This window comes from Chiloscyllium punctatum, chromosome 35 (assembly GCF_047496795.1).
Source record: "Chiloscyllium punctatum isolate Juve2018m chromosome 35, sChiPun1.3, whole genome shotgun sequence".
Taxonomy (NCBI): domain Eukaryota; kingdom Metazoa; phylum Chordata; class Chondrichthyes; order Orectolobiformes; family Hemiscylliidae; genus Chiloscyllium; species Chiloscyllium punctatum.
In genome coordinates, this window is record NC_092773.1 from 21,601,546 (window position 1) to 21,870,488 (window position 268,943).

The 268,943-nt window shown below is 47.2% G+C and overlaps 6 protein-coding genes across 15 annotated transcripts in view; 1 reads left to right on the forward strand and 5 right to left on the reverse strand.

Annotated features, from left to right (window-relative positions):
* Nucleotides 1-1,800: 1,800 nt before the first annotated feature.
* Nucleotides 1,801-27,126, reverse strand: LOC140459763 (metal transporter CNNM3). 2 transcript variants are annotated; one of them, XR_011953861.1, is made up of 9 exons: nucleotides 25,797-27,126; nucleotides 19,541-19,681; nucleotides 16,725-16,877; nucleotides 15,802-15,971; nucleotides 14,507-14,603; nucleotides 12,622-12,767; nucleotides 12,027-12,162; nucleotides 3,821-10,973; nucleotides 1,801-1,857 (listed from the first exon to the last, which is right to left on the reverse strand). XR_011953861.1 is itself a non-coding variant. In XM_072554268.1 (8 exons), the coding sequence occupies exons 1-8, from the start codon at nucleotides 27,109-27,111 to the stop codon at nucleotides 10,912-10,914; spliced, it is 2,220 nt and encodes a 739-aa protein (XP_072410369.1). In that variant the 5' UTR covers nucleotides 27,112-27,126; the 3' UTR covers nucleotides 3,397-10,911. The 2 variants fall into 2 exon arrangements, 1 of the variants encoding a protein (XP_072410369.1); XM_072554268.1 differs by lacking the exon at nucleotides 1,801-1,857 and having other exon boundaries at nucleotides 3,397-10,973.
* A 4,639-nt stretch (nucleotides 27,127-31,765) lies between these two features.
* On the reverse strand, nucleotides 31,766-56,580 carry LOC140459762 (metal transporter CNNM2-like). Its single transcript, XM_072554266.1, has 7 exons — nucleotides 55,161-56,580; nucleotides 48,332-48,475; nucleotides 47,512-47,649; nucleotides 45,731-45,900; nucleotides 45,095-45,191; nucleotides 38,923-39,083; nucleotides 31,766-35,675 (listed from the first exon to the last, which is right to left on the reverse strand). The coding sequence occupies exons 1-7, from the start codon at nucleotides 56,578-56,580 to the stop codon at nucleotides 35,478-35,480; spliced, it is 2,328 nt and encodes a 775-aa protein (XP_072410367.1). The 3' UTR covers nucleotides 31,766-35,477.
* Nucleotides 56,581-70,266: 13,686 nt separating this feature from the next.
* LOC140459764 (VIP36-like protein) lies at nucleotides 70,267-89,657 on the forward strand. 3 transcript variants are annotated; one of them, XM_072554269.1, is made up of 9 exons: nucleotides 70,267-70,415; nucleotides 72,183-72,304; nucleotides 75,481-75,598; nucleotides 79,169-79,251; nucleotides 81,015-81,047; nucleotides 81,650-81,811; nucleotides 82,153-82,267; nucleotides 84,838-84,957; nucleotides 86,800-89,657. In XM_072554269.1, exons 1-9 carry the CDS (start codon nucleotides 70,295-70,297, stop codon nucleotides 86,940-86,942), a joined length of 1,017 nt encoding a protein of 338 aa, XP_072410370.1. In that variant the 5' UTR covers nucleotides 70,267-70,294; the 3' UTR covers nucleotides 86,943-89,657. The 3 variants fall into 3 exon arrangements, with proteins under 3 accessions (XP_072410370.1, XP_072410371.1, XP_072410372.1); XM_072554270.1 differs by lacking the exon at nucleotides 81,015-81,047; XM_072554271.1 differs by lacking the exon at nucleotides 70,267-70,415 and having other exon boundaries at nucleotides 72,268-72,405.
* A 1,721-nt stretch (nucleotides 89,658-91,378) lies between these two features.
* Nucleotides 91,379-215,725, reverse strand: LOC140459562 (myoferlin-like). The gene is made up of 53 exons (XM_072553808.1): nucleotides 215,653-215,725; nucleotides 212,180-212,235; nucleotides 208,752-208,843; nucleotides 205,209-205,317; nucleotides 204,494-204,557; nucleotides 202,694-202,848; nucleotides 201,265-201,393; nucleotides 195,807-195,869; nucleotides 193,583-193,633; nucleotides 189,808-189,838; nucleotides 186,986-187,101; nucleotides 183,963-184,086; nucleotides 182,319-182,419; nucleotides 179,062-179,130; nucleotides 177,903-177,946; nucleotides 175,510-175,586; nucleotides 173,002-173,117; nucleotides 171,088-171,201; nucleotides 167,808-167,985; nucleotides 165,637-165,761; nucleotides 164,680-164,780; nucleotides 163,166-163,358; nucleotides 161,021-161,176; nucleotides 159,131-159,262; nucleotides 154,918-155,081; nucleotides 154,357-154,471; nucleotides 152,451-152,553; nucleotides 151,144-151,283; nucleotides 150,098-150,265; nucleotides 148,362-148,470; nucleotides 146,887-146,964; nucleotides 145,611-145,792; nucleotides 141,881-142,039; nucleotides 139,351-139,452; nucleotides 136,217-136,378; nucleotides 133,521-133,674; nucleotides 131,131-131,183; nucleotides 129,930-129,986; nucleotides 127,552-127,650; nucleotides 125,370-125,498; nucleotides 122,469-122,624; nucleotides 119,580-119,671; nucleotides 116,341-116,511; nucleotides 115,311-115,459; nucleotides 112,029-112,168; nucleotides 107,594-107,682; nucleotides 106,399-106,494; nucleotides 104,849-104,990; nucleotides 103,002-103,101; nucleotides 99,023-99,216; nucleotides 97,567-97,676; nucleotides 94,345-94,492; nucleotides 91,379-92,022 (listed from the first exon to the last, which is right to left on the reverse strand). The coding sequence occupies exons 1-53, from the start codon at nucleotides 215,723-215,725 to the stop codon at nucleotides 91,966-91,968; spliced, it is 6,087 nt and encodes a 2,028-aa protein (XP_072409909.1). The 3' UTR covers nucleotides 91,379-91,965.
* A 5,748-nt stretch (nucleotides 215,726-221,473) lies between these two features.
* ankrd39 (ankyrin repeat domain 39) lies at nucleotides 221,474-241,548 on the reverse strand. Of its 3 annotated transcripts, none has more exons than XM_072554280.1 (5): nucleotides 241,434-241,548; nucleotides 237,983-238,128; nucleotides 234,244-234,347; nucleotides 223,755-223,958; nucleotides 221,474-221,937 (listed from the first exon to the last, which is right to left on the reverse strand). In XM_072554280.1, the coding sequence occupies exons 2-5, from the start codon at nucleotides 238,083-238,085 to the stop codon at nucleotides 221,782-221,784; spliced, it is 567 nt and encodes a 188-aa protein (XP_072410381.1). In that variant the 5' UTR covers nucleotides 238,086-238,128; nucleotides 241,434-241,548; the 3' UTR covers nucleotides 221,474-221,781. The 3 variants fall into 3 exon arrangements, with proteins under 3 accessions (XP_072410381.1, XP_072410380.1, XP_072410379.1); XM_072554279.1 differs by lacking the exon at nucleotides 241,434-241,548 and adding an exon at nucleotides 238,972-241,374 and having other exon boundaries at nucleotides 238,058-238,128; XM_072554278.1 differs by lacking the exon at nucleotides 241,434-241,548 and adding an exon at nucleotides 238,972-241,364.
* Nucleotides 241,549-244,091: 2,543 nt separating this feature from the next.
* The window catches only part of c35h2orf42 (chromosome 35 C2orf42 homolog), a 31,885-nt gene continuing 7,033 nt past the window's right edge, over nucleotides 244,092-268,943 (reverse strand). The window contains exons 2-10 of one of the 5 annotated variants that reach the window (XM_072554274.1): nucleotides 267,548-267,595; nucleotides 266,202-266,536; nucleotides 265,098-265,966; nucleotides 262,272-262,388; nucleotides 260,675-260,776; nucleotides 257,191-257,298; nucleotides 249,212-249,312; nucleotides 247,222-247,384; nucleotides 244,092-245,736 (exon numbers count right to left, since the gene is read on the reverse strand). In XM_072554274.1, the coding sequence (XP_072410375.1) occupies nucleotides 245,528-245,736; nucleotides 247,222-247,384; nucleotides 249,212-249,312; nucleotides 257,191-257,298; nucleotides 260,675-260,776; nucleotides 262,272-262,388; nucleotides 265,098-265,935 (1,638 nt within the window). In that variant the 5' untranslated portion in view covers nucleotides 265,936-265,966; nucleotides 266,202-266,536; nucleotides 267,548-267,595 and the 3' untranslated portion in view covers nucleotides 244,092-245,527. The remainder of the gene's footprint in view (nucleotides 245,737-247,221; nucleotides 247,385-249,211; nucleotides 249,313-257,190; nucleotides 257,299-260,674; nucleotides 260,777-262,271; nucleotides 262,389-265,097; nucleotides 265,967-266,201; nucleotides 266,537-267,547; nucleotides 267,596-268,943) is intronic. The other 4 variants (XM_072554272.1, XM_072554273.1, XM_072554275.1 and 1 more) reach the window with 4 other exon arrangements.

Here is a 268,943-nt window from a genome sequence, read left to right on the forward strand (position 1 = left end):
CATGTAATTTCAGGGAGAATCTGGATTTGATATTTGCACGAGTCTAGCTGGCATCAGGTACTTTTGGACTGAAATACAAAGCAACTGCCCAGCACCAGCTTTTGGATTGGTTAAGTGGTAGTTTTGGCTCTGAACTCAGAGGTCCAAAAGCCTATGAAGCAAATCTGCTTGCTCACTCTCCTTCACAGAAGGGCTGGTTTGAGTGGGTTTTAGGGCCAATTTGATTGCAGCCAACAGATACTGCCTTAGTCAAGAGGCTTTCAAGTTTAAAAAAATACACTTGCACAATTATGGGCAGCATGGTGGCTCAGTGGTTAGCATTGCTGCCTCACATTACCAGGGATCCGGATTCAATTGCAACCACAGGTGACTGTCAGTTTGGAGTTTGCACATTCTCTCAGTGTCTGCGTGTGCTTCTTTCCACAGTCCAAAGGTGCGCACATTAGGTGATTGGCTATGCTAAAAATTGCTCATAGTATTCAGGGATGTGTCGGTTAGGTGCATTAGTGAGTGGAAATGTCAAGTAATAGGGACATGGGACTGAGTGAGACATTCTTCAAAGGGTCAGCGCTGACTTGTTGGGTCTAATGGCCTGTTTCCACACTGTCAGGATTCTCTGAATGAAAGGGGAGTAGCCAGTTCTCCCAGCTCAGCTTTTCTCTGGTTTGGTTTGGTTTTAGCAAGCAGTCAGTTTCTGGGGCTGGTGGTCAAAGAGACAGTTCTACGCTGACCCCCTCTGTCTCTTTCTCTCTGATATCTCTATGATAAGAACCTGTGTTTGATTGTACCTTTTTTGCCAAAGGGGTGCTTATGAGGATGTTGCAAGTATTTGGAACAGCATTATTGAGTTGTGATAGTGTCAACTGGGTTTTAAAGTAAAGTTATCCTATTTTCTGCTTTGTTTTGTTTGTGGTGCATTCAGTACTGTGTAAATAAATTCTATTTTGTTTAAAACCGAACGGTTTGACCAGCTGCATCACTCCTGGAATATCCATCCTAACACCTGCTTAACAAAACTAGAAAAGTTAGGGTCTGAGCAACCTTCTTGAAAGGTTCTGAGGGGGAATCTGGCCTGGTTCACAACAATTATCACCAAAAACTGAAAGAATTCTTAGAAAGTCACCCCATTTCATATCTTTTAATTTGGACCCTTGATCCACAAACTTGATTCATTTTCTGCCTATATTTTCCAGCCACCATAAACTTATCTACGTCGCCCGACCTATTTGTGAATGAACATGTATGTGTTTGGATTTTATGGGTGGGATAGTGTAAGTATGCATCTTTGCAATTCATAATAATGGCACCTGTTAAAGGATATGTTTCTTACAAATAAATATGTTTCAGTTTTCTTGTTCACTCACAGAACATAGTGAGAGCTTCTTTTTGCCTCAGTGGTCACACAGTCAGGTGAACTAACCTTCCCAGTGATTATACTGGTCATATTTCACATTTGTGGGGACTTGTGCAATAATGGGGGTCTGGCTTCCAGGACATTTATCCCATGTGGGCTGCAAGATTACCTCAACAATTTGAGGTTTTTTTTGGAGGAAGATAGACTTGATTTTTGCTGAAGAAAACCATGCAGACAATCCTTATCAATGCATGCCTTCCCAAGCGACAATTTATCTTGAGAATGGATTCTCACCCCGTTTTAAACCATGAAAAGACATTGACAGACCTCCATTTCTCTAATATGTCACCCAATATTTTCTTCCTAGTATCCTTTAACAGCTACCCATTTTTCCCTGGTGACTTATCCACATTCAAGGATGTCAGTACTTCTCACATTATACTTACTTTATCTAATATTTCACACTGCTCCTCTTCAACTAGAATGTCTGCATCTTCCTGCTCCTTTGTGAAGACAGAGACAAAGAACTCATTAAGGACCCTGTCTCATCATCTTCATTTATGAATAACTTATCTTGATTATTTCTAATAGGTCCTGATCTTTCCTTCAATATTCTGGTTTTCATGCGCTGATAGAAGACCTTTGGATTTCTTTTCATTTTAACATTCAATTTTTTTTTAAATCTTCATTCTGCATTCCTAATTTCCTTTCTTGTTTCACTTTTTTCACTTGTCCAAGCTTTCTGCATAAAGACCTTCGTGTGATAGTCAAAAGCTTTCTTTTCTTGCCTTATCTTATCCTGTATATATCTGAAGAGCGGGGGGGGGGGGTCTCTAGATTAGGCAGTACCACCTTTTGTATTTTGATATGTCTGCACAGAACTCGCAGAATCTTGTTTTTGAATATCACTATTGATTTTGTATCAAGTAGCTGTATCCAGTTCACCTTTGGCAGATTCCTGAGCGCCATAAAATTTGGAACTTAAAGAGTTTTTTTTCCCCCCATAACAATGCTAAATCTAACTTTATCACAGTCTCTACCCCTAAATGGCCACTTCCTGCAACTTCATTCACTTGCCCAGTGTCATTTCCGACTGTGTAGCGGCAATACAGGACATTGGTTAGACCACTGTTGGAATACTGTGTGCAATTCTGGTCGCCCTGTAATAGGAAGGATATTGTGAAACTTGAAAGGGTGTAGAAAAGATTTACAAGGATGTTGCCAGGGTTGGAGGGTTTGAGCTACATGGAGAGGCTGAACAGGGTGGGGCTGTTTTCCCTGGAGTATCAGAGGCGGAGGGGTGACCTTACAGGGGTTTATAAAATCATGAGGAGCACGGATAAGGTAAAGACAAAGATCTTATCCCTAGGGTAGGGGAGTCCAAAACTAGCGGGCATAAGTTTCAGGTGAAAGGGGAAAGATTTAAAAGGGACCTGATGGGCAACCGTTGCCTGCAAAGGTGGATAATGTATGGATTAAGTTACAGAGAAAGTGGAGGATGCTGGTGCAATAACATTTAAAAGGCACCTGGATGGGTATATGAATAGGAAGAGTTTAGAGGTATACGGATCAAGTGCTGAAAAATGAGACAAGTTTAATTTAAGACATCTGGTTGGCAAGGACACATTGGACTGAAAGGTTTGTTTTTGTGCTGAACATTTCTAGGAGTCTAAATGTTACATGCCAGTAAACAAAAATGCCTTGAATGCAGTTCGACAATATTCTGCCTCCATGTCTTGCATACTGCTTGTATCACAGTTCATTTTAAGGTAGTCAAATCTGCCAGTTGTGACAGCTGAATTGCTTTTGCGGTCATCAATTTGCCTACACACTTGCTCCCCAATCTTCTGTTCATTATTTGGAGGCCTCCAATATGCTCCTAGTTGTGTGACTGCCCTGTTTTAATTTGAACTCAACTTACATTTGAGGATTCATTGAGTGTATCATGCCTCCTGACAGCTGAAATTCATTGTTCAGTCAATAATGCAACACCACCCCATTTTAAAAAAAAATTGGTATATTCTTTGCATTTATATACATATTAACTCTGTCAAGCTCCTCACTGCACATGCTCTAACCTTCGCTTTTCTTGTCTGTCAGGGTCACCCAATAATTATCTGTCTCCCAGCCTGGATTCAAGAATTTGTCCCAGGGATCTGTGTCCTCCACACTGTCAACCTAGCTTAAACCCTCTAGCTTGTTAGGATATTCATCCTAGTCCCGCTCTGGGGATAGAACATCCAGGCCATCTTCCCTAGAACACGTCCCAGAACCTGAAAAATCTGATGTCCTCCTTCTTATATCAGCTTTCCAGCCTGGAATTCAACTGTCCAATTCTCCTATTTCTAGGCTCATGAGCACGTGGAAGTCACAGTAATCCTGAGATTACTGCTTTAGAGGTCTGTTTTTGAATCTCGTGCCGAGCTTCCTAAAACCTGCTTTCAGAACCACTGTGCCCTTTCCTACCTAAATCACTGAGGACCATGATCTCCGGCTGTTCACGTTACCCCAGAAGCAGCTGGGGAAATTAACGAATGACTCTGAAAGACAGAAAAAAGCAAAGGTTAAAAAGTGTACAGCACAGGTGTTTGACAGCATTGAAAAGTGTATAAAGGGGGTCCCTAATTTACAAATGCAATCTCACACGAGGCTGAAACTTCAAAGCTCTGGCGTACAACCATTTTCTCTATTTATGAATGGCTCCTTTACATCGTTCTGCATTAAATTCCGACTTGCATACAAACGAACTTGCAAACAGCCTCAAGATTGGAATCCATTCGCAACCCGGGGATTTGTATATATTTATACTCTGCTGTTCTGCAACATCTTTGAGCCTGGCACTATGGAGGCAATATACCATTCTGGAGTTACATCCACAGATACTGGTTTCCACAACCACAAATCCCCTTATCACTACTGCTCTTCTTTTCATCATCTTCTCTGCTGTACAGCAAAGCTGGCACAACCTTGGGTGTGATACACTCCTCTGAACAACCAATTCCCTCAATGAAATCCAAAACAGGAAACTGATTAGCAAGCAGGACCTAAGAGAACTCCTTCAAGACCTGCCTGGTGTTCCCTACTGGTCACCCATTCCCTTTCAACCACGAAGCCACTAAACTCTTGACAATGACCAATTCTCTTAACTTTCTTCCCACATTGCTCCCAGTTTCGTTTATTTTAATAACTCCATTTTACTTGGTCTTAGCTTAACAATCCTTACAAAAATCAGTAAATCTTACTAAATCCAACTAATAATTAACACGCTACACTTGTTGCAATAATCCTTACTCAAAGCAGCTCTTTCCTCCATCCATCAAATTCTCTCATTAACCTAATTCGTTGTTATTCAGGCCTGTGATCTCACTCAGGCTTAGTCTCCTGACCACGTGATTTGAAAAACATACCTCTTCCTTAAAGCTTCAGATGAATCGCCAGTTAGTTTATGTTCCTGCTTCAGTAAAAAGCATCGAATGAACAAAATGCTTTCAGCTGATTGACAGATATCTGCCACTACCAAGCAGTTCCCTATTTAAACAAGATATTGCACCTGATTTGAAGGTCATTAGTTTTAAGTCAAGAAAATCCATATTTAATCACTTAAAAGACTTACCTGGACTTATTGGTCAAGAGAGGAATTTGAAATACTGGTTTAACACAAAATATGATTTGAGAATTTCTTGAGGATAACAGGTCACACATGCTGAATGAGTTAATCCTGGGTTATGGAGGGAAGGGTGGAAATTGCAGAATGATCACAATCATTCAGTGTTTTTTACAAATGTGATTTGTGCTATATGGGATAAACCCTTCTGAGCGGGGCAGTGAAAATAACTTGGGAACATTCTCAAGGTCAAGTTCAATTCTGACTTGGAGAATATGAAGTCCAGATTTGTTGAACAATAATCATGTCCGACTCACTTCAGTTGAGATCAAGTAACAGAGTTGACGGAGCAAGTGGGGTAGATACACATGTGGAAGTCACTCAAAAGGTGACAATGTGGATTATGGGGTTGGATTACAGAATGGTAGAACAGTACCGTGAAGTTACCTGCCTCCTCCTACTATTTTCACCCATTTCAAGAACTCAATAAGTTAAAAAATGGAAGATGACTTGAAAGAGTAAACCTCCAATGCTGAACAAGGTACTACAGTTCGAGGTGGGTAACCAGGCTTTAACTACATCCTTCCCAAGAACGGATTGCCAGACTGGACTTCAGGAATTGCTTACATTGTTTTGAAGGGGTACCTATGCTCCAATTTCAGTCGATTACAGCAGCAATTAATTCAGTTGCACTAGCATTTGATACTATCATAATTTGTTGTTTGAATGCAAGACACAGCAGACCTATGGTAAATGAGAAATAAAACTGCACTTATACAAATCACCTTTTACAACCTCAGAACATTCCAAAGTCAAATGCAAAACCCACTGCAAGAATCGAGAAAGAGGGAAAATAGGAGCGGATTGGAAAGTTGCCAGTAACTGACTGCCTTAGAGGTGTGCAGCAAGGGTGATAGCGTTTAACAATGTATACTTGTGAAAGATGAGCCCCTTCATGAAATGTGGAATGAGTGAGAGAGCAGAAAGTCTGCGCAGTATGCAGATTCAAGTATCACTGCCTCCAGAGATCCAACAAAGACCTGGTATGGATATCCCACCCTTAGTAGTCAAACAGATATCCAAGGACAACATATCTACATCTTAACTGTGCCAACTTACCTTAACTGGCAACAGTGAGATGTACTGCTTGGGTAAGATGGTCGGAGATCAACCTGCATTTCCATTACTCACTGCTTCTACCCCCTTCCCCTCCCAACAGGAAGTAAATTGGTGAACATTCAATATACTTAGTTGTAACAGATGATTTGCCAAACATGGCCAAGTAAATCTGCCTACACATAGGTGTACTCAGATGAGGGAGTAAGGAGCTGCAGTGCTGACACCCATGAAGGCAAGAAATAGGCAAAAACAAGTTAAAAATTACAATATGCATGCGTGTACATTCAGTTCTTAAATGCACCCTTCAACAGCACACAACACAAAGGGCCGGACATAAAAGGATTAAAGAATAAAGCTTCAAACATCAGCCTCTTCAAGAGAAGACAAACTCTCAACCATCGTGCAGTTTTTGAGGGAGGTGAATTCAGGCTGCAAGCTGGTGCCGCTGCAGTATACACTGCACTCACTTGGAGGTTTTTAAAAATTTATTAAACTGACCTGCAATCTAACGCAACAGCTCCATCAGTACAATACAACACAATACATACCCATTTCTCTTAAATATATATCTGCAATATTACAATATAAATGTACATACAAATGAGAGGTACCTTTTAATTGCAATGATTAAAAAATATTTACCTGGAATGTGATTAAAAATATGTATCAGAAGCTACACAATTTTAATACATTTGTTTGTATATAAAACACAAGTGCACAAAGTAACCCTCAAAATCATTTGTCTGAAACCTGATGATTGCTTCTTGATTCAGAACCTCATAGATATACTGGGAAAACAACCGTGTTTTGAACAAGCACAAGTCTGATTTTGGCTGAATTATTGGCACTTAAATTTCTTGCTAGACTCTTTGGTAAAACAGAGTTTTTATAAATTACTTCTGATGCAGTTTTAGACAGTGTGCTTTTTAATGCAAGCAACAGTGAAACACTGCAGACTAACAGAAGAGGGAAGGATCAGCAAGAGACAGACAGAATCAGATCAAAAGCAAAGGAGAGCTAAGAAAGTAACTGGACGTGCCTTATCACATTCTAGTTCTACTTTCAGCTGTGAGAGTCGTGATAGGCTGTCATGCAGGATCTGCATTTTTTTCATTTTCTTGTTTTCCATCCTTCCTGTCAGTTGCTGGACTCAGCTTCTTGCACCCCATCTGACTGGCCATTCGTTAGTGAGGCTGTTTGAGCGTGGGACTTTACTGCAGAGGTATATCGCATCCTCACACTCACTCAAAGCAGTCAGGAGATGAAAAGCCCGGGTGAATTTCTGATTCCCCTTCCCAGAAAATTGAGGCTGATTGTAGCAATCCCACCACATAGCCCACCTGAAGCCAGCTTGCACAGGACAAAGTGGAGATGGAACGTGCGACTTCTCGGTTTGTGTCAGAACTTCTCTTGGTTGTACCAACACCCACGAAAGACAAGGAGCAGGTCTGCACGTTTACAATTTGCGTGCTCCAGGTGGACTTTGCACATCCTGCAGAAAATCTGATTAAAAAGATGCAAGGTTTGATCATGGTCTACACACCTGCCCTCACCAAGGAGTACACTGCATGCATAACAAAAAGATGGCAAAAGTCTTCAGAGAAACATACCAGACAGCAAGTGACCATCCAAGGTGATTATCAAGTGCTAGTTCTTCACAAACACCCAGGTGCTTTCTCGCACGAGGGTTTAAGTCAGCGATGACTTCAGACAGGAGTTCAAATTTCCCTTGTTGGGAGCAAGAGATGAAGGGACACAAGTCAAGGATCAGTGCAGTATTTCAGCCCTCTCTCTGGCCTGGGTTACTGCAGCAAGGTTGAATCCAGCTTCTCTCCCCTCTCCCAAACAATATATTTGCCTCTTTCGAGCTAGCAGTCCACCAAAATCACTCAAATTAAACTGGAGCTCTTACTGCAGCTAGGTTTCCTCTTTCAGAACAGTTCAGTAATGGCAGTCAGAGAAACAACTGTCAAAAGCTCACCAGAAGATCAAATCATTCTCCAAAACAAATGCTCTCCATGACCAGCCTGAGGCATTAATGAACTCTAGGTCCATCTCCGGTTATTTCTCATTTAAAAGATTGCACTTTAATTCATGCATCAGGGGCTCTTCTTCTTCATCAAGCAAGCACACTGTAAGCATTTCAGAGGGGAAGAGTGTTAAACATGACGAAGGCCAGGTAAGGGAGATAGATCCTACCCTGAAGGACATCAGCAAGTCACTTGGGTATTTAACAATAACTTGGCCAATTCCAGAATTTATTTCACTTGTAAAATACCAAGCTTCTGACCTGCTCTTGTAACCACAATACTTAAATGACGAGCCCAGTTCGGTTTCTGCTCAATGATAATCCACAGGACAGCATTTGACAGGATTCAGCAGTGGCAATGGCATGGTAATTGGCTATCACTTGTGTGGTACAAACACTTTACATTTAGCAACTCAAGCCCAACTTTAACTGAAGCACACGGTAGTGTGTAGTCTTACGCTTCTCTGAATGATGAATCAATACGTTGTAGTATTCAGTGATACAAACCAGGAGCAGGCCCTTAAGTCCATATACATCGAGCTGGGTAGTTCCAGGATCTTCTCTCAAAGAAAGTCAAGTACAGGATACAGCATTTGATGAAAACACTTGCTCCAACATCATCGTGTCATACATGCTCTCCATGTAATGGAAGAGGTGAATGTGAATTTAGGTAGCTTGTCAGTTCATGTGCTACTCTAGAGAACGCAAGCATGATAATCTCGAACAACATTTCAATGCAGCAGGAAAGGAGTGTTGCACCTTCACAGATGTCATCAAACAGAGGTGCCCATCCATTCTCCAAAGTTGATGCAAAAGATCTTGGATGTGGGTTAATTCTGAAGAGCTGTGAGATTACTCACTTAGGTTTAGGCCAAGTTTTACCCCTCAAAAAGCTAGGCTCATAGTCACTTCATGTTTTTACCAGACATTGTTCCACATGGATCAGCTGGTATATTTTAAAACTGCATCAGGAACTACATTTCAAAGGTGCCTCTCAGTCTGTGAAGTTTGTTAATTGCTTCTGAGGTGACAAAATAAATGCAATCTCCTTCCTTCCTAGGGGAACTTCCAAGCCATGTTTATTCACCTTCCCTTTCCAGACACCCATGATGCTGAGAACAGCATCAACTCTGAAGGCTTGTACCAGCCCTGTCAGACAGATCATAAACGAAGACCCAGAGGGTTTGGATCAGGCAGTCTAGCCAACAGAAGTTTGGACACAACAAGTAATTTTTACAGAGTTCTTGTCAAGGGATAAAGTGTGCTAATCATTCAGCTCCATCCAAAAGGAACACAAGATACATCTCGGGTCTAGATTACTGAATGTAATGAACTAGTGGCCCAAAGATCCTACCTCATGCTTGACCTTTCCTTATCTCTTAAGAATTGATCGGCAGTCATGCAGAATTTCAAACCAGCTGAATGAGGAATTCAGTTCTGGACAGAAGGTGAATAAATATGAAAGCACTGGTTGGAGTATGAACAGTGCCTGGTCAGTAGCAAAGAGCCTCTCCTGCAAGGGTTGTGCAGAAATCATTACATCTCAAAACTGATTTTTAAAACAATTTCCCCTCTGGTTCCCTGAATGCACTGGTTATTGTGATGTTTGGTTCCCCCATTGTATTTAGTTTAAGAATCCACCGAGCAGCCTGAAGAGAGCCTCACCAGACCACAAAGGATACTACTGCAGAGCAGATCTTTCCGTCCTTAGCTCAATAATATCTCATGTCCCTAAAGTTAGCAGAGCTGGGGAGTTGACAGTGTCTGTGTTGGTGACTTGCAGCTCAAGCCACATTATTGAAACCTGGTCAAGTTAAAAACCACAGATCATAAACCACACAACTATCCAGGCTGATAAGCCAGTCCAGTACTGAGGGCATAGCTGCAAAGTTGAACATCCTAGCTTCTGGATGAAACAGTGAACAGCAGCCACATCCTGCTCTCTCAGGTGGAATGTCAAAGGTCTGTCAGCACTACTGCAAAAATAAAAAGGAGATTCCACCCCTGCTTACCACTTGCTGTCCAGACTCAATAATTATTGCCCATCCAACTTTATCAAAGCAGATTATCCAATCCTTCGCACATTACAGTTTGCAGGATCTTGCTGAGTGAGCATCAGTCTGCTGCGTTGCCAGCCTTACACCACTGACTATGCTTGAAAAGCACTTTAATGGGTGTAAAGTAGTTTCATGTATCCTGAGATAGTAAAAATCCCTGCAGAGACACAAGACTTTCCCTCCTTCTTAAATGAAGACTTTGCATGGACTGAAAGGCTTGCAAGCTAACAACCAGAAACTCAAGAGAATTCATCAATCAGGGCTTTACTATAAATAGCATTCATCTTAGTGTGGGGGTGAAAAACAATTTTAAAAAGAACTGTGGTGTATTCACATTCAATATTGCTTTAACACATCTGTATTCTGTAGTCTTCAAGTAACTGCAGTAGACCTCGTTGTCCATGGGAGAGAGTGATAATAAACGGTTTTGTCTATTATACTGCAACTGATTAAAACAACTGTAACCCTTCCAAGTCTAAAAATCAGAGAAAGAGTTCTATCTGAGAAATTAGTCACGGTTAGTCGTCTTAGCATTACATATGCCAGTCTTTTCCTGGTGCACAAAGTCTACAAAAATAACAAAGTCCTTTCTCCAACCCATCCCAAACCCACTTTGTAACAAATTCGTTTGTCCAGCAAATGGATGGCCATAGCTCCAGCCAGGCACTAGCACAGTACATTCGCAGCTTACTGAAGTGGTGTGGCTTTGGACACACAAGAGCCAAATACCCTTGCAAATTCTCTTAGGCTAGACACCATCATGCCTCTCAGGACTGTCTTCTTCGCTTTGTGGTTTACTTCTGCTGGTACCTGACAACAACAATTAGGGAAAAAAAAAGTCAACCTTTCATCAAAGATACCCCAAGTGAGTTTTGAGATGTCATGCAGCTTATTTGACAGCAACTCATAGCCCAGAGGATAAGCATCTCAGATCTTTTCTCTCTTTTGCTCCATTTTCCCTTTCTTTCTTCGAAATCTAACAGGCCTTAGGGGTACGTTACAGTGTTCTCTTAGTGGAGAGCAATGTATAACAGCTTGCCATCATTGACTTTCAGCACTCCCCAGATGCTCAGCCGTTCCCCTCACTAGTTAAATTACAGTGGACAATGTATATGAATGGATCAAGAGAGTACAAACAAGACGGCATTGTTATTTTAGACTAGAATTTGTTCCTCAAATAAGACTGAACAAAACTGCTCTAATTCTGGTGCCAATGGCTTCACAACTACTTCTAGTATTTACACATGCACTTCCTATAGCGGTCTCTTCCTTTCAACACTGCCTCTAGTGCTTGACAGCCTCTCCACACGTTTCCATTTTCATAGCAATCTTGTGTCAAATAAAGATAATCATATAGTGTGACAATACATCTACTTTCTGAAGTGAAAAGCCCCAGTTTTCAATCTTTCCTCGTAAGTCCCAATTCATGAAAGTGGGTTTAGCTTCCCATTCTTTTCTGCACTGACTCCCCAACACCACAATTGTGGCAATGTTACAGCACTTGAGAAGGCCATCAGGTCAGTCACATCTGTTCCAGCTGTCAGCCTTGGGCCACTTCCCTGCCTTTTCCTCATGAGATTAAATTCTTTCACATCTCAATTTTAAACCAATATCCCCTCTTTCTCTAACCATGCCCCTGAGTCTGCCCCGACTCATGGAGGTTTTCTCTCACCACCTACCCAGTCAAGCCCCCTCAGAATCTTCAATGTTTCAATAGGTTCAGCTCTCATTTTTTATAACCCTAATGAATGAAGGCCTGACCTGTTTAGCCAATCTTCATAAGTCAACCCTTCATTCCAGGAATCAGCCTCTTTTGATCAGTCTCCAAACTATGAAGGCCATTGCATCAAAAAAATCACTCACTTCTGGAGAAGTTTTGGTCTTTAAGCAACTTTGCTTGACTGCTGGGAATCACTTTGAGTTCAAATGTATCTGGCGACAGTGAAGAATTGTGTATTCTCGAGGCCATAATCGCATTTAAATACTGCAGCCGAGTAACCTGAAGGGAAACAAAACAGAGCCTGTATATGCCCTTTCTTAACAGTGGCAGGTAGAGGTGCAAAGTTAGGACGTTGCTCCAATTAATACTTGCAATGCAAACTCCATTCCAAAAAGATGCAGACTTCATACAGAATTCAAAAACAAAGAGCTCCACAGTAATGTCCCTGTTTTGAGCCAGAAGACTTGGATACAAGTCCTCACTATTCCTATATAGTGTATCATAAGGTATATGAAGACACCGTTTAAAACCATCGATAACTCTACAAGTGGAATGTATGTAAAATGAGAAAGAACTCCTCAGACAGGGGAGTTTGACCAGAAATCTGACTTGTTTCTCTGCTGTTAGATGACAACTGACCATCTCCGTCTCTCCACCAAACTCCATTACATAACCTTAACATTTTCCGCTTTAGTTTCATTCGGTACTTTTCCTTATCTTTCCTAGCTGCAACATTACCTTGAGAACCTGAAGGTCGTTTAGTGCTCTCACAGTATAATCAGGGCAGTACATGGAAAGGTTTGCACTCTCCCCAGATTCCAGGAGATCCTTGGAGAACAGATCTCGCCGACTCCACTTCACATTCGAGACTGGTGACTGGTGGACTGAGAAAAACAGAGTTAAATGAGCACTACAGTTGTGAACAGCAGAGAAGCTAAAGAGGTCCTGTGACAACTTTAACGAGCATACAAGCCCTTTGCTCTCGACAATGCACAGCAAGTTCAGACTAGGTGTCATGGAACCAGAGTGCAGAAGTCAAATGGGCCATGCATGCAGACGAAATTTAATTCCACTTTAAAATAAAATATTCAAGATTAGCTTTATCTTTCCTTTCTAAACAACACTGAATTTATAATTGATGTCGGTCAATTGCAGTGTAAAAATGTCACACACCTGGTGTGCTTAGCTATCAGTGACAGCATTTCATAGACAAGAGATAAAATGTCCACAAGCAATGGATCTGCAGAGTTAAATACAATTATAGTTAGCCAGGAGAATGAACTCTAAAAACACAGGCACTGGAAATAATGATACAGATTGTACAGCTCAGACCATCATTCCATCAAACACTCTCAGGACAGGTATACTGCTGAGTTAGATAGAGCAATGGATCCACTGCACCACCCCCATAAAACACGTAAAGGACGGGAAAAAGCGTTAACTCTGGTTTCCTCTTCACAGGTGCTGCCAGACCTGCAGAGTTTCTCCAGCAATTCCTGTTTCTGTTTCAGGTACAACGCAGGGTAAGGATTCAGTGTAAACTTTCCTCTACCGTTTGAAACTGAAGAAGTAAAGCTTCCTCGACACTGTCGCAACCAAACACTCCCTCAATGCTTTTAAACTGCAAGTAAAGCCGCCTCCACAATGTCCCCATTAACAGCTCCCAGGACAGGGACAGCACAGGATTAGACACAGTACATTTCCCTCGACTCTACGAAATTGAAAGTAAAGCTCCCATCAAACACTCCCATCCACGGACAGCATGGTGTTAGGTAGAGTAAAGCTTCCTCTGGTTTTTTAAACTGAAGGTAAAGTTTCCTGAACATTGGCCCTAGCAAACTCTCCATGGTCAGCAAGGAGTTAGGCCCAGTAAAAGTTCCTCTACTCTTTTAAAGTGACAGCAAAGCTCCTACTATTTCTGTAAAACAGCCTCAAGGCTGACCTCATGAAACATCCATAGGACAGGGACAGCACAGGGTTAGAGACAGAGTAAAGTTCTCTCTACACTGTCCCCATCAAACACAGGGTTAAGTGACAAGTCAAGCAACCTCTACTCTTCAGCTGAAATAAAAGCTCTGTCCACATTGTTCCCATCAAACAACCCCAAGGACAGGGACAGCACACATTTAGATACAGAGTCAAGCTGCCTCTACTCCTTTAATTTGAAACTAAAGCGACTTTGACATTGTTCCCATCAAACACTGCAAAGTCAGGTACAGTGAAAAGCAGTAACGCTGCCTCCACACTGTTCATATCAAACATTCCCAGGACAGGAACCACAGAGAGCTAAATACAGAGTAATACCCCCTCTGCTCCTTTCATCTACAGGTGAAGCTGCCTCTCCACTGACCCCAACACTGCCAGGACATGTGCTATTAGATACAGAGCAAAGCTCTCTCCTTGGTGCCTACATCAAGGACAGGTACACCACAGCACCTTTCACTCCCACTCTTATCCCTTCCAACAACTATCCCCATCCTCTTGTTAACACTGTAAAGAATCAATGTGGATAACAATTCTTAAACACATTCAAGCTGTTTGCATACACATCAGTGAAATGCTGAAGTCCAGTTTGCCAGGACTGTGGAGAACCAATAGAAACAAGCAAAGCATAAATTCCTACCAGAGGATGGGGTGGTTAGTGCAGAGACACCATAGTAGGTAAAGGCTCCGTTTTCAAACTTCAAACCCTCTTTGCCTATCTCCACCTCCACTCGTCCCTGTTTTCAAGAGCAGATTTACAATGCGTTGTTACTGATGGTAACAAGAATGCGACAACACTTTGCATAACACAGAACGACATGTCAAGGCAGATACTGACATAAGACACATCTGAAGAATAAAAGCAAGAGAAATATTGAAAAAGGTTCCATGGTGTTAACAAGTAAAAAGATTTCAATGTTACTAACTTGAGCCATGTCACAGAACAACCATGCTGAGTCATCAGGATTCAGCTATGTATCTTCACCAACAAAGTCTGTAATATGCTCTACTGTTGACAAATATTTGAGATGTTTTATTGTGTCAGAACTGCTGCAGCCAATTTACACACAGCAAGTTCCCACAACAGCACTGCAGTAAGAACCATACCAACTCTTTCTAAGTCACATTGTTTTGGGTGTGCATATCAACCAGGACACTGGGAGGATGACTTTGTTCTTCTTTGAAATAGTGCCTTGGGACAGAAGCAAATAAGAGCAGAATTCGGCCATTTGGCCCCTCCAGCCCTTTCCAGAACAAGTCAGGACCCATCAGGGTTGCTTCGCCAATCTACCTACAGTGAATGGTTCACATGAAAGATGGCACCCCAACAACAGTGAAGCAGTGCATTCAAGTGTCAGGCCAGCTTTTTGCACTGACACCTCTGAATAGAGTGGCAGCATGACAGTACAGTAAAGTGGGCAGGCAGAGTGTGACTTTATACTTCAGGCAAAGTTCTCCACAAGCATTGTAAATATCAGAGCCCAAAGTTTTCAATGCAGAGTCCCTGCACCTCTGTTGCCCTTTTCCCCCCAAGTGTTACAAGTCCTCTGATGAACAGTAACATTTTCATTATTATTAACAATAATTTATCACAGTTGTAACGATCGCCATTAGCTTTAGATTTCAGGTTTTGTCAAGTCACCAAATTTAAATGTCTGACAAGTAGGATTTGAATCTGTAATCCCAACGTATTCACCTGGGCTTCTGGATCTCTAGTGCAGTGATATTAGTACTACTTCATCATCTGCTCCTTGGGTCTCCTCTTAGCTTTCCTCCCCTTTTCTATTCATGCAACCTTCTATTCCCTTTACTCACAGCTACCTGTCCAGTTTCCCTTGAAATGTATCCAGATGACTCGGGTGAAGGGGCACTCCCAAGTAAAAGTCAAAAGGTAGGGATTTCGTGTCCAGGAGAAGCATCAGAATGAACACGTACCTGCAACACCAGAATGAAGTAGTCGACTGGCTGATTCCGCTGGTAAAGGTAATGCTCCGGAGCCATCTTGTGATTTTCGTTGAACTTCACCTCCTGGTTGACACTGGGGTGTTTGAGTAGATGGAGAAGAACGCTCTCAGAGACCCGCGAGGGGCTGAACAACTCCACTTCTGCAAACACAACCTGCGGTCGTTATAGCAGTATAGCAACAAGCTCAAAAGTAACCCGCTTAGCTACGCTATCGTTACCGGAGTGATGTACTTCAGAGTAGCTGAAAGTTAATGTAGTTGGGATTCTTTCCTTGGGGGCGAGGTGGAGAGTGGTGTGAAGAAAACAGACGCTCTGATTTTATAATCCCACATGAACACCCAAAGGCAGGCCCTGGGCTGTTTCTCCATCAGTAAATGGCTCATTACGCATGTTAGTATTTAAATACAAAATCACGTTGGCACAGTCTGAATACATCAACGTTGCTGCTATTATTCAGGACTTCTGCATTAAAGTGGGAGCAAGATCACACAATATACTTTCTTTAGTATGCACATAATTCATTCCTTACCCCAGTTCCCTCTCAGTTATAGTCACCTTCCCTCTAGTACTACACTCTAGGGTTAACCCGTCCCAGTGCTCCCTAGAAACACACAAGAGTCCAAATTCAGCCATGCAAGATTTCAGTCTTAAAACTGTCAACCAACATTAGATTATACTCTAAATTTCAGTGCAGCACTGACCTCCCCTAACCACTTTCACCAAACTAAAACCAAGAGTCTGTCAACTTAGTAGCTTCAAACTCACGGTTTTCTCTCTCTTCAGAAAAACATGGCACATTACAAGACACATTTTGGAGAGGAACCAAAGACACTTAGCCTCTACCATCCCTCTCACAACCCCAGCCTTTTCCCCAGCAGTAACTGTCTCCCTACCTCTGGATAAGAAACGCTGAGTTGCTAGTAAAAGCTGGGGTGAAATCTTTCCCTTTAGATCGATATCAGGCACCTTAAAAAACGAGACATCTTCCTTCTTGCGTTCAATAGAAGTGCCGATGGGAGCAGGCTTTTTCTTCACCTTATTCTCCACTGTGAAAGGAATAGGAAATTTGAAAAAAACAACTGTCATCTCTGATGGAGATTCTTTGAGTCACTTACAATTGGCTTAAATTCAATCCTCCACCACCATCTCAGCAAAGTAGCACAGGTCATTCCCCATTTGAAATGTAAATCATTCTTCAAGTGAGACTGCAACGAAAAAAGCATCATGAATCTCACTTGCATCTTCCAGCATGTGCCGGAAGACTACTCTTTTGAGGATGCTCTGCACTGTTGGAGATGCAATACCTGCACTGCAGAAGCACTGCATCAGATGGGGAGGACTGAGGGAGCACAACATTGTGGGAGAAGCACAAAAGTTGGGAACGAGATATTGTTAAAGAAATAACAAGAGGGATTGTCTTTGTACTCTAAAGGGTCTTTTCTCAGCTTTGATTTTTCATGTCCTTGCTGGGAAGAAATCAATATTACTGCATAGAGTGACAATGCTGTCTAACTGATTTCTGTTCCCTCCCTCAAGAAGTCTAAAGCTAGGTAGCGCTCTCTCAAAAGGCAGAACATTATTGAGCAGGTACAGTGATCAATTGCAAAGGCAAATGGCACTTTAGTCTCAATTGCTAATAGACTGGAATCAACAAAGTCAGGCCACAAACGTACAGGGCTTTGATGAGACCACATCTGGAATAGCGAGTGCTGTCCACATTTAAGGAATGATAGATTTGCACTGAAATTGGTGTCGATGTTGTAACTATCAGCTATCATTCAAAACCAATGTGGTTCACCTGTCTTTTAAGAAACATTATGCTACCATTAGAAAGACATGACTGGTAGTTATTTAACCTGAGGGTCACAATGCTCAGGCGAGGGTAAGAGGTTGAAAAGGTGAGTCCTTCATGGTAATATCAGCCAGTGCAGGAAATGAAACCACTATGTCGGCATTGCTCTGTATCACAAAGCAGCCATCCAGCCAACTGAGCTAACCAACTCCCTGAGACAATTAACAAAAACGATTAAGGAAATCCCTGCAGAAGGAAATTGATCCACCCTGTGCTTACAGCAAGTCCTTAATGGTGAATCAACACCAGTGTTACATTTTCATCACAGGTAAAGCAGCAAGTCATAATAATCATGTATATAACCTTGGTTAAATGGCACAAGTAGGGTCTGTGCTATAGAAAAGAATTTGGGAGGCACCAAAAGGCAAAAAATGTACTCTAATAGTCCAAGAACTGAGAAGTCATATACATGAGGAAAAGGTGCACAGAAGGGGGCTCCCGTTTGATTGAGTTCTTTAAGATAGTAGGTGATTTTGAGTGGGCTGATACAGGAAAATTTCCAAAAGCAGGCGATATCAGAATCAGCAGCCTTAAATCAATTATGTTCACTAGGAAATCCAATCAGGAATTCAAGAGAAATGGTTGGAATGAGCCACCTCACAGGGAAACAGCAAAGATGCATTTAAAGGAAAGATAGATCAACAAGACAGACAGAAAAAGGATATGTTGACTGGGTGAGAAAAAGAGAGGGAGAGCATTTATGTGGAGCATAAACATTGGCACCAGGGTTGCTAACACAGAATGGTCAGTCCCTCTACCGAAATGCTGAATAATCCTTCTGAGAAGGGAATTGGTGAGACGACCCAGAATTGTAAAAGCCATCAGGCCTCTGACCAGTGGAGTGCCACAAGGATCGGTGCTGGGTCCTCTACATTTTGTCATTTACATAAACAATTTAGATGCAAGAATAAGTGGCACAGTTAGTAAGTTTGCGGATGACACCAAAATTAGAGGTGTAGTGGACAGTGAAGAGGGTTACCTCAGATCACAACAGGATCTTGACCAAACGGGCCAAGGGGCTGAGAAGTGGTAGATGGAGTTTAATTTAGATAAATGCAAGGTGCTACATTTTGGGAAAGCAAATCTTAGCAGGACTTATACGCTTAATGGTAAGGTCTTAGGAAGTGTTGCTGAACAAAGAGACCAGTTTCATAGCTCCTTGAAAGTAGAGTCGCAGGTCGATAGGATAGTGAAGAAGGCGTTTGGTATGCTTTCCTTTATTGGTCAGAGTATTGAGTACAGGAGTTGGGAGGTCATGTTGCGGCTGTACAGGTCATTGGTTAGGCCACTGTTGGAATATTGTGTGCAATTCTGGTCTCCTTCCTATCGGAAAGATGTTGTGAAACTTGAAAGGGTTCAGAAAAGATTTACAAGGATGTTGCCAGGGTTGGAGGATTTGAGCTACAGGGAGAGGCTGAACAGGCTGGGGCTGTTTTTCCTGGAGCGCGGAGGCTGAGGGGTGACCTTATAGAGGTCAACAAAATTATGAGGGGCATGGATAGGATAAATAGGCAAAGTCTTTTCCTTGGGGTCAGGGAGTCCAGAACTAGAGGGCATAGGTTTAGGGTGAGAGGGGAAAGATAGAAAAGAGACCTAACGGGCAACGTTTTCACACAGAGGGTGGTATGTATATGGAATGCGCTGTCAGAGGAAGTGATGGGGGCTGGTGCAATTGCAACACTGAAGAGGCATTTGGATGGGTATATGAATAGGAAGGGTTTGGAGGGATATGGGCCGGGTGCTGGCAGGTGGGACTAGATTGGGTTGGGATATCTGGTCAGCATGGACGGGTTGGACCGAATGGTCTGTTTCCATGCTGTCCATCTCTGACTGTAAACTCCTCAAATTTCAACTTACTATTATCTGATTCGTCGAGGATCTCAGATTTGATGATTTCTTCGATGACATCCCCAAGTGTCACTAAACCGAGTACCTCGTAGAAAGGATCACCATCTCCTTCGTTGTTCACCTTCTGGACCATTGCCATTTGGGATTTGCCTCAAAACAACATGAACACAACACTGTTATAACCTCTGAACAAGTTTAGGTGATAAAACACAACAACCAAGTAAGCCAAACCAACTTGGATTCAAGCCTTTCTCTCCTTGCTGCTTGCCCCCTCCCACTCTGAGGATCTACAAGCATGAAAAAGCTAAGGAAGAGACTAAAATTAAAGGGCAGCTTTTACAAATTAAAGGTGTCCCATTCAAGAAAAGGGGAGAGCCTGGAGAGCAGTAAAAGCAGAGTCACTGAATATTTTTAAGGCAGATTCTGGACTGACAGGGGAGTCAAAGGTATTGGGGAGGAGGTTGCAAAGTGGAGTCGAGGGCACAATCAGATCAGCCAACACGTTTACTTTGTTTCTTTATTCAATCAGATGTGGGTGCCGCTGGAAAGGCCAGCATTCGTTGCCCATCCTCCAATTGTCCTTCACCCGAGCGGTTTACTGGACTATTTCAGAGGGCTGTAAAGAGTAAATTCTATTGCTGTGTGCCGGGAGTTGCATTCCCACTACATTTTCTCACTGGCTGCTCAAGCCTCCGAGGCACATGCACACCACTGACTCCCGGAATTGGAAGTCAAACTGCATTCAGAGCGCCAACACCAAATGCCGTGCATGGAATATCAGAGCAGCTGGCAGTTTGGAGGGAACACTGTTCTGGAATCATATGAGCCAGACCGATTAAGGGGGGCAAACATCCCTCCCTAAACGGCATGAGTGATCCAGATGGACTTTTACGATTACCCACAGTAAGTTGTTGTACCTTCTTCAACACTAGTTTTATTCATTAAATTAACTAACTGAATTAATTTTCTGCCAGCCTCTGGATTACTCGTTCAGTGACATTACCAGCACTTTCTCTGAGTTTGTTTTATTGAGTCGTGGAGCAGGTTCAAAGAGCCAAAAGCTCTACTACTAATTCACATCATTACATGGAAGCAGCAAATCTTACAGCCCCTAAGTACAGCATTCAGGCCATCATGCCTGGGAGAGCTCTTCAAAAGAACAATTCTGTTTATTCCACTCATCTGAAGTTCCACCAATAACCTTGCAAACTTTAAGTTGCTTTTCAAGTATCTGACTGCGTTTACAGAAGTAACAAATAAATCCAGAACCCTCTGAGGCAGTTAATTCCAGATTATAACATTGCACTGTACCACTAACCATGAATCCAAAATGTTACTTTTCAAATTACCCTAAATCTTCATACAACCATGTGAAATCAACCCTCCTGTATCTGGGACAAGTTTATCCTTTTCTATTTTTATTAAAACTGCTCAGATTTTTGTGCAAGGAGATTGAATAGAGGTGCACAAAAGCAAGGGCCAATGCTGTTTGTCATTTTTATACATGACCTGGATGAGGGTGTAGAAGGAAGTTTGCAGAAGACACAAGTCGGTAGAGCTGTGGATAATGCGGAAGGATTTTGCAGGTTACAGAGGTACGTAGATAAGCTGCAGGGCTGGGCTGAGAGTTTAATGCAGACAAGTGTGAGATGATTTACTTTGGAAGGAGAAACAGCAATACAGAAATGGGTTCATGGTAAGGTACTTGGTAGTGTGGATGAGCAGACAGATTCAGTGTCCAACGTACATAGATCCCTGAAAGTTGCCACCCAGGTTGAGAGGGTTGTTATGAAGGCATACGGTGCATTAGCTTTTACTGATACAGGGATTGAGGTTTGGAGCCATGAGGTCATGTTGCAGCTGTACAAAACTGTGGTGCAGCCACAGTTGGAGGATTGCGTACAGTTAAGGTCACTGCATTACAGCAAGCATTGGAAAGAATGCAGATGAGATTTACCAGGATGTTGCCTGGTATGGAGGGAAGGTCTTATGAAGAAAGGCTGAGGAATTTGAGGCTGTTTTCATTAGAGAGAAGGTTAAGAGGCAACTTAGAGACATACAGGATGATCAGAAGATTAGACAGGTTGGACAGCGAGAGCCTTTTTCCTTGGATGGTGATGGCTAGCACGATGGGACATAGCTTTAAATTGAGGGGTGATAGATATAGGGCAGATATCAGAGATAGGTTCTTTACTCAGAGAGTAGTAGGGGTGTGGAACGCCCTGCTTGTAACAGTAGTGGACTCGCCAACTTTATGGGCATTTAAATGGTCATTGGATAAACATACGATCGATAATGGAATAGTGTCGGTTAGATGGGTTTCACATGTCAGCACAATATCGAGGGCAGAGGGGCCTGTACTGCACTGTAATGTTCTATGTTCACCACCTCTGCTCTAAAGAGAGCCCACCGCCTCAAGTCTTTCTGCAAAATGAAAGCACCCCAACCATTTCTATCATTCTTGTAAATGTCCTCTGTTCCCTTGCCAAGGCCTAAACGTGTCTCTGAAAATGTGGCACCAGAATCAGACACTGTCCAGCTGGGACTTATCGAAGCCACTGCTACAAACTGTTTCTCAGAACTGTAGATTTGATTTAAAATCTACAGAGGTCCAGACAGATCAGGTGGTGTTCCCACTTAAGCAAGGGTCAGAAGTGAGGGACACACATTTAAAGTATTGCAAAAATGATATGAGGAAATGTGTGCTCATCCAACAAATGATTACAATCCACAATGCAGGACCTCAGAACACAGTGGAGGTAGGTTCTGTTGAGGTATACTAAAAGGAAATTAGAATTCGACAGAATTTGAAAAAGAACCAAGTGCACCATTATGGTGAGGTGGAAAAATGTTAATGAGTGAATTGCTTATACAGAATGGTGCAAACACAGCAGGTTGAATGGTGACTGTGCAGTAAACGTTCTGCTTTTTGTACACCCTCACTCAGAGTGGTAGCCTTGATTGCTCGAGGCCTTGAGTTCACGTTGCTCACTATCCTGCTGGGCATTTTATCCCTTTTTAATTTAACTTGCCAGGTAAAGTCCTGGACTGGTGAGGTGAGGGTTCAGGTGCATGCTTTGGCAGCGGGATGCTTGTGTATTAAGCCAAAAGTGGAATACAACATCCAGCTGGTATTTCAGGCAATCACTGAAGGAAAAGTTTCAAGTTAATGTATCAACAACCTATACTCAAGCTCCTGATAGAAATCTGGATCCTGGCTAATCAATGAGGAAAGGGGAAAGGGGGCATTAATTCCTGGAAAAATGAAGTAGGCGTTCTCAAAAAAAAAATGCTTTTCAAATGGATGATGGAAAGTAAAACTATAATTGTGCTTCTGCTCACAATGAATTCAAACAGGATATGCTAGAATGATCCAGAAAGCAAATGTGAGGCCTCTCTCTATCTTAAAGCAGAAACAATTCAACGATACGCCACACCAAGCTCTGATATTTATAAATACAGACAACAATTCATTACCAAAAAGCTATCTGCTAACTCTTGCTGTTATACTGGTATTATTAAATACAATTCAGCTCTCAGGTAATTGCTATGAAAATACTTCAGTCCTGCTGAACCACTGCAGTGGATTTCACAGAATAGGTACCAGTAGTCAACTGTGCCCTTGGCTGGGACCTAGCCCCTGAGTGATGAAGCAGGATAAGGCAATTCGTGTCAATGAGTGCTGACAGACACACAGCCAAGTGTTAACAACTGGCACCAAATCTTTTGAGTTATTGAACTTGGTGGCTTCATGTCAACCACCAGAATAAGCGTCACTGAGCCACCAGATGGAGGTCATTCCGCCCATCATGGTCTTTCAAAGGAATTTCCCTACACTCCACATCATACACATTTTAAAGTTACTCTGAATCTGCCAACATCACCCTTTCAGGGGCTGCATTCAAAATCACAACCCACTGCATTCAAAACAAACTCTTGTATTGCCTTTGGTTCGTTTGAAACTGAAACTTTACGCACTGCGATTACTGACCCTCCAGATGCTGAAAACATTTTCTCTGTCTTGTTAAAGACACTGACAATTTGGAGAACAGCAATTGACTCTCCTCCTCTGCTGTGCAAGAATAATTGCAGCTCCTACACTTAAATGCAAATCATAGGATGGAGGAACGGAATAATCTATTCAGCCAAACAAATCTGCTCTCCCATTGGACGAGATCATTCTGGCTGATTTAATAACCCTAAACTCCACTTTGCTGTTCTTTCCCCGTCACCCTTGATTCCCTCAAATATTAGAAATATGTCTGTTTCAGAATTTAAATGCAACAATTAAGCCATAGTGACTCTTGATAGTTATTATCAATTGATGTAAAAAAATGTGTCTGGCTTGCATGCAACTCCAGATCTACAACAATGCAATTGACTCTGCACAGCTCTCTGAAATAGTCAGGCAAGTGACTCGGTTCAAGGGAAATTAGGTAAAACTGGAAAGCAAAAAGGCCTTCCTTCCTTGAGTAGTATACCCAGAATTGACTATGACTTTTACAGATTCAACACAACATCCCTCGCTTTCCTACTCTATTTCTAAAACCTGAGTTAAAAATCACACAACACCAGGTTATAGTCCAACAGGGTTATTTGGAAGAACTAGCTTTTGGAACACTGCTCCTTCATCAACTGATAGTGGAGTATAAGATCGTAACCTTACACTCCACAACCACCCCAAGGAGCAGCGCTCTGAAAGCTAGTGCTTCCAAATAAACCTGTTGGACTACAAGCTGGCGTTGTATGATTTTTAAACTTTGTACAGACCAGTCCAACACCAGCATTTCCAAAGCTAAAACCTGAGACGTTGTGTGCTCTGGTTTAAAAAAAGCCTTGTCAACTTGCCCAGCTGCAGTTTGAGAACTGTGTTGGTGATCCCATTAATGAACAGCAGCACCTGTACAGATCGTGAAACAGGACCAGAGAAGTCAGAATCTGGGAGAGGGACAAAACTTAGGCATGCAATCAAATGGGGCAATGAGCTGAAAAATGGCAGAAGGAGCTCAATCTAGATAAATGCAAGGTATTGCATTTTAGTAAAACAAGGGTAGGGCTTATACAATTAATGGTAGGGATTTGGGTAATGTTGTAGAATAGAGAGCACTAGGGGTGCAGTTTGTGTCACATATTGACAGGGTGGTGAAAACACCATTTGGCATGCTGCCTCTATTGTTCAGTGCTTTGAGGATAACAGTTGGGAAGTTATGTTGAGGTTCTACACAATATGGGTCAAGCCTCTTCTGGAACATTGTGTCCAGCTCTGGTCGCACAGTTATAGCAGGGATATTATTCAGCTGGAGAAGATTCAGCAGAAATTTGCCTGGACGATGCTGAGTACGGAAGGCTTGAGTTATAAAGAAAGGCTAGACAGGCTGGGACATTTTTTACTGGAGCATAGGAGATCAAGAGGCAGCCTAATAGGAGTTTATAAAATAATGTGAAGTAGAGATAGAGTTAATGGTAAAGTCTACAGATGTGGAGCTGGAGAAGCACAGCAGGTCAGACAGCATTAGAAGAGCATGAAAGCCAAAGCTTCAGGCAGGGACCCTTCATCAGGTCTGATAAAGGGTCCCACACCAAAACGTTGACTTTCCTGCTCCTCCAACGGTATCTGACCCGCTGTGTTCCTCCAGCTCTGCATTTATTGACTCTGGCTTCCAACAACTGCAGTTCTTACTGTCTCCATAGAGCTAACAGTAGTTGTATTTTCCCTAAGATGCTCAATTTCAAGACCATGGAGCACATTTTAAAGGTGAGACCAAAGAGATTTAAAAGAGACTAGTCAATTGTTTTTTAAACAGAGGATGAATCACATATACATTGAACTTCCTGAGGTAGTGATCAATGCAGACACAATTACAGCGGTTAAAAGACATTTGGACAGAAGAAAGAACAATGTATATGTGACTCATGTTCTTTGTACATTTGGATAGATACATGAATAGGAAAGCTTTGGAAAGATATAGGCCAGGAACAGGCAGGTGGAACTAGTTTAGTTTGGGATTATGTTCGGACATTGACTGGTTGGATTAATGGTTCTGTTTCTGTGCTGTGTGACTCTATGACTAAAACACATTCTGAGGGGCCTAAATAGTAGGTGCTTTGGATTATAGTGGGAAAGAAAAAATGGTGGTGAGAGGCAAGTCAAAAAAGTTCAGGTCACGATGAGCACACCTCGTTCGAAGGCTCCCCACAAAGCATCGTGCAAATTAACATTTCCTTTTGCACAGTGGAACAGATTCTGCGAGCGATAAACAATCACCTTTCTTAAACTCTTCCAGGACAGCATCCAACTTGGTGTCATTGAACACAAAATGCAGGGGGTGGTTGTAGAATTTGATGATGGTGTTCAAAGGAGTGCAGTCCTCTGGGTCGACCATGGCCAAGTCTTTGACATAGACCATGTCCACAATGTTGGATCTCTCCTCCTCGTAAACTGGGATCCTGGTGTAGCCACACTGCATAATTTCGGACATGGTGTTGAAGTCGAGCACGGCTTCAGCGCTGAGCATGAAGCAGTCCTTCAAGCTGGTCATGATGTCCTCCACAACTTTGGTCCTCAGCGTGCCGCGGCTGAACTCCTCCTTGACAAACTCGCTGTAGGGGTCGGTGGAGCGCAGCATGTCCAGGATCTTCTCGCGGACGTAGCAGGTGCTGACATCCTGGCGCAGGGCGTAGTCCAGGAGCAGGGTGACGGGCAGGGCCAGCGGCGAGGCTAGCACCACGAGCAGGCGGGTCAGCCAGGTGGTGCGGGAGGCCACGGCGAAGCCGTACCGCGAGCAGATGGCATAGGGCACCACCTCACCCAGGAGGAAGAGCAGGCCGGCGCAGACCAGCACGGCGGGCAGGAGGGCACCCAGCACCTGGTGCAGCAGCACCGCCAGGCACGAGCTGGCCAGCACGTTGCCCAGCACCAGGGAGCACAGCACCAGGTTGCCCCGCCGCCGCAGGGGCTCCAGCGAGTCGGCCCGCCGCTTCTCCGCCTCGGTGCCGCAGTGGCGGATGATGCGCAGCTCCGGGGGCTCCAGCCACAGCACGCTGAGGCGCAGCAGGTGGAGGAGCGCCGAGGCGAGCAGCAGCAGGGCCAGCGCCAGCACCCGGCCCCACAGCGAGCGGGGCGACGGCGGAGGCCGGACGTCCAGCGGGGTCTCCCAGCCGCCGGGGGGCCGCCACAGGGGCCCCGCCCGGCGCACCAGGGCGCACAGGTAGTAGCGGCCCGCCTGCAGGCCGGCCTGCACGCTCACCAGCACCGAGCCGTCCGATTGGTTGCCGCCCAGGCGCAGCCACTCGGTCTCGAGGCCGCGGCTGCCGCACGCGGGCTCGCGGCTGTAGGCCAACCAGGGCCAGCTGTCGGCCGCCAGGCGCGCGCCGAACACCCTCAGCTGGAAACGGGCCCCGGCGCCGGCTTCGATCGCGCCGCCCGCCATCCGCACCGGCCCGACTCCGCCGCCGCTCTCGAGCCGGACCCCACGCACCTCCACCTCGCCACCACCACCACCACCACCGTCCGGCTGCCCGGCCGCCACAGCCCACAGGGCGGCCAGCGCCAAGCGCAAGCTCCCGTCCACCGCCGCCATCTTCCCGGCAGGCTGGGCGGGCTCGCCTTGACCCCGCCCCCCCCCTCGCTCGAGGGAGGTGGGCCTGGCGGCAAGGAACAACCCGACTCGCTTCGTCGACCAATCCGCGACCCCCGCCGCTGATGGATAGCCGCTGCCGTCCAATTGCAGGGCCGCTGCAAGCCGATTTGCAGCTTCTCCCGCCCCGTCTGCGTTGACCAACAGACGGACCATCCAATCCAGACGCGAGTCGCTTGAGTGACTGGCAGCGGACTTGGCCACTCAGCGAGCCGCCTTTTCCATACTGGCCACTCCTGGTCAGAGAGAGGCAGGGATAGCAGCTAGGGTCAAGGGCGGATGAGTGTGCAGAGTAAACAACACCCAACTCAGTGGCTCTTAAAAGGGGAAAGGGACCAGGATCCTCAATACAACTAACACACGCCTTCCCCCAGCCCCCACCCATTTACATTAAAACAAAAGCTCTATTAGCGTAGCATTGTTTTCTTTTCAGGAAGGGCCCACTGTTAAACATTTTTCAGTTTGACAAAAACCATAAGCTGCAGATCATAAACTCTTCTGCCTAACATATCTCTCAGCACCATTCTCCTTCTACCCTTGATCCCCTTACTCGTGAACCTCCTATCTTCACTACATTCACTGACAGCCTCCACCACCCTCGGTGGAAAGGGGTTAACCACTCTCTGGCTGAAGAAATTCCCTCTCCTCTCGGTTCCAAAGGCTAAGCTACTAATGGAAACATCGTCTCCTTGTCCACTTCATTCAGGCCTCTCACTATTCTGTATATTTCCATCAGCTCCTCCGACATGCTTCTAAACTCCATTGAGTACAGACCCAAAGTCCTCATAGAACACGGCCATCGCTTCCAGGATCACTCTTGTTAACCATCTCTGGGCCCTAAGGCCAGCACCTCCTTCCTGCGATACAAGGCCTAAAACCACTCACAATGTTCCAAATGCGGTCTGACCAAAGCCTTATACAGTCCTGCACTCCTGCTTTTGTTTTCTCACTGTCTTGAAAACAAATGTTAATTCTGCACTTCTAAACTATCAACTGAACAGATATGTAACTAGAAGGAAATCTGGAACTCGCACTCCCAAGTCCCTTTGTGCTTCACATTTCTGGAGCCTTTCCCCATTGAGAAATTAGGCAATGTCTCTTCTTCCTTCCAAACTGCATAATCTCATACTTTCCCACATTGCCCTCCATCTGCCACTTTTTCTGCCCACTCTTCTTACCTGTCCAAGTCCTTCTGCAGCCTCTCTGCTTCCTCAACACTACCTGGCCTTCCACAAGCCTCGCAACAATGCTCTCCATTCTTTCATGTGCACCATTAACATAGAACATGAATAGTTGTGGTCCCAACCCTCCACGAGTTCTGAACAAGATGCCTTTATGCCCATTCTCTGCCTTCTGCCATTCAGCTAATCCATCATCTGTGCCAGTACCTTACCCCACCACTATGGGTTCTCAGTCAGCAGCTTAATGCTGACTCCGCCCTATTTTACCATACACATAGCAATCTTACCCTTAAGGGACTCTAAAATCTTACTCACAGGGTAACTGGTTGATAATTTCTGATCTTCTGCCTCTGTTACGTTAGTCATTTGCTCGTCCTCTGGTACCTTTCCTGATTTCAGTGATTCCTGAAAGATCACCACCAAGACCTCCACAATCTCCTTAGCTACCACCTTCAGAATCCTGCAGTTTGGTCCAACTGATTTATCCACCTTTAGGCCTTTCAGCTTTGCCAGCACCTTACAGGATTGAATAAAAGTTAGAATAGCCATTGGAGAAACGCCTGATTCACTGATGGAAAGTTGCTGTGCTGACCCATTCTTGCCTATTCCAGCCTCACTACCATGAGGTTTACGTGAAACTGCCTTCATATGGTCGAGCTAACCACTTAGATGAAGGGCAATTAAGGACAAGCAACAAATTATTGGTTGTGCAAATGACATCCACAACCTAGGAAAGTTTTTTTTTTACAAAAATTCCCATGACCCAGCCTGTGAAACATGATGGCAGATTAATGATCTGCTGAGTGACAGGAAATCAGAATCAGGTTCATGGGCAGGGAAGGTGTCTGCATAGGTGGGTGTTGGGGTCTCCAATAATTCTAACTTTAAGCCACATGGGCTCTAGGCTAATAATTTTTTAATGTTGTCATCCAATTGAGGATGGGTCCAAAATAAACTGCAGCACAGGTGCAGACTATTTGGCCAGTTTATGCCAGTGTTGTTCCCCATACAAAGGGTCCAGCTGTTTTTCTTGATAAAGACACAAAATAGAAGCTCGAGTAGACCATTCAGCCCATTGCACTTATTCCACCATTCATTGTGATCATGACTGATCTTTTACCTTCTCTCCCCTACCTTAAAATACCTCGAGAGACGAGATATGTGTTTTTTTTTGGTTGTGGTTTTGTTCGCCACGCTGGAAATTTGTGTTGCAAACGTCTCGTCCCCTGTCTGGGTGACATCCTCGGTGCTTGGGAGCCTCCTGTGAAGCGCTTCTGTGAGGTTTCCTCCGGCATTTATAGTAGCCTGTCTGCCGCTTCCGGTTGTCAGTTCCAGCTGTCCGCTTCAGTGGCCGGTATATTGGGTCCAGGTCGATGTGTTTGTTGATAGAATCTGTGGCTGCAGAGGACAGCTGGAACTGACAACTGGAAGCGGCAGAGACAAACCACTATAAATGCCGGAGGAAACATCACAGAAGCGCTTCACAGGAGGCTCCCAAGCACTGAGGATGTCACCTAGACAGGGGACGAGACGTCTGCAACACAAATTCCCAACTCAGCGAACAGAACCACAACAACGAGCAGCCGAGTTACAAATCTTCTCACAAACTTTGGATCTGTTTTCTTTCTTAAATACAGGCCTCCACAGCCTTCTGTCGTTGGAAATTCCTTAAGGTTCACCATTAAGCAAAGACATTTCTCCTTATCTCAATGCTAAGCAGCCTCCCCATCTCCAGCGATACAATGGAAACATCCTCCTATCCCTTCTCCCTTCAGCATCTAGCTAGCTTTCATTAAACACACCTATGTTGATGATCTGTCACCCTGTGACATCCCAAGCACGCCCTCGGTAACAAAGTGCCTCAGATTTAATTTATGGCTGCCTTCTATTTATGGACATTCATCCCTTCCCCGTCTCTCAAACTGTTTCAGGATTTTAAAAACCCTGTGGAAGGTGTGCCTTTTCTAAAGCTTGGATACGGTTTCCTCTCATACAAACTTGATTGCCCTTCAGAACTACTGCATTGGCTGGAATGAACCTGAGGTATCTGGAGGGCGGAAGATACCTCAGATTTCCTTCTCACCAAGGACTTGGCATTGTAGACCACACATTTATCTACTGCCTTTAAATGCAGCGAAACATAATAAAGACTTGAACAGGAGGGCTACAAAGCCAAACTTGACACTGAGCCATGTCAGATATTAGGAGGCCTCTAATTTGCACTAACAGCGGTGTCAGAAGCATCAACTCTCCTGCTCCTCAGATGCGGCCTGACCTGCTGCACTTTTGGGTTCCAATTCCACTCACCAAACAACACTGGGTAGGGATCTCTTATAGATTTAAGAAGCTCTTCAAATTTCTTGTATCGAGCCACGTCTTTACTATCTACCACTATCCATTTTCCACACTCGTAATTGTCATCATTCACATTCAGTTCCATTATCCTGCTTAAATAGACAAGACATCTTTTGCAACTTTTCTAACTACTTGCACAACACCATTTTAGAAAGCTGGTACCGAGGTAAAGCCCAACTTGCATGTCAAGAAAAAAAAAGGTTCTGAACGTTATGCCTCCCCCATTGTGTAATCCCCCATCGCTGGAATTTATAAAACAATGCATCGCATTGCAGCAAGTCCACAGGGAATCTGTAACCAGGGCTCCCTCACATGCAATTACATCAGAAACAGAGCACTCTACATTTGGCTCACAGCTTGTGTTTAAACAGCTTACGGATAAAGGTTGCTGCACACCTTCAAAACAGAAAGGAAACAGCAAGAAGGATCTAACAACAGATGAAAGAAGAATTTTCTATTCAGCTTCCTCCCTCCAGCTCCATTTAATTAGCACTGAAGCAAAGAGTTAGCCCGACACGTGCCTCAGTATGGAATGACCAGGAGGGCGCCATAAAGACTCCTAACTGATCATTTATTCATTGTGCATCCTGTTAAGAGCAACATTTAGTACAGATTGTTAAGAGCCCTCGAACCACGTGCCCATACTGGGCCAGTTAAGAGTCAACCACAGTGCTGTGGGTCTGGAGTCACATCTCACTCAGACTGAGTCAAGGGGAGAGATTTCCTTTCCAAAAAGGGCAGTGGTGAACCAGAGGGGGTTTACCAAAAATCAATGAGGATGCCTCACTGAGACCAGCTTTCAATTCCAGATTTATTCATCGAAACGTAATTTCACCAGCTCACTCTGAAGCCCCAGTCCAATAACCTGGACTCAAATTCCAGTACAATCTTTGGCAAAATTTAAATTTGAATCACAATAACAGTATTGAGAAAGCTAATCTCAGCAGTGACGAGAAAGTGGGAGTATTGTGCATCAGTAAGGGAACAGGATTTTTTGAAACAACAGCCTCAGTTACTGACAGCTCTTTCCGCTTGAGACATTAAAAAAAAAGCAAAGCCAAGAGATTAAAATCATTTCTTTAATACAGAAATATAGAATAAACCTCCCTCAAAATCCAAAGAAATTGCTTTATACATGGCGGCCATGTGCACCATGACAATAAAGAAACTGGACTGACTCTCCTGCTTACAAAGAATCTCCAACATTTTACAGAAATTAAAGCAGTTTTTTGACACCGGTTTTGAAAGTAGGAGAATTGAGTGGGGGAATGAACCTGCTGGCCACGGATACAAAATGAGGTTTAAATTGGCAAAAATCCGCAATGAACCAGTCATGAGAGAAACACGTTCGGCATTTAATAACCTTATTTAAAACATCAGAAAGTGCATGACCCAAATACAGAGTCTGTTCAAAAACACTCAGGAGACACACACACACACACACAGACATAAACATTTCCAAGTGTTCGGTTGAAAGACAGGATATATTAATGCAAACAGGTCATGGAAGAAAACAAAACAAAGAAATCACATATATAAACAACATCTTATTGCCAAATAAATATGATCTACACAGAGCGTTACCCATCAGGGTTAAATCAGGTTTCTTAATTCCAATGACTCCTGAAGATGCAGAATTTGAGGAACATTATCCACAATCATAGAAGATGGCCTGGGAAGATTGCAGTATTTTGGAACACCACCTGTTTGCGATATAATTATTGCTGGCATTCAGCACCAAGAGGTAAAATAGTAAAATATTAGTTAAACACATTCCAATCCTGGATTTTTTTTTCCCTTAAAAAGTTGCTCGGTTTCTGTAAGAGCTGTCGGGGGCTGAGTACATAAGCCCTCTCTTGCTGCCCCACTTTCCCCTCAATGCAAATGGTTGTGGAGGTTTGATTCTCATTGCCAACCACAAAAATACATTTTCATATATAGATTTGCATTTAAAAAAGGGTAGTTAAAAAAAGTACATTCTGGAAAACGGATTGCCATTTCTTAGTGTGTGCTTTAAGAAAATTTAAATATCCTGCATTCTCCCAGGGAAGAACAAATATTAAAGCTGCTTAATATCAACAGGATGTTAAACAACATGAGGAGGGAAACTCCTTACAAAGACTGTTGAGGCTCTCCAAGAGAATGAGATAATCGAAATGAATATACAAGTGATTGCATGCAATGAGGTCATCTCCATGCAGCTTTCTGATGGAAATAGTCTTTGTTTCTGTGTTAACTCTCTTAATTCCCAATTTGACTGCACCATGCACCTCAGGAGTTCCCAGTCCCACCCTCAGAGTTTGTACCCAAGTCCTTTGCAAAAGGGCTTGCCAAACAGACACCAGCTGATAAGACTCATCAGTAATACCGATCGGAGTTTGATTAAACAAAGAACGGCTGGAGATCTGAAACTAACAAACAGAAATAGCTGGAGAAACTCAGCAGGTCTGGCAGCATCCGCAGAGAGGGATAAACAGAGTTAACGCTTTGAGTCCAGTGACTCTTCCTGTGCTCTGCAGAACACATACTAGACTTGAAATGCTAACTCTGTTTCTGCTGCCAGGTTCCTCCAGCAAATTTAACTTGCAATGTGCACATGGGGCAGTGGATTGACAAATGCAGACAAACTGGGACCCTCAAAAGAAAGCAATGGGTAAGTCAAGCCGTTTAAAATAAAAGTCAAGGGAGTTGTTTAGTTCACAGGCAAGACTCTGGGCAAACTGACTTCTCAAGCAGCTGCACCTTAACCAGCATATTGCAAAACCAACTGTAAACAATCAAAAAAAAGTGTCAGGAAGATAATGATCTTATTAGGCGATTAGAGCCAGTATTTATAAAAATAAATAAAGCAAGACTAAAATCACATTACACATCAATTAGAATAAACTGATAAGCTTTTCTGTTAGCCCCAACAGTCATAGACGTTAGCACACTGGAGGTGTGGCCTGACAGTGTGGAGGTGACTCACAAGTTTGTCCCTTCTTACTGAGATTGAGAAATAAACTGTTATATCAAAAAAAAAAGCAGCTGGTGCCAGACATAATGGGAGTTGGTGCAGACTGTTACAACTTCCAGAGTATCCCATTTGATAAACTCTCATTCCTGGCCCTCAAAAGATTTACTTCACAATGTACCTTTTGTACCTTCATATGCTCTGGCCAACTTGCAAACAGGGCCGTGCACCTTAAGAGAGCTACAAGGTCGGGATAACTTAAAAACAAAACCCTCCCACCCCTTAAACAAAAAGACACGGGACAAGTTTGGTCTGTACTCCTCCTCTAAACCAGCAAGCCCTTCCTTCAGTGGAAGATTACTGAAAATGAATTGATACCACTTTAAGTCAAGGTTTGGGCTTGAAAAGGCTTCATAACTCCCCCATTCCATCTCGATCTCTCTCTCCCTCCTTGCAGCAGATGCAACCTGTTTATTCTCAGACTTTCCACTGGACTGGCCCAAAAAAAGTATTTCTGGTTATTGTTGTAGAGTCTTGTACCTGCCAAAACCACCCGGCCTTGACTGACTGCTCTGGGGCTTGCAATTGATGTGCCCACAGTCGGGCCTGAACCTCCCCTGAGGCATGGTTATGCACAGCTCAGGGTAACCCGGAATACACCCCCACACAGAATAGACATTCCGTTAATACTTCAAACTTCAATTTCCCAATTTATACAAACCCCAAATCCAGGAATCGAGTCAGATTAGACACAAGCCTTACCATACTGGAATATCTCACCTGTGTTTCAACTTCACTCCCTGCTCTAGAAATCCCTATGGCTTTGCCAATGAACCTAAGCTTTCCCTCATTCCTGTCTATCAATACCTCCATGTTATCGGAATGCTGTTTGCTCAACCATACCACTTTAGATCAAAATTGAGAAGGATCACAGAAGAACTGACCACAGGGCGAAGGCCCTCAGAGATACTGAACTCATGTGGTTTCTTCTGGCAATCCTCCATCTTCTGGCTAAACACTGATGGACAACCAGGGAATCAATAACAGGTCAGGATCAGCTGAAGTCTATTGTCAACAGGCACCAACTGTCAGAAATTGATGTGATGTGTACAGGCTTTAAGTGCACAGAAGGACAGACTTGGCAGACCTGAAACATGGAGAGATTCACCTCAGAGTGAAAGTAAACGAGTAAGAGAAGCAGTTCCCAAACACTGCTCCTGTCCCCGAGACTGTAGAACTGTTGCACGTTGTTCTAGTGGATAGTGTAAAATGATGTGACTTGTCTGTGCATTGTAATAGGAACAAAATTTCCTCTGCCACCTCCCAATACTCGAAATGTGCAAAGGAATGAAGGCTGAAATGTGAGGAAATGACAATCTGGGGATGGTGGGGAGAGGGGAATGGGTGTTCAGCGTACATCAGCCCAGGGCGAGAGCTGAAATGCTACCCAGCAACACACAGCCCCAAACCATCTGAAGCTGTCCAAGATAGCAGGTCAAAGTCAGGTGGTCCTGCCCATGTTAGACACTGGAAGGTTCACTTGCCAGGAGAAGAGGAGATGGCTATAGACGGTTCCTCTTGGGGTCGAACAGTCTTGTCTTTTTGTCCGCGTGCTGACCCGGCCTGTGTGGCTGTAGCAAATCAGTTATTCACCGGGCATGTGTCCTCACTTTCTGCACGAGCTGTCTCATGTTGTACCGTTCCTCGTTCATCCCCACACACACACACACTATAAAAAGATTGCACGGTGATTGTTCGCAGGAACTGTTTTAAATGCCCCAGGAGCAGAGCCTCGACCCTCCAGGCACAATGGCATGGGGTCATATACTGTTTTCCAAAGTGTGGTTCAAAGTACGGTTCAAAGAGTTCTGCTCGTTCAGAAGGTCCGTGGTTTCATCTGCTATCGTCTCAGGTTTCTCTATTTTCATGTCGATCTTGGTGTGGGGGTTATCCGGAGACTGCGGGGTGCTGTCTATCCTTGACGCCAGTAAGCCATTCTGGTACTGTTGCCGTGTCACCTGATCATTTCAACAGAGAATCAATTAACCGCGGCTGGTCACACAAGAGCCGAATTGGCAGCGCACGAACAAATACGCCAGAGATACGGGCACACTATGGTCACCTGACCTGTAACCCAGAGGCTCAGACTGATGCTCTTAGAGATACGGGTTCGAATCCCAAAACTGCAGCCTGGGGACAGGGAGGGGAATTTAAATTCCAATCAATACATTAAAACTGCAGTTGAAAGCTTTTATGATTAAAAAAACCAGTTCACATATCTTTGAAGATGAGGAAGTCTGTCTGGTCTGGCCTACATGTGACTCCACACACACAGCAACATGGTTGACTCTGACAGCCCTTAAGGGCAATTACAGTTGGGCAAAGGACAGTGGCACCCACCTCTGGAATCAATACAGTGATTGACATACCAACACCATGTGTAGAACCTCAGAGCTCCTGCACACACACACAGCAGAGAAGCAATGTTGTCTGCATCTCATAAAATAATCAAGCAAAAGCAGAATTTGTGCCGTTATGTTGCATGCTTACTGACTTGAAACATTCACTTTTTCTTTCTCGACATTACCCCCCCCCCACCCCGCCCCGTTGGCTTTTTTTTAAATGCATCTTTCAAGACCATACCCCATCTTGAAATTGTCTGCTGATCATGAAGCTATCTACAGTATATTTGCAGCAATCATCACGACTTACTGGAGAAAGGGGGCAATAGCTGATGATCAACAGCAGCAATACCACCCAAAAACCCAGTGGGGGAGCTGCTGAGTTTCAAAACCAATTGCTGCCCAGCAATGCCACAGGCTGGTTTTGAACAGTATTGCAGCCCCAATCTGAAACCACTGAGAAGCAGGATGGTACAGACGTATGGCACAGAAACTGACTCTTCGGTCCAACTCGTCCTTGCTGATCAGATATCCCAACCTAATCTCGTCCATTGGCCAACACTTGGCCCATATCTCTCTAGACCCTTCCTATTCAGATCCCCATCCAGATGCCTTTTAAATGCTGTAATTGTACCAGCCTCCACCACTTCCTCTGACAGTTCATTCCATACGTGTACCGCCCTCTGTGAAAAGGTTCCTCTGACAGTTCATTCCATATATGCACTTCCCTCTGTGTAAATGTTGCCCCTTAGGTCCCTTTTATACCTTTGCCCTCTCACCCTAAACCTATGCCCCTCTAGTTCTGGACTCCCCAACCCCAGGGAAAAGACCTTGTCTATTTATCCTATCCATGCCCCCTCATGATTTTATAAACCTCTATAAGGTCACCCCTCAGCCTCCGACGCTCCAGGGAAAACAGCCCCAGCCTGTTCAGCCTCTCCCTGTAGCTCAAACCCTCCAACTCTGACAACATCCTTGTCAATCTTTTCTGAACCCTTTCAAGTTTCACATCTTTCCGATAGGAAGGAGACCAGAATTGCACGCAATATTCCAACAGTGGCCTAACCAATATCCTGTACAGCTGCAACATGACCTCCCAACTTCTGTACTCAATGCTCTGACCAATAAAGGAAAGCATACCAAATGCCTTTTCACTTTTCACTTATCTACCCGTAACTCTACTTTCAACCTGCACACCAAGGTATCTTTGTTCAGCAACTCTCCTTTGGAACTTACCATTAAATGTCTTAGTCCTGCTCTGATTTGCTTTCCGAAAGTGCAGCACCTCACATTTATCTAAATTAAACTCCATTTGCCCCTCCTCAGCCCATTTATTGCCTGTTTCTCCTGGAGAAGGAACTTGTGCAGCCTCATCCTGAACCAACAGTCCATATGGTCCAGAGAGACCCACAACGATGTGAGGAAGAGAGATCCAGGATTTTGATGCAGCCACATTGAACGAAGAATGATCAATTTCAAAGTCACAATTGTATGGGGGTCACAAGGAACTTGAAGAGGGTAGTATGCCCATTTATTTGTTAACCTTGCCCTCCCAGCTGGTAATGGCCGTGGGTTTGGAAGGTGCTGTCTAAGACGACTGAGAGTTTCTGCAGTGCATCTTGTATATAGTACAGACTGCTGCTGCTGAATGTTGGTATTGGACGGAGTGGATGTTTGTGGACGTGGGGACAATAAAGTGGGGGCTGCTTTGTCTTGGATGGAGTCAAACTTCTTCAGTCTTGTTGCAGCTGCCCCCACCCAGGGCAAGTAGGAAGTATTAAAACACACTATTGACTTATACCTAGTTGATGGTGCACAGTATGTGGAGAGTCAGGAGGGGAGTTACTCAGGATTCCTCAGGTTGGTCCAGTTCAGTTCCTCATCTGTTGATAGTGGGAGATTCATGGATGGTCACATCATTCAATGTAATGGGGTAATGGTTCGACTTGCTCTTGTTGGGCATGTTTAACGTCTGGCAATTACAGGGTGCAAATATTAGCTGCCTCTTACTGACCTGAACACTAATATTAGGTTAAACCGCATCTGAGCACAGACTGCTTTGAAGTGAATAATGCTGAACTTTGTGCAGCCCAACTTTTGAGAGCTTTGAGAGTGAGCAAAGGCAGGGAGTGCAAGTGGCCTCCTCAACACTGTAACTGATCGAGGTGCTGATTTCACCGTGCCTTCCCAAGTCTTGGTGGTGGTGGCGGGGGTGGGGTCCCAGGAGTGGTGAGAGAAGAGAGCAACTGCACTACAAGACTGGAGGAGGCTGGCTGTCAGGAAGGGTCAGCTCTGATTATCCACAAAGTATATGCCAAATTAATCTACATTACTGTAACTTATTCATGGGCCTATTTAAGGGATGAAGGAAAACAAGAGAAAGCCCAGTTATACCTCAAATACAAAGCTGCATGTTAAACTCTGGGCACTGCACTGTCAAGGACTTCAAAGCCTTAGAGAAGGTGAGGTGGGGAACTCCACATGATATGAGAGAGGAAAGATCTCACGTCGAGACGAGAGAATTTGTCATCATTCTCCTGAGTGGAGATGGCTGGAGGCAAATTTATGACAAAAGTAAGATAATCTAACACATGGGTGCAGATAGTTAGCAATTGTTGGCATTGGCAGGAGAATCAGTCACTCATGAGTAAACAATAGATAATAATAATCTGGTAGCAGGTACAGATTCCAACATTAACTTGACAAACAGCGATGGAGAAACACCTGACATGGACAAATGTACAGGATCATTGCAAACAGCAACAGGAGTGGGTCAAATTGGTTCACCCTACCAAAACAGCTAACGCAGGCTTGACTGGTTGAATGGCTCCCTTTGTTGCTGCCAAACCCCAAGGCCTCTTACCTTAACATACTGCAGGTCGGTCAGCGCCCTGACGGAGAAATCCGGAACGTAGTGCGTCAAGGGGTTGGGCGAGACGATAGATGGCGTCGATTCAGAGCGCTCGGCGTAGCTCAGCGAGACAGAGCGACTCAGCTCACTGGTACGAGAGGATGGACGCGTTTCTGAGGAGAAGCAGAGGGCCCCAAAAACAAACAAACAAACAATCAATCAATCAGTGCCTGAGATGGGTGACACAACTCTGGACAGGTCTGGACGGCACAAGGCAGCTCAGCAGAACAATCAGTTCACGTGACCAGATCCTGCTCCAGACATGCACAGGAATCACATCCCCCATCGCATGCAGTGCACAACAACATTAATTAGTGAAAAGCAGGCACCAATGCTGCTGCAGATCGAGGATATAGGGCAGAGGAAGCTGGTGTGGGATGGTATCTATAGTGGGCTCGTATATTCAAACTGAACCGCCATCCGCAGCTCTGGCTCAGCTCTCCAAGAACTTCAAACTATAGAATTGCTGAACAGTCTTGACCCTTCACACAGACTTCAATCAACGGTCAAACCCTCCCTCATCCTGATGGTCATTTGCACAGCAAATACCTCACATTTAAGGGTTGGAGAGAAATCGCAGTTTGGTGACAAAAGGTCAAGTTTATTCAAAAGGATGCCGCATAGCAAGCGTCTGCAGCGCGACTCCCTGAAGACAGCAGCAACACAATCTTTGCAGGCGCACGCAGAAGTGAAATATAGAGACCACACTCATTGGCTACCAATGGCCACACTGCATTAACAAGATGCTAAATCCTAAACAATTTCAGATAAGTGTTTTGTTTCAAATGCAGGCTATTTGGAAGCTGAATCTTGTTCATTGTCAGTCTGTTAGCTAAAAGGCCAGCAAGACGTTTGGTGGTTCCAAGGAACTGTGAAGAGGTGCAAGTTTGACGAGAACCAGCTTCCCGAGACACGAATACACAGGGAGTTGGACATGACCACAAGCAATGGCAGCAAGGAGTGGAGAAAGAGCAACGATGGCACATCGGAGTGTCAGTAAGGAATTCATTTTAAATTCGATGACAGAAATAGGTTGCAAAAACTGGACATTTTGCCCTCATCGAGACAAAATGCAAGAATGCAATTTTTCAAATAATCAACCTTTGTGCTACAGGAGATTGGTTGATAAGTTCACCGTGACTGATCAAGGCATTGCCACGGAAAAAGCATTGGGTCGTTCTCGGATATATATCCCACACCAAGGAATATTTAAAAAAAGAACAAAGCTTAAACATGGGGTGGCACAATGGCTCAGTGGTGAGCACTGCTGCTTCACAGCACCAGGGACCAAGGTTTGATTCTTGCCTCAGGTCTGTGTGGAGTTTGCACATTCTCCCCGTATCTGCGTGGGTTTCCTCCGGGTGCTCCGGTTTCCTCCCACAGTCCAAAGATGTGCAGGTTAGGTGGATTGGCCAAAATAAAATTGCCCTGCAGCGTGCAGGTGAGGTGGGTTAGCCATGGTACAAACATACATCAGGATAGAGCTCTGGGTCTGGATGGGATGTTCTGGACGGGATGCTCTGGACAGTCAGTGTGGACTCTATTCCATTTGTCCTGATGAGTACACAATTCAAATGCCACATAACCAAGCGACAAATTCCAGTTTGTTTGTAGCACTCACTCTCTTGCAGCAGTGCACAGTTCGAAAGATTGACAGCTTGCTGCGCATGCACGTATCTTAACAGAAGTGGTGTAGACATTGTTCCCATTGTTGCACCACTCCCATGACTGCAATCATGCAGCTGACAGAGAATATCAGCCATGACTGGTAGCCTCCACACACCCCTTATTCCAACAGATTTGATGCCGAGGGTTTTGTGCCATATTGGGAACATCTCCTTGCCCCAGAACACTGGCAGTGTGGCCCTGATCCTTCACACCGTTAGAGATGGGAGCAGCACTGGACACTACACCGCAGGGATCACAATGTAGATTTACCAAGGTTATACCTGGATATCAAACATTAAATGAATTTACAAAATTTCATGAAAATTTCAAGCTGAAGAGAACAGCCAAAGAAAAACTATTTCCGTTGGTGAGGAATGAGAGCAGGATTGGGGAAGTGGGGAGGCACAGTTAGAGGCAGACTTGCAGTGGTGAAATGAGGTAACATTCCTTCACACAAAGGCTCTTCTAAGTTTTGAACTCCTTTCCTCAAACAGCACTTAGTTATTAAATTTAAAACTCAAGATTGACAATATTTTTGGTTAAAAAATTGGAAAGTTACAGACAAAGACAGATACGTACAGTTAGTTCCTTTTTTTAAAAAAGTGGTGAGGGATTGAGGGAAGAGGTTGAGATGCCTTACTTGGTAGAAAAGTTTCTGTTTTACAGTGCCGAGTCCAGGTAACTCAGAGACAGATCAAGGGAGATGATAGAGAAGTCAAGTTGCGTACAACCAGGGCACATGGCACTGTTTGCAGACAATATTATCAAAGGGCAACATGTAGATCAGCAATAGGAGGATATGTCCTCAGGAGCCACCCACAGATAACTACACAGGAACAGGACGTGGTTCCAGTGTAGGTGATTCCCCAGCTATGACTGAACAGCAAAGAACAAAACCAGGTGAACGCATTGACACCCAGCTGGAAGACTACAAAGAGGTGCCTGAGGAGCGTGGTGTGGTCGATGGACGTGGGGGTAAAGGTGATAGGTCAGAGCAGAGGGTGGAGCGGATAGGTGGGAAGGAAGATGGACAGGTAACGGGGATGGTGCTGAGCTGGAAGGTTGGAACTGGGTAAGGTTGGTGGGGTGGGGGGGGGGGGGGCGGGGAGAAGAGGAGGTGGAGAGCGCAAGTGAGGAAACTGGTCAAATCCACATTGAAGCCATGGGGCTGGAGGCAGAAGATGAGGTGTTCTTCCTCCAGGCATCCGGTGTTAAGGGAGTGACGATGGAGGAGGCCCAGGACCTGTGGGTCCTCGGCAATGTGGGAGCGGGAGGTGAAGTTTTCAGCCACGGGGCGGTGGGGTGGTTCGTGCACATGTCCTGGAGGTGTTCTCTCAAGCGCTCTGTGAATAGGCGCCCTGTCTCCCCAATGTAGAGGAGACCACATCGGGAGCAACAGATCCAGTAAATGACGTGTGGAAATGTAGGTGAAACTTTGATGGATGTGGACAGTTCCTTTGGGGCCTCGGACAGAGGGGAGGGCGCAGGTTTTGCAATTCCTGCGGTGGCAGGGAAAGGTGCCGGGAGGAGAGGGTGGGTTGTTAGGGGGCGTGGACCTGAGGGACCAGTCTTTACGGAAAGCGGAATAGGTGTTGGGAGGGAAATAGATCTCTGGTGGTGGGATCCGTTTGTGGGTGGCGGCGTTGGTGAGGTGCAAGGTGAAAACCGCGGGGGTTCTGTCCTTGTTGCAGTTGGAGGGTTGGGGTTCAAGGGTGGAGGTGCAGGACGTGGATGAGCTGCAATGGAAGGCATCATCAACCACGTGGGAAGGGAAACTGTGGTCTTTAAAGGAGGCGGCCATGTGGTGTGTTCTGTGGTGGAACCGGTCCTCCCAGGAGCAGATGCAATGGAGCCAGAAGATGTGCAATAAGGGATAGCATTTTTGCAGAAGGCAGGGTGGGAGAAGGTGTAATCCAGGTAGCTGAGAGTCAGTGAGTTTGTAGAAAATGTCAGTGTTGAGTCGGTCACCGTTGGTGGACATGGAGAGGTTCAGGAAAGGAAGGGCTGGTCTCGGTGAATTTAAGGTCGAGGTGGAATGTGTTGATGAAGTTGATAAACTGCTCAACCGCCTCGTGGGAGCATGGGGTGGCACTGATGCAGTCATCAACGTAGCAGAGGAATAGGTGGGGAGTGGTGCTGGTCTAACTGCAGGGAGAAGTTAGGTTACAGACCAAAAGATTCATCATGATGACACATTCCCCAGGCAGAAAGGCTAACAGAGGAGGTTAACGCTGCAAACTGGGTTAGCCATGCAAGATTTACCTCGGAACCAAGAAATTAGAGAAGGCCGTTTGAGACTGCAAGTACGGAGCCTGGAAGAGAGAGCTAGGAGGTGAACAACGAGGGAGACAGTGAGAGGGGAAAGACAGAGACAAAGACAGAATCAGAGAAAGACAGATTAAAATGAACAAAACCCGAGGGGGGTAACACTACTGGTTTTCAGCAAGGAGAGGATCGAAGCAAATGATCATATTTCTACAGCACCTCTCAATACTTCATGATGTCTCAAAGCATTTTACAACCCAGAAACTACTTTCGAGGCATTTAGTCACTGCAGCAATAATAGCAGACAATTTTTGCACAGCAAGCTCCCATATGCAAAGTAACAACAGCAGGATCGTAGACTACGCACAGTGTGGAAGCAGGCCATTCGGCCCATCGGGTCCACACTAACCCTCTGAAGAGAATCCTACCCAGACCCATCCCGCTAGCCGATCCCTTGGCACTAGGTAATTTAGCATGGCCGACCCACCTAACCTGCACATCTCTGGACTGTTGGAGGAAACCCACACACACGGGGAGTCTGTGCAATCTCAACACAGACAGTCCCCGGTGCTGTAAGGCAGTAGTGCTAACCACTGAGCCACTGTATCACCCTAATTTTGACAACCTGACTTATTCTTCCCCCAACCCCGGGTTATATTGCAAGGAGAATAAACATTGGCCAAGATGCCAGAGTGAACTCCGTTGCCGTACAAAACACTTGGAGAAAATAACTGGATTAGCCTCAGCTGGAGTACTGCACCCAAATCCGGGCACCACATTTTCACAGCAATGGGATGGCTTCCAATGAGAATGTTCTAAAGTTGAGGAACTTCAGTCATTTGGTAAGATTGGAAAAGTTCAGGCTACTTTCTTGGAGAAGGGATGTCAAGACAAAATCAGAGATTTCAAAAGCAAGGGGCACATGGACAAAACAACCATTTAATATCCAGTGCTAACTGCTATAGAGTTCCAGGATTTTGACTTAACGACACTTAAGGAACAGCCAATATATTTCCAAGCCACAGGAGGGGCTAGTGTTCCATCTGCTGCCCTCATCCTTTTAAATGGTTGAGGTCATTGATTTGGAAGGTGTTGTTTGAACAGCCTTGACAAAGTTCTGCAGTGCACCGTGTAAATGGTACACTGTTGTTACCGAGTGTCGGTGGTGAAGGGAGTGGATGTGGACTGTTTTGTCCTGGATTGTGTCAAGCTTTTTCAGTATTGTTGGAGCGGTCCCCACTCATCATATTCCTGACTTGTCCCTTGTCGATGGCAGACAGGTTTTGGGGAGTCAGCAGGTGCGTTCCCAGCCTCTGACCTGCTCTTGCAACTGCAATAGGTATTTGGACAGTCCAGTTCGGTTCCTGGTAAATGGATAACCCCACCCCCCCCCCCCAAAGGATGTTGGCATCTCAGGATTCAGCAATTGTAATGCCACTCAATATCAAGGGGCGATGGTTGAATGGTCATTGCCTGGCACTTGGGTTGCAAGAAAATATCCGTGTGACATACCAATCCAAGCCTGAATGATTAGGTGACTCCCTGATGCTGAGAGTCAGCACTCGACACAACGAACCCAAATGGCCGTCTCCTGTGCTGTCATCAATCATCCTCTGATACCATCGATGTGTCAGCCTCTCTGTGTGCTCACGTTTCTGCAGTGGCACATGACCTTCTGACTCAAGAGGGCTAAATGTACCTACCCATTGGGCAACCTTGCAGGGGTGAAGTAAGAAAGCCTTCAGCCCTAAAATGGCACTGGCAACCACGGACCCCCAATCCGCCAGGTTGGGGCTCAGTCGTGGGCACTTAACTTTCATTACTCAACAGTCAAGAACAGAACCAAAATGGCTAGAAGGAGTTATCACACAGATCAGCCAAGATTCGTTTGTTTGCATTTCCCAAAGATGCGCAGGACAGGTGAAGTGGCCATACTAAATTGCACAAAGTGTTAGGTGCATTAGTCAGGGGTAAATCTAGGGATGGTGGGGCCGCGGGGGGGAAATGGATCTATGTGGGTTACTCTGCGAAAGGTTGGTGTGGACTTGTTGGGCCAAAGGGCCTGTTTCCAGAATTTAAGGAATCTAAATCAATCAAACAGCCAAGACACTGAACCATCTCATTGCTGGATTTCATGATTGCTGATCTTCCGTAAACTATGAAGCTAAACAAAGAAAAAGAGAAATCTTACCCAAAGTGGGACTGCCAAGGGCCATGGTACCATAGTAAGAAAAGGGTCCCGTCTCAAACTTCATGTCTTCTTTGCCAGCCTCTGCCTCCACTTTACCCTAAGGTAGAACAACATTTACTTCACATAGACCAGAAGCCACAGGCTTATGAAGTGCGCCATTAGAAACATCACAAGTACTAATCTTCACTCTTTTCTCCCAGCTCTCTCTAATGCTATGTGCGCGGCAGGGGAGTGGGCCGCGCGCATCTGGATGGATACACGAATAGGTGACGTTTCGAGAGAGATAGGTGGAGGACTGGCCAAGAATGCATGGGACTCATCAGATCTGGGAGGTAGAGGAGCCAAAGGAGGGGACAAAGATGGACAATAGGACAAGTTCGAAGTGGGTGACGGAGCAGAATGGGCCAGAAGGTTAACTCATGGACAAATGACACGGGGAGATTACAAACAGTCTGATGCAGTCTCGGACATTGACCACGAGAGTCGACGGCACAGGAACAGTGTTTTAGCCGAGGCCAAAGAGTACGTCAGCCGCACTGGCTTCAATTTAACGTTTCTCACCCAGGGAGAGGCCCAGTGGTGCAGGATCCGATTTCGCACGGGATGGCAAAGTGAACCAGTAAAGGTGCCGCTTACCTGTAAAACAAGGACAAAGTAATCGACCGCTTTCCCCCGCACATACAGATAGTGCTCAGCAGCCAGCTTGTTGCCCTCATCAAACTTGATCTCGTTGATGACGTCGGGATGTTTGAGGAGCCGCAGCAGAATCTTCTCTGACATGTGGGCAGGGGCAAAAAGAGTGACCTCTGCAAAGGAGAGTGGGAACAGTCAAACAAGAACCTCTGAAAATCAGAGCACTACATCCTCTGTTTAACTTTCTCGTCTCATCCACCCCACACCCGTTTGCTCATCGATCTGCACTGGCTCCTAGTTAAGAAACATTTTGAAGTGACCAGCTCACCGACAAACTCCAGGTCATGGCAACCAATATTTTTGCAGTACTCCACTTTTACGTATTCTGCCTCGCTCTTCCAATAGCCCCAACTCCCCAATCTTGACAAATCCTCACCGAACCTCACAACAGTATGATTTGTTCATGCTCTCAACACCCACCGTGTCACACAAGTCTGTTGCCCAAACAGTTTGGAGCATTAGTTTCAGAAATGACATTTCCTCAGCTTTTATTTGGTGCCACTGGGCTCAACCTCGTCTCCCACAAGCAGTGCTCGTAATGAGGGCGATCACAGGTCTTTCCATGGTGCCCTCGCCCAATAAGGGTCAAAGTGCGTAGGTCATCAGTGCCCAAAGGACCAGGGCTGGGTGAGTGACACGGAGCCAGAGGTCTCAATGATAGAGCTTCATGTCAAGTTAGCCAGCGTGCGGTCTCCAACATAATGCAAAACAAAAAGGGGAAGAGATTGAGAGAGAAAAAAAAAGGCTGATCTATGGATTTTTCCCAAATCTTTGCCAAGTCATGTGAAATGCAAACAGGTTTCTGTTCCAGCGACCGCATTGTGTTTTTCCCACAGTCAGAGACAGACGAGATGGGTAATTGCCTGGATCCCTGTAATTATGTCATGACTTGTGGCTGACTGTATTCTCTGAGCTCATCTGTCTACACAGCTCAGCTAACACAATGTGCTTTTACAGTCCTGACAATATCTGAGACTCACTCAATCCGAGCAGTGAACAAACATACACGTGCAGACAAGGTTCAATCACCCCTGCACTCACTGAACTATACTGACTGTCGGTGTGAAGTTAAAATTCTCAAGAGGTTCAAATCCGTCCTGCAGTCTCACCTGAGCCTTCCACCTCTATCAGCCAGACAATCCTGATATATCTTCAAGTCCATCCTCTTGAAAATTCCTGATTGACATGTTATCAGCGGGCCAGCTTTCAGCAGCTCTGCCCCACAACTGTAATCCCCTCCCTTAACCTCCTTCAAGACTCTTAAAAATCTACCTCGAACATCCTCCGTGGCTTGGTCTCAAATCTTGTTTAATCAATCATAAGGGTGGTACCCTGGGACATTTCACTGCAGTAAAATACGACAAGCTGCCACTGAGAGGTTTATATTAAGTCCTGCGGATATTATGGGGCACATCTAGCGAAATGATCACGTCAGGACGACTGGAAAACTGGAACAATGTTCCGTGTAAAGTGTTCATTGTATTAGAATTGGGATCATTCTGTCTACGGCATCCCAGGAAACATTGCTCTGTTCAATTATTTTCGATCCTCAAGCATAATTGCATTCCCTCTTCATAAAAAAAAACACATTTGCCCCCACCAGTCTCTCAGTCAGAGGCCAACACGTGTGTAAAGCAGCTTTTCAGCTCCTGTGCTCTTCCACCCCAAGTTCACAACCTCTGGATGGGCTCAGAAGGCAGACTGGGGAGGGGGCAGCCACTTACCTGTGGACAGGAAGCGGTGAGCAGCCAGCAGCAGCTGCGGGGACACCTTGACTTTCACCTCGTGGACAGTGGGCTTGAAAACCGAGAAGTCCCTCTTCTTGTTGTTGTGAGTCACCTTCTGCTTAGACCGATTGTCCGCTGGATAAGTAAACGACAAGAGGGCAGCTTATAAACCAGAGCAAAATCAACATGACACCGCCCCACACCCCTCAAAGGTTTCTCCTTGCTCCTCGACTCAACGCCGACTGCCAATACGAATAAAAAAAGCGCGCTCTGGTTCCGACAATTCAGAGGGAAATGGGTCTGGGTGGGTTTGTCTTCAGAGGGTCGATGTGGACTTGTTGGGCCAAAGGGCCTGTTTTCACACTGTAGGGAACCTAATAATAATAGTAACAACAGAAATAAAATGTGGAGCAACCTCCCACCTGGCCAGATGCTCCTCTGAGAACAGCATTTTGGTCTCTGCGAGAGCACCGCCTAAGTTCACTCGGATGCTAACAGAGCCAGATTCAGACAATTCGACAATTAAAAGGTTTCATAGGATAAAGAGAAACCATTTCTTCTGGCGGGGGCATGAGAAAAAAGGAAATTGGAGACGAGCGGAAATTGGAGCTCTCCCCACTCACATAAAGCGTGTCAGGACTAGGAATCACAGACTGACAGATGGTTAGATGTTGGCATCATTGGCAGGGCACCAATGTGTTTCAAATGGAGCTCATGGTATAGATCAGTCTAGTTCAATAATGGATCTGGCTTGAACAGATGACCAATTTCTGCTTGCCCCTGTGTTATAACCTTCCCGTGTATTAAAGCGACTCACTGAATATGTCCGATTCGTCAAGAATTTCTGATTTGATGATCTCTTCAATAACATCCTCCAAAGTGATCAGCCCCAGCACCTCGTAGAAAGGATCTCCCTCTCCTTCACTGTTCACCTTCTGTACAATTGCCAGGTGTGATTTACCTAACAGCAGTGGAAATTAGAGACAAACATAAAATAAACATCGAGCTAACACACAAAAACTCGCATTCACACAGCGTGGTGGGGGGGGGGGGGGGGCAGGGGAATAAAGAAACTAAAAGCTTGTTTGCACCTAGTTCTGGTTCAGCATAGTAAAGCTCCCTTTGCACTGTCCTCATCAGACACTCTCAGGGAAGGGGTAGCCCAGAATTGAATCAGTGATGCTCCCTCTTTAAATGTTGGTAAATTCAGTCATTCCCCCAAAGTTATGTAACATGGGCCTGTGCCCACAGGCAATAATCAAGCATGAGTCTGAATTTGTAAGAGCTGTCTGATTAGCTCCACTTACTTGCTTTTGTTCCCCCTCAGAGCTCTACAACGTTTTGTTTTAAATGCATCTACTTCCATTGACTCTTCGAGAAGTACATGTCAGATCAAAACAACTTGTGAGAAATATTCTCATCACTGCACCCGTTATCTGTCTCCATCCCCCGATTGCTAACTACTTCCGCAAGAACAAACAGTTTCTTTTTATTCGCTGCCTCAAAATCCCTCAAGGCATCTCTATTAAACCCAATTCCCCACTTTAATCCTGGGTGGATAATCTCAGCCTCTGTAGCCTCTAATCTGCCAGCTGTGCGGTCAACCGAGGCCCAATCTACTCCCGGCTATGACACGATTGCTATTTTTCGATGATGACGGTCTCGTGGTTACCAATCAAGATGGCTTCACTTCCACAGAACTCTTGAAAAGTGCTCAATTACATACTGCCAGATTAACCCACACCCTGATTCATAATAAGAGGATGGGATTTGCGGGCAGGGGAGCAGGGGTGGCGAGATTAATGAATGACCTCACAGACTAGGAGAGCAGGACCAGCACGACGCACAGACCACAGGCTAGCCAAGTGCAGTTTGTCACATGCTTGCAAGGCAGTTCGATACAGGACCTCATTCATTCATTCATGCACCAAATTTCCCATTTAAAATCATAGCGTTTGCTGACATCAAAGGACCAGATGCTTCACTGTGCAAAAAAAAAACAGGGCCCCTCCTGACAGGCTCCCTGCCACATCTCTTGATCAGCTCACTCCTGCATCTTTCTCACACTCACAACTTTACAATTGCCTCCCTAAACTGCTCGACGATGTCTTCCTCCATCCGGACAATTCCAGAAAACTTAGCTTTCTGACCAAGCGTTTCAGTACCTTCATCTGCAGTTTCAGCATGGAGGGCCGTGGAGCTGCTAACAGCCTCAAAACGTTAAAACCTAACCACTGACGTGAAACCACTAACCTCTCTGACTCTAGTCCTCACGAGCCTCCAGTCCAACTCTATAGAAATGATGAAAGTTCTCCTACATGTCAGTGACAAGCCATTCAGGTGGCACCCAAGCTCAAGAACAAATATCTGACGCAACCAGTTGCCCAAAGATGCACTGTGCAAATACCTTCAAGCACTGGACAACACCACAGTCAGCAATTCAACACCAGGTCCAGGCAAGCAGACCTCTGCCGCTGGGGTTAAGGAGCTACCGCACTCTGCGCGATGGCACACTCGGCATGTTTCACGATGTGAGCCACAGCTTAAGTGTGCGAGTAGGGAAACACAGTCTTGTCGTGGTTGTATTTCGATCCAGTCACCGAATCTCCACGTCACCCCCTAGGTCAGACTTGAAACAAGACATTCACAAATTCCCAAAAGCCAAGTGAACCTTAACTCCCACCCCGCCAAACTCTTGGGGAAACTGATCTGCAGTTTGAGGGAACAGGGCAGTACTCTTTTAAAGCTCGCACATACGTTGCTTATTCAGGCACGGAGCCAAGATTCACATAACTATGTGGCAGGACCAGTAACAAAAGCTGGAACGTCATAAAGGCTCAGGTCCGAAGTACCAATTAGCACAAGCCTATGCTGATCTCCACCTCGCTATTGTCTGCGAACACGGTTTGGTTGCCCCCAGCATGTCCGATGTTGGGGGCTTCCATTTCCTCATGGGAAGTCAGTCTGAAGCAAGCTTCTCTCATCATCCCCACCCTGTACTCTTCACAAAACATTCTCAGAGATGTTATCTATTATCAAATCCTTCCTTTCTCCACTGGACAGTCCCTCATGAAGATCACAGACAATCATTTACATCAGATGCAAATCCAACCACACTCTGCAGTTAAAAGAGTCTGGAATTGGCTTTATCTTCTGTTTAAAAAAAAGAGTTGAGGAAGCTATGCTGCATTTAACCCCATGCTCTATCTGCCCTGGGCGTGTCTGATGGGGCAGCATGGATAGATCTTAACTTTCATTTTAAAAGAATACTAGATGCTTAACTCTGTATTAAACACTGAACTCTACCTGTCCTGGAGCTTTGCAGTGGATACAATGTCAAAGGACCTTGCCTTTCAGTGTTAAAGGTTAGAGAGAATGTTACAGGCTAGAGAGAATGTTACTTTGTACGAAGTCTGTGCTGTACCTGTCCCAGGAACTTGGAAAACACTAGTTTGAAAACACAGAAGAGATATTTTGTATCGAGCACTGGAAACATCCTATAACAGCAGTGAGCCAAATTCTCCCAATGGCAATACGTGATTTAAGATTGAGACATGCACGAGTGGGTCACAGAGAGATACATAGTCCCAGCCTCAGCTAAGATCTGAAACCAAACCCCTTACTGCTGGACTCCATAAAGTGACAATGCACAAGAGCTGTACAGCAGATTAACAGCAGCTCCCGGAGATTCCTCACTCCCTATTCGCTTCTCCCGGTCTCCACATTCAAGGCTCCACTTGACTGCAGGATTGAGTATCCTTCTCCACAAGGAAATCTGAAGAAAAATCGCAAATTCAAGACCCACTCTGCAAGGTAGAGCACCAGGCCGAAAAGACCAGTGCGATACCGCGTCAGTGTGCCGTCATCTTTCACATAAACATGTTAAACCGAGGCCAGCAACCACCTCCTCAGGTGGAAGAGAATCCGAACCAATATTGCAGAGTTTGTCTTGGCCAATGCTTAATTCCAAACAAAGTAAGCAGACTCACTGGTCACCATCACACAGACACCCGTGTGCATTAATCTGTTGCTGCAATCTCTGCAACAATGACTCCATTTCCAAGATAATTTGCTGCTTTTATGGTAGACTCAGATTGCAAAAAAGGTGGCATTAATAAACCAGGGCACTTTTAACTGCCTCATTAGTATTCACATACGTGACCAAGGTTGGAGCAACCGGCAGTTACAGCACACTGTTCTTGAAGCAACAGGCGTTCAGTGGTGCCCTGGGTTTGTTAAATCACTGGGACCATTACATAATGCATGAGGGAGGAAAACAAATCCACTCCAAACTGAACCACTTGAACGTGCGTTCTGCACGACCTTCACAATCTAGCAAAGGAACAGGTTTGAGCAGGCATCTCAAGAGGAGGAAAGGACACATTTTTCAGGAATGAATTCCAGAACCGGATACCCCTTCACCCACAGTCTGGGCTGCCAATGGTGCAGCAATGAAAAGCAGGGAAAGCAGAAGAGACCAGAATTCGACAAGCACGGGGATCTTAAAGGTTGGCAGAAGGTACAGAATCGAGTGGGGGGGTGGGGGAAGAAGGTCAAGGCTGGATTTGAAATCAACAACGAGGAGTTTAAAAACAGAGCAGAAAAACAGTCCAAGCGGCAGCACCCAGAGAAATGCAATCACTATAAAGGGCGAGTGACACCCAGGAGATAAACAATCTACATCTGTCCGTGGAATGACTGGATTGCAATTCATGTTGCAATCAGAAGAATCCACGCACAGAGGATACGTAGGATCGGTTGCAGCCAAGACACAGCCCAAATGTGAGCAGGAAAGTGTGTTTCAACAGGGGGTTAGGGCAAGTCACCAGCCTGACCCCCTGAGGGGCCCAGGATAGGACCCGAAGAGTCCTGTCAATGCCTGAGCCCACTATTGGTCACATGATAGCACCCCTGTAGGTGCTGACCAGCCATGATAACTCAGCAACTGACCAGCTGGGCAAGACACAGAGGCCGAAATGTTGCCCCACGGGAAACCCCATGATCTGTACTTCCATGCACCTTCACTCACTGCACTTTGGGGATAGCCAGAGGTGGTGAAATAGGATAGCTTGTTTCGTACCTCGCTAATCGAGCTTCTATCCGCCCAGCTTAAAGCACCGTCAACAAACACTTTCATGACTAACTCAAAAATGATGTTGCAAAACTTGTTGAGCTGTTCAAAAGGGCTGCTTGACACAGCGACGTGAAAAGCAGGGACCCAACAGGAGATTAGAAAGCTAGGGTGTGTTCTCCTGCTAAACCATTGTATAAACAAGGTGAGCAGGGTGAAAACACAGAGAGGGTGCACAAAGGTTCCTTGTCAATCAGAGGGGATCACTGTCAGGAGCACTGCAGCTTTATGTACATTCTAACTAGGAAATGCTAGGCCAGTCAGCCCTTCACATAGCTCAACTACCTTGATAAGATGAAAGATCATCTGATTTCTGCCCCAAATCTGCTCTCCCAGACTCACCAGTACATTAACAATCCACCTACCTCAGCTTTGTATATACGCTATGCTCTTGCCTCCACTGTTGTTGGGAAACTGGGTTAAACAGACTAACGGTCCCAAGGGAATCATTTCCTTCAACGAGAGATGTATTACTTAAAAACTAGGCTACCCTTTTGAGATAGAATCTCTACCCTTAGAAGTCAGATAACACCCAAAGATCCTCCCCAATCCCAATTTGAAGGGCACGAAAGAACTAACTTCAATAAGAAGTCAATAGCAGACAACAGATTAAATTCAATCCTCCTCCCCAAGGTCAGAGTATCAGGTTAAATGTTCATTGTATAAACTGCCTTTTTTCACCACTCAAAACACCTTTTCTGTCACCAGGATTCAGAAGGGCTCCAACCTGATATGTTTGTCAACTAATCTCAGACTACACTCCTGACGTATGACCTACATTTGGACTGTTGCGTGTGCCGTGGTAATTGAACAGCCGAAGTCTTACCTCGGGTAACCAAGCAAAAGGGCCAGTTTGGGGAGAAGCGTAGAGAGAACACATGCACAGACTGCATGCAAACAGACCCTGCACACAGCACCCCTTCCCACACTCTCGCGCTAGGGACTAGAAAAACAAACGGGTGGGGGAGAGGACCTGAGAATGAGATATATCAGACAGTGCTACTGAGCTGCACATCAATTATGCAGCTTCTTCAAGTCTTCACTGGCTGAAGCTCACCTTCACCACAATCTGACACAATTGTACAGTTTTGTGTCTTCTGTTGCAGCTGTCCTCTGACATCCCGCAACAGCAGGTTAGAAACCATCGCCTTCCTCACTTCTCTCCCAAGTCTGTGGGAGACAATCCACCACAATTGAAGCCTCCCTTGATATTCAGTAATGACTGATTTATGTCAAAGTAAAGGGAAACTTTGAGAGTACAATTGCATACTAAGATTCTCTCAGTCACTCTGGACTCCAAGCCAAAAGAAAAGGACCACACACTAACTCTCACACCACCGCCCCATCACAAACCACTACGGTCGAGGCCACAGATCAAGTAAGCGCTCCAGCAGACAAATGTCCATCCCAGGTGAGGCAAGAGCAGAGTTGAGCGACAATACAGAGCAGAGGTCGGTGGACTCAGGAAAGGACGTGAGGTTGTAAGCTCAACTCAAACTCACAGCTGAGAGTGAGACAGTGAAAAGAAGAGGGAAGACTGCAGTCAGCACGTCGAACCAGCAGTCAGCAGTTTTTGACATGTGGAGTTATGTCAAGCTCTCAGAATGAATCTAGCAAAACATAACCACTTAGATTGGAGGGAAGGGGTGAGGTAGACTGGAACTACCCAGCAATCTTTTGCAATCACAGACTGTTGAAGGGACATTTAAGACAAGTGCTCAAAATTAAATCACTTGGCAGTACGACAGAGATACACTTCTGAAGCTTTTGCTCTTGCACAAGAAAGCCAAATTTCAGAACAATCATAAACAGAGTGTAAAACATTGCTGTTGTTTGAGATGTGGCTTTTCTGGACTCGTCCTGACGACTCCAGGCAAACTGCTTTGGGAGAGTGTCTCTCGTTACACCAAAGCTCACATTGGGTACAAAGGACTTTGCCAGGGTAAAGAAGAAAAAAAAACAATTTCCACTGGCAAACTTGGATCCAGGATCAGTGACTACACAATCAGGGGATTTATGGGAAGAGTTATTTTCCCTCTACACCGAAGACCAAATCACAGCTTTGAACATTTAAGAGTTAGGTTATCAGCTGTTTAAGTGATTTATTTAACAATTGCCTCCCTCCTATCTCAGACCATCGCTCCACAAATTGAGGCAGTCGTTGCTGCCAAAACCCTTCATCCCTCTAATTAACGCTGCTCCTCGGATGCTGCCTGACCTGCTGCGCTTTTTCAGAACCACTCGAATCTCCCCTCTCCCTCTAACTGAGGGTTAGTCCTCAGGTCAGTGCCAGTCAGTCAACTTACTATCTGCACAACAGATCCCAATCTCAAATTATAGCTAGTTACACCTTTGGCTACAGACTCTTCCAGAAGGCACAATGAGTGCCAGCAATAAAGACTGTTGGTCCACTCATCAACAAAGAGGGCACCAACAGGAGACGCAGGATAAGGGAAGCCATTGAGCTCTTGCAGCTGGAGCCCCAGTTCAGAACGCCAGCCCCAGTGACACTCACCCTGCTTGAACTCCTCCAGCATCGTGTCCAGCCGGGTGTCATAGAACACAAAGTGCAGCGGGTGGCTGTAGAACTTGGTGATCGTTTTGAGGGGGACGCAGTCGTCTGGGTCGACGAAGGCCAGGTCCTTGACGTACAGGATGTCGACGATGTTAGACTTCTCCTGCTCGTAGACAGGGATGCGGGTATAGCCCGTCTCCATGATCTCGGACATGGTGCTGAAGTCGAGGATGGCGTCGCTGGACACCATGAAGCAGTCGTGGATGGGCGTCATGACGTCCTCCACAGTCTTGCTGCGGAGCTCCAGGGCGCCCTGGATCATGTTGAGCTCGTCGGCCTCCAGGCCGTTGTAGGGGCCCGTCACCTTGAGCATCTCCAGGATCTTCTCGCGGCTGTAGACCTTGCCGATCTCCTGGCCCAGCACGCAGTCCAGCACCTTGCTGATGGGGTAGGACAGCGGGAAGGTCAGCACCATGAAGAACTTGGTCAGCAGCACCGTGCGGGCGCCCACCGCCAGCCCGTGCCGGGAGCACAGCGCCTGGGGCACGATCTCGCCCAGGATGACGATGCCCACCGTGGAAGCCACCACGGTGACCCAGCCGGCGCCCAGGAGCCCGTCCAGCAGCACGGTCAGGGTGGTGTTCACCAGGACGTTGCCCAGCAGCAGGGAGCACAGCAGGTAGTTGCCCTGGCGGCGGATGGGCTCGATGCTGCGGGCGTACCTCCTCTCGCTCTCGGTGCCGCAGTTCTGCACGATCCGCAGCTCCATGGGGTCCAGGGCCATCAGGCCCAGGTTGAGGCCCGAGAACATGCCGGAGAGCACCAGCAGCAGCGCCGTCAGGATCACCTGCAGCCAGAAGGGCAGCAGCGGCGGCGCCTCCTCCTGCACCCGCAGGCGGCTGTCGGGCTCCGGGTGCAGCAGCCAGGCCGAGCCGGCCCCGCCGCCGGCCGGGCGGCTGCACAGGCCGAAGAGCCGGGCCTTCTCCTGCTTGCGGAGCGGCTGCACCCGCACGGTGAGCAGGCCCGAGGTCTCCCGCCGCTCCTCCACGCCGGGCCTCACCTCCAGGTCCCGGCTGCGGGACGGGCACGCCCGCCTGGCGCTGCCGTTGGCCGAGCCCTCCTCGGGGCCCAGCTCGGCGAAGCCCACCCGCCTCCAGGCGCCCGCGTCGATGCCCCGGCCGAAGATCCGCAGCTTGACGGTCTGGCCCTCCAGCACCCGCAGCGCCTCGCCGCCGCCCGCCGCCTCCTCCAGGAGCGGCCTCTCCACCGCCACCAGCCGCAGCCCGTAAATGCCCGTCTCCAGCCCGGTCTCGTTCGACGCCGCGGCCCCGGCCCCGCCGCAGGCGTGCAGCAGCGTCGCCAGGACCAGGGCCGCCGCCGCCGCCAGGCTCCAGCCGCAGCGACACCGCCGCCCCGCCATCTTGACTGACACCCCCCCCGCCTCCAGGCTGCCTCACCTCGAGAAACCCGACGGTACCGCCCCCACGGCCAATCCCACGACTCCTCCCGCCCTCTCCACCGCACTGGTTGGCCACTACGCGCGTCGGTCAGGGCGCCCGCCCTCCTATTGGTCGCGCGTCGCGCCCGGTTTGCTTCCCATTGGTTAACCTCCGCTTAACAGCCGCGCCCCGCTGGTCGTCCTTGACGGCCAATCGTGAACCGCCTCCCGCCCTCGCCCCTCTGGCATTGGTCTGCATCCGCGTTATTTACTGCCGTCAGACGCCTATTGGTTAATGTTGACACCAATTCCTATTGGTGACCTTCCCACACGCTGCTCCGCCCTTCTACGACGCCTCCTCGGGGCCTCCACCAATCGAACCGTCGTCATTCCCCATCCCCTCTCCCATTGGCCCTCCTGCACGTTGTTGAGCGCCCCCCCCCACACCGACCATCTCCTTTCCCATTGGCTATTTCGGCGGACACCTAGCCACACCTCCTCTGTTCCATAGGCTGGCCTGACGCCAATCACTATGTCCCCGGTGCCATTGGTCGGCTGCTCTTGTCACGTCCCCAACGCCGGAATCCATTGGCTCGAACGGTATCAATCAAATCCTGGAAGGACAAAGTCCCACTGCTGGAAAAACTCAGTTAAAAATCACCAACACCAGGTTATAGTCCAACAGGTTTATTTAGAAGCACTAGCTTTCGGAGCGTTGCTCCTTCATCAGGTGGTTGTGGAGAATAAGATCATAAGACACAGAATTTATCACAAAAGTTCCCAGTGTGATGTAACTGAAATTATATGTTGAAAAAGACCTAGATTGTTTGTTAAGTCTCTCATCTTTGAGAATGAACATGTTGGTTTCAGTTCTTTCACGTGTAAATTGCAGAACTTTTTTTAAAAAATTACATTCTCAAGTGAACTTTGACGCTTGGTGTCATGTCAGCCCAGATAATGCATTGAAGGTGTGAGCTTCCCTGTGTGAGACTGTCTGTGTCACAATGGTCAGACTGATTCTAATCTAAAAAATTGATTTACAGAATCTCACATGGATTCGTGCAGTTTTTTGAGGAAAGTGAAATGTAGTTCTTCCAGTACAAATTCACCCCACAAACTTATATGTGCATGTGAGGATGTGTGTGTGTGTGTGTGTGTGGGGAAAGTGGTTATGAGTGTCTGTGAGAGAGTGTGTGTATGTGTGTGGGAGTGAATGTGTGAGCGTGGGAGTGAAGGCATGAGCATATGAGAGACGGTCTGCATAAGTATATGGGTCTGTGAGAGAGAGAGAAGAGAGTGTGTGTTTAGGAATGTGTGTGCCTATGTCTGTCTGTGTGTGTGCGTCTGTCTGTGTGTATAGTACAATGGGGTCACCTGTCATGTGATATGACCCCAAGGCCCTGGTTGAGGACATTCCCATGGGTACCAAATCATGAAAAAGCTCACCAAGTGTGATGGTACAGTTTCTTCTTCTTAGAGTTCAAAACCATAGACAGAAATAGAAAGGGACAATCTCAGAAGGCCCTCCCCAAATGGGTGAGGCTCTACCCTGTTTTTTATTATTTCATGGGATGTGGGGCAGGATTTGTTGTTCATTCCTAATTGGCCTTTCTCAGTCTGGGTCTCTTAGACAGCTGAGAGTCAACCAACTTGGTGTGGGTCTGGAGTCATGTAGATTAGCCCAACAAAGTACAGCAGATTTCTTTCCCATGAAACCTCAGGTGGGTTTTTACAGTAGACAATAGTTCCAGGGCACAGTGAAACTACCATTCAATTCCAGCTTTTATTAATTTAAGGGTGTAGATGGAGAGGAATTTGTTAAGTGTGTCCAGGAAAACTTTCTGATTCAAAATGTGGATGTACCTCCTGAAGAAGGTGCAAAACTTGACCTCCGCTTAGGAAATAAGGCAGGGCAGGTGACTGAGGTGTCTGTGGGGGAGCACTTTGGGGCCAGTGACCATCATTCTAACGGTTTTAAAGTAGTGATGGAAAAGGACAGACCAGATCTCGATGTTGAAGTTCTAAATTGGAGGAAGGCAAATTTTGACAGTATTAGGCAAGAACTTTCAAAGCTGATTGGGGGCAGATGTTTGCAGGTAAAGGGCGGCTGGAAAATGGGAAGCCTTCAAAAATGACATGTCGAGAGTCCAGAGACAGTATGTTCCTGTTAAGGTGAGAGGAAAGGCTGGTAGATGTACAGAATGATGGATGACAAAACAAATGGAGGGTTTGGTTAAGAAAAAGAAGAAAGCATATGTCAGGTATAGACAAGACAAATCGAATGAATCCTTAGAAGAGTATAAAGGCAGTAGGAGCATACTTAAGAGGGAAATCAGGAGGGTAAGAAGGGGATATGAGATAGCTTTGGCAAATAGAATGAAGGAGAATCCAAAGGGTTTTTACAAATACATTAAGGACAAAACAGTAACTAGGGAGAGAATAGGACCCCTCAAAGATCAGCAAGGCGGCCTTTGTGTGGAGCCGCAAAAGATGGGGGAGATACTAAACAAGTATTTTGCATCAGTATTTACTGTGGAAAAGGACGTGGAAGATATAGAATGTAGGGAAATAGATGGTGACATCTTGAAAAATGTTCATATTACAGAGGAGGAAGTGCTGGATGTCTTGAGACACATAAAAGTGGATAAATTTCCAAGATCTCATCAGGTGTACCCTAGAACTCTGTGGGATGCTAAGGAGGTGATTGCTGTGACGCTTAATGAGATATTTGTACTGTTGCTAGTCACAGGTGAGGTGCCAGAAGACTTGAGATTAGTTAACATGATGGCACTGTTTAAGAAGGGTGGTAAGGACAAGCCAGGGAATTATAGACCAGTGAGCCTGATGTCGGTGGTGGGCAAGTTGTTGGAGAGAATACTGAGGAACAGGATTTACATGTATTTGGAAAGGCAAGGACTGCTTATGGATAGTCAACATGGCTTTGTGCATGGGAAATCATGTCTCACAAACTTGATTGAGTTTTTTGAAGAAGTAACAAAGAGGATTGATGAGGGCAGAGTGGTAGATGTGATCTATATGGACTTCAGTAAGGCGTTCGACAAGGTTCCCCATGGGAGACTGATTAGCCATGAGGTTAGAGATCTAACCTTAGATCTCATGGAATACAGGGAGAACTAACCATATGGATACAGAACTGGCTCAAAGGTTGAAGACAGAGGGCGGTGGTGGAGGGTTGGTTTTCAGACTGGAGGCCTGTGACCAGTGGAGTGCCACAAGGATCAGTGTTGGGTCCACTACTTTTTGTCATTTATGTAAACGATTTTGATGTGAACAAAAGAGGTACAGTTAATAGGTTTGCAGATGACACCAAAATTGGAGGTGTGTTGGACAGCGAAGGTTATCTCAGATTACAACGGGATCTTGATCAGATGAGCCAATGGGCTGAGACGTGGCAGATGGAGTTTAATTTAGATAGATGTGAGGTGCTGCATTTTGGGAAAGCAAATCTTAGCAGGACTTATACACTTAATGGTAAGGTCCTAGGGAGTGTTGTTGAACAAAGAAACCTTAGAGTGCAGGTTCATAGCTCCATGAAAGTGGAGTCGCAGGTGGACAGGATAGTGAAGAAGGCATTTGGTATGCTTTCCTTTGCCGGTCAGAGTATTGAGTACATGAGTTGGGAGGTCATGTTGTGGCTGTACAGGACATTGGTTAGGCCACTGTTGGAATATCGCGTGCAATTCTGGTCTCCTTCCTATCAGAAGGATGATGTGAAACTTGAAAGGGTTCAGAAAAGATTTACAAGGATGTTGCCAGGGTTGGAGGATTTGAGCTACAGGGAGAGGCTGAACAGGCTGGGGCTGTTCTCCCTGGAGCATAGGAGGCTCCACATACCTTATAGAGGTTTATAAAATCATGAGGAGCATGGATAGGATAAATAGGCAAAGTCTCTTCCCTGGGGCCGGGGAGTCCAGAACTAAAGGGTTTAGGGTGAGAGGGGAAAGGTATAAAAGAGACCGAAGGGGCAACATTTTTACACAGAGGGTGGTACGTGTATGGAATGAGCTGCCAGAGGAAGTGATGGAGGCTGGTACAATTGCAATATTTAAAAGGTATCTGGATGGGTATATGAATAGGAAGGGTTTGGAGGGATATGAGCCAAGTGCTGGCAGGTAGGACGAGATTGGGTTGGGATATCTGGGTCGGCATGGACGGGTTGGACTGAAGGGTCTGTTTCCGTGCTGTACATCTCTTTGGCTCTATGACTCCATAACTGTCAGAATGGATCTCAGGATTAGAGTCCAGGGATACAGCCACATCTTCAATGTTTCACCATGCAGCCAAATATCTTCCTCCATTTAGAAAAATGCACGGCCAATCCTGGTGACTGCCTCTGATGTGACTTGTCATTGGCGAGCTGTGACCTAATTCTGCTTTGCCGATAAACCAGTTATTCCCACCCTGGCATGCAAATTAAAGGTGTGCTGCAGAGGCGTGTCAATACTGAGGGGAAAAGAATGGTGAATTCCACCTCAACAAATTTGAGGAACTGGTTTGGTTGGTTTTATAGCTCTCCACTTACACTTAGAGTCAAAGAGTCATACAGCATGGAAACAGAGCCTTCAATCCAACTAGACCACACTAACCATGTTCCCAAACTAAACCAGTCCCACTTGCCTGTGTTGGATCCATATGCCTCCAAACATTTCCTAGTCATGTACTTTTCCAAATGTCTTTTAAATATTCTAACTGTACCTTCATCCATTATGTCTCGAGCAGTTCATTCCACATACGTTCCACTCTCTGTGTAAGAAAGTTGCCCCTTATGTCCTTTTTAAGAATTTCTCCTCTCACCTTAAAAAAATCATGGCTCCTTATTTTGAACTCCTCCACCTTAGAGAAAAGACCCTTGCTATTCACCTGATCTAATTCCCTTGTGACTTTATAAACCACTATAAGGTCTCCCCCTCAACCTCCTGTGCTGCACTGAAAAAATTTGCAGCCTAGTTCTGAACTCCTGCACCCTGGAGAAAAGACCCTTGCTACTTCCCTCGTGATTTTATAAAACTTTGTAAGGTGACCCCTCAACCTCCTGTGCTCCAGTGAAAAAAAAATCGTAGCCTATCCCAGCCTATTTTTTATAACTCACACCCTCCATTTCCACCAACATCCTGGAAATCTGTTCTGAAGCCTCTCCAATTTAGTAATATCCTTCCTGTAGCAGGGTGACCAGAACTGCACACAATACTCCAGAAGAGGCCTCACCAACACCGTATATGTGATGTCCTAATTCCTACACTTTAAGGTCTGAGCAATGAAGGCAAGGGTGCTAAATGCCTTCTTAACCACCTTGTCTACCTGTGACGCAGATTTCGAAGAACTGTGCACCTGTACGCATCACCCAAAGCCCTACCATTAATTGTAAGTCCTGCCCTTGTTTGTTTTACCAAAATGCAATACCTCATATTTATTCAAATTAAAGTCCATCTGTTACTCCTCAGCATATTGACCCAATTGATCAAGATTTCTTTCTAAGCTTATCTAACCTTCTTCCCTCTCACACCAATTTTTAGTGTCATCTGCAAACTTACCAACCGTGCTTCCTATGCAGGTGTTTCTCCTATAGCACACGTTTCTACAACACGAATTGGCCTCAGCCACTCCACTTGGCCGAATTTAGACCAATACTTGTAGAACAATCCTTACCTGTATTGGCTGGAACTGGATTCTGGCCCCATTTGTTTAAACGGTGCTGGCATTGCGCAATTTTCTTCTAAAGCAAGATCGCACGGGAACTGAACGATGGTTTCATAAAGGGACCCACCTATATTCTCATCCAAATCCTTCAGATAAATGACAAGCAAGGGAGGACCCAGCCCCGATCCTTGTGGAACCCCACTGGTCACAGGCCTTCAGTCCGAGAAACAACCCTCCACCAGCACCCTCTGTCTTCTGCCATCAAGCCAATTTTGTATCCAGTTGGCAAGCTATCCAAGAATCCCAGGTGATCGAACTTTACAAACTAGTCTGGCCTGACAAACTTTGTCAAAGAGGAGAAAGTGAGGACTGCAGATGCTGGAGATCCGAGCTGAAAATGTGTTGCTGGAAAAGCGCAGCAGGTCAGGGCAGCATCCAAGGAGCAGGAGAATCGACGTTTCGGGCATCAGCCCTTCTTCAGGAATCAGGAAACTTTGTCAAAGGCTTTATTAAAGTCCATGCAAACAACGTCTACTGCTCGACGCTCATCAATCTTTTTCGTTACTTCCTCAAAGAATACAATGAAGCTTGTGAGACATGATTTCCCTCGCACAAAACCATGCTGACTATCCCTAATCAGCCCGTGCCTCTCCAAATGCCTGTAAATCCTATCTTTCAGAATCACCCCCAACAAATTACCCACCACCGATATCAGACACATCGGTGTAGAGTTCCCACACTTCTCCCCACAGCATTTCTTAAATAAAGGTATGACATTAGCCACCCTCCAGTCATCTCAGTAAAAACAATGACTGCAGAGGCTGGAAACCAGATTCTGGATTAGTGGTGCTGGAAGAGCACAGCAGTTCAGGCAGCATCCAAGTAGCTTCGAAATCGACGTTTCGGGCAAGAGCCCTTCATCAGGAATAAAGGCAGAGAGCCTGAAGCATGGAGAGATAAGCTAGAGGAGGGTGGGGGTGGGAAGAAATTAGCATAGAGTACAATGGGTGAGTGGGGGAGGGGATGAAGGTGATAGGTCAGGGAGGAGAGGGTGGAGTGGATAGGTGGAAAAGCAGATAGGCAGGTAGGACAAGTCCGGACAAGTCATGGGGACAGTTACTGAGCTGGAAGTTTGGAACTAGGGTGAGGTGGGTGAAGGGGAAATGAGGAAACTGCATGGAAACAGGCCCTACCGTCTAACTCTTCCGTGCCGGCCAGATATCCTAAATTAATCGAGTCCCATTTGGCTCACATCCCTCTAAACCCTTCTTGTTTATGTCCCCATCCAGATGCTTTTCAATGTTATAATTGTACCAGCCTCCACCACTTCCTCTGGTAACTCATTCCATACACGCACCACTGTCTGCATGAAAGGTTTGCCCCTTAGATGTCTTTTAAATGTTTTCCCCTCTCACTCAAAATCTATATCCTCTAATTCTGGACTATCCAACGCCAGGGCTTTTGCCCGAAACGTCGATTTCGAAGCTCCTTGGATGCTGCCTGAACTGCTGTGCTCTTCCAGCACCACTAATCCAGAATCCTCCAGTCATCTGCCAACTCACCTGTGTTATAGATCTTAGAATCTCTACAGTGTGGAAACAGGCCATTAGGCTCAACAAGTCCACACCAACCCTCTGAGGAATAACCCGTTCCCCAACCCTGTTAGTCTACATTACCCCTGACTAATGCACCTAACCTACACATTCCGAGACACTAAGGGCAATTTAGCATGGCCAATTCACCTAACCTGCATATCTTTGGACTGTGGGAGGAAACCAGAGCACCCAGAGGAAAGCCATGCAGACTCGGGGAGAATGTACAAACACCACACAGAAAATCGCCCGAGGCTGGAATCGAACCTGGGTCCCTGGCGCCGTGAGGCAGCAGTGCTAACTGCAGGGCCACCGGGCAGCCCCCACCACAAGTATTTCTGCTAGGGGCCCTGCAATTACTTCCCCAATTTCCCACAACATCGTGGAACAGACTTGATCAGGTCCCAGAGATTTATCCATCTTTGTGTTTTCTAAGACCTCTAGCACTTCCACTTCTGTAATGTGGACTGTTTTCAAAACATCATTATTATTCCCCCCGAGTTTCTTTCTCTACACTAAAAACTGTCATAAAACATTCATTTCATATCTCTCCCATCACCTGTGGTTCCACATATATTGATCTTTAAGGGGCCCTCGTCCCTCTCTGGTTGCTCTTCTGTTCTTAATGTAGTTGTTGATTCTCTTTGGATTTTCCTGAACCATATCTGCCAAAGCTATCCCCTATCGCCTCTTTGCCCTCCTGATTTCCCTGTTCAGAATATCTCTCTACTCTTTACACTCTTCAAGGGATTAATTTGATCCCCATTGTCTATATCTAATAAATGATTCTCTCTTATTCTTGACTACAGCTGTGTCTCCTTTGAAACTTCACATTTCCCAGCCATGTGCCTGCCTGCTCTGAGCAAATTTATATGAAAATGAAAAGCACAAGATCAAGATTCCAACACAGCAAAGACTGTCTGTTAAGTGCCTGGAATCTAGTTAAACAATCTATGGAATTCACAGGAACGTTCCCAAACAGAATTTGATGCTGAGCCACATACAGAGATGTTAAAACAGATATCCCAAAACCTGGCCCTGTTTCTCATCTACCTGATACCATTAGTTGAAAGCACATGTTGGTTCTTACTGCCCACCTCTCTCGACCCACATTCACTGTACCTATATTGTCAGACTGCCTATGGTACTGGATAAGCTGAAATTTCTCCTGAATAATCATTGCAATGACCAAAGTCGATTGATTTCCAATCCCACCACAAACTCCCTTTCATAGCGACTAACTTTGTGCCTCTCCATTGCAACATTGTGACATGGAACTGTATTGTTTTCAAACGTGTTGCCATAATTGATCCCTAGATTTGTTTCCAATGTTGCCATTCGTGAGACCAACTACTTTCACTTCCTTAAGATGCCAAAAGGCTGAGGCAGAAAGAGGCGAGCCAGTTAACAGAGGTGGAAAATCGATGGTCTTCCCACTACTTAGTTTTGGATTGTTGCTATGCAACAATCTGGATGCAGTGAAGAAGTCAAGAGATGTGGTGGTGATACAAACTGTGTGCTGTTTGAGGCCATATGGATCGTGGCTTTGTTTTTGGTATTAGGCAGCATGTCGGTGAAGATGGAGGCCAAAGATCAATATTTACAGGACTCCTGAGCAAACCACGCGGGGCTGGGAAATGAAGCCAATGGCAGGAAATTCCATAGTGACTGTCGCTTGAGTAAGGATGGACTTCGGCAACTTCACTCCTATCCAGAGGGGCACAGTGGCTCAGTGGTTCGCAATGCTGCCTCACAGTGCCAGGTGCCTGGGTTTGATTCCACCCTTGGGCAACTTTCTGTGTGGAGTTTGTCCGTTTTTCCTGTCTTTCTTCCAGATGCTCAGTTTCCTCTCACAGTCCAAAGATGTGCAGGTTAGGTGGACTGGCGATGCTAAATTGCCTATAGTGTCCAAGGATGTGCAGGCTAGGTGGGTTAGTCATGGGAAATGCAGGGTGACGGGGATAGGGTCGGGGGATGGGTTGGGTGGGATAGTCTTCAGAGGGTCGTTATGGACTCGACAAACTGAATGAACTGCTTCCACACTGTTGGGATTCTATGTGAGAGGTCGCGGGATTGTTGCCAGCATTCTCCACTCCATTTGTGGGCGGCACAGTGATTCAGTGGTTCGCACGGCTGCCTCACAGCGCAGGGGCCTGGGTTCGATTCCAGCCTCAGGTGACTGTCTGTGTGGAGTTTGCACGTTCTCCCTGTGTCTGCGTGGGTTTCCTCTGGGTGCTCCGGTTTCCTCCCACAATCCAAAATGTGCAGGTCAGCTGAATGTGGAATTTGCTCATTCTCCCCGTATCTGAGTGGGTTTCCTCCCAGAGTTCAAAGATGTGTCGGTTAAGTGAATTGGCCGTGCTAAATTTCCCATTGTGTTCAGGGGTTTGTAGGTTAGGTGCATTAATTGGGGGTAAATGTAGAATAATGGGGATTGGCTTTGGGTGGAATACTCTTCAGAGGGTCGGTGTGGACTTGTTGGGCTGAAGGGCCTGTTCCCACACTGTATGGATTCCAAGATTAAAAAAAAGAAAAATTGCCCATAGTGTTGGGTGCATTAGTCAGGGATAAATATAGAGATGGGAAATGGGTCTGGGTGGATTGCTCTTCAGAGGGTCGGTGTGGACTTGTTGGGCCAAATGGCCAGTTTCCATACTGTAGGGAATCTAATCGAAAATCATGATTTGGACTTCAGTAGAGACATCTTGGAGGAAAATAATGTGGTCAATCATGTGAAAGTATCAGATAGGTCTCAAGGGTTGGGGGTACAGTTTTCCATTGTTGCAGCCACATATGAAAGCATTTGTGACTTTTTAAAAGTCTCCTGGAGTACTGGGGCTGAACCTTGTAGGTATTCAAATATGGCATCCTGTGCAAAGAAGAGCTCAGATTAGGTAGGGAACAGGATTTGGAGGAGGAAGTGGCAGTTGGAGAAATTGACTGTTCATCTTACTGCAAAAAAAACCTTCAAAGAAAATTGCCACCATTCAAAATAGGCTCATTATACCCATGCATATCAAAATTCGGCTCTAACTGGGAATGCATAAAAAAAGGTCTTGCAACATCTTCAAAACTCTTCAATTAGTGCCTTCCGATTGACCGATAACCAGCTATTGCTTTCTCTGTAATTCTACATAAATATATTTGGCCAGACAACTTTATTACAGTGCAGTTTACTGAAAACCGACAGATAGCTCAAGTTTAAATTTAGAAAGGCATGCTTCTGGCAAGACGTGATGTTCCTCGTGGTTATTAAGTGGAGATGAATTAAAGGAAACATGTTCACTGATGACTAGAATTTGCCGGATCCTTGTATTTGAGACTCTCTCGTTCAGATCTTGTGGTGTCAGAATGGAAAGGAATATCTGATTAAATTTGGAAACTTTAAGAAACAAGGGTCAATCTATTGACTTTGTTTCAGCTCACGACATTTCAAGTCGTTTTTACTTTGAATGCCAGTGTCCTTATGATAACAGATAAGTCTTTGCCAACCCATTAATTTCGTTGCTGCTTCTCGGCTAAAATTAGCACCAAGAAAGGTGTAACCAAATTTTGTTCAAAACTCCGGGTCCAATTGTTGGAGAGGAAAGAAAAAGTTACTGTTTCCAGTCTTTGGAAGAAGTCATGTGGGAGAGGAAACGTAAACTGTGTTTCTCTCCACAGATGCCGCAGCACCTGTTGAGTTTCTCCAGCACTTCCAGTTAACTTTGTTTCAAGATTCCCAGCAATTGCAGTATTTTTGTTCCTTAATCGCAAAGACTTGTATGCCCAAACATCGTGGGCAGCAAAGGTTGGGGCATTTAATAACAATGGACTCTCTCAAGCTGCAGGAGAGGCAGAGCAAAATCAGTGTCTATTTGGAAAAATTAAGATTCATACAGCACCAGGTTATCATCCAGCGGGTTTATTTGGAAGCACTAGCTGTCAGAGCGCTGCTCCTTCATCAGGTCATGATTCGGAGATGCTGGTGTTGGACTGAGGTGTACAAAGTTAAAAATCACACAACACCAGGTTATAGTCCAACAGGTTTAATTGGAAGCACACTAGCTTTCGGAGCGACGCTCCTTCATCAGGTGATAGTGGAGGGCTCGATCGTAACACAGAATTTATAGCAAAAATTTACAGTGTGATGTAACTGAAATTATACATTGAAGAATTGATTGTCTGTTAAGCCTTTCATCTGTTCGAATACAGTGATAGTTTCACTTCTTTCATGTATAAATCACAAAACCCTTTTTTAAAAAGTTGCATTCTCGGGTTAGTTGTTAACAATGGTGATAGCTAGACAATATGTTGAAGGTGTTAGCCCCCTGTGTTCTCTGCCTATGACCTGATGTTTAGATTGATTCTAATCTAAAAAGTGTTAGCTCACTTTTTAGATTAGAATCAATCTAAACATCAGGTCATAGACAGAGTGTTATCTCACTTTTTAGATTAGAATCAATCTAAACATCAGGTCATAGACAGAGTGTTATCTCACTTTTTAGATTAGAATCAATCTAAACATCAGGTCATAGACAGAGAACACAGGGGGCTAACACCTTCAACATATTGTCTAGCTATCACCATTGTTAACAACTAACCCGAGAATGCAACTTTTTAAAAAAGGGTTTTGTGATTTACACATGAAAGAAGTGAAACTATCACTGTATTCTAACAGATGAAAGGCTTAACAGACAATCAATTCTTCAATGTATAATTTCAGTTACATCACACTGTAAATTTTTGCTATAAATTCTGTGTTAGGATCGAGCCCTCCACGACCACCTGATTAAGGAGCGTCGCTCCGTCCAAGTTGAGGGAGAAGCCACTGATGTGATCGACCCCTTTGGGATCTGGACCAGTAAGCGGCAGGTCAGGGTAACTCTGAGGGCCGATGATAGTGGGAACATCCTCCACCCACCCTCGAGCTTCGCAATTGGAGGGAGCAGAGGCTACCTGACATATGCAGGGCAGCCGAAAGTGTGCCAAACCTGTGGAAAGTTGGGGCACGTGGTGGCGGATTGCAAAGTGACCATCTGCAGGAACTGCAAACAGGAAGGTCACTTGACTAAGGACTGTCAGGAAGAAAAGAGCTGCAACCTGTGCGGAGAGGCGGGCCACATGTATAAGACCTGCCCAAGACGGGGGGGCGCCACTTACGCACAGATGGCTGGAGGTGGCAATGTGAGCCATGGACCCCCAAAGACCAGTAAGGTCCACCCGGACAGCAGGGAAACGGAGTCTGGTGGCCCCCAGAAAGAAGAACAGGCTGGAGTGGAGGAGGCGGCAGCCAGCGGAGAGACACAGCAGCTGATCCTAGCTCTAGCCGGGCAGATGGAAGAAATGGAGGAGGAGTTAATCAAGCAGGCGGAGGAGTGGATACCTGTTAAAAACAGGAAGAGGAAATCTTGCCAGGCTCCCAAAGCCTCCCAGCAAAAGGGGAAAAGACAGCTGCACGAGGGAGGGACGGTCAGCTCTTTGGAGGGGGAAGATGGACGCAAAGAAGGCCATCACCACCAGAAGAAGAGACAGAGCGCCGTCGGTAAAGAGGAGGGCATTTCCTCCCAACCAGGAAACATCGGACCCCCCGAAGTCCACCCTCCACCCAGTGAGAACCAGGAGGTACCCACTGCCCCACAACTACAGGCAACCGAGAGCTGTGATCCTCTGACAGTCCCATTGTCAGACACAGAACTGGACAGTGAGGACCCTTGCCTTGGCTCAATGACCCCAGAGCGGGTAAATGACCCCAGTGAGGAGCTGGATAGCTACCTCAGCCCAGCGAAGGTCCAGCAGTTCGTGCTTACCATGGGGATGTAGACAGCCACCCCAGAGACAGGACAGTCAAATGGACAATGGGAACCCCATAAACTGGGGGTTAAAGAAGTTTCATTTGCTTTCATATAACAGGGGACCCACTCAGTAGGTGGGTTCTGCTGAAGCCACAGCCAAATACCAAGAGACTGGATAGTTAATAAAGGTAACTGTTAATAGGATAACCGTGAATTCGATTAATTCAATTTGTTCTTTGTAATGTTAAGACATGCAATGTATATAACTATGAACGACATGAAAATTGTACAAGTACCAGAGATTTATTTACATGAATAAAGTATATTTTGAAATTTAAAAAAAGTGTGCTTCCAATTCAACCTGTTGGACCATAACTTGGTGTTGTGTGATTTTTAACCTTCATCAGGTGGTTGTGGAGAATAAGATTGGAAGACACAGAATTTATCACGTCTCTTTGGGAAGGGAGTCAGGGCAGGGATGAGGGACAGGTCTGGACAGGTATCCATTCCAGCAGCCAATTGGCGGCGGGGGTCGCCCCCAAAGAGAAACGTTCCAAAATGGAACGCGGCCCGGAGCCCGCGCCGTGATCGACAGCGGCAGCAGCCAATCCCGGAGCGGCGGTCGCGGTCAGAGGTGGGAGGAGGAGGGGAACTCGCTCAGCTGTTGCGACAATGGCGCTGCCCTGGCTACGACTGTGTTGTCTGCTCGCGGCTGTGCTCAGCCCGGGCCAGGCGGACTCCGGCACAGAGGAGTATCTGAAGCGAGAGCACAGCTTGGTGAAACCCTACCAGGGTAAGGGCTGCCTTTACCTTCCCTCCCTCTCTCCCTCCCTTCTGCTGCAAACATTCGAACGGATTGCAACGAATTACCTGCAGGCCACCTACCCCGCCCACTTCATCCAATCCCTTCCGAGCAAAGCCCCTCGAACCCTTGGGGGTAAAATGCAGGGATGGCAATCACCACATTCAGAGAGAATAGACTTTATTGGGATCCTGTGCACTTTTTGGTCGCCATGTTATGCAGTGAGGGATGGAGAGGCGCTGTGTAAATGTATGCAGGCACAACCGTAAATTAGAAAAGCTAACGACCTTATTGGTTATGGACAGGAGATGACTACAAAAGTAGGGGAGTGTAGTCCTGTCACATAGAAAATTAGAGAGACGAGATCTGCACGGTGTAAAGAGAGATATGAGGAACTTCAGGAACAAGACAGCAGGATCTTGGGGGTGTTTGTCCAAAGATCCCGAAAGAGGGCAGGCCAGGTTCAGAGAGGCAGGATAAACTCACAAGTTTTGAAGCAGACAAGATTGAAGGGGTCCGATTTGAGGTGTACAAGATTATGAGGAAGCATGGACAGGTTGGTTAGAAATCAGCTGTTCCCCTTAGTTGAAGGGCCAATGACAAGGGCCATCTCTTTCAGGAAGTTCCCTCTTTAGAGGGAATTTGGGGAAAAAGAAAACAGAGTGGTGGGAATCTGAAATGCACTCCCTAGGGAGGGTAGATTAGATTAATAGGGAAACAGGCCATTTGGCCCAACTAGTCCACACTGACCTACCAAAGAATAACCCACAGAGACCCATTCCCCTTCCCTATATTTACCCCTGACTAATGCACCGAACACTGTGGGCAATTTAGTGTGGAGAAAGCCGGAGCACCTGGAGGAAACCCACACAGACGTGGGGACAATGTGCAAACTCTAAACAGCGAGTTGCTCGAGGCAGGAATTGAACCTGGGTCCCTAGCGCTGTGAGTCAGCGGTGCGAACCACTGAGTCACTGTGCCACCCTGTCTCCTCACAACTTTTTAAAAAGTACTTGAATGAGGACTTTGAAATGTGATTGCATTCAAGGCTATGGGCTAGTGCTGGAAAGTGGAAGGAGTGCAGATTTACACTATTTTTTTTTGTCAGTGCAGACTTGATGGGCTGAAGGACCTCCTCTGTATAGTATGATTAAACTGAACTAGAAGCAGTTCAGGGAAGGGTTACCAGACGAATACTGGTAAAGGGCAGGGTGTCTTGGGAGCAAAGGTTGGGGTCAGACTCGGTTTGTCCCTGCTGGAATTTAGAAGATGAAGAGGTGATTTGATTGAAAGATGTAAGGTCCTGCTAGGGTGCATGTGGATTCTCCTCGTGGGAGAATGTCGGATCAGGGGTCACTGTTTATAAATCAGAGGTTATCCATTGAAAGGTGATTCTTTCCTCTGAGGCTGATGAGCCTTTGGAATGCTCCTCCTGAAAAGGCAGAATTTGCAGAGTCCTTTGATTGTAGTCCAGGTGGAAATAGATTCTTGATAACCAAGGGAGTGGTTGAAACGTTATCGGGCAGTTGGGAGTGCAGATTTGAAGATGTAATCAGGTCGGCCAAGTTCTTATTGAATGGAGAAGCAGGATCAAAGGGCTGAATAGCCTACATCTTCTTCCACTCACGTTTTTGAGAGTGACAAAGTTGCAGGATTTTGACCCAGTGCCGGGAAAGTCATGATCTAGTCGAAGAGCCCACTCTTGTTTTTTTGGCTCTCTTCCCAGCTAAGTGCTGCTTGTTTCTTTCTCTCTTGTAGGTGTGGGAGCCACAGGTTCTAACACTCACTGGGACCTCCAGGGAAACACAATGGTGACTTCCCATTTTATACGACTGACTCCCGATCTTCAGAGCAAACAAGGAGCCATCTGGAATCGTGTAGTAAGGGTTCATTCCACGTTTTGATGTATTTGTAGGTCTTGGAATAAGCTTGTTAGCACAGGGAAATAAATGCTTTCCACACAAGTGTCAGCATCAATGTGGTGAGTACAAAATGGACTGGGTACAGTGTAAAGCGGTCCCCACATTTTTCCCATCAACACTCCCAAGACACAAACAGCACGGCGAAAGATACAGAGTAAAGCTTGTGCCCATCAAATGGACTGAGGACAGGGACAATGCAGGGTTAGATACAGTCTACAGCTCCCTTTATTCTTAAACAGAAAGTAAAGCTCCTTCAATGTTGTACACATCCCTCCCAGGAGAGGGACAGCACCCTCTACTTTTTTGGCAGAAAGTAAAGCCTACTCAACACTGTCCCACTGAACACTCCCCAGACAAGTACAGCAAAGTTATAGGAAAGCCAAGGCTAGGTTTTGTTTGTAACTTGTGCATTAACTATCTATCTTGGTCAGTACAAAGCTACATGAAAAGGCATGGTTAAGCAATAAAAATAATCATTTGAAGAACCCAGGCATTACATCACTGGGCAGATACAGCAGTGATTTGCACACAGAAAAACTCCCTCTACACTCACCCCATCAAACAATTGCAGGTTAAGTAGAGGGTAGATACAGATTAAATCTCTCTCTACTCTTTTCGCTGAAAGTCAAGCTTTCTCTATATTATTCCCTTCAAACACTCCCAGGATAGGGAGAACATGGGATTGAATGCAGAGATTGGAGGCAACTTTTAGGATGCATAGGATAGTGAAGGAAACAGCAGGGGATGGGCACCATTGAAATGTGGAGCTTATTTGAGGACCAACTACTGCGGGTCTTTGATAAGTATGCACTGGTGAGGCAGGGAGGAAGTTGTCGAGCGTGGGAGCTGTGGTTTACAAAGGACGTTGTATCTCTTGTCAAGAGGAGAAGAAGGCTTATGTGAAGGTGAGATGTGATGGCCCAGTTAGGGCGCTTCAGAGTTACAAGTTCGCTAGGAAAGATCTAAAGAGAGAGCTAAGAGCCAGGAGGGGACATTTGAAGTCATTGACAGATAGGATCAAGGAAAATTCTAAGGCTTTCTATTACTATATCAGGAATAAAAGAATGACGAGAGTAAGATTAGGGCCAATCAAGGATAGTAGTGGGAAGGTATGCATGCAGCCTGAGGAGATAGGGAAGCGCAAGGGGAAGCGCTAAATGAAGACTTTTCATCAGCATTCACACAGGAAAAAGACAATGTGGTCGAGGAGAATATTGAGATACAGGCTCATAGACTAGATGGGATTGACATGCATAAGGAGGAGGTGTTAGCAATTCTGGAAAGTGTAAAAATAGTTAAGTCCCCTGGGCTGGATGGGACTTATGCTAGGATTCTCTGGGAAGCCAGGGAGGAGATTGCCAAGCCTTTGGCTTTGATCTTTATGTCGTTGTATACAGGAATAGTGCCTGAAGACTGGAGGATAGCAAATGTTGCTCCCTTGTTCAAGAAGGGCAGTAGAGACACCCCTGAAAATTATAGACCTGTGAGCCTTACTTGGGTTGTGGTTAAAGTGTTGCAAAGGGTTATAAGAGTTAGGATTTATAATCATCTAGAAAGGAATAATTTGATTTGGGATAGTCAACACGGTTTTGTGAAGAGTAGGTCGTGCCTCACAAACCTTATTGAGTTCTTTGAGAAGGCGATCAAACAGGTGGATGAGGGAAAAGCAGTTGAAGTGGTGTATATGGATTTCAGTAAGGCATTTGATAAGATTCCCCATCGTAGGCTATTGCACAAAATATGGGGATTAGGGGTGATTTAGCTGTTTGGATCAGAAGTTGGCTAGCTGAAGGAAGACAGAGGGTGGTGGTTGATGGGAAATATTCATCTTGGAATTCATTTACTAGTGGGGTACTGCAAGAATTTGTTTTGGGTCCACTGCTGTTTATGATTTATATAAATGACCTGGATGAACAAAGAACATTACAGTACAGCACAGTACAGGCCTTGAAGCCCTCGATATTGCGCCAACCTGTGGAACAAATCTGAAGCCTATCTATCCTACACTATTCCATTCTCATCCATATGTTTATCCAATGACCATTTAAATGCCCTCACCCTTAGTGAATCTACGGATGAGGGCATAAAAGGATGAGTTAGTAAATTTGCGGATGACAGTAAGATCAGTGGAGTTGTGGATAGTAACGAAGGATGTTGTAGGTTACAGAGAGACAAAGATAAGCTGCAGAACTGGGCAGAGAGGTGGCAAATGGAGTTTAATGCAGAGAAGTGTGAAGTGATTCACTTTGGAAGGAGCAACAGGAATGCAGAGTGCTGGGCTAATGATAAGATTCTTGGTAGTGAAGATGAGCAGAGAGATCTCGGTGTCCAGGTATATAAATCCTTGAAAAGTGGCACCCAGGTTGATAGTTGTTGAGAAGGCATATGGTGTGTTTGCTTTTATGGGTAGAGGAATTGAGTTTCGGGACCATGAGATCATGCTGCAGCTGTACAAAACTCTGGTGAGGCCACGTTTGGAGTGTTGTGTGTGCAGTTCTGGTCACCGCATTATCGGAAGGATGTGGAAGCTTTGGATTCAGGCTGAGGGACTTGAGGCCGTTATCATTAGAGAGAAGAAGGATGACAGGTGTCTTAATTGAAACATAGAAGATAATCAGAGGGTTAGATCGGGTGGACAGTGAGAGCCTTTTTCCTTGGATGGCGATGGCTAGCATGAGGGGACATAGCTTTAAATTGAGGGGTGATAGATACAGGACAGATATCGGGGGTAGTTTCTTTACTCAGAGTAGTAAGGGTGTGGACTGCACTGCCTGTGATAGTCGCCAGCTTTAAGGGCATTTAAATGGTCACTGGATAGGCATCTGGACCCCGAGAATGGAATCGTGTAGGTTAGATGGGCTTCAGGTTGGTTCCACAGGTCGGCGCAAGGGCCTGTATTGCATTTAGTGATCTCTGTTCTAGAGTAAAACTCTCACTACTCTTTAAGACAAAGCTCCATCGACAGTGTCCCCATCAGACACTCCCAGGACAGACCTAACACAGGGCTAGATACAGAAATCAAGGAAACAGTGTGGACTTTGCCTTTTAATGGCTTGGTGCTGTAAGTTACTTGTGCTGTGGTTTCATATTTAATGCCTTCAGCAATTGCCCATGCTCCCTCTGTCTCTCTTCAGGCCTGTTTAATGCAAGACTGGGAGGTGCAGGTTCACTTCAAAGTTCATGGCCAAGGGAAAAAAAATCTGAATGGTGACGGCTTTGCGATATGGTATACCAAAGATCGCATGCAACCAGGTACAGTGATCTGAAACCTCCAGGTACAGTGGGCTACTGACTATGCTTAGAATGTAGATTCCTGCTTGGGATTTATTGACTCGAACCTAATCATCGATAGGAAAGATACCATCAGAATGTCCCCTCTCTAATACCGTAATGCAAATGTAAAATATCATGGTTGCCTGAAATCTGAAATCACAACAAAAGTGCTGGAGGAACTCAGCAAGTCTGGCAACATCTTGGAGAAACACAACAAATGTTTCAGGTCTGTGATATTTCATCAGAACTGGAATAACGTGATGTGAAGTGTGTCATTTATATGTCGAGTCACAGAGCACAGCAACAGACCCTTCGGTCCAACCAGTCCATGCCGAACATAATCTCAACCAGTCCTTTGTCCCTCCAAACCTTTCCTATTCATGTACTTAACCAAATGTGTTTTAAACTTTGTAACTGTACTCACATCCTCCACTTCCTCAGGAAGTTCATTACACACACGAACCACTCTGTGTAAAAAAAAACAAATTGCTCCTCATATCTTAATTAAATCTATCTCCTCTCATCTTAAAAATATACCCCCGAAGGAATAGACACCTGCCATTCACCTTATCTGTCTCCTTTATTATTTTAGAAACCTCGAAAAGGTCCCCCACCCAATTTCCTCCACTCCACTGAAAAAGGTCCCTGCCCATCCAGCTTCTCCTTCTAACTCAAACAATTTAAATTCCATTTGTTGTTAAGTTTGGAAGTTGTATTTTTGAATCTGTGACGAATGGGTTTTTCTGTGTCCGAAGAGTTTCGTGAGTAACCTGTATGTCTTTTTCCTGCAGCAGTGGTGATTTCTCTTAAAAACAACTCGATGGAGAAGTGCCTCAGGAAACTAATGGGCTTTTGTGTACATGTGAAAAATTTAGCTCTGAGCAATTGCACTTCAGGATTTCTGTTCGAAATTTCTGGACTTTGTTTTTTTTTAAGCTGGAGGGGCGGGGTGAGATTGTTTTGCAAGTTTGGTGCAGTCCTGCAGAAATTGGTGAATGAAGATTGCTGTTTTCCTGAGAATGGGGGAAGATAGACAACAGATTACCTTAAAATAAGACGTGTTGTAATAGACCCGGAATGGATGTGTTTGAATATAATCTTGAAAATCTTATTTGAAGCTGAGTAAACTTGAGTTCAAATGTATGATGGTTTTATTTCCCTGGAATTTTTTCAGATTGAGAGTTGATGTCACAGTTAAGTTAAACCTGTCAAGATGTTAGATAGAGGAAGGGGTTCCGGTGTGAGTACTGTGCAAGGAGAGCTTTAGGGATGAAGTTTAAACATGTTTCAAAATGTTTATGTTTGTATTATAGGCAAATAGTCTGTTCTATTTTATCTTTGTTTCTTTTGCTTTATAAGCTTCTCATTCATTGTTCAAGTTAATTCTGTAACATTGCGTACTTATGTTTCAGTGAGTGACCAGAGAGTCATTGAATACGGAAACTTGAGTACAGGGCATCCCTTGATCTAACTTGTCCGTAAAAATAAGCCAGGTTTCAGCCTGGGATCTTAGTAATAACAAGCTGGGATCATATCAATAATAAATAAGATGATAAATACAAAACGCAAATTTAAGCCAGTGTATATATCGAGGACCTCCATCGCTCCAACTCTATCCTTCTCCCTGCCTATTGTTTGAGATAACACTTGGTGTCATATTTGACTTTGAGATAGATTTTCTATACAGGACAGGAACAGACCCTTCAGCCGACCATGTCTGCGCCAATCACAATGCCATTCTAAATTAACCCCAGCTGCTTGCACATGGTCTGTATCCCTCAACTTCCTGCCTGTTGATACAGCTTCGAAATGCCTCTTAAACGTTGCCATCATATCTGCTTCTCCCACCTCCCCTGCAGCGCTTTACAGGCACTTGCCACCCTCTGTAATAAAAACTTGCCTCACACATCTCCTTTAAGCTTCCCCCACCCCCCCCACCTCACCTTAAACCTGTGCCCCCTAGTATTTGACATTTCTGCCCTCTGGGGAAAAAAAGACTCTGACTATCCACCCTATCCATGTCTGTCATAATTTTACACACTTCTGACGGGTCGCCCCTTAGCCTTCAATACTCTAGCGAAAATAATCCAAGTTTGTTCAACCTGTCCTTATAGAATATACTCCAAACCAGGCAACATCCTGATTAACTCTTTTACATCCTTTCCAAAACCTCCACAGTGTGGTGACCAGAACTACACACAGTACTCCAAATGTGGCCTAGCTGAAGTCTTATACAGCTGTAACTGGACGTGCCAATGTTTAAACTTAATGCCCCAACTGATGAAGGCAAACAGGTCACGTGCCTTCTTTACCACCTTATCCACTTCTGTTGCCACTTTCAGGGAGCGATGGACTTGCACCCCAGCACCGCTCTGTATATCAATGCTACGAAGGGTCCTGTCATTTACTGTTTACATTCCCTTTACGTTTGCTCTCCCCAAATGCATCACTTCACACTTGTCCGAATTAAACTCCCTCTGCCATTTCTCCACCCAACTTTCCAACTGATCTATATCCTTTGACAAACTGCCTGACTCTCCATCATTTCACCAATCTTCATGTCATCTTTTCATATCCCTGTCTGACAAAGATCACCTACTTCGACTTTCTTGTCCCGATTTGACTCCCATCTCAGTTCATCAGCTGCTGACACCCTTGTCTTTCCTTCAGGACTCAGTTACACCAACACACTCCCACATTCTACCCTCCTTAACCTTCAGCTCACTGAGAACACTGCTGCCTGTGTCTTAACTCAGGGTGAGTCCCATTTTGTACTGTCACCCACCCCGTGGGTGACCACCTGATCAACTAAGTTCTTGAGTTTTAAAACCCTCATCCTTCTTTTCAAATCCAACTATGTCCGCATCCCCCCCCCCACCCAAAAATCTTTAGAATCTCTTCTTGCCCCACCCCACTCTGAGGTGTCTGTGCTCCTTTGATTTTGGTCTTGTTTCCTGGGTTTCAATAGGTCCATCGTTATTGACTGGCCCTTCAATTGCCTGGCCCCCAAGCTCTGTAATCATCAACACACATCTCTGCCCATCTCTCTCTCTCTCTCTCTCTCTCTCTCTCTCCCCCCTCCCCCGCCTCCCTCTGTCCCTCTGTCTGTTTGTCTCTTTGTGTGTGTCTCTCTCTCTCTCCATCTCTCTCTCTCTCTCTCTCTCTGTGTCTGTCTGTCTCTCTGTGTGCATCTCTCTCTGTCTGTCTCCCCTCTCTGAGGACACTGCTTAAAACCAACCTTTTTGACCAACTATCTTGTTGCATGGCACAGTCATGTCTTGTTTTCGAATCTGTTTGTGAAGGTCCTGTGTATATTTTATGCGATGAAAGGTGCTATATAAATACAAGTTGTTCTTGAACGTCTGTTTGGCCAGGTTCCTAAATGACCACTGCCATTGGAGAGTTGCTTTACAAAGGTTGCCCACCTATCTGTTTGAGATGGGGGAGAAGTTGTGGCGGTGAATGGGCAGGGAGGGGGGGGGGAGGAACCCGATGCCCAGATAGAGGGATCTAGTTTTACAGTTTTTAAAAATGCTTTCTCCCCTTCAGGTACAGTGTTCGGAAGTAAGGATCTGTTCTCCGGACTGGGAATATTCATGGATACCTACCCCAACGAAGAGAAACAGCAGGAGGTGAGCTCAGGGATTGCAGTCTACATTGTAATAATTAGCTGCTCTTAAGTATAAAAAATGAGTATTATGATCGAATTCTAAACATCTTTATCAATGCTCTTTGTTGAAACAAGGATGTTGTGAAATAATGACATTATCAATTTAAAATCTGTTTTGATTAATCTATCAGCAAAACTCAAAGATATTAGCGGCAGCATTGTTTCTTTTGATTACCAAATTTTGTTAGACCATAAGATATAGGAGCAGAATCGGGCCATTTAGTGCACTGAATCTGCTCCGTCATTCGATCATGGCTGCTATGTTTCTCTACCCCATTCTCCTGCCTTCTCCCTGTAACCCTTGATCCCTTACCAATCAAGAACTTCTGTCTCTGTCTCAAATACACTCAGTGACTCGGCCTCCACAGCTCTCTGTGCAAGTGAGTTCCACAGATTCCCTACTCTCTGGCCGAAGAAATTCCTTCTCACTCTCCGATCGAAAGGGTCATCCCTTCACCCTGAGGCTGTGCCCTCAGGTCCTCGTCTCTCCAACTATCTTCTCCACGCCCCCTCTATCCAGGCCTCTCCGTATCCTGTAAGTTTCAATCAGGTTCTCTTTCATCCTTCTAAACTGCCCTGGCTGGTAGACCCAGAGCCCTCATTACTCATATGACAAGCCCTGCATCTCTCTGATCTTTCTTGCAAATGTCCTCTGGGCCCCCTCCAATGCCAGCACGTCCTTCCTTGGATACGAGGCCCAAAGCTGCTGACAATATTCCAAATGCTGTCTGACCAGAGCCTTATCCAGCCTTACCAATACATCCCAGCTCTTGTATTCCAGCCCTCTTGAACTGAACGCTAACACTACATTCGCCTTCCTAGCTGCCAAGTGAACCTGTATCTTAAAATAAAAACTTACATGCCCGCCCGCTCACTTTGGAGTCACTCACTTGTGCTCCACCGACCAGTTACCAGCACTGTTTCCTTCACATCCACATGTGGTCGCAGTCAGGAAAATATATCATTCCGCACTGAGTACAGAAGGTTTGCTTGGCACGGCTAACAGGTTTCCGACAGTCTGAAACGCACACTGAAAAATGTGAGTTTGGCAGCCATTCATAGGATCCTCAGCAGGTCCCAGCGAGGTCGCCAAAGTCTGATCAAAATACTCGTCGAATCGTCACAAAAGCACCACTTTGTGAATTTAGCATCTAAGTGGCTGGCACCTCTGGCACTGCAGCACTCCCTCAGTTCGACCTGTTCTCTTGCTGATGATCCTGTTGTTGCAGTTCTCTTCCGTTGCACCTTCCCACCCCCAGTTGACAAATCACTCAGTGGGGTCTAAAGATTGACCAAAACTGGGCATGGTGCTCAAGGTGGGGCTTTACCAGAATTATGGGATGTGATCAATTCTGATCTATTTCTAGTTTTCCCCTCATGGTCAAACAGACTGCGACAAAATCAGAAATGGACCCCATCATGATAACATTAAAACCACATCCCTCTCCCCAAGTCATTTCCTGATTTCATAATCGGTCACTGTAGATGTAATCCATTGGAATCGCCTCACCTGGAAAGACTGCACCGAGGCTATCATAAAGGCCACTGCAGTCTCCGAGTGGTGAGAGAAATCCACGTGTTTTGTTGCGTGCTGGTCGGTATCAGCAGCCGATTGCTGTTTGCAGGAATTGCATGCCACTCTGTTGACTCCAAGCAATGATAAGTTATTGAAATTCCTGTTTTATCTCATTGCTACTATTTGGGATTGTTACCGGGGATGTGCAGGCTAAGAAGAGGAGATATTCGTCTTCCAACCAGGTAGTCTTGTGTTCCAATCTCCGTGCTCTCTGGCATGTCTCACTTCCTTGCTTTTCTGTCTTGAGTTTATCATACTGCATTTTTAAAAAAAAAAATACGATCCTAATGCAAGGAAAACTATTAGTTTGCGGTGTTTGAACTTTGTGTCCTGTGGTGTGCTGTCTTCTTCCCACCCACCATCACCCAATTGCGTGGAGAGATCAGAGCGACTCTCGCAGGCATTGGTTGGGACTAAGATTTCTTTCAGAGGGAGACTGGGGAGATTGTTGGATGCTGCGAGGGAGTGGGAGGAGTTTGAAAGCTTGATGGTCAAAGCTACATTGGATTCCTTCTGCATTCTCTCACATTCAGTTCTGAATCAGTGTGTTTGCACCACAGAGTTCGATGCAGTCTCCTGGAGTGCTGAGTTCAAACGATTACTTATGAATAAGTAACAGTAGGAACCGCCTTGAGATTAAGAGAACCTGTACTAAGGAATTGAATTTGTCTCCTTTCTGTCGGTTTGGAAATCAATTGGCTCCTAGGCCTGTTTTTGAAGGATGTTGAGCTCATTGCTCTGTGTTTGTGGATTGACCTGCTTTTTCCACCCTCTTGCCGCACAGCGAATTTTCCCGTACATCTCAGCAATGGTGAACAATGGGAGCCTGTCGTACGATCACTCACGAGACGGACGGCCCATCACCATCGGAGGGTGCACCGCCCTGGTGCGCAATCTCAATCACGACACCTTTGTGGTGATTCGGTACCTGAAACGGAGGCTCACGGTGAGTGCTACCAGAGAAGGAACAAGTCTTTCAGCTCCCAACAAAATGTGAGGTTTCCCAACTTGACCAATCCCCTTTTATTGGGCTACAGATTTTGGATTGAGACATGAACCTTGGGACCCTTACTGGCCCCCTGCGCTAACTGTCTCAGTTTGCTGTAGTGTCTTGTTCAATTCCTGCTGATCGAATTGTTAACCTGTCTTGAACAGACCTCTGTATCCTGCTGACCCTGGCATACAGGCTGCCCTGTTAGTACAAGAGAATTAAAGATCAGCTTTCTGGTCACATGTCAAGAGCAGACAGGCAACATTTTGAAGTGAGTTGACGAATTTATTTTGCAGGTCATGATCAACATTGAAGGCAAGAACGAGTGGAAAGATTGCATTGACATTCCTGGTGTCAAACTGCCTTTGGGTTACTACTTTGGGATCTCATCAGCGACTGGCGATTTGACGGGTATGTCGTGTTTAAACCCTTTCTTGGATCTTGCTTTGCACCGGGTAGCCAGAGAAGTGCTTGAGAAGAGGGGGAGGCCTCGCATTTAGGAACTTCCACGATTACAGGGTTTGCGGCCAACGACGTCAGAAGGTGGGATGTTAGGCAACCAATGTGGACAGAGCAAGCTGCTACAATCCACAGTGTGATGATGACTGGGTTCTGTTCTGTAATGTTTGATGGATAGGTCATAGACCCAGAGCACTGGGCAGATCTTACCTGGTCACCTTAGAAATACTGCCATGGTATCCTGCTCATAGACTGAGGGAATAAATGAGGCTTCGCCTCAAAGTTAAATCCAAGACTGCCCCCAGTAGTGTTGCACTCCCTCAGTACTGCACTGGTGTTGTCAATCTGGAATTTGAACCCACACCCTCCCAACTCAGGCCACGGCTGACTCATTTTGAGGAGAGATGGATGGTTGGACTAGTGTCTGGATTCAAGGGACTCCAGGGCCGCCTTAAATCCTGCAGTTTCCACATCAGGTCAGAGGGTGGGAATCCTGCAGAACTCACCACCTGACTCTCCAAAGCCTGTCGCACCATTGACAAGACACAAGTCAGGAGTGTGTGATGTAATACTCCCCACTTGCCCTGGATGGGGGCAGCCCCAACAACACTTCAGAAGCTTAACACCGTCCAGGTCAAAGCAGCCCCTGCTTGACTGGCACCATATCCACAAATATCCAGTGCCTCCACCTCCGACGCTCAGTAGCAGCTGTGTGTATTAACTGCACGGTGCATTGCAAGCAACTCACCAAGGCTCCTTTGATAGCACCTTCCAAACCTCCTAGCACCTATAAGGATAAGACAGACACAAGGGAACGCCATCCTTCCAAGTCACACACAATTCTTACTTGGAAATATATCACCAATCCTTTAGTGTCACTGGGTCAAAACCCTTTCGAACAGCAATGTGCGTTTACCGCCACCATAGTGACTGCAGTGCACCACCACCTTGGCAAGGGGCAATTAGAATTAGACAGTCAATGTTGGTCTAACCAGCAATGCCCACTTCACAAGAATTAGATCAAAAACAGCCGGTTTTCTTGCCTTCTAGTTGGTTATATGAACATTTAGAGCCACACAACATCGAAAGGAACCCTTCGGTCCAACCGCTCCATGTCAACCATGTTCCCAAACAAAACTAGTCCCACTTACCTGTGTTTGGCCCTTATCCCTCCAAACCTTTCCTATTCATGAACTTATCCAAATGACTTTTAAATGTTGTAACTGTACCCATATCCACCATTTCCTCTGACAGTTTGTCCACACATGAACCACTCTGTTTAAAAATACAATGCCCCTCGTGTGCTTTTTAAACCTTTCTCCTGTCACCTTAAAAATATGCCCCCTAGTTTTGAACTCCCCACACTCTGGTAAAGATCCTTGCCATTCACGTTATCTACGGCCCGCATGCTTTTATAAACCACTATCATGTCACGCTCAACCTCTTACGCAGCAGTGAACAAGTCGCAGCCGATCCAGCCAGCTTTTTTATAACTCCAATCCTGGGAAAACCCTGGTAAATCCATTCTGAACCTATTCGAATTTAATAATAATAATCCAACAGCAGGGCCACCAGAACTGCACACAGTACTCCAGAAGAGGCCTCACCAATTTCCTTTACAACCTCAACATGACATCCCCCCCTCCTGTGCTCAAAGGTTTGAGCAATGAAGGCAAGCGTGCTAAATGCCTTACTAACTACCCTATCCATGTGTGATGCAAACTTTAAAGAATTTTGCATCTGCATCCCTCAGTCTCTCTGTTCCACAACACTACCAAGAGCCCAACCATTAATTGTGTAAGTCCTGCCCTTATTTGTTTTACCAAAATGTATACCATACCTCGCATTTGTCCAAATTAAACTCCATCTGCCTCTCCTCAGCCCATTGACCCAGTTGATCAAGATCTCTTGTAATCTTAGATGATCTTCTTCACTGTCCCCGACAACCAATTTTGGTGTCGTCTGCAAACTTAGCAACCATACTTGCTATATTCTCGTCCAAATCATTTGTATAAATGAGAAACAGAAGTGGACCCAGCACTGATTTCTGTGGAACACTGCTGGTCAGAGGCCTCCAATCCAAACAACTAAACTTCACACTCTGTTTCCTACCATCAAGCCAATTTTGTATCCAATTGGTAAGCTCTCCCACGTGATCTAACTTTACTCAGTAGTCTACTGTGCAGAACCTCGTCAAAAACTCAGCTAAAGACACCGTGGTTCCTCCCATTGTTGTCCTCCTGGCCTGTGGGTGCACTGCCAGTGACCAGACTTCTCTTCTCAGAGGGAAGAGGTGGTGACGATTGCAGAGGGAGGTTTAAATTCAGAAGCAGTCTTTGCTTGTCTTACCAAAGAAGGGCTGGCACACCCAGGACAAGGACCGTGAGGAGTGGGTTCTGCCACAGATCGGGAGCTCGGGGCCGAAACTGAACTGGCCAAGAGGGAGGAAGTGTAATTTTAGAGTGAGTGACACATGACCAGGTCCTCTGACCCCTTTTTTAACAACATGTTTTCCCTTGTAGATAATCATGACATTATATCAGTAAAGGTCTACCAACTGACAGTGCAACGAACAGCTGAGGAGACTGAATTGGATGACATCGTGCTGGTTCCAAGTGTGGATAACCTCAAGTTTGAAGATGGTAAAACAAATTGTTCTGACTTTCCACTTGCAAAGAACAGACACCAGTCTGTAAATGTTCAACATTCTCGGACAGGGACAGAAAGCCTTAGAATCTTGCAGCACAGAACGGGGCCATTTGACGCTTTGTGCCTGTGCTGGCTGTTTGGAAGAGCTGTCCAATTACTTTTTCGTGAGAATGCCTGCTCCTTATTTTATCAGAAGGAGTGGAAAGGCGAGAATTAATTCGAAGAAATGTGTTAAGGACAAGCCAGGGAACTATAGACCGGTGAGCCTGACACTGGTGGTGGGCGTGTTGTTGGAGGGAATCCTGAGGGACAGGATGTACGTGTATTTGGAAAGGCATGGACTGATTTGGGATAGTCAGCATGGCTTTGTGCGTGGGAAATCATGTCTCACAGACTTGATTGAGTTGTTTTGAAGAAGTAACAAAGAGGATTGATGAGGGCAGAAAAATAGAAGTGATCTATATGGACTTCAGTAAGGTGTTCAACAAGGTTCCCCATGGGAGACTGATTGATTAGCAAGCTTAGATCTCATGGAATACAGGGAGAACTAGCCATTTGGATACAGAACTGCCTCGAAACTAGAAGGTAGTGGTGGAGGGTTGTTTTTCAGACTGGACGCCTGTGACCAGTGGAGTGCCACAAGGATCAGTCTTGGGTCCACGAGTTTTTGTCATTTACATAAATGATTTGGATGCGAGCATAAGAGGTACAATTAGTAAGTTTGCAGAGGACACCAAAATTGGAGGTGTAGTGGACAGCCAAGAAGGTTACCTCAGATTACAACGGGATCTTGATCAGATAAGCCAATGGGCTGAGATGTGGCAAATGGAGTTTAATTTAGATAAATGCGAGGTGCTGCATTTTAGGAAAGCAAATCTTAGCAGGGCTTATTCACTTAAGGGTAAGGTCCTAGGGAGTGTTGCTGAACAAAGAGACCTTGGAGCGCAGGTTCATAGCTCCTTGAAAGTGGAGTCGCAGGTAGATAGGATCGTGAAGAAGGCGTTTGGTATGCTTCCTTTATTGGTCAGACCATTGAATACAGGAGTTGGGAGGTCATGTTGCAGCTGTACAGGACATTGGTTAGGCCACTGTTGGAATATTGTGTGCAGCTTTGGTCTCCTTCCTATTGGAAGGATGTTGTAAAACTTGAAAGGGTTCAGAAAAGATTTCCAAGGATGTTGCCAGGATTGGAGGATTTGAGCTATCAGGAGAGGCTGAATAGGCTGGAGCTGTTTTCCCTGGAGCGTCAGAGGCTGAGGGGTGACCTTATAGAGGTTTATAAAATCATGAGGGGCATGGATAGGATAAATAAAGTCTTTTCCCTGGCGTGGGAGAGTCCAGAACTGGAGGGCATAAGTTTAGGGTGAGAGGGGAAAGATATAAAAGAGACCTAAGGGGCAACTTTTTCACACAGAGGGTGGTACGTGTATGGAATGAGCTGTCAGAGAAAGTGGTGGAGGCTGGTACAACTGCAACATTTAAAAGGCATTTGGATGGGTCTATGAATAGGAAGGGTTTGGAGGGATATGGGCCAGGTGCTGGCAGGTGGGACTAGATTGGGTTGGGGTATCTGGTCAGCATGGACAGGTTGGACCGAAGGGTCTGTTTCCGTGCTGTACATCTCTATGACTAAATCAACAACTGCCAGCCCTCCCTGTGGAAATCTCAACTGTGACTTCTTTCAAAGTTGCTTTGAGTTCTGAAGAAATAACACTGGACTCAAAACATTTACTGTGTTTCTCTCTCTGCCAGACCTGCTGAGTTTCCCCAGTATTCTGCTTGTTGTTTCGAGGTCACTTTATTTCTAGCTTGGCTTTTCCTTCTCCCTTACGCAGATGACCTGGATTACGAGCCGATGAGTGGTTTGACCCTATTCTTCATTGTTTTCTTCTCCCTCGTTGGCCTGATGGTGCTGGCCGTGATCGGCATCATAGTGTTCCAGAAGTGGCAAGAACAGAGCCGCAAGCGTTTTTACTGAGGCCCAGCCGAGAGGACAACGTTTCAGACTCGGAACCTTGGGGAGAGGAGGGAGATTGGGCACAGCACGGGTTTATTTTCCTCATCTCTGGTGTCTTCGGATCATCGCCAACTGCAGTTCTTTGATCTTGCTCCCAACTCTACGGAGTACAGTTGGAAAACTGTATTGTGAACTCGTTCACTGCTAACTGAGATTATGGGACTGACTAACTATCAGTGATAGGCAAAAAAAAACACCTTTATCAGAAGAGGTTTCAGCAAGAAGAAAATCCAAGAGGCAAAATTGTTAGTATTTCTGTTTTTGTCCCTCTTTGCAGATGTGTTTGATACAGATGAAAGACAATTTAAATGTGTGTGTGTGTATGTGTATGTCTATAGATATATACGGGTTGCTGTGACTAGTTTCCACAATCTTTCTTCCCTAACTTGAAAATAATCTTGCAGAGTTCCTCCAGACCAGACCATGGCTTTTGCAGAGTTCAAGAACAGGTTTGCAAGTGGGTCACAACTCACTTCGAAAACAAAAGTCAAATTGAGGAAGAATATCATCTCTCGAACTGTTCCCCTTTTTGCTTACATAAATCACTCAGGATTTGGTGCGTAGTCTGTTGTTGATTGGATAGAGCATGAGTTTTTTTTAAATTTCAATTTGCGTTTTCCACTGGTGAAAATGCATGGCCTTTTTATTTTGGGAAAGGACAGGAAGGGGGAATTTTGGGACAGGTGGTGATTTGTTTGGGAGAGCTCCAATGCCTGCCTTCACTTCCTTTTTTTGAATGATTTCCCCCCCCCCCCCCCCCCCCTGTTTGCATCAAAAGGCACAACAGTCACAGAAAAGTTGTTTTTTTTTTCCCTTTTCCGGTTAAACTTCCTCTCAATGTGTGGAGTGGCTGTGTTGACTTGATGGGATTGCGTATCAGGCTCGCTCCAGTCAGGATGAGCTCACCCTTGGGAGGTTGCTGGGGCAATCTTGAGCCAAGCCCTTGCCTGCACAGGGCGGTGGGGTGGTTGTAAATTCCTGGGCTATCACAACGAGAGCTGCTGGGACCAGTCAGGTTTTGACCATCCGTGTTTGTGTGTTGGGTATCTGTGTTTGTCAGTTCGGTTAGCTGTGGTTGCATGCCCTCCTGTTAAATGATTCCTGATTTCAATGTGAAACCGTGAGAATGATGGGCTGAGAGAGAATGCATTTACATTAGATTTTTAAAACTTTAGTCGCTTGTCATTTGAAGAGGAGGGACGTTTTGTCTCTCTCATCAAGTCTTCATTTACCTGCAATTTGATGAGGTTTCCTTGCGCACTCCTGGACTTAACCATGCTGTAGACAAATTGAGGGAGCCACACTTTTGAAATTGGATTCTGTGACCCTTCCGGAGGTGCCCATGCACATGAACCTGCCTAAACTAAGGGGCTCCATTTGCTGTTCAGCAGCACTGCTGAGAGGTGCAGCTGTGAAAGGGAGTGTGTTCATGCTTGAGTGAAAGTAGAGGATGACAGGGCTGAACCTGATGGCAACACTATTCATTTATGCTCACTCAGTGGAGTGTTCCATCACTCTGGCGCAGGCAGGAGAATCCACACAATACTGAAGAGGAGCTTTGCCTCTGCAATAGTGAAGTAATCCCTCCTTCTCATAACTGTAAACGGTCAGTCAGTGATGTTGCAGTTTACACATTAACCTTGTGTTCTATACCACCTCCAAGTTGCACAACAAGCACTGAAATACCTTGGCATGGGGAGATGGTAGCCCATTTGTTCACAGCCAGCTCCTGTCAATAGCAAAATGATAATGATCGGATAGCATATTTCTTTCTCGGGTGTTGGTTGAATCATAATCTTGCTCTGTGATCTGGATCGCTCGGGCACAGGCAGAACTGTTTGAGAATGGCAATTGTATCTGAAAGGAATTGGACTGGAAGCTCTGACCCTTCCAACATCAAAGTGTCCAACCCTAAGCTGCTGCTATGTGATCAGTGAAGGAAATATGTCAGTTTTTGTTGTCGAGTGAACTCTGTGACCTCATTTGGGGTTGAAGGGCAGAACATGAAGGGATAAATCTGTTCGCTTCAAAATAAAAGCAAGTGAGTCAGGGGATTTGTGAGTTGCTTACAGTCAGATCCATGCCAACATAGCTGGAGTTCCTACTTGCTTCACGATGCGGAGATGCAGGGTGGGGTGGGTTCATGTTAATCCCATCCACAATGGCTGTCCCTTGCTGAGTATGACATTTCAGTTTAACAACTGCAAACAGCCTGCAGACCATGGAAACTGAGCCAACTGGTTATTGTGTGGACGCAGTGGCTTTCGCAAGGTGTTGGGCAAAACACAAGCTTCTCTCTCATGTATTGACAAAGTCACTTGAGTTGATTCATATCTAGTTCATCACTGGAATCAATGAAGATGCAAATGTCAGCATTAAAGTGTTTATAACTATTGTACCATTTTTGTTTAGTCTACGGGATTACAAGTGTTTGGATCAAACAAAGTGGCAAATATCAGCTCTGCAGCGGTCTAAACAGTCTGCGCAGCTGACTTCAGTAGTATATGATCTTGCTTGGGACATAGCAATGCGACTGACTTTATTTTAAGTCTTTTGGCATGATCCAAAAGCCAGACATACAGGAGTATTAATAATTGCTTTTGTTGGTGAACCTATTGTCAGACCACTGTTCTTACATGCTGCTGTTTCAATATCAAATAAATCCCATCAGAAATTTACAAGAAAGCAGTGTCTTTATATTTTTTTTCTATCTGTTTTTCAAGCATGTTCTCTTGGTCACTGTATGTTACTCAAACTTTAATCCCCCAGGATCTTTTAATCGGTGAAGAACCCAGAACTCACATTCAGCACTCCCTGGACAGACACAGCACTGATAACAGATGCAGAGGAAAGCTTCCTCTATATTGTCCCAATCAAAAATTCCAAGCAAAGGGCCAACACGCATTTGAATAGAGAATAAATTTTGACTGAAAATAAAGCCTTCTCTACACTTAAACACAAAGTAAAACTCTCAGATGCTGTCTCCATCATATGCTTTGGTCACAGGTTCAGAGTCCCTTCTACTCATTTAAACTGAAGTAAAGCTTTCTCCCCGCTGTCCATATCAACCATTTGCAGTACAGGGACTGCACACTGTTAGACACAAGGTAAAGGTTTCTGCTCTTTTAAACTGCAAATAAAACTCTCTCCACTCTTTTATACAGATTGTATGAAGACACTTCACATTTAACACTCCCAGGACAGGGAAAGCATGCAGTTAGATCCCAAGTCAAGCTACCTCTACACTTTTAATCTGAAAGTAAGGTTCTTTCTGCTCTTTTAAAATGAAACGACAGTTCCCCCATCAAACACTCCCAGGGCAGGGACAGCACGGGGTTAGTTACAGAGTAAAGCTTCCTCTACACTGTTTTCCCCCCCCCCCATCAAACACTCACAGGACAGGGACAGCACGGGGTTAGATACAGAGTAAAGCTGTCTCTACACTGTCCCTCATCAAACACTCCTAGGACAGGGACAGCACGGGGTTAGATACAGAGTGCAGCTCCCTGAAAACCATCCCCATCAAACACTCCCAGGCCAGGGACAGCACGGGGTTAGTAACACAGTAAAGCTCCCTCTGCTCTTTTAAACTGAGAGTGGTATTTTCTTTTCAAAACAGAAAGGAAATCTTCCTCGATTCTGTCTCTACCAAACAGTCTGAGGAGATGAACAGCCCAGGGTTAGATCCAGAGTTAAAATACTAGCCGGTCTGTCTGATTTCATTCTTTTCTTTAGACCTTGTGGTAATTTGGTACAACTGATTGGCTGGTGAACCATATGCATTTTTACAGTCTTGGTTACGTGGTTGACAAAGACCAGCTTTTAAATCCAAACTTCTTTTTTACTGAGTTCAAACATCATCCTTAGCCATAGTGCCATTTGAACCCGTATCCCCAGTGCCTTAGTGTGGAGTTCCATGTTACTCGTCCAGTGACACTAACACCACACCATACCACCCTCTCTCGGGTAATAACTCCTGGGAGTGTCAAAACCACAAAAATACATCTTGAGATTTGCACAAATGCCTTAAGATTTTGAACTGGGATTACAACTTTGACATCCAACCTCCCCCTCCCCCACCACAGCTCACCCCTCTCGTCACATCTCGAGAAGACAATTAAAGGACCCCTTACCTCTTCTTTGAACTTCAGACGTCTCTCAGAAGCCATTCCTCAATCCCCGAACTCCTCAATCAAACTGCCGCCGTGTGGTACCCATTATAGATTCCAAGTATGAACCGTCCAAACTGCTGAATTAGGATGCAGCCTGTAACTTGCTCGAGGGTGTCCATTACTCTACAACAACATGCTTCTCAACCCTTTAATCAGCTTCCAGTCTCTCCCTGTAATCTCTCCGTCCCCCCCGCCCCCCCAGTGAGAAACAAATTGTCCGTTAAATAACAGCATCTTTGCATTTTATTTACAGTGGGCTGATACATATTTAACAAGTAAAAAATATTTTTTGTATATGTCATCGCGACAAATTCTTTGGAAAAAGAAACAAAGGTCCCCTTTTAAAAACAGTTTTTTTTGGGAAAAAAACATGCAAGTAAACGGGAAACTCTCAGATGGGCTGCAAGTGGAAATCCGACAATGACAAGTTTCCAAAGCCCTGATTCCTCAAAGCCTTCCAGACAGCGTTCAATTTTGGGTTCATCGACGCGAGTCCGGCATGGAACACAAAGGAGGCTTTTTCTTTCTTGAGTTCGGGCGAGCCTTCTCCGGAATGTTCCACCCACAAACGCGGGATTCTGTTTTACCCCCTCTTGAGGCCTGCATCTCTGGCACACGCATGCACGCGCACATATACACACACACATAAAGGCAGGCACGTGGCCAGCTACTGTCAACGCCAAAGTAAGCCGCAGCGTGGAACGAGCTTCTCCCTTTCTGTTCCCGCCGTGCCGAGCAACCCCCCACCCCACCCTCGACCACGAGGCTGGATGCCTTCCGACTCCAGATGGCCTCTCTCTCTCTCTCTCTCCTCACTTTTTCTTCCTGTGGTATCTGGTGGACTGCAACAAAAAGTTTGCTAGAGCATTCTGTTAAAAAAACAAATTCGAGGAAAGAACACATAGTATCCAAGATAGACACCGCCCTCCCCCTCAAAACAAACCACAACATCATGGTAGGTGGTGGCTCTGTCACCAGGCAAGTGTGGGGGGGGGGGGGTGGGGGTGACTGCCAAATGGGTAACCCAATGGCCAGAAGTGCAATGACAGTTCTCCCCTCACCCCCCGCCCCAAGTCCTCAGCGTTTTCTCTCCCCTCAGCTCTGAGGGGCAGTCTGAGGAACCTGGTGCAGGAGCCTTGTTTGGAAGGATGAGGGGCCATCTTCTGGAAACTTCTGAGGGGGCTTGACCGAACGGGGTGCTGAGACGCCGCTGCCCTTCGTTGGGAGGGAACCTTGAGGCATGGTTGCAAAGTCAGGCGTCCCAAAACAGGGAGGTGGTGGTCTTGGCCCTTTCGAGGAAGGTGGTCAGTGTTTGTCGTCCACTTCCACGTGGAGGTCAGTTCAGTGCTGAAGTTTGACAGAACACTGATCAATGAAGGAGGTTATGTTACAGTTGGGGGTGATAAGCAGTAAAATGGCCACAATCAGATCAACCATCCCCCGATCTGATGGCAGAGCAGGATTGATGAACCGAGCTGCCTCCACCTGCTCCTATTTCTTAGGATGGTTGGGTGAGAGTCTGGATATTGATGCGGGAAGATGAGACATCTGATCTTCCCTCATGAGGATTCCTCACGGGAGCAGTTTGCACGGCCATCTCCTTTCTCCTCCACCACTTCCCTAACATTGGCATGGGACATCCATACCATCTCCCTGGCGTTACACTGGCTGAGAATGAGCTGACGCAGCACAGGGTGTGCATTTGCACAGAGTGTAAGGTGTCAGCAGCAAATATAGGGAACATAAACTAAGACCAAGCAACCATTTTAACAGTATGCCATTCAATACCAGGCCATTGGTGTCGATTCACTGGGGCCAGAGCAACTTTAGACATTTCAGTTTAAACTCGTGCCTGGTCATTGCATATCTGAGCTTACTGATAACAGAACAATACAAGACAAAACCCTAAATGCAGCAAGTACTATCCCCAGAAAGAGTGTTCAGCCTCCAGTACCACAGACAGACATTTGGGAGAGAAATATAGGACCTTTAAGAAGAAAAATCAATTTGACAACTAAATTTCCCCCGTGCCCGCAGATGATCCATCGATCGCTTCACTTTTACCAATTTAAATATTGAAGCTTCTACCTAGAAGCGTGTCAGGGCAGGTACAGCACGGGATTAGATACAGAGTAAAGCTCCCTCTATACTGTTCCCCCATCAAACACTCCCAGGGCAGGGACAGCACGGGGTTAGATACAGAGTAAAGCTCCCTCTATACTGTTCCCCCATCAAACACTCCCAGGGCAGGGACAGCACGGGGTTAGATACAGAGTAAAGCTCTCTCTACACTGTCCCCCATCAAACACTCCCAGGGCTGGGACAGCACGGGGTTAGATACAGAGTAAAGCTCTCTCTACACTGTTCCCCCATCAAACACTCCCAGGGCTGGGACAGCACGGGATTAGATACAGAGTAAAGCTCCCTCTACACTGTTCCCCCATCAAACACTCCCAGGACAGGGACAGCATGGGGTTAGATACAGAGTAAAGCTCTCTCTATACTGTCCCCCATCAAACACTCCCAAGACAGGGACAGCATGGGGTTAGATACAGAGTAAAGCTCCCTCTACACTGTCCCCCATCCAAGACTCCCCAGGACAGGAACAGCACGGGGTTAGATACAGAGTAAAGCTCTCTCTACACTGTCACCATCTAACACTCCCAGGACAGGGACAGCACGGGGTTAGCCTCTATGCTACCATTAAACACCCTCAAGATTGGGACAGAATGGGGTTAGATATAGAGTGAAACTTCCTCTACACTGTTCCCCATCAAACACTCCCAGGATGGGGTTAGATATACCGTAAACCTCCATCTACACTGTCCCCCATCAAACACTCCCAGGACAGAGTAAAGCTCTCTGTACACTGTCTTTTGGAGCTGAGATTCGTGCAGTGTAGCATGGTGTGAGCTTGCAAAGGCAGCAGGGGCTGGTTGACATTAGCTGGTGCTCATATACAGGTACGCTACCATTTGAGCCCTTTCTCCAGTATTCACTGCAGCTGAGAAACCTGCGTATCTGTGGAAACAAGCAGGTCCAGTTCGGTCCCAGGGACACAGCGCTCCCCATTCCACAGCGGCAGTCACGTCTGCCTCTCCGGTGTGATGAGGTGCCGAAAAACTGTGGGGTGGCTCAGCACAGGAGTCTCAGTGTGGCTCTGTGTGTTGCAGCCCTTTTGAAATACTTACGGGAATCGCGTGCAGGAGAGCTACGAGGAAGATTACTGGTATCACCAGGAGCAACGTGCAGATAAGCCACCACTTGTACTTGCGCCAGACAATGTGCCTCATCGCCTTCAAGGGAGAACGGAACCACAGGAAGGAGGTATCTGGCCGGCTGCAATCATATAAAGAAAAGGCTTAAATACTGTAAAACGGGCCCCATGGAAGAAGGTCTCTGTTGGCTGTCAGATCACACATCACCAATATCCAAGGTCGGATACACTGATCTTTTCCTTCATCCTGTCTTGGGAGAGGGGCATATGACGCCCATTCCAAATTGCCCCTCTCTGAATGCTTCAGAGTGCTGTTCGGAGTCAACAGCGTTGCAGAGGGTTCAGAGTCACCTCCAAGCAGACTGGGTAAGGACAGCAGTGGGCGGCACAGTGGTTAGCACTGCTGCCTCACAGCGCCAGAGACCCGGGTTCAATTCCCGCCTCAGGCGACTAACTGTGTGGATTTTGCACATTCTCCCCCGTGTCTGCGTGGGTTTCCTCCGGGTGCTCCGGTTTCCTCCCACAGTCCAAAGATGTGCAAGTTAGGGTGGATTGGCCATGCTAAATTACCCATAGCGTTAGGTGCAGGGGTAAATGTAGGGGAATGGGTCTGGGTGGGTGCACTTCGGTGGACTTGTGGACTTGTTGGGCCGAAGGGCCTGTTTCCACACTGTAAGTAATCAAAGAAATCTAATCTAATCTAAGAAATTTAATCTAAGATTTCCTTCCCTAAAGGGCACAGAGTCATAGAGCTGTACAGCATGGAAACAGACCCTGGGGTCCAATCCCTCCATGCCAATCACATATCCCAACCTAAGCTAGTCCCATTTGCCAGCACTTGGCTCACATCCCTCCAATCCCTTCCTATTCACGTACCCATCCAGATACCTTTTAAATGTAATTGTGCCAGCCTCCACCACTTCCTGTGCCAGCTCATTCAATACACGCACCACCATCTGCGTGAAATAGTTGCTCCTCAGGTCCCTTTTAAATATTTCTCCTCTCACCTTAACCCAGTCTAGAGCAGTACAGCACAGGAAAGGGCCCTTCAGCCCACGGTGAATCTCAATCTCTCCTCACAAGCCAACACTCCAGAATCAACCAGGTGAACTTCCTCTGCCCTCCTGCAGTTCAAATCCCATCACAGCAGAAAGTGGAACCTAAACTCAGTTAGTGAAAATCTGGAGATGATCTCATCGATGGCAAGTGCACTTGAGAGAAGGAAATCTCCCACCCTCACTTGGTCTGGCCTGCACAGAAACAGACCCTTCGGTCCAACCTGTCCATGCCGACCAGATATCCCAACCCAATCTAGTCCCACCTGCCAGCACCCGGCCCGTATCCCTCCAAACCCTTCTTATTCATAAAACCATCCAAATGCCTCTTAAATGTTGCAATTGTACCAGCCTCCACCACATCCTCTGGCAGCTCATTCCATACACGTACCACCCTCTGTGTGAAAAAGTTACCCCTTAGGTCTCTTTTATATCTTTCCCCCTCTCACCCTGAACCTATATCCCTGTAGTTCTGGACTCCCCCACCCCAGGGAAAAGACTTTGTCTATGTATCCTATCCATGACTCCAGACCTCCAGCAGCATGTTTGGTTCTTAACTGCCCTCCGAAATGGCCAAGCAAGTTACTCAGTCCAAGGGCAGTGAGGGGTGGGAACCGAATGCTAGCCGATCCAGCGATTAAAAATTAACACACGGCATGTGTGTCACGCGTATAACAGTCTGGGTAGTGGTGGATGTTTCCAGTGATCTCAGGGCTGCTCAAGTCTCTCAGTGACGACACACAACACTCAGTCACTTTTCTCCTTGGCTCATGGCAGGTTGAGGCAAAGGCTCACTCAAAGTGCTTGACATTATCAAAGGGTTTCTTTGGTCACACACCCACAAATTCGGGTCCCTCTGTCCCGTGATGTCATGCAAATCAGTTCAGAAGTTGGCAGCTCGCCCTCACACGGTGTGGAGAACTAAGGTTGTGTTGCTCGAGTTTCAGTCCCGGGCCTCAAAGACTTTGTGAATTCAAACCCTATTGCATCTCATTGACAAATACAGAGTAGCCAGATTCGCACAATCATAGAGCAGTGTGGAAGCAGGCTCATTGAACAACTGAGTCCATACTGACCCTCTGAAGAGCATCCCACTCAGACCCAACCCCCTTCCCAATATCTCCGCAACCTTGCATTTCCCATGGCTAAACCACCTAGCCTGCACGTCCCTGGACACAATGGACAACTGAGCATGGCCAATCCACCTAATCTGCACAGCTCTGGACTGTGGGAGGAAACCCACGCAGACACGGGGAGCACGTGCAAACTCCACACAGACAATCGCCAAGGCTGGAATCGAACCTAGTTCCTTGGTGCTGAGGCAGCAGTGCTAACCACTGAGCCACTGTGCCATCCCTCAGAATATAGCACTGGGCTAGAAGATACAACTTCCCCACTTCCTGCTGTGAATCCTGTTGAACTTTGAACTGGTTCTCTTGAGTGCCTCTGGAGCTACTGTGACCAGCAGAACTATGGAGGGGAAGGAGAAGGGTGGCAGTGGTGCCCAGTTCACTTGTTTCACTTCCCACCTCACGGAACGTTATATTTTAAGGGTGCAAATCTTACACTGAGACACCAGAAAATAATCCAACAGCCTTAATTCAGCAGGTAACACAGAAAGCTTTGTATTTCTCAAGGAGAAACCAGGACAATTGCCAAACTTCAAAGATAGCGACAATTTATACCACGTTGGAAAAGGGTGCTGATTGGTTGCTAAATCATCTCCTATTGGTCAAGATATTGCCATGGAGGGTACACCAGGGAATTACCATCCTCTGCTTATTTGTTTAATTCAAAAACGGCATAATGCCTGGTCATGTTCCTTTTGGCTGCAGAGGAGAGGTCCCTCAGAATAAATAATCACAGGCTTCTGGCAAATACAAGCGAGCCACATTACAAGCTGGACTGATAATCTTCATTATGTTGTTAAAGTGATTAGCACACTTGGGATTGTCCAGCCAGTTCTGTCCAATCTTGGAATCACACGTAACATTACGTATTATGTTCTAAATTCAGTTGGCATCTGTGCCATATATTCTGTGTTAGCCAATTGAGATTACTGGCACAGTGCAAGCCTTGGGGATGTAATTTCTATGTCAGTTAGGGGGATTGTTTTGGTGACTCTAGTGTTATAGACATACTTTGGAGGTTCCAGTCTGGGATTCATATTAGGCTCATCTCTTCCCTTCCCGGCTGGCCGCTCTTCAGCTTCACGTTCCGTCAGCAATTCCAGGGTCAATTCCAGTTTTCCCTAAACACACCAAATAAGGAATGAAACATAGAAATGAGACATCAGCTGGTGTCGGGAGTTTAAGAGCTTAATGTATGGGCAGTGCAAGGTGAGGAAGATGTGGGCAAGGGAACAGGAAGGCTGAGGGTGGGGGGAGGGGGCGCAGGAGACAGACAGAGAAGAGACAGAGACAAAGAGAGAGGGCTAAGGGTGAGAAATGTAGTGATGGGACACAGAGAGAACAGGCAACATGAAAAACAGTCAAGGAGGGCACGGATTCTGAACAATGTGTGAGTGAGTGAGTGAGAGTGAGAGAGAGCGAGAGAGAGCGAGAGAGAGACTGATGGACAGAGAAAAGGAGGAGGGAAAGAGCCAGATACCTGGAGACAGAAAGATGGATAAAGAAGCAGAGAGAACTGCAGGAGAGAAACAGAGTGAGAAAGAACGAGATGGAGAAAGAGAGAGGGAAAGAGAGAGGAAAAGAGAGTGAGAGAGAGATGCAGGCAGTGGCAGAGACAGGCAGAGGGAAGGAGAAGAAAGAGAGAGACTGAGTATCAATTGTGACTGCTGTAACCTCACATTTATTACAATATGTAAGAAAGACAAGTTTGCACATTATACACAGCCTTTCTGTAAGAGCAGGAGGAGACCAAATGTACTGTTACTCCCCTCAGCGAGATTCCTTGTCCTCCCATAACCACTGAGGTCAAGACATGGCTCATTCTGACCACGCTGTGTCTAAACCCTAAACTCATTCTGTCATGAAGTCAGAGTGTTAAATCCTCCACTCCTGCATTCTCTTTCACTTCCTCTCATTGCCTCGTGAAGAGATTGAACAGGAGTGAACTGAACTCCATGGGGATCGGTCAGTGGAGGAGATTCCAGGACTTTAATCAACTCTTCCCCAGAGAGTGGAGTTTAACCCACGTCAGATCAGCCTTGATGAGAATTGAGGGGCCAAATGATCTACTTCTACTGCGAACGAGCTCAAGTAATGAAAACAACAAATGTTGGAGATCATTAATTCCTGGATTTTGATTTTGCTTGGGAACTTTTCAGGCGTCCCTTCATCTCATCTGACCATGTACCAGAACGCGACTTGGGCACAAGGTAATAAATCGTGAGGAAAGGTTGCCTGCCCGAGACTTGAGTACAGAAGATTAAGGGATGGTGAAGGTGGGGGGAAGTTTAAGATGATTGAAGGATCGATTAAGGAAACAGGTTGGGAAGTGTGAAGGGGTGGGTAAAGAGTCAGGGAAAAGGCAGAAGAGGGGATATTCAGGAATCTGGAGACATCTCGGAACAGAGGGAAGGCCTTTTGTCATGACAGACGCAGGAATGCTCAGCGAAAGAATATTTGCTCTTACTGTCAAATAAGGTTTGCCCTCTTCATGTGTGACGCACGGCCACCAGCCTTTAATACTCTTCTGCTTGAAGAGGGAAATCATCTTCTGCAAGCTGTCAGACGAGGAGTCCTCCAGCTTAAAGAACTTCTCCAATGTGCAGTTATCCGCCCACTTTGTCGGGCACCGGAAGGCGTTCAGATTAATCTCAAGGTAGCCTGCCAAGGAGAGAGAGAGAGAAAAACCCAAGGGTCAACACAGAGCTGGGCACTCAGGGAGCAATCAGTCAGCCTGAGAAAAGGGTGAGAGAGTCCCAAACTGTTCACCGCAACTCATCAAACATCAGTAAACAGTGCGGTGCCAGGGTGTGCCGGACAGGGGAATGACAGCAAGGATCATTGCCGTGAATGATAAAATTCCACCCCCAGGTAGAGTGTGGAAGTGAATTCAAGCCAGGATTCCCACTCGCTAATCAGCACGGTCTGATGAGTCCAAGAATGTGCAAGTGTGCTGCCTAGCACTGTGGGTACAGCCAGCTGGTGGTGACGCATTCAAGTGGCACATGTTGACATACATGCCTGTTCAATTCTGTGCCTGACTGAAGGTCGCTGTGAGTGTAAAGCGGGCAAAAAGAGAGATGCCTTTTCCCTCCTGCTCCCAAAACAAGTCTGTCAATGTAACACAGCAACTGACACACACATGCAAAGCAAGGTTCAAGTACACACACACATGCAAAGCAAGGTTCAGGTACACGCACATACACACCAAGGTTCAGGTATACACACGCACACACAGACTCTCTCTCTCTCTCCACCCATCCTCCCCCCAAACCCCTCTCTAAAGTGACCCGGGTGTTTGATTCCCCGATGTGGCAGTGGATTGCAAATGGGCTGAAGGTGGGGTTGGCTGCTCCATGTCTAATTCTCAACCCCAGAGTATGTGCAAACAAACAATTAGGATTAGTCTCAGTGACACCACCAACCTTCTCTGAATACTACACTCCTCTGCCCTCATCTGACACCAGCTGGTTAATGCAACAGGACAAATCCAAAACTGAAAAACTAACAAGTCTAGAACAAAACACATAGTCACCCAAAACAGGTTTTATTTTAATCAATGGAGTGGCGACAGTCATTGACCCTCTCCCTCTCTGAGTTCTCACCACGAGCAACCTCCTTTACACACACTTTCTTTCTTAAATTCAGGGCACAATGATTTCCCATGTATCAGGTTTAAGGTCCCTTCTAGGTGGTAACCCAAGTCGCTTAACCACTAATGTACAAGTGCTCCCTAGTCTGCAACATAAGAACTTAAATGATATGATCTAACTCAACTCGACTGACCTGCACCATCCCTCAGCCTCCTTAAGAATTAGAATTAGAATGAGAATCCCTACAGTATACAAACAGGCCCTTCGGTCCAACAAGTCCACCCCAACCCTCCAAAGAATAACCCACCCACACCCATTCCCCCCTACCCTGTATTTACCCTTGACTAATGCACCTAGCCTACACATCCCTGGACACTACAGGACAATTTAGCCAATTCACCTAACTTGCATATCTTTGAATTGTGAGAGGAAACCGGAGCACCCAGAGGAAACCCACACAGACACAGGGAGAATGCGCAAACTCCACACCGACAGTGGAGTTCGTATCCAATTTATCAAGTTGTCTTGAATGACACGTGAACAGGAAAGGACTGGGGGGGGATACAGGCCAGAAGCAGGCAGGTGGGACTAGTTTAGTTTGGTTTGAGATTATGTTTGGCAATGGACTGCTTGGACAGAAAAGTCTGTTTCCGTGTTGTATGACAGAGTCTCCAATGCCGTCTGGGGCAGAGAATTCCAAAGGAGTAGCCATGGACACCCCCATGGGCCCCAGCTATACCAGCCTCTTCATGGGATATGTGGGACAGTCCATCTTCCACAGCTACACTGGCACCACCTTTCCCTCCGCTACATCGATGATTGTATTGGCGCTACCTCATGCTCCCACGAGGAGATTGAACAGTTCATCCACTTTACTAACACCTTCCATCCCGACCTCAAATTCACCTGGACCGTCTCAGACTCCTCCCTCCCCTTCCTAGACCTCTCCATTTCTATCTCGGACGACCGACTCAACACGGACGTTTATTATAAACCGACTGACTCCCACAGCTACCTAGATTACACCTCCTCCTACCCTGCCCCCTGTAAAAACGCCATCCCATATTCCCAATTCCTTCGTCTCCGCCGCATCTGCTCCCAGGAGGACCAATTCCAATACCGAACAACCCAAATGGCCTCCTTCTTCAAAGACCGCAATTTCCCCTCCAACGTGGTCGATGATGCTCTCCACCCCATCTCCTCCACTTCCCGCACCTCTGCCCTTGAACCCCGCCCCTCCAATCGCCACCAGGACAGAACCCCATTGGTCCTCACCTTCCACCCAACCACCCTCCGGATACATTGTATCATCCTCCGTCATTTCCGCCACCTCCAGACAGACCCCACCACCAGGGATATATTTCCCTCCCCTCCCCTATCAGCATTCAGGAGAGACCACTCCCTCCGCGACTCCCTCGTCAGGTCCACACCCCCCACCAACCCAACCTCCACTCCCGGCACCTTCCCCTGCAACTGCAAGAAGTGCAAATCTTGCACCCACACCTCCCCCCTCACTTCCCTCCAAGGCCCCAAAGGATCCTTCCATATCCATCGCAAATTCACCTGCACCTCCACACACATCATTTACTGTATCTGCTGCACCCGATGTGGTCTCCTCTACATTGGGGAGACAGGCCGCCTACTTGCGGAACGTTTCAGAGAACACCTCTGGGACACCCGCACCAACCAACCCAACCGTCCCATGGCCGAATACTTTAACTCCCCCTCCCACTCCACCAAGGACATGCAGGTCCTTGGCCTCCTCCATCACCAGTCCCTGACCACACGACGCCTGGAGGAAGAGCGCCTCATCTTCCGCCTAGGAACCCTCCAACCACAAGGGATGAATGTAGATTTCTCCAGTTTCCTCATTTCCCCTCCCCCCACCTTATCTCAGTCCCAACCCTCGGATTCAGCATCACCTTCTTGACCTGCAATCTTCTTCCCGACCTCTCCGCCCCCACCCTCTCTCCGGCCTCTCACTCTCACCCTCACCCTCACCACCTATCGCATTCCTATCGTATTCCCAACGCCCCTCCCCCAAATTCCCTCTCCCCTACCTTTTATCTCAGCCCGCTTGGCACACCAGCCTCATTCCTGAAGAAAGGCTTAAGCCTGAAACGTCGACTCTCCTGCTCCTCGGATGCTGCCTGGCCTGCTGTGTTTTCCCAGCAACACACTTTTCAATTCCAAAGATTCACCACCCTCAGAGCGACGAAATTCCCCTCAGTCTTGAATAGGTGAACTCTCATACTATGCTTAAGTGTATTATGACGTTGTAAGTGTCCCATCAGCAAGTCTCTGAGAAGACATTTTCCCTGTTACTGACCTGAGCCTAAGTGCCCTATAGTTATAGTTCTCGCTCCTGTGTTTTTCTTGAATAAATCCATTCTCGAATTTAGGGCTTCTCAAAAATTTCTTTCATTCAAAGTGAGTGTTGCCGGTGAGACCCGAAGTTTTTGGCAGTCTCTAATTGCCCTTGAACTGAGCGGCTCGTCCAGCCAAGTCAAAGGGCAATTAAATGCCAACCACATCGCTCTGGGGAATGGAGTCACATGTCAGTGAGGCTGGATAAGGACAGCAGACCTCCTTCCTACAAGGACAGTAGTGAACCAGGTGAGGTGTTCAAAGCGTGTTTTGCAGAGGCTACCTAGCGACTGCAGTTTCTGGAAACGAAAGCCATACACAGAGTGTCCCAGAGGCTGCGCAGTCAAGTAGCTGAAAGGGAGAGTTCCCAGCTACTATGGCAGGGTTTGAAGCCGTGTCCCCAGAACAGATTATTCGTGCCCCAGGTTGTTACTTGATATCCCCAGAAATTGTGTAAGATCAAACAGCAGAGTCTTTAAAGATTACCTAAGTAGTCATCAAAAGACACTTTATCGTTGTCCCACAGTTGGAGAATTAGCTTAGGAGGCATCTTCATCTCTGTCTCATCCAAGCTCCAAATATAGTTCTGAAAGAGGCAAAAAGACTCTCTAATGATTGCTCCTGGCTGAATCACTGAGAAAACAGAGCCCGCACGCAGTACAACTAACATAAAAGCGAAGTACTGGGGCTGCTGGAAATTTGAAACAAACACAGAAAGTGCTGGAGAAACCCAGCAGGTCTGGCAGCATCTGTGGACAGAGAGAAACAGAGTTAACGTTTCAAGTCTGTTATGACACCTCTTTAAGTTTTATGACTGGGAGAATTTGCACAGATTAAATCTCCAGCCGGCACTTGGACAGAATAGATGAAGAAATAAGATTGACAAACAATAACACTAACATTTATAGCAAACATGCTTTTTGACACACATTTGTGCTCTCTGCCTGCACTCAGAGAAATGGAAACTCTAACTTGCAAATTGCTTCAACTCAGTATCCCAATGAACCAACCACAGTGATAAGTGGTGGTAAGTGCCCAAGTGTTGATGAGGGAGAAAATCTGTAGCAATGATTAAAATAAGGAGAGCTAGTGGAATGAATTTACATTTGCTGGTGGGAAATGGAAGGATACAAGGAAACTGAACAAGTTCAAATGAGTGGGCAAGATTGCAGAAAGTGAAAAATAATGTGGAGCAATGTGGAATTATATATTTTTTAATACAGTCGTGGAATGTGGTTTCACTGGCTGGGCCCAGCAGTTATTCCCTGTCCCTAATTGCCCCCTTGAGAAGATGGGGGGAAGCTGCCTTCTTGAAACACTGCAGTCCGTGTGATATAGGGACCCCCACACAGTGTGGGTAGGGAAGAAGTTCAAGGATTTTGACCTAGTGACACTGAAGGAATGGTGATATATTTCGAAGTCAGGATGATGCGTGATTTGGAGATGAACTTGCAAGTAGGGATGGTGTTCCCATGTATCTACTGTCCTTATCCTTCTATATGGTGGTTTTTGTGAATTTGGAAGGTTGTGGATTTCAAGAGAAACTGGGTGAGTTGCTGCAGTGCATCTTGTAGATGGTACACACTGCTGCCACTCAGTGTTGGTACGGAGGGAGTGAATGTTTGTCAATGTTGTGCCAAACAAGACGGCTGCTTTGTCCTGGATGGTGCCCAGTCTCTTGAGTGTTGTTGGAGCTGCACCCATCAGGCAAGTGGGGACTTTACCATCATACTCTTGTGGATGGTATGCAGACTTTGAAGAGTAAGAAGGTGAGTTACCTGCAACCTCTGACCTGCTTTTGTAGCTACAATATGTATATAACTGGTTCAGTTCAGCCTCTGGTCAATGATAATCCCCAGGATTTCTGGAATCACAGGTGTTAAAAGGTCTTACTGCAATTGTATGAGTGGAAAGTGTTTGAATCATTGGGATTCCATACAATGAAGTGAATTAGGAAGGGGATGGATCCATTATTTCCTTCTAATTGTACACAATGAGAGTGGAAGATTTGATCCACAGGGATTGTATACAAGAGTGGGGATTCATTCATGAGATTTGTATACAATGGGAGTAAAGAATGGGGTTTGATGAATGGGCACAGTATACAATGGGAGTAAAGGGATAGGGTTTGATGCATTGGAATTGTATACAATGGGAGTAAAGAGATAAGATTTGATACATTGGGATTGTATACAATAGGAGTGAATGAGAAACGACATATTTCATTTTGATTGTACACAATGAGCTTCAAAGGGATGTCAGGTATACATTACACGATCCTTCCATTGCTGGAATAAATCATTCCCACCTTTCACTATAACTCAGCTCCTCACCTTCTTATTGATGACAAGGACTCGCTCCACTGTTAAATATTCAAACTGGAAAATAAACCTCCAGTTGAAGTTGCCCTCGCCATCTAGTGACCTGTAGTGCACGTCAGTATTCTGTTTCTGCTCCTCCAACCCAACCATCCAACTGGTGAAGGAACAAGAGGTTTGATTAATAGCCAAAAGATCTGAGGAAAAAAAATTCCCAAAGTCTTTTCTTTCTTCTGGGCCTTGGGTTGTTATTTTGCTTAACTGTGTTGGGGTGGTGGTTGCAGAGGGTGGAAGCCTCTAGTCGTGATGGTACGTCAGCTTTTATTGCCAGAGGGTACAAGAGCAAAGAATTCTTACATGGGCTTTGGTGATACCACACCTACATTATAGGGAACAGTATTGATCTACCGTAGGGGAAGCACAATAATCATGGGATTGATGCCGGGCATAATAAGGGTGTCCTATGAAAAAGGATTCATTGGGCTAGGCCTACACCCATCTGGAGTGTGGACAAATGAGACAAATCAGTTGAAATATATGAAATTCTGAGAGGACTTGACAGCAAAGAGCTGACAGACTGAGAAGTCAGTTCGTGGGTTTGGAAGTGGGGGGTGGGGGGGGTGTGGTGGTCAGACACTTACTCTGACGAGGAGAAATGTCTCCCTTCAGAAACTCAGAGACTTTTTAATCCCCTACTCCAGAGACTTGAACGAGATCAACAGATTTTCGGGAAGGGAATCAAGGGATCGGGCTGGAAGGAAACTTGGTGGCAGAGGATGAACAAAGGTCTTACTGAATGGCAGGACATGTTCAAGGGTTTACTTTTGAGGACTGTGGCAATACATCGCTCGATGTCTATATTCTAAAATAACTTGGGGGAGGTGGGAAAACTGAAGTGCAAAATTAGTGTAAGGAAAAGGAAACAAGAGTGCTGGGAGGATCGCCAGCAGGTTGGAGTGCAGCTGAGCAGAGTTGTTCTTCAGTGTGTGTGTGTGTGTGTGTGTGTGTGTGTGTGCATGAGTGTGAGAGTGTGTGTGTCAGTCTGTCTGATCCATTGCCAAGTCCATCAGCAACGGGCTCACTGGCCATTCTGCACCAGAGCACACGAAAAGCATCGAGGTGAATGGTCAATGAGCCTGTTCCTTGCAGTGCTGTAGGGAGAAACATCAGCCAGGAAAGCTCTCTGCTCAGCAGTTTAATCTCTGATTCAATGAATATTCACAGTGTTTTGCCTTCTCAATATTGCGCTGAACATGTCAAGTCCAGCTGATATAATTGCCGATAAAAAGAGATGTGCTGCCAAGGCTGTACCATTTTGCATTCATCAGGACACCACTGCAAGAAGAGCAAATCTCAAAGAGAACCACAATTTCCTGTATGAGAAAAGGAATGTTGATTAGTGGGAAAGCACCCTTCCTCGTGCTCCTTTGGAAATTTGGCATTCTTGCATTAGTCCTGAAAAGTGCAGGATGAAAAGCTTTGATAACATGCCTCTTTTACTTCACGAATACTCAAGTTCTGTATGACTGGCGAGGGAATTACACAAGGATCTATGATTTACTTACCCTTTAATATATATATCACTCATCCTTTCACCCATTAGATTGGTTTCCTGCAGAACTACGTCGCTCGTGTTCCAGATTATACAGCGCAGAACATACCTGAAGAATCCAGAAGAAAATTCAGAAATCAAGGCAGAACTGTAAACAGTCCCTGACTCAAGCCTTGCCCCTTTACCAGGCAGGTTTAGCGCAAGTTGCCATAGGGCCCACCCTCATTACAGAAAGGTTAAGGGTCACCACACCTCGGGTATGGGTGAAATTTGAGAAGGCACGAAGGAACTTTCATGGTGTGGGAATTGAACCAGAGCTCTGCATTCCAAACCAGCTGTCCAGACAATCAAGCTAGCCAATGGCCACCAGATAGGGTTCGTCAAGTACAGGATTTTCAGTGATCAAGTCTCCCATTGGCCTCATTGCGGCAACTCTGCTCTCCAGGAGCTGTACAGTGGAGCTATCTCGTGTTTAACTTGATCGCAGAATGAGGAGACCACTGGCTGGGCCAGCACTTTATTGTCCTTCCCTCTTTACACTGGAGACTGTGATGGTATGCTGCCATTTTGAACTGCTGGAGTCGGGGCTATAATTATGAGCCTCATCAGGGAAAGCAGAAAGAGAATTTCTACACGGTGTCTCATTGACCCACGACTTCAGCAATGGTTGGGATGAACCTTGCCCCAAGATGTGTGCCTTCATGGGTGAAAGGGTGAAAATTGATGAAACAATTAAAAGCCTTGCCTTTCATGGTGCAGATGTCCCATGATATTAGACAACCAATGAATCATTATGACACTGCAGACAATTCAATGAGGAAGACTGGATGATCAGGTTTGCTTGTGATTATCGATAAGAGATATGCACTGGGGATGGCTCTCCAGTTCCTACAAATAGTGAGATTTGTTTTACAGCCACTTGAGTGGGCATGGGGGCCTCAGTTAATATCTCGTCCAAAAAGATGGCACCGTTGACCAAGTGGCATTCTGCACCAGAATGTTTGTCCAATTGTGATGCTCACATTCTTGAACCTTAAACCTATAACCTCCTGACTCTGAGCAGAGTGCGGATCCAAGAGGTGATAAGAAAGCATCAGAAAATTAAAGCCATGGATGTACAGACTTTTGACCTCGTGTGTAGATGACCAGCGTTAGCAGTCACATGCAAACTCTCTCAGTTGTTATTACAAGCAATTAAGTTCACTCACCGGACAGGACCCCGAGGGGTGATGTTAAAGGGTGGACCAGGGAGACCCAACTTCTTCGGAAAGATGTCGATCCACATTTGCAGTTTCCCCTGTGCAAAGAACAAATGTTAGGATAACCAATGTTTTAAAAGAAAGAGAGACGTGTAATGATCGTCTTTTCGTCTCGCAATCATTAGGCCAGATGCAAGAATGCTCCATTTGAAAAGGGAGCAACAATATACACTGCACAAGAAAACAGTCAATTACTGCTTCACAAGTTGACTCCAATAGCTCAAGGCTTTGGCACAGAGAATGTACCAAGGCCCTACTATCCCCCAGTCTTTTATTTAATTCCAATTCCTGGACTTGTTCCTTTTCCCCATTTAAATAATATGATGTTCTTTCCTTCTCCCTTCCAAAATGACAGTGAATTATACATAGCTTCTAATGAGTGTAAATACTTGCAAGCTGAACTGATAATCTTCAATTGACAGTGTAATTCTTAGCATTCCCATGATTCTTCAACAAACTGATGTCAGTTGACAGAATCATTCTAAAGTTATACATTACATTCTGTAGTTTAAAAGCACATGCCAGTTGGGTCTGGACGGTACTCTGCTCACATGCCACTTCATAAGATTCCCTCAGTGCTAGGATGTACCTCTTCAGGATCTGACATCACAACGGCACTGAAATTTGTACTTTCCTCATTTACATGACATGCCATAAATCAAAGGAAACGGTGGGGGGGGTCAGCCATTCCATTCAGCCCCTTGAGCCTGTCCCACCATTCAACAGGATCACAACTGATCCGATATTCCCCATCACCCTTGATTCCCATACCGATCAAAAATCTATCAATCTTGGCCTTAAATATAAACAAGGGCTCTGTCTTCACAGCTTTCTGTGGCAAGGAGTTCCAAAGACTCCCAACCCTCTGAGAGAAGAAATTTCTCCTCGTCAGTCTTCAGTTGGTGCCCCTTTATTCGGAGTGTGCGCCCTCCGGTCCGAGACTCTCCTGTGAGGGGAAACATCCTCTCAGCATTTGTCCCTGAACACTGCTTTGAATTTAAATCAGTAGAGTCCCAACCTGTTTAGCCTTGGCTCTTGAGAACAATCCCTCATATCAGGGATCATCTCAGTGAACCTTCTCTGAACTGCCTCCAATGAAGTAATATCCTCCTTTAAACGAGAGGACCAAATGTGACCACAGTGCTCCGGATGTGGTCTCACCAGCACTTTGCCCGGTTGCAATAAGACTTCCCTATTCTCATACTCTGACCTCCTTCAATTAAGGGCCAACAATCCAACAACCCTTCCTGATCACCTGCTGTACCTGTGTGCAGCTTTCTGTGTTTCGTGCACAAGTCCTCGCAAATCCCTTTGCCTTACAGCTTTCTGCAGTCTTTGTCCATTTAAATAATACCCTGTTCTTTTGTTCTCCCTTCCAAAATGATCAACTTCACATTTTCCCACACTGCTAACTCCATTTGCTAACTTTTGGCCCACTCACGTAACCTATCAACATCTCGCTGTCAACTGTTGGTAACCCTCTTGCAACTAACATATATTAAGACACTATCTGGACAATGGCATGTCTAGGTGAACAACTGAGCTGAGCTGCAGATAGCAGCGTTGCACAGTCAACACACACGTGCACAGATAAAGAGTCTGGGATCTCACATGGAGAACTGCCACACTCAGGCTGTGAAGGTAATACGAGATCAGGCTGACCATCGAATTCATCTGGTACCCCCCACCCCCATCCCCGAACATTAGCTAATGAGGAAAGGTCAAGTGGTTTCAGCGGATGTTCACTGGAGCTTTGAAGAATGGGTGGTGATCTTATTGAAAGGCAAGATTCTGAGGGGGACCTAACAGGGCGTTTGCTCAGAGGAGGTTTCACTCTGTGAGAGAGTCTGTAGTGTAGGGACACAGTTTATAAATGAGAGGCTATGAAGATCAGGAGGATTTCTTTCTCTCAGAGGGTCATGAGTCTGTGGAATTCTCCTCCCTAGAGAGCAGTGGAGGCTGGGTCATTGAATATATTCAAGATGTGGAGGTATTGGTGTTGGACTGGAGTGGATGAAGTTAAAAATCACACAACACCAGGTTGTAGTCCTACAGGTTTATTTGGAAGTACAAGCTTTCCGAGTGCTTGCTACCTAACAAAGGAGCAGCGCTCTGAAAGCTTGTATTTCCAAATAAACCTGCTGGGCCTATAACCTGGTGTCGAATATATTCAAGGCTAACTTAGACAGAGTTTTGACTGACAGGAGTCCAGGGTTCTGAGGCACAGTCAGGAAACTCCAGTTCAGGTCATACCAGAAACACCATGGCTGGACTGAACGCTGCAACAAATCCAATGGGCCGAATGGCCTATTGCTCCCCATACTTGTGCTCTTCTTGCGTCATGTGTCACAGGACTTGACAAACCATACAGGCACATCCAGGAAGAGTCAACATCTTCAGAAGAGGTGGTGCTGGTTTGGGGGAAAATACAGTGGCTGACTTTAACACCAGCTTCAGCCATGTGGAGGGGAAGGAATGGTGACAAGCTCAATAGTTGTGAATGTGAGGAACCGGTGGACAGCTCTGACTGTTCGAGGATTCACAAAGTTTCACACCACAGGTCAAGATCCAAGGGAGTGAGCAATGGTGAAAGATTGTTTTTTGGGGACACAATTCATGGTGTACATTGAATTAAGCTAAGCACTCGACCTGATGATAAGCACAAACATAGACCGGTTCAACCCAAGAAACCAGTTTTGACTTTACTTACAATTTCCAACGGTCTACAGGACATGTAACCAAACTAGCCCTTGCTGGCATTTCTACTCCACATAGATCTTCTCCAAGTTTTCTGTCTCTTTCGCCTTCATGTAATTATCCAACTCCCCCTACAATGCAAATCTGCTATTTCCCTTAGCTACACTGTGTGTGAGAGAGAGTTCCACATTCTCACTAATCTCTTGGAGTTCAGGTTCACGGTTCTTTGAAAGTGGAGTCACAGGTAGACAGGAGGCTTTTGGCACACTGGCCTTCATCAGTCAGGGCATTGAGTATAGAAGTTGGGAAGTTATGTTGCAGTTATACAGGACGTTGGTGAGGCCGCACTTGGAGGATTGTGTTCAGTGTTGGTCAGGTTGCTACAGAAAGGATGTTACTAAACTGTTAAGAGTGCAGAAGAAATTTACAAGCATGTTGCCTGGACTTAAGGGTCTGAGTTATAGGGAGAGGTTGGAGCAGCTAGGACTCTTTTGTTTACAGCATAGGAGACTGAGAGCGGGGGGGAGGGTGGATCTTACAAAGGTGTCTCAGAGCATGAGAGGCATGGATAGGGTGAGTTCACTGAGTCTTTTTCCCAGTGTTGGAGAATCGAGGACTAAAGGGCATCAGTTTAAGGTTCGAGGGGAGAGAATAAAAGTGAAACTCAGGGGCAACTTTTTTACACAAATGGTGGTACGCATATGGAACGAGCTGCCAGTGGAAGTGGTTTAAGCGGGTACAATAACATTTAAAAGGCATTTGGACAAATACACGGATAGGAACGGTTTAGAAGGATGTGGGCCAAGTGCAAGGAAATGGGGTTAGCGTGGACGGGTGTCTTAGTCGGCATGGACCAGATTAGGCTGAAGGACCTGTCTCCGCACTATAGGACTCCATGATTCTCAATAAGGTTCTGCTGAATTCTAGAGTAGATTTGGAATTGTAATTCAGAATTGGAAGACAATCTCCACGTTCACCCTGCATAATTTTTAAGATTGTGACAGCTCAGCCTTCTCTCTTCTCCAACAAAGGATCACAGCCTATTCAGTTCTTACAGTCTCTCAACTCTGCTATAATCTGGTTGTTGGTTGGCTCGCTGAGCTGGAAGGTTCATTTCCAGATGTTTCATCACCCTACAACTCTTTGGGTTGGTGATTTCATTGCCTAAAATGATGCCATTTCCCATGGTGAAGTCATTTCCTGTTCTTTTTCTCAGGGGGTTGTAGATGGAGTCTAACTCGATGTGTTTGTTGATAAAGTTCCGGGTGGAACCAAAGAAACCTGAACATACAAACAGAAAGCAGGAATCATCAGCAGTGCTTCGCCCAGAGGCCCACTGAAGATGTTACCTAGTATGGTGATGAAATGTCTCGAAAATGAACCTTCCAGCTCAGTGAGCAAACCTACATCCAGAACCTCAACCTGAGCTACAAATCTTCTTAAAACTCACTCTGCTATCATTGTTATAATTTTTCCCTAGTATCTCTATGTCCTGTTTTTGTGCAATATGGAGACCAGGACAGTGCATGGTACTCAAGAGTTCCCTAATCGAGAGTGTGTACAAGTTTAACGTTACCTGGGATTGGAGTTGTGGCTCGCCAAGGCCGTGCCACCTGGGGCTTCTGAGGCAGAATGGGCAATTCAGAACCAAAGGCTGGCTGCTGCATACCCAGTGGATAGCTCCTACCTGCTCAATTCCTGGTTGAGTGCTGTTGAACAAAGTCCGGGTTTCCACGTGTTCTGGCACCAGGTTTTGCAGTCGCAGAATGTGGAGAGCGAGTCGTTCTTCTGGGGGACCAGGGAAGTTGTAAGGCAGCTTCCTCGGCTCTGCAAGGTGAGAGACAAAAGGAGGACGGGTGGGCATTTAGGAGGGAGACACAGTGGAAAAATACCGTCTGAAACAGTTTGTGTGTATGCAGTGTACCCACTCTCATAAAACATCCCAATCTGCTGCACTATACTTGACAACCAGTCATACCGAGGAGGTACAGTATCGACTTGCAGGCAAAGAGACAGTGAGCTTTAGGAAGGCAGCCTCAAGCCTAGGAGGGTGAATTTCCAAGTGGTTCTCAATGTCCTAACACTACTGATTGTGCCAGTTATTTTCACACACCCCTCCCCCTCCCCTCCACCAAAACCAGCAAGCAAGGAAAATCTTGCTACGTGGATCTGATGAGGTAGACCACTGCCTGGAAGCAGAGGTGGTCTCGTGGCACAGTGGGTAGTGTCCCTAGCTCTGAGCCAGACGCTCCCAGGTTTGTGTCCTGCCCCAGGTTGAGGTTGTATCTCAATCTCTGGGCCCTTCCAATGCACACCAACAGTTGTGCCATCGCTGGACATGGCTTTCCGCGACAACATACATGTAAAACGTGGAGGCTGCCAGAGCAACCCTGAGTGAAATGGAAGACACATACCACCCCTGTTTGAAACACACTCCCAGAGAAAATGATCCCGTCCCCGAACAATTTTCCCCTCTGTCCAAGGAGAAATCTGTCGCTCAGTGAGACTTTTTAAAAAAAAGTAAGTCAAACAAAAACTCAAAGAACTGTCGATGCTGTAAATCAGAGACAGAAAATAGACGTGTCTGGAGATGCTCAGCAGGTCTGGCAGCATCTGTGGAGAGAAGTTAACTGAGTTCTGAGGAAGGATCACTTAACCTGAAACACAAAGTCAAATAAGAATTTGACCCATCACTTTGGCACCGATCAACAAAGATCTGAGTACACTTATCGACTCTTCCTTCTTAGCCCTGAAGGCTATGGCAATGTCGGTGGATATTTAAACACCGGTTCAATATTGCAAGAGTTTCTGACTTAACCACCTTTTCCTGAAGTGTCTTCCAGATATCTACTACACTCTGGGTGAAAACTCCTCTCCAACTCTCCTCTTAAGCCTACCATCTCCTACCTTCAATCTATGCCCCTCCTTACTGCTCCCTCTACTATTGGAAGAAATGTCATCTATGTCTCTCATAACCTTATACACCTCGATCAGGTCCCCTCTCAACCATTGCAGATCAAAGGAAAAATACCCCAGTCTATCCAAACTTCCCTCATGGCCAGAGCGCCCAGCCCAGTCAGCATCCAGGTAAATCTCCTTTGCACCTTCTCTGGTGCAATTACTCCGATAATGTGGTGACCAGAACTGCATGCACTACTCCAATTGTGGCTAAACCAACATTCTTCGATTTCATTTATTATTGTCCCATAGAGTCACAGAGTCACACAATATGCAAACAGACCTTTTGATCCAACCCGTCCATGCTGACCAGATATTCTAATCTAGTCCCACCTGCCAGCACCCGGCCCATATTCCTCCAAACCCTTCCTATTCATATACCCACACAGATGCCTTTTAAATGTTGCAATTGTACCAGCCTCCACCACTTCCTCTGGTAGCTCATTCCATACACGTACCACCCTCTGGGTGAAAAAGTTGCCCCTTAGATCTCTTTTATATCTTTCCCCTCTCACCCTAAACCTATGCCCTCTAGTTCTGGACTCTCCCACCCCAGGGAAAATTCCTTGTCTATTCACTCTATCCGCACCCCTCATGATTTTATAAACCTCTATAAGGTCACCCCTCAGCCTCTGATGCTCCAGGGAAAATAGCCCCAGCCTGATCAGCCTCTCCCTGTTGCTCAACCCACCAACCCTGGCAACATCCTTGTAAATCTTTTCTGAACCCTCTCAAGTTTCACATCATCCTTCCGATAGCAGGAAGACCAGAACTGAAGACGCTATTCTAAATATGGCCTCACCAATGTCCTGTACAGCTGCAACATGACCTCCCAACCTCTAGACTCAATGCACTGACTAATAAAGGCAAGCGTATCAAACGCCTTCTTCACTATCCTATCTACCTGTGACCCTACTTTCAAGGAGTTATGAACCTGCACTCCTTTTGGTCAGCAACACTCCCTAAGGCCCTACCATGATAACCTGATTTGTACCTTGGTACAGTGAAAAACTCTGTGTTGCGTGCGGTACAGACAGATCATACAAAACAAAGAATGATCGAACGGAGCGGGGAAAACAAAGTACAACTGCGAATTAGATGCACAAAAAGCAAGATCAATATTACATTTGAAATGTGAGAACTCTATGGTACATGTGTTTACACGTTTGTATCTTCTGTTTGACAGAAGAGGGTGGAAGAGAGTATAACGGGTGGGAGGGGTCTTTGATCATGTTGGCTGCCTTTCTGAAGCAGCGAGAAAGGTAGGTGGAGTCCGTGGATGGAAAGTGATGGACTGGGCTATGTTCACAACTCTCTGTAGTTTCTTACAGCCCTGGGCAGAGCTACTGCAGTACCAAGCTGGGATTGCATCTGGATAGGAAGCTTTCTATGGTATAACTCATGTCCAACTAACCAACTTGTTGGATGCCACTTTGGAGCAGGAACAGTTGTAGGCACTTCACTTCCAGATGCTTGTGAAGACTGGCGAGTGAGCAGTGTCTCACTTTAACAGTACCTAGGACTTATGGCTTTCTGTAATGCAGGGAGATAAGAGAAATTGGGATTGTTCGCCCGAGAGAAATTAAGGGCAGGAGGGATTCAATAATCAGAACCACGAATGAGAGAGTAAGTAAGGAGAAACGGTTTCTCGTGACAGGAGAGTAAGTAACGAGAGAACTCAGACTGGAGTTAACTGAAGGGAATCACAGAAGATAGGAGGAGAATTTGTTTTGAAAATGCAGCGGGAATGTGCTGCTTGAAAGGGCGGTGGAAGGATACTCTTTCAGACTGGAACAGGGCGAAGAGGGAAGAGTGAGCAAAACAAACGACTCTTTCAAGGTAACAGCAAGAGCACAATGGGCTGAATGAGCTCCCTCTGTGACGTCACATCCTGTCGGTCGAGATAAACCAGGAAGCCAGGAATCCACTCAACTCTGGGGTTACATGGTGTCAAAAGCCTTCAGCTAACAACAATACCCTGCTGTTTCCCCGTCCAGCCCACACTCCTTACCAAAGTCATCCAGAGAGAACTCCTTCTCGCCAATGGTTATCTTTTGCCCGTTGTTTCGAATGACAGGCAGGGCATAGTTCTTCATGGTGCTCAGGTTCTTCAGCAGCTCTATTGGGGTCAGCTGATCACGCCATTGTGTCGAGCCTGATCTGGGGTTGGGCAAGAAGACAGCACTGTCAAGTACAACCCCTTTCCTTCTCCTGAAATCGTTTTCGTGTACTTTACATTCCTTCCCTCTCCCCCAGGCTGCAGACAGTGACGTCAGACATCTCGGCTGCCTGGCGAAGGTCTCGCAAGGGACTGAGATGAAGCCACCGAGAACCACCTCCAGAGGACCGCTTACCTTCCTTCCCCCCCCCCTCTGCCTAGGCCGTCGCCTTGTTAGAATGACAGTGCTGCCCTCCCTCAGGACTAGCCCTCTAATAGTACAACGCTCCCTCAATACCACTCCTCCAAACATGATTTGGAGATGCCGGTGTTGGACTAGGGTGTACAAAGTAAAAAAACAATCACACACCATCAGGTTAGAGTCCAACAGGTTTAATTGGAAGCACTAGCTTTCGGAGTGCTGCTCCTTCGTCAGGTAGTTGTCACAACCACCTGGTGAAGGAGCAGTGCTCCGAAAGCTAGTGCTTCCAATTAAACCTGTTGGACTCCAATCTGGTGGTGTGTGATTTTTAACTTTGTACTCCTCCAACAGTGCAGCACTCCCTCTAGATGTCCCTTTCCGAGTGGAGCACACAGTTGTCCACAAATGCTTCCACAGCACCTTTTTTTAAGAGCTGGGAGGTGTTCCCAGGATCCTGGGACAGCTTTTATTCCTCAGTCAAAACCACAGGAAGAAACTATCCGGACAGTGTCACATTGCTGTCTATCAGAGCTCACTGTGAGCAAATTGGGTGCCACACTTCCGACAAAGCTAGTGATGAACGTTGCCAGTGGTTCACTGAGAGTTTTCAGACACTTACTGGGCCCTGAAAAGTGCCGAGTAAACATAAGCCTTTCTTTTTTATATAAAGTACCAGCTTACATGCAGTAGGTCCTGGGCAGGCCACAACGCGCTCCAAACCGTGACAGGTACCGGTTTTCCAAGTCGATCACCGTCTCTCCAATTTTGTCATCCTGGGAGATTAGATCGTAGTCGTACACAGACACCTTGAGATCTTTATTCAGCGGGACGGTGGCGTACAGCTGAAACATTCTGCAGAAAGAACCCACGATATCAGAAGGGGTTTCGCTTTCTCAAGCGGTGTCCTCCCTGTCTCGCTCCCGACACTCCCTGGAGCCCAACCCCAACAGCCTCTCTCCTGGCGTCCACCCCACACAACCAGCTGGTGTCTAGTGGGTTATTCCACAACGCAAGGCATCACACTCGAGTATGACTCTCATGGTAACACTCCAATGGACGCACAGATTCACAAATGCAGCCAAGCACACACAATCCCGCAAACATGCGTGTAACACTGTTAAAAGGGAGAGTAGCCCATGTTTGATTTTGTACAGGGTTCAGGTGCTACTCGCAGAGTTTGCACCACTACCTTTGCACGAGAGCTGTTCATTCAAAGATCTAACCAAGCTCCCGCCCAGAGAAAAGACACTCTGGCTTTAGGGAGAATATAGCAAAGGGAAGGTCATGGAGTTTTCACATCGGGGAAGAGGCCCTTTGGGCCATCGGGTCCTAATGGATGAACTAGATTAGACTCATTTGTGTTACCGAGTTCACACCAGCTCTCTGTACAACAATCTAGCTCTGTCCCACTCCCCTGTTCTCTGCCCACAGCCCTGCTTGAGACTGGGGAGCTCAGCACTAGAACCTTTCTTAAGAGAGAAACAAGTTGCCAAAGCTTTTCATCCCGCACTCACCAGGGCAAAACACAGGAGCAGCCAATTTCAATTACAACAATTTGTATGACAGCAGAAAAAAGTGCTGATTACTTGGATAGTCAATGGCTAGTTGGCTGAAGTGTTGCCATGGCATCAGTTCGAATTCTTTGTGGAGGTAATGAGCAAGTTAGACAAAGCAGACCTGGTGGACGTGGTCTATTGGATTTTCCAGAATGCCTCTGACAAGGTGCTGCACAGGACGCTGCTCAATAGGATAAGAGTCCAAGGTGTTAAGGCATGGATACTGGACTGGCTGACTGGCAGAAGGCAGAGGGTAGGTTTAAAAGGTCCTTTTCAGAATGGCAGTTGCCGACTAGTACAGTTCTGCAGGGGTCCATGTTCGGGCACAATCTGGATGAGGGAACTAAGGGCTCAGTTTGCAGATGCCACAAAAATCGGTGGAGGGTCAGGTAGTACTGAGGAAGTGGGAGGCTGCAGAAGGACCTGCACAGCCTAGAAGAGTGAGTGAAGGAGTGACAGATGGAATACAACGTGGGAAAGTGTGAGATAATGGACTTTGGTCGGAAGAACAGAGGCAAAGACTATTTTCTAAATGGGGAAATGGCTTGGGAAATCTGAAACTCAAATGGACTGAACAGTCCTAGTTCAGGATTCTCTGAAGGTTAACATCCAGGTTCATTTAGTGGTTAGGAAAACAAATGCAGCATTAGCAATCATATTGAGAGGGCTAGAATACAAGAGCAGGGATGTACTGCTGAGACAATATCAGGCTTGGGACAGACCGCATTTGGAATAATGTGAGCAGCTTTGGGCCTGCATCAAAGGAAGGATGTACTGGCCTTAGACGGGGGTCCAGGCAAGATTTACATCCAAGGGATGAAAGGCTTGGCAGATGAGAAGCGGGTGAAGACTCCGGGTTTATACTTGATGGAGCTTAGAAGGATGAGGGGGGGGGATCACATTGAAACCTAGAGAGTATTGACAGGCTTAGAAGATAGTGTGGACATGGGAGGTGTTTCCACTAGTTCAGCACAGCCTCAAAGTGACCCTTTCGAACTGGGATAAGATGACATTTCTTCAGCCAGTGGTGAAACTGTGGAACTCATTGCGGCAAAGGGCTGTGCAGGCCAAGCCATTCTGTCTAGTTAAGACAGAGACAGATTGGCTCTTGATTGGTGAGGGGATCCAGGGTTACAGGCAGAAGTCAGGAGAATGGATTTGAGAAACCTCTCAATTGTGATCAAACGTTGGAGCTGACTCAATGGACCGAATGGCCTCATTCTGCTTTTCCATCTTACCGTTATATGGAGCTTAATGGTTCCCAAGTATCTGACTAATTGAGAAAAGGTCCAAGGCTTGACATTTTCCTTTTGTTTACAGGGAAGGGGCACGAACATGTGTCAATTCTAGCCAGTGTAAATGAGCCACATCAGGAGCTCAAGTGAGTTTCCTACATTGGTTCCTTGGGGCAACTGTTCATGCATTCAGAATTGCTCAGCAAGTGCTGTCCAAACACAACATCGTTTCTCAAAGTAGATGTTTTGCGTTTTACAAATACAGACAAGTGTAGAATCCCTATAGCGTGGAAGCAGGCCATCCGGCCCATCGAGTCCACACCGACCCTCTGAAGAGCATCTCACCCAAACCTATTCCTCGACCCTACGCCTGTAACCCCACATTTCCCGTGGCTAATCTACCTAGCCTGCACATCCCTGGGCACTAGGGGACAATTTAGCACGGTCAATCCACCCTAACCTGTACATCTTTGGACTGTGGGAGCAAATCCGCAGCATCTGGAGGAAACCCACAGGGAGAATGTGCAAACTCCACACAGAGAGTCGCCCAAGGTGGGAATCGAACCTGAGCCCTGTGAGGCAGCAGTTCTAACCACTGAGCCACCGTGCCACCCGTATGGTCTGTACTCTAGCTTAAACAACTGAAGAAACGTGTTGTATGATTCAATCGGCCAGTTGTGGGAACGTACTGCCGACCTATGAAATGGGGCATTTTTGCATTTGACCGAATGAGTGCAAGAGGAATTACTTCAGTAATGCGACCTCTTAGCTGTTATGAGGACAGGAGGGCAGAGTGATCGAGAGTCTTCAAATGTGGCACATCAGCAAGGCAAATCAGCCTTGGATGATTGTAAAACCAGCCGTTTGCCCTACTGATAACTTGGTTTTCGCTTGTCGCTGGACACCCAAATGTCACACGGTAATGCAAAGCCATGGCAGACCCCAAATATATCCATGACAGAGCGAACAATCTTCTGTTCATTGTACTTGAATAATATTGTTAGACTACAGGTGAAGACTGCTCAGAGTGCACGAGGACCTGTTACAAGATTGGGAAAGGAATTGGCCAATAATAGAAAGAATGGTTCCATCATGTATAGCTTTAAATGCAAAGCAAAACAGAACTTACTTGCCAAAGACAGGGTTGAGATTATTAGGAATGTAATGCTCACGATCATCGATGGTCTCCTTGCCCAGCGAGACTTTGATGTAAGGATCACACTAGCAAAAGAAGAACAAGAGGTCAGTGAGCGTGCAAACATGTTTGATGAGCTACTCTTTGCTGAGAGCCCTCTCCCTCTTTGGAGCTCCCTCAGTCTGCAAATATGAAACGAGTACTCCATTCGATTCAACTCTTGCGGCCTTGTGCCCTGAGGGGTGCTTCATGGAAAAACAAAATTTGACGCTGAACTGAAACAAGCTGAGTCAAGTGTCTTAAAGGAAGAGAAAGTGGGGACGGGGTTTACGGAGGGAAATCAAGAGTTTGGCGCGCCTTGGCAGCTAAAGGTGCAGTCCCCAGCTGGTGATATGATACAAGAACAGGATCGGGGTCGAGAAACTATCTTAGGGTAAGCCAACATGGAGCAGGTGCAAAGGGCCACTCTTTTACTCAAAGTCCAATGGGTGGATCAGAGTAGGAGACAAGTTCACCTGGATCCAAGACCTACCTGACTCAGGAGTGATGGATGGCTACGCTTGATCGGTAATGAATGCAAAATTGCAACCGCTCCCCCCCCCCCCCCCCACCTCTGGAACACCCTTTGTCCCAGTGAGAACAAAGTTCACCGAGCCAAGGGGGTGCCAAGATCCAGGGGCTAACTGTAACCTGACTCATCCTTGGAAAACTGAGAGGGATTGGAGGAAATCCTGGACTTGATATTGGACTCCATGGATCAGGTAAACAGGAAGGAGAAAGGAACAGAAACAGAAATTGCTGGAGAAGTTCAGCAAGCGTGGCAGCATCTGTCGAGAGAAAGCAGAGTTTACATTCCAAGTCCTTTCTCCGGAACTGATGGTCGCTAGGAAAATGCTGCAGATAGGGGATGGGGGGCGGGGGGCTTCCCTGCATGGATAGCATTGTCAGAATAGATGTGAAGGGTTGAAGAAATTGGGAAAAGGGCAAGGAGTCCTGAAAGGATGCAGGGTGTGGAGTTGCACAGTCCGGGTAACTGTGGGAGATGGAGGGTTTGTAATGGTTATCAATGAGCAGCCCATCGCCAGAAATGGAAACAGAGATGTCAAGGAATGAGGAGTCAGAGGTGGATCAGGTGAAGGGTGACAGTAGGGTGCAGTTTGGAAGTGAAAGTGATAGATTATCCCAGTTGTGAACAAGAGAAGGATACTGTTGATGTACTGCAGAGAGAGTTGTGGGATTGGGACAAGGAATGTTTCACATACCCCACAAAGAGATAGACATAACGGGGTTCCACGCTGGTACCCAGGACCACACTTTTGGACTGAAGTAAATGAGAGGAGTTACAGGAGAAGCTGTTCAAAATGAGGACAGGCTTTGCCAGGTGGGGGGAGGGTGGTGGTGAATGGGGTCAGTTCAGGCCTTCTTTCCAGTAAGAAGCAGAGAGCCCTGAGACCACCCTGATGGGGTTGGACATAGAGTCATAGAGCTGTACAGCACGGAAACAGACCCTTTGGTCCAACTCGTCCATGCCGACCAGATATCCTAAACTAATCTAGTCCCATTTGCCAGCACTTGGCCCATAATCCCTCTCAACCCTTCCTATTCATATACCCATTCATATATATGTCATTGTACCAGCCTCCACCACTTCCTCTGGCAGCTCATTCCATACACGCACCACCCTCTGTGTGAAAAAGTTGCCCTTTAACTCCCCTTTATATCTTTCCCCTCTCACCTTAAATCTTTGCTCTCTTGTTTCCCCCACCTCAGAGAAAATACCTCATCTATTTACCCTATCTGTGCCCCTCGTGATTTTATAAACCTGTATAAGGTCACCCCTTGGCCTCCGACACTCCAGGGAAAACAGCCCCAGCCTGTTCAGCCTCTCCCTATAGCTCAAACCCTCCAACCCTTGTAAATCTTTTTTGAGCCCTTTCAAGTTTCACAACATCCTTCCTATAGCAGGGAGGCCAGAATTGCACACAGTACTCCATGTCAAGGAAGAAAGGAATATTGGGTTAGATGAGAAAGAGCAGAGGCGGCTTGATTGGAGCAAGATTGGTTTCTGATCATCTGTCATTTCATCTCTCATCTCGCTTCCCCTCCGTCTTTGAGCTCCTGCAACGTTCCAATGCAGCTCAACTCAACGTTAAAAAAAAGCACTTTAATTTTCGATTAAGCACCAAGTTTATTTCACATCACAGCATGGGGCCAATTTTCTTTCCTTTCCTTGACGTTTTTGGGTCTCATTCTCGTCTTTGCATCTGGGGTCTTGTCATTCTCACACCTCCGCAAGACACATCTTTTGTCTCGGGGACTGTCCCATTCCCACTCTTTTTACCCTTCCATGGGCATCCTTTTGCCAATTACTATCTCCTGAATTCCACACGATCATAAACCTCCCTCCTGTCCCCAAGTATTACTATTTGCTCAAAATATTTCTCAGTTCCAAGGAAAAGTCATCGAGCTGAACTATTAACTGGGCACCTCTGTCCCCATGGATGCTGCCAGATCCATTGAGCATTGCCAGCATTTTATACGTCTGGTATCGGTGGGATAAATGGTTTGGCTCTGGGCTGCAAATTCAGCAGAGGAGGCCACTCAGCCCGATCAAAGTGCTGGTCAGTCAGTTCCCACTGTCCAGTGTTTTCAACAGAACCCTCGGTTCTTCAAATAGCTGTTCAATTCCCCCTTGGAAAGTTGCAATCGAACCTGTCTCCAGCACCCTTAAAGGCAGTGGATTCCAGATCACAGCAGCTCAGTGTGGACAAGGTAACCCGCATAAAATGCCGGCCAGCGTTCTCCCGCTTTCTGTAAGATCAGCCACACCCATTGTGAATTGGTCATATGTTATCTCTGTGTGTGGAGAAGGCCAATACGTACTGTCCCGGAGCGATCCTTCGGCTGGAGGCTGAGCGCGCGGACAATGTAAACTCTGACTAAACAGATCTGCGGCTCGCTCCAGGGCAGCTGGCGGAACTGTGGAGGGGGCACAGGCTTCGCTGGGTCTTCTGGCAGAGGGTAGATCCGAAACGAACCCTGAAGGAGCAACACAACCGAACTGTGAACGAGGGCAGAATAAAATCGCGACAGAGAAACACGTAAAAATTCCCAAAGGCTGTCTGGGATTAAACAAAACACGACCGTTCGGACAATCGAGCGACTCTACCCCTGACGCAGAATCGAACAATCTGAAACCACCCTGCGAATTCAAAATTCACGAGTAATCTTTGGGTCTCAGTCTTTCGTCAGTTGAAGCTGTGTCCCTTGGCTTTTGACCCTTTAACACAGCAAACAGTCCCTCCTATTTCCTCCACTGTAAGCCCATTCCCTCAGTCAAATCGTCCCCTCTGCTGCAGGAGAACCATCCCAACATCCCTGGTCCACATCCGTGACTGTAGTCTCTCCAGTGTCATCACAGCGTCCACATCTTCCATGAAGGTGTGGGGCCCAGAACTGGATTGATTCAGCCTTGAGGCTGAACAGGTACTTGGCGCAGTCAGCTTATAAAGGAAATTTCACCCATTTGCATTTCCCCCCCACAGAATTTCTGATAGCAAGTTCAAGTGATCCCCTTGAGGTATATACAGGAAGCCCTGATGGTCTGGGATGAGGTTAACAGTCATTATCAGCAGCAGAATAGGCAGAATCCAACAGAAGGATGCCTGGGATCAGTGTGGGACACTAACACCGAATTAGTTCCCTTGGGCACACCCGTTGTTTGGCCACACCAACCAATCGGAGCGGAGTTAAACCAAACTAGAGCAGGAAATGAAAGCAGTCTCTGGGGCGGTGGCTACAAAGGGTAGGCGATGGCCTTGTGGAATTATCACTAGACTATTAACCAAGTAATGCTCTGGGGACCTGGGTTCAAATCTTGCTGCGACAGATCATGGAACCTGAATTCAATAAGAAGGTGTCTAATGATGACCATGAATCAATGGTCAGAAAAAACCCCATCTGGTTCACTAATGTCCCTGAGGGAAGGAGATCTGCCATCCTTACCTGATCTGGCCTGGACGCGACTCAGCAATGCGGCTGACTGTTAACGGTTAATGGGGGATGGGGAGCAAATGTCAGCCGAGACAATGAATGAGATAAAATAATGACCTCACCCACATCCTGAACTGGCACCAAGAGACCATTCAAACACAAGTGGAACGTGACTGGTTTATCATGTTTGGCCAGATCGCTCTGTGTTGTTTAAAGGGGGTTGGAAAGAGGAGAAAGAAACGTTGTCACCGCTATGGTTCATGCCCACATGACGGCACCAAAAAGCCGCTGCTTACGCTGACAGCAAGGTCCAAGGTGCCACATTGTTTTCAGAGTGTGGAGCACTACCCACTGTGTACGAGGCTGATCAGAACGCCTGGATGACTTCCAGAGATTCGGAGGCCAGGAGCAGGAGGATGCACCAAATTATTCAAGGGAAGGCTGTCACCCCAATGACCCTCTGAGAGTTTGCGGCATACCCAACCTCTGATGTTCCCGTCTCTCGGGGCTGAAGCCACAGAAATGTTCCACAATTTCGCACTGCAGTGCGGAAATGATGGGAAAAACGTTGGACAGCACTGACAAGAGTACTCAGCAGGGACAAGCTTTTCCAGCGCTAACTCCATCGCTAACTCCAGCCAGTCAGGACAGGCTGTTACAAAGACTGAACAAATTCAGAAGGAGAGGGAGGCTTTTTAAAAAAATATACTGACTGCCTCACTCCATTTTCGCTGGGGGTCTTTCACATACAGCATGTCTGGAGGCAAACTGGGTTACAGAGGGTTACCCCAACACTCTATTTAATGTGAAATTGTCAGCAGGTCTCCCCCTGTGGTGATGTACTGCAATTTGACGTTGTTGAAAGAACCCAGTCAACCGACTCAAAGGCCTGTTCACAGAGAATTGGCTTTTGCAGTCTGCTGAAGCACTTTTGACAGCTTTAACAAAGGAACTATGGCAGCTAATTCATGCCCAAGAAAGGTCTCCGAGCTGCAGTGAGTTAATGACATGACAATCTGTCTCTGTGGTGCCAATCGAGGGATGCATGTATTGGGTGGGAGCTCTCCTTCAAAGTAACAGTACCCCCAGCTTGGATTCTGGATTGGATATCGCCGCAGACTGAGAGAGCTACCTACTGAGGCATGGCTGAGCCCAGGAGGTCAGCGGGGCTCCCCGATACTAGAAATATAGCAGAACCGAGTTGTGGTTATGAGCCAATCTCAAGCAGCAATCTTTTTACATTATTCATTCACAGGATGAGTGTGCTGCTGGCTATTTATTGCCCGTCCCGGGGGCCAGTTAAGAATCAGCCACACTTCAACACGGAATCCCCACAGTGTGGCATGAGGCCTTTCAGCCCATTAAGTGAACACCGACCCTCTGATAGTATCCGACCCAGACCCAACCGTATCCCCATGAGCGGGTACTTCCACCCTAACCTGCACGTCTTTGGACAGTGGGAGGAAACCAGAGCACCTGGAGGAAACCCACGCAGACACGGGAGCAATGAGCAACTCCACTCGGATAGTTGCCTTAGGGTGGAATCGAACCGGGTCCCTGGCGCTGTGAGGCAGTGGTATTAACCACTGAGCCATCGTGCCACCCTCAGAATGTTAACCTGAGGTCCTGGATTGCTCGTCTAGTTACAATTACACAACCACGCTCCCCCAGAGCACAGGCAGTTAAAAGCACGACAACCAGTTGAAATCATGTGAAGTCAGACAGAATGGAAGACCCAAGAAAATCTCTTGAACTGTCAACTGTGTGCCAAATAACTCCTTTGTTCATTACCTTAAATTCGCCTACAACCATTGGATCCTCGATATCCCCGTACACTTTCCCCCGGTACAGTTTGAAGGTGTGGCAGAAATCCTGCAGCCCCTTAAACTGAGGTACATCTTCCAGGGGACACGGGTAAATCTGTACAAGTACAGGAGACGGAGTAGGGGGGGGGGGGACAGCAAGGAGAAAGAGGCAGAGAAAGAGCGAGGTGGAGTGCGATGGGGTGGAAGAGTTAGAGAGGTGGACAAAGCAGACAGAGAGAGAGAGAAGCAAATCGAAAGGTGGAGAGAAAGACAGATAGGTGGGGCAGAGAAAGTGAGCAGAGGTCAGAGAGAGAAAAAACATCACTGTGAGCAACTCTAACAACCTCGGATAGCCCTTACCATGGGGTGAGGGGCAACGATATACACACAGTTGCTGGGAAATCGCAAGAAAAGTGTCACTGCAGCACCAAAGGGGAAATGCTTCATAGTTCAATGAGCTGCCCGATCAGAATGTTTACCGCACAGGAGGCAGCCATTTGGTCCATCATGTGTGTACTGGCTCTCGGTTAGACCTCAATTCTAATCCCAAACCTCCATCTTTGCCCTGCAGGTTGGTGGTTTTACAATTCCTCAGAGAGTTCTTTCATGCTCTCGTGAATTAAAACTGCTTCCAGTACGCTCTGGCAAGTGCGTTCCAGGCTGTCGTACCAAACTCTGAGCTCTGGGAGCTCTCAGGAAATGGGTTGGCATATCATTTCTACGTCCGCCACTTCAATGCTTCCCGGTGCATTAATCATTTGAATCCCCAAAATAAGTGACGAGTGAAATGAAAATTTCGCCCAGATAAAGAGACACAACTGTTGCAGCTTCTTATACTCATGATTCGGCGGGGCGGTGTGGACTTGTTGGGCCGAAGGGCCTGTTTCCACACTGTTAGTAATCTAATCTAATCACCAGTCACCTTTCACAAATAAAAACAAGCTAGCCTCTAGTTTACCTCAAAATCAAGGTCAAACTCTTTAAAAAAAAATCTAAGCCGAGTCAAATTTACATTTTATAGCAATCTTATTTGAGAATCATTATTCTAAAGTAATATCAAAGTGCAAATATCTATTAATCTCAGTTATGAAAATGCATGTTATGTCAATGCTTGGTAAATGGGTCGATTTTTAAAGAAATGTGAAGCATTGCAACTAGCTTCTGATATTAAACTTTCCATGGTCTTAGGTTTCACAATGGATGTAAATGATGTAAAGTTTTACAGCCACACTGAGACAACAATAAGGTCAAACGATATATTCATTAAAGATTTATAACCAATCGCAGCAGCATGTGCCTCTGAATAACAGTGACTCCTGCGAGTGGTTTTATATCTGGAGCGGTGAAATCAGTGTCAAATCTGAATTCGTTTGGGAACGGATTCACGGATGGTGATTTTCTGTCATTGAAGTTAGAATGAATGTGAATGCGTGTGAAGAAAGAGAGAGATTGAGAGGATGAAAGGGAGAGAGGAGAGAGAAAGTGTATGAGAGGACATGACAGTAAGTAACAATGATTGTGTGTGCATGAGAATGGGACTGCGTGTGAGAGTGACTGCGCATGCGAGTGATTGTGTGCATCACTGAGTGTGATTCGGTGTGTAAGAGTGATTGTGAATGCATGATTGGGTGTATGAAAGTCACAATGTATGAATGACTATGGATATGAAAGTGATTGTACCTGTGTGTGTGCGCATTAATTAACACAGACTGTGCACATTTTTGAATGATTGTGTTAGAGCGTGTGTGTGTGTGTGTGTGTGAGAGAGAGAGAGAGAGAGAGAGAGAGAGCGAGAGAGATTGTGTGTAGAATACCCCATACACACCCTCTCTTACAGCCTTCCCTCGCTCCAGCTACCCTTTTCACCCCTCCTGTCCCCCATTCTATTCACAGTGATTTTCCTATCACGGCACATCAGCTGAAACAATCTTGTTGCCATTTATTACAGAAGGAGGGAAATGTCGGTGACAAGAACGCAGGGGGGATTTGAAATCAAGGATGCAGCCTTGAAAATTGAGGTGACACTGCACTGGGAAATCAAGGAACGGTTGTTCAAGCACAGGGCAAGGAGGCTGGCTGGTGAAGGGGCACAGGCCGCAGAAACATCACAAACGATTGCAAATCATCACGGGCATGGAGTTACCCAGAGAGTGGAAAAGCCCTATTACCTTGATTGTGTCATACCCTTGCAACAGATAGTCTGTGTAATCATCATGCTCCCCTGACGAGGCATAGAACTTACACCACCAGTCAATGGTGTCATCTTCCTTGAAAGAGAAAGCAAACAGAAAAACGTTATCGTTCCTGGATTCGTGGCAAACACGCCCCAAAGATGGGTGTCAGGAGCCAATGCTGTTAGCTTCCATCCTCTGGGAATCCTGGGTCGCAGGAGGAAGCCATTCAGACCACTGTGCCTATGGAAAGCATCATCTAATTTCATACCACCCCTCCCACAGCCCTGCAATTTTTTCCATTCCCCTTTATTTCCCCTTTTCCCCAATGAACCTGTTTCCACCATCCTTTCAGGCAGCTCACTGCATTAAAAAGATACCAACTAGGGTCGGGAGGAAAGGCTAGTCAGTCTGTTCCACCATCCAGTAAGACCATGGCTGATCTGTCAGTGTTTCAAATTCCACATTCCCCTCCAACCCCACCGATAAGCTTATTCACAACGTCTCACAATGGCAGATGAATGAACAAATATTTTCTTCTGGTGATACAGGTACAATCATTAGAGATGACCTTCATTCAAGAGATCAGGACGTAGAATTGGTTTGAGTGGAGATGAGGGATTTGGGCGGTAAGATGTCACAAGTGCCACAAGGATCAGTGCTGGGCCCTTTACTTTTTGTCATTTACATAAATGATTTGGATGTGAGCATAAGAGATACAGTTAGTAAGTTTGCAGATGACACCAAAGTTGGAGGTGTAGTGGACAACGAAGAAGGTTACCTCAGATTACAACAGGATCTGGATCAGATTTGGTCAATGAGCTGAGGAGTGGCAGATGGAGTTTAATTCAGATAAATGCGAGGTGCTGCATTTTGGGAAAGCAAATCTTAGCAGGACTTATCCACTTAATGGTAAGGTCCTAGGGAGTGTTGCTGAACAAAGAGACCTTGGAGAGCAGGTTCGTAGCTCCTTGAAAGTGGAGTCACAGGTAGATAGGATAGTGAAGAAGGCGTTTCCTTTATTGGTCAGAGTATTGAGTACAGGAGTTGGGAGGTCATGTTGCGGCTGGACAGGACATTGGTTAGGCCACTGTTGGAATATTGCCTGTAATTCTGGTCTCCTTCCTATCGGAAAGATGTTGTGAAACTTGAAAGAGTTCAGAAAAGATTGACAAGGATGTTGGAGGGTTGGAGGATTTGAACTATAGGGAGAGGCTGAACAGGCTGGGGCTGTTTTCCCTGGAGCATCGGAGGCTGAGGGATGATCTTATAGAGGTTTACAAAATTATGAAGGGCATGGATAGGATAAATAGGCAAAGTCTTTTCCCTGGGGTCAGGGAGTCCAGAACGAGAGGGCATAGGTTTAGGGTGAGAGGGGAAAGATATAAAAGAGACCTAAGGGGCAATTCTTTCACACAGAGGGTGGTACGTGTATGGAATGAGCTGCCAGAGGAAGTGGTGGAGGCTGGTACAATTGCAACATTTAAGAGGCATTTGGATGGGTATATGAATAGGAAGGGTTTGGAGGGATATGGGCTGGGTGCTGGCAGGTGGGACTAGATTGGGTTGGGATATCGGGGTCAGCATGGACAGGTTGGACCGAAGGGTCTGTTTCCGTGCTGCACATCTCTATGGCTCTAAGTGGGAGCAGCCGATAGGCCCCACAACAGTAACCACAATGTGGGACAAAGTACATATGGTGCAATACTGGACGCTTGTGATAAAGGGACACCCCAATCAAATGTCCCAACATCAGCTGCTCAAAGGAAAACAGTCCTGGCTTCTGCCACATTTCCGTCTAAGTTGGTTTTCTGAGGGGAAACAGCGCTGTCGTAAACAAAGGCACCTGAGACAGCATTTTCCAAACCTACAACCTCTGTCTTCTTGATGGACAAAGGAGGCAGATGCATGCGAAAACCACTCCGTGTAAATTCCCCTCCAAGTTACACACCTTCCTGTCTTGGAAAAATATCAACGTTCCTTCAGTGTGACCGGGTCAAAATCCTCGAGGTCCCTCCCTCTGGGCGCTGTGTGGGGGTCCCTACACCACACGGAGTGCAGTGATTCAAGAAGGTAGCTCACCCCCACCTTCTCACAGGAGCAAATATGGGATGTGCAGTCACGGTTCGAATGTATGGTTTCTCACCTTAGCTATTCTGAGTAAAGAGCCCAAACTAGTTTGCTGACAGGATTCTCAAAATGACTGAGAATTATTTCTGCATCCAAGTGCTTCCCATACTCCTGGGAACGCAGCAGGATCTGCAGAGGAAGCCTGGAGTCTGCACAGATTCCAGGAACAACAGGACAGAAAAATGTTTCTGCTGGCTCAGAGCTGAGATACAACCGTGACGAAACAATGCCCCGTCACAACTCACGAGCAGCCCTTCTGTGGCTTCCTGTTCTGATTTCGGAGCATCCTCTGCAGCTGTACTCTGAAAGACAACAAATTTCACCTCATCAGATTTACAATTATTCTGTCCATCAAACACTCCCAGGGCTGGGACAGCACGGGGTTAGATACAGAGTAAAGCTCTCTCTACACAGTCCCCCCATCAAACACTCCCAGGGCTGGGACAGCACAGGGTTAGATACAGAGTAAAGCTCTCTCTACACTGTCCCCCCATCAAACACTCCCAGGGTTGGGACAGCACGGGGTTAGATACAGAGTAAAGCTCTCTCTACACTGTCCCCCCATCAAACACTCCCAGGGCTGGGACAGCACGGGGTTAGATACAGAGTAAAGCTCTCTCTACACTGTCCCCCCATCAAACACTCCCAGGGCTGGGACAGCACGGGGTTAGATACAGAGTAAAGCTCTCTCTACACTGTCCCCCCATCAAACACTCCCAGGGCTGGGACAGCACGGGGTTAGATACAGAGTAAAGCTCCCTCTACACTGTCCCCCCATCAAACACTCCCAGGACAGGGACAGCACAGGGTTAGATACAGAGTAAAGCTCTCTCTACACTGTCCCACCATCCAACACTCCCAGGCCAGGGACAGCACGGGGTTACATACAGATTAAAGCTCTCTCTACGCTGTCCCACCATCCAACACTCCCAGGACAGGGACAGCACGGGGTTAGATACAGAGTAAAGCTCTCTCCACACTATCCCCCATCAAACACTCCCAGGACAAGGACAGCACGGGGTTAGATACAGCGTAAAGCTCTCTCCACACTATCCCCCATCAAACACTCCCAGGACAGAGACAGTATCACCTATTCAAGTTACTACAGACACCACAATTTGTGATTTCAATCCTCTCTCATGACTTAGGATGCAACACCTGCTGATCCCAAAGGCTGTGAAAATCCCATTGGATCACATCTGAACAATTCAGCTGCGAGATGTTGGTACACGGGAATGCATTATGGGATGTGCATGTTCAGAACTGGAAATGGGATGGGTGTGCTGGAGGAGGATCTGAAATTATTCTCGAAATTACTGTCAAAATAACTCGGAACTACTGGACTTCCTGCCTTCCATTTCACTGCTGTGCCTCACCACTGACGTAACTAGCGCCCCCCCCCCCCCACCCCCGCACTTGCTGGTTATTTTGTAGAAATGATCTTACCTCAATGTTGGGTGTTTCCACATGAAAACTCTTGTTTGACATCATTGCGACATCTGTGGGGTGAGAAAAAGAGAGATTTGAATGAAGAAGATGCAAAAGCATTGGTTTCAGTTACGTTTGGAGGACAGTAAAACCTGGCCTCCTTCTGAGTGGTAACCCCCAATGGGTCTTTGGGGAACTGCAAGGTCCTAAGCTTCCATGGTGTCTTGTTGGGACCCCACCACCAGAGATATATTCCTCTCCCAACCCCTATCAGCATTCCGGAAAGAGCCATTCCCTTGTCAGATCCACACCCCACTACTGGCATCTTTCCCTGCTACCACATGAAGTGCAAAACCTGCGCCCATACCATTCCCCTCACCTGGGTCCAAGGCCCAAAGGGATCCTTCCACATCAGTCAGAAATTTACCTGTCCCTCCACCAATGTCATCTACTGCATCCGCTGTATCCGGTGTGGTCTCCTCTACAGTGGGGAGACAGGATGCCTTCTTGTGGATCGTTTCAGGGAACATCTCTGGGACACCTGCACCTACCAACCCCACTACCCCATGGCTGAACACTTCAACTACCCCTCCCACTCTGGCAAGGACATGCAGGTCCTGGGCCTCCTCCATCGCCAAACCGTTACCACCCGACACCGGAGAAAGAATGCCTCATATTACACCTTGGGACCCTGCAACCATATAGGATAAATGTGGATTTCAACAGCTTTCTCATTTCCCCTCCCCCCACAATGTCCTAGTCCCAAGCCTCCAATTCAGCACCGCCCTCCAGACCCGTCCATCACTCCCCCTCTGACCTATCACCTTCTCCCTCACATTCATCCACCCTATCGTTTTCTCAACTACTTTCTTCCCAACCCTACCCCCCTCACATTTATCTCTCAGCCCCCAGCCCACAAGTCTCATTCCTGATAAAGGGCTTCTGCCCAAAACGTCGATTCTCCTGCTCCTCAGATGCTGCCTGACCACACTCTCGACTTCAACGGTGTCCCCAAGTTCCAATGAAAAGACCCCCTCCATCTGAACACTTGACTCAGATTATAAAAAGGATAACCAACTTGTTTTCTAAGTTGAGTTCAACAATGTCAGGTTCCTTCAATTTGCTCTCCAGTCAATTAAGTCCTTTGGAAGTGTAGTCTAATGGGAGGTGGTATATTGCTAATGTCACTGTGCAGCTAATCTTCTGGAGACATGGGCTCAGATCCCAACAAAACAGATGGTGAAATTTGCATGCAATAAAAAGCTTGCCTAATGTCAATTGTCATAGCAACCCATCTGCCTGACTGAGGTCCTTTAAGGAAGGACATTCGCCTCATCTGGCCTACACATGAGACTCCAGGCCTGTAATCATGTGGTTGACTTTTACCTGGCCCCCTGGACATTCAATGCTGGCTGAGCCAGCAACACCCATATTATCCCTTTGCATTAATAAAAGAAATGTCACAGTTGCAACGTAGCTGCCAATGTGTGCACAGCAAGCTCCCAGCAAACGTAACAGGACAATCTCTTTTTTTGTCATGTTGATTTCAGGATAACGATTGGGCCGGTCACCATGGATAAACATCCTGCTGGTACCTGAAATAGTACGATGGATTCTTTTACATCAGACAAGGTGGAATTTGAACCAGAAACTGAGGTGTGATTGATGCTCCTGGGAGGCTGGTCACCACGAGAAGATACCATGTGTGGTGATGCTATCACTTTCAGAGATTATTTTGTCCTGGTTTTTATTTTGAAGTAAGGTTATAAGCTGGACCGGAGCTATCTCTAAGAAAGTAAACAATTTGATTTGATTTCTTCTTGTTGTCACGTGTACCTCACCTTGGTGTTATTTTTTAAACTGGAACAATGGAGGCAGCCTGGGTGTGGTCAGCTCTCACACACCAGACTTTCTAGCTTCCAAGTTTCCTTTTAAGCAGAAGCCCTTGGGGTCTGAAAAGAATTGGAAGCTTCAGCGAGTGTCTCCTGGCTGCTCGTCTCTCTGAATCTTCTCTCGATGTTTTTATCCCTCCTGGACTGGAGAACTGCATGTGAGAATCTGTATTTGAATTTGCCATTTTGCCAAGGGGTGTGTTTATGAGATGTTACTATGTGGGAACAGTTTCTTACAGATAGGTATCATATCTACTATTCAGTTAAGTTTTCCAATTGTCATTCTATATTCCTCTTTCTGCTGTTTCTATCTTCAGTCGTGTTGAAATAACTTGTGTTTTGCTGAAAGTCTAGTAGTTTTGATCAGTGGCATCACATCTGGAACACGGCACTTCACGTTTACCTTTAAAGTAAGAAAATATGAGGGTCTAGGCAACCTTCTTAAAATATTTTGAGGGAGTCTAGTCTGGCCCATAACACTTGTATGAAACCTTAATGCACATCGATTGAGGTTACCTTCAGTTTCGGGTGAGCCAGCAAAAGGATCGCACATGAACTCGTTGAGAGATTTCACTGTTGTCTGCCCGACCACTGGTTTGTACCCGAACGGTCGATAATCCAGCACCTTCAGCACAATGGGAGGGCTGTAGATGGTATCTACAGGGAGAAACTGAGGCAAAGTGACAATCATAAATCACAGTATTATCACTATGGAACAACCACAAGGCTGGCACGTTTGCTCATTCATCCCCGTAGAAGTGGGGCTAAGGCTTAAACCCTATCTGGGCACCCTGCCCGCAATTCACACAGTGTTCACCCGTACCCAGGATGAGAGAGCTACAGAGTTTTATAACCTTGTGCGATCTCTCCAACTCGTTCTGCAATTTCCCTCCCTCCTGTACAAGGTGATTTTGCAATTACTCCCACGAGAACCCAGTGGCATTGAGAGTTCAATCATCTGATATCGAGGGGAGACTGTTATGTCAGGGATTATGTCACCGGATTAGTAATCCAGAGGGTCAAGATAAGGCTTTGAGTTCAACAAACCCCAACACACCAGGTGGTGGAATTTCACGTTTCCTGCATGAAAATCTGGCCAGTCTCAGTGATGGTGACCACAACACTGTCATCAATTGTTATACAAACTCATCGCATTCATTAATGTTATTCAGGGTCGGAAGTCTGCTGTCCTTAGCCAGTCTGCCTGCAATTGGTCCCAAACCCATAGCAATGGAGCTGACTCTTAAGTGCTTCTGAAATGGTTGAGTGAGCTACTCAGGTCAAGGGCAATTCGGAATGGGTGATGGCAAATATTGGCCTCAACAGGCACACCCACGTCACATGGGAGAATTAAAAAAAAATCAAACATCACGGCGCCAACAGCAACTTAAGAAGCAAACGTTGAAGCAGCTAATGACCAAAAGACATGACGGTAGAAGTAAGCCATTCAATCCATGAAGTCTGATCTGCCACACTCCAGTTAATATTCAGCCTTTAGGTGTCTCCCCTTCCACCAGTTAGACCTTTGGTCAACAAGGTGTCACGATCACCCTGGGTGTTCAACTGGGCCACAGATCCCAAGGAACATTCGAGCTTTGCACCTCCAGTTTGAATTTGCTCATCCAAGTGTCAATCAAATGTGATAATTAGCCTCAGCACTAGTGGGTCTGAGTCCTGGGTTAGAGAGAGAAAGGTGAGGGGAAATGAGGCAGGGTTCCTGTAACTGATCACTGCCCACTGATCTCAGGGCAAATCAGCCAGGGTTCCTATAACTGATCACTGCCCACTGATCGCAGGGCAAATCAGCCAGGGTTCCTGTAACTGATCACTGCCCACTGATCGCAGGGCAAATCAGCCAGGGTTCCTATAACTGATCACTGCCCACTGATCGCAGGGCAAATCAGCCAGGGTTCCTATAACTGATCACTGCCCACTGATCCCAGGGCAAATCAGCCAGGGTTCCTACAACTGATCACTGCCCACTGATCCCAGGGCAAATCAGCCAGGGTTCCTACAACTGATCACTGCCCACTGATCCCAGGGCAAATCAGCCAGGGTTCCTATAACTGATCACTGCCCACTGATCCCAGGGCAAATCAGCCAGGGTTCCTACAACTGATCACTGCCCACTGATTCCAGGGCAAATCAGCCAGGGTTCCTATAACTGATCACTGCCCACTGATCCCAGGGCAAATCAGCCAGGGTTCCTACAACTGATCACTGCCCACTGATCCCAGGGCAAATCAGCCAGGATCCCTATATCTGATCACTGCCCACTGATCGCAGGGCAAATCAGCCAGGGTCCCTATATCTGATCACTGCCCACTGATCGCAGGGCAAATCAGCCAGGGTCCCTATATCTGATCACTGCCCACTGATCCCAGGGCAAATCAGCCACGGTCCCTATATCTGATCACTGCCCACTGATCGCAGGGCAAATCAGCCAGGGTCCCTATATCTGATCACTGCCCACTGATCGCAGGGCAAATCAGCCAGGGTCCCTATATCTGATCACTGCCCACTGATCCCAGGGCAAATCAGCCACGGTCCCTATATCTGATCACTGCCCACTGATCCCAGGGCAAATCAGCCAGGGTCCCTATATCTGATCACTGCCCACTGATTGCAGGGCAAATCAGCCAGGGTCCCTATATCTGATCACTGCCCACTGATCCCAGGGCAAATCAGCCAGGGTCCCTATATCTGATCACTGCCCACTGATCCCAGGGCAAATCAGCCACGGTCCCTATATCTGATCACTGCCCACTGATCCCAGGGCAAATCAGCCAGGATCCCTATATCTGATCACTGCCCACTGATCCCAGGGCAAATCAGCCAGGGTCCCTATATCTGATCACTGCCCACTGATCCCAGGGCAAATCAGCCAGGGTCCCTATATCTGATCACTGCCCACTGATCCCAGGGCAAATCAGCCACGGTCCCTATAACTGATCACTGCCCACTGATCCCAGGGCAAATCAGCCAGGATCCCTATATCTGATCACTGCCCACTGATCCCAGGGCAAATCAGCCAGGGTCCCTATATCTGATCACTGCCCACTGATCCCAGGGCAAATCAGCCAGGGTCCCTATATCTGATCACTGCCCACTGATCCCAGGACAAATCAGCCAGGGTCCCTATATCTGATCACTGCCCACATGCACCCAAACCCGATGGTTGAGAGTATCCTGTGACAATCTGTCGAACCCACCACTGTGAGGAAGTAGATCGGGTTTGGGAAGTTTGGGTTCTTCTTGTAGTTTTTGATGGGCGCTGTTTGAATTGTCTCGCCATTGCACTCCACCACCAGGCTGGGACTTGTCACCTTCATCATATTGTAGTTTTTGATGTTTCTCAATCCCCAGGCAAGGATCTGAAGGTGAACACAGACTGACGTCAGATTGGAGGCACACACCGACTGCTTCACAGTCCACAGTGGACTTCGCTTTTTGGGAAGAAGCAAAAGCAGCGGCCAGCTGGCACACAGGAAGATCCCACACAGAGTGACTGGACTTGTTGGCAGGATGACAGTTTGTCGGGCGGGGGGGTGGGGGTGGGAAGGTTCTTCTTCAGCTTCTGAACTGCCAGAGGGACAGGTGGAGGTGACTCCAATAACAGCATTTAAAAGACATTTGAACATGGATTGGAAAGGTTTAGTGGGATATGGGCCAAACACAGGCAAATGGGACTAGTTTAGATTAGGAAATCTGATCAGCATGGACGAGTTGGACCGAATGGTCTGTTTCCATGCTGTATGACTCTACAAGTAACTACCAGCTACAAAGGGAGGAATAGTCAGTCTGAATAACACGGGGCTGGAGCCTCCTAACTCTTCCCTAATTCAGTATGTGGATGTACCGACTGCAAAACTTGACCTACTCTTGGCAAATACGAAGGGACAGATGACTAAGGTATCAGTGGGGGAACACTTTGGGGGCCAGTGACCATAATTCTCTTCGTTTTAAAATAGTGGTGGAAAGGGATAGACTGCATCTAAAAGTTAAAGTTCTAAATTGGAGGCCGATTTTGACGGTATTGAGCAAGAACTTTCAAAAACTGATTGGAAGCGGATATTAGCAGGTAAAGAGACGACTGGAAAATGGGAAGCCTTCAGAAATAAGATGAGAATCCAGAGGGACAGGATGTTTCTGTTCAGGTGAAAGACAAGGTTGGTAGGTGTAGGGAATGCTGAATGACTCGAGAAATTGAGGTTTTGGTCAAGAAAAAGAAGGAAGCCTATGTCAGGTATAGACTGCAGAAATCAAGTGAATCCTTAGAAAAGTATAAAGGCAGTAGGAGTATAGTTAAGAGAAAAATCAGGAGGGCAAAAAAGGGACTTGAGATAGCTTTGGCAAATAGAATTAAGGAGAATCCAAAGGGTTTTACAAATACAATAAGGATAAAACGGTAATCAGGGAGCGAATAGGATCCCTCAAAGATCAGTAATGTGGCCTTTGTGTGGAGCCGCAAGAGATTGGGGAGATATTAAATGAGTATTTTGCATCAGTGTTTACTGTGGAGAAGGACGTGGAAGATATAGAATGAGGGGAAATAGATGGTGACATCTTGAAAAATGTCCATATTACAGAGGGGGTGGTACTGGATGCCTTAAAACGTATAAAGGTGATAAATCCCCAAGACCTGATCAGGTGTAGCCGAGAACTCTGTGGGAAGCTAGGTAGGTGATTGCTGGGCCCTTTGCTGAGATATTCCTATCATCGATAGTCACAGGTGAGGTGTCGGAAGACTGGAGGTTGACTAACGTGGTGCCACTGTTTAAGAAATGTGGTAAGGATAAGCCAAGGAACTATAGACCGATGAGTTTGACATAGGTGGTGGGCAAATTATTGGAGGGAATCCTGAGGGACAGGATGTCCATGTATTTGGAAAGGCAAGGGCTGAGTAGGAATAGTCAACATGGCTTTGTGCGTGGGAAATCATGTCTCACAAACTTAACTGAGTTTTTTGAAGAAGAAATGAAGAGGATTGATGAAGGCAGAGCGGTAGATGTGATCTATATGGACTTCAGTAAGGCATTTGACAAGGTTCCCCATGGGAGACTGAATGGCAAGGTTAGATCTCACGGAATATAGGGAGAACTAGCCATTTGGATACAGAACTGGCTCAAAGGTAGAAGACAGAGGGTGGTGGTGGAGGGTTGTTTTTCAGACTGGAGGCCTGTGACCAGTGGAGTGCCACAAGGATCGGTGCTGGGTCCACTGCTTTTTGACATTTATATAAATGATTTGGATGTGAATGTAGGATGTTTAGTGAGTAAGCTTGAAGATGAAACCAAAATTGGAGGTGTAGTGGACAGCGAAGAAGGTTAGCTCAGAATGCAACAGGAACTTGATCAATTGGACCAATGGGCTGAAGAGTGGCAGTTGGAGTTTAGTTTAGGTAAACGTGAGGTGCTGCATTTTGCAAAGTCAAATCAGGGCAGGACTTCAAGGACTTAATGATAATGTCCTGGTGAGTGTTGCTGAACAAAGATACCTTGGAGTGCAGGTTCCTTGAAAGTGGAGTCGCAGGTAGATAGGATAGTGAAGTCGTCATTTGGTATGCTTTCCTTTATTAGTCAGAGCATTGAGGATAGGAGTTGGGAGGTCATGTTGTGGCTGTACAGGACATTGGTTAGGCCACTTTGGAATATTGTTTGCAATTCTGGTCTCTCTCCATTGGAAGGATGTCATGAAATGTGAAAAGGTTCAGAAATCTTGCCAAGGTTGGAGGGTTTGAGCTACATGGAGAGGCTGAATAGGCTTGGGCTGTTTTCCTTGGAGGGTCGGAGTCTGAGGGGTGATGTTATAGAGGTTTATAAAGTCATGAGGGGCATGGATAGGGTAAATATATAAGGTAATTTCCCTGAGGTGGGGGAATCCAGAACTAGAAGGGATAGGTTTAGGATGACAGGTGAAAAATTTAAAAGGGATGTAAGGGGCAATTCTTTTGACACAGAGAGTGGTGTGTGTATGGAATAAGCTGCCAGAGGAAGTGGTGGAGGCTGGTACAATGACAGCATTTAAAAGGCATTTGGATGGGTAAATGAATAGGAAGGGTTTGGAGGGATATGGGCCAAGTGCTAGCAAATGGGACTAGATTAATTTGGATATCTGGTCGGCATGGACGAGTTGGACTGAAGGGTCTGTTTCCGTGCTGTACAACCATGACTCTATAACTCAAGAGAAGGGGAGGGGGGAGGAAGAGAGTGTCAGAGGATAGGAAGGGGCAAAGGGTGAGGTCAGGGAAGAGTTGAGGTGTTGCTGTTCAGTGGGTGGAGGGCAATCAGCAGCTATGTGCACAGGGCCGGAGTGCGCGTGGGAAAGAGAGAAGAGGGTACATCACCTCAATCGTGCTCAACTGCAGCTGCGGCCTGACTCCCAGGGGCACCATGTACGATTCGGAGTCTCTCATTGGCGGTCGCGGAGGTAAATTCTGATCCCCATCCTGAGCGATCACAATACAAACAAAGTCCGACATCATAATGGCATAAGGCTGACTGGTCCGCCATCTAAAACCTTCCCCCTGAACTTTTGTTTCTGCCACACGGTGCTGCATTGCTTTTGCTTAGTTCAATGATTATCCCAATCATGACTAATGGAGTGACATGGAGGTACTTCACTGTAAACATAACCAGGCCCCCTCCCTTCACTTTCCTCCCAATCCGGGTTTGCCAGAAGCCCTGGCATTCCAACCCTGATCCTTCTTCCTGTTGAAAACTAAGATGCATGGAAATCTGAAATGGAATTGGGGCAGCACGGTGACTCAGGGGTTAGCGCCGCTGCCTCACGGCGCCACGGACCTGGTTTCGATTCCCGCCTCGGGTGACTGTCTGTGTGGAGTTTGCACCTTCTCCCCGTGTTTGCGTGGGTTTCATCCGGGTGCTCCAGTTTCCTCCCACAGTGCAAAGATGTGCAAGTCAGGGTGGATTGGCCATGGGAAATTGCCCATAGTGTTCAGAGATGTGCAGGTTAGGGTGGATTGACCATGCTAAATTACCCATAGTGCTCAGGAATGTGCAGGTTAGGGTGGATTGGCCATGCTAAATTACCCATAGTGCTCAGGGATGTGCAGGTTAGGGTTGATTGGCTATGCTAAATTGTTCCATAATGTTCAGGGATGTGCAGGTTAGGGTGGATTGGCCATTCTAAATTGCCCATAGTGTTGGGTGCATTAGTCAGAGGGGAATGGGTCTGGGTGGGTTACTCTTCGGAGGGTCGGTGTGGACTTGTCAGGTCGAAGGGCCTGCTTCCACACTGTAGGGACTCTAATCTCTCATCTAAAAGTTTGAGTCGAATAGTTTTTGAGAAGGTGTGGTGGTGTTGGGGGTGGGGGGGGGAAGGGAAGTTCAAGGATTGAAGAGATGGAAGGCAGGAGCGACTGAGTGAGGAATGAGTTCATCGTCCAGGGTCAAAGGGAAGGGAGTAAGGGTGAGAAACAAGGGACGTGCTGAAAACCAGTGAGCTGCTAACTGTGACAGGATTCAGGCTCACTTTGGCACCAAAAGAAAAAGGAAGAGACAAGCTGAAACAGGCAAAGGACGCACAACGGCGAAAGATAATACTCTCAAATTGTTGACTCAGAGGTTACAGTGGCTTCGTCATCGGATACTTCTGAAGCAGCGATAGACAAGCTTTTGGGGGTCACAACATATCGAGGAACAGGGGAGAAAGTTGAAAATGTGAATGAGGAGCAGAAATAGGCCCTTCGGCCCCTCAAGCTTGTTCTGCTATTCAATAAGATCGTGGATGACCTGTTTGTGTTTCAAATTGCACTTTCCCATGGAAGCCCAATGACCGTCCATTCCTTTGTCTGTCCATAGAAGGTCAGCCATCACTGTACCAAGTGGGGCAGCAGGCTCCAGCAGCCAAGTTGCGTCCACTCCTGCCCCTGGTTGTTTTATAGCTATCCCTTCCACAGCGCTAATTGGCCTGGCTGAGTCTGACAGATCTCTACTGCAAGCTGAGAGAATGCCCAGAAAAACACCCAATCCTGTTAGCTTCTGGCCCAGAGCCAATCAGCACAGAAGGAGGCCACTGGGCCAACACTTTGCCAACTTTATCTGACTGGTCTCACTCTCCACTGCCTTTCCCTGTCGCCTCGCAAGCTTTTACGTTTCAAGTACTGATCCAATTCTCTTTCTGAAATGTTATCCACTGAATCTGCTTCCAAAAGCTTTTCAGGCAGCACATTCACAGATCACAGAATCCCTACAGCGTGTCAGCAGGCTGATCGGCCTATCGAGTCCACACCCACCTTCTGAAGAGCATCCCAACCAGACGCAACCCTCTACCCTGTCCTTGTGACCCTGCATTTCCCACCCAGCTTGCACATCTCTGGACTGTGGGAGGAAACCGGAGCACCTGGAGGAAACCCACGCAGGCACGGGGGAGGTGGGGGGGGGGGGGGGGGGGGGAGAACATGCAAACTCCACACAGACAGTCGCCCAAGGCTGGAATCGAGCCTGGGTCGCTGGCGCTGCGAGGGAGCAGTGCTAACCACTGAGCCAGATCAGAGTTCAATAGTGTGGGTGCTGGAAAAGCACAGCCGGTCAGGCAGCATCCAAGGAGCAGGAAAGTCGACGATTTGAGCATAGGCCCATCATCAGATCAACCTCACCCTCGACACCCCGAAATCTCAACCCCAGGTTCTTCTGCCCACTATGTTAAATCCTCGAGTCCCTGTTACCAACTCCCCTGCCACTGGGAAATGCTTCACTTTCATTCCAGAGCCTTCAGAGTTCAGAATGCCTCTACCCAATCCCAGCTTAAGCTTCTCTGCTTGCATGAGACTCGACATCGGGTTGGCAAAAATCAAGTTAGCAATCGAGCAGCTCAGCACACGCACTTCTAACAAGGTAAGAAAACTCAATTACTCTCTGCTTCATGAGTAGTTCAAAGGAAACCAGCAGCTCGCCACTGAACCGTTCTCCCCGGAAGACAGGATGCCACTGGAGAGCAGAGACGTACTGTGCCGTTGAGTCTAGCCTCACACTCGGGAAGCACAGGGCAGCACCCAAATGTTCGTGTTTGCTCTGTCAAAACAGAGGAGGAAACATCAGCACTTTTCCCCCCCCGCCACCGTTCCCCCAACACCACTTTACTCAGAGCACCAATCAGTTCCATGGTCCCAACGGGAGACGGGATCAAGTCACCCAGTGAGGGATGAACTCGATCAAGGGTCAAAGAGTGCAGTGGGAAAATAGAACAAAGGACAAAGAAAATTTACAGCCCAGGGACAGGCCCTTCGGCCCTCCAGGCCTGAGCCGATCCACATCCACTGTTTAAACCTCTCGCCCAATTCCTAAGCATCTGTATCCCTCTGCTCCCCACCTACTCGTGCATCTGTCCAGACGCATCTTAAATGAATCTACTGTGCCTGCCTCTACCACCTCTGCTGGCAACGTGTTCCAGATGCCCACCACCCTCTGTGTGAAGTACTTGCCATGTGTATCCCCCTTAAACTTTCCATGTCTCACCTTGAAAGCGTGACTTCTCATTACTGAATCCTTCACCCGGGAAAAAGCCTGTCTCCATCCACCTCGTCTATACCCGTCATGATTTTGTAAACCTCAATCAGGTCCCCCCTCAATCTCCTTTTTTCTAATGAAAACAAACCTAAATTACTCAACCTCTCTTCATAGCTAGCACCTTCCATACCAGGCAACATCCTCGTGAACCTTCTCTGCACCCTCTCCAAAGTGTCCACATCCTTTTGGTAATGTGGTGACCAGAACTCTACACAGTATTCTAAATGCAGCTGAACCAATATCTTGTACAATTTGAACATGAATTGCCAGCTCTTACACTCAATACCCCGTCCGATGAAGGCAAGCATACCATATACCTTCCTGACCACTCTATCCACCTGTGCAGCAACCTTCAGGGTACAACTCAAGGGCTGAGTTTGAATTCCACAATAGGGGCTGTTAGACTTTAAACAGAATTAATGAATAATTCTGGAATAAAATTATTGGATCTCATTAAGAGTAATCACAACCTGTTGGATTGCTGTAAAAACCTATCTGGTTCTTGTTGTGGTTCTGTTCGCTGAGCTGGGAATTTGTCTTGCAAACGTTTCGTCCCCTGTCTAGGTGACATCCTCAGTGCTTGGGACCCTCCTGTGAAGCGCTTCTGTGATGTTTCCTCCAGCATTTATAGTGGCCTGTCTCTGCCGCTTCCGGTTGTCAGTTCCAGCTGTCCACTGTAGTGGCCGGTATATTGGGTCCAGGTCGATGTGTTTGTTGATTGAATCTGTGGATGAGTGCCATGCCTCTAGGAATTCCCTGGCTGTTCTCTGTTTGGCTTGCCCTATAATGGTAGTGTTGTCCCAGTCAAATTCATGTTGCTTGTCGTCTGTGTGTGTGGCGACTAAGGATAGCTGGTCGTGTCGTTTCGTGGCTAGTTGGTGTTCGTGTATACGGATTGTTAGCTGTCTTCCTGTTTGTCCGATGTAGTGTTTTGTGCAGTCCTTGCATGGGATTTTGTACACTACATTAGACAAGGGACGAAACGTTTGCAAGACAAATTCCCAGCTCGGTGAACAGAACCACAACAACGAGCATCCGAGCTGTAAATCTTCTCCCAAACTTTGAACACCTATCTGGTTCACTGGTACCATTCAGGGAAGGAAGTCTACCATCCTTACATGACGTGGCCTAGATGCTCTCATCCCATCAATCAGAGTCAGAGAGTCATACAGCACAGAAACAGACCTTTCAGCCCAACCAGTCCATGCTGATCATAATCCCAAACCAAACTAGTCCCCCCACCGCCTGTGTTTGACCCATATCCCTTCAAACCTTTCCTATTCATGTACGCATCCAAACGCCTTTTAAACGTTCTAACTGTACTTGCATTTACCACTTCCTCTGGGAGTTCATTCCACACACAAATCACACTCTGTGTAAAAAATGTGTCTTTTTAAATCTTTCTTCACTCACTTTAATAACATGCCCTGAGTCTTGAAATGCCCCACCCCAGGGAAACGATACATGTGCCCCTCATGATTTTATAAACCTCTGGAAAGGTCACCTCCCAGCCTCCTGTGCTCCAGTGAAAAAAGTCCCAGCCTGTCCAGCCTCTCTCCTAACTCCAACCCTCCATTCCCAGCAACATTCAGGTAAATCTCTTCTGAACCCTCTCCAGTTTAACAGCATCCTTCCTACAGCAGGTCGACCAGAACTAAACACAGTACCCCAGAAGAGGCCTCACCAAAGTTCTGAACAGCCTGAACGTAATGTCCCAACTCCTATACTCAATGATCTGAGCAATGCAGGCAAGTGTGCTGAACACCTGCTCAACCACCCTGTCAATGTGTGATGCAAACTTGAAGGAGTTATGTACTTCAATCTCTCGGTCTCTCTGTTCTACAACACTTCCAAAGGCCCTACTTTCAATTGTCTAAGACTTGCCTTTGCTTGTTTCATCATTTATCACATTTATCCAAACTAAACTTCGTCTGTCACTCTTCAGCCCATTGACCATTTGATCAAGATCTGCTTGTAATCTTCCATCACCTTCTTCACTGTCCATTATACCACTAATGTTGCAAACTTAGTAACCATGCTTCCTCGATGTTCGTTTATATAAATTACAAATAAAAAATGGACTCATCAGCAATCCCTGTGGAACACTGCTTGGCAAAGAACAGAAGAACTTCTGCCAATGGGCTAGCACAGACATCGCTGGACTGAGTGGCTCTCCACAGTCTGCAGAATATTCTCTACCACAACGTTTACATTCACTGTGGCACGCTGGCATGTAGTAGGAGCTATCTTAATTCATGGGACCCTGATTTTACAGACAAAAAGATCATATATCCACACTGTGCCTGCTTCAATTCAACACAATAGGTGGCAGCCATTCACAAGGCAGGGTAATGTCTTGATCACCCAGTCCATCTGACTGGTTCACAATGTAAATAAAGCCTGGCAGTTAACTGTCACTCATCATGAACTGGTGATGATCCATGAGGAGGCTACTAACTACTTGCAACATTCAAAAGGCATGAATGGAATAGGAAGGGTTTGGAGGGATCAGGGCCGGGTGCTGGCAGGTGGGACTAGATTGGGTCGGGATATCTGGTCGGCATGGACAGGTCTGTTTCCGTGCTGTACATCTCAATGGCTCTATAATCATGGTCCACATATTAGCCAATCAGTGTCCTCCTCTCATTTGGTATCAACATTGAGTCACCCATGAATTGGTACTAATACGAATTGTCCTGAGGAGTGCAAGATGGAAGGTTTTGATAAAATATTTGCTGTTCAGCAAAACTGAAGTTATGCATCACGAGACTACAAAATGCCAACTTTCTCAAGGAAGGAATAACCAGTAAATTGGGGCGGTGGGGTTGGGGCGGGGGGGGAGCGAGGCGGATGAGAACATGCTTCACAAACAGACAAGGGCAGCACATGGTATAACTCTGCTGTTGTTGGATAGTGTTACATTGCCCAGCAGACTGCTCGCCCAGATGGACCAATTGGCTCACAGCTCCAATGAATGGGACAAGGGAAATAACACAAGCACGAGGTCACAGATCAGACCAAAGCACGGCCGTGATTTTTAGTTTCAGAAAGAAAGGCCCACCGCAGTGTGACTTACTGCACGATTACTGTCAAAGAGTTCCAGCGAGACAAAAGGTGGGCACTCAACTACTTCCCTCAGATTGCCGTAGATTTCCACCTCCTCAAAAATCAGCGTCTGGTCCCAGATAGGGTTCAGAGTCCCTCTGATAATGTCCGTGCGTTTGCTCTGGTGCAGGAGTGACACTTGAACATAAGGGTCTGAAACAAAAGGAGAAATTATACAATTAAAGGTCAGAGCCCTGGGTCACGATATCTCCTGTTTGGATGCATACGTCTGACCAAAGCACCATGGAGTGAGAATTATGAAGCTTGACCCTGTTTTACAGCAGGAGAAACTGACAGAATCGAATCCTGGATCACACTCACTAATGCCACAGTTGCAACTTCCTGCCAATAAAGGTACCACTTCCAGGACAGGGGTTAGATACAGAGTAAACGTCCCTCGACACTGTCGCCCCATCAAACAAGCCAGGGCACGGACAGCACGGGGCTAGGTACAGACAAAAGCTCCCTCTACACTGTCCCCATCAAACACTCCCAGGACAGGGACAGCATGGGGTTAGGTACAGAGTAAAGCTCCCTCTACACTGTCCTCCCATCAAACACTCCCAGGACAGGGACAGCACAGGGTTAGATACAGAGTAAAGCTCCCTCTACACTGTCCCCCCATTGAACACACCCAGGACAGGGACAGCACAGGGTTAGATACAGAGTAAAGCTTCCTCTATACTGTCCCCCATCAAACACTCCCAGGACAGGGACAGCACGAGGTTAGGTACAGACTAAAGCTCCCTCTACACTGTCCCCATCAAACACTCCCAGGATAGGGACAGCACAGGGTTAGATACAGAGTAAAGCTCCCTCTACACTGTCCCCCATCAAACACTCCCAGGACAGGGACAGTGTGGGGTTAGATATAGAGTCAAGCTCCCTCTACACTGTCCCCCATCAAACACTCCCAGGACAGGGACAGTACGGGGTTAGGTACAGAGTAAAGCTCCCTCTACACTGTCCCCCCATTGAACACTCCCAGGACAGAGACAGCACAGGGTTAGATACAGAGTAAAGCTCTCTCTACACTGTCCCCCCCATCGAACACTCCCAGGACAGGGACAGCACAGGGTTAGATGCAGAGTAAAGGTTCCCTACGCAGTCTCCATGCAAAACCAGGACAGGTAAAGCCTGGGGTTAGATACAAAGCATACACGAGCACAATCCTGCTCTACATGTGGACCGCCAGCACATCCGACTGCACACAGATCTAACAACTTATACCTTATTAACATACTAACCTGCAGAGCTGCTGATATCGGTGGGGAGCAAACCTCTTGCCTGATAAATGTAGCCACGAAACTGGAAGGCATTGGGTGCTGTGCAAAGGAAGAGAAGATGATGGAATGGATCAAGAGAATCGCTAACCATTGTGCAAAAATGTTCATCCTCCCTCCTCACTGAGACCAACGGACCGATATCCTGCTCATGCTATAACCACACAATTACTCGTTGAGTCCTTCTGATCCCACCATGTTAAAACGGACACTCCAATGTATTATCACGGTTTGAACAAAGAATATTTCTTTTCTTCAGTATCACAGAATGGGGACACACGTTGTCAACACTACATTCATCAGGACAAATGCCAAAGTTCAAATGTCCACTACATTTTATACTGCAGGGTTCTGATCGGTTTGCAAGTTAACTCTTACTGACCACGTGTTGCCTGCAAAAATAATATTAACAACTTGTGCTTTTTTGCAATTACTGCAGGTTGGAGGGACCCTGCAGTTCCCTGCTGCTTTTGCCTCAGCCAATCAGGGTATAAATCGTAGCGATCATTTGAAACTTGGCATTCGCACATTTGTCCTGATCAGCGCAAGACAAAAATCGGCGACAACGTGCCTCTCGGTTCAGTGAAATTCAGGTTTAAATTTCCCCTAAAGCTTCATCTTAAAACGGGAGTTGAATATTGTAATGTTTTAAATATATATTCTCCGCCTCAATGCCTCAGTCTCAAGATGACAGGAAGTTTGCTGAAGTGAATCTCAGAACTGGAAACGCAATCCGTGTGGATAATGTAATCTAAAGCTGGAGGGGAAAACAGGGAAAGACCTGCATTTCCGTATCATCTTTCACCCTCAACTCAGGACAGCCAATGAAGAATTTCACAGAGAGGAGTCTGTGCTGTATGGCAGGAAATGTGGCAGCCAGTTTGTATGCAGCAAGCTTGGGCGGCACGGTGGCACAGTGGTTAGCACTGCTGCCTCACAGCGCCAGAGACCCGGGTTCGATTCCCGCCTCAGGCGACTGACTGTGTGGAGTTTGCACGTTCTCCCCGTGTCTGCGTGGGTTTCCTCCGGGTGCTCGGGTTTCCTCCCACAGTCCAAAGATGTGCAGGTCAGGTGAATTGGCCATGCTAAATTGCCTGTAGTGTTAGGTAAGGGGTAGATGTAGGGGTATGGGTGGGTTGCGCTTCGGCGGGGCGGTGTGGACTTGTTGGGCCGAAGGGCCTGTTTCCACACTGTAAGTAATCTAATCAAAAGCAAGGTGAACAATGACTAAATCATCTGGTTTGGTCATGTCGACTGAGGGACAAATATTGAACTCGCCCAGCTCTCCTTCAATGAGCATCATGGGACCTTTTACATCCTCTTGAGTGGGCAGAGAGGGTCCAGTTTAATATCACAGTGAAACGACAATGCAGCAGTCCATAAGGACAGCACTGGAGTGGTGAGAGTGCCACAGTTGTCGCAAACCACCTTAAACTTACGGTCCAGAATGCAAGATATAAAGGGCGCAGTCATCCCGTAAAGTTCCTGGCCAACAGGCTTCTCCTGTTCCTCAAGGTCCTCCAGGTGTACCTCACTGCTTTCCCGACACTAGAAAAGGTAACAGGCAGGCTCTCACACACAGCATTTCCTCAGCGAACACTCATCAACCCACCAATTCTCTGCCCAAATGTCTCGGCGGCTCTCACTGTCTATCAGCTCGCACTCATCACGTGAAGCATCTCTGTGTTAGAGATTAAAACCCCTTCTTAAACTTCAGGCAGCCTGTGGTAACACCGAGTACTGCTATGCCAGGTACAGAGCACAGTTAGAACCAGAGAAATGGTTCCTCTGCACTGTCCTCCCATCAAACACTCCCAGGACAGGGACAGCACGGGGTTAGGTACAGAGTAAAGCTCTCTCTACACTGTCCCCCCATCAAACACTCCCAGGACAGGGACAGCATGGGGTTTGATACAGGGTAAAGCTCTCTCTACACTGTCCCCCCATCAAACACTCCCAGGACAGGGACAGCGTGGGGTTAGATACAGAGTAAAGCTCTCTCTACACTGTCCCAACATCAAACACGCCCAGGACAGGGACAGCACGGGGTTAGATACAGAGTAAAGATCTCCCTACACTGTCCCCCATCAAACACACCCAGAACAGGGACAGCACGAGATTAGATACAGAGTAAAGCTCCCCCTACATTCTTCCCATCAAACACTCCTAGAATAAAGATGCCTCTACTGTTTTCATATGAAAGTGAAGTTCTCTCTACTTTGTCCCCATCAAACATTCCAAGGAAAGGTCCAATCAAGAGTAGGTACTGTTTTCAGAAACGTCCAAGGAAAGGCAGCATGGATGGCAGAAAGGTTCAGTGGCTCGTGCTGCTGCCTCACAGTGCCAGGGACCCGTGTTCTTTTCCACCCTGGGGTGACTGTCGAAGTGAAGTTTGCACATTCTCCCTGTTTCTGTGGGGGTTTTCTCCCACAATCCGAAGGTGTACAGGCGAGGGTGGACTGGCCATGCTAAATTGTCCCATCGTGTCCAGGCTAGGAGAGTGAGCCTTGAGAAATGCAGGGGTGACAGTAGGTCTGGGAAGAATGCTCTTGAAAGGGTCGCCGTGGCCTGTTGCCACACTAAGGTGTCGATGACTCTATGAAGCCACGTTAACACTTCATAATTCACTGGCAGGGCCTCAGGTGAAGGATTGTGTCCAAATCTTGGTGCTGGGGCGCTTGAGGAGCCAGAGGAGACTCAACCCAGAATGGGACACAAAACCTTCCATTTACTGGTGGGCCGAAGAGCCTGCTTCCACACTGCAGGGATTCGATCGTTTGGGGGTGAGAACGGAGAAGGTGGGCTTTGATTCTCCTTCAAAAATAACCGCACCACCTGAATGGGTATTGGGGGCCGATTCTATTGCCACTTTCAGAAGGAAAGTTTGATAAATGCAGGCAATTTTCAGGGCAGTGGAGAAATGAATAATTGGATTGCGTTTTGAAGGTGATGACACAGGCAATGGATAGGCTGAAAGACCTCCCTTTCCACGCAGTGCAAATCTATACCCGATCACTGCTCTGTGGTGCTATTGTAGCTGTCATCTACTAACAACTAGTGTGGGTCAGTTTTTTGGCAAACCCCTCCTCTCTTCTGGTTGACACGTTTCAGCTAATTTGGTCCCAAAGTACCGTTGAGCAAGTGACTGACCGCCTAACAGCACCGGGAAACATACCAAAGAGCCTTCCAGTCTGAAAATGGCCACCGGGCCCATCTGCTCCTTGGGGATTAGTCGTCTTCTCCAGCGCCTGCGGCGGTAAATGTCTCCCTTGTTCTGTTTTATATGGAACTTCCAGCCAAACAGAGGGGCGTACTCCCAGCCATCCTGATCAATCTCTTCTCTCTGTGTGAGGAACATCAGATCGTAATTTGGAACGCCCATGTTTCAAGCAGTCATGGTGTGGCCCTGGGAATGCTCCTAAAAGGAAGCCCCTGACTGGTCGCACACATCCTCACTCGATGTGAAGGCTTGAGGGTGCACTGTTTTGATCAACTGAGGGCAATCACGATCTTAAAGTTAGAGTCAGGACACTTAGAAGTGAAATGAGAATGTTTTAAGGAGGGAATTCCAGAGCTTGGAGTCCAGGGCACTGACAGCACAACTGTCAATGGTATGATTTACGTCAGGATTGCTCCAGAGGCCATGAATGCAGATAAATGGAGAGGAGTGGAGGGTCAGGAAGATTAGAGAGATCGGGAGGGAGTGAGGCCTCAGAGGAATTTGAGAATTTTAGGATCGAGGTGTTGTTGACTCGGAGCTTAGGGCAGGGGTTGACAGGGGAAGTGGAGTTGAACGTCGAAAGACAGGCCACAGAATTTTGAGTGACCTCGACAGAGTGTGGGAGACCAGGCAGGTGTGTTTTGGAATAGTCAAGAGGGAATGGAGGCAGGGATGAGGGTTTTATTCACAGGTTCGTTGGTGTTATGTGGGAAAGGCAGCAGCTAACGAAAGCACAGCAACCTCCCATCAGCGATGACATGATGACGACAAGGTGAGCTGGTTTATTTGGGGAAAATAACTAGCGACAGGACACCAGGGACAAGTCCCCTGCTCTTTCTGGAAATAAGCCAAGGGTCCCTCAATGACCATCCGAGGTAGGGGGAAATGGTTTAATGTTTCAAACGGCAGATGGGTTCCTCCAATATAATCACTGGAACCCGTTCCCCCCCCCCCCCCCCATCCCCACAAACGTGGCACGCACCGATACTGTGACAGCCCACCTTCATCTGGCGAGAGCGATCAGGCTTCCTCATGCGCTCGCGCTTCCACCGCCGTCGCCGGTTTGTGTGGTAGGCTTTCTCCGTGGGGTTCCAGTGCCTTGGCGTTGTCTCTGGTGGAACAGCCTTTCCGTACTCCCATCCTGCAAAATGGAGCAGAGGGCACGTTGTGGTAACAGCCACCAAATCGCCTTGGCTCCCCGAGGTGAGGAATCAGCAACCGGAGAGGGGCGGTGTCAAAGGGATTCACACCACAGACTTGCTGAGGGCCCCTGGAGTTGTAGACACTGCTGTAGTGTTGGGCACAGACAGCTCCAACAAGCAGCAAGTATACATGACCAGGTAGGCTGCTTCACTGACCAGCATGGTGGGATAAATATTGGCCTCTCTTTGAAATAGTGCAGACACTGCTTTTACACTCACTTCACGGGGTATACTGGCTCTTTATATGAAAACTGACACCCTCAACTGGGCCATCGACTTTCACTGGTGTTTGACAGTGCAAAGCTTCGACAGTGCAGTTGCTCAGGATGCGCTGCACTGCAGCAACACAGACACACAGACAGTGCGGCGCTCCCCCAGTACTGACCCTCCGACAGTGCGGCGCTCCCCCAGTACTGACCCTCCGACAGTGCGGCGCTCCCCCAGTACTGACCCTCCGACAGTGCGGCGCTCCCCCAGTACTGACCCTCCGACAGTGCGGCACTCCCGCAGCACTGACCCTGTGACAGTGCAGCACTGACCCTGTGACAGTGCAGCACTGACCCTGTGACAGTGCAGCACTGACCCTGTGACAGTGCAGCACTGACCCTGTGACAGTGCAGCACTGACCCTGTGACAGTGCAGCACTGACCCTGTGACAGTGCAGCACTGACCCTGTGACAGTGCAGCACTGACCCTGTGACAGTGCAGCACTCCTTTAGTCCTGACTCTCCGACAGTGTACTGTTGCCTCAGTGTTGAAATGGAATGCCTTCCTGGACCCTGTGTTCATTTACCTGAGTTAGAACATACACATGCAATGTTCTAAATCAGAGCTGAAGTCTCATGCACAGAACACAGATGACAACTGCCATGCAGTAATGAGGAAGAGCATATGGGATGGGGTTCTTGAAGCCTTGAAGGACTGAGAGAGAAGGGCAGTTGAGCACTCAGTTTCCTGACCTTGATAAATAACACTGAAAACTGGGTTGAGGTAACAGGAGCCAGATTCATCGATAATCCAGCTAAGGTCAACTTTAACAAAAGAAAGTAGTTACAGTTCAACAGTGCCAAGTCTTTGGCCTGTCCCACTGGCACATGCCTACTTACCAAGTTCATCCACTGCCCGATAAAGATCTGGCATCCAGTCCTCCTTCCATTCCCACCCAACAGGGCATTCAATCTCTTCCATTGGCAAGTGTCTAAACCCTTTCTGAAATCCAAAAGAAAAACCGTTGGGTTGACAGAAAAGCATTTGCCAGGAGAAAGTGAGGACTGCAGATGCTGGAGATCAGAGTTGAGAGTACGGTGCTGGAAAAGCACAGCAGGTCAGGCAGCATCTGAGGAGCAGGAGAATCGACGTTTCAGTCATAAGCCTCATTCTGAAACGTCGATTCTCCTGCTCCTCGGATGCTGCCTGACCTGCTGTGCTTTTCCAGCACCACACTCTGGACACAAGAGCATTTGCATCGAACTCTTCTCAAGCAACTGTGAACAAAACCGAACGGTGGCACAGTGGCTAACACTGCTGCCTCACAGCGCCAGAGACCCGGGTTCAATTCCCACCTCGGGTGACTGTCTGTGTGGAGTTTGTACATTTGTCTGCGTGGGTTTCCTCTGGGTGCTCCGGTTTCCTCCCACAGTCCAAAAGTATGCAGGTTAGGGTGAATTGGCCATGTTAAGTTGCCCGTAGTGTTAGATGAAGGGGTAAATGTAGGGGAATGGGTCTGGGTGGGTTGCACTTTGGCGGGTCGGTGTGGACTTGTTGGGCTGAAGGGCCTGTTTCCACACTGTTGGGAATCGAATCGAAAAAAAAAACTGTGTTCCCCATCTTGTACGTATCAACAGTAAAGCTCTGATAAGGCCACAAGTGGAGCACAATGCCCAATTCTGATCTCTGCACTTCAGGAAGGACGCGAGAGTCCTCAACATGGTGCAGACGGAGGTGGACCAGAATGGTTCTGGGGCGAATGATTTTTACCACAGGCTTCCGTTGGAGAAGCCTGGGGTGTTGTCCTTGAAGTGAAGGCAATTGGGGGTGGGGGGGGGCTTATCCAAATATCTTTTAAACGTTGTAAGTGTACCTGCATCCACCACTTCCTCTGGAAGTGCATTCCACACACAAATTACTCAGTGTGTAAAAAAGGTTGCCCCTCGTGTCCTTTTATAAATCTTTCACCTTTCACCTCAAAAATATGCCGCCGCGTCTTGAAATCCCTCACCAAAGGGACCACCCACCAAAACCTCTCGAAGGTGACGCCTCAACCTCCTGCACTCCAGTGAAAAAGTCCCAGTGTCTCCAGCCTCTCCTCATCACTCAAACCCTCATTCCTGGCAACATCCTGGTCAATCTTTTCTGCACCCACTCCAGCTTAGTAACCGCCTTCCTTGAGCAGGTGGGAGGCGGAGAAGTATTGATCCCATCACGTGATGGTGCAAAGCTTATTTGGGAGACACAGATTTCATATTTTGGGCAAGAGATAGAAGGGGAGGATGAACGAGTGTTTTTTCCACAGTGAGTGGTAATGAGCTGGAACTCACAGCCCATGAGCGAGGAGGAAGCAGAGATCATGAATGACTCCAACATAAAATCAGACTGAAAAATCACACAACACCAGGTTATAGTCCAATGGGTTTAACTGGAAGCACTAGCTTTCAGAGCGCTTCCAATGAAACCCGTTGGACTATAACTTGGTGTTGTGTGATTTTTAACTTTGTACACCCCAGTCCAACACCGGCATCTCCAAATCATAAAATCAGACAGGTGCTTGAGGGAAATAAACTGCAGGGAGGAGGAGGGCAATGGGACTGACTGGATTTCTGTTCCGGACTGACAATATGACCCTCTGCCCTTTTTTAGCTCCAGGATCTGGACTGAAGTCCAGCCCAATTATAGGAACTATGAGTCTTTTCTTTCTCGCAATCATCAAGAGTCCACCACAAGGTGCTTGCCTGTGCCATGTTTAACTCCTGCGTACATTTCGGTCAGATTTCTCAGAAGGAGTGAAACACCTACTTTGTCTGTCCATTGTTCCAAGGCTGGGCTCCATTCCCCTCCAGCCAAATGGGTTTCATTCTCGTAAACTTCGTCAGTGAATTCATTGTGGCCTGCATCAGCATCAAACAACAAACTGTAAAAGAGAGGGAGAAACAGAATTGGACAAAAATGTCCATGAAAATGCAGAGACAGTGACCCATCCTCAACTCGACCCTATCCGAATTCCTTTGTAACTCCTCCTCCGTCCTCAGCCTCAAATGCATGCAACGCACTCCCCATCCCTCCCTCAATCATTCCTTATTACTCTGTCTGGTCGACCGTGCGTCTGAGTCAGAAAGGTCATGGGTTCACATCCCATTCCAGGATGTGAGGGTGTGCTTCAGACTGACGCCCCACTGCGGCATCGAGGGAGCACTGCTGTGTGGGAGACGCCGTCTTTTGGGGTGAGGTGCCCACTGAACGGCGCAAACAAACCCTTGTCCCGTGAACACAAGTGAAAAAGGTGTGCATGATGATCCATCGCAATGCTTTGGAAGACCCCCTCCCCCCCAACTGCAAGAAGGCAGGAAGCAAACTCACCACCGCTCAGGGTCGATGGTCCATTTTCCGTCCCACTGCCAGCCCCGGAGAGGGTAGAAGTCCTTTCTCGACAGCCTTATTTTACCCGACGCATCGGAGAACGCCGGATGCTGCAGCAACCCACTGGTGCCCCAGTGGCCCATGACCCGCGCCTGGTTTTCATACTGCAAACAGAACCACAAGAAGGCGTTTGGTATGCTTTCCTTTATCGGTCAGAGTATTGAGTACAGGAGTTGGGAGGTCATGTCGCGGCTGGACACGACATGGGTTAGGCCACTGTTGGAATATTGCGTGCAATTCTGGTGTCCTTCCTATCGGAAAGATGTTGTGAAACTTGAAAGGGTTCAGAAAAAATTTACAAGGATGTTGTCAGAGTTGGAGGGTTTGAGTTGTAGGGAGAGGTTGAATTAGCTGGGGTCTGTTTTCCCTGGAGCATCGGAGGCTGAGGGGTGACCTGAAAGAGGTTTACATAATTATGGGGGGCATGGATAGGATAAATAGGCAAAGTCTTTTCCCCTGGGGTGGGGGAGTCCAGAACTAGAGGGGCATAGGTTTAGGGGGAGAGGGGAAAGATATAAAAGAGACCTAAGGGGCAACTTTTTCACACAGAGGGTGGTACGTGTATGGAATGAGCTGCTAGAGGAAGTGGTGGAGGCTGGTACAATTGCAACATTTCAGAGGCATTTGGATGGGTATATGAATAGGAAGGGTTTGGAGGGATATGGGCCGGGTGCTGGCAGGTGGGACTAGATTGGGTTGGGATATCTGGGTCAGCATGGACGGCTTGGACCGAAGGGTCTGTTTCCGTGCTGTATATCTCCATGACTCTATGACCTCCTTTAGCAGTGTAATGCAGGGACTTACCACCCTCTGTTAAAAACAAAACCTGCCTCTCCCATCTCCTTTAAACTTACTCCCATTTACTTTAAACTTGTATTCCCTCGTTACTGACATTTCTGCCCAGGAAAAACACTCCAACCAATCATTCTATCTACGCCGCTCATAATTTTGTAAACCTCAACCACAATTGAGTGAAAACAGACCAGGTTTATCCAATCTCACCTCATACCTAATAACCTCCAGATCGGGCAACACCTTGGTGAAATTTCTGTACCATCTCCAAAGCCTCCATATCTAACTGGCCGTGTGGTTACCAGAACTGTCCACAATAGTCCAGGTGCCACTTTCAGGGAGCTGTGCATCTGTACACCTCGATCCCTCTGTATTTTAATGCTTCTAAGGGTTCTGCCATTTACAATTTGCTTCTCTCCTGCACAAGACCTTCCAAAATACATCACCTCGCATTTGTTCGGATTAAAGTCTGCCTTCCAAATCCTCTGCCCAAGTCTCCAGCCTATCGATATCCTGCTATAACCACAACCCCACCACCCTGTGGCCGACCACTTCAACTCCCCTCCTCCCACTCTGCCAAGGGCATGCAAGTCGTGGGCCCCTCAATCGCCAAATCCTAGCCACCCGACGCCAGGAGGAAGGACGTCTCGCCTTCCGCGCTGGGACCCTCCAATCACATGGTATCAACATCGACTTCACTAGTTTCCTCATCTCCCCTCCCCCCCCCCCCGACTTCATTCCAGATCCAACCCTCCAACTCGGTACTGCCCTCTTGAAGTGCCCCACCTGTCCATCTTCCTTCCTACCTATCCATTCCACCCTCCCCTCTGACCTAACACCATTACCCCCACCTGCATCCACCTAACGCCTTCCCAGTTACCTTCGCCACAAAGCCCCACCTCCCCCAATTTATCTCTCAGCCCCTTTCCCCCACCTCCATATTCCTGATAAAGGGCTTATGCCCGAATCATCAATTCTCCTGTTCCTTCGATACTGCCTGACCTGCTGTACTTTTCCAGTGCCACACCTTTCGACTCTGATCGCCACCATCTGCATTCCTCACTTTCTCCCATGTCCTGCTACACCCTCACTATCCGCAGCTCCCTCATCTGCAAACCTACTGATCAGACCACCTGCATTCTCACAGAATCACACAGCAAGGAGACAGACCCTTCGGCCCAACCAGTCCGTGCTGACCATAATCCCGAACTAAACTAGTCCCACCTGCCTGCTCCTGGCCCATAATCCTGCAAACCTTGCCTGTTCATGGACTGATCCAAATGTCTTTTAAACATTGTACATGTGCCCACGTCCACCACTTCATCAGGAAGTTCATTCCCACACATGAACCACCCTCTGTGCCAAATATTTGCCCCACTGACTTTTTAAAATCTGTCTCCTCTCACCTTACAAATGTGACCCTTTGTCTTGAAATCCCCCATTCTCAGGAAAAGACAACAACAATGAACTCTATCTATCTTTCATTTGATAAACTTCCATAAAGTTGCCCCTCAACCTTCTATACTCTAATGAAAAATGTCCCAGCCTATCCAGCCTCTTTTCAGAACTCAAAGCTTCCATACCTGGCAACGTCCTGGTAAATCTCTTCTGAACCCTCTTCAGCTTCATAATATCCTTCCTATAACTGGGCGACTAGAACTGGATACAGTGCTCCAGAAGAGGCCTCACCAATGTCCTGTACAACCTCAACATGACGTCCCAACTGCTGTACTCAAAGGACTGAGCAATGGAACACCACTGCTCACAGATATCCAGTCAGAAAAACACACTTGAACTGCTACTCTCTGTCTTCTATGTATGCCGGCTGTGTATCCATCTCACCGGCTCACTGCAGATCTCATATGACTTCACTTTTTGTGGGTCAGCCTGCCATAATGGACCCTGTCGAAGGCCTTGTTAATATCCAGACAGACAATACCCACTGCCCTGCCCTCATCAATCATCTTTGTCACTTCCTCAAAAACTTCAATCAAGTTTGTGAGACATGACCTCCCCTGCATGAAGCCATGCTTCCGATCATTAGTAATTCCATATTTTTCCAAATGTCAGTCAATCCTGTCCCTAAAAATCTTCTCCAATAATTTCCCTACCATCGGCCTGTAACTTCCCGGATTATCACGATTGCCACACTGAAACAAAACAGCAACGTTGGCTGTTGTCCAATCCTCTGGGACCTCTCCTGTAACAAAAGCAGATACAAACCTTTCAGACAATGCCCCCAGCCATTTCTTCCTTCATCTCCCTCAGTATTCTGAGACAGATCCACTCGAGTCCTGGGGATACGTTTGCCTTATTGCTTTTCACAACTCCCAACACCTCTTCCTTTTCTATATCAACATGTCCGAGAATATCAACATATATCTCTTGAGACTCATCATCTGGAATACTGCTGCAAAGTATTCGTTAAGGACCTCACCGATGCCCTCCTACTCTACACACAGGACCTACCCTTTCCCGAGCTACTCTCTTGCTTCTTAGATACATATAAACTGCCTTTGGATTTTTGTTAATCCTGCTTGCCAAGAACATTTCATGGTCCCTTTTAGCCTCCCTAACTCCTCGTTTAAGTTCTTTGCTGGGTTTTTAAAAATATTCTTCAAGGGCTCTGTCCATCTTCAGTTTCCTAAACCTTACGTAACCCTCCTTTTCCTTTTTTGGACTAAGTTCAAAATTTCTCATCATCCAAGGTTCCCAAATCTTGCCATCCTTACTCTTCATTTTCACAGGAATAGGCTCATCCTGAACTTCATTCTATTGACATGGGTTTCCTCCGGGTGCTCTGGTTTCCTCCCACAATCCAAAGATGTACAGGTTACGTGGATTGGTCATGTTCAATTAGATTAGATGATTAGATTCCCTACAGTGTGGAAAGAGGCCCTTCAGCCCAACAGTCCGCACCGACCCTCCGAAGAGTAACCCACCTGGAGCCATTCCCAGACTAATGCACCTAACACTATGGGCAATTTCGCACGGCCAATTCACCTGACCTGCACATCTTTGGAGTGTGGGAGGAAACCGGAGCACCCAAGGAGAATGTGCAAACTTCACACAGACAGTCGCCCAAGGCTGGAATCGAACCTGGGTGCAGTGAGACAGCAGTGCTAACCACTGAGCCACCATGCTGTCCAGAGATATGCAGGCTAGGTGGGTTGGCCATGGGAAATACAGGGTTATTGGGTGGGGTGGGGGAGAGTGGATATGAATGGGCTGCTCTTTGGAGGGTCCAACGGGCTGAATGGCCTGTTTCCACACCGTCGGGATTCTATGATTCTATTAAATGCACTGCAAAGATAAATGAATGCAAAATACCAACACAGCAACCCAGGACTGCGAGACTCACTCTTTCTGCAGCGACTAAAATTTTCCCATCGATGTACTTTTCAAACTCCTCTTCGTCAGTAGACAGGCCCATCCAGATCCGCACTCGGAGCTGAGCGACAGTCCTCTGGTTTTGGGACTTGTCCAGTGGTTGCTGTGAACATCGGTGTGAGAAATGACGTTACTCATCATTGGAAAGCATCAGGTGGCCTGACAGGCAACTCAGTGCTTCACATACAAGAACAACCAACCTCACATTCCCTTGCCTCACTGATTTTAACTCCGCTGCATATATTCAAATAACAAAAGAGGAATTTACAAATAGAAAGTGTTTCGAGGGATAAGGGCCGGGTGCTGGCAGGTGGGACCAGATTGGGTTGGGATATCTGGGTTTTTTTAGGTTACAGTGTGGAAACAGGCCCTTCGGCCCAACAAGTCCACACCGACCCTCCGAAGTGCAACCCACCCATACCCCTAACCTAACACTACGGGCAATTTAGCATGGCCAATTCACCTCACCTGCACATCTTTGGACTGTGGGAGGAAACCAGAGCACCCGGAGGAAACCCACGCAGACACGGGGAGAATGTGCAAACTCCGCACAGTCGCCTGAGGCGGGAATTGAACCGCCGTGCCGCCCATGGACGGGTTGGACCGAATGGTGAACATCCCTATGACTCCATAAATTTGAATCATACTCAGAAAATATCCTGTGGATGGTAATCCAACAGTCAAAACATACATGCAACTGCTCCACACATTAAACATTGTCAACCAGAAGGGAGTTTCGAAAGCTTAATGGATTCAAGGACTTCATCTCTCTTATGGGACTTTCCATTGTGATACTTTGAAAGGGAATGAAATATAAAAGTAGGGAAGTCTTGCTCAAACTGTGCAAGGCTCTCATCAGACACCACAGCTGGAAAACTGCAAACAGTCTTGGGGCCATATATCTAAGGGAAGATCTATTACCATTGGAGACAGTCCAGAGAAGGTTCACTTGGCTGATCCCAGATATGGGGGGGACTGTCTCATGAGGTGAGGTTGAGCCTGGACTCATCAGAGCTCAAAAGAACAAGAGGTGACCTTATTAAAGTGGACACGATTCTCAGAGAGCTGGACAGGTTGTTTGCCCTGGTGGGAGAGTCTCAGATCAGAAGGAGATGCACACTGAAGGGAGATAGGAAGGGGAATTCCTTCATTCAAAAGTAAGTAGCTCAGAAGGTCCCTTGACCTGACTGGCTGCTTTCATGTGAGATCATGTTGGCCTTCAGCACATGGCATATGTCAGGGTCACGTACTTCATGTGGCGTGCTTCAAGTCGGGTGGCACGATGGGCTCAGTGGTTAGCATTGTTGCCTCACAATGTCAGGGACCCGAGTTCGATCCCTGCCTCGGGCGACTCTCTGTGTGGAGTTCACACATTCTCCCTGTGTCTGCGTGGGTTTCCTCTGGGTGCTCCAGTTTCCTCCCATAATCCAAAGATGTGCAGATTAGGTGAATTGGCCATTGCTAAATTGAGCACATTAGTCAGGGGTAGGGGAAAGGGTCTGGGTGGGTTACTGTTTGGAGGGTCAGTGTGGACTTGGGCCAAATAGATTGCACACCGTAGGGAATCTCATCTAGGGTCTTCCGTGATCAGTCAGCACTGTTGAGGGTCACCATCAAGAAAAGATTTTTGCATCTACTTTCATCCTTCTCTGATGGACTTAGGATCCGATTACGAATGCATGCACACACATACAGACACACATGCCCTCACACACAGACACACACCGTACAAAGTCATGTGTATGTGCCCACACACCCCAGCACAAGCGTGGACTGGGGAAGTACGTGGACTTTGCAACGCACAACCAAGTCAGGTCCGTCACAGGCACCGACCCCCCACCCGAAGCGAGCTGTGACCCACCTTCATGAACACTGTTTGCAACTTCCCGCAGAATTTGCCACATGATTTCTCACTGTCCCTGGAAAATAGGACCGAGTGCGCTTTAATCCGAGCGTAGGCGACTCGCTTCTCACCAGCCAGCATCCAGAGAATCACGTCGGGCAGGCTGTTCTGAGGCTGGGAGGGGCACACGAGGAGAGTGCATTAGATTCCAGTGGCTCTTGCTGCCAGGATCTACGTAGCCCACCATCCCTGTTCAACCATGCACAAAGTGAAACGGACTGGCCTGCAGTTTAACTGTCAGAACATGTGCTTCCCAATAGAATTCCGTGCATGACTAGGAAACCCTCCCTTTTCCTAAATGTTCCCCTTTCTCTTCAACAATCCTGTGCAAGGCACGATGCTGCACAAAATATTATAGTGAATTTACCAATAGGGGCAAGAACTTGCTTCACAGAGGACAGTCACCACCTTAGAGTAAATCTTGATGACTTACTAAAGCACAGTATAGGGTATGTGCCAGTGTTGAAGAGTCAGTGCTGAGGCAGTGCCACACTGTCAGAGGGTCCGTGTTAAGGGAGTGCTGCACTGTCAGAAGGTCAGTGTTAAGGGAGTACTGCACTGTCAGAGGTTCACTACTGAGGGAGTGCTGCACTGTCAGAGGGTCAGTACTGAGGGAGTGCAGCAGTGTCGGAGGGTCAGTGCTGAGGGAGTACTACACTGTCGGAGGGTCAGTGCTGAGGTGGGGGGGGTGCCGCACTGTCAGAGGGTCAGTGCTGAGGGAGTACTACACTGTCGGAGGGTCAGTGCTGAGGTGGGGGGGGGGGCGCACTGTCAGAGGGTCAGTGCTGAGGGAGTACCACACTGTCCGAGGGTCAGTGATGAGGGAAGGTCGCACTGTCGGAGGGTCAGTACTGAGGGAAGGTCGCACTGTCGGAGGGTCAGTACTGAGGGAAGGTCGCACTGTCGGAGGGTCAGTGCTGAGGGAGTACCACACTGTCCGAGGGTCAGTGATGAGGGAAGGTCGCACTGTCGGAGGGTCAGTACTGAGGGAAGGTCGCACTGTCGGAGGGTCAGTACTGAGGGAAGGTCGCACTGTCGGAGGGTCAGTGCTGAGGGAGTACCACACTGTCCGAGGGTCAGTGATGAGGGAAGGTCGCACTGTCGGAGGGTCAGTACTGAGGGAGGGCCGCACTGTCGGAGGGTCAGTACTGAGGGAAGGTCGCACTGTCGGAGGGTCAGTACTGAGGGAAGGTCGCACTGTCGGAGGGTCAGTACTGAGGGAAGGTCGCACTGTCGGAGGGTCAGTACTGAGGGAAGGTCGCACTGTCCGAGGGTCAGTACTGAGGGAAGGTCGCACTGTCCGAGGGTCAGTACTGAGGGAAGGTCACACTGTCGGAGGGTCAGTACTGAGGGAAGGTCGCACTGTCCGAGGGTCAGTACTGAGGGAAGGTCGCACTGTCGGAGGGTCAGTACTGAGGGAAGGTCGCACTGTCGGAGGGTCAGTGATGAGGGAAGGTCGCACTGTCGGAGGGTCAGTACTGAGGGAGGGCCGCACTGTCGGAGGGTCAGTACTGAGGGAAGGTCGCACTGTCCGAGGGTCAGTACTGAGGGAAGGTCGCACTGTCGGAGGGTCAGTACTGAGGGAAGGTCGCACTGTCGGAGGGTCAGTACTGAGGGAAGGTCGCACTGTCGGAGGGTCAGTACTGAGGGAAGGTCGCACTGTCCGAGGGTCAGTACTGAGGGAAGGTCACACTGTCGGAGGGTCAGTACTGAGGGAAGGTCGCACTGTCGGAGGGTCAGTACTGAGGGAAGGTCGCACTGTCAGAGGGTCAGTACTGAGGGAAGGTCGCACTGTCGGAGGGTCAGTACTGAGGGAAGGTCGCACTGTCGGAGGGTCAGTACTGAGGGAAGGTCGCACTGTCGGAGGGTCAGTACTGAGGGAAGGTCGCACTGTCAGAGGGTCAGTACTGAGGGAAGGTCGCACTGTCGGAGGGTCAGTACTGAGAGAAGGTCGCACTGTCAGAGGGTCAGTACCATGTTTCCTAAACTACAACACAAAACAATGAAGTGGTTATAATTGTGTTTTGGGACATGTCCCCCTTTCAACAAGGGACATGGGCAAACCCCACTCTCTTCCACCTGCAGCCAGTATCAAAAGCAAACCTCCTCAGCCAGTACAGACAGCCTCTCGAGCCACTCTTCGACTTCAGGCAGCTTTTCCTTCACATTGATGTTTCTGTCTCTCAGCTTCTCTGCCAACTTCCTGATCTTCTTCAGCAGCAAAACTTGCTGGTCATACAGCTGCTGATCGAGGGCAGTCACTTGAGGAAGCCTTTTCAATGGTGGCAGGGAGCGACTGCAATAAATGGGGCAAGCAAAGAGTACCAATCAGGGTCATTCACCGTTGGGTGACCACCAAGTGATGAAGCGTCAATATCTACAAAGCCAAGTCTGTTCTTGGCCTTTTATCGTGACTTAAAAATATAAAGTAAGTCATCAGAAATCCAGAGAATTGCTACTATTCCACTTGATGTCACAACTGAGAGAATCAGAGCTGAAGAGACCCTTCAGCTAGCTTTTCTGCACTAGTCTTCAAACATCTATCTCTGCTAATCCATCTGGCCCCTCAAGTCTCAATAAGATACAATTAAAAGTCGGGCCTTGAGTAGTGTTGTAGAACAGAGGGACCGAGGCGGGGGGGGGGGTTCAGGTACATAATTCTTTGAAGTTTGTCTCACATATCAACAGGATGGTGAAGAAGGCATTTGGCAGGCTTGCCTTCATTGCTCAGACCCTTGAGTCTAGGAGGTGGGACGTCATGTTGTGGTTGTACAGGACATTGGTGAGGCCTCTTCTGGAGTTCTGTGTCCAATTCTGGTCACCCTCTTCTAGGAAGGATATTATTATGCTGGAGAGGGTTCAGAAGAGATTGACCAGGACGTTGCCAGGTATGGAAGGTTTGAGTTATAAAGAAAGGCTGGATAGGCTGGGATTTTTTCGACTGGACAATAGGAGATTGAGAGGCGACCTGATAGAGGTTCATAAAATAATGAGGGGCACAGATAGGATTAATGGGAGTTGTCCTTCCATCGGCTGAGGGATTTCAAGACAAGGGGGCACTTTGTTAAGGTGAAAGGAGAGAAACTTTAAAAAGACATGAGGGGCAAAGTTTTGACACTGAGGGTAGTTCATGTGTGGAACGAACGTCCTGAGGAAGTGGTGGATGTGGACACAATTACAACATTGAAAAGACATTTGGATAAGTCCATGAACAGGAAAGGTTTGGGGGGGGGGGGGGGGGGGGGGGGGGTGGATGTGGGCCAGGAGTAGGCAGGTGGGACTAGTTTAGTTTGGGATTAGGGTCAGCACGGACTGGTTGGACCGAAGGGTCTGTTTCGGTGACTATAACGTGGGTGACTCTTCTCCCTGAAAACACCCAGCAAGCTACTCAGTTCAAGGGTGACTAGGGGTGGGTGACAAATGCCCACTCCGGAGCGATGATCAAATGAGTAAAGAAAATCAACAGAGAAGTGTTGAGAGGTGCCGTGCACTGCCACGGGGAGAGGGAATGTTTCAATCTAACCAATCAGAGAGGGCCTTCCGTGCCCAATGACCAAGCGTTGAACCAACCGTTGGATTTTTTTTTTTGTGGGCATTTGGTTTCGTCTGGCACCTACTTGCAATCCTTCACGACCCTGTCGAGCATCTTCACCCACATGCCAGTGAGGCGACTTCCTTCAGATGGCAACGTTGTCCTGATCTCCTCCGCGTTGGCTCTCTTAAAAAAATGTGAGAACACCGACAGTGTGGCAAAGACTTGACACCAAAAGCCACCCAATCGACCCAAGTAGGGGCCAGCGGTGCAGAAATTCCTCACAGGTGCTCGCGCTGAGCAGGCACCGTTGAGGTGGCGCTGGTTGAACTCAGGAACTGACACGGTGTTCCAGAGGAACATCGAGCACACGACTTGCTCGTGCCCACTGACAGCCAGTTGAGGAACTTCTGTCCCCACTGATGCACCTCCATACCCACCATGAGCGCCCACATTTCTCGGGCAATGTTGACCCTTAGCAGCCGTGTGCTGGCTTTGTTGGAATAAGGAATGACTGAGAGAGGCCCCATCAGATGGGCAAACCCTCCTCTACCACCTCCGCTGGGAGCGGGTAAGTAGCCACCGTCACGCGGCGTGGACTAGCTAGTTGGCTAGCCGGTTCCAATTCGGGGATGCCTTTGGGATCTCACTGGCACCAGACTGGCCAAGCAGCCTCCTCCTGTCCTGACGGTATTCACATGGGGGGGAAATGGATGGCGTGGAACTGGTTTGAACACTGAAGACAACAAATGAAGGAACGAGATCCCCCCCCCATGCAGTCCACACCTCCCAATACTCTCTGCTGCAGTTTCCCTCCAGCTGCACAGTGAAGTGAGTCTGGTCAAACGACTCAGAGGGAGGCTCGAACAGGACGGGGGGGAAGCAGTGAGAAGAGCCCTTAGGAATCGGAAAAGGGGGAGCAGCTGGAAATATCTGGCGGGGAAGAGAGAGAGAGACAAACTGAGTGAAGCTCCTTGCTGGTGACGTCAGAAGTGTTCTGAAAGAGCCCCACTCTGCTTCGCCCTGCACAGTGGGCACTCACCAGCTTGTCAATGATTTTGAGGAGGATGTTCAACCTGTCCAGCCTGTGCTCGATGTTCTCCCAGTGTGATGTCAGGGCGGCCACTGGCTTTGTGTCGCACCAGGGCAGGTAGTAATAATAGTTGCCTGCAACGACACAGAGACCGGGAGAGATTAGTGCCCCCCCTGCCCCCAGTGACTGCCCGCAAGCATCATGTGCAGTTGGATCCTTTGGCCGTGCTTTGCAAGTACCGGGAGGAAGCAAGAAATGAAGGTGAGCCAGATTCCGCTGACACTTTTTGTTGCCCTCAGGTGAACGTAGGCGTTTTCAGCGACCTGTGGGGCAGGCACAGTGGTTCAGTGTCTCACAGCGGCAGGGACCCAGGTTCGATTCCACCCTCGGGGGGGGGGCGACTGTCTGCGCGGAGTTTGCACATTGTCCCCCTGTGTCTGCGTGGGTTTCCCTCAGGTGTTTCCTCCCACAGTCCAAGGATGTGCAGGTTAGGGTGGATTGGCCGTGCTGAATTACCCATAGTGCTCAGGGATGTGCAGGTTAGGGTGGATTGGCCACGCTAAATAGCCCTGTAGTGCTCAGAGATGTGGTTAGCAATGGGAAATGCAGGATTACAGGGACAGGGTTGGGGGGAGGTTGGGTCTGGGTGAGATGGTCTTCAGATGGTCAGCGTGGACTCGATAGTCCAAACAGCACGCCTCCATACTGTAGGGATTCTATGATTCTCATCAGGGAACATTACACTGTATTTAAAGCACAGAAATGGCCTTTGGGCCCATCAAGTCGATGCCAGTGCTGCTGTTCCATGGAAATCTCTTCCCACCCTTCCTCATCTCATTTTATGACCAAAGGTTTGCATTCCAGTCTCCTTCGTGCTTTTACATCTGTTTCCTTTACATACATTGAGGCGGGACAGTGGCTCAGTAGTTAGCGCTGCTGCCTCACAGCACCAGGGTCCCAGGTTCAATTCCAGCCTTGGGCGACTGTCTGTGTGGAGTTTGCCCATTCTCCCCGTGTCTGCATGGGTTCCCTCCGGGTGCTCCGGTTTCCTCCCACAGTCCAAAGATGTGCAGGTCAGGGTGAATTGGCCGGGCTAAATTGCCCATTAGTCAGAGGGAAATGGGTCTGGGTGGGTTACTCTTCGGAGGGTCGGTGTGGACTGGTTGGGCCGAAGGGCCTGTTTCCACACTGTAGGGAATCTAATCTACTGATGTCATCTCCTTCACCGCCAACCTGGGAAGATTGCATGAGGACACAAAGGATTTCCTTGGCAAAGCAAAACGTGGCTTTTTTTGCGATTTATCGGAGTAAATTTTAAGATTTCTGACTCGCAGCTCCAATTATTTGATGGAAATACGCAGCAGGTGCCACATTCCCTCCCTTGTCTGGACTGAAAGTGTTCTCCTGCCTTCCCTGTTGGACACATTATTTGGTACCACATACTTGGGAGGCCTTGTCGAGCAATGGTAGCGTCCTGGCCTCTGGGCCGGGAGCTCCAGATTGGAGCTTAACTTGAAGCGGTGTTCATGACAGGTAGACAAACAGGAGGCTGGAAGAACACAGCAAGTCAGGCAGCATCAGGTGGTGGAGAAGTCAACGAGGGTTATACCCAAAGAAAGGTTGACTTCTCCACCTCCTGATGCTGCTTGGCTTGCTGCGTTCTTCCAGCCTCCTGCCTATCTCGCTTAGATTCCAGAATCTGCAGTTTTTTTTGTCTCAAACTGTGTTCATGGCGGGGCCAAACATGTCAAACATCGACTCGGAAATCCTTCCAACATCTGTCAACGGCTGGCAGTACAACAGTGGGAGGCAACTGAGGGAAATAAACATCCAAAGCTGCAGGCATGTAACACTGAGTGTCGCTGCTGAAACACACTGACTCCTTCAGCGAGGTGTAACACACCACTGCCTGTACCCTCTGTGCTAGCGTCGCTGGGAGTGAGTGTCAGGTTGGAATGGGGCATTGGGAGACGTGAAGGCGGTGAAGATGAAAAAGTTGGGTTGGATGGAATAGGGATCAAAGGAAGAACTTTGCCCATTGGAGATCCGAATTTCACCACACATGCTTTGTTGGATGCAGAGAGTTCGGCACGGTGAATGTAAATCTGCCAGGCACCTATTTTAAGCCTTTATCATTCTGTTATCACATGGCCCTGCGTGTTCCCGAGGCAACCACTTACCATCAAACATGACCTGGCTGTACTGTGTTGTGGAGGCGTGCAGCTTGCACGACTTGTCAAACTTGTTGCCGTAATTGCCCACGCTGACCTCGAACTGGACGGGCTCCTTCACCTCCTGCATTTGCGTAGCTGAGTAGAACACGACGCAGAGACTGTACCGCCGCCTGTGCAAGTATCTCTGAAAGGGGCAAATCAAAGAGATCCTTCACTTTGTCGGAGGGACAGACAACCAAGACAGCTTTCTTTGTAATGCAGTAGTACAGCTCCTTTCACATACCATGGAACCCTTTCTGCGTGCAAGCAGGCCATTCGGCCAGTCGAGTCCAGACCAACTCTCCAAACAGCATCCCACTCCCTACCTATCCCTGCATTTCTTACGGCTAATCCACCCTAACCTGCAAATCCCTGGACACCACGGGTAATGTCGCACGGCCAATCCACCCTAAGCTGCACATCCCTGGACATTGTGGGTAATGCAGCACGGCCAATCCACCCCAACCTGCACATCCCTGGACACCATAGGTAATGTAGCATGGCCAATCCACCCTAACCTGCACATCCCTGGACACCATAGGTAATGTAGCATGGCCAATCCACCCCAACCTGCACATCCCTGGACACCATAGGTAATGTAGCATGGCCAATCCACCCTAACCTGCACATCCCTGGACACCATAGGTAATGTAGCATGGCCAATCCACCCTAACCTGCACATCCCTGGACACCATAGGTAATGTAGCATGGCCAATCCACCCTAACCTGCACATCCCTGGACACCATAGGTAATGTAGCATGGCCAATCCACCCTAACCTGCACATCCCTGGACACCATAGGTAATGTAGCATGGCCAATCCACCCTAACCTGCACATCCCTGGACACCATGGGTAATTTAGCATGGCCAATCCACCCTAACCTGCACATCCCTGGACACCATGGGTAATTTAGCATGGCCAATCCACCCCAACCTGCACATCCCTGGACACCATAGGTAATGTAGCATGGCCAATCCACCCTAACCTGCACATCCCTGGACACCATAGGTAATGTAGCATGGCCAATCCACCCTAAGCTGCACATCCCTGGGCATTGTGGGTAATGTAGCATGGCCAATCCACCCTAACCTGCACATCCCTGGACACCATAGGTAATGTAGCATGGCCAATCCACCCTAACCTGCACATCCCTGGACACCATAGGTAATGTAGCATGGCCAATCCACCCTAAGCTGCACATCCCTGGACACCATAGGTAATGTAGCATGGCCAATCCACCCTAAGCTGCACATCCCTGGGCATTGTGGGTAATGCAGCACGGCCAATCCACCCCAACCTGCACATCTTTGGACCAGTCCCATCTGTTTCTCCCTTTGTGCATTACAAGATCAACTAGTCACAGCCTGAGGTGATACCTGAACCCAGGACCTTCAGGCCCAGAGAGAGGGTTACTGCAGCTGTGCCAAAACACCCTCGGATTCTCCCCAATTACATTTTTAATCAACATGTCCAGAAATGTTGTTACACACGTCTGGAGCAGGTGGGACTTCAGCCTGGGTCTCCTGACCCAGAAACAGGGAGACTATGTATGCTGAGCCCTAATCTCCCATTGCATCTACCCCGTCAATCAATAACCTGACACCCATTTGCATGCGAGGTAAGTAAGAATTACAACAGCTTGCAGTTAAAAAGCAATATTAACATGAGGAAAGCATAATCAGATAGAACAGAGCCACCTCAGGAAACTGGACGATAACACAGTGGTGGGTTTTAGATAAGGGATTAAGGGAGGGGGAATTCCAGAGGGGCCCAGGTAGGAGGAAGACTTGGTTTCAAATTAATTCATGGAACACTGGTGTCATTTCTGTTGCCCAGCTCTAAGCTACTGAGAAGCTTCTTGAACCGCTGCAGACTGTGTGCCTTAAAGTTCATGCACAGTGCATCACCCTGTCATGGTTTGATAAAAGTGAGTGCCTTGGTCAGCTTGTTCACATCGCTGTGTAGGCCAGACCGGGTAAGGATTGCAGATTTCCTTCCCTTAAGGACATCCGTGAACTCCAGTTGCCATAGCGGAAGTGAGAACCCATGTGTCATTAGTCCAGGATTGCTATTCCAGTAACATGGCCACTATCTTACCAACAATGACAAAGGAGTCAACAGAGACAGAGAGGGCGCAACATCATGAGGTATTTGAAAATGAGAGTTTCAAGGTCGTGCCAGACCAGGAGCCAATGTCGGTCAATGAGAACCTGGCTTACAGGCTTGGTCTGATTAAAAATACAAAGGTACTGGTTCGGACAAATTAGTGTCCGTGAAGATGGGAGGTCAATCAGTGAAGTGTCGAAATAGTCACGTCCTGAGGTGACTAAGGCCTGAGAAAGGGTTTCAGCAGCTTGGTGACTTGAGGGGTAGCTGGGTTGTGCAAAACCATGACCGAGAGCAGATTTCCTTAAACAGTTCAGCGCAACGAAGACCTTCAATTATGTGGAGAAGCAGAGCAGGGGGGTTGTTCACCTTACAGCAGAGATGGTGAAAGGAAAATGTGATCGATGATCAGTAACACCTACGTTTTTGTAGCTAGGTACCTTCATACCTAAGATGGCGACCCTTTACACTTTCACTATACTCCTGTACTTGAGTACGCGTAACAATAAAGCTAAAATCTTAATAACTTTCAAAAGGGAGCCTAACAACTGATTGTGGTGGAAGGCAGCTGCAGGACCCGGTGATGCAGGGGTAGGGGGCAGGGGGAAGAGCAGTGGGTATAACTAGATCGCTCCAACACAGGTTAGATGGGCCAAATTACTTCCCTTGTGTTGCCTCATCAGGATTCCTTTATTCAACACTGGAGCCTGAACAAAAAGGTAGGCAGATTGGCGGACTGCAGACATTCTTTCTCTCTCTGTCTCTATTGATGTGGGAAGAAGGAGCATCGCCAATTGCAAATGACAGAGGCAAGGAGAGAGCCTTGAACGCTTGTGAAAAGACGTGGAAACTTCCATCCAACCAATTGGAGACACAGAACTCCTCACCTTCCACTTCTCATGACCAAACAAAATGAACCTTGACTTCGAGTAGACTGAAGGAACACAATGTTGTTCAAACCAAATGCCGCCATTGGTAAATTAACAGCAGCAGCATTTAATCCTTCTGCTTGCAGCAACAGGAGCACTCAAACAAACACTCACTCTTCCACACAAGAAATCCTCAACTCCCCATGCTGGGAATCAAACCAAGGACCGATTCTGGTCTGCGTGGAAAAGGACAGGTTTACGGCACGAGTACCTGTACAATCGAGAAATCTTCGAGCAGCAGGTCATCAATGGTTTTCCCCACAGTCTCGTCCATCCTTGTGACCAACTCTATCAAAATCCTCCCTCGATAGGCGACTCCTTCACTCTGTGAGCGAGAGCGTGAGGAGAAAAGTCAGAATGTTACACGAAGACGATGTGCCAGATCTCATCTCAACACTTCACTGTGCAATTTGTTCAACCAAGCACGCCCATCGAAGCCCTGTTGTGTTGAAAATTAAATGCATACTTAAGCAGGATAACCACTGAACCATCATTCATTCCAGCTATTCCTTGCCATTACTAGACTCAGTCCCCTCTGTACTCAAGTGAATCTTTTTCCACATCTCCGCCCTTGAACACACTGTACCGCCTCTTGTTTCCTTAATAGCTTTGACCATCATCTGAATATTCTGTTGCTCCCATTGGAACAGACAGAAATGAGCTCTTCTGTTACGGAGACCCCACTTTCCCTGATAAACACATCCCTCTTGGCCTCGCCCAATGAAGTTAAATACTTTGTACTCTTCACTCTCAAACATCCTGAGGGTAAAACTTTCTTCTCCCTGTACTGACTCACCCTGTTGAAGTGAAGGCCCACCTCTTGTATGAGTCTACCTTGAATTTCTGCAGTGTCCACCCATTCTCTGACAAGCCTACAAACTATAAAAACACAACATTTTTATCAGAATCCACTTAATTGTAGATGTGGATGTCACTGGCGGGAGCAGCATTTAATGCCCTGTTCCCCCAATTACCACCTTAACAAGGTGGTTGGGGGGGGGGGGGGGGCTGAGCCATCTTCTACCACTGCAGCCCATGTCGTGCAGGGACAGTGCCCTGAGGGAGGGAGTCCCAGGATTCTGACCCAGCGACACGGAAGGAACGGCCGATATATTTCGAAGTCGGGACGGTGAGGGGCTCAGAGGGGGAACTTGCAGAGAGAGTGGGGTTCCCAAGTGTCTGCTGCCCTTGTCCTTGTAAATAGAAGAGGCCGTGGGTCTGGGGTGTGTGCTGAAGGATGAGTTGCAGCAATGCATCTTGTAGATGGCAGACATTGAGGCAACTGTGCGGTGCCATACAAGTTGGCTGCTTTGTCCCGGATGGTGTCGAACTTCTCGAGTGTTGCTGGAGCTACACTCATCCAGGGCAAGTGGGGAGTATTCTCTCACACACTCCTGACTTGTGCCTTGGGAATTATGGACAGGCTTTGGGGAGTTAGAAGGAGAGTTATTCCCAGCCTCTGACTTGCTCTTGCAGCCACTGTACTTATATGGCTAGTCCAGTTGAGTTTCAGATTAACAGTAATCCCCAGGAAGTTACAGCGGCCGGTGGCAGTGGGGGGCGAATTTTATGATGGTGATGCTGTTGAACGTCAAGAGCAGGTTGTTAGAGGATAGGGGCGTCATTGCCTGGAACTTGTGAGTTGCAAATTTTACTTGCCACTTATCAGTCCAAGACACAACATTGCCTAGGCCTTGTGGCATACTGTCTGACAAAAGAAGTTGAGAGATAATGACCCAAAAATATTTTGCAGGAAACCGTTCCCACGAACAAGGGGCTTAGCAGTGAGGGAACAGGTCCAAAACGTTGGAGGTCAAGATGAGAAGTTTTTTTAAAACACCAAAGTATGATCCGAGATGCACCACTTGATGAGGAAGTGGATATATATTCGGAACTTACAATCAAACCTTGCACTTACAGGGGACAGGATCAGGAGGAAAGGAAGTGAGCTCTTTGAAAAAGCCAGCATAGGAATAATGGGCCAAATGGACACTTCCTGTCCCATGACAGACACTGCCCTTAATGTGAATTGGCCTTTTTTTTTCCCCTCTTTGAAACTGCCGAAGCCAAGGACAGGTGAAACCTTGCCCCACATCATTGAAGGAAGAGAAACAAAGCCAGTCACCTTTCCGAGGTTCAGCTCATCGTATTTGTCTGAACTGTCCAATCCTTCCCGGGGGCTCCCGTACAGGTTCAGGAAGCACGGCCCGAACGTTGGCAGGAACCCGGGCGTCTCGTCGTCTGCTCGGTTAGAAAACAATGTGCGTTATTACCGACTCGGAAAGCAAGGCTCCAACGCAGCAGCCACGGGCAGCAGGACGTGCAAGGAGGTGTAGACCGAAGCAGGGTGTCAGGGTCCTTCATAAACGATGGTCATTAATAAGCCCAGCAGCGAAGTCAGGAGTAACCTATGATCAGTCTGTGGAACCCACCGAAACACCGTGAATAACTTCGACAGGGAAAATAGATGAGTGCAAGAGGCAGAAAGGAATAGAAGGGTATGCTGACGGAGTGGGATGAAGCAGCAGAGAGGAGGGTTCATAAATACTGGCACAAATCAGAAGGGCCGAATGGTCTGTTTCTGTCCCGTGTACTGATTCATCAGTCTGTCATGAAGTCTGCTAATATTATTCTGCTGTCTCGTTTAGAGTGGTGCTGGAAACGCACAGCAGGTCAGACAGCACCCGAGAAGCAGGAAAATCGACGTTTCGGGCAAAAGCCCTTCATCAGGAATAGAGCTGACGATTACTGGTGGGGGGGATACGACAGAGGAAAGTGGAGTTGCAGCCATTATCAAATTAGCCATGATAGCGGTGTATGTCAAAGGAAGCTCAATGGGCTGAATGATCTATTCTTAGTCCTAATTTTAACATACAATGGAAAGTATAAGGTAATTGAGAATGCACTGTCTCATTGAATCAAGATTGACATTGCAGCCGTGTCAGTTTGGACAATAAATCCAATTAAAAGGCCCAATTTCACCGTGTCATTACAGAAGGAGACATCACGATTGCATCAACATTTTCAGAAAGCCAATTTATCATTTGATGTTTCAGAAAGGGTCGAACTATTTACAAAGATGTTGCCTGGATTGGAGCATATTTGCTACGAGGAGAAGTTAGACAAACTTGGATTGCTATCGCGAGAGCGTTGGAGGCTGAGGGGGTGACCTCAGAGAAGTATGTGAGATAATGAGAGGCACGGATTGGATGGATATCTAACGTCAAACACTGGGCACATCAGGTGAGAGTGTACATTGTGCCCCTACACACTCTCAAGCAACATCCCTTCCCTGCCATTCTCTCCACCCCCATCATGACTCCCAAGAAAGGGTTCAGAAAATATTTACCAGCACGTTGCCAGGACCAGAGGGTCGGAGTTATAAGGAGAGGCCAGATAGGCTGGAATTTTTCTCACTGGATCACAGGAGGTTGAGGGGTGACCTTACAGGAGGGTATAAGATCGTTAGCGGTATAGGTAAGGTGAATGGCAGGTGTCCTTTCGCTGAGGGTGGGTAAGGTCACAACTGGGGCATATTTTTAAGGTGAGAGGGAAAAGATTTAAAAGGGACCTGAGGGGCAACGTTTTCACACAGAGGGTGGTTCATATGTGGAACAAACTACCAAAGGAAGTGGTAGGTGCAGGTACAGTTACAACATTTAAAAGATACTTGGACAGATAAATTAATAGGTAAAGTTTCGAGGGATATGGTCAAACAGGGACAAGTGGCTGTAGCTTAGTTTGGGAGACTTAGTCAGCATGGACCACATAGACCTCAGGGTCTGTTTCCATGCTGTATGACTCTATGACTCTTTGAATGACGTAACCAAGGATCGATGCACAGTTCTTCACTAAACTGTTGGGCATCACAAGTGAGATCCTGAATGTAAGATCGAGGTCAGAACGGCCACAGATGTGGAGACAAGGGTATTGTGGTTACCTTCGATCGATCGGGATCTCAGTTCAATCAAATGGCCATCTGTGTTCTGCTCTGATCCTGAAGACAGGGCATCAAAATCCAGACGGGCACTCCCACCTTCAGTACTGTCAGAGTGCTGGACTGTCTGAGATGCTGCCTTTCCCATCTGCCCCCTCTGGGGGACGTACAAGATCCCAAGAGTCCTCTCCAGGAGTGCTCAGGAGTCGTCCCCAGCAGTACTGGCTAACATTCACTTCCTTACTAACACTTCAAACCAGATAAGCTGGTCAATGATCTGCCGGCTGAGGGAGTTGGATGTGTGCACGAATTGGCCACACTGCTCTCCTGGCAGTTACTGCTTGTTGACAAGTACTCCCTTCTCCGCCTGGGGACATCCTGGGGATAAGAAAGGTGCCAAAGAAAGCAAAGCATTCTCGAGTGTCATGCCATGCTGCTGCTCTCACAGACTGACTTGGCACAATCTCACAAAGTCGACAGGTGTTTTCCAGCACCATGCTCTTCGACTCTGACCTCCAGCACCTGCAGCCCTCACTTTCCCCTCACAATCTCACAAAGAGCTCGTCATCAGAACCAAGCCGGTGTGGAGAGTCCAGGGACATTTTCGGGGGGAAAAATATAGAAGCCAAGGTCACAACTGACCTGAAAAGTGAAGCTGTCGCAGGAAGCTCCTGGTGAACCTGTAACATTCCTTACCTTCTGACCCTGTCATCGAGATCTTTGAGATGCTCAGGTGCGTTGTTCCTAAGGGGTGGCTTTTCACAGCACTCTTCCTGAAAGTAGTGACCAGAAAACATCTTAGTGACCTGGGAACAGGTCCGGGAATGGGGCACGGTTTCTGTCAAACTAGACGTTTTAGCATTTTAAAACACCAAGTACACTCTGACATGTCCCACAACCATGACAATCGCCATGAACTTTCATGGAGTATTTACAAACTGTGTTTGATAATTTTCCGAGTGTGTGTCATATTGCCTCAACAGACAGAAGGGAGATCGAGGGGGCTGTGGCGAGTGCTGCCGAGATTAACACAGGTAACTGTTGTAACCTGTCCAGCATTTAAAGAAAGTTTGTGACCCACTCCCCAGCAGTCTAAGTAATAGAATCATAATCTGTTACAGGAGGAGGCTACTTAATCCTCACATCTGTACTGACTTCCAAAAGAGCTGTCCAGCTAGTTCCATATACCAGTTCAATCTCAGTAGCTCTCCAAATGCATTCTGTTCAAATATACATCCAGCTCTCTTTTGGAACCTCCTACAGAATCCACCTGCACCACTCTCCCAGGTAGCTCAGTCCAAATCCCAACAACTCTCTGAGTCAATAGGTCTTTCCTCATCTCACTCCTTGCTGACAATCTTGAAACTGTGACCCACTTGTTACGGACATAAACAGAATAACCTTCTTAACCCTGTCAAAGCTGTTCATAATTTTGAACACCTCAATAAGGTCCCCTCTTAATCTTCTCTGCTCCAAGGGGAAAGGACCAAGCTCTCTAATCTTTCCGTGGATCTAAAAATTCCTCATTATTGATATCATTCTCGTAAATCTCCTTTGCACTCTCTCCAGGACTTTAACATCCTTCCTCAATAAGTTGCCCACAACAGTCCGAATAGAGTCTGACCAACGATGTGTATTTTTAGCTAACCCACCACGTAGCACCATATCAAATGCTTTCTGAGCCCCAAAAATACAACATCGACAGCCCTACCTGTGTCACCTCTTCAAAGAACTTTATCAATTTGTCAGACGTGGCCTGCCCTTGATAAAGCCATGTTGACTATCTAATATTAACAACTTATTTTCCTTCAGGTGGATATTTACCTTATTCCATATTATGGCCTCCATATCCCCACTACTGATATCATTTTGACAGGTCTGTAGTTTCCCGAGTTATCCTTTGCCCCTTTTCTTAAACAGCAGCGTCACATTTGCAATCCTCCACTCCCTCCTGTGTTCAGAGAGGCCTGGAAAAATTCTATCAATGATTCCACAACTAGCTCCCTCACCTCTCTTGGCCATCTGGGATGCATCCCATCCAGGCCTGGAAACTTCTCTACTTGGGAGTGCTGCCAGCCTTTATAGCACCTCTCCCTTATCTAGCCCCATACAGCTCAGTTGCTGAACACCAACATTTTTAACTGGGCTATTGTCATCATTTTCTGATTTAGTAAAGACAGAAGCAAAGTGTTAATTTTGAACTCTGCCAGTCCCTTTGCTTCAGCGAGCGGCTTATCCTGCCCCACTCTATTCTTCAATCATCTTTTACTAATTATATTTTCTAACAGGATTTTGCTGTTTCTTTCAGCGCAGTCTGCCATCCTTTCCTCTGGCTTCCTCTTAGCCTTCCTTATTCCAGTCCTCGCCTTCCTCCTGCATTTGAGATTTGTATTGACAGTATTAATGTGGTGTGCCTCATATGTGCTGTGCAGACAGAAGCCTGGGGAGTGGACTCATTCAGTGGGTAACACTCCCAATATAGGACTGAGATGAGGAAACACTTATTCACCCTAAGGTTAGTGTGCCTGTGGAATTCTCTACCACTGGAGAGCGTGGAGGCTGGATCACCCAATCTATTCAAGAATCAGAGAGATAAATGTTTGGATTTCAAAGGTATCGAGTGGTATGGGAGAAAGCAGGCATGTGACATTGAGAACGAAGATCAGCCATGACCCTACAGAAAGAACTCTGGCAGTTAGTTTCTACATTTCTTCCTTCCCACTGTTACTTTTGTTGAAATAGTGGCTCCTCGCGTCTACCATCGCTGACCAACTTCTGGACTGAGTAATATGAAACAATCAGCTTGGTAACATGCTCTACTATTGCCCCATGGCTATTGCTTTTAGTATGACAGGCGAGCTGCTGATTTCAGCAACCAGGTTTATTGGGACTGGATCAGGGGATGGGCTTGCTGTCACTTCTATTCTAAGTGGCCCCTTCACAACCTCTTCCAAAAACACACACTGTGGGGGCAGACTGGAACACCCAGCCATAGGTTAACAGGAGTCTTGCAAGGGAGCATCAGCTCTCACAGCCCAAAGTGTAGCCTTTCCCAGCTGGAAGAGTGCGAGAAGCAACCTCCCACTTACCGTTCACACACTGTGAAGCGAATACTCTCACACAAGGATGGAAACTGTGGAGAGAATAAAACACAAACAATGACTTCATCAAGAGCTCGGCAACATTCCTGAATCCCAAACCCTGTGGGACCCTGTCCTGACAGTGCAGCGTTTTGCTGATGAGAAACCTGATTTCATTCCCGTTCTGCCTCTAAGCTATACCATCCATCCGCTTTGGCTGTCTGGCTAACACTCCTCCACATTGTTGCCTCAATATCGAACACACATCAAGCTGATTCCCCATTGCAGCCAAGTGGCGTGGCATCAGCTCTCGATCTATCCAATCAAGCCCTTTTGGTCATCTGTGAACACTCCTGACTAGATCAGGCAGCTCTGTTGCTCAGTGGTTAGCGCCAGGGACCCAGGTTCGATTCCACCCTTGGGGTGGCTGTCTGTGTGGAGTTTGCACATTCTCCCTGTGTCTGTGTGGGTTTCCTGTGGGTGCTCCGGTTTCCTCCCACAGTCCCAAAATGTGCAGATTAGGGTGGACTGGCCAGGTTATAATGCTCACATTGTCCAGCGATATGCAGGTTAGATGGGTTAGTCATGGGACATGCAGGGTTAGAGTTGGGGTAATATGGTGGGTCTGGGTGAGAGTCCACAGCGTGGTGCTGGAAAAGCACAGCAGGTCAGGCTGCATTTGAGGAGCAGGAGAATCAATGTTTCGGGCATAAGCCCTTCACTAGGAATGCTGGGCGAGACGCTGGTCAGAAGTGCGGTCTGTACTCAAAGGGCCAAATGGCCTGTTTCCACACTCCGGGGATTTTACGAGTGTAGTTTGTCAAATGTTAGCAGATTGCCCCTTTTTGGTCTCCCATATGAAAGGAAACACAAGACCAGGCTATGCAAGTCTTCATCACGTAACCCCTTTCACCCCAGTGATGGCCAAATTGGCATTAAACAGCTGAACACAGACCTCCGGGTTTTTACCCTAAGGTTAGTGTGCCTGTGGAATTCTCTACCACTCCTTCAAGGGTTAATACCATAACCAGTGCATCAACCCTTTCACACAAGCAGCCTCTCCATGGGCAGGTATCACTGCAGCTCTGTGCACAGTTGCACTAACCCTCACCCTGTGTGACCTGTGAGTGTGGGTGTGGGATGGAAAAAGGGGTCGTGGGAAACTCACCCTGCTCTTCAGGTAGATCACTTGGTTCCATTCAGGATTTATATGGTTCTCAACAACCTTTGTCACTATCTGCGAGAAGAATAGAGCGTCAAATTCCTACCTTGCATCAGCTATTTTCCCATTCAGTCCCATTTAACCCTCAACGGTTGGAAGACCATCACAGAGAGGCCACTTACCCGTTAAGTCCCATTTAACCCTCCGCCTTTAGAAGACCATCACAGATAGGACACCAGTGAAGTATTGAGTGCACGTCTATTGATCGCATGACCAGGAACATGCGTTTTACACTGGGTGCACAGGTTTACCAGGATGTGGCCTGGGCTGCAAGGTCCAAGCTACGAGGAAACATTGGGTAGACTGACGCTATTTTGAGCAGCAAAGATCGAGCGGGGACCTGATAGAGGTTTGTACAGTTTTGCTTGGCATTGGTAGCGTGGATGGGAAGGCACACTTCCCATCAGTGTTGGGGACAACAACTGGGAGGATAGACTTAAGCTCAGAAGCAGGAGGCAAATTGGAGAGTTGAGGAAGAGAGGTCTTTTTTTCCACCCAGACGGTGGTGGGAGCCTGGAACACACTTGGTGGCTGAGTCAGAACCTCTTGTAATATTCAGCAGTATCCAGGCAGTCAACTTGTCACAGCCTCGAGGACCACGGGCCAAGAGGTGGAACACAGAGATTAGTGTAGTCAGATTTCTGCTGACTGTTGCAGACTCTATGGGTTGAATGACCACTGTCTGTGCCGTACATGTCTCTGAGCGTACGAGATGGAGGAGTGGTGAACCAAGCTCCAGTAGAGTGCAACCTCTGTCGTTGGTGTGAGGCTGCACTTGCGGACTGCAGAAATAAAAAGAAGTGCTGGAAATATTCTCTGTTAACCTTTCAGGCCCAATGGCAGCACAGTGGTTAGCACTGCTCCCTCACCACGCTAGGGACCCAGGTTCGATTCGACCCTTGGGCGGCTGTCTGTGTGGAGTTTGCACATTCTCCCAGTGTCTGCGTGGGTTTCCTCCGGGTGCTCTGGTTTCCCTCCCAACGGTCCAAAGATGGGCGGGTTAGCATGGATTGGCCACGCTGCATTGCCCACAGTGTCCAGGGACGTGCAGGCTGGGTGGATTGGCCATGGGAAAACACAGCGTTACAGCGACAGGGAGGTTGACCTGGGTGGGATGCACTTCGGCGGATCGGTGTGAACTTGATGCCAATTGGCCTGCTTCCACACTGCTGGGATTCGATGATTCCCAGGACTGGGAAAGATTAAAACAAAAAACAGCAATCGGTTTGAGCCGGGGTTGAGTGTGACAAGGACAAAAAGGGAAAATTGGTGATAAGGTAGAAAACAGGACAGACTGAACAACTGAACAGTAGGTCTTCCAGAGGCATCATAAATGGAGACGGGGTAAGAAAATAAGCCAAGTACGTCTCGCGGAGGCGCGGTGCTGATTAAAAGAAGGTAAGAAAATAAGAAAAGTCCCAAAACAAGCAAACATAATGGGGGCAGAGATTGTGGTTGAGAATTGCTGAAGACAACGGTGTGTTCAGAAGGCTGGAAGATACTTAGCCCAAGTCAAGATGCTGTTCCTCATGCTTTACCGAGACTCACTGAAGTGGTCACATCAACTCCAAGTGGAGTAGACAGGCCCTCAGGACATTCAGCAGCAATTACACAGTGAGCTTCCATTCCAGCCACAACAAGGTCAAACCTGTGACTGCTACCTCGAGGCCGACATATCCAAGGGAACACCGTTCCCCCGTCAGGTCCCTCAAAGGTCTAAATGTCTGGATTCATTCACCATGGCTAGATCTAAACCATCCCTCGCAGCACTGTGGGTGCGCCTATACCCAACAGACTGGAGGATGGCAAGACGAGCATTTGTACCACACTTAAAGTGACCACTGTAGTGTAGAGCTAATTAAATACCTTTTGAAAAATAATCACTGCTGTAATGTCAAAGATGTAGGAGCCAACTTGTGCACAGCAAACCCCCGCAAACAGAAACATAATAGGAAAGTGATTTGGAAGTGAGGAGGTTAGAGAGCCACAGAGACAAGACTGGAGAGTGGGACGACCCAGGTAGTTCTTTCGTTAAACAGTACAGACATAGAGTCATAGAGTCACAGAGAAACAGACCCTTCGGTCCAACTCATCCATGCCGACCAGATATCCCAACCCAATCTTGTCCCACTTGCACCATATCCCTCCAAGCCCTTCCTATTCATGTCCCCATCCAGATGCCTTTTAAATGCTGTCATTGTACCAGCCTCCACCACATCCTCGAGCAGCTCATTCCATACACGTACCACCCTCTGGGTGAAAAAATTGCCCCTTAGGTCTCTTTTATATCTTTCCCCTCTCACCCTAAACCTATGCCCCTCTAGTTCTGGACTCCCCCACCCCAGGGAGAAGATTTTGTCTATTTATCCTCTCCATGCCCCTCACGATTTTATAAACCTCGGTAAGGTCACCCACGGCCTCCCGGGAAAATAGGCCCAGCCTATTCAACCTCTCCCTGTAGCTCAAATAGCCTCCTTCGGTATTGTCAAATTCTACAATTTCATGATAACAACCAGATAATCAGATTTTTTTGTGATGCCAACTGAAGGATAAGTAACATAAGACCATAAGACACAGGAGCAGAAATTAGGCCATTCGGCCCATCGAGTCTGCTCTGCCATTCAATCATGGCTGATAAGTTTCTCAATCCCATTCTCCCGCTTTCTCCCCTTAACCCTTGATCCTCATCTTGAACTCCAGGAAGAATGCACCTGTTCTTCTACAAAACACTTCCACCGGATTATTTCATCTGAGCAGGCAGATGTTTAAACTCGTTTAAGGTCTTGTCGAAAAGCCAGCGCCTCACGCAGTGCAGCACTCCCTCGGCGCTTCACGGTGCTCTCAGCCTGGATGTTCATGCTCAAGGAGCAGGACGGAAACCTGGAGCCCCGCCACTCAGAGAGAAAAAGAGCTACCCAGTGAGTCAACGAACGCCACAGACAGCTCACCGTCACCTTCTGAGGGGCAATAACAGGAAATGGGCATCAGAAGCTGTCCTGGCCTCCAGCCTGGGATTGAATCGTGGAACCTCCAATTTGCTGTCCTGGGACACTCTCCCCGACTCAGGTACTCCCTCACCCCTTCAGAAAACCTGGGGCGGCGCAGGAGGATTCCAACTCCACTCTCTCCTGACCCCTGCAACTCACTGTCCAAAGCCAGTGCAGGACTGGGCGGCCCACCACGAAGGGTTGCGCGCGGCTCACCTTTCTGCCGGCGAAACTGACTTCCAGAAACGAGTCGACACCTTCCTTATCCCGGTCTCCCCCGAACACGTGCTTCAAGTTCGACATCAGCCCTTTGGACACTGGAAATTAAGGAACACGCTCAGTGCTTCAGCCAATGAGTGCTTGTGCCTGGACTGTCCCTCTCCATTTCCTTGGTCACATGTGACATTGTGTGGTGCTCAGAGTCAACCTCCTCCTACCTCTCCCTGTCTTGTCCATAGCCCCAGAGACTGGCAGAGCACAAGTGGGTGTGCGCCCGGCTTCGGTAGTTTCGTCTGCCTTCGCCGAGAACAAAAATGGGAGCCGCGTGAAACCGGTCGGCGGGACAGGAAGGAGAGGGGCTGTCACAATCCACTCCTGCAGGAGTCAGGCTGCCCCGTGACACACAGAGTTGCACTCGGGCACAGGCACCTGGGGATCTGTATGGAGACCCTCAAACAACACAGAGGACAGGGAGAGGACACCAGACACATGGAGCTGCAGTAGTACATCGTTCAGGAGGGGCTCAGGGTAATGCCCCAGAGACATGGGTTCAAATCCTTCCACATCAGGTGGTGGGATTTACATTTCCAGAATAAATGTGGAAAAAGTCATTTGTATCAGTATTGGCGACCGTAGATATCAGTGTTGACTGTCATAAATACACGGCAACTAATGGAATTAAACTGAACCAAAAGAACAAGAATCTGGAATCGAAGGCTAACCTCAGTTATGGCCTACAGTCTTAGCAATTGTTGTAAAACCCCATCAGGTTCAAGAGGGTTGGAGTGTAAAAGCAGTGACATGCTACTGAGACTTTATAAAGCCCCAGTTAGGTCCCATTTAGAATACTGTGTCCAGTTTTGGACTCCTCACCTCAGGAAGGACATACCGGCACTGAGCACATCCAGCGGAGATTCACACGGATGATCCCTGGAATGGTAGGCCTAACATGCAGTGAGCGGCTGAGGATCCTGGGATTGTATTCATTAGAGTTCACAAAATTGAGGGGAGATCTAATAGAAACTTACAAGGTAATGCATGGCTCAGAAAGGTTGGACATTAGGGAATTGTTTCCTTCAGGCAGGGATACTTGGACCGGTGGGCACAGCCTTAGAATGAGAGGGGGTCAATTTAGAACGGAAATGAGGAGACCTTTCTTCAGCCAGAGAGTGGTGGGCCTGTGGAATTGCCACGGAGTGCAGAGGAGGCCGGGATGTTAAACGTCTTCAAGGCAGAGATTGATAAATTCTCAATCTCGCAAGGAATTAAGGGGAGAGTGCCAGTAAATGGCGTTGAAATGGCCATCAGCATGTGGACCCGATGGGCCGAGTGGGCTTACTTCTTAGGCTCACTGCTGTTCTGAAGGTACACCAGGTCCTTACACCACTCGACCTACACTTGGTGTCACACCCACAACAATGTGATCATCTCTTTCGAACCCTCAAACTCACGACGAGAAATAGGCAGCAAGTGCAAGACCCACATCCCCGTAAATGAATACAAAGCAGGGAGGGGACGGGGGGGGGGGGGGCAGCCAATGGCTGTGGAGGGGATGCTGTAAAACTCAGCCAGGATACGCTCATACTCTCCAAACCAGGCACTCGCGTCAAAGCAATGCTTCTCGGTGTTTCTGTGACGTACTGTGCGAGATGTCCTCCGCTCGATAGATCTTCACTTCAAAGGTGACCCATCGGGAAAGGACGCCTGCTGGCTGCAGTAGGTTACTCTCAACATCATCCTCTTCATTCGTCCCTCTCTTGTCTATCTGGTACAGCAAAGGGATTTCAATTACAACAACAACAACAACAAAAGCATTTCTTTGGTGCCTTTTCATTTACCAAAATATTCCCAGCCATGAAAAGGAAAGCATTCACCTCCATCCTTGCAAACTTCCATTCATAATTACAACCAATCACCTTTTTTTCCCTTATCATTTTCTAATAATCCTTACCATAAGGATATTATTTAATCGGAGGGGGTTCAGAAGAGATTTACCAGGATGTTGCCAGGACTGGAGGGTGAGAGTTATGAGGAGAGGCTGAACAGATTGGGATTTTTTTCACTGGAGCGTGGGAGGTTGAAGGGTGACCGTACAAAGGTTTATATGGTCATGAGGGCGAGAGGTAACATAAACGGTGATGTGTTTTTTTTTTCCCCTGGTGTGGGGGTTTTCAAGACTAGGGGGCATATTTTTAAGGTGAGAGGAGAAAAATTTAAAAAGGACACAAGGGACAATTTTTTTTTTAACACAGTCAGTGGCTCGTGTGTGGAATGAACATCCGGGGAAGCGGTGGAATAGGGTACAGTTACAATGTTTAAATACATGAATAAGAAAGGTTGGGAGAGACACTTGCGAAATGCAGGTTGGTGGGACTAGTTTAATTTGGGAACGTGGTCAGCATGGACAAGTGGGGCCAAAGAGCCTGTTCCTGTGCTGTGTGATTCTATGAGTCTATCTCCTTCAATGCTGTGGTGACAACCAGGGAGTGACTGAAGGAGTTTCAGTTCACTCGCATTGTCTCCAAACTCCACACTCCCCTTCCAAATCACTTCCTTCTCCATTCACCCCCAAGTCTCTGAGAACAGCACCACCAACCATAACCCAATCTTAACAGACTGTTAATGTATTCAGTTGGTGCTAGATAATGCAATATGTCTTGCTGTAAAGTAACGTTTACAAGTGAACAAAGTCTCGGCCACAGTTCCACATTTTTATTTCCTGGCTCTCTGAGTCTTTGACCGTCCGTTCACCATCTCCTCACCAACACTCATGAAACCATTGTCCTGATCCAATTCTTGATTGTATCACATCCTGACCATTCCTCTAAAGACACTCTCTCCATCACAACAAACACACCCCAGTGCACAATTGATCCTGTGAAGTTCCCATTGCTTCTAGGTACCTCTATGCTCTCCCTTCCTGTCCTCAAGGCCAACCTCCCTCTCCTGAACCACATGGCCACCAGTTTCCCTGCCCCGAACGACGTGCTCGTCATCTTCCCTTCCCCTGAGTGACGTGGCCGCCATTTTCACTTCCCCTGAACCACGTGGCCACCATTTTCACTTCCCCTGAACCACGTGCCCACCATTTTCCCTTCCCCTGAACCATGTGGCCGCCATTTTCACTTCCCCTGAACCATGTGCCCACCATTTTCCCTTACGTGAACCACATGCCCACCATTTTCCCTTCCCCTGAACCACATGCCCACCATTTTCCCTTCCCCTGAACCACGTGCCCACCATTTTCCCTTCCCCGAACCACGTGCCCACCATTTTCCCTTCCCCTGAACCACATGGTTGACATTTTCACATCCCCTGAACCACGTGCCCACCATTTTCCCTTCCCCTGAACCACATGGCTGCCATTTTCCCCTTCCCTTGGGCCACATGCCCACCATTTTCCCTTCCCCTGAACCACGTGGCTGCCATTTTCCCTTCCCCTGAACCACGTGCCCACTATTTTCCCTTCCCCTGAACCACATGGCTGACATTTTCCCTTCCCTTGGGCCATGTGCCCACCATTTTCCCTTCCCCTGAACAAGTGCTCACCACTTTCCCTTCCCCTGAACCATGTGGCCCCCATTCTTTCTTCCCCTGAACCATGTGGCCCCCATTTTCCTTTCCCCTGAACCATTTGGTAGCCATTTTCCCTTCTTAGCTCCTGCATTAGATGGCATGACAAATTATTCTCAACTCTAGCCACTTGCCTGCTCTCCTGTCAAAATCATCATCACTACCCCAGAAGTCTCAAAAGGTCCAACCTGTCCTTGCAAATATCCACTTTTATATCTAACCTCTCCTGCTCTCCTAAGGTCTTTGAACATGCTCCTCCAACTAACCCCTTGTTTCGAACTCTCCAGGTCAGGTTTCCACACTAAAGCCATCATCTCCATAGTGGTTTCTCTCTGAAACCTGAGCGAGGGGGATCAATCACATTATGCTCTTCCAACACCTTCCTTCTCTTGACCAGCTGGGTGCGACTGAGCTCACTCTTGCGTTTGTAAATGGAACATCCCCACCACCAGCCATATGAGTGCTCCTTCCCTCCTACACACAGGCCACAAGACACAGGAGCAGAAGTAGACCGCTCAGCCCATCGATTCTGCTCTGCCATTTAACAAGATCACAGCTGACCTGGTAATCCCACTTTCTGTCTTTTCCCCAGAAACGTAGATCCCCCTTCACTGATTAAAAAATCCGTCCGTTTCATTCCTGAATGTACACTGTGACCCATCTCCAATGCCTCTCGTGACCCCCTTTGCCAATCTCAGTGCTGCGGGGCTGAGTATCTGAGGGCCAATCCTGGACCAGACACGGTTAGCTACGCCCGATGGTCCAGGGGAGAGGCGCGGTGGGGAAAAAGGAGTGTTTGTGTGTGCAAGTTCAGGGATGAGTAAGGGTGAATTCAGGAACTTGAAGGTTACGCCACTCCCCCACAGGTGGACAAATGCACATGGTTATCAAAGTGGTACGCCCCTGCAATAACAACATAATCCCTTTCTCCCACCCTCCCTCCATCCCACAACTAGAATCAATGTTCAAAGAGTGACGTTCCACATAGCAGGAATATTTTGCAATCCCCGACATGCCAGAGTGCTTTCCGGGCAAGAATGTACTCATAAGGAACAGATTCCATACGACCAGGAAAATGTGGTTGTGCTCACCGGTGCTTTGTCCCCTGCTGTCAGGACGATGATGCTGACTTTCAGGTACCCTTTGGCCATGGACTGCAAATCATCTGGCTCATACAGGAGTAACCACTTCCGTAACACTGCGTGATCTGTGACAGAACACCACCGGAGCACTGTTACAAAGAGCTCAAACAGTAGGGGAAACCAACTGGTCAGTGCTGGCCCACAGGAGCCTCACCGCGATTCAACCCTTTCTCCCCCACAACTTTATCCGGCTGCATTTGCAGCCAAGTATGAGATGACGCATTTGGGGAGGAAGACAATCAAAAGATAGTCTAAAGTAGGGGTTCCAATTCGAAAGGGGAAGCAATGGCAGAGGGACTTTGGGGTACATGTGCACAGATTATCAAAGGAGGCAGGAGAGTAAACAGAGCTATTAACGAAGCCTATAGTGTCCTCAGCTTTATTAACAGGGCCACAGAGTATAAGAGCAGGGAGGCGATGTTGAACTGGTACTTGTCAGGCCTCAGCTGGACTACTACGGCTCGAGGCACCACACTACAGGGAAGCTGTGAATGCACTGAAGAGATTGCAGAAGCAATTTCCCCAGAACAGTTCCAGGGATGGAGAACTTTGGTTATGAGGACAGACTGAAGAAGTTGGGACTATTCTCCTTGGGAGAGAAGACGACAAAGAGGGGATCTGATAAAGTATTCAAAATGACAAGGGTGCTGGATTGAGAGGGAGAAATCATTCCCACCCGTAGAAGGAACAAGGTCGAGAGGGCATTGTTTTTGAGTGCTTTTGCAAAAAGAAGCAAAGGTCAGACAAGTTTTTTTTTAACACACGAGTAGTTCGGACTTTACCCGGAAATGCGGTGTAGACAGGATCAATTGAGAGGTCAAGAGGGCATTGGAAGATGATTTGGATAGAAATAATGCATAAGGGTATGGAGGTGGGGGAGGGGAGAAAGCAGGAAATTGGCAGGAGGTAACAATGCACATTTGAAATGCAGATTCAATGGGCCAAATGGCCTCCTCCTGAGCTCTAACAATTCTTAATTCTCCTGTGATTCACTTTAACTGCATCCCTGCTATTCCCCTCAACCACTCCATGTGTACCAAGTTTAAGTGAATCCCCTTTCTTGGTGAGTCGAAGGTGTGGTGCTGGAAAAGCACAACAGCAGGTCAGGCAGCATCCGAGGTTGAGGAGGAGGATCGAGGTTTCGGGCATGAGCCCTTCATCAGGAATGCCGAAACGTGGACTCTCCTGCTCCTCGGATGCTGCCTGACCTGCTGTGCTTTTCCAGCACCGCACTCTCCCCTCTGATTTCCAGCATCTGCAGTCCTCACTTTTTTCCCTGCTCGGTTAGCTTGTTAATTTTATGCCCCCGTAACTTTTACAGCCTCTCCCCTTTATCACCTCCCCGACTTCTAACCTATCAAACCCCTCTGTAGTTTTAAAGACCTCTATTTGTTCACTCCTCACATCCGAATCTAAACTACTTTGGCCCATCTTGGTTCCTCTTGAGTTTGATGGCCATCGCCGATCAAGAAGATCTTTCTCTCAGGTTGAAAGGTTTCTAACTGACCTCCTGCCACGAAGGAATTTTGGAGAGCAGTTCCAGATTTCAATCCTGTCCTCACGCCTGAAGAGCCTGGCTCTAACCTCAAGGTTTTGCTCCCTTGGTCTGGACCCCAAAGCAAACAGGTTCTCTCCCCCTGCAGCCTCTCAAATCCATCACACACCCTGAATCTCCGCAGAATAGAGAGGAGCAGGAACATGCCGTGGGGCCTGTCCGTCTGCCATCCAATGTGATCGCGCCTTTCCACTTTCCCGACTGCCCCATTTCCCCTTCTCTTCAGTGGTGCCCAGAAATCTGTCCAACTCAGCTGTGAATACATTCAATGACCCCACTGTTCTCTGGGGAAAAGAGGTATCCAAAGACAGCAAATGCATCCTCACCTCCATCTCAATGACCCTGGGAAAAGCCCTCTCAGAATCCAGCCTGCTCGGTCTCCTCAGAATATTTAATGTTTCAATAAGATCATACACCTCATCGCTCGAAATGCAAATTTGCATTTGACAAAAACTCCTATACAGGGTGAGGACATCACCTTGTTGTCCTGGAGATGGTGTAGCAAGCTGCCTTCTCGAACCGTGACAGTCCACACGTTGTAGGGAGACCCTCAATACCCTTCGGGAGGGAGATCCAGGATTGCGACCCAGTGATGCTGAAGGAATGGCCAATATATTTCCAACTTGGAACGGCGAGTGACTCAGAGGGGAACCTGCAGAGGTTGGGGTTCCTTTCGATCTGCTGCCCTTGTCCGTCCAGATGGTCGAGATCATGGGTGTGGAAGTTGTCATCTTAGGAAATGTGGTGAGTTGCCACAGTGCATCATGTCAATGGTACACACTGCTGCTGCTGAGCGTTGGTGGAGGAGGAAGTGGGGGTTTGTGGACGCGATCTTGCACCGCCCCACCTGCGCCCCCAACCCTTCTTCAATACTGTTTACAGAGGTTTACTTCTATTAAAAAACCTTAGCCACCTATAAAGGACCATACATGTTTCTCTGAAGGGAGATAACTTTTAAGTGCAGCCATTACATAACGACGCGCACTCTTGTGGCTCCAAATTGAGAGATGGAAGAGAGTGCAAGATTGATGCTCCCTTGCAGTGAATGTAACAACTTGCTCAATCTTCCCTCACATTAATCAACCCTTTAATCTTCAAGCCAAGACAGTGTAACTTGTCCTTAGAATTTAAATCCTCTTAGCCTCACATAGTCATAAGTCTCCCTCTGACACTATGGAGCGTTTACATTGCCCAGAATGAAGGTAACATCACATACCTGGAAGATCATAGACAGAGCCGACATCCAGCTGTAAGGGAAGATATTGTACAATTTAAAGAAACTCTTCCTAAATCATGATGTAAGCTTTTACTCAGCTATCTCGCGACTTCCACTTAGAGGAGACCGCAGCATTACCTAGGTAGCTCCTTGGTCTGGCAATGTATTTATTAAAATAGTTATGGAGAGGGACAAAACTGGTCCACACGTTCAAGTTCTAAACTGGGGCAAGGTGAACTGTGATGGAATTAGACAGGAGCGTGCAGGGGTTGATTGGAGCAGTTTGTTTGCAGGTAAGGGGACTTCCAGCAAGTGGGAGACCTTTAAAAGTGAGATGGCTCGAGTTCAAGGTCTATGTGTTCCTGTGAGGGTGATGGGCAAGGTTGGCAGGAATTGGGAACCCTGGTTGACAAGGCATGTTTTGACCAGAAAAAAGGAGGCGTGGATCAGGGACAGGCAGCTGGATCAAGGAGCTGGAGTTAAACAGGGAATACAGGAGTTTACAAAAGAAGGAAATCAAGAGGACGTAAGGGGGGCACAAGAAAGCATTGGCTGAGAAGATTAGGGTGAGTCCAAAGAGGCACTTTAAGTATATTAAAGGAAAAAGAATAACTGAGAGAGAATAAGACCCTTCAAGGACCAAAGGGGACGTGTGTGCTTAGAACTGCAAGAGATGGTTGTGAGGTTCTCAAGGGATATTTGTTCAAAGTTTGTGAAAAGATTTGTAGCTCAAGTGTTCGTTGTTGTGGTTCTGTTCGCCGAGCTGGGAGTTTGTGTTGCAGACGTTTCGTCCCCTGTCTAGGTGACATCCTCAGGGCTGGGGAGCCTCCTGCAACGGACAGCTGGAACTGACAACCAGAAGCGGCAGATTCAAATGCGGGAGGAAAGATCACAGAAGCGCTTCACAGGAGGCTCCCAAGCACTGAGGATGTCACCTAGACAGGGGACGAAACGTCTGCAACACAAATTCCCAGCTCGGCGAACAGAACCACAACAGGAATATTTGTCCTCTGTGTTTATCATGGAGAAAGACATGGGAATTTGGGAAAGTTAGTGGTGACATATTGGGGACACTCCATGTCACGTTGGAGGTGGTGTTGGATGTATTAGAATGTACAAAGGTGGATAAATATCCTGGTCCTGCAAGAGGCGAGAGAAGAAACTGCAGGGACCCTTGCTGATATTTTTGCATCATCGTTAGCCACGGGTAAAGTCCCAGAAGACTGGAAGGTAACTAATGTTGTACTATTATTCAAGAAGCACTGCAAATGAAAGCCTGGGAACTACATACCAGTAAGCTAACCTGGTAGGTAAATTGCTTGAGAAGATTCTGAGAGATAAGATGCACATGCATTTGGAAAGATAGAGTTTGATTAGGATTAGTCAGCATGGCTTTGCGCGTGGGGGATCATGCCTCACAAATTTGTTATGAATTGTTTGATGAGGTGACCAGGAAGATTGATGAGGGGAGGGCAGGGCAGTAGACGTAGACTATATGGATTTCAGTAAGGTCTTTGATAAGGTTCCACATGGTAGGCTGCTCTGGAAGGTTAGATCACATGGAATCCAGGGGGAGCTGGAAAATTGGATACACAGTTGACTTGATGGGATTGTAATAGTGGAAGGACGCTTGTCAAGACTGCAGGCCTGTAACTCGTGGAGTGGTGCTGGACCCATTGCTGTTTGTTATCTATATCAATGTTTGAGAATGTACAAGGCAGTGATTAGTAAGTTTGCTGATGACACTCAAATAGGCGGTATCGGGGACAGTGAGGAACTTTATCAGAAACTGCAGCAAGCCCTTGATCAGCTGGGGAAGTGGGCCGAGAAATGGCAAATGGCGTTTAATATAGATAAGCGCGAGGTCTTGCAGTTTGGAAAGTCAAATCAAGGCTGGAGTTTCATGGTGAATGGTAGGGCCTTAACGAATGTAGTGGAACAGAAGGACCTTGGAGTTCAGGAGCACGGTTCTCTGAAAGTGGAGTCCCAGGTAGACAGGGCAGTGAAGAAGGCTTTTAGCACACTGGCCTTCATCAGTCAGGGCACTGAGTATAGACGTTGGGAAGTTATCTTGCAATTAGACAGGGTGTTGGTGAGGCCGCACTTGGAGTATTGTATTCAGTGTTGGTCACCTTGCTCCAGGAAGGATGTTAATCAACTGAAAAGAGTGCAGAAGAAATTTACAAGGACGTTGCCTGGACTCCAAGGTCTGAATTATAGGGAGAGGTTGGACAATTAGGACTTTTTTGTTTAGAGTGTAGGAGACTGAGGGGGAGTGGGAATCTTACAGAGGTGTATAAGAATATGAGAAGCATGGATAGGGTGAACGCACTCAGTCTTTTTCCCAGGGTTGGAGAATCGAGGACTAGAGGGCATCAGTTTAAGGTTAGAGGGGAGAGAATAAAAAGGGAACCTGAGGGGCAACATTTTTACACAGAGGGTGGTACGCATATAGAGTGAGCTGGTTGAGGCAGGCATATTAAAAACATTTAAAAAGCATTTGGACAAATACAGGGATAGGAAAGGATTAGAAGGATATGGGCCAAGTGCAGGGAAATGGGGTTAGCATGGACAGACATTTTGGTCAGCATGGACCCGTTTGGGCCAAAGGGCCTGTCTACGTGCTGTGGGGACTCTTTGACTCTCTTACTCTATGAACAGTTCCCTCTCAAAGCCCTAACAGCTGGAGCTGGAGCTGCAATGTTGAAAATGAACCAAGTGCAACCAAATAGAAAAAAAGGTAAAAGACGAAAGAGAAGATTAAAAGCATGCTCAAATCAGGTGAATCTTGCACCCATCCCCAAACCTTTTTCAGTGCTTTTACGGGACATTGCTGCAGGCAAGGTTCTGTCAGGGTTGCCTACATTCAACATTTTGTTTTGCTACCCATGTCCCCTTATTGTGTGAATCTCTTTCTAATATCCCCAAGGGTTAAGGGCTACGTATTTTCATATGAAGAGACATATGATTTATATCATCCATCATGTATTGATCACATACTTCAGAGTAGAGCGAGGGAAGCGAGCGCAAACCTGATGCTCCCATGTAGTAACATCAAAGGCTGTGACACTGGACCTTAGAGAAGTGTGAACCAAGTGCAGATCGAGGTCAGATCTAAGAGATGTGGGATTGTCGACGAACACAGACGCAAACAAAAGACGAATCATTCTGTGCATGGAGCAGAGATCACCCTGTAGAGAGGGGTGTGTGCCACAGTTCACTCAGTAAGTCCCAGTTGCTGTGACAGCATGGATCTTTGCGCATAGTGATGGCAGAGGCTCCAATGTCACTTGATCAGAAATCACTCCCAACCATCACCGACGTGCACGGGAAGGATTTGCCAGTCACGGTTCCAATTGGTTGAGCATTTTCTGCACACACTTTCCTTGATGGGTCTTGAACCTGGAACTTCTGGTCCAGATGTATTGGCACTACTCACAAGACTGGAGGGTTTCTTCCAGCGTTGTTGGTACATCCCCCAAGAGCTTGACACGACACCTTACAAAGCAGCGTTGGAGGATATTACAGAATGGGGACCATTTGATCCATCACATTTCTGACTACATGACCAATTGGTCACATCCTCGACCTGTTCCCCATATTTCCCCCAAACCTACGAGATTCCTCGTGCATTGTGACCCAGGGTAGCAGTGAAGACACGCTCATGATACGTTGAGCAGTTCCACCAGGCAGTCCAAAAGCAAAGCTGCTTTATTCCAAAAATCTGTCGTGTACCTGAAACGTGTGAGGCCGAAGTTGGCATGGAAAAACTCACCTTGAATACACCAATCATGGAATCAGCTCGAAGTGAGTGCGAATTTAATACCTGCAAAAGGAAAGACAGGGAGTGATCCATGAGGGTAATAGGCAGCTACCACTCTGAAAGCTAAAGAACTGGCGATACCCGGCTCTGTATCGGTCGTACAAAACATTGCGGAGTGCCCTGGGGGTACCACATGGGGAATCCCAGATGTCCAATGCATGGTAGAATTTGACCAATAAGGGCACACTTAATTCAGTCAACATTTCAAACCTGCAAGCCCCATCTTTTTTTTCCAGTGAGGACATTTCGATTTTACGTTAATCACGACTCACAGGAGAACGCACAAAAACAAAGGCAGTGAGTTTGGACGATACAAGTCAGAAACAGCTGGAGAAGCTCAGCGGATCGAGCAGCAGTCAGTGGAGAGAGAAAGCAGAGTCAACATATTGGGTCCAGTGGTCCTTCTTTGGAAGGTTGACTCTGCCTTCCCTCCACGGATGCTGCCAGACCTGCTGAGTTTCTCCAGCGACTGCTGCCGATGTTTTGGATCAAACAGGATTCGCCACAGTTCAGACCGACTGAGAAGTGCAACACAGCGCCATCGCTGTCCAAGAGATGTGGTTACAGCATGACAAGTTTATACAGGTCACTCCCATTATAAACACAAACACTGAGGTGTCCCATGGCACACTGGTATTGTCCCTACCTCTGAGTGAAAAGCTTGAAGACACACCCCAAGCAATTCAATGCGGACACGGGAATTCAAAACTGTAACACAGAAGCAAGGGTTGCAGACAAACAGGCAGTCTAGATTTTACCTTTTTCATTGATTTCTACACATGAGATTGAGTTACAATTCATCCTGACATTACAGTACAGAACTGTGATGCCTTCCCTGGACAATACAAGTCATACAGCTTACAGTGCAAGAGGCCATTTGGCCTGTTTTCCCAGTGCCAGGTCTGAAAGATCAACGAGGAGATTAATCCCATCCACCATTCATTGAGACCTGTATCTCAACATTTCCCTGTACACTGGAAAGTCTTCATGGTCCTTTTAAGGAAGACTGTCATCATCAAGTGTGAGAAGAATTTCAAGCTCACACAGTCTGGCTGTGGATTATCACACCTGAAAAAAAACAGGTTTGCTCCACCTCTCCTTTTCAAATCCCCAGTTTCATTTTAAGCAAATGGGGGACAGCACCCAGCGGCCATTTTCTGATCCCTCGCCCCAGTGTCGATCCTTTCCTCACAAGGCCAGGCAGGAAGTCAGCGGGTAGGCCAACTTGGGATGGAAACCCTGCTGAAATCAAACCTTCCTTTTAACTCAGGATCAACCACTGAATTTAGTATCAGTCAACAGCCAGGTTTACAAGTCTCTGAACCCTGCTTCCATTCGGAAGCTTCAATAGATAGTGATCATGGTGCAATTCTGTCATGGAGAAAGCCCACTCAGCCTATCGAGTTCATGCTGTATGTACAGCAATCTCTCCTCGCCCTGTGCTTTTGCACTAACAGCCCCGTGAGTTTATTACCCCCAAGTGTCTGTCCAATTCCCTTCTGAAATCATTCCCTGTCTTCACTTCTACTGCCTTCACAGGCACGGAGATCCAGCTCATTACTACTCACTAAAGAAACAAGATCATCCTCACATGTGCCCCTCAGTACCTCTTGCCCAGAACCTTCAACCTTGTGTGCCCCCACTAGTCCTGGAATTGTCAGCTGATTGGACCAGCTCCTTTTTGCCTGCCTTACCTGGAACCTGTGATAATCTTGTCCAAATTCCCTCTCAATCTAAAGGAGGACAGTCCCAGCTTCTCCAACCCAACCCTGTCACTAAAATTCCTTCTCCCCTGGAACCATTCTGGTCAATCCCCTCCGGGCCTGACCAACGAGCAGAAGTGGGAATTCAGTTTGTCCCGAGCCCAGGGTTTGGATGGAGTTACTTCAGCCAGCAGAGAGATCTGTTTGCAGAACAGGATTCAAATAGGCTGGCCCTCACCAGGCATTCACCAGCTCGACTTACTGGGGCTGAATGAGGAACACACTGGGGTCAGGATACCATGCATTGGTGTGGGGGAAGACACAATCACGCCCATCAAATGCATTATACTGACGCACAGTGACAGGAAGCTGGCGTGCTGTTACAGACCAGCACATGGCAGGATTCTGAGCTGCAAATCCAACAATTCTTTTCGACTCTTGACTTGAGAACAATTTAAACTCTGTTAACCTACCTGCAGGTGTATAAGTGTGTTGAAAACCTCACTTGGGGGTTTATGAAAATTCTGGAAGAAAAGCTGTCAAACAGAAAAGCAGCATTATTTATCTTGCAGGGGACAACTTGAAACTACAAAAAGCTGGACATGTGAACAAAACTGTCCATCCTGCGCTCAGTAGGACAAATGCAAGAAGGCCAAATTTCAAACCATCACAACTACCTATGGTGCAGGACGAAGGATGCTGATTGGCCAAGACCATGCCATGGAGAAACGGCCAAGTTCCTCAGCCCAACCATCTTCAGCTGCTTATTCAATCACCTTCGCGTCACAGGTCAGAAGTGAGAATGTTCGGAAATGTTCAGCACCATTCACAACTCCTCAGATACTCGATCAGTCCATGTCAATTTGCAGCAATACCCTGAACAACAGTTACGTTTGGGATGACCAGTGGTAAGGAACCAGTGGTAAGTGCCAGGAAATGACCATCTCCAACATGATAGAATCTAACCATCACTCTTTATCATTCAATGGGCATTACCATCGATGAATACTCCATTATCAACATCCAACTATTGACCAAAAGCTGAACTGGGCCAGCCATATAAATACTTTGGCTAGAGGCTGGAAATCCTGCAGCAAGTAGTTCACCTCTGATTCCCCAAAGCCTATCTCCACCATCTCTAAGTGTTACAACACAGGGTAAACCCTTCATTTAAACCAGCAACACAGAAAAGATTTAACCCATGCAGTAATCTGTGAAAATTCAAGAGGCCAAGAACTATTTAAAGTAAAAATTAACAACTTTATTTCTTAAAGTATAACAGAGAATAATTAACTAACAACTATTTACACCTCCTTTCTCGAACCTATCTGTTACCTTTCCTACTAATCTGATAAAACTCCCAATTAAGATTTACAGGAAAATTGAAATTTTAACACCAACCAGCAGTCGAATCTTCTCTTTATCTTCAGCAGTAGATTGGCTCAGTGTTGAGGTCAGATCAGTGTTGAGGTTTTTCTCTGTGCAAACTCCTTCTCGAGACAGGTACCTCTCAGACAGTTTTGACTCGCAGTCTACACCTGTTGGTCTGGTGACAGTTTTCCTCCCAACTGTTCAATTTTCCCCGGTCTTAGACCCCCAAAGCATCGGATTGTGTCATTGGCTTTAAAGATTGTCAATATACTCAATTCCAACTTGACTAGAATTTGGTATTTTTCGGGGTATAATTTAAACTGATTGGCCTAATTCGAATCTGTTTTGTCATTTCCAGGCAACCAGCTACTCCAGTCGCTGGAGCACAAGCTACATCATGTCTCATTGAGAACACTTGGTGCTGTCACTGGTACCTTTTACTCTCTCAAAAGGTGTAAGTTCACCCACATCTTCATAACAATAAGGCACAAGTCAGGAGTGTGATGGAATACTTCCCACATTTCCAGGTAAGTGCAGCTCCAACAACACTCAAGAGGCTTGAGACCATCCAGGACAAAAGCAGCCTGTTTGATTGGCACCACATTCACAAACATCCACTCCCTCCACCACTGATACGCAGCAGCAGCAGCAATGTGTACCACCCAGAAGATGCACTGCAGCAATGTACCTAGGCTCCTTTGAAAGCACCTTCTAAAACAACAGTTTCTATCTCAAAGGATAAGGACAGCAGGTACATGGGGCACCTACAAATTCCCCTCCACGCCACTCATCATCCTGACTGGGAAATAGAGCAACATTCCTTCACTGGCATTGGGTCAAAATCCTGGGAACTCCCTCCTTCATGGCACTGTGGGTGCACCCCCACCGCACGGACTGCAGTAGTTCAAGAAGGCAACTCCCCAGCACATTCCGAAGGGTGGGTAATAAATTGCTGGCCGTCCAGCAATGCCCGCATTCCATGAGTTTACAAGATTACTGATAAGGCCCAGGGAGTAATATGAATTCCAACGTGTACACTGACTGGGGAAGTAATCCAATGTGGTCAAGTCATCCACGATCTCCAGGGTTGCTCGAGAAATATTGATATTATTTTCATGAGCACGGATAAAAGCTGGAAATATGGGAGCCAGGTTTAAATCTAGCCTGGACTCTGCTATTTGTAAACAAGTGGAGCTGGAACAGACAGTATTCATGCAGCCAAGCCTTGAACAGTCAACTTCCCGTCGAAACCAGACAGGCCTGGTCCTACCTGATGAGGTGCTAACGGCCACACTGTTTCAGAATGAACCATTCTTTCCACCTCCAATCGACCCGCTTTGTCAGATTAATGTTACCCAGACTTGGTGGCACCCACCTCAGTAGGCAAAAACGCGACAAGGACAGCTGAAGGTTCAAAACCATGTTCTGTGACCTCAAGATACTGAAATTAATCAACTCATTGGATCTTCCTGCCCCCGCCTGATTGGACAGTATTGGACACAAGCCACGGAATCGCCGAGAAGGTGTGAAGAGGACAATCTGGAGATCCACTTTGCTCTGCTTTGACACCCTCAAGACAGTTGGGCAGAAGTGGGTACTGCAGATGCTGGAAATCAGAGTCTAGATTAGAGTGGCGCTGGAAAAGCACAGCAGGTCAGGCAGCATCTGAGAAGCAGGAAAATCAATGCTTCGGGCAAAGGCTTTTCCTGGTCCTTGGACGCTGCCTGACCTGCTGTGTTTTTCCAGCACCACTCTAATCTAGACCCTCAAGACAGCGCCTCTGACCAACAGCCGAGCTAAACAGCATCTCCAGCTCCTTGTACCTTGTGACAAGTATCATCAAACTGACCAGACCCAAAGAGACCACCTCAGTCAGGTGACCCCGAGACCAGAACTGGCCTGAGACGAGACAGGAAGCTCAAAATCAACAACTGCAGATCCTGGAACATCAGCCAATCCTCAAAGACCAAGGAAAAGCCTTTCCCACAGCTTTATTGAACAGGTATCCCCAATCTTTTCAGACAACAGCTTCAGTACAGAGGTTAGGAACTCTGCATAGGGAGTAACGAATCCTCAGAAGCCCATATCAGAAGTGGATAGCTAGTGTACATTTGAAACTGCTTAGAATTTTAAGGCTGTTTACTAAAGAGCCCTGTGAAGAGATGGTTTGAGAAATTGTAATTAAAAGTACAATAATACAGTCTGATAAATATTGTATTTTCTTGATCAACTGTTCAATTAAGGTGTGTTGGACCTTCCCCTGACTTGTGCCGACCCCCAAATGGTCTATCTTGCCACATAATGCTCCTGAGTTAAAAATGGTTATTGCAAACTGGCCAAGGTTGGTCGCCTTTCACTTCACAACAGTTAGTTCACAGTCACTAACACTCAAGAACTCTCTGTTTCCACGACTGGGAGTCACTTGCTTCACAATCCTTAAGTGTGCCAACAGCTGCATGAACAACCAACGTAACATAATGGATTGAGCTGGTAACGTGACTCATTCGAGTTTGTCAGAGGTAACACACATTCACACGCAGGGATCCTTTCTCCGGGAAAAAAAATGAGGAAAATACGTTCAAAGCTTGAGCCTTTTCTCGGACTACCCAGGGGTTTGGGAGTCTGTTATTCACTCACTTCTGGCACGCCCAACTCCACAAGAGGTCTGGAGGAATCATTTCCTGCCCACTGGACCAGGGCACCGCAGTAAGCTTTAGCTCCCAACCTCCTTCCCCAGCTGGGAGATCGATGGACTTGGCAGAAGCTCTTGAGTTGGTCACTCACCTACCCTTATGGGAACAGGAGGTGCCACTCAAGCCTGTCCTGTTAGTTGATGCTGAAAATGTGTTGCTGGAAAAGCGCAGCAGGTCAGGCAGCATCCAAGGAGCAAGAGAATCGACGTTTCGGGCATGAGCCCTTCTTCAGGAATTCTTGAACAAGGGCTTATGCCCGAAACGTCGATTCTCCTGTTCCTCGGATGCTGCCTGACCTGCTGCGCTTTTCCAGCAACACATTTTCAGCTCTGATCTCCAGCATCTGCAGTCCTCACTTTCTCCTGTCAGTTGACGATCATGGCTTCACACAAAAATCAAACCAGGTCTTCAAATTCTGCATGTGTATAAATCCGAACACTGCAACTGACAGTTGAAGGGACCGTTAGTAATCTTTGCTTGCGTACGCGGCTGTAGCTGTCTGAAGCTGTATCCGCCTGGCTGGAAGTAGTCTTCAGTGAGAAAATGACTGGATGTGGGTGAAGCTTTTTTATTTAGGAATGTAATAGATTAGGAGTTAAAGTCAGAGGCCCAGGGTACATTGAAAATCAAGGACATATCCTTTCCAACTGGTCAACTGGCTCAAAAGATTTCTAAAACATGGGACAAATTAATTGTTTTGGATAGCAGAAAGGAAGTCATAGAGTTATACAGCGGAAACAGACCCTTAGGTACAACTCATCCGTAACAACCAGGGTTCCTAAACTGATCTCATCCCAAATGCCAGCGTTTGGACCATATCCCTCCAAGCCCTTCCTATTCACATACCCATCCAGATGCCTTTTAAAAGCTGCCATTGTCCCAGCCTCCACCACTTCCTCTGGCAGCTCATTCCAGACACGCACCACTCTCTGCGTGAAAACGTTGCCCCTCAGATCCCTTTCAAATCTTTTCCTTCTCACCTACAACCCTCTAGTTTTTGAGTTCCTTTAGCCTGGGGAAAAGACCTTGGCTATGCACCCTATCCATACCCCTCATCATTTTACAAACCTCTATCAGCTCACCCCAAAAGAGCCCCAACCTATTCAGCTTCTCCCTATGGCTCAAACCCTCCAATCTTTTGTCAATCTCTTCTGAACCCTTTCAAGCCAAACATCGCAGGGAGACCAGTATTGAATGCAGTACTCCAAAAGCGGCCTCACCAATGTTCACCATCCCTCACATTGCCATTTATCGTGTATCCCCTTTTACTGTTTGACCTCTCTCTCTCTCTCATGCATCACCTCACACCTATCAGAGCTGAACTCCATCTGCCACTTTCCTGCCCTCCTCACCATACCATCGACATCATTTTGGAGGTCTCCTCCATACCATCCACTACACATCCGATTCTTTGGGTTGCCTTGAACCACATTCACTGCAGGGAAAGGGAATGCACCAACAAGATGGCCTACCTCTCCACAGGTTCGGAGAAGCCCATACAGGTACGGAATCCAGCAGAGACAGGGGTTCAAGGAATCATGGGAAAAAAACTCCACGTCAAATCCAGTCAAATCTGTTCTCCGTGACTGAGACGGGGAAGGCTGTTCAGACATTACTTGGAAAACCCTGCAGCAGTTAGACTCAATAAACCTTTCCAACTTGCAACAACTCGACAGTCCTGCTGTTGTCGTACCCCGAGAACTTAAATCCTCACTCGCCAACAACCACCTCAATCAAATTTCAAAGGGTCTCGTGCAGGAGCGAGCCAGTTGCAAGTTTGCACCACACCGGCACCTCTCTGCCACCAGGCACGCAGCCAAGGTGGTCGCCACTCAGCTTCTGCAGCGGGCAAGGGAAATCGCCTCACCTCGTCGAAGATAGGGTTGTTACCCCGTTTGATTCTGGTCCGGAAAACGGTGTCGCCTACGTACACCTTCACCACCGGCCGGATGTTGGCACCCTGCAGCTGACGGCCCTCAATGATCCGGACTCGAACCTGATAAAGAAACATCGCATGAGAAGGAGGACGGCAGCCAGTCAGCCCCTTGTGCTCGCCAATCCCACTCCCCTGCTCTCTACCCGCACAATAAGGCCATTCATTTTCCTCTCATAATTTTGCTTCATGAAACGGATTCATTTTGCGAAGATTTGAATGAGTCTGTTTCCCGCCCCCCCCAACTGCCCTTTCAACCAGTGCGTGACAACTCGCTGCGAGAAATATTTCCTCACATTCTCTCTTCAACTCCATCTCCTCTGGTCTCTGGTGACCAACTCTCCTGCCAGTGGGAAATGTTTCTTCCACACCCATGCATTTTCGATCAGAGATCCCTAGTTTTGAAATACTCTGCTACCGCCCCCCCCCCCCCCACCCCCCACCGACCCCAACCCATGTGGAATAATGTGCCCTCAGCATGCAGCCTGTCACCCTCCCTCAGAATCTGACAGGTTTCAATCAGATCGCCTCCTCTTGTATTTTAAACCCCAGGGAGTACAGGTCTAACCCTACCGGTAGGATCACTCCCTGTGTTCCAGGAATCAGCCAAGTGAACCTTCTCTGGACTGCTTTCTGTGCAACAATATTCCTCCTTCAGTCAAGAGAACCGAACTGTACACAGTTCTCCAGATGTGGTCTCACTGCTCCCTGTACAGCTGTAGCAACCTGCTTTCAAACTCCAGAATGGGCCAAACTGGATTGTCTGATTGATAGGGTGAATATTCGCCAAGAAAACTGCAAAGAGTAATTTGCTCTTTGTTCAACAGTGTAATGGCATGCCGACTAACTAGGTGTTTATAGATCATATCACCCATACAGTATGGAAGCAGACGGTCCTGCCGACCGAGTTCACACTGATCCCATCCCTGTAATTCCCACTGCCAATCTACCTAACCTGCACGTCTTTGGGCTGTGGGAGGAAACGAGAGCAACCGGAGGAAACCCAAAGTGGAGAATGTGCAAACTCCATGTAGACAGTCGCCCAAAGGTGAAACTGAACCCAGGTCCCTGGCGCTGTGAGGTAGCAGTGCTAACCACTGATCCACCGTGCGGCGCCAGCATTTAACACCCTCAATACAAGGTTCTTGTGTGCAGCTAAATAATCCAAGGCTTACCTTTCCATCTCATCTTTTTCTCTCCCAACTGACTAAACAAGGGAAGTGCAGCAACTGCATTGCTCCCATCTTGAGTCAGGTCCTATATAACCTGCACAGTGCCTCAGGTCTAGGCCTGACATAAGCCCTGAACCTTGTGCCCCCCCCTCAATCCCCATGTCTGACCACCATCCTACTACCGCGTTTACCTGGAAGTCCTGTGGCTTATCAGAAACTTTCTGCGCGAACTTGGCAGTTCCCCTAACGGAGGCATTTTCTGGCGATGGTGATTGAGACCTCAGTGGGATCTCCTGTAATCTGGGAACATTAATGGTGTCATCCTGTTCTGGATGGCCTGGCTTCCCTGAGAGGGAAACAGATCAAATCGCGTTGACACAGTGTACTGTACATACAAATACATGCAAAACAGACGCAAACACACATGCGCGCCCAAGGAAAGGTGAATCACACACACAAGAAACCATGGGAAATGGAGATGGGGAAGCAGGAGAGGGAGGGGATAGAGTCACAGCCACACGGTCTCCACAGGATTGATGCCCGGGAAGGACACACATTGAAGAGCAACAGAGGCTTTCATCTCTCCAGCTTTGCCTGTCAGCTCACCCAGTCAGAAGGCAGTTAAAATACTGTAAAAGGGCAGACTAAACATCGACTAGGTCAGCATCTTGTAGAACATTTCCAATTCCGTCGGAAGGCAGTACTCCAGCGGCCTGTCACTTCAATTCTCACCCTTGTTCTCCACACTGACATCTCTGTCCTTGGCCCTCTGCAGTGTCCCAGTGAAGCTCAGCATTTGCTTGAGGAGCAGCGCTTCATTATTCAATGAGGCACCTCCCCCACCCAACCCCGCTCACTCCAACCCAAGCTTTGCGCAAAACCTATTGCGTTGCTGTTTGTGCAGACCTGAAGTATTAATTCTGCTCCTCTCTCTGTCCCTGTCTCCCTAAACCGATGCTCCCTGACCCACCAAGTCTTACCACAATTTCCAGTTTCTATTCAGTTTAAGGGCTCGTCCGTGTTTAGATTAGATTCCCAACAGTGTGGAAACAGGCCCTTTGGCCCAACAAGTCCACCCCGACCCTCCGAAGAGCAACCCACCCAGACCCATTCCCTATCCTGAACCCCAATGCACCTAACACTATGGGCAATGTGGCATGGCCAATTCACCTGACCTGCACATCTTTGGACTGTGGGAGGAAACCGGAGCACCCGGAGGAAACCCACACAGACACAGTCGAGGAATAGAACGCTTTTGCATTTAAGACAACCTGCACCGAGGGATACCTGGGGAGGTACAGCATGGTCAGATGGAGAGGAAAGATCCCTTGAAGTCTTGTGGCACAGTCGATAGTGACTCCCTGCCCGAGGCAAACGTTAACAGCTTGAGTGCTACCCCAGGTCACGGAAGGCAAGGCAAGCGTGCTCATAACACAACCTAAACGTGCAGCAATCTACAAATGCTTCCAACGCATGCTGGTGTGGCAGGGGATAGGAGCGGGAGAGATTGCTGATAAGGCACGTGATGGGAGCCTCTACCATCACCATCCATATCTCTCTCACACACACACACAGACACACACACACAGACACACACACACAGACACAGACATGAGTATTTTTTTCCATTGTGTTTTCCTGATTTGCTTTAGTGTGTAGCTTTGAGCTTTGCATTGATCTGTGTACATGGAGACAGGTAGGGCATTCCTTTGGCATCTGATGACTTAGCCTCTCTGTGGGCCTGTAAAACCACTTTGTTCATCACCATTTGCAACACTTGGATCTGTCCCCTTTGTGGTCCCACCTCTCACTTTACAGGCTGTGAAATCCATTCACTGCAGCTCCCAGTCACTGGATCCAGTCTGATTTCCCTCCACAATGTCAGGTAGCTCTCACGACCATGTTGCCTAGCTGACTGTGACAGTCCCGTGTTTGCGACTGCTCAACACAAGACCCACGCAGAAAGACAATTCGCACAGCGGCCCACTTACCTTCTTTCGTTTCTTTTTTATTGACGAGGGGTGGTTCATAGACGATTTCAAAGCTGAGCAGGTTCTGCAAACGAAACACATAAATTCCTAAACAAAGCCGTCTTCCGTTGTAACACCGTCCTCCCCAAAACAAGCAGCTTGACCAACTCAGGGACCTGAATCACCCCCTTCGTGCCCATGGCCTGTGCAAATCAGACACACGTTGAACACGGCAAAAATTGGTGTTTCACAGGAGCATAGGAGATCGGAGCAGGAGTGAGGCCTGAAGAGTTAGGAGCACAGATCTCGATTAAACAAGGACGTTTTCTTGTTAAAAAGAGCACCTGCAAGGGGAAAAGGGTGACAGACTGGCAGTGAGGTCGAGGGACGGAACTCAAGATGTTGGGGACCAGGCAGCTGCAGGCATGGCCACCGATGGTGGGTGACGAAGTTCAAAGGCTGGAAACTGGGGCAGCTCAGAGATCTCAGAAGGTGGCAACAAGTTACAGAAACAGGGCAAGACAAGAGCATGTAGGGATTTCAATTTTAGAACTGCATTTTCTGGATCGCGAGTCAACAAAGGCCTGAAGACATAGGGCAATAAGCAAATGGAACTCAATCCCAATTCGGATCCAAGCCGCCAATTTTTGGCAGAGCGCAGATTTGCAATGGGCGTAATTTGGGAATACAGGCAGGAGAGAGATCAGTCAGCTCTGCGTCTCCATTGAAACATCACCTTTGTTTTTTGCTTCTTCTTATCCAGCAGAGGGACTTTGACAAAAGATATATTCCTGCTCCTCTCCCCAACCAGATTGGCGAGCCGGACGTTGACGGATCCTAGGAACCTGTAGAGGACGAGTGAGATCAAATCCAGTTACAACGGGCTATCACGAAATGCAGTGGTATCACATCCACTTAGCAAACTTCATCACTGGCAACTTAAAACAGAAACCAAGTTTACATTCAAGGGTGGGGGAGGCAAAGGGTTACAGGTTCATAAATCATAAAGCACCGGAGACTGTTCAGTCCACTGGAAGATGGTCTTGGGTTTGGAAAATGCTGCATCTTATAGACAGTACAACAAGCAGTGAACACAATGTGCTGCTGAACGCCAAATTCCAACAAACAACCTCCTGCTCCTTGGGAATCAGTTCAGAGAAGGTTTACTGGATTCATCCCTGGAGTTAGCAGGTTGACTTGTGAGGAAGGTTAGACAGGCTGGACTCGCTTTCAGCACAGTTCAGAGCTGAATTCCAGAGGTGAGGTGAGAGTGACTGCCCTTGACATGAAGGCCACATTTGACCGAGCGTTGAATCAAGGAGCCCTGGCAAAACTGGAATCAATGGGCATCAGGGGGCAAACTCTCCACTGGTTGGAGTCATACTTGATATATAAGAAGTTGCTTGTGGTAGCTGGAGGTCAGTCATCTCAGCTCCAGGACATCTCTGCAGGAGTTCCTCAGGGTAGTGTCCTAGGCCCAACCACCTTCAGCTGCTTTCGCAATGACCTTCCCTCCGTCGTAAGGTCCGAAGTGGGGATGTTCGCCAATGATTGCACAAGTTTCTGCATTATTTGCAGATCCTGAAGCAGTCCGCTGTTCAAACGCAACAAGACCTGGACAATATCCAGGTTTGGCCTGATGAGTAGGTGAAAGTGAGAACGACAGATGCTGGAGATCAGAGTCGAGAAAGTGGTGCTAGAAGAGCACAGCAGGACAGGCAGCATCCGAGGAGCAGGAGAACTGATGTTTCATTCCTGATGAAGGGCTTATGCCCGAAATATCGATTCTCCTGGCCCTCAGATGCTGCCTGACCTGCTGTTGTTTTCCAGCACCACACTCTCGATTCTTGGGCTGATAAGTAGCAAGTAACATTCCCGCCATACAAATGCTAGGCAATGACCATCTCCCATAAGAGACAATCTGATCACCGCCCCTTGACATTCAATGTCACCATCACTGAATCGTCCACTATCCGTGGACTAGAAACCCCACCGGACTCACCATATAAACATAGTCTCTGACCTGCTCTTGTTGCGCTAAGAGTCTTGCAGTGAGTAACCCACATCCTGACTCCCCAAAGCCTGTCCACTATTTCCATGGAGTGTGATAGAAAACTCCCCACATCTGGATGAGTGCAGCTCCAACAACACTCAAGAAACTTGAGACCATTCAGGGCAAAGCAGCCCGTTTGATTGCCCCCACATCCACAAACATCCACTCCCTCCACCCCCATCGACACTCAGTAGTAGCAGTGTGTCTTATCTACAAGATGCAATTTACCGAAGATCTTTAGGCAGCACCTTCCAAACCTATGACCACTTCCATCTAAGAAGGACAAGGACTGCAGGCACATGGGAACACCACCTCCTGCAAGTTCCCCTCTGAGCCACACCCCGCCTGTGACTTGCAAACATATTGGCCGTTCCTTCAGTGTCCAAGTTAGGGGTTGCAAATTTCAGGATAGAGATGAGAAGGTTTTGTTTTGTCTATCAGAGGGTTGAGTATCGTTGGCACTCTCTGCCTCAGACAGCAGTGGAGGTAGGGTCACTGAATCTTTTTAAGGAGTGTAGGGATAGATTCTTGTTAGGCAAGGAAGTGAAGGCTCTTTGGGAATAGAGAGGAAAGTGGAATTCGAGATGCAAACAGACCAGCCACAATCTTATTGGATGGGGGAGCAGATTCGAGGGGCCAAATGGCCGAATTCTGTTCACAATCCCAACAGCATGAAAGCAGCTCGAATCCACATTGACCCTCTGAAGAGCATTCCTTCCAGCCTCAACCCCAAGCCTATCCCTGTTATCCTGCATTTCCCCACGGCCAATCCACCTAACCTGCCCAGCTTTGGACTGTGGGAGGAAACCCACACAGACACGGGGAGAACGTGCAAAATCTACACAGACAGTTGCCTGAGGGTGGAATCGGACCTGCGTCTCTGGAGCAGTGCGACTGACTTTGGTTCTCCCTAACTACCAGAGCCACTCCTCATTTTGGAGACAGGGAGGAATGGCTCCCATAGGCTGACAGATCAAGAACTAGAGGACACGGGTTGAGGACAAACCGGAAGAGAAATGTTTTGACGTGCCGAGGGGTTATGATCTGCAATGCACTGCCTGAACTTTCCCATCTAATCTTTCTTCCTCCTGTACAGACCTCAGAGGTCAGTGCATGGCATAAGTCTTCAACACTGGGCATCAAGACAATCAGCATGTGTGGTGCTTCCCAGCAGCTGCAATGGTGTCAGGGGAACGTCGCTCCCAGAGGGAGGTGGACACTGGCTCAAAGTTGGATTTCCAAAGGGAACTGGATGGATTGCAGGGCTGTGGGGAAAGCGGACTGAAGTGAATCGTTCCATAAAGGGGACCTGGTGGACCGAATGGCCTCACATGTTATATCTGTCCAAGGAGAATGGAGATGCTGCCCCAAGTCTTCAGAATGGCCTTGGTGGAGTGGGCTGGGAATCGTACAGCCACAGAGACAAGCCATGGCTCACCATGGAAACGGCGAAGGTTCACTAGATTGGTCCCTGAGAGAGGGGGCTGTCTTAGGATGAGAGACTGTGAAAGCGGTGTCTTCCCCAGAGTTGAGAAAAATGAGAGATGATTCCAATGAGACACGCAGATTCTGAAGGGGCTTGACAGAGTGGACACAGAGATTGTTGGCTGGGGGACCTTGAAGAGACAGAACGAGGGGCTGATCATTTCAGATCGAGGCGAGGAGAAATGCCTTCACACGTGGAGTCGTGAACCTTGGGAATTCTCAGCCCCGGGATGCTCTTTTAGGGAGCAAGGCTTTTCAGGAAGGTTCTCCTGGGGAATCCGGGTATTTGGGGAGCAGATGGGAAAGTGGAGTTGGAGTAGGAAATCAGCCGCGATGGAGGGAGATGGCAGAGCAGGCTCAAGGGGCCAAATGGCCTCCTTCTGCTGCTGCTGGGTTGTACAGTAACTGGTCTGTGCCAACGCTCCACACAAGCCTTCTCTCTCTCCACTTCATCTCACCTTAGCAGCGCATCTTTCTGATTCTCACACTTGCACCTTCTCTCTCTCTCTCGCTCCTCACACAAACTCTGCAAGTGACCCACTGTTCAAAACATGGAGATGAGAGTCTGGTAAACAACTGTGACTGTGCTTGGAAGCAGCTGCCAGCCATCATTGATTCTCAGCAGTGATTTTCCTCCGGGCGTTAAATTTTTATTTTAAACAATTTACTGACGGTTTTCGCCCTGAATCCCCCCATTGACGTGGGGCAACTGCTCCTTCACAAAGCACAGAATAAGGTTACCTGCCCTTTCCAACTTTGTCTTTGCCTTTCAGGTGAATCTGAAGAGAGGATTTGGCATCAAGAGGATTTCCTTTCAACTTGAACTCCAGCACCTAAAAGATTGAGATGGGAACCGTGACAATCACAAACATCCAACACGGGCAGCAGCTGTCCATAGAGCCATAGAGATGTACAGCACGGAAACAGACCCTTCGGTCCAACCCGTCCATGCTGACCCAGATATCCCAACCCAATCTAGTCCCACCTGCCAGCACCCGGCCCATATCCCTCCAAACCCTTCCTATTCATAGACCCATCCAAATGCCTTTTAAATGTTGCAATTGTACCAGCCTCCACCACTTCCTCTGGCAGCTCATTCCATACACACAACCACCCTCTGTGTTAAAAAGTTGCCCCTTATGTCTCTTTTATATCTTTCCCCTCTCACCCTAAACCTATGCCCCTCTAGTTCTGGACTCCCCCACCCCAGGGAAAAGACCTTGTCTATTTATCCTATCCATGCCCCCTCATGATTTTATAAACCTCTATAAGGTCACCCCTCAGCCTCCGACGCTCCGGGGAAAACAGCCCCAGCCTGTTCAGCCTCTCCCTGTAGCTCAAACCCTCCAACCCTGGCAACATCCTTGTAAATCTTTTCTGAACCCTTTCAAGTTTCACAACATCTTTCCGATAGGAAGGAAACCAGAATTGCACACAATATTCCAACAGTGGCCTAACCAATGTCCTGTACAGCCGCAACATGACCTCCTAACTCCTGTACTCAATACTCTGACCAATAAAGGAAAGTATACCAAACGCCTTCTTCACTATCCTATCTACCTGCGACTCCACTTTCAAGGAGCTATGAAGCTGCACTCCAAGATCTCTTTGTTCAGCAACATCCCCTAGGACCTTACCATTAAGTGTATAAGTCCTGCTAAGATTTGCTTTCCCAAAATGCAGCATCTCGCATTTACCAGAATGAAACTCCATCTGCCACTCCTCACCGCATTGACCCATCTGGTCCAGATCCTGTTGTAATCTGAGGTAACCCTTTTCGCTGTCCACTACACCTTCAATTTTGATGTCATCTGCAAATTTACCTCTTATGCTCACATCCAAATCATTTATGTAAATGACAAAAAGAAGAGGATCCAGCACTGATCCTTGTGGCATTCCACTGGTCACAGGCCTCCAGTCTGAAAAACAACCCTCCACCACCACCCTCTGTCTTCTACCTTTGAACCAGTTCTGTTTCCAAATGGTGAGTTCTCCCTGTATTCCGTGAGATCTAACCTTGCTAATCAGTCTCCCATGGGGAACCTTGTCGAACACCTTACTGAAGTCCATATACATCACATCTACCGCTCCGCCCTTATCAATCCTCTTTGTTATTTCTTCAAAAAACTCAATCACGTTTGTGAGACATGATTTCCCACATACAAAGCCACGAAAGCCATGTCCCCACCTACGCTGCATTCCCTCTGCCCCTTACAATATATTTCATTACTCGGACCACAGTGAGAATTTTGCAAGCACGTTTATCCAAGGGAAGGTCGACTGACATTACAGGCAGTCCAGAGAAGGTTCATTAGGCAAACCTGGGAATGGAGGAGAGGTTGAGCAGGTTGGACTTGTACTCGTTGGAGTTTAGACGAACGAGGCAACCCTATCGAAATATTTAAAATTCTTAGGGGACTTGACAAGATAGATACGGAGAAGTTGTTTCTCACTGTGGGAGGCAACGACCAGGAGGGTAATCTCAGAGTAAGGTTTGCCCATTTAAAACAGAGAATTCTTTACCTCAGGGGACTGGGGGATTAAGCATATTCAAAGATGAGATGGCCAGATCTTTATGCAGAAAGGGAATCGAGGGTTAAGGACTGTAAAATGGAGGGAAGGATTATCAGATCAACCATGACCTCATTGAATAGTGGAGCAGACTCAGTTGGCCAACATCTGCTCCGACTTCTTCTGGTCTACAGAGCTCACGTGGCTCTCACAGGCCCTGCGCATATCTCCCCACGTACTAACATATCTCCCCCTGTGCATCTCAGTCAGTTTTCCTTCACCCTCTCGTCCTGCCCTCCTCTGCCTGCTCTATCTCCCTCCCTGTCACCTCCCTACCACCATTACGCGTGGGGACACCTCCCACCTTGTACATGGCAGGTACTCATGTGATTCAGCCAACGTTGTCTATCTTATACGTTGCAGGCAAGGATGCCCTGAGGCATGGTACATTGGGGAAACCGAGCAAAGGCTACAACAACGGATGAATGGGCACCGCACAACAATCAACAGGCAGGAGGGTTCCCTCCCAGTTGGGGAACGCTTCAGTGGTCCAGGACATTCAGCGTCAGACCTTCGGGTGACCATCCTCCAAGGTGGACTTCGGGACAGGTAGCAGAGGAAAGTGGCCGAACAGAGGCTGATAGCTAAATTCGGTCCCCATAGGGAGGGCCTCAACTGGGACCTTGGGTTCATGTCACATTACAGGTGATCACCACTGCACTATATACACACACACACGGACACACGGACACACAGACGCACACACAGACACCCACACACACCCTTACAGACACACACACCCCCACACTCACACATCCACCCCCTCACAGACTTAAGACACTCTGCACTCACTACAGACACACATATACACTTTCTCATACTCACAACCCCCACCCCAGACAGACAGACAGACACACACACACACACACAAAAAGACCCACATGCACACATATTTTGTGGGGTGAATTTGTACTTGCAGAGTTACATTGTACTTTGCTCAAAAACTGCATACATTCATGTAGAACTCTGAGCTCAAAAACTGCATGAGTTTATGTAAAACTCTGTTATCTCACTTTTTAGATTAGAATCAATCTAAACATCAGGTCATAGACAGAGAAGACAGGGGGCTAACACCTTCAACATATTGTCTAGCTATCACCATTGTTAACAGCTAACCCGAGAATGCAACTTTTTTTTAAAAAAAGTTTTCTGATTTACACATGAAAGAAGTGAAACTCTCACTGTATTCTAACAGATGAAAGGCTTAACAGACAATCAATTTTTCAATGTATAATTTCAGTTACATCACACTGTAAATTCTTGCGATAAATTCTGTGTTAGGATTGAGCCCTCCACTACCACCTGATGAAGGAGCGTCGCTCCGAAAGCTAGTGTGCTTCCAATTAAACCTGTTGGACTATAACCTGGTGTTGTGTGATTTTTAACTTTGTCCACCCCAGTCCGACACCGTCATCTCCGAATCCTGTCACCGAGGGTCACTCTTGCCCATCCTGAGCACGGCTCCAACTGGGCCGTGTCAGGCTGATCACCTCCAAACTGCAACTCTAACTGGAGGTTGTTGTTGCTGATGCATGAGCGTTTTTCCGTGACTGCGCGTAAGGTGCCGAGGTCGACCCGGGGAGTGCTTTTCCACTTGCCTCATTCCACTTTACGTTCTTCTCCTCGTCCGACAGGCTTGTCCTCTTCTTTTTCCCTGGAAAGGTGCAAGGAAAAGAAAGTCAGAGTCGGGTATTAGTAGATGTGGCTCACCAACACTTCCCGCCCTTTCAGTTACCGCCCTTCCTCAGAAGGGGAAATGGCAGACAGGACGTATTACCTGAACCACCTTGCAGAACGGGACTGAGAGAAAGCAGAATGGGGCCTCATTTCTCAGAAGCTCAAGGGCAACGAGCAGAGGGATCTAAAGTCCAGACACTAACGGCGATATTCCAGGTTAATTAGAACACTAGAAAAATGTACCAGAAACAGCAATTGCTGGAGAAGCTCAGTGGGTCTGGCAGCATCTGTGGTGGGAAAGGTGTCTGTTGCTGATTACGCTCCTGCCTGTTTGATTTGCATCCATCCATTACCGCCACATGGCTCCGTTTGAAGCAACAAACTAACATCAGTCCAAACTACATCGGCCATTCCTTCACTCTTGCTCTCTCCCTAACAGCAGCGGAAACAGGATGGAATCCAATGGTGCACGGCACCTCACCACGACCTACTCAGGGTCAAATGGAGGAGGAGGGATCAGCACAAATGCTGGCCTCACTAGCGATCCCGGAGTGGTTAAATTGTGAATGATCAGAAGCCACAAGGCTCTCGAATTGTCGCTTCTTCCTCGAATGTCCGAGATGCCTTTACGCATGAGGTAGTCAAGACTGAAGGAATGGGATGCCAATAATATTGGTAATACAGACACAAAAATCGGATGTACAGGTATAACACAGTGGTATGGCAGCATTGCTATGACCAAGAGTTAGCACTACCACGACCTACAACTATAGAGCGCTGTTCACGCACTGTTAGTTGCCAACCAGAAGCAATATCAATTTAAAAAATCACCAAGTCACAGAAGTAAATGGTAAGGAGCCCCTTGAAGAAGAATGAACCTCTGTGGCTCAGTGAATAGCACTCTCACAAGATCCTGTGTTCAAGAGTATAGGAGTTGGGAGGTCATGTTGAGCCTGTGCAGGATACTGGTTAGGCCACTTTTGGAATTCTACATGCAATTTTGGTTTCCCTGCTCTGGTGTCGTGAAATTCAAAAGGGCTCAGAAAAGATTTACAAGGATGTTGCCAGGACGAGAGGGTTTGAGCTACAGGGAGAGGCTGAATAGGCTGAGGCTATTTTCCCTGGAGCATCAGAGGCTGAGGGGTGACCTTACAGAGGTTTATAAAATCATGAGGGGGCATGGATAGGGTGAATAGATAGACAAGGTCTTTTCCCTGGGGTGGGTGAGTCCAGAATGAGAGGGCATAGGTTTAGGGTGAGAACGGCAAGATTTAAAAGGGATCTAAGGGGCAACGTTTTCACACAGAGAGGGGTGTTTGCCAGAGGAAGTGGTGGAGGCTGGTACAACGACAACATTTAAAAGGCATCACCATCATTAATCACGGTAATTAATGAGGGTATGGAAAGCTGGTAAATAGGACAAAATCAGTTCAGGGTATCTGGTCGGTGCAGAGGAGTTGGACCAAAGGGTCTGTTTCTGTGTTGTACAACTCTATGACCCTAAGTAAAGAAATTCCTTCTCATGTCAGTCGTCAACTATCATTCTCTCATCTGAAAACTGTGTCCCTTCTCCATGGTTGAGATTCCCCAGCCGGAGGTGAAACAACTTCTCAGTGTCTACCCTGTCGAGCGCCCTCACAATATTGTTGCATTCCAATGGCTCTCCAACCAAACTGCCAAACTCCAGGGAATTTTAGACCCTATTTGTTCAGCATCTCATCACAGGACGAACCCCGCGTCCAAAAACAAAAATGGAAATTGCAGGAGAAACTCAACAGTGTCCGTGGAGAGAAAGCAGAGTTAACATTTCAAGTTGCGTGACCTTTCAGCAGAATGGATTGGAGCTCAGAAGTTGGAGTACAAATGCTCCAGACAGGGGCTGGGGACGGGTAAAGAAGCGAGAGAACAGGAAGGAGGAATACCGGCATTGGGACCACAAGTATGTAAAAATAAGTTGGCTGAGCTGAAAGTAGCCTATTTGAAGACAAGGCCTTAGGTATAGGAAATGGAAGATGTCCATTAAATTATTGATTATAGGCATTGAGTCCTGAAAGTGGAAAATGAGATGCTGCAATTCCAGCTTGTGCTGAATTTCACTGGAGCATTGCAGCAAGTCAGAGACAAAGATATTGGTCAGGGAACATGTTGTGTTGAAGAGGCAAGCAGCTGGAAGCCCTCACTCTTACCCCTCATCCAAAGGACATTCCAGTGAACCTTCACTGTACCAACTGCAATGCACGTTCAGCCTTCAAGCATGGAGTCAGAAATTGCAGTTGGTACTCCAGTTGTGGTCTCACCAAGGCCATTTACAGTTACAGTTAAGATTTCCCTATTCCTGTGCTCCAGTCCCCTTGTAATAAAAGCCAACATACCACCTGATTGTGAAAGGTACTGACATTCATGGAGAGAAAAAAAAATTGTGGTTTAGCAAATCTATCGCTCAAAACAAGTCACAAATACAGCCAAAGATTAGATAGGTGGAAATCTGGCTCAAGCAAAGACTTTTGTACCCCGCTCCAGGACTGGACACAGAAGTGGAGTTGAGAAGGGGGAAGCAGGTTGAAAGCGATACCACAACAAGCTGAGAAATTGCTTTCTCGGGAATGATAGGTCACATGGGGTGAGAAGATCACCGGGGTGCCTTGACAGCAAGTGTAGATCGGAATGTTTGGAGAAAGGGAGGGATTTATGGAAGAGAGGAAGCTTGTGAACTGGGAGAGGTATGACGAGTGGCGATGGAGGCTGAAATCACCACACAAGTGTGGAAAGCTACTTGCGACATAGTTTGAGGCGATTGGCGAGGAACTTGCTGCGATACAGCACAGAACAAAGAGAGAGTGGGTGGAACAAAGTGCAGTGCTCCAACAAGGAGACAGACCAAGTTCTGTGGTTCACAGAGAAGGGGCAAGTGATGTGGAGTCCAGCCAGATGAAGAAGCAATATGAGGGAAGAAGCCCTGAACCTCACCTCCATCAAGACCTTGATGTTGGTGTGAAGGCAAGGGCTTTATGCACTGACTAATGAACGTTTTGGAGGCAGTTTCAGACAGACAGTAACAACAATCACTCCGCTGAAGATCAACGGGGCAAGGAAAGCTGTGGGAACAAATGGGAGGCATCCGGGCTGGCATAAACTGAGAACCTGACTTGCAGAGAGTCACAACCGTGCTGAAGGAGCCCATTCAACCATCAAGCCCACCATGGCAGCTCTCAGTGAAGCACACCAATCAGTCACTTGTTCTGGGTTTGAAAACCTTCAGTCAATGACTTGAGGAAGGTTGACGCTGAGGCAAAGGCAGAGCTGTCCACAATGTAGATGGTGAAGGTCGCTAATAATGCATGGCCAGAACCACAACCTCGCCCCAACCCCCGTCCCCACCACAAACACTGCTCACCTCTGAAGAGCACAGACACGTGGAGTTGGGAGCTCTCCTGCCTGTAGGCGGCCAGTCCGCCCACACGCAGCATCCTCTCAGCCGTTCGGCCCTCACTTCGCTCTCATTCCCGGCTTGGCCGAAGCTCATGGCTGTCCCCGGGTGCTGCTGCCCGCCGTGGTCCGTGCCCCTGCCCCTGTTCACTGGCAGAATTCCCCATTTCTACCCAACCCCCCCCCACCCCCCCCCCGGAATGAGGGCAGCTTCACTGAGTGCAGCAAGGAGAGTCACGTGACAGCAGACAACAATCACATGACAACAGGATGGAATTCAGGTCACACGACAAGGTGACAGTGGGCAACAATGGGTGTCACGTGACAATGGGTAGAATCAGAGTCATGTGACAGCATGTAACAATGGATAGAATCATGGTCAGGTGGCAACAATGGGCATCACATGACAATGGGTAAATCGTAGTCAGGTGACAGCAAGGAACAATGGGCACTGCTGGAGAATTGGACCAACAACAAACTGACTGATGATTGCTTATGCCTCCCTCTTCTGACAGAATGCTCGGGCGAGTTCTGGCTGGTTAATTTGAGGAGCAGCAGAGGGAGGTGAGATCCCATGCCGACGAAAGCACAGGTGAAAGAAGAGCCGCTTTTGCGTCCCTCAAACTGGCTAAAGCACCTCAGCACCAATGCAGCGCTTCCCAAAGCGTAGCCGTGGTTGCCAAACAATGCGGAGGCCTTTTTTTTTTAACGTACAGTTAAGTTCCCACAAACAAATATAAATGTTATGGCACAAAAAGGGGGCAGGTTCTCATGCTGGCGAACGAGGAAAAAAAAACCGATGTATGCAACAGGAATATTTAATAAATTCTCAGCAATTTGTCTTTGCCTTTCCCTACAGTACGGAAACAGGCCCTTCGGCCCAACGAGTCCACACCGACCCTCTGAGGAGCAACCCACCCCAGACCCAGTCCCATATATTTACCCCTGATTAAGACATCTAACACGACGGGCAATTTAGCACGGCCAATTCACCTGACCTGCCCATCCTTGGACTGTGAGAGGAAACCAGAACACCCGGAGGAAACCTACTCAGACACAGGGAGAATGTACAAACTCCACACAGTTACCTGAGGCGGGAATTGAACCTGGGCCCCTGCTGCTGTGAGGCAGCAGTGATAACCACCGTGCCGCCCAGACTAATCAAATTGCCTCCTGTTCTTACGAGAAATGATGGAGCTTTGAGGTTAACTCAAATTAACACACCCAGTACCTGGAAATGGGAGGTCAGTGGTGAGTGGCCCTGTCTCCGAGCTCCTAACCCTAACTTGACAGCCAAGGAAAGCTCAGTCACAACAGCCACAGCCAAACAACACTGACATCAGCCGGAAGGCTTAGTGCAAGCAGTAAGAGAGGGAGAGATTCCTGGTCGGAGAGGGAAGGAAACTGGAGCCTACCCTATCCCGAGCTGCAGGCTCCAAACTCAAGTGGACATTGCAACGGCTACTCTGAATCCTTTCGAGGGACTGGACAGGTCGGTTCCGTTGGCTGGACGGCTGGAATGGATGAGGTCAGTGCCGACAGCATAGGGATTAGTGATTCCTGTTCTGGCAGGATGCAAGAGGAAGCATGGTAAGGGGATTGAGGACCTGCCTTATTGTGGGGAAGTCACAGCATGGAAAGTCAGACCTGCTTTCAGACAGGGAATGTGAGAAGACAACCTGGAAATATTCTTTTCATCCATTCTGTCCACCTTGAACATGTTTCCGCTGATGGGTGAGTGCCAAACCAGAAGACAAATCTTAAAAATACGGGGTAGACCATTTAGGACAGAGATGAGGAGGAACTTCTTCACCCAGAGAATGGTTGCTGTGTGGAATGCTCTGCCCCAGAGGGCAGTGAAGGCCCAGTCTCTGGATTCATTTCAGAAAGAGTTGGATAGGGCTCTCAAGGATTGTGGAATCAAGGGTTATGGAGATAAGGCAGGAACAGTATACTGATTAAGGATGATCAGCCATGATCATATTGAATGGTGGTGCAGGCTCGAAGGGCAGAACGGCCTACTCCTGCACCTATTGTCTATTGAAGCAAGGAAGTGAGCTAGAAATGGAATTACAACATGAGGTTGACTCCAAATTTCAGTAGTTTGTAAAGATTTCACTCTGACTGCCACGTGAACTTCTTCACCATGTCACTGAAATCTGTATGCATCAAAATCCAAATACAACCTCTTTCCCCAGTCACCTCAATGCCCTAATTCTTGAATCTTCCTGTCCCATCTATCATCACTTAAACAGGCTTGCTCTTTCCACACTAATTCAGAGATTGAGTCACTCAAGAAGTTGATGTAATGAGTCATTGTAACAGAGTGGCTTACTTGGCCATTTCAGAGAGCAGTTAAGAGTCAACCACATTGCTGTGGGTCTGGAGTCACATGCTGGCAAGACCCAATGAGGATTGCAGATACCCTTCCACTGATAATTGCTTCATGCTCATCATTACTTTCTTAATTCCAGATTTTTACTGAATTCACCGTGGGGCGGCACTGTGGCTCAGTGGTTAGCACTGCTGCGTCACAGACCCAGGTTCGATTCCAGACTCGGGCGACTGTGTGGAGTTTGCACATTCTCCCCATGTCTGCGTGGGTTTTCTCCGGGTGCTCCAGTTTCCTCCCACAAGAGAATTCCATAGATTAGCAACCTTTGGGGAGGGTAATTCCTCCTCGTCTCCGCCTTAAATGGCAGACCTTTTGCTTTAGTTCCTGCGAGGAACATTTCCTGTCTGCCATCTCTCCTTCAGAATCTTACATGCTTTCACAAGATCATCTCGCATTCTTCTGAGCTCCAGCGGTACAACGGCTGAATCTTGTGAGATAAACTCCTTTACCCACCAATCAGCCAAGCGAACCTTTTCAAAACTGCTTCTAATGCAAGGAGATTCCTCCTTAAACACAACGAACAGTAAAAAATAGTCCAGCTATGGTCTCATCAACACCCTCTCGCAATACTTCCTTAATTCTAGCTCCCTTTGCAATGAAGGCCAACTTTCCATTTGCCTTCCTAACCATTTGCTGACACTACATGCTAATGTTTTGTGATTCCTGTGCAAGGATATCCCTCGGCACTGTGGAATTGTGCAGATTCCCTCCGTTTGAAGAACATTTTGCCTTTCCTATTCTTTCTGTCGTGTTTCCCAGCAATATTCTCCATCTGCAAGACATTTGCACATTCACGGAACATAGCAATATCCCTTTCACGGACTCTCTGCGTCCTCCCCTCAACTCACTTCCTGCCTCGTGTTGTAATACAGTCACCTAGTCCGGCTCAACAGCACATTGCTGTGGGGTCTGGAGTCACACGCAGGCCAGAGCGGGTCAGGACAGCAGATTTCCTTTCCTAAAAGTATGAGTGAACCAGGTGGGTTTACATGGCCCAGATTCCACAATGAATGAAGATTCCATGCGCGGCTCTGATAGGGTTTGAACTGACAGATTAGAGATATTTACCAATACCTAATGGTTTGGTCACCTGAAAATGACCCTCCTCCTGATTTTCTATTTCTTTTCAGTTAGCCAGACCTCCCCTATCCGTGTTAACCTGTCACCCTGTATATTATTTGGCTCCTTTTTGTCACATGTACCTAGGTACAGTGAAAAGTTTTGGTTTGCATGCAGTACAGCCGTCATACCATCCAAAAATCGTCGGGTGATTGAACAGAGCGAGGTAGGCTGCAGAGATGGTACACGAACAGCCAGATCAGTATGAGGTTTGAGTTGAGAGGTCCATTCAGAACTCTATTTGGGCGGCACGGTGGCACAGTGGTTAGCACTGCTGCCTCACAGCGCCAGAGACCCGGGTTCAATTCCCGCCTCAGGCGACTGTCTGTGTGGAGTTTGCACCTTCTCCCCGTGTCTGCGTGGGTTTCCTCCGGGTGCTCCGGTTTCCTCCCACAGTCCAAAGATGTGCAGGTCAGGTGAATTGGCCATGCTAAATTGCCCGTAGTGTTAGGTAAGGGGTAAATGTCGGGGTATGGGTGGGTTGCGCTTCGGAGGGTCGGTGTGGACTTGTTGGGCCGAAGGGCCTGTTTCCACACTGTAAGTAATCTAATCTAATCTAATCTAATCCAAAGATGTGCAGGTTAGGGTGGATTGGCCATGCTAAATTGCTCGTACAGTTAGGTGCAGCAGTTAGGGGAATGGTCTGAGTGAGTTACTCTTTGGAGGGTCGGTGTGGACTAGTTGGGCCGAAGGGCCTGTTTCCACACTGTAGAGAACTTAATCTAACCTAATCAAATTCCACCACCTGCCACTGTGGGATTTGAACCTGGGTCCCCAGGACATTAGCTGAGTTTCTGAGCTAAGAGTCTAGCGATAAGATCACTAGGCCATTGGCTCCCCTCAGAGATTCTCTCAGAAATTCAGTTAATGTTCCCTCGGAATCTAAAGCTGGAAAAGCTCAGCAGGTCAGTGAAGAGAAATCCGAGTTAACGTTTCAGGTCCAGTGACCCTCCCTCAGAACTGATGGTCGCTAAGAAAATGTCAGTTTCTGTGCAGAAGATAGGGTGGGTGGGGAAGGGGTAAGGAGTTAATAATTGGTGGGGATAGAGTCCAAAGAGAGAGAGGAGACAAAGGAATTCATAACAATCTGGCTGGGGGGGGGGGGATGCATAGCTGTTAATGGGGACTCTTCGTGGCTAACAATAGGTTGCGTGCAATGGTAGATTATGTGATAAGGCCTGATACGTGGGGTGAGTACTAGGACATAGGAGACTTCAGGCCCGAAAATCATTGAACTGGATATAGAGTCCAGAGGGCTGCAGGGACCTGAAGCAGAAAATGAGGCGTTGTTCTTCCAACTTGTGCTGAGCTTCACTAGAATACTGCAGTTAGCCCGAGTCAGGGATATTGGCCAGGAAACAGGGTGGGCTGTTAAAGTGGCAGGCAACTGGAAACTCAGGAGCACTTTTTGCCGGCAGAACGTACATGTTCTACAAAGCGGTCAGGGAGAAAGTGAGGACTGCCGATGCTGGAGATCCGAGCTGAAAATGTGTTGCTGGAAAAGCGCAGCAGGTCAGGCAGCATCCAAGGAGCAGGAGAATCGACGTTTCGGGCATGAGCCCTTCTTCAGGAAAGCGCTCACCCAGTCTACGCTTCATTTCCCCAATGTAGAGGAGACCACTTTGTGAGCAGCGAATGCAGTCAACGAGATTGTAAGAAGTGCAGGTGAAGCGCTGCTTCACCTAGAAGGCACGTTTGGGCCCTTGGATACTGAGGAGGGAGCAGGTAAATGGGCAGGTGCCCTTCAGCAGTTGCAGGGGAAGGTGCCACGGGGGGGGGGTGTTGGGAGTGAAGGAGGAGTAAATTAGGGCGTGTCCCAGAGGGAACAGTCCCTACAGAAAGCATACAAGGGAGGGGAAGGGGATATGTGTCCGGTGGTGGCATCTTGCTGGAGGTGATGGAAATGGAGACTGATGACCTTTTGAGTACGGATTTAGGTGTTTATTTTATTTAGCATTCCCTCAGAATCTGTTCCTTGTCGTCTTTTTCCCATTTGAAAAGTTTGCATTGCCAATAGCTACCCCAGACTTCTTTCTCCTGAACGAACACTTTACATAACTTTTACATCATTAAACCATTCTGTTATATCTGCTCTGAAGGACCCCCTGCACCTTTATAACGGTGCAGCGTTACTTCATTTACAAAACCCAGGATCCCCATGTGCTTCACAACCCAGCTTCTCGGCCTGTCCAGCCGCCATCAACTGACAAGGCGATGAAGTGTAAAGGAGACTGCCACTTTGAAACAGAAGAAACAAGTTATGGATAACAGCTGGTCAGTTTGGACATTTTAATATCTTCAACGATCAGTGTGTTTCAGCAGTATGGAGTGAAGCGGTGCCTGATTTGGGTCTGCCTTGCTGCCGCAATGAGCAAACAACGAGACAAGAAAATCCTGGTCTCCAGGTGACCCATCCGATGGCCGCAAGTGGAGTATGAGGACTGCGCCCGTACGTTGACACAACTCGAGTCACTGGACTGGTGCAGCCACATGCTGTAGTGACTGAAGAAGCCAAGGCCAGTGTTGGAAATGACCTACTGGCAGGACAGTTCCACCAGCACAGCAAGCCCTGGAGAGCAGGTATCACGTCGATGTCCCGGGCCACAGCCACTCCTTCAATTCCAGCTGGTCCGCCACCAGGTCATAGGGAGTTCTGGAGCGCCTGTCCCGCACCGTCCTCAAGGCTGGATTCTGCTGCAGCAAAACCTTGCACATCTCCTGGTGACCCCTTTCTGCAGCCTGACAGACAAAAGACACCCATCAGAAGTGTGGAGCACAGTGGGGCAAGGGGGATGAAAATCTGCGACAGTCAGGGGATGGAGGTGAGTGGGGGTGGGGGGGGGAAATCACACGCTTGCAAAGCAAATATCACAATTTGGCATGACGACCCTCCTGGTCTTTGCCTCCCTAAAACCTATCGACACCTGGGACAAAGTGGCAGCCATTCAGACTTAGAGTCATAAAGTCATAGAGGTGTACAGCACAGAAACAGACCCTTCGGTCCAACCCGTCCATGCTGACCCAGATATCCCAACCCAATCTAGTCCCACCTGCCAGCACCCGGCCCATATCCCTCCAAACCCTTCCTATTCATATACCCATCTAAATGCCTCTTAAATGTTGTCATTGTACCAGCCTCCACCACATCCTCTGGCAGCTCATTCCATACACGTACCACCCTCTGTGTGAAAATGTTGCCCCTTAGGTCTCTTTTATATTTTTGTAATTTTGTAATTACATAATTTTGTAAATCTCTAGAAGGTCACCCCTCAGCCTTCGACGCTCCAGGGAAAACAGCCCCAGCCTGTTCAGCCTGCCCCTGTAGCTCAGATCCTCCAACCCTGGCAACATCCTTGTCAATCTTTTCTGAACCCTTTCAAGTTTCACAACATCTTTCCGATAGGAAGGAGACCAGAATTGCACGCAATATTCCAACAGTGGCCTGACCAATGTCCTGTACAGCCACAACATGACCTCCCAACTCCTGTACTCAATACTCTGACCAATAAAGGAAAGCATACCAAACACCTTCTTCACTATCCTATCTACCTGTGACTCCACCTTCAAGGAGCTATGAAGCTGCACTCCAAGGTCTCTTTGTTCAGCAACACTCCCTAGGACCTTACCATTAAGTGTATAAGTCCTGCTAAGGTTTTGTTGCTTAAACACTGCTTCTTGCTCCTGTCAAGGCAAAAGTCTGGATCTCTGTCGTACCTTCCGTGACCCCAGGACGATCAAAAGGTGATTTCCAGTCAACAAAGAACTTCTGCAGAGTCATCGCTGTTGCCGTGCAGGAGGTGCAGCAGCCAATCTGCTCCCCCAAACGATGGAGGAATAATATCCAGGTTATCTGTTATTTACTTTTAAGTGGTGTTGCTTCGGTGAGCAAATTGCCCAGGACCAGATCGATCTGCGCCCTTTTAAATTTGACCTCTGGCACACCCCCTGATTTGAGTCACTCGACCCTCAGCAGAGGGTGACATACGTTATTCTGGACATCCCTCCTGGAGCTGCCCACCTCTTTCTCCACTGCGGAGGTGTTTGGTAAAACGTACACTTCTCTGATCTTTTGGTCATGCGTCCCAGTCTTGCCTCTTGTGGGTCAGGGTCCTATCTGGTTCAGTTACTCTGTCAGCAGCGCTACGTAGATGCAGGTTGTTGTTGAGCCGAGAGAACTGTGTCGCTTTGGGAGGCGTGTATTGCGCCACCAAATGGTCATAAAGTGAAATGTGTCAGCAAAGGGAATAAAATAAAGATGGAGGAAGGTTTTGGGGAGTTAAGCTCTTCACACAGAGTGCTGGGTGCGTGAATGCACTGCCAGCAGTGGTAGTACAGTCAGATACATTATGGACAATTGGATAGGCACATGGATGATGTAGGTTAGTTTGATCTTAGAGTAGGATAAAAGGTCAGCACAACACTGAGGGCCGAAGGGCCTGTACTGTGCTGTACTGTTCTATGTTCTACATCTCCCTGGATTTAACTATCAGCAAAAATAGCAAATGTGTACTTTCAGGGATGGGGCAGTAGGAAACGTGGTGAGAGTGTTACACTACCTTGTGTAAAGGAGTCGCACCATCATCGTCTGTGATTGCTGGGATCGCTCCATAGGTCAGTAACAACTGGAGAACGGAGAGATGGCCACAGTAGGCTGCTCTGTGAAGCGGGGTCACCCCTCCTTTGGTCTGAACGTTGCTGTCTGCTCCCTTCCTCAGCAAGTACTCGCAGATCTCGTAATCACCACGGCGACTGGCGTAGTGCTGCAGAGATAGATGACAGTAACCGTTCGGTGACGATCAAACCTGATCCTCAGGCTGTTACTGAGACCCTCTCTTGTGTTTTTCACCTAAACATCCCACACAGAAGGCCCTTCAGCTCATTATACCTGTCACAGCCCTTTGAAGGGCTGATCCAATTGGTCCCACTCCCCTATTCTTTCCCTAACGCACTGAATTTGTCTTTTGAAAATTGAATCACCTTTCTCTGGCCCTGCAAACAGGACGTTCTGCATCCTCTCTTTTGAAGTCTGTGGTATAGTGGTAATGTCATTCAAATAGTAATTCACATTGAGACATAGTCAAGAGTCAGACAGCATGGAGACAGACCCTTGGTTCCAACCAGTCCATGTTGACCATCAGCCAAAACTAAATTTGTCCCACCTGCCTGCTTCTGGCTCATGCCTCTCCAAACATGTCTTATTCATGAATTTATCCAAATGTCTTTTAAACGTTATAACAGTATCTGCATCCACCACTTCCTCAGGAAGTTCATTCCACACATAAACTACTGTCTATAGAGCTCTTAAAGATCGTGGAATCAAGGGTTATGGGGATACTGCAGGAACAGGATACTGACTGAGGATGATCAGCCAAGATCATAATGAATGGTGGTGCTGGCTCGAAGGGCTGAATGGCCTACTCCGGCACCTATTGTCTATTGTCTATCCCTGAACACTACGGGCAATTTCCCATGGCCAATCCGCCCTGACCTACACATCTTTGGACTGTTGGAGGAATGTGGAACACCCGGAGGAAACCCACGCAGACACGGGGAGAACGTGCAAGCTCCACACAGTCACCCGAGGGTGGAATTGAACCCCGGTCCCTGGCACTGAGAGGCAGCACTGCTGAGTAACCAAAACAGAAAATCAGAATACAAAGGACAACCTGATCAAGGTTTAAAATTTAAGGCTGTTTGAAATGTAACACTTCTATTCGGTGCCACATAACTGGTAACCCAATGGTCCACTTTTCTGGGTAATGGCTAAAATGAATACAACAGACAGCAAATGAATTAGAGTCATAGAGGGTTGGACTGAAGGGTCTGTTTCCATGCTGTACACCTCCATGACTCTCATTCATTTTGTGTCTACTGCCCAGAAAAGTGGACCATTGGGTTACCAGTTATGTGGCATCTAATAGAAATACTACATTTCAAACAACCTTAAATTGGCAGGATGTGTAGGTCAGGGCGGATTGGCCATGGGAAATTGCTCATAGTGTTCAGGGATAGACAATAGGTGCAGGAGTAGACCACTCGGCCCTTCGAGCGAGCACCACTATTCATTATGATCATGGCTGATCATCCTCAATCAGTATCCTATTCCTGCCTTATCCCCATAACCCTTGATTCCACTATCCTTAAGAGCTCTGTAAACGTCGACTCTCCTGCTCCTTGGATGCTGCCTGACCTGCTGCGCTTTTTCAGCAATGCATTTTCAGCTCTGATCTCCAGCATCTGTAGTCCTCACTTTCTCCTCAAAGATTTTAACCGACTGCGAGTCCTCTTACAAGGATGCCTTCCTTGAAGAAGCTCTCTTCAGCCAAAGAAGGGCTTATGCCTGAAACGTCGATTCTCCTGCTCATTGGATGCTGCCTGACCTGCTGTGCTTTTCCAGCAACACATTTTCAACCTTAAATTTTAAACCTTGATTAGGTTGTCCTTTGTATTCTGATTTTTTAAAACATTTTTGGTTACTTAGCAGTGATGACTCACAGCACCAGGGACCCAGGTTCAATTCCACCTTCGGGCAACTGTGTGGACTTTGCACGTTCTCCCCGTGTCTGTGTGGGCTTCCTCCAGGTGCTCTGGTTTCCTCCCACAGTCCAAAGATGTAGCAGGTTAGGGTGGATTGGCCATGCTAAGTTACCCAAAGTATCCAGGGATATGCAGGTTAGGGTGGATTAGCCATGTGAAATGCAGAGATACAGTCGGGGTGGGAGGATCTTTGGACGAGTGGTGTGGACACGATGGGCCGAATGGCCTGCTTCCACATTGTAGGGATTCTATTCAAATTAACTTAAAACTGACAACAGAAAGATTTGCATTCAGTGAATGGCATTTCACGGTAGCTGATGGAATTTTGTCTAAATTTTAATTAAGATCTCCTCTTGGATGAGCATGAAATTGTGCAGTTAGCTCAAGGGCAAGTAGGGATGGTCAGCACATGTTAGTCTTGCTTGAGATATCCATATCCTGTAAATGTAGAAAACGTCTGTGCCCAGAAACTAACACGGTCCTGTAGGTGGGACTGAACCATAAATGTTTATCGTGTCTCCTTTGCTTTTGCAGAGAATGGCTCTGTAATAAATTTGCGAGTCCACAGCAAAATAACCTTCTCAAGCTGCCCAACACTCATGGTAGGAGTTGAAAAATGTGGTGCTGAGAAAACACAGCAGGCCAGGCAGCATCCGAGGAGCAGGAGAATCGACGTTTCGGGCATAAGCCTTTCTTCAGGAATGAGGCTGGTGTGCCAAGCGGGCTGAGATAAAAGGTAGGGGGAAGGGAATTTGGGGGAGGGGTGTTGGGAATACGATAGGTGGAAGGAGGTGAAGGTGAGGGTGATAGGCCAGAGAGGGGGTGGGGGCGGAGAGGTCGGGAAGAAGATTGCAGGTCAAGAAGGCGGTGCTGAGTCCGAGGGTTGGGACTGAGAAAAGGTGGGGGGAGGGGAAATGAGGAAGCTGGAGAAATCTACATTCATCCCCTGTGGTTGGAGGGTTCCTAGGCGGAAGATGAGGCGCTCTTCCTCCAGGCGTCGTGTGGTCAGGGTCTGGCGATGGAGGAGGCCAAGGACCTGCATGTCATTAGCGGAGTGGGAGGGGGAGTTAAAGTGTTCAGCCACGAGGCGGTTGGGTTGGTTGGTGCGGGTGTTCTAGAGGTGTTCCCTGAAACGTTCTGCAAGTAGGTGGCCTGTCTCCCCAATATAGAGGAGACCACATCGGGTGCAGCGGATACAGGAGATGATGTGTGTGGAGGTGCAGGTGAATTTGCGACGGATATAGAAGGGTCCATTGGGGCCTTGGGGGGAAGTGTGGGGGGGAGGTGTGGGCGCAAGTTTTGCATTTCTTGCAGTTGCAGGAGAAGGTGCCGAGAGTGGAGGTTGGGTTGGTGGGGGGTGTGGACCTGACGAGGGAGTCGCAGAGGGAGTGGTCTCTCTGGAATGCTGATAGGGAAATATATCCCTGGTGGTGGGGTCTGTCTGGAGGTGGCAGAAATGACGGAGGATGATACAATGTATCCGGAGGTTGGTGGGGTGGAAGGTGAGGACCAGTGGGGTTCTGTCCTGGTGGCGATTGGAGGGGCAGGGTTCAAGGGCGGAGGAGCAGGAAGTGGAGGAGATGCAGTGGAGAGCGTCGTCGACCACGTTGGAGGGGAAATTGCGGTCTTTGAAGAAGGAGGCCATTTGGGTTGTTCGAGAGTGGAATTGGATCTCCTGGGAGCAGATGCTGCGAAGGCGGAGGTGTAATCTAGGTAGCTGTGGGAGTCGGTCGGTTTGTACATCTCCTCTCATCCTGCCCCCTGTAAAAACACCATCCCATATTCCCAATTCCTCCGCCGCATCTGCTCCCAGGAGGACCAATTCCAATACCGAACAACCCAAATGGCCTCCTCCTTCAAAGACCGCAATTTCCCCTCCAACGTGGTCAACGACGCTCTCCACCGCATCTCCTCCACTTCCCGCACCTCTGCCCTTGAACCCCGTCCCTCCAATCACCACCAGGACAGAACCCCACTGGTCCACACCTTCCACCCCACCAACCACCGGATACATTGTATCATCCTCCGTCATTTCCACCACCTCCAGACAGACCCCACCACCAGGGATAGATTTCCCTCCCCTCCTCTATCAGCATTCCAGAGAGACCACTCCCTCTGCGACTCCCTCGTCAGGTCCACACCCCCCACCAACCCAACCTCTAATCCCGGCACCTTCCCCAGCAACCGCAAGAAGTGCAAAACTTGCGCCCACACCTCCCCCCCCCTACTTCCCCCCAAGGCCCCAATGGATCCTTCTATATCCGTCGCAAATTCACCTGCACCTCTACACACATCATTTACTGTATCTGCTGCACCCGATGTGGCCTCCTATACATTGGGGAGACAGGCCGCCTACTTGCAGAACGTTTCAGGGAACACCTCTGGGACACCCGCACCAACCAACCCAACCGTCCCATGGCCGAATACTTTAACTCCCCCTCCCACTCCACCAAGGACATGCAGGTCCTCGGCCTCCTCCATCGCCAGTCCCTGACCACACGACGCCTGGAGGAAGAGCGCCTCATCTTCCTCCTAGGAACCCTCCAACCACAGGGGATGAATGTAGATTTCTCCAGCTTCCTCATTTCCCCTCCCCCCACCTTATCTCAGTCCCAACCCTCGTATTCAGCACCGCCTTCTTGACCTGCAATCTTCTTCCCGACCTCTCCGCCCCCACCCCCTCTCCGGCCTCTCACCCTCACCCTCACCTCCTCCCACCTATCGTATTCCCAGCGCCCCTCCCCCAAATTCCCTCCCACCTACCTTTTATCTCAGCCCACTTGGCACACACCAGCCTCATTCCTGAAGAAGGGCTTACGCCCGAAACGTCGATTCTCCTGCTCCTCGGATGCTGCCTGGCCTGCTGTGCTTTTCCAACTCTGGTCTCCAGCATCTGCAGTCCTCACTTCCTCATGGTCGGAGACCAAGCACTGAGTGCAAACAGACTGCTCTTGCATTCCACCTTGTGGCTGCTTCAAGTACATCACCCTGGGCCTCAGAGTGCTTTCATCGGAACAGGAAGCACTGGAAATAAAATGATGCAAAACAGTGATTCCAGCCCCACCCGCAGAGTAAATGGTGACGTTCCAAACTGCTGGGGTTCCAGCAAGAGACAGGACATGGGGAATAAGCTGTGAGTGGGATACTTGCCTTGTCCTGGTGAGGGATTGAGTACAAGGGCAGGGAGTTTAGGATGGAGCTGTATAAGGCATTAGTGAGGCCACAGCTGGAGGTCTGGGTGCAGCTACAGTCACGACACTGTAGGAAGGAGGTGATTTTCACTGGTGAGAATGCAGAGGAGATTCACCAGGATGTTGCCTGGGCTGAAGCTATGGCAACAGATGAGCGAGGCTGGCTTGTTTGCCTTCAAGCAGAGAAGGGTGAGGGAGGACCTGATTGAGGTATACAAAGTTATGAGGGGCACGGACATTCCCCCTTTACAGAGAGGGATAAATTAACTGGGCAGGCTGGGGTGGGGGCACAGTTTTAAGGTGAAGAGCATGAGGGGATTTGAAGTCATATTTTTTTCCATTGGTGGGTGGTGGGTATGTGCAATTCTCTGTCTGAAAAGGTGGCAGAGGGTGGGAACCCTGAAGGAGAATTTAGATGAGCAGTTCAAACACCAGACAGTAGTTGGCTAAAGAGCAAGTGCTGAGAAATGGGATTGGAATGGACAGATGTGGACATGATAGGCTGAACAGCCTTTCCCCACATGACTCTCTCGACCTCATGCTCACTCTCTGGGCGGAGCAGGTAACGGCTGTCTGATGGTGTTTTTTTAAAGTCGCGGTATAGTCCAGTTATTGTTTTTTTAACGGCTAAAATTTAATGTTTTTTTTAAGCGCCTAACGGACCCGGAAGCTGGTGTCGCGCTAGCATACCTGGGAAGGTATTTTTTCTTATAAAAGCGCACAGGCGAGGAACCCGAGGCACTACAGGGGTAGAGCCTCCCACCCACCCTCCTCCTCTAACCTAATAATAAGACCCATTGTGACAAGCAGGTAAGTGCTGCATTTTGCTTGATGGTTTCTTTAGATCTAGTTTTTAAAGTTTACCTTTTAGAGGGATGGCAGCGAAGGCAGTGCAATGTTCCTCTTGCAACATGTATGAGGTGAGGGAAGCCATTAGCATCCCTCCTGATTACACTTGTGGGAAGTGCACCCATCTCCAGCTCCTCCAAGCCCGTGTTAGGGAACTGGAGCTGGAGTTGGATGAACTGCGGATCATTCGGGAGGCAGAGGTGGTCATAGATCAGAGCTTTAGGGAAGTAGTTACTCCGAAAGTTATAGAGAGATGGGTGACAGTGAGGGGGAGTGGGAGGAAGCAGCCAGTGCAGGGACCCCCTGCGGTCATTCCCCTCAAGAACAAGTATACAGTTTTGGATACTTGTGGGGGGGGATGACTTACCAGGGGTAAGCAACGAGGTTCAGGCCTCTGGCACGGAGCCTGTCCCCGTTGCTCAGAAGGGAAGGGTGGAGAAAGGTAGAGCGATAGTTATTGGGGACTCAATAGTGAGGGGCACAGATAGGCGGTTTTGCGGGGGAGACCGAGACTCACGATTGGTATGTTGCCTCCCAGGTGCAAGGGTACGTGATGTCTCTGATCGTGTTTTCCGGGTCCTTAAGGGGGAGGGGGAGCAGCCCCAGATCGTGGTCCACGTTGGCACCAACGACATAGGTAGGAAGAGGGGTGAGGATGTTAGACAGGCTTTCAGGGAGCGAGGTTGGAAGCTCAGAGCTAGAACAAACAGAGTTGTTGTCTCTGGTTTGTTACCCGTGCCACGTGATAGAGAGTCGAGGAATAGGGAGAGAGTTAAATGCGTGGCTACAGGGGTGGTGCAGGAGGGAGGGATTCTAGTATTTGGATAACTGGGGTTCTTTCTGGGGAAGGTGGGACCTCTATAAACAGGATGGTCTACACCTGAACCTGAGGGGCACCAGTATCCTTGGGGGGAGGTTTGCTAGTACTCTTTGGGAGGGTTTAAACTAACTCTGCAGGGGCATGGGAACCTGGAGTATAGCTTTAGGGTACAGGACCTTGAGTGTAGGGAGGTTAGGAACATGGCATCGATCTCGAAGGAGGGTGCCTGTAAACAGGAAGGTGGCTTGAAGTGTGTATACTTCAATGCCAGAAGTATAAGAAATAAGGTAGGTGAGCTTGCAGCGTGGGTTGGTACCTGGGACTTCGATGTTGTGGCCATTACAGAGACGTGGGTAGAACAGGGACAGGAATGGCTGTTGCAGGTTCCAGGGTTTAAATGTTTTAGTAGGGTCAGAGATGGGGGTAAAAGAGGGGAAGGTGTGGCATTGCTTGTCAAGGATAGTATTACAGCGGTGGAAAGGGTGATGGAGGAAGACTTGCCATCTGAGGTAGTTTGGGCGGAGGTTAGAAATAGGAAAGGTGAGATCACCTTGTTAGGAGTTTTCTACAGGCCTCCTAACAGTCCGAGAGAAGTAGAGGAAAGTATTGTGAGGATGATTCAGGAGAAGAGTGAAAGTAGCAGGGTGGTTGTTATGGGGGACTCTAACTTCCCAGATATTGACTGGGAAAGCTATAGCTCGAGTTCGTTAGATGGGTCGGTGTTTGTCCAATGTGTGCAGGAGGGTTTCCTGACACAATATGTAGACAGGCCAACAAGAGATGAGGCCATACTGGATTTGGTTCTAGGTAATGAACCAGGCCAGGTGTTAGACTTGGAGGTAGGTGAGCACTTCGGGGGCAGTGACCACAACTCGGTGACTTTTACTCTAGTGATGGAGAGGGATAAGTGTGCACTGCAGGGCAACAGTTATAGCTGGGGGCAGGGAAATTATGATGTGGTGAGGCATGACTTAGGATGCGTGGATTGGAAAAATAGGCTTCAAGGGAAGAACACAAATGATATGTGGAGATTGTTCAAGGAACAGCTAATGGGTGTCCTTGATAAGTATGTACCAGTCAGGCAGGGAGTAAAGGGTCTTGTGAGGGAGCCGTGGTTTAATAAGGAATTGGAATCCCTTGTGAAAGGGAAGAGGGCGGCCTATGTAAAAATGAGGCGTGAAGGTTCAGTTGGGGCGATTGAGAGTTATAAGGTAGCCAGGAAGGATCTAAAGAGAGAGCTAAGAGCAGCGAGAAGGGGACATGAAAAGTCCTTAGTTGGTAGGATTAGGGAAAACCCAAAGGCTTTCTATAGGTATGTCAGGAAGAAAAGGATGACTAGGGTAGGTACCGGTCCAGTCAAGGATAGTAGTGGGAAGTTGTGTGTGGAGGCGGAGGAGATCGGTGAGACACTAAATCAATACTTTTCATCAGTATTCACTCAGGAACAGGACATTGTTGCCAATGTGAATACTGAGTCACAATTAATTAGAATGGACGGCTTTGAGGTATGTAGGGAAGAGGTGTTGGAAATTCTGGAAAGGATGAAAATAGATAAGTCCCCTGGGCCTGATGGCATTTATCCTAGGATCCTCTGGGAAGCTAGGGAGGAGATAGCGGAGCCATTGGCCTTGATTTTTATGTTGTCGTTGTCTACGGGAATAGTGCCAGAAGACTGGAGGATAGCGAATGTGGTCCCCTTGTTCCAGAAGGGGAGCAGGGATAGCCCGAGTAACTATAGGCCAGTGAGTCTCACTTCTGTTGTGGGCAAGGTCTTAGAGAGAATTGTAAGGGATAGGATTTATGAACATCTGGAGAGGAATAATGTGATCAAGGATAGTCAGCATGGTTTTGTGAAGGGCAGGTCGTGCCTCACAAACCTTATTGAATTCTTTGAGAGGGTGACCAAGGAAGTGGACGAGGGTAAAGCAGTAGATGTGGTGTATATGGATTTTAGCAAGGCGTTCGATAAGGTACCCCATGGCAGGCTAACGCAAAAACTACGGAGGTATGGCATTGAGGGTGCATTAGAGGTTTGGATTAGGAATTGGCTAGCTGGAAGGAGACAGAGGGTAGTAGTTGATGGTATAGGTTCATCTTGGACCGCAGTTACTAGCGGTGTTCCACAAGGATCTGTTTTGGGACCGTTGCTGTTTGTCATTTTTATAAATGTCCTGGAGGAGGGGCTTGAAGGCTGGGTGAGCAAGTTTGCGGATGACACGAAAGTCGGTGGAGTTGTGGACAGCGAAGAAGGATGTGGCAGGTTACAGCGGGATATAGAGAAGCTGCAGAGCTGGGCAGTAAGGTGGCAAATGGAATTCAATGTAGCTAAGTGTGAAGTCATTCACTTTGGTAGGAGTAACAAGAAGATGGATTACTGGGCTAATGGTAGACTACTTGGTAGTGTGGATGAGCAGAGGGATCTTGGTGTCCATGTACACAGATCTTTGAAAGTTGCCACCCAGGTAAATAGTGCTGTGAAGAAGGCATATGGTGTACTGGGCTTTATTGGTAGAGGAATTGAGTTCCGGAGTCCTGAGGTCATGTTGCAGTTGTATAAGACTCTGGTGCGGCACGGTGGCACAGTGGTTAGCACTGCTACCTCACAGCGCCAGAGACCTGGGTTCAATTCCCACCTCAGGCAACTGACTGTGTGGAGTTTGCACATTCTCCCCGTGTCTGCGTGGGTTTCCTCCGGGTGCTCCGGTTTCCTCCCACAGTCCAAAGATGTGCAGGTCAGGTGAATTGGCCATGCTAAATTGCCCGTAGTGTTAGGTAAGGGGTAGATGTAGGGGTATGGGTGGGTTGCGCTTCGGCGGGGCGGTGTGGACTTGTTGGGCTGAAGGGCCTGTTTCCACACTGTAAGTAATGTAATCTAATCTAATCTAATGGTGCGGCCTCATCTGGAGTATTGTGTGCAGTTTTGGTCGCCATATTATAGGAAGGATGTGGAGGCATTGGAACGAGTGCAGAGGAGGTTTACCAGGATGTTGCCTGGCATGGTAGGAAGATCGTATGAGGAAAGACTGAGGCACTTGGGGCTGTTCTCATTGGAGAAAAGAAGGTTTAGGGGAGATTTGATAGAGGTGTACAAGATGATTAGGGGTTTAGATAGGGTTGACAGTGAGAACCTTTTTCCGCGTATGGAGTCAGCTGTTACTAGGGGACACAGCTTTAAATTAAGGGGTGGTAGGTATAGGACAGACGTTAGGGGTAGATTTTTTACTCAGCGGGTTATGAGTTCATGGAATGCCCTGCCAGTAGCAGTGGTGGACTCTCCCTCTTTATGGTCATTCAAGCGGGCATTGGATAAGCATATGGAGGTTATTGGGCTAGTGTAGGTTAGGTAGGCTTCGGTCGGCGCAACATCGAGGGCTGAAGGGCCTGTACTGCACTGTATTTTTCTATGTTCTATGTTTCTATCTGAACTTAGAAAGATGTGACATTGATCCACCTGGCATTCTCTCCAACTTGGAAGCAACCACACATCTACGCACCCTCCGTGACCCCAATCACTTCCTCTCCCCAGTGGCTGTCCAAGGCTCCCTCTTGGTTTAACTGACCCTTTAACCCCTGAATTTGAGTTCTCAGCACGCAGCCTGTGACTCTCTGCCTTTGGAGAGCGCTCGAAGGAGCTCAAGCATTACTCACCAAAGCAGTGTAGCCCGACAGGTCAGGCAAATTCGGGTCCGTCCCCTTCTCCAGAAACTTCCGGACTCTGTTGAAGTCGCCACTACTGGCTGCTGACCAGATACCTACGTCGGGGGAGGGAGAAAGAGAGAAATGGTGTCAGATGCCATGCTGCTTATTAAACCGACACGGCTTCCATTTCAAATGCCAAGACCTCGATGAATTATAGTTTCTCCTCTAGCCGCTTTCAGGGGTGCAAGCCTGACCTTCACAGCCTTCTATGTTAAGAAATTTTGGAGAGGCAGTGGCAGACTGGTCATGTCACTGGTCCAGACTGACCAGACGAACATAGGTTCGAGTCCCACCCTGGCAGCTTGTGGAATTTAAATGCAGTGAATAAAATATGGATTTTGATTGCCTTGGTGACCATGAGATAATCACCAACTGTTGTTAAAAACCCACCCGGTTCTCACCAATGTCCTTCAGGGAAGAAAATCTGCCATCCTCGCCTGGTACATGTGAACCCAGGCTCACAGCGAGGGTGGCTGATTGTCAGCTGCCCACAGAAATGGCCCAAGGGCCACACAGTTCAAGAGCAGTTCAGGATTGGCAGCATTTGTGAAGAGAAGGCAGAGTTGACCTTTTCTTCAGAATGGCTCCTTCACTTCTGAAGGAGAGTCACTAAGCTTGGAAAACGAACTCTGTTCCCTTTCCATGGATGCTGCCAGACCTGCTGAGTTTCTCCAGCAATTTCTGTTTGTGTGCAAAACACATTATAAAGCAAGCTGACAAAAGAAACAGGAGCAAATGATGACCATTTGGCCCGTCAAGGCTACTGCATCATTCAACGAATCATGGCTGGTGTTGGGCATCCTCTCCACCTTCCTGTCCTCTCCATATATTCCCCACTTCCCTGAGAGAATCCAAGAAATCCATCGAAGTAAAACAAAGAACTGCAGATGCCGGAACCTGGACCAAGCCAAATCAAGAAGGGTCACTGGATTCGAAAGCTGAACTTTATTTTCTATTCACAGATGCTGAGTTTCTCTAGACATTTCTGCTTTTGTTGCTCAAAGATGCAACTAGCACAGCCCTAAATATATTCAACGATGGAGTGTCCACAACCCACTGAAAAAGATCAAAGAATCACCACCTCTGAGTGTAGAAATTCGTCCTAATCCATCAGACCCTTCTCCAAATTCTCCATATTGTAAATCTCACTCTCGGAGAAAGTGAGGACCGCAGATCAGAGTTGAAATGTGTGCCGCTGGGAAAGCACAGCAGGTCAGGCAGCATCCGAGGAGCAGGAGAGTCGGTGTTTCAGGTATCAGCCCTTCATCAAGAATGTGGGGGGGTGGGAGGTGAAGGGGGGGGCTAAGAGATAAATAGGAGGGTGGGGATGGAGGGGGGGAGGTAGCTGGGAAGGTAGATGCAAGTGGGGGGTGATTGTGATAGGTCGGTAGGGAAGGTGGAGTGGATAAGTGGAAGGAAGATGGACAGGTAGGAGAGGTCAAGAGGGCAATGCCGAATTGGATCCGGAATGAGTTGGGGGAGAGGCGATTAGGAAACTTGTGAAATCGATGTTGATGCCTTATGGTTGGAGGGTCCCAGGGCAGAAGATGAGGTGTTCTTCCTCCAGTTGGCAGGTGGCTTGGATTTGACAGTGGAGGCAGCCCAGGACTTGCATGTCCTTGGCAGAGTGGGAGGGGGAGTTGAAGTGGTCAGCCACAGGGCGGTGGGGTTGTTTGGTGTGTGTGTCCCAGAGACGTTTCCGGAGATGTTCTGCGAGTTGGCGGCCTGCCTCCCCGATGTAGAGGAGACCACACCGGGAGCAACAGACACAGTAGATGAGGTGTTTGGAGGTGCAGGAAAATCTCTGCCAAATGTGAAAAGATCCTTTGGAACCTGGGACAGAGGTGAAGGGGGAGGTGTTGGTGCAGGTTTTACATCTCTTACTGGGTGTGGAGGGTGGGTTGATGGGGGTGCGCGTGGGCCTAACGAGGGAATCATGGAACGCACATAGGGATGGGAAGGGAAATCTATCTCTGATGGTGGGATCTGAATGCATTGTATCTGCAGATTAGTGGGGTGGAAGGTGAGGACTGGGGGTTTCTATCCTTGTTGCAGTCGGAGGGGTGGGGTTCAAGGGCAGAGGTGCAGGAAATTTAGGAGACGCACTGGAGGGCATTATTGATCAAATGGGAGGGGAGATTGTGGTCCTTGAAATAGGAGGCCATAAAGGATGCCCTGGAGTGGTACTGCTCCTCCTGAGACCAGATGCAGTGGAAGCGGAGGAATTGGGAGTAAGGGACAGCATTTTTACAGGAGGGGAGGTGTAGTCCAGGTAACAGTGGGAGTCAGGGGGTTTGAAATATATGTTTGGGTTGAATCGGTTGCTGGACATGGAGATGGAAGGGGTGGGAGGTGTCCGAGATGGTCCAGGTGAACTTAAGGTCAGGGTGCAAAGTGTTAGTGAAGTCGATGAACTGTTCCTCATGAGAGCACGAGGTGGCGCTGATATACTCATCAATGTAGAGGAAGAAAAGATGGGGAATGGTGCCAGTGTAACTGCAGAAAATGGACTGTTCCACTTATCCGATGAAGAGCAGGCATAGCTAGGGCCCACGCAAGTGCCTATGGCTACCCCTTTGGTCTGAAGGAAGTGGGAGAATTTGAAGACGTTTTTGAGAGTGAAGACCAGTTCCACCAATCGAATGAGTATGTCAGTGGAGGGGTACTGGTTGGGTTGCTGGGAGAGGAACAAACAGAGGGCTTGGAGGCTTCTGTCAACTCTGTCAAGCCTCTTCACAATCTTTTAAATTTTCCCTCTCAGTCAGAGAGACGTCCAGCATGGAAACAGACCCTTCGGCCCAACTCCTCCATGCCGACCAGATATCTTAAACTAATCCAGTCCCACTTGCCAGCACTTGGCCCATACCTCTCTAAACCTTTCCTACTCAAATACCCAGATGTCTTTTAAATGCTGTAATTGTATCAGGCTCCACTACTTCCTCTGCCAGCTCGTTCCATACCCACACACACTCTGTGTGAAAACATTGCCCCTTAGGGTCCCTTTTATGTCTTCCCCTCTCACCTTAAATCTAGTTTTGGATTCCCTTACCCCAGGGAAAAGAATTTGGCTATTCACCCTATCCACGCTCCGTCATGATTTTATAAACCTTTATCAGGTCAACCCTCAGTCTCCGATGCTCCAGGGAAAATAGCCCCAACCTGTTCAGCTTCTCCTTCTGGCTCAAACCCTCCAACCCTCAACCTGACAACATCCTTGCAAATCCTTTCTGAACCCTTTCAAGTTTCACAACATCTTTCCTAAGCAGGAACACGGCATTCCAAAAGTGGCCTAAACAATACAGCTGCAACATGACATTCCAACTCCTAAACTCAACGCACAGTCCAACAAACTTGAGGGGAAAGATATAAAAGAGACCTAAGGGGCAACATTTTCACAGAGGGTGGTATGTGTATGGAATGAGCTGCCAGAGGATGTGGTGGAGGTTGGTACAATTGCAACATTTAAAAGGCATTTGGATGGGGATATGAATAGGAAAGGTTTGGAGGGATATGGGCCAGGTGCTGGCAGGTGGGACTAGATTGGGTTGGGATATCTGGTCGGCATGGACGGGTTGGACCGAAGGATCTGTTTCCGTGCTGTACATCTCCAAGACTCTAAAAGCACTTAAATAAAAATAGGCTGATTCATTGGGGCACTGCCAATAAACACTTAAATAGCACTGTCTACCTCTGTCAAAATCCATCTCCTCTAGTGTTTGGTGTACACTACTTGGCACTGAGGAGCCATGAGAACAGCACCTACAATCCAAACCATGGTCATCAGACGTCATGAGTCCTGGTGGTGTTGCTGTTGGCGGGTCTGCCTCGATCCAGCTGCAGAAGAGAACAAGAGACACAATTAAGTGGAAACTTATCAATCTCTTTTGACCCAAGTTTGCGTTCCACAATACATGTTACAACAGTGCGCATGCATTCGGATAAAATTCCACCATCAGCCATCCCCTGAGAAAAGACTGACAGGAGATCTGATCAAGGTTTTCAAAACCATTGGAGGGGGTGTGGGGGGGTGTGGTGGGGAGCTGGATAGAACAGATAGGCTCCCACTTGTAAAAATTAACAAGAAGTGAGAGAGCACAGATTTAAACTAACGTGCAAAAAAAAAAGCAAGGGTGACATGAGAAATAAATGTTTGCACACAGCGAGCAGTTCAGGCATTGCCTGGAAGTGTGGCAGAGGCAGGTTCAATTGAAGCATTCAAAAGAGCATTGGATGATTTTTTTTTGGAGTGGAGGGGGGCAGAAAAACAGGGGATTGGCACTAGGTAATAATGCTGTTTTGAATTCGTCTCAACACTTCAGTGATTCTCTATTAACTGGCATTAATGAGGTGGCACAGTGGTTAGCACCACTGCCTCACAGCATCAGGGGCCTGGGTTCAATTCCCACCTCAGGCAACTGTCGGTGTGGAGTTTGCACATTCTCCCTGTGTCTGCGTGGGTTTCCTCCCACAGTCCCAAAGACGTGTAGGCCAGGCGAATTGGCCCTGCTGAATTGCCCATCGTGTTAGGTGCACTAGTCAGGGGTATACATAGGGCAGGGAAATAGGTCTGGGTGGGTTACTCTTTGATAGGTTGGTGTGGACCTGTTTCCATACTGTAGGGAATCTAATCTAATCAATGAACTGAGTACAGTGAAAAGTTTACAAGTCATCACTTACAATGCCATCTGAAGGTACCCAGGCACAGATTCTGATGCACAAATTCTTAGGAAAGAAAATATTGAAAAATAAAGAAATAAAGAGTTCGGTATCACAGTCCTTCCAAGCCAGTGCACACAGGCACCGAGCCCCCTGTAACTGAAGGAGATTTCTCCACCTGTGCTGGATACACCAGTGTAGGAATTGCCACTCTTTAGATGCCATCTCTTCACTGCTGGGTCCACCATATGCGGGAAAATAGGGATCACGTAAGAATGCATTAGCGCAGCATCTTTATCCTCGATTGCTCAAAGGTTACAGGTTTGAATGTCAGTCTGAACTGATTTAGTGGTTGTCTGGCAGCTCGACATCACAACCCAGGCTCCTTATCTCTCGCCAATCACACGTTGCCGCCCCAAACCCATCTCCCCCATGTCTTCATCCAGACAGCAGGGGGAATGTGGCACCTGGGGCCACAGGGATTATTTTTCAGCTTGGGTGGATGCAACTGGCAACTGTTTCGAAAAACAGCGGAAGAAAGTTCTCCCCAGCACCTGGACCAATATTTAGCCTTCAATCCACATCGTAAGAAAAGATCTGATCTGCCATTTATGGGAGCTGTTGTGTGCCAATTGGTTGCCATCTTCCTTCACATAACAACACTGAAGTGGCTACACTTCAAAAGTACCTTATTGAGGCCAACAGACTTGGAGCTATTTGGTGATTATGAAAAGCACTATATTTGTTTAAAAAAATTCCTTTTGCCATTTAATTACTCCCACCAACTACATCAACCCACATTGGCATCTCCCAATGCAGGAGGAGGTCATTCAGCCCATAATTCCAATGTGTGGCCAGCAACATGAAACATTGACTCAATTCCTCCGTATCCACATATGCTGAGCATTCCCAGCATCTTCCGTTTTTTTCTTCAGGAACGTTGATGTGGTCAAAAGATCACAGTGTACTTGGTCCAAGATGCTCAAGGATTTTGAAGTAAGTAAAATGCGACAGAGTGTAATACATATGATCCGATAAAAACCTCAAATCAAAAAGCAGTTTTTGTCATGACTATCTGAAGGACAACCTCTTCCCGGCTGTTATCAAACTTATGAACGGACCTCTCCTATCTTCAAGCTGATCTTTCTCTGCACCTTCTCTGTGGCTGGAACACTCTGCGCTGCATTCTATTCTATTACCCTGTCTTACTTACCTAAGGTACAATTTGTCTGGTTGGCATGCAATGCAACACTTTCCACTGCATCTCAGTACATAACAATAATAAAGGGGAGGTGGTGGCATAGTGGCATTGGACAAATAATCCAAATGCCCAGGCTGATGGTCTGAACAGGGAAAGTTATCCAAATGATGACTAATGTGACCACCAATGAATGAGGGAAGGAAATCTGCTGCCCTTATCCAATCTGTGATGTGGAGGTGTTAGTGCTGTACTGGGGTGGGCAAAGTTAAAAATCACACAACACCAGGTTTTAGTCCAACAGGTTTATTTGGAAGTACAAGCTTTTGGAGCACTGTTCCTTCATCAGGTCCAAATAAACCTGTCGGACTGGTGTTGTGTGACTTTTTTTAACCTTATCCAATCTGGCCTACATGAGACTCCAGATCCACAGCAATGTAGTTGACTCTTAACTGCCCTCTGGTCAATTCGGGAATGACAATAAACATTGGTCTAGCCAGTGGCGCTCACAGCTCATGACCAAGTACAGAAAAACCACAATCAATTATTGCTGAAAATCTGTCTGGCTCACAAAATGTCATTTAGGGAAGGAAATCTCCACTTCTTGTCCAATCTGGCCGACATACGACCCACAGAAATATCCTCACAACACGAGGGTCCCAGGTTCAATTCCAGCCTCTGGCGACTGTGCAGAGTTTTCACATTCTCCCAGTGTCTGCATGGGTTTCCTCCAGGTGCTCCGGTTCCCCCCCCCAACAGTCCAAAGATGTGCAGGTCAGGTGAATTGGCCATGTTAAATTGCCCATCGTGTTAGATGTCTTAATCAGGGGTAAATATATGGGTCTGGGGTGTGTTGCTCCTCAGAGGGTCGGTATGGACTCGTTGGGCCGAAGGGCCTGTTTCCACACTGTAGGGAATCTAACCTCATCTTTGACTCTGAATTACCCTCTGAAATGGCCCAAGAAGGCAAGCTCGCTTCAAGGGGCAAGCGGGGAAGGGTTACAAATACGTTAGCCCACACCGCACGTAAAGGGGCAAATCATTTGCCAGCAACCCAGAGGGAACGTCGGGCCCCACCGAAACAAATTTGAACAAAAAAACTCCGGGAGATCCGTCGCTGAAATGCTGGGGCGCAGCGCTGACTGAACGTGAACATTGCCAAGCAAGCCTCGGTGAGTCAGCAATTGCCAAAACCCCCCCAGAAGCCGAGCCGCTAACGCCAGAGGTGCAGCAGCAAGCTTGAACCCTGGAGAGTGTCAATCCAAACGCCATATCTCCAACTCACCTTCTCTCCGGGAGAAATGACAGACAAGTTGCTGCTGGAACTGACAGGGCCAAATGATACAACGCAGCTCGGCAACCAATCAGGCAGCCGAGAAAGTGTATCCATTGGCGTCCAGGAACCAATCAGATTCGCTGTCCACGCTCCACCCCCCCCCCAAACCTCCAGCCATTCCTTGATCACATCCTCCAACAATCACAAAACAAATTCAGCAATTGATGCATTCACCAAATTGCAACGTGAGTTTGCAGTGAACGCTGGAGGAGGTTCATTGCTCGCCTCCACGCCGGGGGTCAGAATCTTCCATTCGCCTTTCAAACCCCCTGGTCGCTGCCGGAACAGCGAGTCCCGGTGGCTCCCACGGCAGCAAGATCGCCGAGGTATCCAAGAGCCTTCCGGGCCAGCCCTGTCGCGCCAATGCACTCCTTTAGGAAACTCTGTAACGGAGGAACTGCGAGCTCACAGTCAGGTCCCACAAACAGCAATGCTGTTTGCTTTGCAAGGTGGGCCGAGGAGCAGAATTGGGGTGCACTCTGCGAGCCGCTGCATCTTTGACAATACACCCGAAGTGGTCGTCAGCTGAGCGTTTTGTCTCAAAGACGGCCACATCTTCTCGTCCATCACCCCCTCAGTGGTGGACGGGCGCAAGAGCCGAAATGTTGCATTCGGGGCAATGGAGCACGACTTGAAATGTGTTCATAGCAACACACGGTCAAGTTGATCACTGGGATACTTGACTCAAATGAGGGAGCCACTTTTAGCACGGCTGTCTCTGGTGACTGGGAAAGTTCATCAGTTTCATTTTTCGCCTCCCCAGTTCCGTACTCTCACAGTGGGCAGCCGCAACGACATAACAAAACTCAGACAGCAACAACTGCATTTACATAGTGCCTTTAATTTAGGTGCTTCGCTGGAACATTAAGCGTGATTCGCCATCAAGCCACACTCAGAGACATTAAAGACGGTCAAAGAAGCAGGATTTAAAGAACATCTCAAAGGAGGAGAGAGAGAGTCGCACTTGGTGCAAAATCAAACCAAGAAACATCACAGCTTCCTTTGGGCGGCAAACGGAGTGGGCATCCAGGTCTGTGCCCAACTCTGCTTCTCCTCGTGGGCACCACCACACCTTCCTATTTACAGCATTTTTGTAAGTCCTCCCTTCCTCCCCTTGCTATATGTAACATTTTGATTTTGGATGAGTGACTTGCTGAGGACCAGGATGCAGGCAGCAGAGTTTTGAATGACCTCTGGTTTGCAAAGGTCCCGAGGTGGCATGCCAGCCAGGAGAGTACAAGGAGAGTCACGTCCAGACGTAACAAGGTGAAGGTTAACACAGCAGATTGACTGAGGCAGGGACGGAGTTAGTTGGTGCTACAGAAATGATCTTTGAGATAGAAGGAAGATGTGACTGGAAACTTATCTGGAAACCAAACAACTTCTAAGTTCAAAACAGTCTGACCCGGATATAAGGCAGTTGGCAGGGAGAGGGCCGGAACCCACCCCGTGGGAAGGCAGTGGTAATGACACAAGCCTTAACAATCCAGAACCTCGGGCTCATGTTCTGAAGCCATGGATTCGAAAACCCCCCTGGCAGGTGGTGAAATGTAATTCAATTTTTACAAAATTCTGGAATGAAAAGTCTGGTGGAATAGTGGACAGCCACTGTCAATTGTCATTCAAAACCCATCTGGTTCATAAATGCACATCAGCAATCTATCATCCTTACCCAGTCTCACCTGTATGTGACACCAGACAGGCAGGTCAGGATGCGTAATAGATGCTGGCCTCACCAGGCCCGCCCACATCCTATGGGTGCATAAATAAAATTTCACAGCCACAATTGCCTCCTCTGTAAAGTCTCACAGTTTTGTGCTTTTATAGGCAAATAAAGTGCAACTCTTTTATTTGTAATATACCAAATGCAGCAATAACACCACCAATGGTGTCCACCAACATCCTGGAGTTGTTCAGGGAGAGGTGGGCACCGCCAGGAGTGGAGCGCATTATTTCCCCCTCCAACTCTATTTTGATTTAATCCCTGCCCTCCCCTTCACTGTTTGATGACACAGCATTGCCCTTTGCTGTGAAGGGCACGGTTTGTCACTGGCCACGCGGGTGTTTCCTTTTTTCCTGGGACTGGAAACCGAATAAAGATTCATGCACCGTGTGTCTCACAACTGCACACACACAACATGGGTGCTGGGGAAAAAAAAATAAGCACTACCACAGTTAGGCCGTAGTGTAAAAAAAATAACAGCACCGAGCTGACATGACTGGGTGTAATTTGAAGTGAACTTGAATGAATGTAGTGCAAAGATCTCTGAATACTCAACATGCACACAAGTCAGAGCCAGTCACTTGATTAGTGCCCCTGTCCCGTGATTCAATATCGAGCAATGCCCTGTGGCTGCAATGTGCATGATGAACTGCAGAAACCAATCATGGTCACTTTGATGCTTTTTCCCTCTCTCTCTCTCTCTCTGGAGACTCATAATGTCACAGGTCTGGTTCTTGCCGCCAGCATATTGATAGTTGTTCCTCTTTCGTTCACAGAGGTCAGTGACTGGCACTTCTGAAGTGCCAATTTGGGCCGACAGTATTCGATACTCAAATGGTACGGAGGAGGCACATAGACACAATCATTCACCCAAAAGTGAAAACTGATGATACAGACACAGGATTTATTCTAGAGGAATAATAACAGACAGTGCAGGAGAAACTCAGAAGGTCTGGCAGCATCTGTGGAAGGAAAAAACTGGTTAATGTTTCATGTCTGATATCACTGTTCTTGAGTTCTCACTGCTGTTTCTGGACAGCACTGTGGTAAACTGGTTGTTGCATTGCCCTATTATAAAACCAGGACTAACTTCAAAAACATCTCGTTGTCTACATAAGGCTTAAGGAGATCCTGAGAAGTACTCTAAGAATGCAACTTACAGATCCGCTGGTGTGGAGAAGAACTGAGAGGGGAAAATAGTTAACAGAAAAGAACGAGTATTTTTCTCTCCTCAGCTCTGTGTTAGAACGTTAGAGGTTCAAGTCCCATTATAGGACCTCAGCAAAGACTCCAATGCAGTACTGGAGAAATGCTGCACATTCAGACCTGCTGTCTTTAGTTGTGAAACCAAGACTCCAGATGCGTCTGATTGAATGCACTATTCAAAGAGCAGCAGGTGATCTCAGTACCATGTTTCACCTTCAGCAACACCATCACTGAAATAAAAAAAAACATCTCCATTGCTATTGCTGGAACTTTGTTGCTTTGGTCTCCTGCACTTGAAAAAATAATAAGTTGTGAAGCATGTTGGGGCATGATGAGGTGCTATACGATAAGTACAGATTGTTATTCAGATCTGTTGGTCAGGCACACTGTATGGAATCATGAAAAAAGTCAAAAACTCTTCTTGTTTTGAATTCATTTTCAGAGTTTTTTTGTGATCACCATTATGTGTTCTGCAAGGGTAAAAATTTTCATTTTGACTGTTCCCCACAGCTTTTCCATTTTGAATGGGCCCTTATCTGCTGCCAATGATACTTTCCAAGATGCCACCTCAGAAGGTGTCAGGTGATTGCTTGTACTGAGAGAGGCCGACACCAGTGTCTCCAGTGCTGACAGACATACTGCAACACAAACTTGAGCCAATACCCCTGACAACAGAAAGGATTCAACCCAGGTAGAAGCAGCACACCCAGTTCAAACTGACATCTAGTAGGTGAGCTTTGTTTCGTATTTGCATGATATATCAGCAACCTCCTACACTGGAGAGGAAGGAAATCAAAACGGAGCTCACGACAAGGAGATTTAAATTACTACGATGCAGTTTCAACATCTAAAGAAACGGGTGCTTTGGATTGCAAGTTGAAGAGTCAAACATATTAAGTGCCATTAAATACAACCTGGTCCTCCACTGGTCATTCAGAGGCCACCAAGCCTTCAAACTCACACAGTTTCAACTTGAGATCTTCATCAAACTTCAAGCTCTATTCCGAAGTTCCTTTTGCGTCCCCTTAGACCGGTGTTTGGGATTTTCTTTCTCTTACCTGCCTCCCAAAAAAGATAAAACAGGTGACAGCGATGGCCGAGCGACTCCCTGATTTCAGTGGATATTGATGGTGGCGAGGGAAGGGCTCAGCTCGAGGCTTTGTTCTGGAGATGGCTGCTGTTCTCTGTACTCAACGTGTCCGTTCCGGTGATGACCATACTCCAGCTTAATTCTCATTTCCCCGATCCTCAATTTGGGCAGAATATCTGGGATCCATTCAATAATAAATGGAGTGGGTTCCTTCTGCTCAGGCGACATGTTGCCTTGATGCAAAGGAAAATCCTACAGTGAACTTTATGCTTTGACATAAACAAAAACTCTAATTTTACAGCTACTCAACATCCACAAGCAGAAAAATAACCAAAATGGACTGAATTTTGAGATCAGAGGTATGAGGAATTTATGCTGCACATATTTGTCTCAGGGCATTTTAAATAGCTTCAGAGGTGCAACAACACTTATCTTGATCTAACACCATAGTAAAATAAAATGTGCCAGAGCACTTCAATGAAAGAAACATGACACCTGGCCACACAAGGAGACATATGGGTACATGACCTGGTCAAAGAGGTCAGTTTTATGGAATGTCTTCAAGGAGGAGAGTGAGAGAAGGGGAGATGCATATGGAGAGTATGGTGGATTTTAGGGCCCAGCCATCGATGATAGGAGGATCAAAACTGTAAGACCAGAAGACATGAGAGCAGACATATGCCAATCAGCCCAATGAGTCAGTTCCGTCGTTCAGTGGGATCACGGCTGATCCAATAATCCTCAACTCCACTTTCTTGCCTTTTCTCTATTACTTTGGATTCCCTTTAATGATTAAAAATCTACCTCAGCTTTGAATATATTTAATGAACCAGCCTCAGGAAGAGTCACAAGTGGAATGCAGGCATCTCCAGAGGCTTATAGGTCTGGAAGAGATTCGAATAAGGGAGAGGACAGGTCGGATTACTGACTGCAGGAATTACAGAGGCAAAGAGAGACTCAGAGTAGATTAGGAGGTAACAAAAAAGGGTATCCAACAATTTTTAGAAAAACATCAATCGTAAAAAGATAGTCAAAACAAAGAGAGAGTTCCTCAATTATGACCATGAAGACTGACTTGGCAGCAGTAGAGGGCAGGGTGGAAGTAAGAAATGTGTACTACGTATCTTGTCTTCACTAGAGAAGAGGATGATGCCTGTTACAGTGAAGAAGATGTTGCAGCAAAACAAAGGAGAATGTATTGAAATGGTTCACGTTCCTAAAAACAGAGAAGTCCCTGGTCTGGATAGGATATTTCTTAGGTCAACTGAAGGAAAGCAAGTGTGAAACTGCTGAGGCTTTGAATACAATCTTCCAACGCTCCTCAGATATCGAGGTCCGGTCAGAATTTGAATATGCTGCACTCCTGTTTAAAATGGGGAAAGGGATCAACCAGCCTAATTACTGACCGGGAAGGGGCAGGGGAGCTTCTCGTGAAAGTTATCATGTATAAAATTGAATAGCAAATGGAAAAACCTGTGTTTGTTAACACAAGCTGGCCGAGATTAGTTAAAGAGAAACCATGTTTGATAGGCTTTATCTTCTCAAGCAGAGTATACATGAATGTTGCATGCCTGGACTCTCATAACATGCTTTGACAAACTACCACGACAGACTTGTTAGCAAAGTTAAACTTTTAAGGGACTGTGAGTGTGGGTACTATCTTTTGGACACCAGATCCTGAAAAATAATCTCCCAAATAGCAAGATCAAATTATTTACCAACTCTCAGGAAAGTCTTGAGTTCCAGTGGTCGAATGCTTGGCTGTTTCTCCACTCGGCCATAGGCCTCGGCAATGCTCTCTACCTGCACCTTTGGACACTTAAACAGCTCATAGGTGCCATCGCGGTTTTCAACAAAACTCCGAGTGACCTCCAAGGGCATCTGAAAGGGAGAACAAAGGGTGCTGGATTACGTCCTTACAAGGTTCTAAAGGGTTGTTAAACTTCCCGGAAACCGTTTTCTACCGCACTTTGAAGGATGCAGGGGCTGCAAAAACAAAAGAAGTTGCTGAGAACAGTTCCAGGGATGAGGAACTCCAGCTGCTTGGGAAGACTGCAGAAGCTGGGAATTGTTCTCCTTGGAGCAGACGTGTTCACAATCATGATGAGTTCAGGCAGAATAGGTAAGGAAAGACAAAAGGGCTGAGAAGCTGCAGCCACTGACTTAAAGTGATTTGCAAAAGGCAACATGAGGAAATACAATACTTTTTACAAAATCCAAGCCTGTGGGCTAGGATTCAGAGTGGGCTGAATGTAACCATTCATTGATTCAAAAAAAAACTCTCCCATTCATAAAATCAGGCAATAGCCTCAGAATCTCAGCAGTTTTCCACAAAACAGGCCACTTGGCTAAGTTTTCTGCTGAGAGACATTTCATGCACAAAAGCAGAAATTGCTGCCAAATCTGCGACACACTGGCTGAAAGAGTGACAGATGTCGATGCAAAAAGAAGGGTCAGAGATTTGAAACTCTGTTTCCTCTCTCCCCCGTTGCTGTTAGACTTGCTAAGTTTCTCCAGCAATTTCTGTTTTTGTGTGTTTCACATCTCCAGTCTCCACAGTTCTTTGTTTTATTGTTGTCAAATCCCTTCACCCAATTTGAATCTAATGTGAAGTGCCAGATTCAGACAGTTGGATGGTAAATTGAAAATAAAAGGCGTCCACAAGGGGTTACTGGTAAGTTCTCCTCAAATGGCCCCAGAGATGAAGAACTTGCATTATGTGCAGAGACAGGAGAAGCTTCTTTAACGAAGCTACACAAAATTAGGAAGAGTTTTGATAAGACACAGGGAGATCAGTAACATGCCACAATTTTGATATAATTAACAAAAAGACTAGAAGACAAAGGGAGATAATTTTCTTTATGCAGCAAGTTGTTATAATCGGGATCACAGTTGCTGAGAGTGGAGGACATAGTGACTTATAAAGGTGAACATGATACACACTCGACTAAGGATGAGCTGCAGAACTATAGGCAAAGAGCTTTCCTCACAAAGAGTCAGCACAAACATGATGGGCCAAATGGGCTCCCTCTGTGCTGACTGATCCCACATCAGCCATCTTCCCCAAACTTCATGGGAGTCAGAGTTTGCTGAAATGCAGTGGTCAGCGTTTTCTTTTATGGACGGATGGTCAACTTTTTGCTCATCATGAACTGATTTGATTAGATTAGATTAGATTACTTACAGTGTGGAAACAGGCCCTTCGGCCCAACAAGTCCACACTGCCCCGCCGAAGCGTAACCCACCCATACCCCTACATCTACATTTACCCCTTACCTAACACTATGGGCAATTTAGCATGGCCAATTCACCTGGCCTGCACATCTTTGGACTGTGGGAGGAAACCGGAGCACCTGGAGGAAACCCACGCAGACACGGGGAGAACGTGCAAACTCCACACAGTCAGTCACCTGAGGCGGGAATTGAACCCGGGTCTCAGGCGCTGTGAGGCAACAGTGCTAACAGTGCCTTGAAGAAAGTGAGGACTTGCGATGCTGAAGATCAGTGTCCAGAATGTAGCACTGGAACAGCACAACCAGTCAGGCAGCATCCGAGGAGAATCGACGTTTCAGACATAAGCTCTTTGTCAGGAATAAGCATCCCGAAATGTCGATTCTCCTGCTCCTCGGATGTTGCCTGACCTACTCTGCTTTTCCAGCACGAATGTAGTCTTTTTGCAGATGCCTTCACCTTCCCCTTCCCACCTACCTCTGGGGTATCAAATATCTGCTTGACCTGAAGAATGTTTGTGATCTGCCAAGTATATTTGGAGAATGTCCCCAGAGGCACGGCATCCTTCCGAACGAATCCTACAAAACACAACGTGCACACTTTACAAGTCCAAGTGTCAAAAAATGGATGACAAGAGGGTCAAAGGGTTATTTTGTGCCAGATAAGCCCATTTCTCCCTAAGGTGTGAGCAGCAGTTATAAAAGCAGCAACCTGTCACCAACACCTGGGCAGTGAGTGATCTCCGCTTGTCGCCAGGAAGTGGTTAATTCAATGGAGAGGTCAGGAGAAACATCGTTATCCAGAGAGTGGTAAGAGTGTGCAAGCTGTGCCCAAGACCAGTAGCATTGGTGCATTGAAGGGAAAGGAGGTAAGGAAAGTCCAGGATTCGCTGATGATGAAACAGAGTGGACAGAGGAACAATCATCAATGTGAAACATTGCTCCGTCTGCTCTCCCACTGCAGCCGCTGCCTTACCTCCTCAGCTTTCCATTATGTTGCACAATGGGCCACCTCCATATCATCCTTGATAAATTTTTGGATAATTACACCCAACAGCCTCCTCAACTCATCAGTGCCCTCCCAGCCAACTGAGCTCACCAATGTGCTACATATCAGGTAAACGTTGGCACACAGGCAGAACTGCTCACAATCAAGGTTGCTGCTGCTGTCCTCCTGAAGTGCAGGGAAGTTCACGGCCTGCTTGGTCCGGTGGGATTTATAAGAAAACTACTTCCTGGTCTAATTCAAAGGGTCTTGTGTTAACAAGATATAGTTTATTGCATGTGAGCAGCTAAATATAGGTAACATTGCTGTGATAGATGTTGTTACTGAGACTTTGAGCAGAACCAGAAGTTTAGCCTCATTGCAACATGTTAAGCGATTTTGTTGACAAATCCAATTGACATGCTCATAGTAAGCGGTGCACATGCCATTCCACAACATTAAACCTTCCAAATCTATGTAAAGCTTCTTTTTCATTTTGAACACAGTACATCTTGTATCTAAACATTCACTGCTTCTCCCTTGGGGAGCCAATGGTCTCGTGGTATTATTGTTAAACTCTTAATCCAGAAACCCAGCTCATGTGCTGGGGACCTGGGTTTAAATCCCATGGCAGATGTTGGAATTTGAATTCAAATTTTTTAAAATCTGGAACTATGCATTTACCGATGACCATGAATCCATTGCTAAGTGGCAGAAAAAGCCATCTGGCTCACTAATATCCTTCAGGGAAGGATATTTGTCATCCTTACATGGTCTGGCCTCTGTGTAACTCCAGATCCACAGCAACGTGATTGACTCTCACTTGAAATGACCTAGCAAGCCAATAAACCCAAGGGCAGTTAAGAATGGGTAAAAAGTGCTGGTCAGCCAGCAATGCCCACGTCCAAGAGTCATAGAGATGTTCAGCATGGAAACAGACTCTTCGGTCCAACCCGTCCATGCCAACCAGATATCCTATCCTAATCTAGTCCCACCTGCCAGCACCCGGCCCATATCCCTCCAAACCCTTCCTATTCATATACCCATCCAAATGCCTTTCAAATGTTGCAATTGTACCAGCCTCCACCACTTCCTCAGGCAGCTCATTCCATACATGTACCACCCTCTGTGTGAAAAGGTTGCCCCTTAGGTCTCTTTTATATCTTTCCCCTCTCACCTTAAACCTATGCCCCTCTAGTTCTGGACTCCCCGACCCCAGGGAAAAGACCTTGTCTATTTACCCTATCCATTTTGTAAACCTCTATAAAGTCACCCCTCAGCCTCCAACGCTCCAAGGAAAACAGCCCCAGCCTGTTCAGCCTCTCCCTCTCGCACTAATCCTCCAACCCTGGCAACATCCTTGTAAATCTTTTCTGGACACTTTGAAGTTTCACAACATCTTTCCAATAGCAAGACCAGAATTGCACGCAATATTCCAACAATGGCCTAACCAATGTCCTGTACAGCCGCAACATGACCTCCCAACTCCTGTACTCAGTACTCTGACCAATAAAGGAAAGCATACCAAACGCCTTCTTGGCTATCCTATCTATCTGCGACTCCACTTTCAAGGAGCTATGAACCTGCACTCCAAGGTCTCCTTGTTCAGCAACACTCCCTCGGACCTTACCATTAAGTGGATAAGTCCTGCTAAGATTTGCTTTCCCAAAATGCAGCACCTCGCATTTATCTGAATTAAAATCCATCTGCCACCTCCCAGCCCATTGGCCCATCTGGTCCAGATCCTGTTGTAATCTGAGAAAACCCTCTTCGCTGTCCACTACACCTCCAATTTTGGTATCATCTGCAAACTTACTAACTGTACCTCTTATGCTCACATCGAAATCCTTTATATAAATGATGAAACGTAGAGGACCCAACACCGATCCTTGTGGCATTCCACTGGTCACAGGCCTCCAGTCTGAAAAAGAACCCTCCACCACCACCCTCTGTCTTCTACCTTTGAGCCAGTTCTGTATCCAAATGGCTAGTTCTCCCTGTATTCCGTGAGATCTAACCTTGCTGATGTGTCTCTCTTGGGGAACCTTGTCGAATGCCTTACTGGAGTCCATATAGATCACATCTATTGCTCTGCCCTCATCAATCCTCTTTGTTACTCCTTCAAAAAACTCAATCACGTTTGTGAGACACGATTTCCCACGCACAAAGCCATGTTGACTATCCCGAATCAGTCCTTGCCTTTCCAAACACATGTTCATCCTTTCCCTCAGGATTCCCTCCAACAACTTGCCCACCACTGAGGTCAGGCTCACTGGTCTATAGTTCCCTGGTTTGTCTTTACCGCCCTTCTTAAACAGTGGCACCACGTTTGCCAACCTCCAGTCTGCCGGCACCTCACCTGTGACTATTGATGATACAAATATCTCAGTAAGAGGCCCAGTAATCACTTCCCTAGCTTCCCACAGAATTCTAGGATACACCTGATCAGGTCCTGGGGATTTATCCACCTTTATGCGTTTCAAGACATCCAGCACTTCCTCCTCTGTAATATGGACATTTTTCAAGAAGTCACCATCTATTTCCCTACATTCTATATCTTCCTTGTCCTTTTCCACAGTGAATACTGATGCAAAATACTAGTTTAGTATCTCCCCCATTTTCTGTGGCTCCACACAAAGGCCACCTTGTTGATCCTTCAGGGGCCCTATTCTCTCCCTAGTTACCCTTTTGTCCTTAATGTATTTGTAAAAACCCTTTGAATTCTCCTTAATTCTATTTGCCAAAGCTATCTCATGTCCCCTTTTTGCCCTCTTGATTTCCCTCTTAAGTATACCCCTACTGCCTTTATACTCGATTCACTCAATCTATCCTGTCTATACTTGACATATTCTTCCTTCTTTTTCTTAACCAAACCCTCAATTTCTTTAGTCATCCAGCATTCCCTATAGCCTTTCCTTTCACCCTGACAGGAATATACTTTCTCTGGATTCTTGTTATCTCATTTCTGAAGGCTTCCAATTTTCCAGCCGTCCCTTTACCCACAAACATCTGCCCCCAATCAGCTTTAGAAAGTTCTTGCCTAATACCGTCAAAATTGGCCTTTCTCCAATTTAGAACTTCAACTTTTAGATCTGGTCTATCCTTTTCCATCACTATTTTAAAACGAATAGAATTATGGTCGCTGGCCCCAAAGTGCTCCCCCACTGACACCTCAGTCACCTCTGGCCCCAAAGTGCTCCCCCACTGACACCTCAGTCACCTGCCCTGCCTTATTTCCCAAGAGTAGGTCGAGTTTTGCACCTTCTCTCGTAGGTACATCCACATACTGAACCAGAAAATTGTCTTGCACACACTTAACAAATTCCTCTCCATCTCAACCCTAAACACTATGGCAGTCCCAATCTATGTTTGGAAAGTTAGGTCTCGTAAGTAAATTTTTAAATAATTCTTCCCAAGTCTCTGCCTTCTCAATTTCAGTATTGTCTTTGAAACCATTCCGTTCAGTCTTGGAAGCAGCGTTCCCTCGAATTTTCTTCCTGGCTGGTTGGGCCTCCGAGTTCAAAGCACAGCAGTGAGTTCTTGGACTGGAAGTCAATGCCGCGATCAGAGGGAACATTGCTTGGAAGACTGTGTTGATTGTGATTCTCTTCCTGACAGTCTGAGATCTGTTGAATCCTTGCATTATTAAAGTTCCCTCATAGGTGTGTCCCAGTCGACCAGAGGTGGATGGTTAAGCCATAATGGGGCCAGGGTCCTGCAGTCACTTCATACAACCCCTTCAGTGGTTTGAACAGTGTACAATTCCTGCTGGCTTGCAGCTCCTTGGATGAGCACACCACACTGTAAAATGCTGTCAGTGCTCAGATGATGTTTCATGGTCAACCCACTGGAACTCTGACCAACTGGCCAACCTTTAAACCAATCCTGACAAATGTTGAGACATCCCCTGTTCCTGGAATGCTCCTGTTGAATCTGGTTAAGCCAATTGTGACTTGCTGACCATTGCACCACCGCAATTTGACTGTACAATTCCATTTGGCAAATGGACTGATCGTGGTTCTGGAGGATGTTATCGTCTGCACTTTTCCCTGCATGTGTACTGTTTCTCTGACGGAACCGTGAAACAAAGTCAAATTTCCTTGTATTCTTGAAGCCATTCTTGCTCCTTCTTTCTCATCCAGTAGAGAAGGCACGGCTCCTAAGCGTCCAGTTGAAGCACCGGTGCACTGATGGTTGCAAAGAATGCATTAGGGTGTGCTAAAACATCAATAGACTCCAGATGTCCTTGATCCTCTGAACAGCGTTCTCTTGATACGGGTTCCAACACCATCGCTAGCTTCTTGAGGAGCTGCCTGAAGAGTTTTGTCGCTAAGTGGGGCATTAACTGTGTTTGAGTGTATTCCTGGATTGAGTATTCAGCTTCCCCAACCCTTTAATTAATTTACAAATACAAAGGAGCTCCTTAGATTCTGCTGTTTAACCTCTTCCAACTTTCAAATAATGTTGAGACTGAGACATGCCTTCCTACTCAAGCAAGTAGTTTTGATTGTCAGCTAAGTATCGGTTTCCCACTATTCTCCCCTACATTGGAGAGTCGCTTGTAATGTATTTTTCCTCGACCACGTCACTGCTTGGTTGTTGCCTGTAGACAGGACAGGCCTGTAATCACGCTACCTGACAGTACAGTGACACTTGGCCCCAGTATCCAACATGAAATTCCTAAGCTGAGCACTGATGTCAGTGTCCGCTTCCCGAAATCCAAGTTACAGATTATCCACTTCCCCTGGGAACACTTCAGACTTGACTTGCATTGTAGGCAGTTCTCTCTCAGTAACCTCCTGATGTGAGGGGGTTATCTGGTTTCTTGCTTTTCGGAAACCTTCTCTCACTTCTGCACATTTTATGAAAGCGTTGTTTGTTGCAGTTTGGGAATTAAATGGACTCAGCTTTGTACCAAGGTTGATATTCTCCTTTTAGGATTAATCTCCGCTGCTTCACAACTTGTGCTTCACTCACCGTCTCTGCATGGCTTTCTCTACAGTCAGGCCTTCTTTCAACTATAATGAATCCGGCAAAGACTCTGCAGCAATACCTACAACAATGTGAACTCTTGTGAAATCTGACTTGAGTCACACTTCATTACGAATCTGCAGAGAGTGTTAATTAAATTGCATAAGCATTCTACTGGATGCTGAACTCACCTATCAATCTTCCTCTATCAAGCAATGTTGATGATGAAGAGAAAAAGGTGGGGTGCTGTCATTTGTATCCTCACAATCAATAACAAGCGAGGAGCTCCTTCAAGAGCTACAGAAGGCAGAAACTATAAGGAATAAACTTCATTCCAAGTTTGTGATGAAGTGTGCCTTTGACAGAGTTTTGTTCTGTCCTGTTTCTCTTGAGGATGCCTGGTGACAAGATGTCTGCTCCACACAAAGCAGTCAATAGCCATGGGGTTTTTTTAAAAATAAGACAAAGGAATCATGAGTGGATGGAGTCAGGCTTACAAAGACTCAAGGTTTTGGTTTTGCTTTCAGTTGTTGAAGTTGGGATTTTGGAGCTGAAGCTGCTAGATACAGCACTCTCTCTCTCTCTCTTGCCACAAAAAGCTAGAGTTCTCTCACTGCTGCTAGATTCATTCTGTTGGTGTTCCTTCTCCTGCACTGGAGGAGATAACAAATCAGCGAAATCGCTTTTGCTGAATTTGCCTTTGTCAAAGGTGTATTTATGGGAAGCTGCTATATTGATGTGTAGTAGTTAAACAATGTTTTTTGGTATTTCCACAGAGTTAAAGTTATGCCTGTTCTTTATATGTTTGTATTCTAACTGTAGTGTCAGAATAAAATGGGTTTTGCTTCAAGCCTAGTAGTTTAACCAATGGATACTTGTCTTTAAAGAAGATAAAAGTTAGGGTCTCAGCTATCTCCTTGATAGGTTTTAAGGGGAGTAAGTATTGTTGGACATTTGCAGAATGGGTGGTGTTTCTGCAGCTATGACAGAAACCAGACACAACTCATTACATTTGCTGAAGGTGGTGTAAAGCAGAGAGAGAGAGACAGCGAGAGGGAGACAGCGACAGAGAGAGAACATAATGCAAAAGAATAATCAGGATTTTATTTATAATCAGTTCTTTGAAAATTACTTGTGGATTTTTTTTGAAGTGCACCATTGTGGGTAATTGTGGGGTGACATAATGGTAAAGCCAAAGGTCGAGTAATCCCGAGGCTTTGGCTAATTCACTGAGAACATGGGTTCAACTGCACCAAAGAAGGATCTTAAATTCAATCAATTTCTCAATTATGGGATTTGAATCTAGTCTCAGTAATGGCAGCCTTGGAAGGCTTGATTGTTGAGAAAAACATCATCTGATTTACTAAAGTCCTTTGCCATCGTTTCCTGTCTGGCCGACACATGACTCCATTCTAAAAGCAGTGTGTGTTAATGTGATGTCAGTTGTATTGTTATGGTTAAGGATACACAGGGGAGAGGGTATTGATAGAAAGGGACTGCTCAGGCATTAGGCTGATGAGGAGGTAGGTGTCAGGGATCTATAATATTGCATTCTGTGAATAGACCTGCTATTGTCGGGGTTATTAAATTTATTATTATTATGAACCTAGATCGGTGCCCCGTTTCGTACTGCATCCTGTGTCAAGGGGCCATGTAATAACATGGATGCATCTTAACTGCCCTCTGAAATAGCAAGCCACGATTAAAGGGCAATTAGGGATGGTCCACAAATGCTGGTCACCCACATCCCATGAAACAACGAAAAGAAAATGTTCCTCTCATAGTGGTCGTTCAGCATCACCATCAGATGTAGAGCAAAGCTAACTTCCTTTCAACTCCATCAGCGACCATCTTTGAGATCAAATCAGAATGTACCAATTCCCGACATCATGTTTTCTCTGACAACAATTCCCCCATTTTAGACATAAACCCTGTGCAATTTTGCACGGAGAAGAATGACATAGAACCCACATCACATAACAAGGCTGCTTCACCCAACTGGTCCACAAAACTGATAACACTCCAGAAAAGCCTCCTCCATCTCTCTTAGACTCATCCTATCAGCTTCCCCTTGTGCTTCTTTCTCCTCTAAGGCTTATTATTAATTAGGTCGATGCTATTGTTTCTCACTCTCCCTGTGGTATTGAGCTGCAACGTGATATTAAATAGTTCTTCTTGAATTCTCCACCTGCATCATTGGTGACAATTTCATACACACAACCTCTGGTTTTGTTCTACACCAGAAGTGGAAACTGGATCATCACCAGTCTGAATGCAATTTCCCTGGGGACGATGGCAACGGACAAAGGCCATTCATTCCAGCTCACTGAACTGAATCTGAAGTCAGGTTTGCAGCAGTGGCAGTATGAGGGGGTTGTGCAACTTATCATAATGTCACATCAGAGCTGCCATATACTCGTCTGCCACGCACTTGCACCCCGAAACGCTTGTCCCAGGGTTTGCTGCAATGCCGCGCCTGCGCGGGTACTAAGACGGATTACCTGTGGTGGAGTTGGGAAGGCGTTTCTTTTTGCTTCCCATCGAAATCCTCTGCTGCAGGGCATCGAAAAACATCTGAGGAACGTGGAACACCAGTGGTTCAGGCTTCCCTGCAAGAAAAACAATGTGCATTTTACTAGGGCCTGCAATGACTCACAGTTCTGTCACTCTTTTAACAACAGTATACCTTGAGAATGACAAGAGCTGGTCCTAAGGTGGTGAGACTCGGGTTCAAATCCCACTTGCTCCAGAGGTGTGTAATAACATCCTTGAACAGGTTGATCGAAAAGTGGAAGCAGACAAAAAACATTTTGATGCCAAGACACACAAAAGTGGTAGATACTACAATGTGTCTTACAGGAGGAGATAGATGGGGAGGTTCAGGAAAGGAATTGCAATAGCTAAGGGCTCTGCAGATGGTTCCAGTAGTTGGGGAAAACAAAAGGAGTTGCAACTTACTGTCCACAAGGGTCCTGAAAATAGGGACATTGAAGTGTATAAGATGCTGAATGGTCTTGACATTGTGGACATCAGGAGGATATGTGTGCTTGTGTAGAATGGGGCTGGGGCATTGTCTGGAAATTAGGGGATTAGGGATTGTCCTTTCAGGACAGGGTTAAGGAGTAACTCCTTTCTCCCAGAGAGGACTGGACAACTTTGAAACTCTGCCTCAGGAGTTGGGTGGAGGCAGGATCATCAGATATTTTTAAGGCAGAATAAGGTAGATCCTCAGTAGGGTAAGGATTCAAAGGCCGTCAGGCATCGATGGGAATGCAGAATTCAAAACACAAACCAATCAGCCATGAGCTTACTGAATGGTAAAGCAGGCTCAAGGGGCCGAATGGGCCACTTCTGTTTCCAGTTCACGTGTTCTATAAATGATTTCAATAGGGAACTGGATAGTTATTTGAGGAAAATAGGCTATGGGGCAGCGTGGGAAAATGGTTCCGTCCCAGGAAATCTCACAACAGGATTAAATTGGAGAAATGAAAATTTCTTTGAGGAATGTAGGGTTAGAAGAGGTTATGGAGGTAGAAAGAGGGTGATAGCATGGAGGAATTTGAACAAAAGGATGAGAAACCTGAAAGCAAATTGGTCATGTGCCCGAAGCAAACGTCAGTCAGCAAACAGATTGGTGACATACTGTTGTAATTAAACTCACCAACTAGGGTATAATTACTGGATTAATTTTAAACCATTGAGGCATCACATGCAAAGCTGTCAAGACAGAATAGCTGGCAGCAAAGACTGAAGGCTCCAACACTCCTGATTAGCACCAGGTTAGAACAGTGATAATGTGGGACCGGATGTGGCTGGCACTGACAATTTCCAGGGTTAGAATGGAATATCCTGGAATTAAGGAATGATCTCCTCCTCACTACTGTGAGCAAGAGGCAGCATCCGAGGAGCAGGAGAGTCGACGTTTCGAGCATAAGCTCTTCATCAGGAATGCCTGAAACGTCGACTCTCCTGCTCCTCGGATGCTGCCTGACCAGCTGTGCTTTTCCAGCGCCACACTCTCAACTCTGATTTCCAGCATCTGCTGTCCCCACTTTCTCCTGTTACTGTGAGCAACTCCAACAAAAAAACAAACAAATCCCAGGGCCATTAAAACCAAGTGTTTTCTTTCAATCTTTCTCATTTACGAGTTAGAAGGGTGCAGGAGATGGGGAAGAAGAAGCCTAGGTAGCTTGTGATGGATCAGGCCAGACTCCCTCAAAACACTTTAAGAAGGTAGCCCAGCCCCTAACTTTTTATTTTCTTTTAAGCAGGTGTAGAGTGGATATTCCAGGAGTGATGCAGCTGGTCAGATCACTCAGCTTTAAACAATACAGAATTGATTTAAACATTATGAATGAAATACAAAGAAAAGAAAACAGAAATTAGAATAGCAACTCATTTGATAACCCAAGCAACATAATATCGCAACTTAACAAAGCTGTTCCAATCCCTGTAATATCCCATTAACACAGCCCTTGGCAAAAGGTAAATTCAAACACAAGTTCTTACAGGCAGGAGACGTTTCAGAGAGAAACATGTGTTGAAGCATGGATCCTCTTTTCACTGCAGCTGCTTCTCCAGGTCCCCAGCAGTTTTCTGACAGCCTGCTAAAACTCAACCAAACTGAAAAAACCTGAGTCAAAAAGTGTGGCGCTGGAAAAGCACAGCAGGTCAGGCGGCATCCGAGGAGCAGGAGAATCGACGATTCGGGCATAAGCCTGACAAAGAGCTTATGCCCGAAATGTTGACGCTCCTGCCCCTCGGACGCTGCCTGACCTGCTGTGCTTTTCCAACGCCACACTTTTCAACTCTGATCTCCAGTGTCTGCAATCCTCACTTTCTCCTGGAAGAATGCTGAACTGGGAGAACTGGCCACTCCCCCTTTCATTGTACAATGTTTTTAAAAAAAACAACCTAAAGGGCTCGCCCGACTGTTGACGTAGGCAGTTTCTGTCAGCCATTTCGGCACCACTGCCCTTTATGATCCCTCTTGGAAAGATCCAAGGACAACACAACCTTGTTAAAGGGGTAGCATTGTCACAAACTTGTAACCAGGACAAGCCATCAAGAGGTCACACAACAAAGCCTCCTAGAATACTTCCAACCTGACCTGGAACGGTGTAGCCGGCATCATTCAGCTGATGACAGCATTGGAAACACTCCACTCCCACGCTTTATTCTTGTGGTGTGGTACAGTTTGGAAGATGAGTGGCATCAGAGTAACAGTCACGAACATGCAAGTGACAAATCTGATCCTGTGGAGGCTTCCATTTCACAAGGGCAGATGAGCTACGTGGATGCAAGCTATCTTTGTCATGCTGGTGCGCCTACTCCAGGTCAGACTCCCCAAACTATTCACCTTTTCACAAATACTTTTTTTTGCAACACTTGGAATGGGCTCAGTAATTTTAAGAATGAGCTTTCTGCAGGATACAAGTGCAAGGCTTTAAAGCTAAGTCTCTGATTGCAGGAATGGTAAAGGTTACTGCATCATCATGAAAGTCCATCGGTCTCTCTTGCTCAGCGACAGCGGAGGACGGGTTCCTCAATTTATTTCAGGCTGACTTCAACTATTATGGTGGTGAGGTGAGTGCCCAGGTAGGAAACTGGTTAAGGCTTTAATACTGATCATATCGAATTGTGGAGCAGGCTAGAGGGGCCAAATGGCCCACTCCTGCTCTAAATTCTTGTGCGTGTGCTTGTGCAGTAACTGTTTCTGCTGTCTTTTCGCACTGTGGATTGTCGACACTCAACAGCAGTGGGCACGTCACAACCAGATGGTTTTCCTCAACAGGCATCTTAACATGAAAATTACACTGTTGTAAGCCCACTCCAGCTATTAAAAATGTAAAATAGGTGATGAATTATTCGAGTGAAGGTGTCAACACCAACAATTACGATATCAGTCTGCAGAAGATTACTTCCAAATAAATAATTACTGCCTCTTTAGTAAAGCTATCGACTTTGCAAAAACTTATTACTTACCGTCGAACTGGTAATGCATTGTTTGATTGATGCGCTCCGTGACACTCGCGAGCCAATCTTGAAATGTCAGTGTCACCTGGGATTCATCAATGGGTTGACTCACTAAAAGAGAGAATGAATCAGATGGGGAGGGGTGTGAAAGAGTGGGCAAGAAAGGGGACGAGAGCGGGTGAGAAAGGGGGGACAGCGTGTGAGAAAGTGGGGGAGAGCGGGCGAGAAAGGGGGGAGATAGCGGGTGAGAAAGGGGGGAGAGCGCAGGCGAGAAAGGGGGGGGGAGAGCAGGCGAGAAAGGGGGGGGGGAGGAGAGAGAGAGCGGGCGAGAAAGGGGGGGAGAGCAGGCGAGAAAGGGGGGGGGGGGGGAGGAGAGAGAGAGCGGGTGAGAAAGGGGGGAGAGCGCAGGCGAGAAAAGGGGGGGGGGGAGAGCAGGCGAGAAAGGGGGGGGAGGAGAGAGAGAGCGGGCGAGAAAGGGGGGGAGCCCGGGCGAGAAAGGTGGGGGGGGAAGCGGGCGAGAAAGGGGGGGGAGAGCGCGCGACAAGGGGGGGGGGAGAGCGCGCAACAAGGGGGGGGGAGCGCGTGACAAAGGGGGGGAGAGCGCGTGACAAAGGGGGGGGGAGAGCGCGTGACAAAGGGGGGGGAGAGCGCGTGACAAAGGGGGGGGGGGGAGAGCGCGTGACAAAGGGGGGGGGAGAGCGCGTGACAAAGGGGGGGGGGGAGAGCGCGTGACAAAGGTGGGGGGAGAGCGCGGGGAGAGCACGTGACAAAGGGGGGGGAGAGCGCGTGACAAAGGGGGGGAGAGCGTGCGACAAAGGGGGGGGAGAGCGCGTGACAAAGGGGGGGGGAAGAGCGCGTGACAAACGGGGGGGGGAAGCGCGTGACAAATGGGGGGGGAAGCGCGCGACAAACGGGGGGGGAGCGTGTGACAAAGGGGGGGGGAGAGCGCGCGACAAAAGGGGGGGGAAGCGCACGACAAAAGGGGGGGGGAGAGCGCGTGACAAAAGGGGGGGGAGCACGCGACAAAAGGGGGGGGGGGGAGAGCGCGCGACAAAAGGGGGGGCAAGCACGCGACAAAGGGGTGGGGGAGAAGCACGAGAGGGGAAGAGCATGAGAGAAAAAGAGTGCAAGAGAAAGGGGGTCAGAAAGAAAGAGACACACACACACACAAAGCAGTCACTGCAAAGGCACTGGGCCATGAGAGCTATTCTACCAACAAAGACTATAGAGGTTCATTAATTTCTTTAGGTGCCCTTGTTGTGAGGGTAGATTACAGGAGTATGAAGCACTCCCCCAGTCAGTATCCCTAGGGGACTGTCCACAAACCACTACACTGCCAATGAACTGGAAGGCAAATTATGCCTTACCCAAATATTTGGAATTGGAAAATAATGACAAAGGTGAAATGTGGACAGACCTACTTTCCTACCAGTCCTTGCCAGTGTGTGTAGTCCAACTGAGGCACTTGGTCGGGAAGAGTAAACAGAGGCCTCAATCTATTGCTGAAGGTGCAGTTCGATGGCACTCTCAACTTGCACAGCCCTCAGCTTGAAGGCTGGTAAGTTCCCACTAACAAGTAAAATTCTTGCCCTGGGCAAGAGCTTACCAGCTATGTCTTCTTTTTTCTTCTTCTTTGCTTTCGAAACTGCACTTGATGCAGCTTGGGAGGTGTGCTCCTGGGGGTAAAGTGCCAGCAACTGTGTCTCAGAACTTGCCTGAAGCCCTAGTTTGAGAGGATTTAATCCGACACAAACAGATTAGAATGAGCAAATTAAACATCAGTAAATCAAAGAATAAACACAGGAGAAACTTCCTCCCTCGGGAGTAGGTAAGCTATGGAATTTGCTACTACATAGAGCAGTTGATGTGAAAACAACAGACACATTTAAGGAAACATTAGCGTTGTATATGAGGGAGTAAGCAGAAGGGGGTGTTTATGCGATGAGATGAAGGCACAGACCCGTTGAGTTTCTTTCTATGCTGCTTGTTGTAAGTTCAACATAAATCCCTTGCAACATCAGTCTCAACAATACTGATTGACCCCAGCTTCTCAACACATCTCTCAATTCTTGCTCTCGAGAAGTGCAGTCAGTTATCTTGTTAAATCATTTGTCTCCTCCTTCAAAGACCTCCCCGGTAACTTAGTCAACAATGAATCATATTTTAAGGATCTAACCACCTCCCATGACATTCAGAGGCATTATTATCACTGAATTCCCCACCATAACATCCTTGGCTTTGGGAGTGCGGTCATGTACATAAGCAGCTTACAGGCTGTGTATTGTGGCGAAGAACTGACTCCCCAAAGCCTTTGCACAAATCGATAAGGCACAAATCAAGAGTGTGATTGAACACTATCCATTTTGTTGGATGGGTGTGGCTCCAACAACACTCAAGAACCTCAACACCATCCAGAAGAAAGCAGCCCGCTTGATCAACACCAGGGCCACCACTCCATCTGTCTGAGGCCCTCCGTACCAATCGACAGGGTGCACTGCAGTAATAGACTGCTTCCTAACTCTCTGACACTGAGATCGACAAGGGCAGCAGATACACAGGAGCACCATCCAAAGCCACACGCCATCCCGACTTGGCACTATTCTGCCATTCTGTCAGTGTCACCAGGTCAAAACCCTGGTACACCCGAACTGCATGGTGGATGACCCCACACCCTGACTGTGGTGGCTCAAGTCGGGTGCATACCACCACCTTCCTAAAGGGCAATTAGTGTTGGCCAACAAATGCTGGCCCAAACAACACCTATATCGCACAAATGATTTGGAAAATGACACCACCTGTCTTGGTTCTAACTTCTTTTTAACTTCTATCTCTGATGGCTGGCTACATGTTACAATATAATAACATAAACTAACTGGGTGATTTCCTTAGTGTTCCACCAGAAATGATTGTTTGGCAAAGTAACAGGCAGGAGTCCGTCAAATTAATAGGCTATGTAGCATTAACAATCGAGCTACAGCCTTCCATCAAGACCAAATTTCTGATGCAGCAAGAGAAAGGGAGACGAAATCATTTCTGCTTCTCTGCTCCTAATTGTTATCCACTGACAGCCTGTAGAGAGTCCATGTGCGCTATGGAGCCCTCTCGAAAGTCGATCTTCCAGCTCCCACTGAAAGTGAGATACCAGATGCTACCTGCTGCCTCTGCCCTTTCAGAGATTGCTGCCTTCAGGACAGAAGGCAAAGGGTGAAAGGTCGCAGGAAGCAAAACCACTAACCAATACATGGAAATATCTTTTACAAACCAGAAAGGCAACTTATCGGAGGACCAAATGTCCTCACCTGGGGAACAATGTTCAAGTACTTTGAAAGAGCACTTGAATGCCAGTACATTAATCTATGCAAAGTTATAACTCAGACATTGATGTGTAAATCGCAGAATTGCTGCTTGTAGTGTTGTTGTCATAATCATAGAGATGACAAGCATGGAAACAGACCCTTTGGTCCAACCCGTCCATGCCGACCCAGATATCCCAACCCAATCTAGTCCCACTTGCCACCACCCGGCCCATATCCCTCCAAACTCTTCCTATTCATATACCCAAGATGCCTTTTGAATGTTGCAATTGTACCAGCCACCACCACTTCCTCTGACAGCTGATTCCAGACACGTACCACCCTCTGTGTGAAAAAGTTGCCCCGTCGGTCCCTATTATGTCTTTCCCCTCTCACCCTAAACCTATGCCCCTCTAGTTCTGGACTGCCCGACTCCAGGGAGAAGACTTTGTCTATTTATCCTATCCATGCCCATGATTTTGTAAACCTCTACAGTCTTTGAATGGAGTCACAAGTGTCATTAGCTCTCTGGATAGAAATTTTGAGCTGTTTCAGGAACCTGGATACTCATGTTTCTTTGTATTATATTTTGTAATTTTGAAACAGTGATTTTGTTGATGGCTGTCCTCTAACATTTACAGTGATAGCCGAGCTCAGTTCTGCTGATCTACACCCTCACATAAGTGGGTTCAAAATCAAAATTCGCATTCACATGGCACTGTTTGCATCTTCAGCGCATCTCGAAGCACTTTCTTGAGGCAGGACGGCATTAATGTGGAAAACAGAATAGCCAGTTTGGGCACAGAGAGATCCCACAAACAAGAGTGTGATAATGATAAGGCAATCTGTTTCTGCGTTGGTTGAGAGATCAAAGTTGGCTTGGACACCGGGGAGAACTCCCCCATTCTTTTCTAAATAGCGTTGAGGGTCTCCTGTATCCATCCAAACTCTCTAGTGTTCATAAGCAACAGCAAACACACCTCCTGTTTAGCTAAAGTATATTCAGATTTGTTGAGTAAATCTAGGAAGGAGATTTCACCTCTATCAGATAATGTTCTGGACAGGAAAGCAGTGCACCTTCCAGACTTTGCAACATCATGTGGCAGTTCAGGAGATAACGCAGTCAAACTTGTACTCACCGGAACTCTGGCACCTACTGACAGAATCGAAGTTGATGAAGTAGGAAAATTCTTTCCCCAGCTTCTCATCGCTGACAAAGGCACAGACACATGCATAGAAGTGAATGCATCGTTTCGGTGGCTCCTCTTTGTTGGTGCTCGATTTGCTGGCTTTGAAAGCCTGGCAGGAGCAGTAGAACTTGCGCTCTGTCACGCCTTTCATCCGAGCCTTCTCATGGAATGAAACGTGCAGGAAACCCAAAGTGTGCTTGGGGCTGGCTTTGCACTTCACCACCATGATGCTCCTGGTGATCCTCTGCACCAGGGGTCCGCTCGATTCAGTCGCCAGGCTCCAGATGGCCTGCTTGGTCTCAGCAGCCACCTGGAGAGAGTTCAGCACAGAGCTCTTCAGAGTGTGCGGAGTGGCTTCCACATGGCACTCCATGGCGAGCTTAATATGCTGGCACTGATTCTCAGAGACCTCCTGCGAGGAGGCTTTGAAGCAGGTGGGTACTAGGCAGCGGCCGGTCACGTGCGTAATAATGGTCCCGTCGACCGTCTGAATTGCTTCCGTCGTGCCAAGTTCCACAAAGCCCCGGTAATCAGGTCCTCGGTCCCGAAGCCTCACTGAGTAAACCTGCGAAGCAGATCCGGTGACTATGCGAACGGCATCAATGCTGGGTTGCTGCTTCCGCACACCATCTCTGAAGACAGCACCGCAGCTTTTGTTCTTGCAGCTCAGTCCGCGGGTGCCATTGATGGTGCCACACTTGGGGCACTTCTTGATGCCCCGAAGAGTAGGTTTGCCCAAGTCGGCCAGGAAAGCCAAGGTTTTCATCCTCTCTGGCTGCTGCTCCATCTCTCATGTGAGTGGCCTTGTTTATACCCTACTGGAGAGAAAAGCAGTTCAGCTCGTCAAATAAGCAAGGCAAGGTTTGAGAAGATAATTATGTTGCAGTACTCACGAGTCTTCCTTAAAGTTTCAAAATATATTTTATTCTTAAAAAAATACCTTTATATATGTACACAGTCACAAACACAGTTTGGTTCTGTACAGTGGCATATCAAGGAAACAAACAAACATTGGAGTTTGATTCGATCCAACAAACCAAAGACATCTCTTACTTGAACCAGACTGTATTTCCATGCATTTTAGGCACTATGGGTGTCTGGTAACTGAATGGACCCCCATTTAACTTCAGCAGGAAGACTTCAGACAGTGGTCTTTCCACACTGCGCCTTGGCAGTAGCTGCCCGAAGCTTTACTGCGTCCCTCAGCACGTTATCCTGGACCTTGGAATGTGTCAGTCAGGGAGGTCAACAAATTCCGGACAGAGCAAAGAGCATCTTTCTCTCAGTTGATGGTCCTCCAGGCGCAGTCAGGCTTTGTCTCGGTGTGTCACCCGGGGAACAGACTATACAGCACAGTGTCCCACGTCACATAGTTGCTCAGGATGAACCTAGACAAAAACCACCACATCTCTCTTCAGACTGTCTTTGCAAAGGCACATCCCAGAAGGAGTTGTATGACAGTCTCAACCACCCTCTACCCACTGCAAGAAATAGCTTGCCTGCAACAATTAGCACTGTCGGTATGATGAAGAAGTAGAGACCAGGTTTCAAGAGGTCTGTTTTAGATGTGGCTGTTAGGTTTAGGGTTAGTGGTCACTCTAATCAACTCCGGTCCCAGTTTGTTAAAACAGTGGAAAACACGTGAAAAAACTGTTCAAAAATGTTCATGTTCATATGCAAAAACAGGCAACGCAACTGGCAGTCACTCCTTCAAAAAAAAACGCTTCCCATCTTGTCTCAAAGAATGCTCATCACTTCTCCAACTTTTCAACGCTTCAAAATTCTTGAGAAGGTCACTTATCAATTAAAAAGTGGAGTTCCGTATTCAGTTTCTGGATTGCAAGAAAACTGAATAACAGCAAACAGGAAAATCTTTAAGCCATTATGCGTTTAAAAAAAATTTGGCTTGTTTTTCCAAAACTGCAATGTTTAAATGCCATTGTAGTTAGTGCTAGTTTAAAGTGACTGCTGCACAAGTTATCAGGAACTTTTACACAAGATAGTGGAAGCCTTTCAAGTGTCCTGGAGTTTGATGAGGAACAGAAAAGAACCAAGTAGAAATGTACTTTTCCCAAAAACTGGAGAGAGGTCACATTTAGAAGACATCAATGGATACAAGACATATAATGTCTATTTTCCAATCACTATTAACTAATTTCATCCTAACTCTGTCAGACACAGACATCGCTCAGTTCCTGTAAAATTTGGACTAATTCCATTGTCTAGAGAAAATACTGAATAAAATGTGACCTCTGCAGAGAAACAAAAACCAAGTATGGGCATTTTCAAATTTTAATTTCGAAAGGTAAATGTTGAAAACACCAAATTATCATAGTTGTCTCCATTGCAATAGTTATCGATCATTTAATCTTTGCAACAGAAGTTTTCAAACTATTCACCTTCTTTACTTTCTTCGTGCTTGCTTTGTCCATACTTTGGCTAGAGTTCTACAAGAAATACATATCACACATTATAGACTCATAAGATCACACACATCACATTGACTATAATGCTAATGAAACTTTAATTTCCATATGGTTTATTTTACATTCTTTCAACTTCAACACTGACTTAAATTTCTTCTTCTTAAAAAAAAAGTTTTGTGAAACTTGAAAGGGTTCAGAAAAGATACACAAGGCAACTGAGGGATACCGTAGAGATTTATTGTATCATGAAGGGCATGGATAGGATAAATAGACAAGGTCTTTTCCCTTGGGTGAGGGAGTCCAGAACTGGAGGGTATAGGTTTAGGGTGAGAGGGGAAAAATTTAATGGAGACCTAAGAAGCAACTTTTTCAGAGGGTGGTGCGTTTAGGGAATGAGGTAAAAACAATGACTGCAGATGCTGGAAACCAGATTCTGGATTAGTGGTGCTGGAAGAGCACAGCAGTTCAGGCAGCATCCAAGTAGCTTCGAAATCGACGTTTCGGGCAAAAGCCCTTCATCAGGAATAAAGGCAGTGAGCCTGAAGCGTGGAGAGATAAACTAGAGGGGGTGGGGAGAAAGTAGCATAGAGTACAATGGGTGAGTGGGGGAGGGGATGAAGGTGATAGCTCAAGGAGGAGAGGGTGGAGTGGATAGGTGGAAAAGAAGATAGGCAGGTAGGACAAGTCCGGACAAGTCATGGGGACAGTTACTGAGCTGGAAGTTTAGAACTAGGGTGAGGTGGGGGAAGGGGAAATGAGGAAACTGTTGAAGTCCACATTGATGCCCTGGGGTTGAAGTGTTCTGAGGCAGAAGATGAGGCGTTCTTCCTCCAGGCGAGGGAGCGGCAGTGGTGAGGGAGCAGCAGTGAAGGAGGCCCAGGACCTCCATGTCCTCGGCAGAGTGGGAGGGTGGGTCGAAATATTGGGCCACGGGGCGGTGTGGTTGATTGGTGCGGGTGTCCCGGAGATGTTCCCTAAAGCGCTCTGCTAGGAGGCGCCCAGTCTCCCCAATGTAGAGGAGACCGCATCGGGAGCAACGGATACAATAAATGAAATTAGTGGATGTGCAAGTAAAACTTTGATGGAGGTGGAAGGCTCCTTTAGGGCCTTGGATAGAGGTGAGGGAGGAGGTGTGGGCGCAGGTTTTACAGTTCCTGCGGTGGCAGGGGAAAGTGCCAGGATTAGAGGGTGGGCTGTTTGGGGGTGTGGACCTGAATGAGCTGCCGGAAGAAGTGGTGTAAGCTGGTACAATTACAGCATTTAATAGGCATCTGGATGGGTATATGAATAGAAATGGTTGAGGGATATGAGACAAGTGCTGGCAAAAAGGACTAGATTAGGTTGGGATAGCTGGTTGGCATGGACGAGT

Coding starts and splice junctions, on each gene's coding strand:
- ankrd39 (XM_072554278.1), bottom strand. CDS start 239,231: ATGCATTCTTACGTGATCCCTATTTTCCCGCATATGGTGGACCCAGCA. Junction 238,129..238,971: donor GGGTACCTTCAGATGGCATT/GTAAGTGATGAC, acceptor TCTCTTCTGCAG/CTGGATCGAGGCAGACCCGC. Junction 234,348..237,982: donor GGAGATGGATTTTGACAGAG/GTAGACAGTGCT, acceptor CCCCCGACGTAG/GTATCTGGTCAGCAGCCAGT.
- LOC140459764 (XM_072554269.1), top strand. CDS start 70,295: ATGGCGCTGCCCTGGCTACGACTGTGTTGTCTGCTCGCGGCTGTGCTC. Junction 75,599..79,168: donor CAAAGATCGCATGCAACCAG/GTACAGTGATCT, acceptor TCTCCCCTTCAG/GTACAGTGTTCGGAAGTAAG. Junction 81,048..81,649: donor GATATTCGTCTTCCAACCAG/GTAGTCTTGTGT, acceptor CTTGCCGCACAG/CGAATTTTCCCGTACATCTC.
- LOC140459562 (XM_072553808.1), bottom strand. CDS start 215,725: ATGCTGCGTGTGGGCGGACTGGCCGCCTACAGGCAGGAGAGCTCCCAA. Junction 205,318..208,751: donor GACAAAGTTGGAAAGGGCAG/GTAACCTTATTC, acceptor CGTCCTCTACAG/GTTCCTAGGATCCGTCAACG. Junction 99,217..103,001: donor GTCTTTTGATGACTACTTAG/GTAATCTTTAAA, acceptor TCTCCTTGGCAG/GCTACCTTGAGATTAATCTG.
- LOC140459763 (XM_072554268.1), bottom strand. CDS start 27,111: ATGGCGGCGGTGGACGGGAGCTTGCGCTTGGCGCTGGCCGCCCTGTGG. Junction 16,878..19,540: donor CCTCGACGAATCAGATAATA/GTAAGTTGAAAT, acceptor TTCCTTTCACAG/TGGAGAATAAGGTGAAGAAA. Junction 12,163..12,621: donor ACGACCTTCAGGTTCTCAAG/GTAATGTTGCAG, acceptor GTTTCCCTTCAG/GTTACTCGGCTGCAGTATTT.
- LOC140459762 (XM_072554266.1), bottom strand. CDS start 56,580: ATGGCGGGGCGGCGGTGTCGCTGCGGCTGGAGCCTGGCGGCGGCGGCG. Junction 48,476..55,160: donor GCTGGAGGAGTTCAAGCAGG/GTGAGTGTCACT, acceptor CACTGCTGTTAG/GTAAATCACACCTGGCAATT. Junction 39,084..45,094: donor CCTTGGCAGTCCCACTTTGG/GTAAGATTTCTC, acceptor GCTTCTCCTCAG/AAACGCGTCCATCCTCTCGT.